General features: G+C 42.1%; 2 protein-coding genes across 3 annotated transcripts in view; both read right to left on the reverse strand.

Annotated features, from left to right (window-relative positions):
• NPSR1 (neuropeptide S receptor 1) overlaps nucleotides 1-10728 on the reverse strand; it is a 59777-nt gene extending 49049 nt beyond the window's left edge. The window contains exon 1 of the mRNA XM_027793653.1: nucleotides 10582-10728. Coding sequence (XP_027649454.1) covers nucleotides 10582-10728 — 147 coding nt within the window. The remainder of the gene's footprint in view (nucleotides 1-10581) is intronic.
• Nucleotides 10729-97324: 86596 nt separating this feature from the next.
• Nucleotides 97325-242505, reverse strand: BMPER (BMP binding endothelial regulator). 2 transcript variants are annotated; one of them, XM_055806835.1, is made up of 15 exons: nucleotides 242152-242505; nucleotides 241250-241335; nucleotides 217668-217767; nucleotides 205995-206077; nucleotides 204351-204441; nucleotides 203456-203538; nucleotides 168255-168354; nucleotides 164933-165042; nucleotides 164185-164325; nucleotides 161830-161934; nucleotides 156281-156326; nucleotides 146925-147254; nucleotides 141329-141665; nucleotides 104234-104364; nucleotides 97325-97936 (listed from the first exon to the last, which is right to left on the reverse strand). In XM_055806835.1, exons 1-15 carry the CDS (start codon nucleotides 242273-242275, stop codon nucleotides 97755-97757), a joined length of 2049 nt encoding a protein of 682 aa, XP_055662810.1. In that variant the 5' UTR covers nucleotides 242276-242505; the 3' UTR covers nucleotides 97325-97754. The 2 variants fall into 2 exon arrangements, with proteins under 2 accessions (XP_055662810.1, XP_055662811.1); XM_055806836.1 differs by lacking the exon at nucleotides 156281-156326 and having other exon boundaries at nucleotides 146925-147126.
• Between the last annotated feature and the right edge of the window lie 1288 nt (nucleotides 242506-243793).

A 243793-nucleotide genomic window follows, 5' to 3' on the forward strand; every position in this document is an offset into this window, starting at 1 on the left:
ATGGGGATGCTTTGCTTTGAACAGGAATTGGAAGGAAGTGACCTTTTGGAAGGTAATTAAAATTAAAAAAGGTAAGATTTCATATCACTTTTGTCCTTGAAATCAGTGGGTTCTCCACAGGGTTTGATTTGTCTTCCATTTCAGAAAGGATCTTTCACATGTGAAGAAAGCTGAGGGGCAAGATTTGTTCCCATTTTCTCTGGTACAAAATCAGGAGAGCATTTTCTTGAAAGAAATTCTGTATTCCTATATTGTACCGATATGGGTATGAACAGAAAAAGGATGTGACATGCAAACCTTCTTACAATTCCTGCAGAAAAGTAGCTATGGAGCCACAGAGACTGTTAGAGGGGTGTTTCCCCACCATAGGGGTGCAGCACATACAGTCAGTTTAAATCCCCTCCTGCCAAGTTAAAAAGTGGTGCTTAACAGTTAAGCAATTTTAGGCTCAGCCTCTATGGAAATATATAATTAAACCAGCTAAAAAGGTAACCTAAAAGGTGCAAAAGCTGAATATAGGAGAGGTGAGTTTGAAAGGCCATAGACAAAGGAATAAAGCTAAAGTTTCTATTAATCTATTTGTGGTAGCTGCCATTCAGAGAGAGAGAAGAGAAAAGTATCTTATTCTTGGGGATTAAGGAGCTATAATAATAGAGAACTTAAATCACTGCAGCCTCTCTCAGTCTGTTAGCTTGCAGAATGAAAACTTCTGTGGTTATTAATGGGATGCCTACCGTGATAAAGGCCTTCATAGTTGCTAGGTTTAGAATTCAAAATTATCTTGATGAATCAGAAACAGGCATTGGAAAAAAACCCCAAGATGCTGTCCAACAAAGCAGAAGTGCAGCACTTCACAGTGTAGTGGGCATAATGACATCAGGTTGGGCAAGCCTTCAAAACATGCCCCCCCACATACAGCACAGAAAGTGCCCCACAAGTGGAACGGGATTTAATAACATCACCCTATCACAAGAGCGATAACCACCGTCACGGGATTAACACTAGTCTCGTGTGCCTCTGCTCTAATCCTTCCACTGCACCCAGCAGCTGTACCGTACCCACTCCTGGGTGCCATGCCTCATGAGGCACAAAGCAATGAGTTGATAGCAGTCTAGAAGATATAGCCAGGCAATAAGACTTCATGAATTAAGTTGCTTAATCTAGTAAAAAGCAAACTGCAGGAAAATATGAACATAGCCTTGAAGTCACAAAAAGGCTGATGTAAAAAAGTAAAGGTATAGTCTCTTCTTCAGATCCCCTGGAGACTGGCTGAAAATCAGTGAATGAAAACTACAGAATTCAGGCTGATCGCTTTAAAAACTTGACTTAAAAATACACCATATATATAGATAGATTGATTGAGTCAGTGAAACCTCCATCTGTGAAGGTCTTAAAAATAGTTTTTAGATTAGAGACGTAACTGATTGATCCCTGAACTTCACTCCAGCTGCATTTTCTATAATTTTGTTTTATTCATCACCTTAAGGTTGTTTAGACATAGAGGTTTAGACATAGAGGTTCATGCCTTGTTTGTTCATCAAGCAAAAATCCTTTTTCTAACAATCCTCAGCAAGGTGATTTAGAAAAAAACATTGTTTAATAACATGTTGCACAGACATCAGAGGTATTTTGGATAAAAAGACAGATAAGAACATCTCCTAAACACCTGTGTAGGAGCTTTTGGCAAGGGCTGCTTTTGCAATGGGCATTGCTAACTGCATTGCATGAGAATGCTGCGAGGGAGACTAGTGTCATATACCAGCTTTTCTAGACTAGAAAAACTAAAGATGCTGGCAAATTAATTAAGGTCATAAACCAAAACAAAGTCAAGAGGATTTCATTGGTTTGACTATAACCATTGGATGCACTACTATTCCACAAGACTGCTGGGTTTGGAGCATGGAAGTGCTTGACATCTGAGGCGCATATTCATGTTTTGTTAATTTTCTTAAACATTAAAACCAGCTTTAGTCAATGAAGCAAGCCTCTTCATGGGTGAAATTTAAGCCAGAAAACCTGTCTGAAGACTGTGTGCATTTTCTTCTGCTTGTAGAAGAGGTTTATTTTGTTTCTCTGACAAAATTTCTGAATCCATAGGCTGTGGTAAGTCTATCAAGACAGACAAAGATCATCCTTGTGAGCAGCTTTTATCAAGACCTCAGGAGAGGTTCAGCATCAATGGAAAAAGCATGTTTGTACTTCTACAAGAACTTTTGTTCTAGCTGCTGAGGCTGGTGGGGAAACAGCTGGGAAAAAATAGGTCGCCAGGTAAGTAATGAGCAAATAAACAGCAAAAGAGAGGGAGAGGTACTCTGTTCCTGATGTGTCTCTTGGCCTCTTAATGTGAGGAGGGGAGGCCTATAGAGAATTCGTGTCCTTACTGACCTGGTGCCTTCCTGCTCCACATCTTTGGTCACCTGGGTGAAGAAGGGGCACTGATCCCTCATATCACAGGTCAGGAGCTGCTTAAGTCTCTGAACAACTTCCTCTTGCTGGTTGATTAAATTCTGGAAATATGCAAATGTTCTTCCTGCTTGCCTTTTGTATATTTTAAAAATTATGTTTCTAGCATAGCCTACTGCAGCAATTGAGATCATAAGAGAGATGTAATCATAGAGCAAGCCAAACAATTCTGTAAGGATGTTCTTAACACATAAGAAGAACACATAAATCTCCTTGCTAAATTGGGGAACTGTCATGCTCATGGTCAGATTCACCACTAGCAGATTGCATTGCACTTTCCTAAGGGAGGGGAAAAAAAAGAAAAATATTTTCTTATCCTCTGAAGTAATCACTTTAATTGCAAGCCATGCAAGAAAATGGAGGGCCTTAGATTTACATTTTTTTTACCTTGTTGTGGAAGATCTGGAGTCTTGAACTTTCACTACTGAAAATGTTCAGGACAGATTTGCTATTTTAACAGCCCACATTTAGACTGGAACAAAAGAAAAAATACCACCCCGCCCCCACCCAAAAAATACCCCAACAACAAAATCAGGAAGCTTAGCTTTCCTGAGGCAGCCAGGTGCCATGCAGCTTGACTGATTTCAGTCAGGGATTTATAGTTTGTTTACTTCTATGGCAAATTGCACTTTGGACTGCAACACTAGAAGAAATCAAAGACAGTCATTGGCACAATTTAATTAAGGACTCTTAAAAGTACTGGCACAACCTCTGACATAATTCATAATTTTTTTTAAAATAAATTAAAACCTCAAAAATAAATAACCCCCCCTCTGTCTCATACTGCGAGACTCCTCCACAGCAGAAACCCTAGAGGAGACTTGTGGGGTCTAACTGGTGCCTACAGTTATCTAACAGGAGGGTGCAGAGAAGAGTGAGCCAGGTTCTTCTTGGATGTGCACATTGAAAGGTCTGGAGGCCACAAGTAAGAGTTGTAACAGGGGACATTTGGATTAGGCATTAAGAAAGGTGTTTATCCTGAGGGTGGTCAAACACTGGGATGGGAGCCTGAGAGGCTGCGGGATCTCCATCCCTTGAGAAAGCTCAAAACTTGAGTGGACGCTGCCCTGAGCAATCTGGCATAGTTTGAATTTGCTTTCGAGTGGGTGGTACAGGTGACCTCCAGAAGTCCTTCCCTATCTGAATTATTATGCACACACAAGTATGCGTAAGACCTAAAAGGTGCTTTTACAGATGTAATCAGATGAGTGCCTTGCACAAGCTGTATATTATTTATTGTATCATAAAAACGTGAACAACTCATCTTTGTGGGAATCTTATGTAAATTAAAGTTCACTCTGCAAGTAAAGAGTATGGGTGTAAAGGCTACTGGCATGGAAACGACATAAACATATTAGTCTTAGGAAAAAGGACTTTAAAAGTGTAAAATGGCATTTGTCTTATGCTTATAAGCATGGAGGCCTAAGATGAAGAATTCCTGCCAGGGTGTGACTAGCTTAAACCATGAGAAGTAAAGTGTGATGCCATTGAAGGGATCATGACTATTGTTACTTTTATCAGCTACACAATAAAGGTTCTTTAATACATAAAAAAGAACAAACTTGGTTAAAGTGAAAACTGGAAACAACCATATTTCTTCTTGTATTGAAACTTTCAACACAAGTTGGGTTGTTGGGAAACAAACCCACGACCACACCTAACAGAAATCTGCTTGAAGATAAGCTGTAGGTGCATTACACATACGTTAGCAGTTCTGACTGTCAAAAGGGAATAAAGAGGCACCAAATATCTTACAAAAAGAGGGACAGTGGATGGGATACTTAGGCTAGAAGTAAGCTTCATACAGTAAATGTTAGTCACCTGCATGTGAAAGTTCAGATGATGAATTCAAGTCAGCTCCTAGTGCTCAAGAAAAGCTGCAAAAATGGCTGGATCACCCTTGATTCATTTGCTGGTAGCCCTGGTCTCAGTAAGCAAGAAACACACTAACATCTAGGAAGATCAATGAAATCTTACTCCCTAGCTGTCACAAGGAGCAACAATTGTGCTGGCCATCCCTGTAATACAAGTGCGTTTTGAAAGAATGTTCTCCATCTAGCAAGGCAAAACTGTAAAGATATTTCTATACAGCATCCACACAAGTTGCTCCTGAAAATTTTGGGAAAGCAATTTGATTGACACTAAAAAGCTCTGGGAAAACTCATGTGAATATAAGAAAGACTGAGAAAAGAGAAAGTTCAAAGCTATGTTTTATGTTTTGTCTTTGAAAGTGCTTCCACTAGGATTGAATTTAACAGGAACACACTTGGGCAGGCAACAAGACCTCTAGGAGTTGATTTCTGCTTTTTTAATTAGCGTGGTCTGGGAAGGAGCCTGATTCAAACTACATAAATACTGGTTCAGTCCCAGGTTTGCCTCTGGGACTGCTGCTTTCTTCTTTCAATGGCACCGGTCATGCCTGAGAGTTTTCATGCCTCCAGCACAGCAGCTGCCTTACTGTGATGCTTTCTCACAGGCTGTGTGTGTTATCCGCCCAGCACAAGGCTCCAGGTCATTCTGGAGATCCTGGGATGCATTGCCACATGAAGCCTTCGCAACATGTCAGAGATGCTGGCAACCGTTGCTTCCCCACGGGTCCTTGTGGTTGGAAGAAGGGCACAGCTGGAAGGGACCCAAGCTGATGCTTTCTGTTCTGCTGAACCTGAGAAGCAGTTTTACATGAACTTGTGTCTATATGGTATTGCATTCATAGTCTGTGTAGCTAATGTGTTATATAGAGGAAAAAAGATATAATATTCTCTCCTCTTTAGACTTAGGGAAACAGACAAGCTGAGAAAGCCTACTCACTAAATCAGGACACTTCCTCACGGAAAGGAGTAATTGTGTTATTAAGGTTACTTTTTGAAATCTAGCAAAACTGTATCTATCTTCTTTGTGAATCCCCAGTTTTTTAAAAATGTATTTCTTAGCTCTAACTTCACCATCACAGATGAGTCAGGGTCCTTTCAGCGCACAACATTTAATGCATGTGAACTACTGTGATCTTTCCAAGCTCAAATAACAGACAAACAAACCACCCCTCATCCTGCCCTAAAATCCTCCATAGGTGTGACTGGTATAGAGGGGAATATTTGCATTTAATAATAAATGGTAACAATTCAATTTCACTAGCAGATAGTTCACATTTACCACGCTCCTGTGTTTGGCACAAGATGAATAATTAATGAGGACAGTACTGTTCAGTTATTGCAGTATGTTTTTTGCCCACTGCACCCTAGGAAACTTCCACAGAATTAGACAAACAGATATCCCTGATTTTAGTGTCATCGGGAAAGATACATTTTTCATGGTGTACCTATTTATTTTTTCCTAGAACATTTTCAACATGAAGAGATGACATTAGGTTATGGCATCTCCATAATTGTATGATGTTAATAGCTCTATTTAAAACTGTGAAATGCTGTTCTTAATCACAAAAAGGGATAAAATTATTAAGTATGCCTAATCTGTTCAATGAAAACATCCTAAAAAACTGGAGAGATTAGTACTTTCTAGGAATATTTATTTAGGAGAGGCAGACAGATGCAAACCCTGTGGCTGTGTGGACCATGGAGTCAAAGTATGAAGGTTGCTAGTATAAAACCATCCAAATCACTTGGCTCAGAGCTACCCACCGTCGGGCTGTCATACAGCCAGATCACTTCTGTGTTGCATTTCAGCTACTAGATGAAGCCAGCCTGGCCAACAGCACTGCAGCAGCAGTATCACAAGGAGAACAGCTATTACATTCCCAGCGTGGCAACAGTCATTATGGCATATTGCAGAGATCGCGTTCAGGAGTTCCTGACGCCTTGTTTGTGTAGACTTAATTCTCCTCCTCTCCCTCAACCAAAAGATTGTAAAGTTATTTATAAATGATTTGATATGCCTATTTTTCTAAAAATGTATGATTATGTTTGCAGAGATTACTCCAGAAATTTGACAGCATGAATTATTATTTTTCTATTATGTATTCAATGATGGGATGCTCCGTGAGGTTTGCTGGAAAATCAGAATGAGCAATAGCATCGGCAAATGCTTTCCAGGAGAAAAAGAGACTCCTGCATTTGGATTAAATGACAGGGACAACAGATCCTGACATAAACAGGCTCTGCGGACACCTGGAGCCAAATCCTTTTTACTTGATAGTCCTACAAAGCAAGTCTATGCAAACCTCTCCACATATCTGTCTCCTCACCACTTTGCTGGAGATGGTAGCCCATGACCTCTGTAAAGAGCATTAGGCTCCATGGATAAGCAGCACATGCTCTTAGATTTGTGTTTACACTGGCATGGCTACACAGTCCTGTTTAATATCTGAGCTACATGGGCTACAACATGCGGTACAGTGAATGCCTCAGTGTTTGGGAGAGGACAGCCACAGGCAGAATGTCAAACAGTCCTCCCTGAAACAAATTAGGAACTTAGATTACATGTGTAAAATCATTTGTGGTGGATTCGATATGCATGTTGTTTCTCCCGAGAGCTCTAACACTTCAGCATCACAGCTCAAGGGGCCAGGAGAGGGATGTCAACATGTGGACCAGTGGCTGGGATTCCCACCTGGCAGGGGAGACACTGGGGTTCCCAAACAACCTTGGGTGTAAATGACAAAACCTTTGCATCCTGCTACACAGGTAAGGGCTCAGCTCTACACATCAGAAAACAAACTAAGAAAATGTACTGGATGATGAAAGACAGGCCACTCTCCTGGGAAACAGAAGATGCTGGTGGTGGGAACACAGTCCCACCAAGAAAGGAACAGTGGCTGGGACTTTTCTCCTTTTGAGCACTCCATCCTTTCTTCTATTGCATAAAAGTAGGGCATCCTGTTTCTCAGAAGACCTCTTAACAAAGAGGTGAGCCCTCTCTGAGGATGAGCACATGCTCCTACCATTGGGGAAGCTTTGGGGCTGTTGGGGCCCTGGCAAGGGGAGGTGCTTCCTCCAGCCATGACCAAACCTTCCACCCCTGTGGACAATTAGGGCAAACCTATTCTGAGATTCCTACTTGTCTCCATGCATCTTGTCAAATTTCTAGAGTTAAGGAGGTTCTAAAGTGGAGCAAGGTTGCAGGTGTTCAGATGGTCCCTGTTCTTTTCAGGTAACTGTACTGGGCAGAGGGCAGCTAACACTCACTTAAAGCCCTTTCACACCTAGATTAAATGCATATGGGGGAGATTGTAAAGGGATGGAATGAACTCTCCCTTGGCCTGGGAGATTAGAGATGTAATCAATACAATTTGCACATCTGTTCTGAATTTGGTGCTGACACAGCCAATAGGACTTCTTGTGGTTTCAGACAATAACCTACCTGGATGCCTCATGTAAAGGCACCCGGGAAGAAATACAGGCTGGGTTTTCGGGGACAATTTGCCATAACACAGCAGAAAGACCTGAATGCAGGTGGGAATGAGCCACTGCTTTTGCTGTGGGAAGCACCAGCTCATCCTGCACGCTGAGCGGTGTGTGGGTGCCCCCAGCGCTCCATGCCGAGAGCCAGCCTAGTTAGCCCACGTGGCCATGGTCCCAGAGAGGCTTCACGGGCAAAGCCCTGGTGAGCAGCTGGCCAGGGAGTGGTGGTAATGACTACCAGAAGCGAAATGCGCATTCCTTCAAGTGGATGAAATGCTCCATTTCCCAGCCAAAAATAGAAAAGAAGAAACCTAATTGAACTGGCAAAATGCTTTCTAATCTGAAGCTGTGCAGGATTTAGTTGTTAAACTCTGAAGAGGACTAGACAGAAGCTCAAATGCTTCTGAAATGGAGAGCAGGGAAGCACTCACAGCTCAGCCGGTAACAGGACTTTTTGGCACCGAGCTGCTCTAAAGCGCATTATTTCACTTTTGTCACATTGCCACCGCAGTGTAACACAGACACCACCTTAGGTAGGCACCGGCTGTCTTTTTGAAGCATGGGAGGAAAAGAAACCAGCACATGCTCCCATAGTTCAAGCAGCATCCCTCCACAGCTGTCATTGGGTAGAATTGTTAAAAGTTCATTAACAGCAACTGCTCCAGATACTGGGTGAGCGTCACTCCCTTGCCTCTGTTTATCAGCTTAGATCGCGTTTTCTTATGACTGCTTTGGTAAGATAGATTAAACCTGCATTTCCCAAGCAGAAATAGCTTGTATGCCCTGTCTGCATCCTGGCACAGGCTCTGGGGTCAACCTGTGTGGTGGCCATTCATCCAGCCTGCCTCTACTGTCAGCCATGGGCTACAACATGTTTGAAAACTCCAATAAAAAGCCAAACTCCCATTTGTCACTACATTTTGATACTGACCTCTGATTTCTATTCCATTCGGCCTATTCCAAGCTGAAACTTTTATTGCTTTAGCTGCGTAATGACACCCTTGTGAAGAGGAAAGAGATGCTGTTTGTCTTGCTGGAAGGAAGGGGCGAGGAGATGGCCACAACATGGGCAGCTCTGGTGGAGGACTGCCAACAGAGTCAGCAGGTAGCAGTGGCACCTTCCACACATGAGCTTTTACAGGGAGGGAAGCTGAAACTGCTAGCATGGAGCCCTGACTTCCCTGCACCATAGTCATCAGAGCAGGTGCTTTATCCTTCCTTTTCTGCAGCAGCACCAGCTGTCACTTGTCTCCAGAGTCAAAATATTTCCACGCCTATCAACAGCTAGTAATTGATGTGAAATCAGTGAACCTCCTTGCAAAGTTCATGCTATATATGCCAGAGCTAGACATCCAACAGAGAAGTGCAAGTCTAATAAGAAACTCTCAGCTAACAGAATCAAGTTTCCTTTAGCAATGGATGAGCATGCATGACTATCCATGGCTTCTTAATTATTGTAATTTACTCAGTCTCTCCTATTAAGGAGCATTTTTCTGCCTGAGGACTTTCTAATCATGGAATTAACTGTCACTTTTACCATTATAAAATATTGCTCCCATGACATTGTTCAGATTTATAGCCCTAACTGTTGAAAGAACAAAGGGGATAAAGAGAAAGTTGTTAAAAATATTTTGCTTGTCGCTTCTGATTTTTTTCAAGAGCATTTTAGGAGTCTAACATGAAGAGAAGAAAAAAAAAGAATTTTCATCCTTGAAATTCTAGATAAGAAAAAAAAAAAAGAATCAGCAGCATGTTAAAAGAGACCCTCATTAATGAACTGTAGAACTGCAGATCAACTTTATTCTTAACAGGGGTGGAAACCTGTTGTAATTCCACTGGCATTGTGTCACAGCACTAACAACCTCACAGAAAACAAAACTGCCTCTGATCATATCCCCTTTTACCTAACATATTGTGAAATGATGTAAGCGCCTACATCTCTCCAGTTGAAAGTGATCTCTTTGGTTCTGCTCCAGAAGGAACGGCAGGGTACTCCTTCTCAGACTTATTAATAACTTGAACTTAACCTGGACAGTGTGCCACAACAGTAAAGTGACACATGGCATGCAGCATGGCAATGACAACAGGCACAGAAATCTGAAGGAAAGATGATTTTCAGTACCTCTTTCATCTTTTTCCTACACTCACATTGCAAGGGCGATGTTTGTTTTTGGAGATGAATAAATACACTTCCCATGTCATTCAACAGCATTCACTACTGAATGATTCATCTGGTACATTAACAGCAGCCTTCATGAGACACTACATCCCCCGCTCAAGTGAAAAACAAACAAACCAGCTAATTAGAACCTGACCCTTATGATTAAAACCAAAAATCAACCAAAACTGACAAAAACCCCTCTCACTCCTGTACAGTGTTTGTTGCAGCAGGAAAATGGAAAAGAAATCCTTTATGTCAAGGTGATGGCTGTAAGAAATTATATAGAAGATGTGTTAAACTAATGCAAGCTTGTGATTAAAGCTGCATGTATAATTACAACACCTCTACAGATCAACAGTACCATCCCCTCTTGGAAGAGGATACAATTGGCAAAGACCTGTAAGTCTGAACTCCAGTTCCTGAAACTATTTTGTTTTTCAGTAAATGCCTTACACGTGCTGTCCGCTGTCTTTGCAGGGAAAAAACCCCACCAATATCTGGGCAAGAAAGTTCAATAATCCTAGTTATCTTCCTGCAGAGGTGCTGAAAATGTACCAAAGCTGCAAGCATGAGAGAAAAGTAATGCTCGACTTAAAAGAATACCTTAAAAGAGTAGTAAAAGGATCCCCACTCCTCTTCTGCCACCACTTCGGTGGAAGTCACCGTTTCAGTGCAGGTGACAAGGGTAAGATCCAGCCAGCCGGCGCTTCCCTGGGAGCTGCTGCTGGCTTCTGTGGAGCCGACCTCCATCACTGGATTTTGTTCGAGTTGTCTAGGTGCTTGTTTTTCTAAGAGTTAATGCAGCCAGGCTTCTCCCGTAAAAGCGCAGCAACAAAACCAGCTTCTCACTGCTCCACCACTGGCTACCAGAGGCATCGGGCTTTAGTGCAGCTGAGTGATAGGAGGAGGGAAAAAAAAAAAAAAAAAAGAAAAAAAGAAGCCAAGCTGGCATCATCCCTTTGAGCTTTCCTTCGGTACAACTCTGACGACAGCCATCCACATGCTCTTTCCAGCAGCAAGGGCAGCAGCCAGTAAGAAAGACAGTGCACATGGACACAGCCATGTGCCTTGTGGACTCTGGGTTGTCTTGCATCCCAAGTTGTCACCTCTGGAGTCAGGCACACCTGTAAAAGTGTGGATGGACCTCCTCCCTGCATTAAGCTCAGGAACCTGGCTATTCCACCCAGTAGCTTTGCCTGCTTACCCTAGCTCAGCCCACTTTGATTTCAGTTACCTTTGGAATTGTGGTGTATCTACACACAAGCACCAACATGCTCTCCTGTATTAGCAAAACCCTATGAAGTTGTTAGGCTTAAGTTATCGCAGTTTCCCTGTCAGTGTCTATCTGCCTTCTGAAGTTGCCTTTACCAAGAAGAAAAATAAATCATAAAAGGCCTTCGCCCTTACCTTTGCAGAGAGCTCAAACATGCTTCATACCCAGTACGGGGAGTGCTTTAATCACCGTATGGACAACCTGTCTGGTACGGCTCCTAGAGACTGCTAGTTACTTGGAGGCTCAAGGATACTTCGGAACAAAATGATCAGTTATTTTTCTCCTCATTAATTTTCTAGGCACCAATCTCACCCACCCTCTGTTCATTCGGATGCTTTTCCCCACCTCTAGTGTTTACCCCATTTTTACACCAAGTTGGCAGATGACAGTGCGCACAGCTTCCCTGAACCGAGCGCAACATCACGTGTAAATTCAGAACTTGTTCAGCTTTGTGGAGATGCTGTGTCTCGATACCAATGCAATCCTAAGCAGAACGTCATGCACTCGGTTTCCCGTTACCTGCTCACAGCAGAATCCAGTCCTGTGCTTACAGGTGTGCAAGCACAGGTAGAAATGGGGGAGCTCAGGAGGCATTAAGCAACTCGCTCTGGCCAGCACAGCACACCCTCTCCCCAGCTCCTGCAGCAGTGGTCTCCACAACACGCTCACAGCATCCATGCTCGTGGTCCAGGTGGGGCTGTGCCCACCCCTGCCTATGCCAGCAGCAAGACAGAGGTGGCTGCAGGACCCCCCCAGCTCCCAGGGCCAGTAATAGCAGGGGATGGGGACACAAGCAATGAAATTCAGGTCTAGGTTTGGACCCCTAACCCTCCCAAGCTGGGACATGTCTGGATCTGGGGCTTTGGATCAGGCTGTTCTAGGGACCGGAGAAACCTCTGAGTGTCTGAGCAATATTCAAACCTGTCCTGGAGCTGTTGGAGTCATTCAGAGGAGGGTATCAGCCCAGGGTCATTCAGATAATCAGTACCAGTCACGATGAGAAAGGATCAGCACTGATCCATACATACCAGTGATCAATATTTAACAGCAGTGAATGACGCATGGGTTGGAATGTGATTAGATAAAAATAAGTGTGCCAGAACCACTCTGTTTTGCTGAAAACCATTGGGGAAATGCTCCTTGATATAATATCCAAAAGAGAGGAGGAAAACTTTTTAAAGTTTTTTTCTGACTGATCATAAAGGTTGATTCTGAACCTCTGCTATGAAGTATTCAGATAGCATCCAAGCTTCTTGAAAGCATCCTACCAGGTTTTTTTGCTCATCCCTTGCTTTCTTATATTTACAAAATTCTCTTAGAGTTAGAATTTATTACACTGAATGTTGCTGGGGTTTTTGTTGTTTTTGTTTTGGTGCTCTCATTCCTACAGAGCTGTTATGCTCGAGCATATTACAGGCATTAAGAGGCTTTTCAGTTGTTACATCGCATGCCAGATCGTGCACAGCTCTCAGAGCTAACCAAGAGTGACTTCTCTTGGGGCTTTGCCAGCTACTTGCTCTAAGTAGTGCTTATGGTGCTATAAAAGGTCTCATTGCGCCCTGCTCCAGCACTTACCAGTCTACACAGGTAATTCAGGTCTTCCATTACTATGAGCTTTTCTGTCTTTGAGTATTTCTCAGTCACTGTCACTGCCCTGGTTTGTTGATGGCTGGTTTTACTAAAATGGTTTCTTTCCATCCAAGTCACTGAATTTAAAGCCATGGGCTGTGTATGGTGCTGTATTGAAAATTAACCTAATTCTCTTTGGTTTTAAACTTCTGAAAAATCATGCCAGCTCTCTGAAATTTGGGGGTTGTTCCCCGCTTCCCCCCCGCTTCCCCCCCCCCCCCCCCCCGAGATTAAGCAAACTGTTTGAATACCTCTGAAATGAATAGCAAAAGAAAAGAGTTTTGATGATTGAATCTCAAAAGCCTATAAAAGGCAAGATCAAATCCTAGCAATTCCTCTGTGGAAGAGGAATAGCTGATTGATTCCTACAACTGACTTTGTTGTTTTTGTCAGCCAGGATACTGAAAAGTCTCTGAGAACTTTCAGTCACTGAAGAGATGAAGACAGTTTTACAGAGGGACAAACTGAGTCTTCCCTCTGCTTTAATACAAAATGCTTTCAAATTATTATTCAAAGACATTTTTTTTCCTAATGTATAATAAAATGTGATGCTGCTTTCTTAATCTTTTTGAACGGCTTTTTTTTGTTGTTGTTTTTTTTTTTAAGACACACTTTGGTACTGCACCACAGCCTAAGCATGCTTCCTAAGTAGGAAAGATTAAGCAATTCTGAAAATAATCTTTAAGCAAGAAGAATGGATTATTTAAAGGAAGAATAGAGAGGACTTGTTTCAAAGGCCACTTCATTGGCCATTCCCTTTTTCTTGGTTTCAAAAGCTACTCAAATTTAGTTTTCTGAAGCAAAGCTTTGATCCAAAGGCCCAGAAAACCTAACAGCATAAATGGCTCCAGTGGAAGCAGAAGAGGATATTCTGTGGCTGCAGTGTGGAACAAAACCGATACCTGCCATGTGCAACACATGGGGGGAGATCTGCCACGTGTATCTTGTATCTCCCCAAAATAGCAAGATTTTCCTGACTGGCAAGAAGAGGAAGCCTTGTAAACTGCAGAAAGTGGAACCAGGAGATTGGTATGAGGAGGTAGATGAAGGGAGGTACCTCTGGGAAAAAAAAAGTCGTCAAAACTTTTAACAACTGGGTACAAAACAGTGATTTTGATTATTTAAGCCAGAAATTCCTCATGCAGAGACTGGTCTTTCCTGCACAGCAGTGGTGAAACACAATAGATGGAGCTGAGTCGATTTGTACATCACAGTGCGGTCCCTCCATGGCAGGCAGAGGTGCTGTCGCAGCCACGGTGGACATTGCTCTCCAAAACCCAGCACCAGTAGGAGAAGGGACGATGCAGGAATATCTATCTCCTCCTATGCTAGGCATTTCCCTGTTTTGTCTTCCCCGATAGAAACTGTTGTGTGGCAGTACTTCTTGTGCATGATGCTGATAATTTGCCAAAAGTCAGACAAACTAAATGCTTGTTTAAAAGATTTAGGCATATCTGAAATGGACAGAAAAAGATCTGTTCAAGTCTGTATTATTTTTTTTACAGATAATTTATAGCAGATTTCTCTTTGCTGCATTTAGGCAGTATTGGGAGTATTTTGTAATTTGAGTAAATTGAAAAAATACTTGGATTTTTTGCTGTTTGGAGTTTCCTGCACCCTGGAGCAGTTGGACATAATCATATTAAATACAAAGAAGAAATAATGCTATCAGACTGCATGAATAAAGAGAACAAGATTTTTTTGCTTCTAAAAGAACAGCAAGTTAATTGCTTTTCTGCAAAAAAAAAAAAAAAAAAAAAAAAAGTTTACCCAATTCGGTATATAGGGGCTTTGGAAGAGGAAGGTCAGTCTGCTCTTCCCAAAGCACAGCCCTTCTGCCCAGGAGCTGAACATCGGGAGTGGTGCAGAGGGGCTCGGCTGCTGACTCTGGCAGCATAGGACCCCTGGAGAGCTGCATTCTCGCATCCTACTGCACAGGAGAGGAGCAACAATTATTAGTGACACAATTCCTGTTGTCTGACATAAACCTACAAGCTGCTTAGCATGCACATTGTTTCCCTTTGGTGCTTTGCCTCTGGAGGGGCACAGATCTGCTCAGCACAGGTAGGCAATACCCAAAAAGGCTGAAGCGCTGCCCTCAGAGCCAGGACTGACTGAGGCTGCAAGTGGTCCCAGAGCCTGGGCTGTGGCTGGGAAAGGACGCGTGGGTTTCTGGATTCCTGGAGGTCACTGCTGCATGCGAAGCAGGGGGCTCCGTATGTGCCCCATTAGCTAGGACATAACTATTCCCCCACCACATCTGCACTCACATTTTTACATTTTTTTTAGCCCCTCCAGGTGGAGACAACATCAAGTCTCTAAATCTTCAAAGACCCGAAACAGCAATGATCTCTTATGAGCTAAATATAATAAATATAATAACTATAATAAATAGTAACCTACAGTTACAAGGCTTTCTTGACAGAAATCTCTTAACACCCATTCTCCTCCACCTTTCTGAATGAAGCGGCTGTAACTCAGGATTGGAAGATTCAGGGGACACAGCAAGATTTCAAAAGCCGTTTTCAACCTCATTCCCAAGCAATTTATTTTGGGATCTGTATCCTAAAGCAGGACCCAGAGGTGCCGACTGGGAGCCTGGCAGCAGCATGCTGATGCTGCCAATCTCAGCACTTCTTTGCAAATGTGTAAATCTCAGCTACACACTGCAGAGACACCCAGGTGGAGACTCTCCCAGCTGCACCACATGGGCCACCTCGGGCCACGGGGCTGACAGCCCACTGTGTTCACCGGTTCCCCAGATTTCTGAGTTCTGGAGTTAGAGCCTGGCAGCTGGAGCTGAAGAGCCTTTCCCTTTTATGGAGAAATTTGTGTTTGATTTTCATCCAGAATCTGAACAAACTCAATTTTGAAATATTAAAAGCATCACAGAATGAGATGACTGATTTCTGCTGGGCTCCAGCCTGATCTCTGACCTGTCAGTGGTCTATCCAGCTTTGAATCAGATCCCCAAACTGGAAGCAAGTGGATTCTTCCTCATAAATTAGGTTTTGGGTCAGACTTTTTGCAAAAATCTAGATTTTACCCATAGTAAAGCACTAGAGTCATATAAATCACAGACCATTTTTATAATAATGATGACAAAATATGAGCATGTTGTTTCTCTCCATTGATAACTTCAACAAATTTAAAAAGGAGGAGATTTTCTCACGTCTTCATTACTGTCTTCATTTCTGTTTGTAGTCTTAATTCAGATAGGTTCATTTTACAGAAAGTATATACAGCCATTTATCTGTTTCTGCTAAGGAACGACTGGAGAAGAATAAGCAATCCTTAAGGAATTATCTTTGAAAAGAAGCAAGCAGATGAAGAAAACACGTAGAGAAATGCCATTAAATATGAATATTGTGTCAGTGGAACTGTCAGACGCCCTGAAATTTCAAATATCTTTTCTTTGTTCCCCTTGATATAACCATCAAGAAAATCATCTCTTTCGCAAGGGCCTGATTCTCCAATGATTCTGTCTGTTGCAGCGCAGGATTGCTGCCTCTCCAGTGACTGGAATTGCAAAGTAGCTTTAGCGAAAAAAGAGCCAAGCCCCATGAACTGAAACAGACACCTGATAAATGTGCATTCCTATAAAATATCAAGGCAGTCAACATAGTCACTTGGCGTCTTTCTACTCGGAAGGAGCTGAGCAGGTAGCCAACATGTACGGCAGCCACCCGGTCCTGGCAAGTAGTTCTGCGTAGGAACGCCTAGAATAAATTCACAACTCACATCGTCACCAGATTCCTCTTTCAAAATCCTCCAGTTGCCAAGGCACCATCTGCCCTTCCAAAGCGCTGCAGCTGGAAAGGGAAAACAGCTCAGAAATACAGCCGTGCTGCCAAATGGGAAAGGTGGCTTCAGGTGAGCTCTGGCTGGCTCCCAGCAGGCGCCCAGCCCGCCTGCCCCACCGCACCGCCCGGCAGGACGTGTGCTCATTAACCGGGCAACTGCTGAGAAGAAAACACCAGCCAGATGGATGTCCTGTCATCCTTCTCTCTCCAGTTCAGGTCCCAGCTAACTATGATGAGCACTACTGCACATTGAGATGGGGGCAACAAGGCTGCGCAGACACAGGTGCTGGTTCCCATCGTGGTTATAACTGGACCAGCAGCTCATGTGTGCAGCTAGACAGTCTTCTGAGCAACAAACCAGAGCCTTGGCAGGGCCAGAGCTCTGCTTTACACTGTACAGGAAGACCACTGCAGGAAAACTGTGTTCAAGGTTTTCCACAAGCTAACTTCTTGCAGTTTTAAACAGCTACCACCAACACATACTGCCTTTAACATAGATAAATAGGAATTGTTTTCAATGCACTTTTCATGTTGCTGCTTAAAAGCATTTTTCTTCCCTTTGTCCATGTTTAATTGAACTAAAACCAATTTAGCAGGCAGTTGGATTAGATGATCACAGCAGGTCCCTTCCAACTAAAAATATTCTATTCTGTTCTAACCAACTCTTAGTTCATCTTAGACTACAGTGTATGGATAGCTCATCATATCTGCTTTAGGAGAGAATCACTTCTCTCCTCCCACTCCTTACCCCCTGTCTGCTACCTCTGGTGGTTGCGCACAAGAAGTCATTTCCATTATTTCCATTCAAGCCTGCACGGATGTGGGAGTTGCTCCCCCACTAGTGTGCAGAGGATGCCTAGAGCTGATAAACCTCTCTCTTTCTCTAAATAATCCAATGGCTAAGGCACAGGCTTGGAGTTCAGGGAAGATACCAAGTTGCTTGCTCCTCTGCACATCCCACTCTGACCTTGGTCAAGCGATCTCCATTGCCATAGGGAAGAGCTTTGTAAAGTGAAGGTGTGACACAAACTCACACCCTTTTGGCGGTCAGTCCTCATCCACCTGGACACTGCTGTCTGCATAGCTATCCCCAGACTCAGCCACAGAGCGCTTGGAATATCCATCTGAGTGTTCAACTATAATTTTTGCCAGACCCTCTATAAACAGGGACCTAATCCTCTGTTAGAAGAAGGGTGCACCCTTGCAGCACCATGGTCCTTGAGTGCCAAATCTGAACTGATGAAATCAGCAGTGAGTTATAGTGGTGCTGAGCCTCCTTTGCAAAGCAGGGGTAAGTAAACCCATGCAATGAGCGAGCTGTTCATTTCATAGCAAACTGAACTTTTGCTATGAAATTATGCTGGGCAGAAGATTTTAAAAAATACAGTTCTACATAAAATTTAATATTGACATTCAAAACATAGCAAAAAACCCTCCCAAACATTAGAACATGTTTTAAGACTATATTGCCAGCATTCGTCTCTCATCAAATGGTTCTACAGATGCTACAGAGAGAGGAGGGTGACCTACAGAAATTAGTCTAACCCATCAACACTAAAAGCTTGGGAAAAGACCAGTACATACCATGATGTAGGTTGAAAAAATGAAGGAACTCTGTGCCCACAAGGAGGTAGGGGAATAAAAGAAAGTGTGGGAAGAAAGAATTTAAAATGCCTCCATCCCAGTTCTCCTTTCCATGGAAGAAGTTGTATCTGAAGTAATGAATACACTCTGTCTTTCGGCGATGAGCAGCAGAGTGGAAGTACAGATTTACAATGGAGGTGGAAAGCCATTAGATGAATTGCAGGACTTTTTATTGCCAATTACAATTTCATGGCAGGGTTATTATTTATTAAATATAGAAGCAGCCAGTTGAATTCTAACTGCTCTCAGGCTTAATTCCACTTATAAAAAGGCTAAAGAAATTACACAGAGCTAGAGAAAAAATCCTCTGCAGTAGCAGGCATGCTTCTGAGTGTCTGCACATGGGCAACACTCAAGAGAAATAAAAAAAGCTACTGTATGGAAGGGGAACAAGTTACACCCAACTTCCCTTTAGTAAAGCCTAAGGTAGAGTAAAATAAATGTACTGCACTGCTTCCACTAATAGGCACCCGAAGAACAGTTTGAACAGTGGAACTTCTTCAACTATTGAAGTTCAGTTTTTTAGGACCTCCAGAAAAAGATACACTTCACACACTGCTGTCCCCTCCAAAAGCAGTGGGCAGACAGAAGAAAACCCCAAAACAATGTTAGCAGGTAAAATGTGTCCCAGACCAGGTAAGGGGAGGGTCAGAAGATAATACTGTCTGTAACACTCAATTGCATCCCAGGTCACCTCCCTAAAGGAGGAAGATGCATATTTTCTGGCAGCAAGAGGGGTGAGTTATTCAAATCCCAGCAGCTTTGTGCCAGCACTTTCAATTCACTGGATTGCAGAGCAGGGGAAAGGGTGAGGGACCAGAGGGAAGTGAAGAAATACTCACCAAAGAAACTGCCTCAGCTTAATCAGAGAGCTCATGTAGATAAAGTCTTCATTCCTTTCTTCATGCTGATATATGTCAGTGCGTATTGCCATGAGCAGTGTGTATAATAATGTATAGCAACATGCATCGGTCAGAACAGCAATCCAGGTCTGGTACACTATACAACTTTTTTGTGCGTGTGTGTTAGATAAATAATACAGAAAAATAGTCTTCTGCAAACCAGCTCTTCCTAGAATAGAATATAGATGTAAATTACTCAGTCTGGTGTGATTCAAAATTTCATTTCCAAAATACCATAGTCCTTTGCTAATATATTTTTCAGGCATACTTCTTTGGTGAGTATCTGGAATTCTTCAGAATATCAAAGGCAGTACATTAATATTCCTGATCACATTCTGAAATGTATTTTCATTAACAAATGTGGAAATGGACTGCTGTCATTTCCATTTCTGTGCAAAATAACCCCATTTGATTACTGTTCTGATTCAATGAGGAAAGAGGAGTAAAACGAGAATGCTCCACACACTGATGTGGAAGCAGAAAGGACAGTTCAAAGAAACAGCACTGTCTAAAGAAAAACACAAAATTTAGCAACTGACATAAGGTTTTGGATACACTTGATGTAAGTATTCACATCCCCTAGCGAGCAAACGCACAGCAAATTGTAACTCGACAAATCAACTTAGCCCTGTATTTTTATGTCTGCACATTTTAAGAGATTTCTGTGGCTCTTGGGCCACCGACATCTCATTAAGATGGGAGCAATGAGTTGGATACCTTATGCCAATGATTATTTGCTCACCATTATAAATGTGAGTACTACCCTACAAATGCTCAGAGAAATGTGAAATAGTTAGTTGTTTCCGGCATGGGTATAATTACCCAACTGATCACACTGCACGTAGGAAGCCTTTGGGAGCAAGCCGCTCTATTTGCAGTAACTAATGGACAGTTAGTGCCAGATCTTCATCGAAATAAATGGGCTCGAGTCTCTCCAACTCACGGGTTGTGCCCAAGCATATGAGCTGATGATCTGGCTTGCTGACTCCGCTTGGGACTAGGTTATCGATTTCTTCATGTTAGTGATTATATGCTTATATGTACAAGCACAGCTGATTTTCTGTTTATATAGACGAAGCAACATCTCCATTAGTTAGGCAAGAATTTCCAGTCCTTGCCCAAACACACCTCTGAAACAGGTCATATTGTTCTTGTAATGATGCTACACAGGATAAAATAACAAGTATCATCTAAGAAACAAAAGTGCAAAAAGTTTCCAGTGCATAACAGTGGTGTGGGCAGAATACATAAAACAGCAAATCCAATACCTGATTTGTTAGACATTAGAAATAAAACCTGAAGTCAGCCTAGGAGATACTAGTCGCTCCTGCCGCCCAGATCCAAGTTTTCAAAACTTTTTAAAAGACCAAAACTGTTGAAGAGTTCCTTAGTTTTTCTCTTTGGAACTGAAAGAAAATTTGCAGGAAAAAAAAAATTGGTTATGTGTCCACATGTGTGTCAAATCAGAGAGAGATTAAATGAAGGAAAAGCAAAACATCTCTGCATTTGAAGCATACATCGTTTTTGTAGCATGATTTGCTTTAGGAGAAAATAATGTTTTCTGTGGTTATGAACATGCAAAATTATTCTAGACTTTATATGAACTGCTGCTTGGGGATTAGATGAGGATTTAATATCTTTCTTAGAGAAAGGATTAATTAAAGTCTCTCTTTTTTGGGAAGGTGATGAGCAAAATAATTTAATATGTATATAGAGCTTTTGATTTTTTTCTCTACAGAAATAAAACGTGTATGGTGATTTCTCATTTCATATATTTTTCTTTAAAAAATGGAATAATATTAGGATTTTTTCAAAGGAGTGGCTGAAGGGATTTTAACATGCTTTTGAAATGTCAAAAGAAATTGAATGATGGGAATCTCCTTTAGAAAACTTTAAAACTGTGTTGTTAGGAGCTAAGTAAATACTGCTTAAACACCGTTAAGAATCTGTCTTTTTGTTTCATTTTTTTCCCCGTGCTTAACAGTGAAATTGGTTAGGAAGTCTGCTGGCTAGCTGATAGAGCTAACAGAATCCTATTTCCATGATTGTTTTGTGAAGAGTTTTACTGCTTTTGTCACTAAAGGCCTTGACTGTCATCAAAAAGCTGAAGAATGCACACACACAATTCTTTTTTGTTGGCAAAAATTCTCAGGTTTTGATTTCTGTGATGTAATTTTTTTCTAATGCAAGCAGACATCTACCATGAAAATTACATGCTTTCAAATAAATTCCAATGCTACATCAAAAAATATTTTCAGTAGTTTTTTTCTTTTGTTCATTTTTACTTGCTAATTCTAGGAACCCTGCCAGATTCCTTCAGGCTCAAGTGCAATTTGGAGTGTTGCGTCATTAATGCACAGCTGCTACTACCAGATCAGATTATTTGCTGAATCTAAGAATGGTGATATAATGACAGTGTGATGTTTTTGGACATGGCTGTGATTTCATTTCACCTGTAATAATGCCTGGGATTAACAATGCCCTGTATTTAATAAAATGGAACAAGATCAGTGCCTAACTTTAACTCATTTATGTGCCCTGCACCTTTATTGTCTCTTCAGCAAACTGAGGACAATGAAAACTCCTGATATTTGGACTGTAATATTTGCCAAAATAATAATGAAACTTTTATCCAAATGCAAGTACGTGATTAGTGTCCGCTTTAAAGCATGGCACACAGGTGAATTGCTACCTCCCTTGTTTGACAGTTCAAGTTATTTGCTTATTTTTTAAGCAAACACTCTGGCAGGATCATCCAAAGTCAAGTATTCTAGATGGCTAGAGCTCATTTTCTGATGCTCAGATTTGGTCCACGTATTGATATTCAGCTGTGATGACAATGTATTTACTTACCATCAGTCAAAGCCCTGAGCAATTACCAGAAGCATATCCACCTCTCATTTTCGCAGTAGGATTTGTCTTAGCAAAGTACTGTTTACACACTCTCTCTAGCTGAATTATATCCCCATTTTCAGGTTAACTGGAACACTTTTATATGAATTACTGTGGCTGCTCTGAATGCTGCAATGTGCAAGTGTCCAATATGTTTCAGTGAACTGAAGGCACGTGTGAAGGATGCTTATCCTGACATACTTAAAACTTAAGGGAATGGAAAAAGTAGGGATAAATACTGATCGGGCGCTGAGGGGAGGTGCTTACTAATTTGCACCAGTTTCTAGCATCCGTTGACTGTTCTTGTGGCACTCATGGAAGAAAATAGAAGGATTTATTTCTGTGTTTACTTGTTGCTCGTCTGTGCAGAGTTTCAGCTGTCTACGCTGCTGCTGCTTAAATGAATGAACAAAAGAATGAAAGAAAATCAGTCTTTTTAGTAATAATAGGGAAATAATACGGAAAATCTTCTTGCCTTAATCTGCATTTTCCATTCCAAAGAACTTAATACATGGTTTTCTAAAATGCATTTCCTGTTATCAGTCTTCTGGCTGTCAACCATATGTCACCACAGCTAGCAGCAGGCACCACAAATAGCACCTGAACTTTAGTAAAATCTGTTCAGGTAAAATGCCTTTCAACAACTTCTGTTTAATTTACACAAATATGTGAATCTGAGAATCCACATTAAGTCACAGAAGAGTATGAAATTATATTTGCAGACCTTAGCAGCCGGTGTTTTAGAGAACTTGGATGAAAATCCAACTAATATGGCCCTGCCTTAGAGTCTGAAAGTCTGGAGATGGCTTGCTTTACCTTGAGTCCGGAAAGACTCAAATTAGAGCATCTCATGCTGGTGCCCTGGCCCCCTCCAGTCTATCTCTCTCCACGAAGCAGTATTCCATTACTATCCCTGAGGAAAAAAAAAAAAAAAAGAAAAGATTAAAATTAATCCATTTCTTTTTTTATAATAAAAATGCCAGCAGACATGTCTAAATTTCCTCCAGCACTGATATAAAACTCTGAAAGAAATATATTACTGAACAAGTGGCATCTTAAAAACCTAAAAAACCTGTTTTAAACCATCAAGACAAAAAATTCCAATTCTTGACTTTTTTGTGAAGATTATTTGACCCCAAACTAATTTTATTCAAACCAAACAAACATTTCTATGAAAGCAATTTTACAAGAATAATTTATTACGATGCTTGCAAATATTCTTTTTTATTACTCTTGTAACACCTTCCTTTTAATGAAGAGCTCAACACCAGCAATCCTTAAACTGTACCTACTTTTAGATTAATATCTGCAAATTTTATACTTAAATTTACATTATACACACACACGTGTTTGTGTAGATATGTAGATATATATATATATATACACACACACATATATATATATATATAATAAAAGATAGTTAAATGGCTCAGGCCAAATTTCAGAACTTCTGGCATATTCATTTGACACCCAGGAAATGGATATGGGAAAGCAGAGTTAGTTGTTTGTTGTTTATTTAAAAAAAAAAAAAAGTCTGTGAAGTGACTCATATCCCATACCAGAAGGGTAAGATGTGATGAATGACAGACTGAGGGTAAGATCTGAAGAGGCAATCAAGTGCAAAGGCTCTAATGAACTTTACAAACTTGCCTGTATAGCTTCTCCCCATAAAAGCCTGGGACCTCATTTGGATTTTCATGCCTTGCATCTGGCTCATTTCTTCACTCCCAAAGTGCAGATGCCTTAAGGCAGGGGTCCTCAAACTATGGCCCGCGGGCCGGATACAGCCCCCCAGGGTCCTCAATCCAGCCCCCCGTACTTACAGAACCCCCTCGCCGGGGGCTGGGGGGGAAACCAAGCAGCACAGATGACTGCCTGCCACTTCATCCACGCGCCGGCCCCCGGGTTAAAAAGTTTGAGGACCCCTGCCTTAAGGCAAAGGCTGTCCCTTGCTCAGGTGGCTGACATCTCTGTCCTGCAGCACAACACAGCTAAGAACAAAAAAAGCAGGCAATATTCCTACTGAGGAGAACGCTCAAGGAATTGCCAAGTGGTTAGCAGGCCAGTAACCAGCATCTCTTGGATGGAATGCAGCACGTATCGGATGATCTGGTCTACTGATTTAAACACCATCTAACTTCAAGGAGTATTTGCCTGAAATTTATAAGGTGATCTTAGCCCATAATTTTATTATAGGAGTTCAAGAAAGGATCGATGGCCTGCAATTTTACAGTCACTGCCATGGTCTTGTAAAATAAATATGGATTAACTGTCCCTGATTAAATATTTAATGTAATAAAATGCTTTTTTAAAGGTATGGAAGTGTGACTTGGTCATGCATTTTAATTATACTAAAAAAAAGTTGTATCAGCATCGGATTTGTTCTGTTCAAATCCTAACATGCTCCAAAGATAAATCTCTTCTGTTTGATGAAGGTTAAGATAGTCAAGGGAACAGATCAAATAATTAGGAATAGGTGAATTTAAAATCACTGTTCCAGGCTGCCAAATGAATTAAAGTTCAAAGACTGAACAGTAAATTATACATACCTATAATATATATGTACAATTTCTTGTTCAATTTTTGTAATTGGAAAAAAAAAAAAAAGAAGAATGCATGTTTTATTAATTCATCCCAGACTCTCTAGATACTCAGTCTTTGGTCAGCAATTACATTAGAGATGTTATAGTGAAATATTTGGGGTACTTGTAAAAAAATTAACGTGAGACTGTACCACATTATAATGTACCCATAGCTTAGTCTAGCTGAGACTGGGTACGTGTAACACCTTTTATGCCTCTTCTCCTACGCTGTGTTTTGGAACTATGCTGGTAAATGATGAGAAGGGGAGGTGTGAGCTCACTACTAATGCAATGAATGAGAACTGAATATTTCAGCTTTTTTGCTTCATGTCAGGTAGCTGGTTTTTTAGTTTAATTAAGCATAGATGAAGCTATAATATTTCAAGACTTAAAAAAGGAAAATTGAATATACCACAGGAAAAGTGCTGAAGTGGTAATTTCTCTGACCTGTTCTTTTAGCTGAAAATCTTTGTTATGTTGAACACTACTTTGTGAAGGCAAAAAGCCATAAGGCTTTACCGTGCTGGCCTCTTACTGGTTCTTAGTGGTTTGCTTGCAGTTGAACCCAGATCTTAGTTGTGCGGCATTGACCACCCTTCAGCTCAACACAAGCAGTTTAATTTTCCTCCTCCTCTCTGTTCCTAGTGTCAGCCCAGCTAGTGGGTAAGAAGAGCTGAACAACGGAGAGGGGAGCATCCTCCCGCCTTCCTCACCTGCGCTCAGCTCCTTCACTCACAGCATAAAAGGACTCACCTCCAGTCATGGGTGTCCCCCAGCAAGTTCCAGTTTTCCAGCTTAGGGAACACAGTCATGCAGGGTTAGGGATGCAGTGGCTGGTAGGTTAAGGCTTTTGACAACCACCTGCAGATAAACATAGTGCCTGGGGTTTTAAATGCTTTTTTTATGGGATAGACCATTAAACTGCATTAGACTGTCCCTCCTGAACGCTATAAAGTGGATAAATAATGTGTTCAGCTATCTGTGGTTTCTGTGCCTTTACTGCTGCCTTTCAAACGGAAGAGTTAACCTGACAATTTAACACCAACAATTAAAATGAAAAGGTGAGCAACAGTTAATTTCACAGCATGGGAGCGCCCTGAAGGCCACCCAAAGTAATAGGTGCTAGAGTAGCCAGCTTATGAAGTGACAGCACTGCCAGAGTGGCCACATCCTGATGATGTACTTACCTCCATAACGATGCCTCATTAATGAATGTGTTTGCATTTGATTGCTGCTGACAGGGTTCCAGCTGCAGCAGGGCAGCCCCTCTGGGGACGGGGAACTTGCTTGGAGGTCTGAGCAAACCAAAACTGCTCATGGAGGTAAAGCTTGCCCCAGTGTACCCTGTGTATCTGTGCAGTGGGGAAAAGGCAGGACTGTGTGACTTTAAAATAAAGCATTGCACCCCTTGACTTTTAACTTTCTTCTGGAGACCAAAGCAAAAGTGATTTTTTTCCCTAGCTCACAGTGAAAGCTCAGTTTGATCCCCAGCCTGAAGAGACAAGACGAAATTTCACTTGCATCCAATAGTTGTCCCGTAACTATATTAAAAAAATCAATAGCACAGCTGTTCAATGGCATGCCTTTTTCATAAAGTATATTGATACTACAAAACCCAGTGACTTCTCCAGAAGCACACTGCCACAATCAGGTGTAAGAAACCTTGAATATAGCACCTTGCAAGCGGCTGATCAGATTCCAGCATTTTGCTGTATCATGATATGTTTTTTCCCCAAATAGTGTTTCAAAGACCACTTTTAACTCCATGCATTCTCTGAAAATAAAGTTAATGGTGCAGGGCCTAGACTTTAAAAGGCAGGAATCAGCTGCTGCCTGTACATGAGGCATCACAATTGTTCCCAAACCCAGGTGAAAGTTTGAGGACAAAGCCAGCATTTAAAATCCAGCAAAACTTTTATGGGTTGCCTTGCGAAGTTCATAGGGGCTTGACAGAGCATCAGTGACAGCAGAGAGGACCTTGAGGAAGAGCTGTTACTCTGTGACTCTTACTGCTGGAGCCTGTGAAAAAAGAGAAATGAAAATTAATTATGCTGATGTTTAAAAATAGCAACAGAACTTACCTAGCCAGACCCCAGCATCTCCAGCAGGAGCCCCCCCTGCTGCCCATTGGAACCAGCAGAAAACTCCCTACAGATACAGGAGGTAGTGGGATGGGTTTCTCAAGGTGATTACAGGTGACTGACACACCAGTCCTGCCCACATGGTTCCAGTAAAAAGTTGGAGAAAGGGTACAAGTTACTTATTATAAATTACTTAAAGCTCACCACAGTATTAGTCACACTACTGCACAGTTCTGTATTTTTCCGTTGTCTGATATCCCTGAGCATACCTACACCTTCAAGTATTCCCAGCTGCTGCACAAACATGTTTCATTATCCTACCTTGAAATGGAGGAAGTTACAAAGCAGGATTTCTAGCTCATGGCAACTTTCTTCCCTTCACCCCCACAATCCCCATTCTTCCACTTTGCCTTTCCAAACTTTTGTAGATGTTGACAAGCCAAAGGGCTGAAAGGGTTCTTCTCTGAACAGCTGCCTGCTAAGGGCCAACATTTCATGAGCTTTCTGTTTCCTAAACTCAGAGACACTGCAAGCTTTGGTTCTGCAGGAGCTGTCTGGGATTCAGAAAGAACACACTAAGCCTGATGTGGGTGAGATCCAGCACTCCAAATAAATCACTGCCTTTGGATAAGAGAATCCTGCCCTTACTTCACCAGCAGCTGTTTTTTCAAGTTCTGCCTCTCACTCAGTAATAATCCTTTTTACTATCCATAACATGTCAATGCCATAAAAAGCAGTCTTCTAAATCAGGGGTTTACTGGTACCATCTGCTCCTCTATAGATCCTACTCAGTGCAGCAATAAACCAACTTTGTCGGGGCAATTATGAATTCACAGGAGGACTTAGGCTGTGTGCTGCTGTTCTCCGTCACCCTATATGATAACCAACTAGCACAGCAGGTCGCACTGATTTAGGCAGGCAGGCTCCACAATGAGCCAGAAGAGTCAGATGGTGCTTAGAGCAAAGATCTTAAAAGTTGACAAGTGGAATGAGGGAACACTCAATCTAACTAACAAGAAACACCGTGTTGCTTAAAACCTCACTTTTCTCAGCTTTCTCAGTTTTCTCAGCTGCAAGAAAATTAAAATTTTCAACCCCTTTTCTATTTCCACACAGCAAGATGAGTTCTCCAACCAGAAAAGCTATGTGATAGGAGCAAAGCAACACAAGCCCATCATCTCTTCAGCAAAAGGTTCAAACTTTAAAAGTCTGAAGTATTTGCAGCTATAAAGCAACTTCCCTTTTCAGTGTTTTCAAATAGCTATTGCAGTCATTCTTATTCAGTAACATCTCTCCCTTTAGTAAAAGAGGAAAAAAATAATGCCAGTGAATAGAAGATATATGATATGTAATGTGAACATTATTAAGTACCTTATTTAAGCATTAATCTTTAACCTTCACAAATGTAGCCACAACACACAACGACATTTGCTGGAGGCAACTGTTCTTTCATACTCACGCAACAGCATTATTTATAGCAGCAGTGCACATCTGAACAACAAAGGAGCATGAAAGGTAGCGGTGAAAGATGCATTGTAACAAGCAATAAATCAGACAGCACTGAATTGTTGAATGCTAAAGAACAGGAAAGCACCTGAAAATAATGTGATTTAGCAAAAACCCTTTAAATGTGCTTAGTGCTAAGTGCTTTAAATGTGCTTATTTCTTTACTGAAGTAGGGAAATTGAAGCTTTTATTCAAAATTAAGTATATTCTTAACTGTTGTGCTGAGTCGGTCTAAAAGGAGAGTGACATTTACGATGACTTCCATCCAAGTCTACAGGATAAACAATGTTTTCAGGGAAATTCATAAAACCATCGTACACATAGGCACATCTCAGTCGATACCAACAAATATCACTGACAGAATAAACTTTATTAGCGTTAATTTCAGACTGAATTAGTGGCATTCCTGTAAGCGTTCATTTTTCGCCTTTCACTAAAGTGCTTTTGCTCATGAAAAACTGCTTTAGGAGGCTGAAATACATTTAGGAGCTGTTACAGGTAACAGCTTTCTTCTTTACCCATCATTTTCATGCAACACTAGGGCAACAATTCAAGAAATTAATGAATGAAACACTGCATTATGGTTTTCATATATGTGAGTTTTTTTAGGATGTGTATACGTGTGTGTGTGTGCACAGAGCTGTCTTACATATTTAAATAACAATTTAAACCTTTATCTAAAGAAATGTCCATATTCAGCACTTTCATTAAAAAAGCACTGTTCATCAAGCCATTAGGATTTGGTCTTTCCAATATTTAGCACAATTATTTTATTCAAATAATTATTTTTCCACTTATTTACAACAAAAAGTTGTTATAGTAAAAATGATCAAAACCTTAGGGTATGTGGCCTGTGCAAAGATACGAAAGAACTGTTAAATCAGGAGAGGAAATGACTGAAGAAAGACATGGAACCAATCTTCAAATCTATCAACATGGGATGGGACAAGACATGATGGATATAAATCGCAGCAAGGATTTTAAGGTGGACATTAGGAACAAAAAAAATTTCTCTAATTCTAATGCAAGGGAAATCTCTGAAACAGATTGCCTGGGGATGTAGTGGAAGCCCATCCCAGGGGCCCCTCTAGTTTGCTTAATGAAACATCCATCAAGAAGGGTTTAGGAATAAATTTGTCTTGCCACGAGGGTAGGAGACAGATCTCTTGACATGTTGTTCATCCATATTTTTTCTAATTCTAGGGTAAAAGCTAAGTAGAAAGTATTAGAGAAAGAGAAAACCGAGGAGAAATCATTCTACTCTCTCTATGCCAGAGTGAAGGGTCAGATGCTACGTTGCTCTTGTACAGTTGTGGCTCCCCACAATACCCTTTTATGATGTGCACATTTTTCTCACCTCAGCAGTAGGAATCAGCTGCCCAGGTGCCCTAAAGTCTACAAAATGTCCCATGGGGCTGGCAGAGGCTGAGACATTTCCCACAGGTGAAAGACATCTACAGCCACCAGGTCATTTCCATTTATTAAGATAAATGTAGATGCACCTCTTCTTTCTTAGTGGTGGTTTGCTCTTTGCTCAAGAGGGACCATAGATTTCCTTCCCATTTGCATATATGTTTCATGTACATGCTTTGCCTTAGCAAAACTAGCTCCTGCTATTGGTCTGTGGTGATGTAAGGTAATATATCTGGCCATGGGAAGCAATCTTTGGTACAAACAGAGGGCATCCTCAATGATTAAATGAGTTTCAGTCTGAGTCTATAATAATGTGACAGTGTCTTCGCAATGAAAACCATTTGACTCATTCTCTAAATACTGAGAATCTGTGCAGCTGCAGAGGTCAACATCAAAGTGTGAGTCATAAAATGAGTTTCAAACTCAGTTATGTAATGAAACCAAGCATATAGCCTCCTTTGCACAGAAATAAAGCAGAACTTTGTGAATCAAATGAGAAATGGCCAGAAGGAGAAAACTGTTTTCTAGTCTTTGATGTAAGTCATTGGTCTTTCTCAGTTTGAAGACCCCGTAAAAGTTTTCTAGTGAAGCTGTGTATTGTCTTCAGTGAATTTAAACCTCTGCTGATAGCTGCTTGGCTTTGCTTAGTACTCTCACTGATCCCTTAGAAGTTGAAAAACACAAGCATATGTGAATTACCTGAATCCAGTGAAGTTTAAAAGGGAATAACAATTATATTCTTCACAAGCCTGCAAGAACATGTTTGTAATTACCTAGCTGTTCTGGTTTCAGTATAGGAAAGTGCATCCTGCCTTCTGTAAATAATCTAAAATAAGCAACCTTCTCCTCTCAAAGACATAACACGAAAGGATATAAGGACATGAGTATTTCAGAGCAGAAATAGGCTCAAAGTAAGGTTTCTATTGATGGCTTTTCCAATGTCTTCATACTAAATTAATTTCAGAAGGTTTTTAGGCTACTGTTCCAGTATGAAGTCAATGATACTGATATTAACAAGGAATAAAGACCACTCAATGAAGTCTTAGCATGTTTCTGGTTTTCTGTGAACAAATAGCTAAAGACCAATAAAGTGCTACCATTAGAGTATAAGAATATAGAAACATTGACAGAGTATGCAGGGATGAGATGAGAAAGGCTAAGGTCCATTTGGAATTAATCTGGTGAGAGAGGTCAAGGTCAACAAGAAGGGCTTCTTCAAGTACTTGAGCAGGAAAAGGATGACTAGGGAAAATGTGGGCCTGCTGCTGAATGAGGTGGGTGCCCTGGTGATGAAAGACACAGAGAAGGTGGCATTATTGAATGTCTTCTTTGCTTCAGTCTTCACTGCCAAGGCTGGTCCTCCTCCAGTTTCCCAGACCCTGGAGGCAAGAAAAAGTCTATAGAAAGGAAGACTTGCCGTTGGTTGAGGGTGATTAGGTTAGAGAGCACTTCAGAAAACCTGACACCCACAAATCCATGGGCTCTGATGGGGTGCTCCCTTAGGGAGATGGCAGATGTTACTGTCAAGCCACTCTCCATCATCTTTAAAAGGTCATGGAGAACAGGAGAGGTGCCTGAGGACTGCAGAAAAGCCAGTGTCACTCCAGTCTTCTTCAAAAATGTGAGAAGAAGGAAAACCACAGGAATCCACAGCCTCACCTCCATCCCTGAAAAGCTGATGGAACAGCTCATCCTGGAGGTTATCTTGAAGCGTGTGGAGGAAAAGGTGGTCATCAGGAATAGTCAACATGGATGCACCAAGGGGAAGTCATGCCTGACCAACCTGATAGCCTTCTGTGATGGAATGACTGGCTGGGTAGATGAGGGGAGAGCAGTGGATGTTGTCTACCCTGACCTCAGCAAGGCTTTTGACGCTGTCTCACCTCACGCCCTCATACGTAGACTCAGGAGGTGTGGACGAGCTGAGCGGACAGTGAGGTGGCCTGAGAACTGGCTGATGGCAGAGCTCAGAGGGCTGTGACCCGCGGCGCAGAGCCCAGCTGGAGGCCTGCGGCTCGCGGTGCTCCCCAGGGCTCGGTGCCGGCTCGGTCCTGGTCAGCTCATCCACCGGTGACCTGGATGCAGGGACAGAGGCACCTCAGCAGGTTTGCCGGTGGTACAGACCGGGAGCAGCAGCTGCTGCCCCAGGGGCTGCGCTGCCGCTCAGCGAGGCCTGGGCAGGCCGGAGAGCTGGGCAGAGGGACCTCATGGAGCCCAACAGAGGCCCGTGCCGGGTCCTGCGCCAGGGAGGAACAAGCCCCGCACCAGCACGGGCTGGGGCTGACCCGCTGGGGGGCAGCTCTGCGGGGAAGGGCCCGGGGGGGCCGGGGGGCGGCAAGTTGCCCGTGGGCCAGCAGCGTGCCCTGTGGCCAGGAAGGCGGGTGGGACCCTGGGGTGCCTCAGGAGGAGCGTGGCCAGCAGGGCGAGGGAGGGGATCCTGCCCCTCTGCTCGGCCCTGGTGAGGCACGTCTGGGGTGCTGGGCCCAGTGCTGGGCTCCCCGGTTTGAGAGAGACGGGGAACTGCTGGGGAGGGCCCAGCGGAGGCTACGAAGAGATGAGGGGCTGGAGCATCTCCCCTGTGAGGAAGGGCTGAGGGAGCTGGGGCTGTTCAGCCCGGGGAAGGGAAGGCTGGGAGCGGATCTTATCGGTGTCTGCAAATGTCCTAAGGGCGGGTGCCAGGGGGCCGGGGCCGGGCTCTGTTCGGTGGTGCCAGCCACAGGGCAAGGGGCAACGGGCACAAACTGCAGCACAGGCAGTTCCGTCTGAACGTGAGGGAAACCCTCTGTGCCTTGAGGGTGACCGAGCCCTGGCACAGGCTGCCCAGAGAGGCCGTGGGGTCTCCTTCTCTGGAGACATCCAAAACCCGCCTGGACGTGACTCTGCAACCTGCTCTGGGAGAACCTGCCTTAGCAGGGGTTGGACTAGATGGTCTCCAGAGGCCCCTTCTATCCCCAACCATTCTGTGATTCTGTGAATAAATACTGGCCAATTCTGCACATTTGCTCTATGCTAAGTACTTATCTAGTAACTCATTCCAGCTGCAATTACAATTAGCCCATTTTAAAAATTATTTCAGCAAAGTTTGCTTAATTCAGTGTGTGAATCTATAGGAATCTGGCCACCAATGCCTGGAATTTTGTCTGTAACCAGAAATAATCCAATGCAGCGTTCAGAAGGGCTTTTGCAAGGAACAGAGAAGTCCACAGTTCCACTATCAGATATTACGTCTCCACCCGTTGGTGCTTTGATCAGTCCATTACACCAGTGCTACTTAAGCGATGTCAAACACAGCCAGGACTGCATGATAGCTATTTTTACATGCCTTGAACAGCTGCACAAAACAACACACTGCTAAGAGAAGACAATGTGATTTGCCATATTCTCATCTGGGGCTTTTAACCACCCATTTATTATTTATACCAAGCTGTAAAAATGATCTGTGCTTGGCAGTCCTAGCAGGATCTATGTGAAGTGACACTGTTCTCAGCAGCTGACCTTCCTGTAAGTAGGGCATATCTGATGCATCCTGATTTTAATTTATTAAATTGTGTTTTATTTTCCAGTAGGAAAAATGTTACAGTAATTACCTCCAGCTATATCTCACGATACATTTTATATGTGGTGTCATTTTATTTAAATGTCACCACCTATGTACCTGTTTGACTTTTACCACCCAGACGCAGCGCAGAAATACTATGGATCATTATAGAAGTATTTAATTTTCAGAGGGAATGTTGTTGATAGCAAAGATACAATGCGCTACTGATAATTTATTGAATTTCTCTGTCTTTCACTGAGGGGGACGTGCTTTCCTAACCCCCCTTCCCTGTTTAGGGATTCACTTCAAATTTCTCAGTTTAGAGCTTTTCCTTTCATATATCGAGTCAGAATCTAAATGGAACAAATCTCCAGGTTCATATCCAAGCCATAAAATCTAGTCTTAAATTCTCCATTTTTCAATCTGTGTTTTATGCTATAGCAAATCACCTTCATAACAACTTCCTTTCCTTCTTTTTTAAAAAAATAAAAAGCTGTTTTAATCCATGGCACCATCCAGATTTTTTCTCTTTAAGTAAACTGCCCCATCCTTCTTCTGGGTCTTTTCATGGGTAGGGTTTGGGGACTTTTTTTGTTTTCCTTATTTCCATACTGCGGAAGATCTGGAATAAAACCATGAATTGTCTTCTAATAACAAAAAAATGTAAAGGTCCATCTGAAATCTATGGAAAATCTCCTACCAAATTCAGTGGGGTAACAATTTCAGCCTTCAAAGAACAGCAGATTTTCTAGTACTGGTTTGGATCCATGAACAGTCCCAAATTTTAGGCATATATATCTTTCTTCACATCTCCATGTACATATTATTTTAACTTAAAACAGTAACAGGCAGTGGTCAGAGAAACATTAATTCCCATGCCAGAAACCAAACAAAATCCACCATTAAAATATTTGGAAGCACCATTTAATACTAGTTAGTGTCCTGTTTACAGCAACAGCTGTGCATGTCGCTGCTTCCCTCTTCCACCTCCACCTGGTACCGTTACTATACAGGAATAACAAAATGCAACGCCTTCCCTGATGATACAGGGAATCCCTTCTTTCTGTATCTGGAAAGCTGTAAGAGGCATCCTTATTGTCTGACCTGCTACCTCACTTTTTTTTCCTAAGGGTGACCACATACTCTGGAGCCCCTGAAAGACCTTTACATGCTGCTGCATTGGCATCCATTATCCCTAGTGTGGGCACATCCCACATCCAAACATCTTCGCATGGACATCAGAAAGCCTTAACTTCTTAACCGTTGCTCTGCCATAATGTCATTATTGTACAGTTGTCAGTGGCCAAAGACAGTTTTCCACAAAAGCAGGACAAGTAGGCAGACACAGGTTTTTGACTGGGGAAAGGAAATTTCAATAGTATTTTGCTTTCCCCAGAACTCAACCTCCACTGTATAAGTTGCAGAGCTCTTCAGCAAAAACCTTCCATTTGCCATGATACCCAGTACCAATGCTGTTACACCACCAGTATATATTCTGCAATCTTCTGTTGGTGTGCAATTGCCATCATAATAAGCAATCATACAATTACAAAGTATCACATACTGGCAATTTAAAAAAAGAAAAACAACAAAAAACAAAACAAAAAAAAACCCAATAAAAAATGTTTGAGCATTTTTATAGCATTTACTAAATTGTTTAAATTCTTAAAATAAAAAAAAAATATCTTTCAACAGATTTTTGCATGTTCCCGACAATTTTACTCTGCCCATCTTTGTAGCCAGTGTATTAACTTTTCACGCTTACCTTTCACAAAGAAGATGATGTACTGGTTTTCAGCTTCCATTTTCCTATTTTGTTCTCCTTTCCTTTCTGAAAAGGCAGAGAAAGAGTATAAAAGAGCACAAAGAAAACAGTTTTGGCAGAAAAAGGCACTGTGTTTTTAAAGTAGAACTGCATTTCTGCCATCAATTTAAAAACTGCGCGGTTATAATTTTAAAATTTATTCTAAATCTAACATCATGAAGTACCATCTTTTCAGTAGTCTTCCTGACCAGTTCCTTTTAATAAGTTTCTTCGGAAGCTTGGAACTAGAAACCAATTTTAAGGAAAACCTATATAGTAGTACCCTCCTGCAGCAAAGAAACAGAAAAAAGCGTGTGGACTCTGTCTAATCACATTATATTTCCAGCATTTTTTCAAACAAAGGCTTGTTCCACCTGCTGTGTTGGGTTAAGACCATATAAAAGCACCTTTTACTTTCAGGTTTTTACTGTTACATTAGTTTTCGAGGCATTTTGTTTTCCCTTTCTTCTATCTTTCTCACTGTATCCCTGGTTCACTCAAGGGAGAAAAAAAAAAAAACACTTTTTTTTTTTTTAAACCAGTATTTCACAGCAAGTGTCTCCTATTGTTTTACCTACTGAGCATTTTCATAAAGTCAAACACCCAGAAATGAATTGCAAATATTTATCCTTTATTAAAAAAAAAAAAAAAAAGTTTATTTTCTAAGTTAAACTGACATATCCCACCTGCCTTGTGGTAAACCCAAGCAATATTCAGAAAATTCTGAGACTTCAGTCCCTCAGATTGAATCACCAGATTTCTGTTTTCTTAAGTGATTCACTCAGTTCTGCTTCTAATGAAAGGCAATGTTTATTGATGAATAATAGGAATGACATTCAGAAAACTTACAACTGAGTAGCCTTGGCATTGCAACTTTGGTGTAACTGTAGAGCTTTAGACCTTAGCTGCTTAAAAGTTGATCTTCTCATGAAATGTTTAAGGTATATGCAGAGCATTCAAGTTGCATTGTATTGTCATGCCTAATTACAACTGAAACAATGTCGTATTAAACTGTTACATAATTTTCTCATTTTGTAAACCAAATGCAAAATAAATGTTTTGTCATTCTCTTCTTTTCTCCAAATTCACTGATATAAGCTAATCAGTCAGCAGGTTGTTTATTTATGTGTTCATGGAATGGCTATAGAGAGAAATGCTAATACACTGCTCTCCTTGCTACATTTCAACTGCAGTTCTTGTCTTTTTAGCTCACAACTACACGAGGTTTTGGATGTTTTCAAATGAGGATTGCTTGAGAGGCAAGGTACCCCTTCGCTTCCTCTCATGGAAGCTTTTCGGGTATTTATTTCCTCTGCTCGCTTATCTTAAACTTCTGACATGGACACCCTCAACTGCTGAAATTGCCACTGCTTAAAGTTCCTGAATTTTATCTCCTCTTTTGTTCAAGGGGACGAGTTTTTAATACAGCCCTAACCACCACACTGAACTCATCTGAAGTGACAGATGTGACTCATTTGTCCTTTCAAGCAGCACATTCCCACCAGTGGCAGAGAGACAGGAGGGCATGTCCTTCCAACAGCTTAGCCAGGGCTGTTTCTAAGTACGGGTTGTCACTCCCTTGCAATCAAGTCAACACTCAGCTCTGGTTAAGGTGAATTTTTTTATATATTTATAAATGTAAAACACCTATCACCATATTGATAAACATTTTCTGGAACCACTCTTGGAGGGTATTCTGACAGGACATGCAGCCCATGGGGGACCCACCAAGCTGGAGCAGTTTGTTCCTGAAGGACTGGACCCTGTGAAAAGGATCCATGCTAGAGCAGTTCTTGAAGAACTGCAGCCTGTGGAAGGGCCCACTTTGGAGCAGTTCATGATGGACAATCTCCCGTCGGTGGGATTCCACGCTGGAGCAGGGGAAACGTGTGAGGAGGATGGAGCATCAGAGAGAAGGTTTATCAACTGACCACAACTTCTGACCCCTATTCCCATGTGCCACTTGGGGAGTACAAGGGGAGGTGGAAGCGTTGGAAGTGAAGTTGGCCCTGGAAAGAATAGGTTGGGGAGTGGGGGGAAGGCGGTTCTAGTTATTTCTCACTATCCTCCTCTGTTATTAATTGGCAATAAATTAAATTACCTTTCCCCAAGCTGAGTCTATTTTACCTGTGGCAGTGGCTGGTAAGCGATCTCCTTGTCCTTACCTTGACCCATGAGCTTTTCCATTATATTTTCTCCCATTCCACTGAGGATGGTGAATAAGCCAGCGGCTTGGTGGGCAACTGGCAGGCAGCCAAGTTCAACCCACTGCAGGTAGGCAGCGGAATGGAGGAGTGGTGGAGGGATCCTGGAGTCATCTAGAGATGTGTGGGTCTCCTTTTCTCGTTTTTGCCCCGAGCAGTCCCTGGTAAAGCTGCAAATGTGCTGGAGGGTCTTTTAAAACTTAGCTTGCTTGCTGTTCATTTCTTTAGACAGCGACTTCAAAAAGATATAATCTAAGAAAAATGGTCAAACAAAAATGGGCAAGTTCATTGAAAAAACCTTTTGAACAAACTGGTAAGGATTAATTCTTTCTTGTTAGCGCTCTTTATTTTTCTTTTTTGTGATTTACTTTGTACATATATGAGTGTCCCTTAACACCAAGAGAAACATTTGGCTCCCCACCTGTGATGGAAAGGACAAATTCCTGGAAGGCAGCAAAAGCACATCAATTGCCATCTCCATCCTGACAGAGTTTGTGTAACACAGTGCCTTGTGCCCTGCAGAGAGTTGTAATAAAACCAGATGTGCTAAGCATTTCATGGCCCTGAAAGACAAGCAAGGGTCCTCCCCATGTTATGACAAGTATTTTCAGAAAAGAAATATAGTTAAAATAACCTTCAATTTTGTGAGAAGCAGCTGCACTTACATTTTACAAGGAATTTGGTAGAGGCCACAGGTACAACCTCTGCCTCGCATATTGGTCTGCATGATTGAAGGGATGCAGGCTGGACCAGCCGGGAGCTGTGCTGTACTCCTACTTAATGCATGTTACCGTTGCCAAGTAACATAAATTCAGTGCAATAGTCAAATACTGCCATAAGTCAACAGCTCCCCTCCAGCTAGTCATCAATCTTGAAATAAGTTGCATAGATGCAAACACAATCTTTTCATCATTTTTCTGCAATGGAATATTGCTTTATACCTCCTATTTTCCTCTGTTTCTTTCCCCTCCCAACCTACTATAGGCAAAAGAGTGTGATAAAAATGTTTGCTGGTCTATCACCACTCCTTGAACACTAAGCGGTCTGTCCTCATTTCTTTAACACTAAGTCAGCAGTTACAACTCTCAGTCCAATGTTTTGGCATGTTGCTCCCTAATCAGCTGGAAGAACCTGGAGTCAGGCCTTCCAAGAGTTTCCTTCCTTCTCCTGTCACAATCTATTAAACTAGTTGTGCATACCTGACTCAGGGCTGTGCGAATTTTAAGTCACTTGTCTCAGGTGCTAAGAGGGAAAACATCTCCAAGCTCCCCAATGTACAATGATGCTGGAGAGAAGGGTACAGGATTTCACCCTGGGCTGCAGAGCTCTACAGCTTTCCAACCTAAGGGCCATAGGCAAGCCTAGATTTCAAAAAAATAAAAAAAAAAATAAAAAAAAAAAGGAAAACAAAAACCCTTTCACACAGAGGAGTTTTGGTTATGATTGAGCAATGAACTTACATATATGGAATCTCAAAATACACAAAGTCCCACTGGCTTCAACGAAAATGCAAAGACAAGTTTAAGTGTCCTGTGACAAGGGCAAGGCCTCTGTGAAATTTATGCAGGGCTTGTTAGGTGCTCTGAGAGCTTTGTACGGTGGCACTATATCAGTGCAAGTCACAGGAGACACCTTACCTCTACTGAAGTCAATGATGCAATGAGTTTCCACTGGAGAGTGATAGATGTCGGGACATCTTGAGCCAGGATATTCAAAGGCTGGGCTTGTAAAATATGGCTTAGCCTCTCAGAAGGGAGGAAAGAGTTCAGCCATTATTTATGTTCAACTCAGGTTTTGGTTCATTCATATTTAATGGGTTCAGGTTCAGTACTCATTCAACACACCAACAAAGAGTGATGGAACTTAAAATAGAAATACTAGAGGGTTTTTGACTGTTTTTAAGTTTCATGAGTTACAAGACTTTTGCAACCAAAAATGTATTTGAGAAATTCATAGATTAATTAAGTAGCCTGATACAATCTTTTTTATTTATTTATTTATTTGCTCAGTTGTTTGAGACCTCAGAAGGACTGATAACACCAGATGCCAGCAACATGTATTTACATAGTTGGACTAGACAGAACCATTTTTGCTAGTTCATACAGCCAACTCATATAATTTCAGTGATGCCCTAGAGACTTACTGTGTTTCCTGTTTATTGAGACTAGGTCCATCTCCAATGCATTCATAGGATTCTTCTTCAGAGTATTCCTCCATCCAGATCTCTGTATAGTTCATGACATCTTAAAATTGGAATAAATTCCAGTTCTTTATCTGTACTTTCAAGGTCAAGTATTTTTAATGTTGATTCTGTGACGTCATTATTTTTGTTTTCCGAGCAAATGTCTCTCTTCATTTATGGTGTCTTAGACAAAACTTGATGCAACCATTGCCCAAATCTGAGAGTAGGGCTACTATCTGTGACCACTAGACACACCTGAGGAAATATTCATACTGTGTTTGCTCTTCATCTTTTTTTGCAATGACATTTATAAAGCTTCAGGAGAAGAAACAACCCAATAGTTATAGTTGACCTTTTAATAAAATACCACGAGGTTCCCCATAGCACTCTTCATATTGGAAGGTCTTTGTTGTTGTCTTAGCAGGCTTCAGCACTATCGTAATTCCTTCAGTGGTATCACATGCTCATTTCTGTTTCAATAAATACTTCAGGTTATTTTATGTGGCAGTCAGATGGTTTATAAGCTGGCAGAAATCCATGGTCTCAAAGAGTTGCTTAAACATACTTTAATTGGAATGTCATTTGGTAGGACAAACTAAGCTGGCTTTAAGCCTGCCGTTCTAAGAAAACAAAACCTATGTAATCACACTATCTTTCCAACTCCCCTTAATCATATGCAGTAGAGTGCTGGATGTGTCCAAGACGTGAAGATCCTACAACTTCATGAATATCAGGTGTAGAAAGCACTGGTGACACTACAAAGGACTCACAATGAAGAATGCTTTTTTTCTGGAATGATTTTCCATTTTCCTGGGGAACAACAGGCCATCCAATATATACACACAGGCATGCACATGCAGAAGCCACCGAAATGTGTGGTACAACCACCAAAATGCACAAACCATCTATTGCACATGGTTGCTTCCACCCACCCAAACGTGCACAAAGACAGGTTGGGAACATAGGAGACCACTAGCAAATACAGTATGGTATTTCACAATTGTTTAAGGAGACATAAATACTGTGACTAAAGAATTATAGGAGAGATTACACTGATTTTAACTTTGGAAAATAAAGGAAAAACACCTTCCTCTTCTTTCAAATGCATCACTTTTATTACCCAGAGAACATTCTGTCCTGCAACAACACATTTATTCCTTCTGGTCTTGAGGCAAAATGCTAAACCAGCAAAAATTGTCTTTCCCTCGTTTTTGTTGATGGTAATGACTATCGCCACCATTCTTAACATCTCAAGTCTTAGTAATTTCAGCATTTTGTCAAAGTTTCAGGTCCTAACAGTATAGGGTCAATTATTTTGCAGGATACTCATTTGTAAACACTTAAGAGTGATTGAATCTAGAAGAGGACACAGAAGGTTATTTGCTGCACTTTTTGTAGCAGTGACTACAAAATACAAAGATGTGACCACAAAACACAAACCTTGTGTTGCAGTAGCCTTCTTGAATACGGAATTAACTGAGAATGTGTTGTTGAAGGAAGAAGTTACCTAGGATTTGAAAGAAACACAAGTGCAGCAGATTTCTCAGGTTGATGTTTTTGAGTGAGTCTTCACTGGCAGACTGCTGCTCTGGTTCCCTCTGTTTCTTTACTTCAGCACTGGCATATCTCAAAGAACATTCTGGGGAGTGTTTTTTTTCTTTTCATTCTCTCCCTGACTGCAGCTCAACTGTTGCTGTAACACACACTGCAAGTATCATTTTATGAATTAATCAGAGGCAGGAGAGATGCCTGTGTACATTTTCAGAGAATTGAGTTAAGGATAGAAATGTGGGGGTTTTTTTACAAACAACAACGAGAGCTCTGAGATGCTGCACAGCGGTCTTGATCTGTGCATGGTCATTCCACTTCAAAATCCAGTGCTCTACATAAGATTTCTCCTACACTTGCATGGCAAGAAGTGGATTGAGCAAAAAATGCTCAACCCACTGCCCGCAAATGGCAAATAGTGACCATATGCTTTTCTATATCAACTCTATTCCATCTGTCACTCCTAGCATAGATGTATAAAGCACCCTTTACTAGATGTCATTAGAGAAAAAAAGAAGAAAAAAAAAAAAACCCGAAAAACTTGCTAATACCCACTTTCAAGCATGAGATAGTTTTGAGGGTTTTTTTTTTTTAATGTACCTGTGAGTTTCTTTCCTCCACACACACACACATACTGTGTCTTTCTGGTTTGGATTTGGTAGATCTGCCATGGTTCAAGGGAAAGCATGTATTCCTGCTGATTTTCTGCATTAACCCCTTGCTGGATAGTAAGCTCAGGAACATTTGATAACGACTTCTAATGCCGTGACTCACTGAGCCCTGGATAAAGGGTTGGTCTTTAATTTCAGCAGCCTTACCAAGGTTATCACAGGTGAGCAACCGCCTCCTCCCCGGGCACGTGGGAGCCCTGCAGGCAGCTTGCTCAGTGCCACATTAAACTGCGGCGCTCCAAATTCACCACTTACTAAGCCACGCAGCATCCGACCTGCTATGCTGGCAGTATATATTCAGGTTTTCTGCCTAAGCAGCCCTCACTTTCACCTTCCTTAAAGGACAGCCTAGACTCTTTCCACCAGCCTGCTCACAGAGGCATCTATAGCTCTGCAGCACTGCAGTTTCCCAGAGGGACCTGGAATCCCATGAGCACACAGGATAGAGGTAGCACTCCACTTTTGCCCTGCTGAGGACCCACAAACACTCACCTTCATCTGCCCCCTGTCCTTGGCAAGCCTGCGTGCCCTTTGGGGTTGAGGCAGCTCGCAGAAGCCTCCCCAGGCAATGCACTTGACAGCTCTGCTGCAATATTCCTCCTAGCCCAGAGGCGCTTGGTACAGTCCCATCTGTTCCCAGCTGGATTTTTCTCCAGCTGTTCTCTCCTCTCTCTGGCTCCTCCAGCAACCTTCTGGGAATACACTCCCTCAGGGGACTTCTGCCCCCCTGCTTCAGGGAATGTCCTCCAGACACAAGACCACTGCAATACTAATATTGTCCAAGTCCAACAGCTGCACTGGCCCTACTGGAACAATGCCACCACACTCAAAGTGGTATCTGTTGAGGTCCTGTATCTGTATCTATCTATCTATCTATCTATAAATGCTATACTACTAATAATAGTACACTAATACTATATATACTATACTAATCTGAAACCAATACCTGCCAAAAGCTTTGCACCTTTTTATTTGCTTTTTACAATCCATGATGCCTTATAAATTTTCCACATGATCACTTTACTGAGCAATTTTAATCAAAGGAGTGATTTCATTAACAAGTTCACTGAGTTGGTTTGTGTTGTGCTTAAATCATTCAAATTTTACCTGTGAGCAGTGTAACATGCTAGACTGTTTCGTCTAGTGTTAGACATAAAGGCTATTATCCTGCTTCAAAAAGTTGTTTTTTAACTTTTTCCATGGTAGTGATCATGGAAAGACCTCTCCAATATAGATCAATATTGTACAACCTCTGCACTGTACATGTGTTTTGAGTTAGTCTTCCCTTAAGATGCTAAGAGTGCATGACACAGCAGGTATCTTGAGGGGCAAGGAAAGCCATCTTTTATAGTAATCTACTCTTACTAAACTACATGCATATGAAGTTATCCTTCATAATGTGTATTTCTCTTCCACAGTGTCTCTTGGAGCCCTTGGAGCCACCGAAGCTGCATAACAGGCTGTTCCATGAGGGTTTACCCACTAGCTACAACTAGCAGACTAATTATCTGTCTCTCTCACTGACAAGGGATCTGACATCCTCGGTCCCCTTTAACCAGTCTTCCTTCAAGACCGTCTTCACCTGCAAGACCTTGACTGGACAGCATCTAGCATGCTTGGTTGATCAGACAGCATCTAGGAGGATCCAGCTGTAGCTAGCCAGCTAGATCATAGCTCCTGTCTGCATATATTTACCCAAATCTTCAAACACTGCATCCTTTACTTTCCTGTTGGTTAAAATGGTTCGTTTCATTAAGCACACAGTTGAGCCTCAGTCATTACTATCAGCATGTGTTCAACTTAAACCATGTGTCTTTGCTTGCTATATTTGGCCATTTCCAGCCTTCACATCCCCAGCGCACAATACTGCAGGCTTCTCACATAGAGAAACTTGGTTTTCTGACAGGCTACAAAATCTGGGTCATTAGTCTGTTATCTGCCACTTTACCAGTTGCACTCCTGGAAGTCACGCTCCATTACCTCACCCAGATTGCTATAATAATTAGCCTTCCTGTTTACAGGCATGTGTATCATTCCTACAGCATGTAAATATCTCAAGCAAAATTCCAGGCAAGTAAAAACAGGTGCAATATATGCAAAACTAATGCACAGGCAAGAACATAATCATCACTTGATGCTGTATGGGATAATGCACTTCTGTCAGTAAAGAATACAACACTTTGATGGTACTTGTCATTTATAACACAATCGTAAGGAAGAACACAAATGTATTTACTTATCTATTTATACAAATATCTGCTTTTACATGAGTTGAATTTTCCCTTTGTTTTCTTTAGCGTGTTCCAAGAACTCTGTATCAGAACATAAAACTTGAAGGTATAACCTGAAGGGTCATTGTATCCTGTCCTCTCTTCTTGCGGGCACATCATACTATTCCTTTATAAAATATTACCCAGGTCTGTCTTAGACATGTTTTTTTCCCCTGCTACTGTCAGAAAGCCAGTCCAGAACCTCATGCTTCTGATGATTGATAATCCAATTTGCATGTTAAATTTATTCATGGGGTTTTAATATCCATTTGTTCATGTGCCATTGTTGTCACTTCACTTAAGATTTGTTCTTCTGACAGGGAAGTTAGTACTCTTGAGAGTATACAGCCATCATGTTCCACAAAGTTTTCATTTCATTTGGCTAACCAAACCATGCTCTTTTAATGCCCTCAACACAGACATTAGGCTCCCTGTTCCCCTTACCACCCCTCTGTGACTGTCCCAGTCTGACTTTGTCTTTCAGGATTGGAAGTTTACACAGTTGTCCAGGTAAGGTTTTAGAGCATATTGTCCTATGACCCAGGCTCCTTTCCTGCCTTTGTTGAAAAGCCATCCCTGAAACTAGACAAATTATCTCAGGGGCTTTTTTCCCCAGCTAACTTAACCTTTTTTCAAGTCATCATAGGGTGACAGAACCATCTACATTTTCTGCATCAGATCCTAGCTTTACATGTGTCTTTAGCAAAACCCAGTTGAACTTCCAGTAGGGAAATGATTTCACGTTCTGAGTCCTGATCGGTGACTTCAACTTCCTTCCAACCCCCAGATCACAACACTCAAGGAACACAACTTCTGTAATTATGCATAAAACTCCAGCAAGCTCGGCACAAAAACACTCATTCACCCTTGCATCCTGTTCACCTCCCTCAGCTCTGACACATTTGAAAGACTGTTTTTCACATCTATTCACCTTCAGCTGGGGAAAAAAAGCCTCGCAGTAAAAAACAGATTAAATTTTCAGTCAAGAAACACTGGTAGGTGTTTGAGCTTATGCTTCTGCTTCACAGGAAAACGCAATTAAAGCTGATCCATTTGCTTCTGGATCACAGTTCCCCAAGACCCCCTCAGCAATTTCATTGCAGAAACAGTGCCACAGAAAACATAAGCCGTAATTTTGTTCCTCTGGCAAATTTCATTAAATGCAGATTCTCTTCTCCATGTGTCTTAAGAAATTCCTTCAGTTTTCACATGCCCTTAATGATACTTTAATAACACCAGTAATCTGGCTTTAAACCAGCCTTTGTGGCCTGCTAGATTGCAGCAAACTGGCCTTTTTTAAAAAAAACTGCATAAATAATAGGTTTTACCACCAGTTAAATAAAGTACTTGAGTCATAAGTGGACATTGAGCTTGGGAAAAATACTACCTTTGCTAGCACTGTGCTAAGAAATAAAGGTGAGCCCTCTGTTAGAGCTTTCAGATTTGTGGAGCAGTTTCCCAAACTACTTCCTAGAGATCCAGGACAGAGTGGGAAAGATTATAGGTGCATCTGTTAGCCTTTTAGTTCAGATCAAGAGCGCCCTTTTGAAATGAACCTCCAGATTGTCGCCACTTACCACGTTTTGGTTCACATGGCTGAGCAGTCCTAGAGAACACAAACGGGATGCCTTTCAAATGAAACTTATCTGGAAGAAGCTTTCCACGACTGCGCCTGTGGCACTCCAGTCACTGACAGATGTGGACTCCACAGGACCAGACTAGAATAATCCAAAGTAAATTCCCCTGGAAATGTGTGCATCTTGGATGCTGGGTCTATCAGTGCCAGCTGTTTTGTTTACAGATCCACTCCTACTGGTCCACCGTACTTCCCAATGCAGGCGGACAGCCTGGGTCAACCCAGATGTTGTGCTTCTCAGGCACCTCCTTCTACTGCTTAGTTTCATTGCTGTGAACTTTCAGAAGTTTCAGGGCTCGAATTCAGCTGTGCTGAAAAAAAAGTAAAAAAATCTTCAAACACATCTGTGCCTCTTAAGGCAGCAAAATGGGGCTACAAATATTGTATGTATTTACTCACTTGCCAGAAATGTGGTGGTTTTGCTGGAGGTAACATAATGCAGACTCTTCTGCAGTTTGAGCAATTCTTCTTCCACACCTGGCTGGAAACCAATGAGGAAAAGGAATAAACACAAAGCAATAAAACAGAAACAACTAACATCCCTCAATCAACTACAACGTGACTCTTTGGCTAGAACGAATCATAATGCACAGTGAAGCTGGAGATGTATAAGCCTGCTCATGTTCTGGCCCTAGCTGAAAAATACATGTCCGTGCCCTGCTAAAGACCAGCCTAAAGCCTTCAAATTATGAGAAGACTGTGTCTATTAAGTCAGCCAATTTATTTATAGATAATTCTGAGCATCCTTTTGGGTTGTGCTGGTGTTGCCTTTTGGACCACAAGGCTCAGAGGGATGAATGTATGGTCTGGTGGGTGTAACACCGTGGCAAGGGACACTTTTATCAGAGATCGATGAGCAGCACTTCCTGGGGTGAAGCAGTACAGCAGCTTAGTAGCATACAGCAAAAACCAACAGCTGGGAGCAAGCAGTACAGCTTGATAATCCTTAGAAGAAAGACTCAGAAAGGCAGCATTATAAGGCACTTTAAATACCACCAGTGTGCCAAATTCAAAGCAGAAGGGCTTATTCATTTAAGCAAGGGAAAACAAATATAAGCACATATAAGCAGATCACCGCTATTATTTCATCCTGCCCCGTCACACACACACACACAGACTACAGCTACATGCATCTGTCCTCTGCCAAAAATGGTCTCCAAGGAGAGATTACTATGCGCTATCATCCTGAAATACATTAATTTGATCGAGGGAAGTTATTAATAATGGCCAACTTCTTTAGCAAATTTCAGCCTCATTTACTGCCAGTATGTTCCCCACAAACCTCCATAAATCCCAAACTACTGATGGCCCTGTGAGTCTTGCTAACATTAGAGCTGCTTGCAGGGCTTTGAGGGCATGAGCAGCCCTTTATGTCCCTGCCTGACCTCACCTGGGGACAACCCTATGCCTGCCCATGGCCCAGGACCCTATTTTACCCCATGCCCCAGTGTGCAGCAGTGCCAGTCTCCAGCTCCCCACAGCCCTTCCCCGCCCAGCCACAGGATCTGCTGATCCTGTCCCCTACCCATGGGTTGATGTCCCAGCCAGCCCCCAGCCCTCCCCATCCCCATGGAGGTGCCCGATGCCCCAGGCTGGAGCCCCTGTGATGCCCCAGCAGCACATTGGGACCACTGCTGCATCCAGCACTTGTCCCTCACAGTCAGGGACTTGCTCCAGGTGGTTCATACAGATGAATTCTGCTCCCTCTCAAGGTCCTCCATAAATACCACTACTATAAATGCATTTGCCAGTACCTCTTTGCAAGATTACTTGCACAGCAGGGCCGTGTGTCCCTTTGGGCAGCACATGATAAAATTTCTTAAAATAGCTGTGCTAAAAAGAAATGCATGGATTTGTTTACAAAACATTGCAAACACAAATAAAAACATAAGTTGAATTCAAGGCACTGGGTCCAACTCAATATCATCCAGCTGAAAATAAGCATCCAAAAGACTGAAGAAATTAAAATGTCTCTCTTACATTTCCGAAGCCACTGCAAAAGGGAGAGGAAAGCTCTGATCAAACAAAATTTGGATGTCAGTCTGAAAAACCTGTAGGAAACCACATACTTCTGTGTTCCCTGTTCAGCCTGAGCTACTTAAGAACAGCCTAACTCTTCAAGAAGCGTTGACAAACATTGAGAATTAGGTCCTTTTAAGATGTCAACCCAAACGCAACCTACATCATTCAGAAAGCACTCATCAGTTCTGAAAGTGCTGGGGTTGATGTCTGAACTTCAGAACAGTAACACATAGGGGACACAAGCAAATTTACCCTCTGGATGGAAGAACCATTATTTTAATTATATTTTTTTTCAGGCTGCCTAATATTTTTGCAAATAATAACATAAGAGTGACCATGCACAGTTCCAGAACTCAGTGAGACAAAGGTAGGGTCACTGAGTAACGCTACTAAAATGATGGCTCAGTAAAGGCTGTCCATTTGTATTAATTTCAAATAAAAGGATGTCTGCCAGGATGCTGCATGAGTTTTGCCACAAATTAAAGATTTCTACAAAGTCTGCAGTAGGATGCACTCCAAGAAAACACATAGCTTAGGATCAAATTATTAGGTTTGGTAAGTGGGGAAACAGATGAACACATTGAAAGACTTTTTTCAGAATCAAAGCCCAGCCAGCCTGTACTTAATTCTCTCAGAATTTATATTTAGCCAATGCTCTCCACAATTCCGCTGTCATAATTAATGCATGTCATCAGGCAAAAAAAAATATTATAGGTAGGTCTTTATGAGAAGATTTTAAACTGCTGAGTATCAAAGCAATGGCGGTTGGGCGAGAGAAACAAGGGGACTTTTCCCATGCCAAGTCTGAAGCCTCGATGCAGAGGTAGCCAAACGCCCATGGACAGCTAGCATCTGTGGGAGGCACCACCTCCAATGTGTCACTTGGCTTTCTCCTCCAGCACCACCACCACCTCCCACCCCCCACCCCCCGCCTGCTTTTCTCAGGGAGTTCCTAGCAGTACCCCTAAAGGATATATCCATCAGCCTATTCTGCAGGGAAGGAAATAAGTGTCCTTTGAACTGCCAGTATCTGGCAGGATTATAGTAGCTGAAAAGGAGTCTTTAAACGGAAAGAGGAGAAACATTTCATGAAAGAGCTGTCTCCAGATTAACAATGTCTGCACTAAAAAGCATACAAGAAAGAGAGAAATTTAGCTTAAACCAGAACCGTATCCTGGGGAAAGTGTGCCAGTCTCTGCTTTAACAACCCCATTCAGCTCTCATGAAGCCATTCCAAACTGGATAAGGACCAGGCACAGGCAACTGGAGAAAATTTTCTTTTCCCACATCCCTCCTCATTCGTGTCCAACTTCCAAGCCAACACATGAGAGTGTGGAGAGACCTACACAGCACCCACCAGCCTGGCCCCCTCCTGTCCTGGGGATGAGGAGGGAACAGGGTCGCACCAGTGCCCTCTTCCCCTTGCCTTCCCTTCAGCACTGAGTACTGATGCTCGTGCTCTGGAGCCATAGGAGGCAAAAGGCTCCTGAAGCACCATGCCAGCCAGCACTGCCCTTCCTATGGGCCCATCTTCCGGGCTCTGGGTATCAGCAAGCTCTGCAAACTGGTGCTCGGGGAGGAGTACATCAGCCAAGCAAGAATACCGTCCCTACGGCATTCAATGCGTTCACATTCACATAAAGTTTTACAAATAATTCAGGATTTACACAAAGGTGAAACCACTCACCCAAGGCAGGATACCTAAGCTTTAGATCAAGTAGTTGAAAGACACAGTATCTCAAGGATTACCAATCAGATGCTCTCTGTGTTTGATGCATTATTTTTTAAACCCACTTTGAGTCGAGCTCTTCAAGAGATGTTTATCAGTCTTTGTCACAAGCCCCTCCAATGAACATGATGACAGTGAGGGTATACCTCTTCCTGTACAAAGTGTCATTAACAATGAAATCAAAACTGCAAAGATTTAGTGTGCCAAACAGAACACACTGTCCAACAGGAGTCTAAAAATTAACTCTGATGTTACCTTGGGCAATAATCGTAACTAAGATACTTTACAGAGCGCCATACAATCATCCAGCTTATGTTCTCTGCATGCGAGGATGAATTACGTTCACAGAAGTCACAGGAACAGGGATATACAACTTCCTTGTTCATATTCTCCATAATCACTCATTCCCCTCTCATAACCAAGTCCATAAACTTAATAAACTGAAAGAAAGAAGGACTGATTTAGCATAATACAGTTTTGCACTCAACCAACAATGTACTGCACTTGGGATTCATTTTCATTGGAAGTGGTGGTCATTCCACAATGAAGCGAGATTAAGCAAAATACAAAATGTTATTGCTTCAGGCCTGTCTTCACTGTTGTATTAACACCAGGAACAATCCTGCAATTACTGCTACAGGAACTCCAGCTCCTGCCCACACACTGAGATCTCAAATCTCCATTTAAACTCTGCCTTACAAATCCTTCAGGCAGGCAGAGGAAAAGCAAGCCGATAAACTCACAGGCCTAGAGGCACATGCCATGGCTTGGGTTAGACTAATTAATCAGCTGCTAATATAAGTATTCTTTCTTTCAAATATTCCTTCAAAATGCAGCCCTTCTTTCTTGAGTCAGAGCAGCTCACGTACAGTAGGCGCAGGATCAGGTCCTGAGCACCGCAGTCAGACGAGCCCGGTTCTGCGCCTCTCCAAACGGAGGGGCTGCAGCCACAGCTCACCTGGAATGGGATGAACAATCATCAAAAAGGTGACCTGCTCCTGCTCCAAGCTCTGGTAAATGTACCTGACTAGAAGGCAGATAACCAGTTTGTATGTTATTCTTTCCATTAAAAGACAGCATTTTTAAGCTAATAGGCAAGATTTAAAGACAAATCTTGCTTACAGCACCAAGGAAACAAAAGTCAATATATGCAAATGCAAGGTTTAAACCTGCCATATTAACTCAAGCCTTTAAATATTAATCTACCTATCGCAGTGTGTGTTTTGCTAGTACAATAGCCTTCTTTATCCCTAAATTGATATTTATGGTATGTAGGTTACCAAGGGATACCATCCAAAGGAATCTGTTCCAAGGAGGTGAACATGTTGTTGGTTCCTAATCTCGATTACCAGCGATGTGGTTCTGTGAGACTGCATCCGTACATGGGAGGAACAGATGCTCTGCTCTTCGCTAGGTAGTTTCATCCGTTTGCCTAAAGGTAGGATAAACACTCTGTAGGAGATTCAAAGTGATACACATGAATGCAAAGGTATTATAAGGGCAATGGAAAGCTTCACACGGGTGTGATCAACCTATACCACCCCCTCAGACAGCCAGGAAACAGGGGCAGAAGGCTGAGCCTGCGTTTGCAATAGCAAGTAATGTAAACCATGGGGACAGACCCGTAGAGGGGAACACGTGGTGCTGAGGACCTGATTTCCAAACTGTACTTGTGCTTGTTTTTATTTTCAGACTATTTCTAGACCAGCCTGCTGGCCCAGATGCCCACTTGCGGCTGAAGTGCTGCACTCAGGCACATCTTCCACTTTAATTTCCTCTTAAAACAACACAGCTCATGAGCTCTGAGGCCAATCCATGGTACTAAACAAAGTGCACAAAGTGCAAGCAACCAGGAGGTTCACTTCAAACCTGTACTCTGATCCAAATGAAAACATGAATCTAAGTGCACACTCAGTGTTTAATAGATGTTACCATAAACGCAGCTTTAGTCCATGATACACAGTGTGACGGGGGAGAAAGGGTACAGGAGAGAGAGGATGGAAAAGAGGAATCTACTTAGAAGTCGGGCCAACTTGAAAATCTTCCTGCCAAGAACTGAAGAACTAATCAAACAGGTCATAACAGTACCATATATCTTTTCTTCCACTGAGCTGTCCAACTTTTTTTTCTTGTCATTTACTACATCGAGTATTGGTTGTGCTTTACACAGAAAAATCACACCCAATTTCAAGCATTTGAAGACTGTCAGGGCACAGCCGGGAGGGAATAAGATTACTTTTGGTAATCACACTGGAGGAAAGGGGCATCTAACTCTCCACCAGAATGAAAAGCTTTTAAAGTAAAAGATTACATCGGAATGAGAGCAAAAGGACACAAAATGGCAGCGAGTAAACACAGTCTGGAAAAACAAGAGATTTATAATCATCGGGGAATGGGAAATGTGGAACTAGTTTCCAGCAGAACCCAGGAGACAGATTTTCAGGTGAAATCCAATTATTTTCTAGAGGAAATCGCCTGACTTGCTGCCTACAGTGCTAGACTGCCACCAGAAAGTCCCTCCCTGTTCCATGAGGACCACATCAGATCCCAAAGCTGGCAAAGGCCACAAGAGACTGTTCACCCCATGCAGAAGGAGGCAGATTTTCTGCTTTCAGAGCAGAAGGGCGGTGGGTTTGCATCCTGCCTGGATGAGTATTAAGGACACTCGGAGCAGCAGCGCCAGACAGAAGCCTCCGCATTTCAAAAGTCACTGCCTGCCCCTTTCTCTGGCATATAGATCATGGGTTCAACTCCAATTTTGGACACACACCTCTTGCTACACAATATATTGCTCCAGTTTACCAAGCAGCAGAGATTACCGTCTTTAGGAACAACTCTACTATCCTGTGAACATGCAAATGCCTTTCCTTATAAACTGCAAACTACCACAGATCTGTTAACTTTGAGAGCAGCACACAGCAGATCAGTGACCTGCACTATCTCGTAGTGTGTTTAAACAATACTGCCTGAAGATTAACTCATCTCCAGTGTCCCACCTGTTTTCAAATGCCCAGATTCTCAGGTTTTAACTATATGGAAACCTATTAACTGCTACATATGTATATGTAGAAAACCCCCAACTTTTCATTAATTATTTGTTGCAGTGCTCCTTTGGAAATGGAAAAAGATCTGCTCTTGTGCTTGGAATTAAAGAGATGCACCTGACTTGTCATGGAAACATTTTGCATTTCTTGTAAATGTCAATTACATGAACACAAAAAGCAAGCTGAAAAATAGAAAATTATTTTCTACATTTTAGTATTTCAAAGGGATATATTGACAGTCCCTGTGAGATAACAGACAAAAAGAGCAAACCAGGAATAGCTAATTCCTATGTTTGGTCTGTAGTAAATGTCAAAAAGGAATCAAAACACAAAAGGCATCAGCTAAATCATCATGAGCTTCTACTCTTGCTATCGTCCTTTTCAAAACTGCTCCTCTGTATTATTTTGGTTTTGTTCAGCTATTGCCTACACGCACACACTGGCATACAGAGCCCTGATTTCTGTGCTTTGGTCAAGACAGAAAATTGTAAAAAAATATATTACTGTTATTCATGTTTTGTTTCATACAAACCCAAAATGTTTAACTAATGACTGGGGGGGTCTGTGTCTTGCCCTGTTTTTCAAGTGCATACTAGGACAGGCTCTGAAGAATGCAATTTTGAAACAAAGTATTTCAATGCTTTGATTTTAAAAAATCCACAGTTCTGCTTTCATTTTTCTTTTGCTTATTGCTAAAACTATTAATTGACTTCTGCACAAATTCTTTAAGACAGCCTGAAAGCACACTTCTTTTAAAATAAAAAGGCTACTTGTCCCAAAATTTTCACCAAACTCCATACAGACACATATGGTGCTAACACACCAATACCACAGACCTTGCCACTTCTTTGGGAGCACATCTTGCACCCGTGGCAACCTAGCAGCTAAGTAATTAGCTGAAGTGCTACAATATTACAGTCCCTCTCCTCCCTGTGTTAGGGAAAATGGAGATTTTTAAGGTCAAAACCTGGCAGGTGGTTTCAGAGTCACATCAGAACTAATAAGTAATCAAAGAAATTATTGCCATCACGGCTATGATCTCATTAATTGCCATTATCAACATGCTCTTTGTAACCATTTGTGTTATTATTCAGCTGTACCTTGATGTTTGTCTCAGTTTCAGATTTCAGTACTTTTTCAGTGTCTCCTTCCAAAAGGATTCAAACCAAACTAATGCAAGCCATTTTCTATGTATGCTCATGCTTTAATCTTCTATCAGTACAGTTTGCTTTTAACTACTTTTCCTCCCCATTTCCATAACTTCTTATTTATCATTTGAAAAAACACTTACACTTTTAAGAAGCCATAGCACTTACTGGCGTCATTATCAGCACAGCTTTTTGTCTGTGCATTAAAATTCATATTTACAGTAGTGAAAATACGATATGCAAGGGAGCTCCCTGGGGAGAGAAAAAGATGTGTGTGTATCTCTCTGTGTGCGAGAGAATAAAATGAACCATAAATATGGGCGAGCACAGGCAAACTTCTCACAGCCCCTGGTCACAGGGACAGCCAGACCTCTCTGCTCGCTTCGGTTTCCAGCGTGCCTGTTCCCATCGACTGCTCTTGCTCCCAACCCATACACACTTGGGTCCACGTATTTGTGGGACACAGCTCACCACGTGAAGGTGACTCTTTGCTAGTATCTTCATGCACTGGGAGATCTCAAAACACCTTCCAAGGGAGGTGATGGACCAGCAAAGAGGAGCAGGGTACCAGTGACTGTGTGCCAACTCAGGTGCTCAGGCAGGAGTTTGGTTCTCCTGCTGCCAAGCCCCATGGTGCTGGGTCACGTTAGCCAGTGTTACCTTCAGGCCACTGAGAGAAGACTCTTGAAACCTGAGGTCCACATCTCCTCTGACAGCAGCGTGAAAGCACAGGTGCTCCCTGTAGGATCTCAGAACTGTTGTATGCGCAACAATACGCATGCACGTCCCTTCCTCCTCCCTCGCACTTTCACAGTTGCGTTACTCCAGCCCATAGCTGTAACATTTCTTCTGATGAACTAGAAAATACCATTTTTTTTTTCCAGATTGGCCGCTCAGTGTTGAATGCCATAAGCCCACTAAAAGGTCAAAGGCACCAATACAACCTACGGATCATTTTAATATCAAACCAGTCTTGTAATGCTTAAATAATGAAGGCTCATTTTCAATAGTGACACAGCAGCAGATTTGTAAAGGCCCTCCAGTGCTTTAACTCTCACACATGTTTCTATCAGGCGCCTTTCTTTGAAATAAGGAGGCACATAAGTCTCATTAAAAATAATTGGAGTTGAGCATATAGCTACTTTGGAAAAATCTTCCAAGTACCTAACTGTATCTTTAAGCACGTAACCACTTTTAAAATCTGTGCTGAAGAGAACACAAGTCATCCACATTTCCTGCCAAGCACTGGTTTTATTTTTTAATTAAAGTGATGCTATTTCTGTTGATCCCATCGGTCTTTTCAGTGACCAAATGCCAGGAACAGCAGTTCTAAATTAGTGCTGTGAAGGTGGGATGGAACAGCACCAAAAACTTGCCTGATGAATTTTGCCCTGGCCCAAGTCCGGCAGCAATTGGCAAAGAAGGCAGAGAGGTCAGACCTTTACCCCTGCCTCATCATCCTGCCTGCCACAGCCCTGTGACGTTCTGGGGTGTCATCTGAACCCTAACCCACGGTCCAGAGTTCTATAACCTGCTGGGGGTATGCTTCTGATGTCTGAAGTGGGGCAGATTGCCTGGACTCCACCGACAGTCTTATTAATGGTGCCCATGTATCTAATCACCAGCACAGACATATAGTTTCAGATTCTTGGATGAAATTACAGACAGATGACTTAAGAAAGGTAATTTACTTCTAATTTACCTATGCTTAATTACACCAGCATACAGCCCTGACAAAGGAAGAGGAAAACCTTTTTTTTCAGTTGGCAGAATTGTGTTTATTTCTAATGAACAACAAACACCTTGCTGCAAGAAGGTTTCAGTGGGGTTGCTTGTAACATCTAAATGTTGGTAATACACCTCGTCCCCAGGGCTATACTAATTTCTAGAGGTCCATCTTTCTAGGCTGACCCAGAAGAAGGCAAATACTGCACAATGTTCATATTACCGCATTTAAAAATAGTCCGAGTACAAGATGTTAATAGGTTAATCACACTGTTTAGAAAGGAAAGAGAAGTTTTAATCTTTCTTTAAGGAGCCAAGAGCTCGGTTTGCAGATGTTTGCTGCCCGTGGCAGCTACTGCTCTAGAGGCACACTGTGCTGCCTCCGCACAGCACCTCCAGCTATGCCATAATGGCCTATAGGCACTGTAAATTTTGTAGGGAGTTGGTCTTGGAAAAAATATAAGTTTACCTTCCTGAGCTATTGCCAAAAAGCTTCCTCTCCTGCCTGCCCTGACATCAAGAGAACACTACCATTTTTAATAAGCAAATAGTTCGGCACCAAACACTTACTTGTGGCTCAGAAACTCAGCAAACTCAAGAGCTCACACAAATGGCCGCAATATTCTTACTTCCTAACAGTTACCAACAATATACTGCTGTGGTTGTTAGATGCACGTATCCAGGTTAAAGCTTTCTCACTGCAGGATCGTTATGGATAGTCTAGCTGGTAAAGGATCAGCTCACCGAGTCCTGAGAAGCACTAAGTATCTCCAATATTTGCACAGCTCTACTTCCTAACAAAGAGCTTTGAGACCGGATTCTTAAAAAACTTTGGAATGGATTTGCTAATAAGTAGGTTCAGGTTTGTTCTCTGAACTTCCCAATCAACTTAACCTTGCAGCGAGACAAATTTAAAACTAATCTGGTGTCTCTCCCTCCGTCCCAGTTTTCTTACCTTTGCTGTAAATATCTTTCCTTCATTAGGTAATGAATTTTACAAGCTCAGCTTCCTGTAATCAGTAAAGCATATGCCGCAGTGTAAGCTGCAATGCAAAACAAAGCATGACTTCACCAGATTCAGAAAAACAAATACATAAAATGAGCATATGTTTCTTTTCAGAGACTTAGCAGCTTACTTGACTACTTCTGCATTTACCTTGGCTTTTAAAAATACCCCATCTGAGACATTCCAATGCACACAGCTCACAGCCTTTAGTGAGTCCAAACTCGCACCTCTTGGAGGGATGTATAAACTATCTCCCATTTACATGTGGAGGACCAACATATAGACAGATAAAAGTATTCTTGTGCTGCACAGTAGGAATCTGCAGCATATCAGGGAACTGAAAGTGCTATACAACTACTCATCACACACCTGCACCTCTGCTTGTACAGATCTCCAGCTGATCTATACTTATAAATTCTTTGTATCTTCTTTTACCCCATCGGTCTCAAGACTTCCACTCTTCCCCTGCTAACACTCCTGCTTTACCAGCGCCAGGTACGTCCACAGCTTTCCTGCCAGAAGCAAATTATTCCCAAGCATCTTCTCATATAATAGCTTAGCCTGAAATTTGTGACTTTAAGAGCAAAAGAAGGGCTCGTGTGCCTAAAAGTCCTTTTCACTTTTTTCCTTCTTCACCTGTTCATGTAAACCTTTCTTAGAACCATGACTGCAATGCAACCACTAATTGCTACAGTGTCTTCTACCCAGAAAAAAAGTTTGAGCTGAAACCAAATGCTGAGATCCAAAAAATGAACTGCAGAAAGAAAACTAGGTCTCGAGGTGAACTCAGCATTCATCTCTTCACCTCTGAGGTGGCCGGGACCCAAACCTCCACCATGCAAGCACCTGGAGAGAGCAACATTTATCTGCCAGAGAGATGAGGGCTGAATAAGCACTCTTTCTGTGTCAGTTCTGCATTTAAATCAATCCCTGTTTTCCTGCCCCATAGCCCTGCCTCATCATATGGAAGTCTGTTGATATGACTGAACTACTTATTTTTATGTCTTCACAGCCAAGACCTTCGGTGTCAGGATGCAATTATCTCCAGAGCTCTGTAAAGCAGCCTATCAGACTTACTATTTTAATCCTTTACACATTGTTGTTTAACACCTTCTCAGTCTCAAGCAATCTATCTCCTTCCTTGCAGGTATCCCAGTCAGGAAATCCCATCCTTACACTGTATTCAGGTAGCACTTCAACATATCAATACTGCCTAAAATTGTTTATATTGTACAGAAGAAAACTTCTGGGGGGAAAAAAAAAAAAAAAAAGAAATCTTGTCCAGTGGATTTGTCATCTCTAATATACTTTGTTTGAAAGTGCAAGCGTTGTTGAAGTGTATCAACACCAAAAAATAGTGGTAATAATTGACTTCTAATAACCCCATTTCAATAAGGAAAGGGCAAGGCTGAGAGCACTGAGGTGCAGGGATTTTTGAGATGCTGTTGCTGATGAGTTTATACAAACTTCTCTTTTGATGTCAGCAATGAAGGTAGTGGTGCAAGTTCAAGAGAAACCTGAACTGAAAATCATAAACATTCCTTTGTTCTGCCACGCTTTGATGTAACGCTTCTTTTACCACTAATGAGGTAAATGAAGTAGTCTCACTTGTTTCTCTTTTGCTTTCAGCTATGACAGTTCTAGCCTTGCTTGAGAACTGCAGGAACTGAACACTTCCATTTCCAGGAGATGCTGGCTTCTGAGCAGAACAAACATTCATCCTGCTTAATTCTAGCTGCATGAGAAGTGAAACCTCTAGACTGAGAAAACTGGTCATTCAGCTGGTTTTCAGTAGAGGGAAAAGAAGTTTCATAGAAAATTCCCCCCCCTCCTCTAGGACATACTGGATCACCCTTGAAATTGCCTTTCCCTGCCTAGCCAAGGGAGAGAGTCTAGATGACAACTCAAAGCGGACACCTAGCTTTTAAACGCTAAGCTGAAGAAGATTAGTCTGTTCCTTGGATTCACAGCAACTCATAGCTGCCAGGACAGCTAAAGAAAGGAATGGCTACCAGGCATCTCTCTCAGCTGCAGTGCTGGAAAAAACCAGGAATGAAACTACCTACTAGAAGGAAGGCCACTTGGCAGCTTGGCCATGTCCTTGTTGCCTGTTTATTCCATGACAATACTGATTGAGGGAGAGAAAATAAAAGTATGATGGTCTGCCAAGCTGGAGAAAGAGCAGGTATTTCACAGTTGTCAAGTGAAGAGTATGAAATAAAGAGAGTGCTGAAATAAAGAGAGGAATCTGATGACAGACAGCATCCCAACAGGATTCATAAAAAAATACACATTTTAAAAACTTTAAAATTAAATCTGAACACTAAACGTGCATCTGTTAATCTTTTATTTCGCCTGCAATGATGCAGCTGTTCCACTGAAGCAAATAATTTGCCAAAGGAAACGAGCTGTGGAAACCCTCTCCCAAAAGGTAGATTTAAAAATGGAAAAAGAGAGCTGACGTCTAGCTGAAGTCTCTGACCAGAGGTCCACTTCCCTAGTCTGGAGCAGCCACAGAGATCCAAGTGCTAAAGCCAGACACTACAGGTGCCTACAAAGGCTGTCAGCATCCCTTAACTGCTCGGACACACGACTCCTTTCCCCCCCATGCATGCAGCAAGAACAACCATCACCAGAGAAGGGCTCTGCCAGAAAAATATTGGGTTGACTGGCTCACTTACCTCCTCCTGTGACTTTAATCTCACATTTTCGCAAATTAAGGTGAACCCTCTTGATTTCAGCAGGGACCAGATGAACCCCATTCAAGACAAGAGTATCTGAATGTTAAGCATCTGCCTTTCCCACGTTGGCTTGATAAAATATTAAGAGTATACAGGCCATTTATTCAAGTGAAGAGTGTTTCTTTGGTTATAGATATTGCAGCTGCCTCAAGATTACCTACAAATTAACTGTTTAGAATTTGGATGACATTAATTAGCCCTCCGGAAAGGAAATGTATAATCTACCACCATGACCGTGAATGGAAGACTTCAAGAAACAGCAGTTTACATGGGGCTGCAGCTGCAAACATAAAAGCATCGGCACATGTACAATGCATGCATTTTCCTACAACAAACAAACATTTGGGGTTTATATCTGAAACTCGTGAAGGCACACAAGAAGCAGAGAGACACATCAAAACACCTTAGCTCAAATTGTGGCAGCTACTTAATTTCAAGCACCTGTTAAATTTGTTCTGAAATTACCTAGTAATACATTGAACACATAAAAATCACAGCTGAAGATGGGTCATCTCCTTCTCCTGATGAACATTAAGCCAACTTAAAAACCACAGCTGAAGATGGGTCATCTCCTTCTTCTGATGACAATGGAGCCACTCAGGGGCACTGACCTATTTTTAAAAGCCCCCGTGGACTTTCAGAAGAGCTTTGTGGCAGGCAGAGACAGGGATGAGCAGGACAAGAGTTACCAGGGACCAACCACGACACAGGTGGGCCATGGACAGGTTTGTTCCGTGGTTTTGTTTCCTTTCGGACTTCAATGTTTCTGAGCTTTTTGGCAGGTGGACAGTCTAGTGAAATTATCTTTGTGCTATAATAAACAAAGCAGAGGTAAGAACCATAACCCTACATATGTTTGGTAACTCTGCCCACTGCGATTTGAGTGAGATAAAATCAGTAGTACTGCTAAATTCTCATTATTTTTTAAGACTTTTTTTTCCCTTTCTTTTTCTTTTTTTTACATAAAACTTCACAGAGCTCTGGAAAAAGGGAACATTTGGAAATGGTAAAATCTGGGAAAGGAATGCAGTTGTTAGTCTCTGGTTCAGGTAATGATGTTAGGTCCCTGGTCTCATTTTCAGACTCCAAATTTTATCATAATACTAAAAATCGGCATGTTCATCTGTAATTGTGATTTTCATGTAATAACACAAGTTCAGCTGCTAGAACTTTAAAAATGACATCAAGAAATACTATACCCAATACCACAAGACTAAAAATTTTAAAAAAGATACCCAAGCCAGTTCACCATAGGCTACACTGGTTGGGTCCACTGCCACTGTATCAGGAGACCCTGTCAGGGGCCCTTCAGTCCCCAGTCCTGCCCAAGTGCAGAATTTTCTTGGTAAGAATGTGCCAGATGAAATTTCTTCTTCAAAAGAGATGTTTCTGCTGGATATTAGCAACTTTTTCATGACTGATCCACTGGGAAAATCTGTTCAATTAAGTTCCTGTGTCAAACACTGAATTGTTATCTAGTCCAGAAAGGACATTAAGTTTGCGTTATAATCAGCTGCCACAAAGTCCTTTTTCCTGCATTCAGAAACTCCTGGCAGTTCTAGATCTTAAATTGAGTTTTACAAAAGAGTTTCAGCACATCTATATTTGAGTTAGACTGGTCAACACACAAAATCCCCATCACTGACATTTCAAATAAATGTAATGTAAAAATTAATGAAATATGGCACCTTTATCTTGTTCATATAGAAGCCAAGTCAAGGAATGTATTTAAATCAGCATGAATACAAGTCAGTTTAGGACTGATCCTTCCCATTATGTTATTACTGCACCTATGCAAACTGTTGGACTTCAGCAGAGTTAAATTAGTCTATGACTGATAACGCAAAGTCTTTTCCAGAAGCTCCTAATACAAACAGTCTGCTTTTCTATTCTCTCCAGGTCTGGGTCAGTCCTTATCACGGATTGCTACCCTGAATTGCTTTACTGCGAGGATTCAAGGTCTAAAGCGATTACGCTGGGCACAGGCAAATATTCAAAACAGGTAAAATCCACCCAGGAGCTGGGTGTGCAACTCCTGTTAGTTCATTTGCTTCCTCAAACATTCAGTGTCGCCTTTCCTTCTTTTCAGAATTCAAGGCAGAAGTTAATTTAGTAAGAAATTGAGGCATTACATTACCTACCTGCTACAATCTAGAGTGGTCCCAGGCTGCTGTGACCTGCACCAGGGGTCAGCACCGCTGGCCACCCCCAGCAGCAGGGAGCTCGTCTAAGGCGCCGGGAGCCACTTCTGCATCGCTGCCCATCGCACGTAGCCTGTGTGTGCTGGCGTGTCTCATTCACACCCCCGCGATGATCCTCCAGTGATTATTTCTCAGTCAGATACTAAAGTTTCTTGTATTACCTTTTCAGTCGAAGGTGGTTCAAGAGGAGGGGACCTCATTCCCGCAATGTATTTCCCTGCAAGGTAGAGAAGGCTGTTCGTACTTTTGTGCCATCTGGAAAAGGCTTCTGGAGACGGAGCACAACCTCGTACATTAATGATGGGTTTGTAAAAACAATGAGCTGTGAAGCATAAAAAGCAAACACACACAAGCACGCAAAACTGTGCCTGTACTTCAGGCTTCAAAAAGATGGAGAGGATTTAATGATTAATAGAGCAAACTTCTAAGATTAAACTGCATTTCTTTAAAGAATCACCAAAAGAAGGAAATAGCTGATAATAAGCAATGAAATGCTTCCAAATGTCCGATCACCCTCCAGCATCCTCTCTTCGCATGACACTGTACAACCTGATATTTGCAAGCATTCCCAGAACAGGGGGACACAGTCTTTGGGGTAGCAAACCTGGAAATACTAACCAACACCGCTTAATTCCCGCTTTCCCCCTAGTTTACTCTGTTCGGTTTTCTGATTACTGAAACGGTATTTGGGGTTTGATGCATTTTGCATGCACAGAGTGTCTCACTGGAGCTGGAAGCATGTTCACTTAACTGAATCTGCCTGACAGATGTGACACAGTGAGATAATGAATACGCAGTTGACAGATGTCTGTGCTGTGTACATACACATATTAGGAACCAGGGACACAGATTTCCTGCTACGGAAAACAGAGAGAGCCCTGCTCATTCGAGTTGAGCTCTGGGTCGTTGCAGACCTGTTTTATTTAAGATAATGACATAGTCTGAGCCTAGGGAAAATGTAGGGGAAGTTCCAGACCACTGGCTGAGTGAATTAATGCCATTAAATACCTACTGCTGCTTGAAAGGCCCTTTGCTTCCCACTTGGGCCACACAGCCCTCCTATCTGCCTTGCAGGACCCAGGTGCTTGTTACAGCCCTCCAGGCCAGGGCTCGATGGGCAGCAGAGCCAGGGCAGGGGCTCCTGCTGCCCAAAGGGAACTGCGCTGTGTCCCCTTCATCGCACTCTGGCTCGTCACCTCCCGTGCCTGCCCACGCAGCCCCTCTTCCTCCCCAGCCGCAGCTCTGCTGCTCCCCAGGCCCTTCCAGGAGCAAACGCAGCTCTTCCCAACAGTGTGGCACATGCGACAAGCCAGTCTGGCTGCAAACAGCACTGACCATTTTATCACTCTCATCCTGTGCCAGCGAGCACTGATGGGGTCTTCTGCAATTAATGCCCGAGACAATGGAACAGCACAAAGAGGGACTGACAGGGGGTGTCATTACAGGTGGCAGTGGCAATGGGATTTTGACTGTCAAGTGTTACAAATCCAGCACTCCAGTCTCATATGCCATTGTGCAAACTCAGATGCCGTAGGAACCAGCTTCAGGCAAGGACCGTAGCTGAAAATATTATTTTGAACGTCACCAATAATGCAGTAGGTCCCCCACTAGTTTCATACCAATTTAAAAGCTGAGATGAATACTACCAAAGGGAGTATGATTATCACAGTACCTGGTAATGACTTTCCTGCCCAATTTCTCAACAGTGGCACTTTGATTCTTGCTGTGCAAAAATTATATCTGCAGACTAGCAGTCTGTACATCCTTTAGCTGTGTGCCACTCCAGAATTTCCTCTGGGACTCTGCAGAATTCAGAGCCTACACCGGTTTATTGTGCAAATGCCAACGTCATGAGAAACTTGGAGCTTCTCCTGAAGCACTGACTTTCAACTGAAATTCTAAACCAGTAAGAAATTCAAAGTGGAAAAAGAAAAACTACGTCTGCATCTGCAGCGATCAAAGCTGAAGATCACATGAACAGAGGCTCTGATCGGTTGGTCTCCTTCCCATACGTCTCACGAAGCCGAATTGATTTGATGCCACCCATGTCTCAGTACCTCCAAGTGCTCACAGCATCCAGCAGCCTCACAATGATCAGAAGGCGCTCAGCACCTTGCAGGACTGCACAGCCCCTGTTTGAGAAGACACTGGAGAAAACAGGTGGCACATTTCCTTTCACCTCAGCTCAGAAGCTTGCCGTGTGCCTTGCAGAAGGCACACAGAAAGCACAGGAGATTCCGGTGCCATTTGCCACGTGGGTGGAAGTCCCCCGACGGTGAAGGCAGTGAGATGTAATACAGTCATGGAACAGCAAAAGTGGGACTTTAGGGGCTTCTTGAGAGTCATAGAACCAACCCTACCACATGCATGGAGGTAGCTGTGTGTTTCTCAAATAATAAAAATCAGGCAGATCATTCCTTAAAAGGATATATATAAATCCCCTTAAACCAAGCAAATAAACAAAAGAGCAAAAACAAGAGAACACAATCTCCTGGCTTTTTCAGATGGTAAACTGCAGCAAAAAGGTATTAGACTTGTGCCAGGCCTTTTTGTGTTCAAAACTAAATTCATATCTCAGCCTCCTGCACAATGCAATCTTTCCTCACACCTGTCTGTTTTGGAAGCTGTGAATCCCAAGGAAAACCAACACTAACCAAAGGAGAGAGCTGTCAGTGGGTGAGCAAGAGGTACAGCAGGAGTCCATGGATTTTACAGCTTTCCCCATCTGGAGTGCAAATGGAGGTTGCTATTCCATGGCCCCATGAGAAGTAGGTGAGAAAAGCAACCCGTCCTTGATAATCTTGCTTCCACCTGGTGTCTATGTCTTTTTGTCCTTTTGTATCTGTGGGTTAGAGGGAGACATTGTTTTGCGGGTTTATGGTTTTAGAAGATCCCTCTCTGAAGAACAGCCCTGCAGGATGTCATGCTATCTGCAGGACGCGCATTAACTAGGCATGGAGAAGCGTACGCTTACTTCACAGTACCATAGTAGGAACACAAGGTACTGAGATACCTGTATCTATACACAGGTATCTATACACACGCATATACGTACATGCATACCTACACAGAAAGACATGTTTCTATTACAAACTGGATTATCAATTATTCAGTCATTAACACCTTCAGCTGCAAACTTTTTTCTATGATTTCCTAGTTGAAGCCAATACAAAAAGCTACTACAAAAGATTGATCGAAGTTTGATCAAAAATGTTTCTCTGTCAAGCTCAAGCTTTGTCAAACCTGCGCAAGACACAGATCCAACACACATTTCTGTCCAGAATGTTGTACTGCAGTGTTAAGGCAATTAAAATGGTATAGCTACGTAAAATGAAATAGAAGCTCCAGCACACTCAATTCAAACCAAAGAACTGCTGAATTACTCAAGCCCAGATCTACTTATTTGAAAGGCTGTATAGCAACACTTGTGTTGTTTAATGACAGCATCACAGAGTGATTTCATGAAGGTCAAGGAGTTTCTTTATCCACCCCCAAAAATCTCTAGGGAGACCTTACTGCAGCCTTCCAGTACCTAATGGGGGCTTCTAAGAAAGATGGGGACAGACAATAGGACAAGGGGCAATGGCTTTAAACTGAAAGAGGGTAGATTTAGATTAGATATTAGGAAGAAACTCTTTACTGTGTGAAGGTGGCAAGACACTGGAACAGGTTGCCCAAAGAAATTCAGATGATCCATCCCTGGCAGTGTTCCAGGCCAGGCTGGATGGGGCTTGGAGCAACCTGGGCTAGTGGAAGTTGTCCCTGCCCATGGCAGGGGGTGGAACTATATGACCTTTAAGGTCCCTTCCAACCCAAACCATTCTATGATTATATGCTCTCATTTGGTGTGTCAGGCACTTTAACACTGTACATAAGAGTAAGGCAATAATGACAGTAAAATGCACAGACCCTGACTGTAGTGGTTAATCGATGTTTGCATACATAACTGTCACCTGAAATGTTTATGGATGCGTTCTGAGATCAGTAGAGTGGAAAGATATAAACTTACACTACATATAATTGTTTTCAAAGCTTCAGGAATTAACATTCTGCAAAACTGCATGTTATTAACAATTTCTCAAGTTAGAATTTGATGGTAAAAAAATACTGTATCTTAAAATACAGATACCGTAATAAAACATACATGGGCCTTCCCTGTTTCATTTCTAGAAGGGGCTTCAGTCATATTCCCATATTTGCAAAATATAATGGGTTTTTTCTAATTTGCCAAGGATCATTAGAATTCTTTCTGAGCAAAGGATTTGCACTAAATCAGTTCTAATTAAATGTTTGGTGAATGTGTGCACTGTTAGAATAGTCACTGAGTATTAAAAGCCTTATAATTAGGATTTTGCAGGTGATAAGCAGACATGCCTTGGGGCTTTCTGGAAAAGTCAATGATAGCGAAGCACAGACAGATGACATTTTCTCTCTAAGAACTGTCCCATTCTGACAGGAACTTGAGTCTTAAAAAGCCTAACTCATCTCCTGTTGAATTTGACAGGAGATAGGCAATCAAGACACCACCACAGAGAAGAAAAAAGTGAAATTGGCAGTAGCCAGACTTGCAAACAGTGAGATGCCACCCAGAAGTTGCCTGTGGTGGCTAGCAGTAAATAACGAGTGGGCTCAGAGACACTCATTTCCAAAAGCGCATGTCCCCATCTGTTTTTGCACATGCAGCACTGTAACAGCAGGTACCTTCCAGCTGTATTTCTTGGCAACCATTCAACTTGTCAACTGGAGGCTGTGCACCTGGTGCTAGAAGATCAATTAAAAATACCAGCATGCTGTCAACTGCCAAATTTCTGCTGTCAGTTGTGAAAAATCCACCCAACACAATTTTTTTCTATTTAAAATTATATATATATATATATAAAATACAGTAGCAGTGAATGGAAAGGAAGGGAATGCAGTTCAACAGCTACAGCATCCTTCCTCCTTGCCCAATGTCTGCCTCTCCAATAGGCACAGACTTTCTACAGTTTAGGGTTTCTTATATTTCAGATTAAATCTCCAATTACAGAAATCACAGATCTACGAAAGCAGTAATTATCATTACAGTTTTGCTACTCAGAGTACACGTTTATATGCGCTGATCACCCACTTCACAGATAATAATATAAAACACTCAAGTAGCTGATTGAAGGATACTACTTCTATACGAGCCAGATGCTGCTGGGCTTGCTGCTCCCACAGCCTGGGAGATCCTTTGAGGCAGCTGCCTATTTTGTCTGTGCCGAATGGCCTCATGTATTTGTGGACACACAGTGAAATGACCTTGCTAATCATCTTTGGCACAGTACCCTTTCAGTACCGCCTGTTGGACCTTTGGCACGTTAATACCATAGGTATGACAGAGAGCTCTTTCTATGTCCCAGAGCCAGTAAATGAAGGATTATACACATTTTTGAGATGGCATGAGAATCTAGCTGAGATTATGGATGACAGGAAAAGTCAGAAAAATGAACATTATAAAAAGTTCTCACCATAAGAAGAGCAGTAGGTAGAAATGCTCTTGCTGTCAAAATGTTACAGCTCTGATAAGCAATATTTTCTCACCTAAAAAGATGCATTCAATGCATATGTCCTTCTTGCCTGGCTATTATTATTGTTTCTTTCCGTGTCTCAGATAACATTCAGGTTGCACAAAAACGAAAAGACATGGAAACTTTAGTGTAGACCAACTTTCACATCACACATTGCTCCAAAGAACACTAGTCCGGCATACTAGTCTAGTCAGGCAGACTAGAAGTTATCACCACCTTAAATGCCGATTAAAAATCATCTGCAAGATATTTTCATTATGAGGGCACCCTACAGTTTATTTAACCTTCACAAATACCATAAAAGATAGGACACACACACAAAAAAATGATAGTTCGATTGAATAGTAAGGTAATTGCAGGAAGAATAAAGAATTCACTCGAAAGTGAGAAGGAAGCCCACATAAGAGTTCCCTGTAACTGTTCTCTATTAAATTGATTTCTGGATATGAAAAGTTGGTACATTATAGACAGCTGGCTACTGAAAGCTTAGCAACACAGAGAGAATCTTTTAACCTCTAGAGAACTGAGAGACACTTACACTGATCATTATTTCAGAACATTTAGATTTTTTCTTTCAACAAACCTTTTTTTAGCGGGTACATGAAAGCCAGGAGGAAAAAAAACCTGTATGCTACAATGATTCACAAGGGTACAAGAAGGGCACCTCATTTGTCTGCAGAAGCACCTAATGAGGCCTTGACACCAAATTCAAGAACAAAAATAGTGAAAAAGTTTGAGGGCAAAAGCAAAGTCTTCACTTCAGAATTTTTGTGTGTCAAATCACGTGCACAATCTCTATTAACAAAGAAAAAAATCCAACATCTGTTCATGCAGAAAAATGTTAATGCTCAACCCTGTGAAACCAGCTGTCAGTGAACAGGACAACAACTCCCTGCAACTCACTGGTAGCAAAACTACTTCTTGATAAGATATATTTTTTACCCAAATACTGCATTATTTTTGGAAGCCACCACACAGCATTTCAATAAGCTGCTTGAGGGGAGGAAGCAATTCCCTAAAGATTGCAGTGCAGGTGTAATGCCAGAACAAAGAAATGAACAAAAGAACATGGACTGGTTTGTGATTAGAAACAGCATTTCTTACGTGTAAGAGAAAAAACATAAGGAATTACAATGTCATGAAAATTTACATTGTGGTTTATTCATATTAAATAAAAATAATAAAAATAAATAATAAATGTTGCTATTGTTGTTACTATTTAGTATTAGTATTATCCAAGATAAAAGTGAACATATGCTTGGCTCCAACATCTTGTCAGAAGAGACACTTGTCTTTTCCCAGGTCTGCAAAAATCCAGCGAAGCCTGTGGCGTTGCACAAGGAAAATTGGCAGAAAGTCAGCTGTTTTCAAGTATTATTAGATCAAATGTGCACAGGAGCACCCTCTGGCAATAAGGTCAATTAACGCAGAGCAGTCTGCATTTATACTCTTGATCTCTCCTACCCTCCAAAACAAGGCAGCCCCATCTAAACTGCCTACTCTGGCCCTTGCTCAGGAATTCTTTGGGAGAGCTCTGCTTGCCACCAGTAGCTGTCAAGGACATTCCTAAGAATTTGACAGTACCACAGTCAGTCTGCATTGCCCAGGACTAAGCCCTGGCACTATGCACTGGTAACCATTCTCCTTCTTTTGACACTTGATCAGTGTCTGAACACAAAATAAATCTGCAGCTTCTGGGTTAGATCATATTTATCTTGTAAGAGATGACCAGCAGTTTTAGAACTATTAGTATTGACTCTACCACAGTTTTCACTAAAGGTCCCTTTCAGTTAATTTATGTCTCCAAAAATCATGTTCATGATGCCTTTGAATACAGGGCCAAAAAGTCTCCTGTGGGCATTTTATCAATGTTTTATAAAACAAACTTTACCTTAACTTATTTTTCCAGTAAAATTTGACAATATAGATCAAGTTTCAACCCCTCTCCTTGAAGTAAGTTTTCCAGATCTGCTTTGTTAATAAGGAACCAGTGAAGCTGACAGGAAATTCATCACTTGCCCTGGAGAGGGGTTCTCCCATGGTTTGGTGGCTAAGTTTTGCTAACTGTTCAGGTAGTAAAGGGGGATATCCAACCTGATGACACCTTTAAAAGTCCCCATCACAACACCTATTTACTCCTTCCTAATATGTCTCAGGTGTTAGCAGTTACCAAGCCCTTAGATAGGAAGACGGCTCTAACACTGAGAACTCTCCTTCCATGTCCAGCAGGTCTCATCCTCTCTGATCCCCATCCAGTTTTCTAGAGAACAAACAGCTGTGCTCCCGCAGAGCAGGACACAGAACCTCTTCCATATGACATTTAACAGACCTGTAATGGGAACCTCAAGTTCAGCTCACAGGGGAGAGGGGAGTAAGTCTGGGGCATGTCTTCACCTTCTATGAAAGGAGGTATGTCACTCCCTTAATTGCCAAAGGTCCATATTAAAATAAATCATCCTCTGATCTACCTAATTATTAACATCTTTCCCTCCTCAAATGTGTCTAACAGAAAACAGGAGATGTAGTACTGTCATCTTTTTTTTTTTTTTTCTTTCTTTAATAGTGACTTCTTTTATTCAAGACACTATTAGGGGAAGACGATAATAATGGATGACCTTAGCAAATACAAAGATTTTTTATGTTTCCGGTCAGTACATGGCAATTCCCCAGTTTAACTGTAGGTACCCTATTAAGCCTCTGGTAAGCCATTTAGTCTTCTGGACAGACCTCAGAATTCCTCTGCACTTAACATCTAAAACTACACAAATAATAATAATAAAATCTTATTTTTCCATCCCCTCTTAGTCTGAGCTCATTAACAACCTTGTAGGATCAAGCTATCTCTGCTCCCATGATGAGCCAGTGCAATTTAACAGAACAATAAACTATGCACCCTCCACATCTGGCATAAGCTCATGTAGCCCTGAGTACTGCCAGCAGCCTCCTCCTAGGCAAATGAATTTGGTTTTTCAGGCAGTGCTCTGCAGCACAATTCAACGGTGCTTTCTTATGCTCTCAGTGCTAGCTGTACCTCAAGTCCTCGCAAGTGGTGAGCTTGAGGCAGACACGCTGGTGCTACGGACAAAGCCCTTTCCAAGTGCAACACAGAAAACCAGTCTGCTTCCGCTTACTTCTACTTGCATGCAAGGTTATATTAATAGCTCACAGAAACCCTTGAGCAAGAACTATTGTATTAGCTATCCTCTAATTAACACGCACACATGTCAAGAGTAACCACCGAAACTGCCGAAGTCACACACACACACAAACTTTCTATTAAGCAAAAGGTAAATGTTCTTGTTCAGCTTCTGAAATTATATGGAGACATCAAATTGTGGAGCATGTGGCCTTCAATATCCTGTAATAAACTTATGCTTGTACATGTAAAAAAAAGTCAGCGACCTTTTTCCTTCCAGCATGGTTATTATACTGCCTTTCAGGTGATTTGTCAGTCTATTACTCCACCCAAAGGTAAAAAAACCCCAACAAACATCTAGAGCTGGTCAGATATACATTCAGTTCATATATATATATATTATATATATATATATTCCTTTATACTGGTAAATTTTCTACAAAGCAGCAGGGACTAAGCTGTAGCCAGTAAACACAAAGGAAAGCTGCATGTGTCCCCTGTGTTACACATTATTACTGATTGCGAAAGGATCAGGCAGTAAAGAAACACTGTAGTACAACTAATCCTCATCTCACTGGCGTTAAATCTACATGATGTACAGTATGAAAGTCAATGGGAATTTGAAAGATCTGTAAAGTTTTTTAGTATTCATTTTTGTCACTTTGTTACCATTAAAGTACCGTTGGAGACAAAAGGAGATAGAGGAAAAGATCTAACACGTACCTAAGATATATTTACTACCCCATCTCAACACCACACACAGCACAGTTTATACGTTCCACTACTGTCTACGGGATATTTTACTATGCCTTAAAAAAAATGGTCTATTCTTAAATTAAGACAGCTGAAAAATGTCAAACTAGCATTTGGCAGAATTTTACTGCTTTATTCTACAAACTCAAAACTCCAGTCTCATGGCGTAACAGATAGATATCACTGCCCTTAAACAGTTTAAACATATTTGCATGTATGAGGTGAGAAGCAGGCTTCTGAGCTTCCTCTAGCAAGAAACTGCAACGGTAAGAAATATGTATTTTGTGAGAAAGACAAACACATTATGTACATTTCCAGAGATGCCACAGTTCATCTGTGGGGCAGACGTCCTCTGGCTGGGCAGAAAGCTGCTCTGGCTGGAACGCTTTGGAATGGAGAGAAGCATTATGAAGGCCTGCAGAGAAATCTGGGGGAGAAAAACAGAGCCGCCGCTTGTGTGCCTATGAGGATGAACGAAGAAGATTTTGCAGGCTGCTAGACTATTTGAACATTCACTAATACACTCAATAATTCAGACTGCATCTTTACTTCATCAAGATCATTACGTTTAGCAAGAGTTTTTCATCCCATACCAGCTTCAAATCCATTTTTATTCAAAAGCATTCAAAACTTCAGGGAGACCATGACTAACAAATTATTGTTAGAACAGCAAGCCTCTTCAAGCAACCAAAACCCTTTAAAACATTCCTCCAGAAGGAGAAGTGGAAAACAGCAATGAAATCTGCTGGGAAAGAAGAAAGCAATAGCAGGAATTTTTAGTTTAAGCACAAAGCATCAGTGTTAAACATTTGATAAGTCTCAGGGTTTTGTTCTGAAAATAGATGAGAGGGAGTGTTTTCGTGCATGACTAGTCCCACAGCAAATAAATTCATGCTTAAAAATATAGCTTATGCACAGATGGCTGCAGAACAATTACTACATATTAGTGTTTCTCACTCCATATTAAACTCCTGACATGCTAGGAACTCTTTTCTCCCATTCCGAAGATTTCTCAGAGAAATTTTATTGCATCATTAGTTCAATAATTATGGCATGGTTCTACTGTATTTAAACTTGTTTTATTTCTCCAAATACATAATTCCCTTTCCTTTAAACCAGTTTCTTTCACCTACCAAAGTTACAGTCTTCCTGTACTGATAAGAAACTAGGGAGTCAGATGCCATCTGGCAATACAACAGCCTGCTTGCCGTCCACACACATCACCCAAACTGGAAAAAAATAAAATAAAATAAAATTGAAAAAAGCCAGGCTATCTATCTGCAGCTTAAATGGCAGATACTTCAAGAAGCCATACATTAACAGCAGCCTGTGTTCAGGTTGCCAAGGTATGCTCAGCCTATAATGACAACACAGCAGGTAAGACTCCAAAAAGGACTCCACTTCTGAAACAGATACAGTAATTCTGACAAAACACAGAGCTGACACCCAGATAGGTCCCTTCACCTCAGATAGGATTTACAATCAGAGAACAATTACTGACACAAGCAGGCTTGAATATATAGACTCATTTTCTCTTGTTCCCTTCAAGAACTGTGAAAAGTAACACTTTACTTTTAATGCTATTACGCCATTTAATTCTACAACATTTTTTTTTTGCGTCAAAATTTAGATCTAGTTGCAAAAACATACGTTGGGTTATGGGATCCTTTTTTAAATTCAATTTTAACTTATCAGGACCGTTCTGGGCACACAATCAATTCATGCCAGTGACTTTTTTCCATGTCTTCAAATTATAACTATGCCTAAGTGCCGGTTTCCCCACCTAGTATGTTCTCTTCGTTTATAATTATGAGTTTTTGACGTAGGAATGATGTTATGTACAAAGGCACCTGCAAAATGGCATCCATTCATATGTTTTTTTGAAAGCTATGCTAATATATTTCGCAGTCCAAGACAGAATTATCAAATAGTGTTTTGGTTTTACAAAATTGAGTCATTTTAGATCAGATTTGAAAATAAAATATGTACTTGACTACTCAGACCTTCATCACAGTGCTGTCTTCCTTCTCCCATTTCCCATGGAAGTTGAGCACTGAACTCACACTTGAGTACCACCTGACACAGCTCTTGTCTGACCCAGTTGAGTATTGCCTGTTCACTCAAACAGAACCTTTTTATCTGTGAGCCACCCAGACACCCGCCTGCTGGGGTATGTATACATATACCACACTATGATGCACAACTCATATGTTGCAAAGTGCAGAAATACCACCACACTGGGAGAGGAGACAGACCTGCTGGAGGAAAGAGCCCTGTCCAAGGGACACCTTGACAGCTTGAAAGAGCAGGCCAACAAGACCTGCGTGATGTTTAACAAAGATGAATGTTAAATCCTGCTCCTGGGATGCAGGATTCCCACACAGCACTAGAGGGGATGCCTGACCGCCCGGGGCGCAGCCTGGAGGGCCGTGATGGATGGCAATCTGAATGTCTTCCAGCAGTGCGCCCTTGCAGCGCTGAAGGCAAACCTTACCGTGGACTGCATCAAGAGTACAGCTGTGATTATTCCAGTCCATTTAGCACTCGTTAGGGCATACCTCTAATATTTGGTCTAGGTTTGGTCTCCCCAGGTCAGGGGAGACACTAAAAAATTGGAGAGGGTCCACTGAAGGGCCACCAAGACGATGAGAGGGTCGGAGAGCTTGACAGAAGAAGAAAGATTGAAGTAACTGGTTTTTTTCAGCTTAGAGGAGGCTCGGGGGGATCTAATCACACTTTTCCAATACTTGAAAAGTAATTACAAAGGAGAGGCAGGAACTCTCTTTGCAAGGATACACAGTGACAGAAAAGAAGCAATGGGTGCAAACAGCTTTAGAAGAAATCCCATATGGATAAGGAAAAAATGTGCAGCGTGAGGATAAAATAAACATTGGAATAGGTTGTCCTATGGGATCTCCTTCGCTGGAAATATCAAGAATTGACAGGGACCTGGACAACTCAGTTTAAGGCCCTGCTTTCAACAAAGAGTTGGACCATACAATGTTCAGAGGTCCCTGCCAACCTGGACTTTTATAAGGTTCCTGCAATGCTTTGCAGATCTGCTGACTGGGCCATGTTCAACCCTGACAGAAGTAAACTTGAGGGATTAAAATTCTGCAAAGAAACAAGTCTCAAAAGCAAGAAAATGCTGTTCCCATCTCTAGCCAAGAAGGTGAAGCTGCTTGGTATGAAGAAATACTTATTGTTGCCATCTACAACATTCAGCACCAGTAGCTTATGATACAAGGTTAGAAATAAACCTGTAACTATGTAAAAGTTGCCCTGTATCTCAGAATAAAACACTTCATGAATTTAAGTACAAAAAACGTTAAGAAAAACACTTTCTCACTTTTGCCCTTTCACTGCCTGTGAAAATCTGTGTCATGTCTACTTCTATGTTGTGATGCTGTCTTCAAATTTCAGGGGTTGGGGATTGTTCTGAAACCAGTGTGGGATATAGGGTTTGTGGCCCCATCTCCAAACACCACCGAATGTCCACCCTGTCTGCCAGGCTGAGGATTGCACGAGTAGCACCACATCGCCTTCATCCTGCCTGCACACCGCCAGAGGCAGAATCCTAAGAGAGAAAGAGAAGCTGGGGAGAGGTGAAGGGAAATCACTTAAACAGATTAAAGAGAGAGTTCCATACTGGTAAATCACTACTTACACAGTTCCCAGTCTGCTAGCTGTAGAAGAACTGCCAAAAAAGGTACCCAAAGTCTACCCTGTGAAATAATTTATTGCTATTACTCAGGCTCAGCATTATACTAATAAAGTCATAATTCAGAAGGTTGGGATTATAAAAAGAGAGAAAAAGAAAGAACAGAAAACACTTCAATTTGTGTTATAGCTGTGGGTATGTAAGATTCACACTTACACAAATACCAAAAGAGAGAGGGAGGGGAAAGAAGTGGAGGAGTGAAATAAAAATTGTTTCACAAAAATAACTCTTCCCAAAGATGTTTACTATGAGGTTTTTGACAAAGTGAAAAAAGAAGTATTGTGACAGCTACTCATATGCCTTCCCACCAGCACTGCCCAGATGACTACCTGTGCTAAGTGGTTCCTACTCAGTGCCTGAATTTTTACAGATCCTGTTTGGATGCATCACTTCTTCCCCTAGCCATATGTAGAGTGTAGGTACCCCACACCAAACTGTCAGCTTTACCACAGGGCTGGATTGAACACGTAACCATCGTACATACTCAGGCCCTGCAACACCTAAGTCCCTCCATCAGCCTAGGCACTCTTCAGAAGCTGCCCAGCTCTTTCACCGACAGCACAGTAATATAAGGCAGCCAACAGCATCCTGGCTTGTATGAGAAACAGTGTGGCCAGCAGGACCAGGACAGTGACCGTCCCCCTGCAGTGGGCACTGGTGAGGTTGCACCTCAAATCCTGTGTTCAGTTTTGGGCCCCTCGCTACAAGAGGGACGTTGAGGTGCTGCAGCGTGTCCAGAGACGGGCAACGGGGCTGGGGAAGGGTCTGGAGCTCAGGCCTGATGAGGGGTGGCTGAGGGCACTGGGGTGGTTCAGCCTGGAGAGGAGGAGGCTCAGGGGGGACCTTGTTGCTCTCTACAGCTGCCTGAGGGGAGGCTGTAGGCGGGGAGGGGGTGGGGGGGGGTGGGGGTGTGTGTGTTGTTTCCGTCTCTGCTCCCAGGTAACAAGGGACAGGACAAGAGGAAAAGGCCTCAGGTTGTGCCAGTGGAGGCTGAGACTGGATGTTAGGAAACATTTCCTCACGGAAAGGGTGGTCCAGCACTGGAACAGGCTGCCCAGGGAGGGGGTGGAATCACCATCCCTGGAGGTGTTTACAAAATGTGCAGGTGTGTTCTCAGGGACATGGTTTAGTGATGGACTTGGAAGTCCTGGGTTAAAGGTTGGACTTGATGATCTTAAAGGTCTCTCCTAAAAGCTGCTTCTGAAGATCGAAAGGACAACACTTCTGCTAACAAATCTTACCTATTAAAGAAAAAAAAAATCCCTTACACTCCATCCCTAAGTCATTCCTGAGAGCAAGTAAAGCTTGTCTTATCATTGAAAATGCCCTTCAGCACAGTCTTTCAACAATGCAGTTACGTAAGTTAGAAAAGAAGCATCAGCCTTTCTTCAAAACCTTTTTATCCAGCGTGTTTCCAGAGCACTGGAAACCCTCTGATTACTGATTTAGTACATGACAGGGCTTTCAGGAGAGGCAGGAACCCAAGCCTTTTCTTAGTGCCCCAGATTTACACGAGCGCTACTAATGCAATTTGTGTAGTCTTCAACGTTAAAACATTATCACTGCTCCCTCTAGTGGGTGTCCTAAATGAAGCAAATAGTCCCTGCTGACTTCTGAAGAAAATATTATTGATAAAGTTACTCTGAAATTAAGCATATAAGCATTTGCAGCCATCACAAAACAGGGTGTTACTGAGTATCTCAGGACTTTTAATGTGCTTAGAAGTTGCAGGGGACCGGCATCAAACTATACTAGACTTTTCCTGGAACCGGTAGGAGCAAGCCAGATACAGAAAACCACTTCCACAAGGAGCAAAACTCACAGACATCGCTTTCCTTCGGATGTGCATCCTGCATCCCTGCACAGCCCTTCACATAGCAGTCAGTTCTCCTCTTCCTCATGCACACGCACACACTCCTCCCTGCCTTGGTCCCTCCCAAACAACTGAGGAAGCAAGTGCTTTGGCTTGCCTTTTGGTTTATTTTCTATTTTACTGATGTAACATCAAAAACAGAGATGGATGGAAAATATTAGAAAATTCCCTGTGCCAAAATCTGAAGGTGGGAGATTTTGGGGGAAAACAACCACCATCTTCTCTCACCATACCCAGGATGATCAGCAAGCACTATTCTTTCACCAGATTTCATGGATTAAATTCTGATTGGCTTAACTGACCAGAGTAAATAACAAAACTCTTGCTGAAATCTTTGTTTTCCCATTAAGAGCAAACGACAAGAAAAGCGATACAAAACTAGAACGACTAATTGGAAGCACAGCATTGATTTGTGTGATCATTTTATACACTGAGGAAAAATTTAGCTTTTTTCCTCCTCTAATAGGAAAAGGATTAGAAAAGCATACCACTAACAGAGAGCTTCTGCATCACTACCAGATGAAGCAATGGCAGCAGTTATTTATGAATACACTGCATTATTCCCATGTATTGTAGAACTATGGCTTAGACCAAAGTTCTGTTGAAAACATCTTTCCAGCTGATTGAATAGTCTGAAATGCCAACTCTAAAAGATGCTCAGTTTAAGAGGGTTTAATACATACTTTCAGAATAGGAAAAATTATAGGCTACTTTCAAAAAAAATAGCTATGTCAAGAACATACTCATGTTTTACATTTCAGGGCTAGCATGTCACTATCTCATCACAGAAAAGCCACTTAAAAACTAAAGCAGAATGTTCAAAAAGCTTGTATGTTTGTGCAATTAAGCATCTTTAGATCCCATTCAAAGTTTTTTTGTGGAAAAAACCCCAAGTCTGAATGTATTGATCAGGAAAATATCTTGTTTTCTCTGGGCTGCTACTAGTCTCTTTTTTGTTTACCTTGCACCTATCTGCTCACCTTTAAGGACTCGGTATTTAATAGTATTGTTTGCACAGCCACAGGCCCATTACATTAGGTAAGACCCCAAAAAAGGCACTGGTACTGGAACTTTCATCACATTTCCTTTTTCTAAAAATGGGATGACAAAACTCCAAGTGTAGATATCTTCATTCCTGGTGAGCTGCTAACAAGGCTGCCTCTGCTACAATTTCAAATATGTGTAATCTTTCTCTTCCAGTGATCCTTAAGGAAAAAACAGCACAGTTTATCTGGCCATGTAAAATGGGAGGACAACAAAATTAAAAGGCAAACCCAAAAACCTTCACTTTATAAAGCTGATGGGCCCACACAGGAAATAGTCAGGCATACAAAACAAAGGGAAGATCTACCATGAACTGTTGCAGAAAGCAGCTGTTTGTTTATATTACATATAAACTGCAGGTAAAATGGCAAAACAGGCAATTAAAACCTTTAAGAGAGAAACTAAGTAACTAAACATAAGAAAAAAACTCATGGGGACGAACAATTTTCAATGTGAATGATTTCTAATATCAAATTCATATTTCACTTTTTAATTATCCTAATTATCTAAGTATTTATCCTTCATTAGTGATCAGATCATTACCATAATACCTAGATATTTTTTTATTACTTTTCAAGACCTACAATTCAATGCTGAAAGACACAGAAACTATTACCTGTTTGTACCAGGGCTTCTCAGATTCTGTGGTACAGATACCTGCCTATGTTGAGCTAGGAACAAGAAAATGGTTTAGAATACCAGACTTTTTACTCTCCAGAGGCTACAGGGCCTGCTGCACCTCTCACCTGCAAGAGGAAGGTGCTGCTGTACCAACGTTCAAAACCACAGAGAACTGACCTGATGGCCGTCACAGAGTTCCAGCAACTGTGACACCAGAAGCGGGAGGTACTCTAAACTCTTAAAAGTGACTAAAAAAGCCCCAGCAACCTAATAACAAAGAAAATGTGAGAAGACCATTAACAATCCTTTTCTAAGCTGCATTTCTCCAAGCTATGAAAATGTATTTGCCATTTAGCCTGCACAGTTGAGATGATAAGTTAGTGAAATGTTGTAAAACACACGTCAGCATGCTAACAAGCCTGAATGTCAAGAATCAAGTAAAAATAGAACTGTTTCATGAGCAAAGTGGTGACATTTATAGCATATCTCATTAATTACAGGCCATGGGGCTCTTTTATGAAGCTAAGTGTGGGAAACGCTGAAATCACTTTGAGGCATTCAGTCACAGAAAACAAACTAAACGATCAGAAAGATGTAAAGAAAAGTGATACAGCTTTTTACCTTTCCAAATGACCATTCTTCTGACCTTTTAAAAACACCTATGCAGGTAAGAAAGATTCAAGACTGAAAAAAAAAGTTAAACAGACAAAACAGAAGCAGGGCACAATCTCCACCAGGTCTTTGAATAGTTTTTTAATTCTTCTTCATGATCCAGTAATTCACAGCGAAATACAATCTGACTATATGCTGACATCTGAAAAAAGATGACCTGGAAGGGTTTCCCAACAAACAGGACCAAGTGTGGGCTTCCAGGTCTCTGAAGCCCACAAGAAACAAATCACAGTCACTGAGAATTAACTCTGTACCAAAACGTGAAGACACCATTAAATTCCTATTCAGACTGTACTGCACCAAAATATGAAGATACCATTAAATTCCTATTCAGACTGTAACTGAGAAAAACTCTCAGTGAAATCAGTAGGAAATTGTCCTAAATAAAAGGTCTGAGTAGTAACTCAGGATTGAAAACCTGTTGCACTGAAGGAAAGAATATCATGATCTGCCACTTACACAGAATAGGCAGAAAATACATATGTATGTATATTCATACACACATGTATACACACTCACAGTTTTAGGACTGCAGACACTCCAGTGTAACCAGCATATATATGCATATATTGTGAAGGAATTATCCAGTTTAATAACAGACAAAATTAAACCCTTTAAACTGGCATTTGTAAATGCTTTGTGCATTTTGCTGTAAAAGCTGTGGGTTAAAAAAAGTTTCACGTTTAGGGATATATTTTTAAAACAAAAGATACTTCCCTTATCAAAATGGTGCATTTAATTTTGAAGAGATCAGCTTTTGGAAAAAGTATGCTGTTACAATGCTTTGCATATATTAATGCAAATCACGGATGCTAAGAAGAATTAAAAAACCTATTCCCAGAGAGATTAATCCAAAATGAAAATTTATTCTGCACTAAGTGAAATAGGTTGTACTGGGTCCTTCTTTGCTGATCACAAATAAACTGTAATTCCGGACTGTGAATTTCTTGTGTTCTTTTAACAGTGATGAGTGGTTTAATATTTAGGTGCTCTAGTATTTATAGGGAACACTTGTTATGTTTTCACATGTACTACATGTGTACACACCAACCGTACATATTCCAATGGCTTTGTATCAAACAGGAACAATTTATAAGGAATGTTTTGTTTACAATGGTAAGCAAGTCAGACAAGACTTGTAAGGCCAAACTAACTAACTACAGCCAAGTTGAGCCAGTTACCGCTGACAAGATTTTTTAGCTATACTTCATGAACTCGTGAACTTAATTGCCACTTAAAGCTACAGTTTCTGTGATACCACTTTCCTCCACTGGTGGGGAGGGTCATTGTACTGCTAAACCAGAGAAAACCTCAACTGGCTTTGCAGGAGACTTTACTGCAAGCATTATTACAGCTGAAGAAAAAACTGTAGCAAGGCACTAAGAAATCATTACTGGAACATGGTTCAGAGAAGCCATCCCTAACAAAGGCCCTTCCTTGACACACATGCATTTGCCAAAATAAATAAATACATAAAAATAAATGCATACACAGTAACCATTTCATTCTGGAAACCATTTTTTTTCTTCTACTTCAGCCATTTTGCCATAGCAGCCCACCTTGCTGGAAGCTTTTGACTGAAAACAAAATTATAGTCACATAGAAATGCTGCAACATTCCTCCACGTCTATGGAAGCACTTTCACAAAATTTTTCCATCTGTATAACACAACCTTTTCTTTTCTCCCTTAAGAACAACAACATTCAGCAACTCACATCATGATATATATTCACAGTGACCCCGAGCTAAAAGAAAATGAACATATGCTGCAGCTGGTAGATTTACAACTGCTGGTCAAAACACTCCAAAACTAAAACTGCAAGTACACTGTCTGTCTGGGTAGAGGCTCAATCTTCTCCCCTGTGAGGTGTCCACTCAAGCTCCAAATTCCAAACCTCACCAGCAGCACAAACCCACAGAGACAGCTGGAAAAGCAGACCACGAAGCCTCTGAATACAGGGGGAAATAAAACCTTATTGATGAATTAAGACAGAGTTTCAGTCAACATAACCAGAATTTTTAAAATATTCCCTCCGGCTGAAAATTTGGGTGAGGGAGGCTTTGTTAATGTCATGCCTGGGCCTTCAAATAAAATTGGCAGAGCTCCACATGACAGAGGCATCCTGAGCAAGCTGGGAGAAACTGCTTGGATTTTCAGACCAGCACGTGAAAACGAGCTCGGTAATTACTTTGCACACCCTGTCAGAGATCGCAGCAAAGGAGATCGTAATAATCAAGAGAGATGATGAATTTTAGCTCTGAGAAAAGGGGGTAGAAAAAAAAAAGAAAGAGCAGCATTAGCACAGCAGAAAGGTGCAGCTCTGTACCAAACGGCAGCGGACGCACAAATTGCTTTGTACTGGGCTACCGGCAAAACCAGCCCCCGCGGTTTCTTCTGCGTGGGTGTTTCACCCGGCCTCGCCGCCGGCCGCCCCGGGGTCCCCCAGGCCCCCTGCCCGCGCCGCCACCCCACGGCCCAGACCGCCCCGGGAGCTCCCAGCCCGGCCCCGGCGGGGGAAAGGTGCCGCGGCGGGCCGGCAGGGGGCCGCCATGGCGGGCCGCTACCAGCTGCGGGCGCCCCGTTCGCCCCTCGACGAGTCGCCGTGGCGGCTGCTGAGCGCGGCGCCGCCTCTGCCCGCCCCTTCCGCGCCCGAGCGGCGCGCCCTCCCGCGGAGGTGTCGAGGCGCTCGTGGGGGTGCTGCGGCCCGGGCAGGTGCTGCGGCCCGGGCAGGTGCTGCGCTCCACGCCGCTGCTCGGCACCGGTTACAGGCGGCGCCATCACCCCGCAGCCCGCCCGCCGCGCCGGCGCCCTGGCTGAGGCGGGCCCCGGCCTCGCACCGCCAAAGTGGGGGTCGCGGCGCCTGTCACCAGCAGCTGGCGTGGGGAAGGGGCGCGGCGCGGCCGCAGAGAGCCCCCGCCTCAGGGCTCGGGCGGGAGGGGGCAGATCTGCCTTGCGGCACAGCCCGCAGTGTCCCTCCGCCGGCTGGAGGCGAGCCCTGAGGTGAAGTGTGCGCCAAGTCGAGCTGCCGCGTTGCACCCGACAGGCCTCAAAGAAACCCCCAACAACCAAAACCAAACCAAAACCAAAACACTACGATACCAAACAACTTGTGCACTTGATATATAGCTGAGGATACAAGCTTCAAAATAGATTCCCTTCAGCTTAGTACCTTCAAAGCAAAATCCTTTCCTGTATTCACCTCAGGTGCAGGAAGACGTTCACCAAAAAATCCCCAGAAGAGTCAGGCCTTAATCTGTTAGCAGACATTGCAACTTTTCCTGCTTGACTGTTACCGCTTGCTGAGAACTAATGGGCTTATGAAGAATTTAATTTGCCTTTTAGTATTCAGAGCAAAATCTCCGAGAGTTTACAGCTAATAAAGATGGTTTGCATAGATACGGTTGTTCAAACATACCAATCTACAATTTTACTTGTGTTGGTTTTTCTATCTAATGAGTAGAGGAATCCTTAAAACCAAATTCATGGAGGCACTGTGTTCTAAAAATGCACTTTTACCCTACTCTGGTCAAACTTTCGTACAATTAAATGGGTGGGTGTGAAATGTTTATATGTGATTTGTCTACAGCTAATGAAAACAATGTGCAAAGTGTATTTTGCCAAGTTGTTGTCTTCAAAATAAGCAAAAAGACCTTTAATTATTGTTTTAAATGCTGTAAACAATTGATACAGCTTTTTAGAAATTGGTGTCTTACAGCCCAACTGAAAATTGTGGTTTACCTTCCACTAGTATAGGTGATTTATTAGAAGTTCCATAAGAAGAGTATGGTTACAAATTCTTACCAAAAGTGTCACTGCTGTTCAGAATTGCGGTTAAACTTGCCCATACAATTACAGGAGGAAATACATCTGTAAGGTGTTTGTAGTCAATATTTCATATCACTCTGATGACATAATCATTATTCGTTCCGCTATGGAGATGAACTTTTAGCGTTGTCTTAGTTTTTAGTCATTGCTTCTAATAAACTTCAGAAATCTCTTCTCATGGATTTACCCTGAACTGTGAAAAGCCTTTTGTCCCTTCTTTCAGTAGGGGCTGATTTTCTAGGCCATCTAGAAGCAGACTTTAGACTGTCTGGAACAGGCTCAGGAGTTAAAATAACTGAGTATGGCTGTTGGGAGGTACTGCAATACTGCACACTTGCTGTAGAATATTATTTTTTTTATGGCTTATAGGTTAGTATTTTTAATAAAGGGCTCAGCTTTCAGAGGAATCTTGAGTTTTGTGTTTTGCTTGTCTGTGGTGTAGCAGCAGGGTATTAAAAAGCAAATGGACACATTAAGAGAGTGACTTTGGAGCCGAATCTCAGCTTCCTGGTTCTGTTTCAGAGCTTCATATAGAAACTGTAGGGAGCTCGATTTTTCCATTAAGTTCTCATCATAATGGTGTCCAGATCTGGCACAGTTGTTTGGGCTTCTTTAAAGACAAATTTGTATCTGCTTTCCATCCAAATGGAATGCTGCTCCTTAAACTAGGAAATGTCAGGAGTGGTCAATACTGCTTCAAGACTACTCACTACTGCTTTACAGAAGTAATACTGACTTAGGCAAATAGATTATTTGACTAATAGCTGTGATTCTACCAAAAACTGGAGGCCTTTTCTTTTTGAAAAGTAACCTTAAAGGCTTTTGTTTCTATCCTGTTGATTGCCCTACTGATAGATGATCATGAAGGAAGGGTCTGGAAAAGTTTCTTCATAGACTTTTCAGAAAGTGTTGATAAAAAGCCATCACGTCTGCCTCACAATGGACACTACCGTAGCATTGATCTGAGACAGAACTGTGAGCTAGCTAGGTTGTCTTCTATCTTCCTTCTCTCAAACTGAGTTGCAGCCAGTACACCCAAAACACAAAGTCACAGCGGTGGGAATTGGTGAGAGACCATGCAAAAGGAGGTGGTGGGTTAGGGCCTGTGAAGTGAAATGCTGTGCTTGGGAGGGTTGCAGAGGACACCTGTGGAACATCAGAGCTCTGAAACTGGTTCTTCTAGTGATTCCTGACCATAATGTACCCCTTACAAGGAGATTATTGTTTTCATGGGTCAGGTGCATTTATGAGATGTTGACAGGGCCCTAGATGGTTTGTTGGCCAGTAATGAAAGGAGCTGAAGGACTATGTTAGCTGATACAGACTGGCAGGGTTTCTAGTATTTCACTGGAGCTATGCTAGAAGTAAATTATGCGAATTCATGCTACTACGCTTCTAGTCTAAAACCTGCTTTTTTTCTTTTTTTTTTTTTTTGTTTGTTTAAGTATTAGTCCTTAGGCAGTTAGCCATAAAAAGAAGCTTTGCTTCTTCAAAGTTGGTTGTGTGGGTCACATTTGTCTGGCTGGAGTAAGGAGTTACTGTTTTCAATACTGTAATCCTGTTTACACGCAAAGACACCAGAAAGCAGTTTTTCTAAACACAATTCAGTGAGCATGGATAAAGTCTTCCCAGGCACCTTGAGCACCACAAGCTTTTCTTGCTCCTCTTCAGTCTCACTCTCACACTGCCCTCACTTGCTGTTAACTCACTTTCAGATTCCTGTCACACACAACCACAATGAAACCAGTGCCCCAGCGCCTGTCCTTGCTGCCAGTTTGCAAGGACCCATGGCAGAGTTCCTGCTCAGACCTTTGTCATGCTGCTCCATGCCTTGGGACAGTGGTTTCTGTTGATCGAGTTGATGTTAAACAAAGATGTGTAATTGCGTTTCTGTTTCCTCTGAATAAGAAGCATGTGGCATACCTGTTAGTGTTAGTGGGAGCGAGCTTGGATGTGGATTGAATGGCAACCACCCACAGCCTTACGGGACACCTCAAGAGCCAGTTCAGTGTTTGTAGTAGTAGAGTAGATGTAAGAATTTATTTCTGTATTATGTCTGCAAGCTAGCTGGAGCTTACACTTGCATAACTTTTCTGAAGCTGCTTGCTTTCAGTTTGATTGGGGCAGTTCACAGTGGTAGAGGTAAACCCAAAGATAAGAAACAGCAACTCTTAAGTCTTTAAATGATACAGCACAATACCTTCTGCTCCTGGGGACACCCTTATTGTACCCAACTCGAAGTTATATGTTTACTTTTGAGAAAATAGGGTAAACTTGTGAAATCTAGCTATATTTAGGCAAGCGTAACAGAGACCGACCTTCTAAATAACAAAACTCCTTTTATACCTCCTTTCTAAATTTCACTTGCAGCCAAGCAGTTTCTCCTCTCACCGTGTTTGAACATACCAGTCCCTGGCTAAGGGGACAAGTTTTAGGCTAGAAGTGAAGCTACAACCTAGCTTCGTTTCATTTTCAATTTTGCATTTTTTTTTCACTGGAAACTGTGGCACTGAATACACCTCCCTTTGGATGGATGGCAGCTTTGAAATTCCGCAAATACGAACTTTTAGAGCACAAGTTCTGATCAGGCACTGGTGGATCAGCAGTAAAATGTGCTCCTTTCAGCTTCATCGGGGATATGCTCAGCGTTTCTTCTAATGTTATTTTAGTCTTAACCATCCCTTGAAGCGGGTGTGTGGAGGGCCAGATCTACGTTTCTGTTCAGCTCCCAGTAAGACATTAGTGACTGTGGTGGGGACAGAAGTAGGGAGGAAAACTTTGGCTCATTGTGTGACTCTCTCCTGGTTGCCTTGGGAAGACTCCAAGTAGAAAAACACTGCAATTCTCCATACCAGAAAGGGATATTCTGATTTTGGGAGGAAAGGAGAAATTGCCTTCACCTTTAAGATGAACAATGTATTCTGCCTCATATGATACCAACATAGCGATCCTACTTCTTCTGTGCCTTCCCCGCAGCACACCTGCGTACACACATCCAACATATAACATGCGTGCCCACTCTGGCTGATCTGACTCCATGCCTGAGAGCACACCCTTTTCAAGACTTAGATAAATTGTGCTTTCTTACTGCATCCTATAAAAGATTTTTTTTGCAGTCTGCTTTGACATTTTCCCAGTACTTTGCAAAATGAGACTGATGAAAGGAAAGTAGATGTTATACATTTGTGACAGATTACTATATAAATGAATCTTTTTCCTACAGCTTTATAATTGTAATGAAGTTGCAACTTAACACAGTCTGTTGCTGAAGTTTCTTTTTAAAAACTTGGAGATTAAACTTGGCTTTCTCAGTGGCAAGCGAGTTAAAATGAGAGCAATATTGATTATTGCCTCAGTGCAAAATGGGAGCAGTATTGATTATTGCCTCAGCAGTGCTGTGGTCTGCTCGCAGGAGCCTGTGGAGAATAGAAATTTAAACAAAGGGAGAAGGTGGGCCAACAACTGCAGATGGTGGTTAAACAGACACTCAGTTGCACAGAGGCTCCCAACGATCTTGGCTGTAATTGCTTACTCCTCAAAATGTTCTTAGGATCATTAAACAGAGGCTCTTTTAATTGTCTGTTGTTGTAATGGTTTCAGAGAGAATTTGGCCATTTCTCTTTGGCTACACCTCAGATAAATTCACATCGTTTCCCATTGCCCATAAACAATCATGCCGTCATATGCCAGAGAGATGTATTCTCATTCCCTCTTCAGTTCCAGAGCGAGGAACAAGGGCCTTTTCACACAGCTTGCACATGTGAGATCCTGGTAGATCTTCAACCTCTTTGCTGAATTGGTGGCAGCTTTTCCACTCAGGTCTCGGGGGCTCTGAGTCATTAATGGACCGCTCACCTTTCCTTCAAAACCTGGACTCTGGCTTGGTTTAATCAGCAAAGCTGATGTGGGCTTTTTCCCTATTGGGACTAGTAGGTATGATTCATAACATCTCATGGCACCATGTATTTTCAAAGTTAATCTGATCAGGACCATATTTGAAATCACTCTGGTTTTGAATCCCAGTTAATCTACTGCAGATGTGAGACTTCTATATCCAAGTCCAACTGGCAGGTCATCATGTGCATCCCTATGCAGATGTGGTGGAAAAGCATCCAATTCACGTGTTCAAGCTCTTAAAGGAGTCTTAACACCGGCACTAGGCCTGCAGCTGCATTAACTTGCCTTTAAAAGGTTGGCTTGTCTTTGAAACTGCTGCAGGCAAGGATGAGGACTGCATCCCCCACAGCTGCTGCTAAGATGTATGGGTTCTGCATCCCATTCCACAGATGGCCAATTGTCTCAGTGCTAGTAGAGAATCAAGTTTTGACTCTAAATTAGAGAAACCGGGGCAGCCCTGTGGCATGACTGGCTATTTAGCAGGCAAGCTAAATCTAAAAATGCTTCATTCTTTTTATGCCTTTTAATCCAAGGATTTTAGGCCAGTTATGTGGGCATGAAAGGTCTTCCCAATGGGTTTTGCATGGATGTCACTACAGTTTACAGTCTGCAGCTAAAGTACCCTTAGGGGTTAAGAAAATATCCAACAAGGTTGGGGTTGACAGGTCTACTGAAGAAGGCTGGTGTGAATGTTTGTATCCCTGCTGTTCATACCTTAGCAATGTTTGTGCAGGAGGAATTTCCCTCTCCGAGATGTTCATTGTGAGTCTTTTCATCAGTAATGAAAAAAAACGCACTTCTGAATAAAAAGAAATTACGCTTTCTTGAAAAAAAACCAACCAGGCTTTAAAAAGAATAAACCTTAGTTAAAACTTTACTAATCATGTCAGTAAATTCTCTTTAGCTTTCTGACTCATTGCCCCCCTTCAATATTATTCCCTTGGCTCATGGTAGCTTGTGCTTCTGTACAATGACAGCTGCCTTGTAAGAGATAAATCTTGAGGTTTTGACACTGCAGAATGTAAACAGCACCTCAGAGCTGCAGCACCTTTCTTATCTCACTAATAAGATACCAAGAGGGGAAACAGCGACTCAAGTTCTGGTTTAGTCCTGAGACAGATCTCACCCACTCTGGGAAAGAGTTGCCCAGAGCCACAGCACAGGCTCATCTGTTGGTGTCAGCAACAAAAAAAAAAACTTCCTTTCACTGACATGTATACAAATGAGAGTTCAGGAACATCAGACTGGGTCTCATCACATTATTTTCTTCATAGTCTTCTGTGCATGTGGAAAGTAGTACTTGGGATCTTGGACCTTTCCCATTAGTTAAGTGAGCCTTGATGAGCCTGGAGGGAAGGAGCAACAATCAAAAGAGAAACGATCCTGCTAATGCCTAATTCCTTTCCAAATGTATAGTTCCTTATAGCACACAAGAGGCTGGTTTTGAAGAACTGTTGTTGTATCCCTATCTTTCAAACACTGTGCACATTGTGGATACTGAAGTCAATTCTGTTGGGGGCCCTCCATTCAAATTGATGTTTTTTTCAGTTAGAAAAGACCAGGAAGCATGATTAAAATTCAAATTGCCAGGCTTTGCTTTTTTCAGACATCGGTTGTAAAGCATATTTGTTAAGCACCATCTGCTGTACATTCAGAAAATAGCAACCAAAATTGCTATTCTCTTTCCAGCTTTTAAATCAAATCAAAATTATTTAAGTTCTGTCTATCAAATACATAATTTCAGCTCTGGAATGTTAAAACTGCTTTTATAGAATCCTCCAGTTGCATTATCTATCAATGTACAGTTACATAGAGACCACAGAGTGGGACGGACACTTGGGGGAGAAACTGCATTACAAACCACCATGTCCTAGAACAGGACAGTGGAAGGAGATGGGGAAGTAATAGCAATGTTGAGCCTGATTTCCAGATGTGCTAAGTAAAACAGGATGAATACAACTGGAGACAAAGCATTGTCTTTCAAGGACAAATTTAATGTGTGGTAACCACAGGATATGATGATAAAACCAGAAGCTATGCATCAGTTAAAAAACCCTAAATGAGGATTATTAGCTTTTCAGTATGGTTTAAATAGCAGAACAATTACCAGGAGTCCCAAATATCACAACTCTATTGACAGTGAACTGTAAGTGATGCAGAAAAGTACTCCAATTATTAGCCTGAATTAAGTGAATAGCCTGAATGTGTAAATAAACCTAGAGATTGTTTAAATGAAAAACAGCCACGAGAATTTTTTCTCAGCCTCCATGTAAGGCCTTTCTTCCATATTTTTCTCTTTGAGCATTTCAGTGAAACAAAATGAGTGTCAGAAGCTGTCCAGCTTGGAATGGGTCACACAGGAGCAGGGCGGGGAGGATTGCTGCTGTGCCGTGCAAGGCACAGGCTGCCCAAATGAACAAGACAGGAGAACTGGAGGAGCTTGAGCATCAGAGGTGCTATGCTGGAGCTCCTTATCCTCTTTTCCTGTTCTCCCTGTCCCCTTCCTCATTGCCCTTGCAGCCCTCTGCCCGTCATGCCTTTAGAGAGTTTCTCATTTTGCACCTTTGTTTCCATCTCAGGGCATTTATTGCCCAGCTGGATCTACCCAGCAGTGAATGTGAGCCTCATAGGTTGGAGGCCATCACCAGCAGGACCATAAACCACATGTTGGAGAGGGCAGTGGGTGAGGCAGGGAATGCCAGAGGTGGCATTTCAGGGTTTGAGGCTGAGTGCCACCCCGAAGCTGTCGATTGTAGCCTGGTCTTTTACAGGGGTTTCCTGTGTAAAGCTGGACATCTTCATTATTCGTGGTGTTCACCGTTTGGTACTATGTCCTCAACACTCGGGGTCAGAGCACCTCAAGTGCTCTGCAAGAGATGCCCATGGGACCTATGCTAGGTGTACTAGAGCTGCTAGAGGTACCAGTGGGACCTATACTCTGCCTCCATGAACAGTACAAGTACTGTGAAAAAGGTCAGTCTCTAAAGCCTTATGTTGGGCAGACAAAATGTTGACTGTTTTTTTGCTTAATCTCACCAAGGGCCAAGTGAGGGTAGAGTCTGTAACCGCACACCGCTTGAGAGGAGTATTAATACTGCAGCAGGAGTTGAGAAGGCTGCATCCAAAATGGGTAGGAAAAATAATACGGAATAATTGTGACCACTCAGTGATTATTTGGGGTAAAAGTTATGTGTGACCATGCAAGCAGTCACCAGGTACACTAGCAGGCAGGGCCTGATCACCCAAGCCCTTGCCATCTCTGCATTGCCCTCGCCTCTCAGTAACGGAACAAAGACTGGTAAGACGAGCCTGCCCTCCCCAGAATGAACATTCAGTGTCTGACGATACTGGAGCAGCCTGTCACTGCGGTTATCACATCAATATACTTAGTTCACACCAAGCACGGAGTCCCACAGTTACAGAGCACGCAGTACCAGTAGACCTATGAATCTGAAGAAAAATCAGTCCCAAATCTCTTACCAGCCATGCTCTTCTTGTCTCACTCCAGGAGGGAGAAATCTGCCAAAGAAGGTCTTGGTCTCGCTCAACGCAGAGTAAGGCCTGCTCTCAGCCCTGGACTTCTGGGTTCATGATCTACTCACCCTTTCAGAAGTAGGGCAGGTTCCTCTTTGCAAAAAATAAAATAAAATAAAAAATATTTGGCAATTGTGAGGCCTGATCTGGAGCCCAATGGACATTAACAGGAGCCTTGCCCAAACACAGATCAGTGGATTTCTAACAAATTCATTGTTCCTAAAGTTTCTGTAATTTTTCTAAAGCATTATAATTGCTGTTCCACCAATGGGAAAACTAAGGCAAATGGCAGTGAAGTAACCTGGTGAAGTGATGCCACATGAACAAGTCACCAGCTGAACAAAGAGTCCCAAAATCCCAGCTCCCAAACCACAGGTAAAAGTAAAGGAAAACCTTTTGCACGGCTCTTACCTCCCCTCCCAACAAGTAACGGTATTGAACACCAGTTCTTAGGACAACCACAGTATCTGTCACCGTGTGGGAGATGTTGCTTTTCTGAGTCAGACTTTGCAAATCAGAGCAGCAGTTTTCACGGATAGCTATGAAATAATCAGGCATCAATATTTATCTGCATAAAGATAGTAGATATTAGGTTTATAAGGGAATAAATAATGTCTTTACAAACATACTCATCACAATCCGACTTTTACAAAATTATATTAGTACAATATACTTGCAAAACTGCATAGACACTCAAAGACAAGCCATGTCAATGTTACTGCACCATTTTACATTAAACTACATAATAATTCTAAAATTCAACAAAGGTATAAAGTGAGACATACCGAAGACAGAAATTTAGTAAAATTTTAAATAGATTTCATATTTACATGAACGCACCTCAGGTGAAATCTGTTAAAAATTTCGCATGAGTAAGTAAAGCAATTCTAAACATTAAAATGTAAACATTCTGCAGTGATGCTCTTGACACTACAGAGCATTCTCCACAAATTGCATATAAAATATTTCAAGTAACCCATCCATACATTAATGGCTTCAAACATCTACTATATGTGATACACACTGTAATTTTCCCTGCAGCTTCTCTTCCCCTTGATCATTTGCAGGGTAACAGTTAATTATAATGAACAAGAAAGAAAAAAAGGGAAAAAAACACCCAAACCATATACTGTCTTTTGACATAAGGTTCCTCTAGTTCTGTGGGTTCCTCTAGAGTTACTCTTGTTGCACACCAATATGGTCAGGACTGTATGTCAGACATGGTGGGGTTCAAACACTTGCATATTTACACCCCAAAGTACCAAACAAATATTCAGGTGCCTAAGATGGGAGAAATAATTTCTGCCAAACTCTACTAATTTATTTCCCTCCCTTTGAGACACAGTGAAATTTTTAACTGTAGAACTGTGCTGGCACATACCCACTTCTGGGGTTTGGTCCATATTCTGTCAAACCCAGTCAGGTTTTTTCTATGGGTTTTGAATGCCAATGATACTCATTAAAGAAGCTGAATACTTGCAGTAAATATATAAAAAAAATAATCTTTAGTTTCTGAACTTGTCTTCATCAGTTTCTATATTCATTCTTCCTTTTTCCTTAATAATACCATTTATAAAAAATATTGTGAACATAAGTACAACAAATTACTTTCTCCACCCCCTTCATTTATAAACTGTGATCTCTTGTAGCAAATTATTTATACTGATTTGGGATGCAGATGCTTTTATTCTAATACAGTGTTATCAGAGTTTTATAATGAACTATAGCTAGCAGCAGTTAGAGGCTTAATAACTGGGGGCAGCCACACCAGGATCATGGGTTTGTTCTGCAACTATAAAGCCAGGATTGTGCTAGTATGATCTCAAATCGGTTTCAAACTAGTGTAGCTTGCAACAGTAAGTCACTGAAATTGTTCCCTACTTTTATGAATGCAAGAGAAAAATTCAAATCCAGTATGTCCCTTTCTTTTAACAATAACAAAGTAGGGTAGGAAATTACAATGTGACATAAGAAATTACTATGCTGAAATTGGAAATCAATAGAAAAAAAATCTCCAATCTTCTGAAGTCTTAAAACAAAAAGCTTCAGAAAGCCTTGACTTCTGTGATATTCTAGCAGTAGATAGCAGCACGATCATAAAATAGATCTATGTATAGAAATCATGAAGAAATACGAAATATCATGAGGTTTAGTATTTGATCCTGCCAGATGCTGAACTCTCTGGCCCTGACCCAGCAAACCATTTAAGCATGTGGTTGGAAGTCAGCATGTATGTTGCCCCATTGAAGCAAATGAGGTTATTCAAAGTTTGAGCACATAGTTAAGTGCTTTGAACGACTAGGTCATTAAAGTAGCAACCACTTACTGCCAGAGTATAAGGCTAAGTTACCGCTATGAACAGGTTGTTGCACCGCTGTCCATTACGAGGCTTATATACTGCTCTTTGAAGCATTTCTTTACCACTGGATAAGAAAAAATGTGTGGGTCTGTCTGGGCAGGAAATTCCTAAATTCCTATCATTTCACTTTCATGTGCAAACCCAAATTATATTGATGCCCAGCTATAAGCATCACTTAAAGAAATAAAAAACGCTTCCAATGGTAATGGTAATTATACAATCACCCCTCTCCCACCAGAGACACGCTCCATTAGAGCCAACTTCCTCCTGTGTGCAGGGCTAGCATTAACTCATAACTCGCAACGAAAAGGATAAAGTCATGCAAATAGCAAATGCTACATGTCATATTTCACATTGCTTCACGTTTCTAAGATGCTGCTTGATGCTGAGCAATGTTGCTGCCTGGTAAAAACAATGTTGTCAAAAAGAAAACCTGTGACCTCTTGGTAGTAAGTAGAACTTGCCATTTTATCTTAAAACCAGGACCCAGACTAGTTATAAACATGCATTTGCAGCCTTTTTTCTGACAGTTGTAGAGTGGGAGATGATGTGTGTTCACTAAAACACATATCCTGGAGGTAACCAGAACAGGTTTGTTGGGCTAGTGGAAGCACAAGAATCAAATTCTACAGACGTTTGCCACATCTCAGCCCAGCAAATAAGATCCCTTTCATTAACAATGATGGTGACTTCTACTGTGATTTAAGGATTGTGAGAAAAGTAGGAATAGAAGCTCATAACCTTATTTTAATTATGGATTTCTATACCTACCAATATACGCCTGTTCTATTCAGAGCTGAACATACGATTCTGCTGTGGTTGGTCTGGGTTTTTTGGGTGGTTGTTGGGGTTATTTTTTGCTCAGGGAGTATGGATGTACTTTGCCTTTGTCAGAGAACCCTTTGAGTTTCCTACCATTTAGAGGAAAAATATCCACACAGAAAAAAAATAATCCTGTTACTACTTTCTCCTTTCTCATTTTCCTCTTATCCTTCTTCCACCATCCTGCCTTTTTATTTCTTTACACTATTGTATCACCTTCATTCAAACACAGTGCTGTGGCCGTCTGAGGGATCAAGAACTACCTCGTGTTCATAGGAGAACTTTATTTTGTTGTTACAGACTCTGTGCTCAGGTGTCACGTGATTATTGCATTAGAAATACTAATCTGTGCAGTAACCTTTGCACAGAGGGAGAGAGAAGGAATTCTCTAACGGCACCATGGTTGGGCCTTTAGCTTGAAAAATTTGCAGTTGTAGACTAGAAATGTCTCTGTAAGGAAGAAGAAGCATCTTTCTCATCACAAAACTTTCTAAAATGGTAAAATCAGGGATAGGAGAACCAGCATTTGATCCAAATTATATAATGTAAAGTTCTGTTTGTCAAGTATGGAGACCTTGGCGTAATGCCCCCTTAAATCGTGTCTGGTCCTGAAATACCCGCATCTCACCAATTCAGTGCTAAATGCGGTTGACTGCCTCTCTTTCCAGCCTGTCCAGCTGCAAATGCGTGGGCTGTTATTGTCATATCTGTTAGCTCTGATATACCCTTGTCCACTTTTGATGAAGGTAAAAAAAAAAAAAAATAAAAATGTACCCCCGTACAGTTTCTCCAGATCGGTCCAGCTATTGCAAATGTCGGGTTCTGTCAGGGGGAAGTCAAGCAGTGCCAAACTGTATTTGAATCCTGTGTTCAAAAAAGCAGAAAAGCCTCTGCTGAGAAGAACTTACCTCTTTTAGGTTACTTACTGGAAACTACTTACACCATGAAAGGATGGGGTCACATTTGGGTAGGATATTAAGAATCTTTTAATTTTTTGCTCCAAGTGCATACCTTACTCAATAGAAGAAAGGTGTTCTTGGAAGAGGTGGGAGTACCTACTGAGTTGGGCTACAACTCAAATTGCTCTGGTTGGCTATGGTTTGTCTCTGTGGTTTATAAAACTCAATATATGTGACAAAAATAGACACAGTTAAAAGTAAATGAGGAGGAAGTAAATGTATTTGAGCTCCACAAATGCCAACTAAAAGCTGACGTTGAAGCGATGACGATCTGGGAGATATGGGGCAACCTGATGCAAAGCAGACCTGAGTAGATTGGTAAAATACCAGCTGATGTTCCCCTGGTGATATATGGCATTTTAGAACATTTTCTATCCATAAACTTAAAAAAGATGCATAAACCCAGAGCCTCATTTCCCCAACGAAGTACAGAATTTTAAATGACTTGCCAGGGAACACACAGCAGGTTAATGGTGAAGCTATTGATCCAAGTCTTTCCTTGATTCCATCCATCAGATTACAGAGCTGTTTCTCAGACTCTCCTTTTGGAGCATTCTTTGGTTGGAACATCTGCTCCTTCAAATATATTTCACCTTACAAATTGGCAAGAAGTTATATGCACAGATTGACACGAGCATAGTCAAGACCAAAACTTACACAGCCATCAGTTTTGCATGGTGAATATACCATACGGATTATCAACCTTATGCTATTATTAAAAAACACATTATTTCATACTAAACACATTTAGCATACTAAAGTTGGATTATCAGTGAATTTGTCAAAAAAAAAAATCCCCAGTGATATGCAGGAAGTTTCCAGCTCCGGTATCCTAGGGGTAATAATTTATGAGCCCTAACATCATAGGGGTAATATTTCATGAGCCAAGACAGCAGAATTAGAAAGAATGCTGCACTAAGGAGGAAGATGGGCTGCAACCCAAACTCAATGAGGCCAGTGGTAATGCTGTTATTGATGTTATTGGGCTAGGCTTTCAACTTTTGGATAGCCTGGAAGAAGAGAGGCAAACAGGAGAGCAGAGTGAGACAGCCCCAGCTGGGACTGATCTGAATAGCTCAGCTGGGCACAGGGTAACTGCAGATACAGATATGAAACCTGTGCAAGATGAACCTTGGGGGCAATTTCTAGAAAAGCAGAACTCCTTTACCTTAGACTGTACATGTGAACTGAGCAGACGATAGCCCTCACTGTTGCCTTAAAAACTGTGGAGTTTGGAGGAAAAAGCTTTACAGCACTGTAAGGGCACAAACGGACAGCTTATAGAGGTAAAACCACTTTCGTCATCAGAATACATTAAAGCAAAAAGCAGGGGGCTAGCCATAATTAGGCAGATGTAAAAAAGCTAAATTAAGGAATGAGTCCTCATTTCGAGATGACCTGTAGGTCGGGTTTCAACCTGAACCACTTTAAGATTTAAAAATAAGAGTTCGTCCTACAGATAGACTGAGTCACCTCTTCACCTGGCATCAATTAAGCATTGCTTGAATGTGATCAGTGGACTGAGAGAGCCGGAGAGCTTTCCTTTCACCTTTCACTCACCTTCATCAGTCAGGAGAAGAAGAGGCAAGAACAGTTCTATGCGTTGTTCATCTATGCAATTCACTTTGCCTGTATTTTTATTTTGAAAACACTGAGCAGTAAGTAATGAAAATCTATCAGTAATGAAAATATATCCTAAACTAGAGCTAGGCAAATAACCTTTTTAATGGTTTAGATCCCATATCTCAGCATTGAAAGCTCACAGGCTGAAATGCTCCTCAGTCTAACATGCTTTAAATTATTTTAATGACTACCATTTTATTTTTTAACTCCTTGGACCAATTGCAATTGTTCTAAATTTCAGCTTCACCATTCAATTATCATGAGCCACATAAAACTCCTAGTTTCCTGCTCTGATAGGATCTGCACATTTGCAACTCTGCTTTCCAGTGCACTTGTGTATGCAGCTTCAAAACTGTCTCTGCCAGTAAAACCGAATTATTTGATTGTTCCGATAAAACGAACACAAAGGGGACATAAAAAGATCAAGCTGAGTTTATTTAAGTTTTAGATAAACATCCACAGAATGCTCCTGGCATTATTTGCCCAGCTCTTTTTAACACCGTGGTGGTGCAGCATTTTGGACAGTGTGGTGTCTAAGCTAACCAGGCTCTCTCAGCATCTTCCTCCAGGACAGGATCACAGACAGGTTGTATAAACCAAGTTTGTTGCACCCACTCACCGTAAATTCAGACCCTGCAAAACTTCCTGGAGAGTGAAGAATTAAAGGAGAAAATTGTTCAGAGCATTAAAATGTGCAATTTCAATGCAAGGCATAATGGAAGTAGCTGTGTGGGAGGGTATTACTCCACTATAAACCTAAATCAGATGCCCAAAGATTCCTGCCATCTCCAGAGAGTGTTCCATCAGGCTGTACAAGAGGTTTTCCAGTGTAAGAAAAATAGCCTGCCTGCCCGCCCCCCCCCCCCCCCCCCTTCCTTCAGGCTTGAGAAAGTTGTATGGCTTTTTTAACAGTTTCTAATGAAATCCCATATTATTGCTTCTCCCCTGGGAGACTTCAAAAGTCATGCAAACTTCACAGAGCCCACATGTTCATAAACCTCAAGCAAAAGATCAGTGAGGAAATAAATTGCAGTTTTCCAATTAGCATTTGACATTCTCTACTGTTTTTTTGGTGGGGTGAATTTGTCTTTCTTCTAAACCATGCTGATAAATGAAATGAGTTACTAAACCTGGCATTATTTCATGTTTTAAGGCACACTGAAATCAAACACTCCAATTCATAGTAGGATTTGCTTTCTGCATAATATTTGGGGGAAATATGAAATAAACCCAGCAATTTCCAACATGTTAAAGGGGCTAATATGTACATGAATATTTTCTTCAAGCTCCTTATTGTGTATTCACAGCTACTGCCAAACACAACAACAGAGACGGGGCATTAGGATATGAAATGGGAAGTGGTCAAATTTTCAAAGCGAGCTGCTGGGTGCCAAACACTTTTGAAAATCTGGCCCCTGACTCTTTGGTGCCGTTCCAGAAAGAAATATCTCTATGCTGGCAGTTGGCCAACCAGCTTTGGAAATAATTTTGCACAGTTATTTCAGTAAAGCATAAAAGCCAATCCCCAGCTTTCTCTGCCTGATTAAGCACTGTCACCAATCACTATGCAGCTCTAAGGTACGCATGAAATATTCCTAGATAAATCCTCCATCTCCAGAGAAATGAGTTTCCTGTACAACTGTAAATCCAGGTTCTGTGTTGAAACTAATCCAGTCTGGCAGTGCTATGGCCCTAGAAAAGTTTCCTTGGAAACAACAAACTTATGCAATGGCAAAGTCATCCAATCTTTTCATGCCACTATATTATATTAAAACCACCTGGTTTATTTATACAATGACTTACAGATCAGGGTCCTAGAAATAATAATAATACATAAACTTTATAGCAAAAAATATACATATAACAATTCATCCTTCTATGATATATAGAAATGATGTATATTTGTGTGTGTGGACATATATATAAATATATGGGTTGTACTTACGTTCAGGGCACTTGTGTATATAGATATGTGTGTCTACATACACACAGTATACATTTATATATCTTTCTAGGTGCCATGTGTGTATACATAAACACACATAAATACACACACAGGAGCATATTTACAGTCTGTGAGTAGACATGTACTTTGCAGAATCAGCACACAAACAGCTGGAGTCCTTTACTGGCTGTGACCATCAGAGGCATCAGTGACCACCCGCATTAGCGTCCATGGAAAGAGAACAAATGTCATCGCTGTGGGCACAGGACTGGCTTGATGCATCTTCCTTTGTGAAGAACTAAATTTGCCGGACAGTGGCACCCTGCAATGCAGGGCTTGTTGCATGGGCCAATCTCGTTCCAATTGTCACATGTTTTGACACATCCTGGACCACAGGTATCATAAACTGCACCGTGTTTACACTGGGTTGCTGAAAGGCAGTTAAAAAGAACAAAATACGCATATTACACAGAGTCTTACAAGGCAAGTTACATATGCGTTTGCTTGGTTTCTACTGCAGATATCAAAAAGCACATTTTGGCATGACTATCACCTAGAGGAAAAAGTTACTTGTGAAGAGATTCCACTATATTAAATGCAACATTACTTTACATCACAAACATAAAGGTAGCAAAATTCCTTATCAAAAGGGTATCAAGCTCCTAGCACTCTTGAACTTCTCGAGCATTTTAACACAGCTGATGGTATATAAAGCTTTGGCAAGGTTTCTATCTGTAAGGCCATCTGTGCTTTATATTTAAGGCTTAATGTTATTTATTTGTTACAATACCTTTTATCAAAGATTCCTGAAATGTTTACAAGGACAGATAATTATTATCAGTCCCACTCCTACAGAAAGAAGAAGAGAGAGTCATTTACCACATCAGGCTTCCTACTCCTGAGACAATACTTTCAATATTGCATATTCCAGGAAATCAAAACAGTGCTGTCATTCAGCAGCACTGTTTCTACCAAAAAAAAAATAATCAATTATTTCCATGTTTTATGCTATTTTACCAAGGGATCACTGAGAATGAGGATTCTTGCACTTAATGATTCCAATATCTATTCATTGATTTATGTAGTTGACAGTTCAATGCATTTGCAACATAAGAGACCAAGGAGAGCTCAGCTAAAAGCACTATACCCCCTCCAGATCAATATTTAAACTCTTAACATTTTATATCCTGCCTTTTTAGTATGGAGAATAATACATGGTTCGATAGCAAATGAAAGTCTGTTATTCTTTCTAACGGCTGTGCTGATGGCAAAAACAAGTACTGATCAAATAGTTTATAGATGGTAAGGGACTCTCAAGCATCCAAAATCATCTCTTGCTATTTACAGAGAGGTGGCTGCATTAAGAAGGTTTCTTCCATTTTGAGAGAGATTGAAGGTCCAGATTTTTTAAAGAACAGTTCTGTTATGGACAGAAAAATGCTATTTTGTTCTGAGGATTGCCTTAAATTGCTATTACAGTACTGTTATTATCCATAAAGAGAAAACAGGCAGAAATAAATTGATAAAATGTGTATAAGAGAGTGTCACAGAGCATGGAAGTCTTGGTGTTAAGGCATCGTAAATTTAAGGGGTTCCTCTTCACCAGTAACAAAGTGATCTTCAAAACAGCATCAGCTTCTTGCAAGTTTTACTTACGTAAAATGCATAAAAGCTGATGCTGTTTTGAAGATCACTTTGTTACTGGTGAAGAGGAACCCCTTAAATTTACGATGCCTTAACACCAAGACTTCCATGCTCTGCATTACAAAATGCATTTTATGGCATCTATACATATTTGAAAAGCAGCCCTGAAGAAGGAATTCTGGCAAGGATACTTACAAAGTTCTCAGGACAGAGAACAAGTAAGCAAATAAAAAATTGGAAAAATTTGGTAGCACAGCAGAAAGTTGGAGTTACAGAGAATCAACAGCTGAATATCAGATAGATAGTAGATATTAGGTAGACATTAGAGAGAATAAAAGCTTTCCAGCTTTAAACATGAGAAAGTGCTGGAGCAAGCTACCTAAAAACTATGTGAGACATCTTTTATTGAACATCATTTTAGTATAGGTTTGAAAAAACATCTTTCAGCAGTGTTCAAGATAGGCTTATTCAGCTTGTAAGCATAGATATATTGAGATGGTTTTTCCAGTTTTAACTTTCTGTCTTGGTGTGCATAATAACTTTCATGCATATTGAAGAAGGAACAGGAAAAAAAAAAGAAGACAAAAAAAAAAAGAAGAAAAAGAATAACTAAAATGAAATTTAAGTGAAACAGGAAATTTAGAAGGTAGGAAAGACCTGCAAGCAATACTGAGCGTACAGTAAAACGTTAGTTCACAACAACTCTGCACTTACATAGCTTGTTAAGAATAGAGGTTGAATCTCTATAAGAGGGGAAACGAAAGTGTGTGGAGCTCCCAGGAGCTTTGCAAACAATGTATTAACTGTCTAGGAAAGCAGACCAAGATGTTCAAGGACAGACAGTGATTGTCCACACACAACATGAATTATCTGAAGGAAGCCATTTACTAGAAGCTTTTGTCCCTGCTCTCTGAAAATTAGTTTCCTTTCAAAGGATCTCTAATTGACCAACCACAAACTGGTTCAGTTTTCAGGCTGCACAGGTTTCATCCCACAAAGATTTAGAGCAGTACTAGCCAGCCCATTCATTCCACCTGGGCTCTGTTTGGTGCCTCAGCTGGTGGGTTTGAGGAAAGCTGGCCAGGGTCTCCTTTCCATTTCCTCATCTCTGCCCCAGAGCAAACGAGGGTCTATTACAGCCTGCCCTTGGCAGCCGTGGCATCTGTAAGTACTCCCCAGCTCTGCTCTACCCCACGTGCATGTGGTATGTCAAAACACCTCCTCCTCCTTCAGATGATGCCATACAGAAGATATGATGACCTTATTTTCTGCTGTAGGCAGCCTATAATGGCATTACTAACTTGCTGTCAAGGGGAAAATCAGGAAAGTACAATGGCTGCTGTTTAAGTTCCCTGGATGGCTTTTATTGTTGAGTGCTCTAGTTGTTAACATGTGGTGTGATTGATCCAGAACATTCCACTTCATCAACTGTTTAAAAAATAAAAATAAAGACAATCTGCAGTAGGCTTCCCAGGGACTGCTGAAATGAATCAGTACCATGTAAACATGGAAAACAGAAGTGATGCCTTTGCACCCGTCTTTTAAGGCAAATTCCTGTCTTAAAGAACCGAGCTCTGTTAGTAATAACTTCCTTAGTGCACTAGCAAAAATAAAAAATAAAAAACCCAACCCCAAAGTACAGAAGTTACTAATAATACTGCATTTTGCAATGTTACCAGTCCCAACAGGAATTTTCCACTTTTCTTCTAGAACATGTGTTTGGCATGACAGATGTGAGCTTCCTCAGATCGCTTTCTGAGCTGGCGGGATGATAGCCAGCTCCAGTCCAGAAGCCATATAGTCACATAAATACAGCACTGTGCCTGAGCTAATAAACCCTGCCTAATAAGGCTGTACAGTTTTCAGACCAGAGCTGGTTTATTCCAGCCAGTTTGGCAGTTTCACAGGGATGGCTCGTATCTGTCTGTGCCTGTCTTGGTAGACATGGCCGTAATTATTTAGGAGGAATTCTTGTTCTTCCCCAACACAAAAGCCAGAATACCTAACATGGAACTGCTGAAGAATTCCCTTGGTGGGTGATATCTGGTAAATCTGATTCCACAGAAATTTCTGAGCTAATAATTGTGCATCAATGAATCGTCCTGCTGCTTCTTCTGTTGGTGTTGCACAGTTTGAGCTTTCGAGGTGTTTTGTAGGACCTTCAAACTGAATGTCATTCATGGTGCTTGTAATTCACATCTCCTTCTAACATAGTAGAAGGCAATAGATCTGGGCACTGACCTACTTATACACTCATGTTAATCTCTTCACCTTTCAGTTTTTAATGACTTTCCACTGAAAAGGCAGAATGGCCTTCTGATACATATTCACATGGAATAAAGAGATTAAGGGAAAGTAACATGACAGGGGAAAAGAGTGACTTTGGCCAGAAAATTCCACAGCAGAGAACCCAGGAGAGAAGAGTCAAAGTCAGATACTCATCTTCCTCTAGTTCAACCAATCACATAGGAAAAAGAGAAAATTGTTTGGTTTTTATGAGGCTGTTGGAGCATGTCAGCACATCGGTGCTACCATGTGTGCTTTGCACTTTATTGTGGTACATATCTGCTTTTTCTTCTTGCCTGTATAGTCATGCCCATGGCAGGGAGTTACTGCCATTTGCCATGCTTGGGTCTTCTTTCTCTCAGTGCCCTCAGAAATTCAATTTTAAATTACTGTGGGCCAAGGCCTTTCACCACTTCAGTTTACTTAATTGTACTTTACAGACTGCTTGCTTAGCCTTTCTTTGTCTGAAGAAAAAAAAAAAAAAAAACCAGCTCCTTTTCTTTTCAGACTTCTTCCTTCCATTTGTACCCTTTCTTTTCCCTCTCACACGTATCACTTTTACTTCTTCTTTCCCTCACGCTGGCTCTCCTGGGTTTTCTTTTTCTCCTTTACACATCATATTTCTTCCTCTGCCCATCCTAACAGGTCTCACTTCCCACAACTTCCCACAGAAACCCATATTCCTTTCCAAACCCTCCCAGTTCCCACACGGATCTCATCAAACCTTTCCTACCCTAACCATTTTCCTTCCGCGTTAGCTGCTTCTCTTCACCCCTCTGGTTAAATGACTGCTGACATTCCCCTTACCAAGCCAACGTCAAAGGGCAGCAAACTTTGAGCAGCAGTATTTGCTGAACCGAGAGGAGGATACGCTGCCACACTGCGGGAGGAAGAAGAGCATGTAGGGAACAGGGCATGTAATTCTGCCTCCCGAGCATCCTGTTTGGCTGGCCTTCCAGACAACACAAGCTTTCTAAAGAATATAAAAACGAGCTAAGTGTACAGCAGTCAGGGTAGAGGAACTGGCAACTACACAAGATCTGGTTTTATAACACACAAAAGAATAATTAAAACCTGACTTTACTAATAAGTATACTCCATTTTCATCAGAACACAGCTCTTCCAAGTATCCCACCGGCTATGAAATGTCAAGCAGGAAATGAAAGTCACAGAATGCTAAAGTTTTATTACGGATATATTGTTTCATACCCAGGAACTTTTATCCATAATTAGAACACAATAATTGTAACTACACGTTTTTTGGGGAAAAAAGTAAGTTAAAGATTAAAATCTTGATGCTGGCCATTGGTAACATATGAAGTGCAGTAGATGCACTGCAATTTAATGCTTGCCATACAATTTACTGTAGAAGATAGTGCTACTTGTTTGACACTGGATGTTTAAGTGTTTTGAGGGTACTTGACCATATACAGCTTATCCATATTTTCTGCTTAACAAGATTTCCCCTTTCCTCTAGAAGTCTGCACTGAGATTAAAAAACTTGGGTAGATTTAAACACTTCTCTCATTAGCTTTAATGGAAGATGTGTATTTAAATTCCTTCATAATGTTCTCTCAAGGAATGTTTTTACCTTAGAAACTTTTCTTGTCTTTGGTAAAATGCTAGAAAAAAACTGTGAAAAGAAGCCTCAGTTAGTTAAGTCATGATATGCCAACACTTGTATAAACTTCATAAGGCAGGTACTGGATTTTTTATTATTTTTACAGCATCTGCCACTCTGAGGTCTTGGTCTGAAGTGCTTTGGTTAAAAAAAAAAAAAGTCAGGATGCTTCAGGTTCTACATGGATCTGCTACCAGATCAATAGATTAAAATTACATATGTTATTAGAACTGTCTGAGACCACATTCCTGAATAGGGCTTTCACTTAATGACACCCTGTTTGGATTGTCTGTTGCTTTGGAAGAAAAAAAATTAGCCTTTTGGGAACAGTCAATCAAATGTAATTTGCTCTGTCAGTCACCCACCCCTGCTATCATACCTTCAACAGAAAAGGAAATTGAAGTTGAGACAGTAGACCCTGAGCCACACACAATCACTGAAATGGACCACAAAGTAATAGCTCTTTGACCAGCACTGAGTACCCGTCTCTCTCCCCCGCGCCCCCCCCCCCCCCCCCAACTACTGTCAATTGCTTTACATAAATCTGAATACATTTCCAGGCAAACCAATGCCATTATAGAATGTCCTAAACTAATGAGACCATCATCTGGGGAAATACTAATCCCCAATATTGCATTCAATTGCCCATGACCACAGGCCACCAGTTCTCATGGAAACAATTACAATTACTTGCAATTAATGCAGTCCTAATCACACAGGGAATCTGGTCCAAATACCAAAATCAACACAGGTTTGCATTTTAATATTCCCATTAAATAAATCCTCTCTTTTTCCCAGGTTGAACTTACTGCAATCATGTATGCATGATGCATGTTGTCTCTGGAAATGTAACTGTGCTTTAACAGGAGGTCAAAGGAATTTCAACATTATCTGTAATCAACTGTTTACATATCCTGAAAGAAGAAAGCATGTGCTTCTTCCTGGAAGTACATAAAATTAAGATTGGCATCATTAGAAGTGAAAAGTTTTGCAGTGAAATAAACATTTCTAATATTTGATGGTTGAAAATCTTTCCTGGCAAGGTGTTTCTCCACAACTTGGAATGCAACTTTCCTGCTGGTGCAATCCCAGTCGGTTCATTTTTGATCCAGTAGAAGGATAGCAGATTATTAGCCTATGCACTGGCTTACAAAGAAGCAGTCCCAAAACGCTTACCTGCACAGGTCTGCTCAGGGACCCACTGGACTTTCAGCCCTTCCCTCTGACAGGCTCGGGCGTACGCCAGGAATGACTCACAGTAGCAGTTTTTGTGGACCGGGCACTCACACATGTCCGTCACACAGGACCTGCAGAACAAAGTCCCAAAACAAATCAGCAAGGAAAGCTTTGGCAGGTATCTGTCTAAGATTTGGAGTTGTCCCATGGAGCACAGTACTGCAGCAACCTGTGCTAAATGGCAAGAAAGTTAAACCCATCTCTGCTGTCACTCAGAGGCTTATCTCTTTTTTGATGTGCTGCTCTGATGCTGAGCAGTCTCTGGAGTACCAGGGAGAGACCCATGCAGGAACAGGGAGGTGAGAAGAAGACCCAAGAAACTTCATGCAGAGAGGACCAAGACCACAGTGGGAGAAGGCAGACTCCATTTTTGCAATGATTTTGTGTCAACCCAAGTTAAAGACTTCTTTCTTATTCTCTGGAAAGTAATAATTTAGTATTTTTACTAGTAATAATACCTGCAGTGTTAAGTGGATGACTTCTGCAGGTGATGAGCATGTGTCCTTCCATGCAACGGATGAGAAATTGTGCCTTCTCTCCAGGTTACCTCCAGCCTCCTCCCACTTCGAAGACCCAAAAATACCTATATGCCTCTTTTCTCAGCAGTGCCACTACCACATGCCAGACTTCAAGACCCTCCAAAGGAGCAGGAGCGAGGCAGCATAACCGAGCAGTTTTCATGCTAGGAAGTCCCCCAGGCACTTGTTAATACCACCATCTTCTTCCATTGCATAAGGTGGAATCACCACAAAACATGTCAGGGAGCAAAGCTGCTAACATGGCCCTAAATGAAACTGCTACTGTGTGTGTCACCACTATATTTCAAGTTAGCTCATCCAGAATGTGTGCCCATTTGGCACAGACCTAAAATACAACTGGCAAGAGCCAGTGGATTTGCAGTCAGCAGTTTCTGCATATGCAAAATGCTTAGATGCTTCTGCAGACGCAGCAATGCAAAATCAGAAGTGCTGAGTACCTACTGCCCCAAGTGGAATCATTAGAAGACGGACAAGGTACATGGAAGACACATTTGGCCCTCTGCTTTCCACTGAGGGTGCTCTGTGTGTGCACCTTGGGCATCAATGGGAAGAGCCCCCTGCTCCAGGCATGTTCAGGGACTTCTCCATTCCTGACAGGGCAAGACAATGTTTGTGAGAGACACAAATCCTCCAGAAAGACCAAGGGCTGAAGTAAAAAATGAGCCTTCCATGTTAATTGCTTTTGCTGTGGACCAAAAATTCAGTTGTCTATAAGAAAAGAACGGATATAGGCTTAATTTTCCAGAAACTTTCTCCAGAGCTGAATAGGTAACAGATTGGAAAAGATGCAAGCGCCTCAGTCAAAGTAATCAGGAGCCCTGATACCCATACAATGCTTTAGAGTCATTTGGAATCCCTTATTCAAAACTAGAAGAGAGGAATCTTCAAACACAGACAAGCTTGTTTCTGCATTTCCAACAGTGCCCCTTAAAGAGAAGTATTTCCCCTTGCCAAAGTCGCTGACTGATTCAGTGATGATTCATATGCTTAAACCTGACAGTTCTGCTTGATATTTCCATGAGCTTTTAACCTGTTTACTCTCAGTGGACCCCCAACAAGAACTTACCTAAAAATTCACTGTGACAAATAAGCAACGTAAGTGCTAATGTAAAAATGTTACCTGTCCTGCATTTACTGAGACACACGTACTGTGGATAAACAAAATTGGTTTGAATCAAATATATAACACGTTCATATTTAGAGACCAGTGGTTTTCATTTGAAATTACTTTCTAGGGACAATGTAATTTTATTTCACTTCAGTTCTGCAGTAGGTCCCTTTACATTTTTCCCAGTAACAGATGCCGCAGTATGGGTATCAGAGGTGATAGGCTGCAAGGAACAGATTAGCACAACATCCCTGGCATTGTTTGATGTTGTTAGCTGGCAAAGGGTCACCTTTTCATGTGGCACACTAACTTTACACTGTTTCCTTTGGCCACAACATGTTTGTCATCTCTTGCTAGCATCCCTGCAGCAGGCACTGCTCCATAGACCCCGTGCCATTTAGGAGGTGTATGTCTCATTCTGCAGCGAAGGAGATGCTTGTTTGCAGCAAATTATTATCACAAAGACAGTCTGTAATAATCTCCACGGAGAGAGTCCATTATCAAGACACCACTTCACCATCTTTCTGTTTCTGTGCTAGCCTCCTTTGTCAATCACATTTTCCTGCTTTCCACTCAAATTTAGTTATTATTAATGCCCGCAGTGTTTAGGGACACTCGCCTGTCCCAGGCTGGCTACGTGTTCACCAATTTCCTGCCTTAGAAATTATAAAATCCTAAACCTGAGGTACTTTCTCTGCTTTTTAGAGCATAAATACATTTTTTTACCGTTGCTCAGAGGGAGACACAACCTCCTGCACTGAGTCAGTGCACCTACAGCTGCATCAGGTCAGGCAATCTCCCAGTCTTTTTTAATCATTAACATCTTTGTGGCAAGGCTAACACTCACCCTGGCAAAGCCTGGGCATGGTCTGGGGGATTAGGGAGGCCGGGGCACTGTTCCCAGCCTGCAGGAGGGCAGCCACACTCTTTCAGGGTGCAGAGAATTTTGCCCCTATGTACACATGAGCGACACTCCACTGTTAACTCTTGGCACTGAAATGATCTTGGGCATCCAGACGGGCTCCAGAGTGAAACATCTCCGCTTTGGCTGGGATCAGCACTGTTTGCTACAGTGTTTGGCATGGGTGTCCACAAAGGAAGGTGGCATGCCACGTGCAGCACAAACAATCCTCTGATTCATTACCCACCTAATTGCTTGTGTAATTTTTATTTTCCTGAGGTGTTTAATCCTGATGACAGCTGCTAGGCTCAAGCCCTAGGCTTGGCTGAGGAGCAGTCATCAGATTGTGGCAGTTTTATTAATGAATGACAATTGTTAATTATTTGTAATGTTTAATTAATTAATTAAGGTTGAATGAGAAATGAGGAGTAAACAAAACTATATCCACAGCTGCCAAACCTAGTCAATCAAAAAAAACCCCAAACCACCTTCTTGTTTTCCTAATGAAATTCCTTGCTGGCAAGTTTAATGCATTAATATTAATTGTAGTTAGATGGATTGGCAGTCAGGGGAGAGGGGTCTTTTTGTATCGCTTCTGAAATCAGCAGGGAGCAGGTACACGGCTCGATAGCCACTGCAGGAGTGACGGGGCATTTCTGGGAAAGGACACGGAAGCAGATGTCTGTCCTCTGGGGGCTGGCTAGTAAGGGAGAACTGCTGGTGGCCCATAGGCAAGCTTTGAGTTTGGGGTCTGTATTTTTTTCAGACTGTGTTTACTTCTTGCATTTAATTACATTTCTTACAGTTATTGTTACAGTCGTATTAAAGGGTTATTATGGGATGCTTCAATAGCTAAATTTTAAAATGGGTTCTTGTGTGCTACCCTAATCCTTTCCCCTTGCAAAAGTCTTTGGTACGCCCATAGTTTCTTTTTTTTCATCCTTACCAGTGATTGATACATTTCAAAAATTATTCTCTGCTACCCCAGATTCTGCCTCCTCTTCATTCCTCCTTTGAATCTGATAAATAGATTCGATGACACTAACTGCAGGTATGCAGAGGCTTATCTGTACTCTTAATCTGACGGGACTCTTCAAACAACAGAAAACCCCACTTTTAGTAAAACTCTGGAATTGTGCCAGTAATGAAGCTGTACTGACAAGCTGTCATACTGCATGCTAACGGAGACTTTGGGCCTTCAAAGGCATTGTGATGCTTTACCAAGACCAAAACATTTGCTTAAGTGAAGTAAAAACATATCAGAAGCTTAAACATCAATACATTACATTCACATAGAAATAATCCCACAAGAAGACTGTAGGGCAAGTTACTTATAAAATGAAGCCATTTTACCAGCTATGGAAATACACACAAGATAGTTCAGGCAGCCTTAGCTCTGCCCTCAGTGAAATCATAACAGAGATGCAATGATGATGTGCTCCAAAAGAAAACTACATTTCTTTTAAGGACATATTTACATTTCTAAAGTATATTTGGCTGTGATGGCGCACTTGATCTGGAGTCCCTGCTCGGAGTAAGCGCTGTAGCACAGCTAACCTCTCAGGCCTCAACTGGTACCAAGTGCCTCACTGTGATTCCTTTTGATGCTGTCTCTGCTGCCTGCAGGGTGTGTGTCAGAGATGGCGCTAATTGAGTGTGTATAATCACAAACTGTTGCAAGGGGAAATCCATGAAAGTGTAGGCATCCGGCAGCTGTGGGACACACCCTTGAAGGAGACAAACACACACACACTCAGCTGCCACATCTTCAAAGTGAATGGGATGAGTACACTCCTTCAGCAACAGCCCTTTTTCACATTAAACCGTGGAAAGTCTCCAAGTCCCACAAAGGGCAAAGAACCGAGTCCTGTGCTACATGCACTAATGAAAAGGAAGAAGAAAAGATCACAGCAACGAAGCCTACAGCCTTAGTCCGTGCCACACGGGATTGAAATTGCAGATGTTCACTTGCGGGATATGAGCAGTTCCTTTTCCTTTGCAATACACAGAAATCCAAAATCAGAGCCAGCTATTTTAGGATGGGTGATTCCTTTTTGCACCACCACCCGCCACATTTCACAACAGGAGCATGACACAGTGCATTTTTCAAAGCTTTTGGTACCTTCAAGGAGTGGCTCGACACGGAAGACACTAGCATCTTCCTCTTTCCACCAGTAGGTCTCAACAGACTTTACAAAAGAAATTAGAGATAGTGCATCACTACATCCATTTTATGTATGTGAAGGCATCAGACAGTGAAGGGGTTTGTCCTCTATACCTGGGATAAGCTGTACACTTGCAAACTCCAAAGCCTGAAGGATCATCTGCCTAGAGAGGAGGATCAATTTCCAGTCCCACCATCCTGTGAGACAGACTTCTTGGGATAACTTTTTACTGCGTATGCCAAGTCAGAGTTCTAGTGCAAGCTTGGCCTAATTTAGCGCTGGTTATGAACGCAGCTATACTCTGCCTGACAGCCAGCTTGGATTCCCATAATCACACCAAAGTGCTCACAATTCAGCAGCAACACTCAGGATTCATTTTTCCTGATCCAGAATTAGACCTCCTTTCTCTTCCTTTACAGAAAAAATAAAAGCCAATGGCTTCTTTCAGTAGTTACATTGTTACGAGAAAGTTTGTTTGGGCTGGTTTTCCTGCAAAGTTTCAATGAGCTGCCATTATTTATGGCCCCAGCTAGAGAAGCTATTTGACAAGGTAAGAAGACGAGAAGATGAACCACATTTCGACATGTAATGGAAAAGCTTATGCTGTTGCTGTCACAAGCTTTCTGTTGTCTTTATGTGCATGTTTAATCTTACTGAAGTATTGAAGCTTAGCATGTAGAGCTGAAGACATTTTATGGCTTTGAGGATTGAGATCAGAGGCTTGAGATCATTCTCTCTTTCCCCAGAATTTACTAATATTAATGCAAAAGCAGCAAATAACTCATGAGGGAGGTAATTCTGGAGGCTGCTGAAAACGCAGAAGCCCTTACATCTATTGAGTATCCATTCAAAGCACTTGCCTGGGGAACAGACTCTTTCATGCAGCAAAGGCAGTCATTTTCAAGGATCATTTCTTCCAAGACCAGGTAACTATATCTGCACTCCCCCTGTGCTTTTCCCACACATCATAACAATGGTGACATTGCCTTAAATTAGGGATCTGATAAAGGCATCCGTAACAAAGGTAAATCATCAGTGCCCTGACCCTTTGTTCTGGTAAGTGGGAAAGTGCCCAGAAAAAGTAGCAGGCAGAATACATGTGCTTTGTACTGGAGACTCCCCCATGGTACAAGAACTCCCACACGGCTGAACTGGCTCCAAAAATACCCTAAAAATGTGGGAGCAGAAAGGGAACTCACAGCTCATCTTTGGCGAGCAGTGCATAGCAAATCTATTGCAGGCATATGCTTTCCATGGGGAAATCTTATTTCTATAAAGAGAGCGTTGGCTATAATGCTTGAGAATACCGTAGCTGGTTTTGGCAGATTGCGGAGGAGGAGTTTGCAGAAGTAGGCAGTTGAATCATGTATTCAAATTTCATCCTGATCCCTGATTTTTGTGCAACTTTGAGCCAGCCATCAAGCAGAAAGAAATTATAAGATACGCAACTCCACCAACGGGCATAAGCTGCGTGTGATCTAAGATTCCTAGGGCGGAGCAGTCGTACTACACACACATTAAAGAGTCCTAATTTAACTCTGAGTGCCATTGTTCCTGCTCCAGATATAGACTTGGCACTCAGAGGTAATTAAACAGAATCACAAAAGATATCCACATCCATCCCTGCCTTGCCAAGGCACCCTTCCAAAGCAGTTATTTAGAGGAGTTCAGTCAACTTGGGAAAAGGATACTTTAAATGCGAGTGGTAATTACAGTTGGTAATTTCCAACATAGCAGAGACAGACAGCAATTCAATTTTGATTTCTTTTCATATCCAGATCCTTAAAAAAAAAAAGGCAGAACCCGTATTTCCTCACAAAGGGTAAGCAAAAATGGTATTTTCCAGACACTGAATAAATGAAGGTCCGTGTAGACCTCTGAAAAAGCATACTGTGCTGCACAATATCACCACAAGTCTATACTATGTGCTGCTAAAAGTATTATCCAAAAGCCTTTGGATAAAGCCAAAAAGAGTGTTCTATGTGTATTTTTAACCTTTATATAAAAAGCATGCTGTGCCAGAATTGCGTTTTATTGCCTTAACCAACATTACCCACAAGAATATGGTAAAATGAACAATGAAACGTTCTGAAACATTTTCTGAAATTGCATAAAATTAAAGTTCTCAGGACAGCACTACCCTGACACCTATTTATAATCTCTCTGAATATGTAGTAGCAGTGGTAAAGGCACTTCAAAGGAGGGAAGGAGGAAGAACCAAATAAAGACCAAAACAGCACTGCAGCCTTCCCTACTTCTTTGTTCAAGATAATTCTCCTACTAATGTGTCAAGTAGGCTTTTTGTATCTTATGCTTGGATCCTTACAGGCGTCTGTGGCTTTAAATGTTCTTTCTGGTCCTGAGAACGGAAAGGTTGGCTAAAATCCCTCTGTGGGGAAATAGCTGAACCATGACTGAGGAAGACAATGAAGTCCCATGCTGGGCTCCGAGAAGCATCTGGCATGACTCAGAGTATTTCCTAGAGTTGAAGGTTACACTACAGTTGAGCAGCTGACTTGCCACCTTTAGAGAGAGTGGATTTTTGCTCAAGAAACTCCAACTGAATATGGAAACGCCACCCACAGTCCTGGAAGAGTTGACCCTTGCACTTCTACTCACTTTCAGGAAGTGGGAGAGAGTTTTCACCTCCTGTTCTTCTGTTTCAGTTGTGCTGTGCCACGCAGAACTTAACCTTTAAAGTCCTGGCATTTGAAATAAGTATCTGTATACACGTGAACTCAAGTGGTTTGAGTTTGAGTTCATATGTAGCATATACCTTGAAGTGAAACAGTTAAAAAACACTTCTTTGTACACATTACACACAACTTTATATACAGAATTATTGGAATAAGGAGGACACACACTGTAAGTTTCTTAACCCATTTCAAAAAAGTGCCCAATACCACACTGAAATGTGTCTATCAAAGCATGATCTCTTTTACTTGCTTATGTGAGCAGTACACATACAATTTGTTTCACCTTCTTGGGTGAGATTACTGCATAAAGGATTTGGCTGCCTGTCTGTTGTATCATCTCTGGTTTGTATATCTGGCTGGAAAATACAAGGACCATAATAACTCTGTTCTAGAATGGACCGAGTTACCAAACTCATTATAAAGAGGTCATTTGCAATAAAAGGTTTAGACCAACAAAAAGATACAGAGGCAAATTTAAGAGAATCACCTGGAACCTGACACTGAAGGTTCAAAAGCTAGAACTTGGTTTCTGAAGACAGGTATTTCTTTAGTTAACTAATATCCACAGTCATCCACCTGGAAATATCCATCACATACTTGGTAAATGTTACAGTACCGTTATGTCTAATGCTACCTGGTATGGTTTATTATACATTTATGCAAAGTTTTCTGGTGAAAAAAACCCTCTAGGTGCTCTATGGGTTTAATGTTCAGAAAAGAAAGTCTCCTCCTAAGGGCTTTTCTACCAAAAAACCCATCTTTCATAACTGCAGTGGCCTGAGGTCTACAGCCTATGAGTTCATCACTGATTTCATATGGCACAGTGTTTTGGACAAATTGACCTACTTGTGTCTCCAGAACCCCATCATTTCCCTTCAGAACCCACAGCCTAGAAAAATTCCTAAATTTCATAATTTTCTGGCTTTAATTTCTTAAGCCAATAAGATTCCTTACTGCAGATCCTGTTCTGACATAATGCAGCAGTATTCACACTACTTCAATTGACCGCATCTGCTGTGTATATCTTTCTTATGAGAGGAAAAGAAATGGAAGATGATTTAGTGGAGCTTCTCAATATCCATACTAGTATTCTGCATTTCCATTCACTGCATGCACACACTTTGCTTAGCACTTACACTGCTAATATGAGTTCACCTTTACGACAGAGACACTCCCATCGTAATGGAATTTTCAGTATCCTCTGGCATAGCTACCATGGAAAATCCATCATAGTTTTGAGGTTTTGCATTATGTAATTTACTTTTTTTTTTTTTTTTCTCCATGTCTAGACTTGATCTTTAAAGAAGAGTCCACCCAGTCTCCAGTTCTTCAGGCACAAGTGGAGCCTGAACTGTCATATCTTATCTAGAGGAAAAAACAGTCATTTCAATTTAATTTCAGAAAGACAGACAAGTTTTAATATCTAGCTTTATACCATTCAAGTGGTACTTTCAATCAACAGCTAAACTTTGTTATTATGTTTCAATCAGTGCAAATGAACATGGCATAGGCTAAATGAATCTAATATGACTGCATTAACTTTCACTCTAGTCGACAGAGGGGCCATTAGTGTATTCTGTGTGACTGTCTCATCTGAGAAAAGTCAGAGGATTTTCAGAAGCTTATAAACATGCTAGGTGGAACCTCAAAAATTATTGAGAGGTTTTGGAGTCATAGCCCTACAGAAAATAAATCACATAGGCACACCAGTAGCATATTGCCATAGCCATGATAAACATATAAAATAATACAAGATTTAAATCTTCTAAAATAAAAATTCAAAACAGATCATCTTCTCTCTACCGACAAAACATATCATGGCCCTGCTATGCTATCTATCTGTCGCAAAAATATGTCATATCTAATAACAAGCATAATGAGAACACAAAGCAGGAAATATTTCTAGAAGTTAAAACATAAACTGAAGTTATCTTCAGCTTTAGATGACGATCCACTGTGTATATTTCCAAAGAGGTCTTATGATATAATAATAAACAGGCTGGCAAGTTTAGAAACTCACATTCTTAAACTCTGCAGAGCCCACTCCCTGGATTAACCAATATAAAATTAACTTCAATCAAGCATATTTTTCCTCTAGGTGGCTGCAGAGCATTTAAAAAGTTGCTGGCTCCAGATGGAATATGAAAGAAAGAGAGCAAGGGAAAGAGCAGATACGAGACCACTACTTAGAATACAGCCTTCTTCTTCATCTTGCTCTCCTCACAAACCAAGAGCCAAAATCTCATTTCAGCAAAGCCAGGCTCACTAATGCCACCTTCCAGCCTGCCGCGTGCTCACAGTGCATTTCATCTCAGACATCTCCCTGTTTGGTCTTTATCAAAGATAATTGCTAAAAATAGGACTTGCAAAAAGTGGCATAAGAGCCAGCCTACCCAAATTGAAAAACTCAAAAACCCACTCTGTTCCTGGTTTTATGGCTTCCCATGTGGTCCTGGCCCAGACCTATACAAAGACATAGGCACATAAAGTACGATGTAGGCAGGATTCAATCACCCAAATGCAAAACTGTGGACCTGGGCATACAAAGACATAGGTACATAAAGTATGATTTAGGAGGGATTCAAACACCCAAATGCAAAACTGCGGTCCTGGCGTGGTTGCCCTGCCCTTGGCAATGCTGACCTTATGATGCTGGGTGCCTAGTTCCTGCCTTTACATTTCCTCAGGCACCTCTGGTTTTGCTCTGCATGTGCTCAGGACTGCATGGGCATTGGCAGGCAGAAACCTGGCCGGCTCCCCAACAGTGGGGTCCTCCTGCTCACCAGGGAGGGCTGCTGTGGTCCCGGTTGAGGTTTAACAGACCAGAGAGAGAGGGTGAGCATAACAGTGAGCATAACAGTTTGATAGTGATAGAGGACTCAGCCAGGAGGCAGAGACCTGGTTTCTCATCTCTTGGTCAGTTTGACTTAGCCTGCTGCTTCATACGCAGAAAGCTTTGGATAAGAGATGCTCCACATACTACCACCGTTCTTTAACTTACCTAAGTACAAGACCTGAACTGCAAAACACTGTACAGAACCTGAAAATACAGTGGATGAAACACTGGCTCCAGTAAAATGGATGGGGATTTTCCTACTGACAACAGAGGAGCCAAGACTCAGAAGTGTCTTTTTTTTTTTTTTTTTGGTTCTGTACTTCAAGGCTTTGAAGGATCCAGACTCTTTCACAACACAACTAAACATTAAATTCAAGCTTCCTGAATTAAAATGCTATGTATTAAAATTTCCCGTACTAGACATAGCGACTCCATGACATATCAGCCTGGCCTGGGAGCCACAGGAACCCACATGGATGTTATAAAGTCAGAATGACCTAATCCTGGGTGAGGTGGGATGAGATGATACGAGTAGACAGAGCCAAGGTTTGTTCTTCTTCGTGACAAACTTACCTTTCAGTGTGTTGGTTTGGGCACAGTCTTTTACTTTGGTAGATACAAAGACAGCTCTGATGATGTGAATCAGCAGTCTTTAAAGAGAGATGCCAGCCATAAGCATGAGCAAACTCTCCCTATCACAGAACGATCACGATGATGGGGTATTTTCCTGCTCATCTGTGGGCGATACCCAGTGGCAAAGATGCTAAGATAAATTCTGGACTTAGTCTTGTATACAAAGTTCTAAACATCTGATTTTGACTCTGCCTCTTTATGTTGGCTAGGAAGAGAATCTACGGAGCAGATCAGTGCCCAGTGTTAGCCACCTTGAGCGTGCTGCTTGATGGAGCTACTAAGCCTCTCTCTATCACTTTTCACTCCATAAAATCTTCCCTGGCCTCCCTACAGAAGCAGCAGAGAGATCTCGGAGCTGTACCAGTTTATGAAGCTTGCTGTCAAACTTGGCAGTGGCTGTAAGCTACTTAAAACCTTTCTTACCAGCGAAGTGGTAGAAATTGTCAGCACTGAGCGTGCCTTTCGATCTTCGGGAAGAGGGAGGCGGCACAGCTGCGGTGAAGCAACCCATACAGCATGTCTTCTGAAGAAGCGCAGCTGACAGGAGACAGAAATCCCAGAAGACAATACCGAAGGAAAAGGTGTTGCTGGAGGTTACACAGGATTCATAGTTCATGTTCTCCATAGGTCCTCTGGAACCACAGTGTTTGCAGTCCATACCTCTGGGAGGCCACTGATTTCTTCCCTTTGAGGTGAACAAGTGGCACCCGCTCAATAGCTTTTCTGCTCCCATGGATCTTTCCACAGGTGGGGAGCCCGAGGGCCCATAAGAAAGCATGAGCGGATTAGGTCTGTCAAAACAAAGATCCTGTTTTCGTGCCAGTAAGGAAAAAAGGAGGGAGCAGGGAAAGCATAAAATAGAACATATGATATATAGAAGGAAAATTGTTTTTTAATAGAATCTTTTCACAGTTTTCCATTAAACTTTGGTCGCTTGCAGTGCAAGTTTTGGAATGCAACTCCCTCATCCCCTTAGGATGGTCTGCATTTTATTATGTTAGTAAGGAAGCGCAGCTTACTCCTAGCAGAGCTACTGTATGAAACGTTTCAATCTCAAGCCAAAGTGGCAGGAGTAAAAACCCCTCCTGATTGATCTTTAGCCACTGTTCTGGGGCCAATGATTTAATACAATTTTTATCATCTGCAAAAGAAAATTTTGTTACCAAGCAATAGTAAATCACAAATGATCACATCGTAATGAATGAGATGATATACATCCGAATGTTACCCATACGATGACTAGATTTCAGCTGAGACGCCTAACCAGAATGAGCAAAGGAATATATCAGGGGCGGACAATGGTCATGAATCAGGGGAGATGAACTGAGTAATGCCAGAATATGAGAAGCTCTTCCTTCCCTCCCTCCCTCATTCCTCCCTTCCCTCCTCCCTGCTCCCTCTCCCATTTCAGTGATGCAGAGCACATGAATATTAGAAAAAGCTGCACTGAAAGAAGATTAATAACTGCAGTGTCAGCAGTCAGGAATAAAAAAAGGTGGGGATCTGGAGAAGTGGCAGTACCATAGTCTGTCCCCTTGGAGTAGGCAATGGTGGGGAAGTAAGGTGGAGTAAATCCTGTTACACATATCTGTAGCAATTTTTACAGTTCTGAGACTTTAGGGAGCCAGAATGAAAGCTATGCCTACCAAGTTGAACCCAGAGGAAGTATGAGACATTTCAGAAGAATCACAGGAGTGTAAAGAAGCTTGTATATATCTGCATAAGCCATCTCAGTTCTGTGTATTAAAAGTAGCTACGGTCTCCAAGGATGCCATTTAGAAGAGTCATGAGCACTGGCAAATTATTACACACTTAGAAATCAGGGGAAATTACCAAGTCTTTAGGGTGCAGTTCACCTCACAATGTAGCCAGGGTTTAGTCTTCTCAAGGTGTCTCACCTTCAGACCTAACTTTCCTGGGTAAAGGCTTCTGCTTTGATCCATGATAAATTCTGCAGAAAGTGCCACAGAAAGTGATGTGATTTCTTCTTGCTCTCTGAAGTTATTTGTCTGGATGTAGTCAGCTTTAAAGCTTCTGTTTTCTCACAGTGTCCCCCAGAGATACGTGGCCACGACTCATTCCTCTGAGTTGCAAGATGGTGGCTCTTGGACATGTGTCAAGAGAGATCTTTTCTTCAAAATACTTCAAAAGAAACACTCCAGTATATTGTACCAAATGCTCTCTGTCTTCTTTGTGAATCTTGTAAATAAGATCAGTTCTAACCAGAACCAGTGCCTTTCTGTGGCACTTCCCTCTTGCCCTGTGTGTGCACATGTGTGTATACAGCTTTGCTTCTTTTCTGCTCTTAGGTCAGTAATGCAATAGGCTATGCATTGCGCTTCAGGTTAGACAAAAGTCTTGTTTACCCAGTTGCTCTTGTATTGCATCGGGTATCTTGCCATTTGCTGGAATTACAGCAAAACAAGAGGAACTTAAATTTCAACATTGGTTCTCTTGCCAAATAGGTTGATGAAATCATATAGCACCTCCATGGAGATTTGCACACGTTCAGCACACTCCACATGGATGTCAGCAGCACTCAAACCTTACCTCTCTCCACTTATACAGAAAGAATAGCACCATACATGCAGAAATTAGAATTTTGCCTTATCTTGAAATCTTCTCAGAGACATTAAATTATTGTGAATGGCAAGCCCAGAAGTTCTTAGAGACCCCTTTATGTAACAGTAGCAGCAGCCATGGAAAGAGAATGAAGAGGCAACAAAGTTCTTGATCCCATCTGGGCAAAGAGTACAAAGGGAATCATCACGTCTGCCTGAAGAGAGTGATGGTGATAGAGTATTAACAGAAGAGGCAGAGTCCCCAGAGTCAAACACTGTGGGAATGAGTAAAAGCCACAGAAGGAAATAGAGGCTAAAGAGAAAGGCCCACAGTAAATATCTGCAGATGCTGTCATTTGTAATGGGGGTGGAACAGGGACGTAGTCATACACACGCAATGCATAGCACCTACTAGCCTTAAAAAAAAAAAAAAAAAAAAAAAAAAAAGAGAGAGAGAAAAACTCAATCCTTACCAGTAGAGGAATATTCTTTTCAAGATCAAAAGTCGAGCAGCAATAAAATCCGTGTCAGAAAAAATAGGCAGAGGAGGTTGTGCATGCTCACTTGTGAACATCTGCACTAAGAAGCCACTTAAGTAACCATGCAACAGCATGGAAGAAACATCTGCAGCGTGTAGACCACCAGCTGTGCAGTAATAATAGTTTGAATATCCAGAGTGCCTTTCATCTGAATACTGCAAAGCATTTTCCAAACAAATTAAGCTTCACAACACCACTGTGTGAGCTTCTTATTTAATGGTAAGATTATTTCATCCTGCACCAAAATGCTGTTGCTGCTGGAATGAAAAGTAACACCTGTTTATCACCTCACAGAAATGTTGTACAATTTTCACGATGGGAAGTGACAAAAAGGCAGTAGTTAAGTTAAAGTGCAGGAAGCCTTGAGGTGGTCAGAATTAAATGTTTAGAAATGAAACTCAGAAAAACAGAGTATTACCCCCACCACCAACTTTTACTTTTTATGCAAACTGTCACATTAATTTTTATGCCCACATGCTGTTACTCTTTGGTCTTTATTTCACATTGGAAAGAGAGAACTTCCTCGAGTATATACTTGTAGGAGCGTCTACAGATGTGCTCAGAAGTACAGAAAAATGCCTTTCTTCATTGCGTATGCTCAATAAAATGTATTGCTGTGCATTGCAAATAGCTTTCCTTTGTACTCCTTCATATCTGTTTTTATAAGGCATCCTGATGATTATACTACAGCACTGCCTTCCAAGGCAGCATGCCGTTTAGTAAGTCCTAAAACAAACTTCTTGCTGTGTGTGCTTTCAACCCCACAGGGTACTCCATGTAAGCAACGTTCTGACCTGGCTCTGCTGAGTTAGTGAGATCTGACTGTAGGATTCTCAAGAGCAAGAAGAAAGGCTGGAGAACATGACACTTGAAGATAGGAAATATTACAGACACCCCATTATGATTTCCTCTCGCTGCTTCTTAACACACCCACTTTTCAATCCCACTGAAATGTTAGCGGAGGAAGCAGTTTGATGGGGAAGCTGGAGCAGCAAAGCAGGCTGGTTCTTTATCAAATTAAGCTTGGTACTGGCAGAACAACATATAATACTGTATGAGACAGACTGTCCTGAACTCAAAGAATCTATACAAACATATATCTTTAAAAGTTAAACTTCTTGAGGGCAGCAATGAGATTCTGACCTGTGCTTGACACTAGCACCCTAGGATCTTAGCCTGTGAGTAAGGTTTTTTGATGCTATGGTTAAATACAGAGAGTAGCTAGGACTTGGAAATGACTAATTGTATTTCTAAGAAATTGTTAGGGTTGTTGGGATATTAAGCAAATAGCTCTAGCTTTGGTTAAGGAGTATATTTTAAGCATTTCTACATTCACTGTCTTTGAGCTGGTCTCAGCTGGGCATGTGGTGGTTAACCTCAGGCCAACTTCTCTTTTCTCCCAAAAAGCTGGTTACAGGAGGACACAGCCTGGCTTGAGAAAAGAAGGCTCTTTCATGGTTAAGATTTTCCAGAAATACTTGGTGCTGGTATAACTCTGTCCCTGTTGCAGCCCAGGGTAAAATTCTGTTTGTCTGTAATGCCAGGTATGTTTGGCCAACACCAACTGCTTCTGACGTCTCATCCTACACAACCAGCTCTGAAAAAGTTCCCTCAGACTCACATACTGACTTTTCTCCAGAAAGAGCTGTTTCTTTTCTCCATGGATGCAACCAAACACATGTGCCAAGTTGCTCACTATCCTGCCAGGACTGACTACTTCATTTCAAATAAACCATAAAATGGCATGAATTACTTGGGGAGAATAAAATGTTCCCTTTCAGTGTGTATGTTCATTAGTTTTTCTCTTGCATGCTGGTTCTGTCCATTTGTTTCATATAGGGTTTTCCTTAGCTGTATTTCAAAATAGTGAATAGGAGGATTAAGTCTTAAATTAAAAAAAAAAAAATTGAAAAAATATTTTATTTTCAGTTCTATCACAAGTAAATTAAGCAGTTCATCCACTTCTTGATATGTGATCTTGAGCTGCCTTGAGTCTGACCCACTTAGAACAACAGTAGTAAAGTGTGAGGGACTTTGAAAGGTTTCTGTCCATAGGAGTACCAACATTTTTTACCGACATCTACTCCATTTCTGTTTTCTGAGAACATAACATTTGAATTGTATTTTGTTTCTCAGTTCGGATAAACCTCAGAGCTTGGAGGGTAACAAAGCTGAGACCTAAGCCGCACACCAGCTCCAACTCACCAGTTGAAAAGATAGCATTGCATTGTTTCCACAAGACAAGAAGAACCAACATCTCGAATTCCAGATCCAACATCTGTTCCAATTTAGTAACAAACTAAAATCATTCTCCATCCCCCATACACATATCCGCACATACGCACAATGGAATACTCAATTTTAAGGACATTTGCCTCTGGATCTGGATCCATGTTAGGCCACTTCTAGTTTCCAGACACAACCATAAATCAGTCCAGTTTCACTAGAAAGAGCGGAGAAGCACAGAGAGCCCCAGGCAAGGATCTCTACCCAACATTCCTAGCCCCAAATCTGGCTCTGCAGTAATACATTATATTTTTTTTTTCAGCAGTGGATTAATATCACATACAATCATAGTCTCACCAGTGACAATTTATGAGATTGTTCTCCCTAACCCCTCTATATCTGGTCCTTGTATCCATCTTCAGAAATCCCATGAAAACCATGACTTTTACCAGCTCTGCTTTGAATGCCCACCATTTTAGAAATACGGTAGCAAGAGGAACAAGAAGAGCTCTGAAGGACAGCAAGGTTGAACCTTTGCTCTGGGATCACTGGAGCCCATGAGCCTGCCTGCCTGTGTGGCCGAACCCAGTCCCTTGCTGCCCAGCTGTGGAGCAGCTTGGCCTAGCAGCATCAAGGAGCTTGGGTTGAAGGATCTTCCAGCTAGGCAGCCAGTCGGTCAGTTTGGGAGGCTCAGCAGGGAGCCACAGTGGTCTCACAGCTAACTAACCTCAGGCCTTGACTCAGCTGCTTTTGGGGTGATGCCAGATAGAGGAGTCCCCCTGCCCTCTTCGTGCCTCAGCTGCCCCTTCCACTTCAGAAAGTGTTCTTCTCCCTCCTCTTTACATTCAATTAGAATCCAAAAGCTGACGAAAACATAAATACATTGCTGATGTGCTCTGGAGATTGCAGACTACAAGGTGGGGAGGGAGTTGGTCACCCACAAACACATTGCTGTTTTGCACCATGAACTCCATGAGGATAATAGTCAACCTACCACTTGGTGGTTTTTTTATGCCAGTCAGAAGCTGTTAATGATAGCAAGCAGCCCTGAATGCCTGAGATCAGCAGGTAAACCTCACAAACATTTCATTTTCCCATGGTCTGTTTTCATACTTCATTTCACACACAAGTACATGGGCAATTTGGAGCCTCGAAAGTGAATGCATAGCACAAGCCAATGCACTATAAAACATATTTACAGCCCCAAAGCATAACTACATTCATATGCTAATACAGTAAATATTTTTAAATTCAAAGTAGCTTGAAATGTCATTTTTCCCTGCATGTGTCCTGCTAAGCTTGTGCAGCTTGTGTGCTTTTTAACTTCTGAAAAATCCTAAATTCTGTATTTACAAAACACTGGCAGGGTGAAAGTCCTGGCACTAAAATCTATTTAAAAAGAAATTAAGCGAAACAATGTATTTCCACAGAGTACCAATAGTGATCCTGCTGTACAGGTGGGGAAAGACTCCAGCATCTTTACATAGCTTCTGCTGAAGATACTGCTATGCTGCTAATTATTTATCTAATGTCTAATAACAGAGGGAAGTCACCAACTCATTTAATGCAACTTGTGTACTGCTCCCTGAATGCAAACGGCTTTCAGCCCCAGGCTCGATTCAAACCAGAGGCAGTTGTTAAATTATTTGCATTGATGGTCAGATCTCACTTCTCTGGGGATGGAAGAGAGAAATGATGCCAAGTCTTAAGTTTGCTCTTTGCATGTTCAAGACAATGGGCAGATCCAACCAAGAGACCTCTACCTTCCCCTTAGGGACCCAGTTATGGAGAGGCATGGGAACAGCAACAATTTGGGAACTGATTTGTCCCACATAACACGCAAATCATGGCTTCAGCAGGGGGAGAATGACAGAACTGGCTTCTGACCCTACCTGCCAACCTCCCCATGCGCTTCATCTCCATTGAGCCTGTGCCTCAGACCGTCACTGCGTGGTAGGCAGAGCCTCTCTCTCACTTTTTATTTTTACTTCCAGTGCATTCCTGAGGATGAACAAAATGTACAGATCACACCCTGTGACCACAGAGTGATATATAAATTGTGTTTCTGGGATACACATGCTTCCTAGGGCTTCCTCTGATGCTGCCTGGAGCACAGCAGACATTTGCTATCCGGCATTTCCAAATCCCAACCTTCCGCAAGGGCAAGCATAGCTCACAGTCTGCTGCATCTGATGTCCAAAAGCGGTGGGGAATATGCGCAGAGGTGGAAGATGCCCCTGCCTCATTGCTATTATCGTATTACTTGTCTAGTATTTACCAGATTTTCTAGGCATACGCTTTCCTGGCCGAAGGTCTTGGCTGCATCGTTTCAGATTAATCAGGCCTGAGCTATGCAGGTCAAAAACAGGGTCATGAGGGGTGACATTCAAAATGGGGAGTTTGTCTTAACAACAGAAGAATGAAGTGCTGTTCCATATTATAATCTGAAATAAAACAGGAGCAGATTTCCAGCAACTTTGTGAAAAATCCGTTAAACTGACTAAACTCCATCAGTCATGATGACAATCCCAGCACATATTTTTTTTCTCCTGTTTTCTATGCAACAAAGTAACCAGAGATGTTTTTCCATTCATGAAAGAAATAGGGAAATGTCAGGTTAAAGTCTGAAAAGAAAAACTTGGCTAGGAGCAATGCTTCTTTACTGTTACAATTATTTATAATTATTGTTAATATTATTGTATTACCAAACAAAATACCTCTATTATTTCATGCAGCATAAGTTGCAGCCCTATGATTCATTGTGTGCAGTTGCACAGCACTCTAGGGTAGGCTTAAAACACACTTCTCTATTAATCCTGAATAGACATGTGAACCTGCACGTACAATTTCCTGGGGTGGCCTCAAGCAAATCATCTCACCTGCAGTGAGACAGATGAAAACTGTGCCATTAAGGTCTGACCCTGAGCTGATGTGAAGTGGAGAAGAGCTATAGAAATTACCACACCACAGGCTTGTACTGAGAGCATCCCCTGGAGCCTGTAACAACTGGCAATGCGTCGTTCTAGCTCTCTGCATGTACTGCACCACAAAGGGATATTCCCCATAAAGACATCCATTTACACAGAAACAGTCAAAATAAATTTCTCCATTTAGATATCCTATTGGCATTGTCAGTCACACTCACGGTCTTATCTCCAGGGGACTTCCAACTGCTTCATATTCTGGTTGGAGTGCGAATTCCTACAACATGAAGCAAACACCTCTGGCCCCTGGAGCAGCCCTTTTCCCAGAAATCTATGGGAAAACCCATGGCACACTAAAAGAGCACATGGCAGAACTGAACTTTGCATTCTAAATCCACTTTTATTGCTGTTTCCAGCCATCACCCATCACTGGAATCACACAGAACACCAGTCAGAAAATGCAGACACCTGAGATCAGCTATGTAGCAAATACCTTTCACTTGTGAGTCACAGATCAAGCACCCAGCTGCTGCCCTCAGCACTGGACTCTCTCCCCAGCTCATAGACTCTGAAATCTGGTGCTAATGTTACCACTCCAGCCATCAAGCTGAAAAAGGTGCCAAACCTAACCTCTACAGCCTGCCTCTCCAACTTGTCGTCCATAAAACACGCTCCCCAGCAATGCTGCCATAAGCTCAACAGAGAACATTGACATTAGCAAAGCTGTTGGGTTCATTGGAGACCTAAAACCAGCAGAGCCTCTCCACAAGCACGTTTCTGCTCTTTGCCCACTAACTGGGCAACAAAGACAAAGTGAAAACCCTGGTGCTGAGCCAATGGATAAGCCACCAGGAAATTTCAAGCTGTTCCAAGCATGACAGGCAATTGAAAACATGACGTAAAGTTCAGAAGGTCATTGCTTCAAAATCTCTTTCTAAAGAGAGATTTTGTTATGCTTTTTCTTTTGCAAGCATGCATCAGTAGAGCTAGAGTATGGGAGAGAAACAGAGAAGAAGGGTGGATGTATAAAAGATGAGAAATAAATTTTTAAGTACTTTTGGCTGGGTGGTTCAGGCACATGTTTTCAGCCTTTGCTACAATGTGTACCTCTGCAAAACGCTGCAAAGATGAGCATGGAAGTGGTTTAAATGTCTGCCCATGTTGTGCACAGCTGATAACCCACCTGCGCCATAAGGTTGGTGGAGTTGGACAAAGTCTACAGTACCATGTGACAACATTTAGAGAGCTCTCTCTGGATTTGGAGGCTTTATCTTGAGTACTCACATATTAAGATTCTGGTTGAGGTGTTTCTGGGCTGGTTCATATGTGACACAGGGCAGAACTGGGATGAAACTTCACACCTTCCATTCACCCAGCTCCAAAATGCCAGCCACCTCCTGAAGGTTTCAAAAAAATTTTATGCTTACTAAAAAACTTTGGAGATTCAAAACGAAAGCACTTGGCCACCTGAAGAAAACTGATTACTTCCTTGCAATGGGACTCTGGTATTCTTCTGTATCTAACTGGGCTACAGCTGAGTATATCATTGCATCACTTGCAGGTTTTCTATTTAGTGTCATAATAACACAGAGAAATAGTATATCAAAGTGGGTACTGCTCTTCTTCATTAGGACTGGGTCACCTTTGTATTAAACAATAAAAGAAAAAAACCACACACACACACAAAAAAAAAACACCTCTGGATTTTCTGCCAAAAGCGGTGTGCTCTAACTTTGACTAAAATCCTCTAGTAGTTCTGCACAAGCTAAGACAACAGATTTAAGGTATTTTACCTTGTGCAATTTGGATATAGACTTAGGTTTTTTGGAAGTAAAATAGAAACATGACACCAGTTCAGCCCCAGTTGTTTTCCTCTCCTCTTATGTTGTTTCATGGCAGCTTTCCATATTTGAAGGCTATCACACATGGAAACCCATCTCATAACAACCCACAGTCATTTAGGTGACTCTCCAGACCAAGCCAACGTAAGAACCGTGTGGACTCACAGCGACAGAAACCAGGTTCAGACATGATCCAACTCAACCAGCATAGCTCCACTGCTGAGCTGTCAATCTGAAAGTCACTTCTAATCCCACTGATTGTAAATACATCATCTGCTGTGGCTGCTAAAGAGTTCTTGCTGGGCTGTCAAAATGTTTGCCTATAACCTGTTGCGTAGTCCCTAGCAGGGTCCACTTCTCACGAGGTGATCAGTTGAAGCTTCTCTAAAATACAGAGCAAAAACACACCACTGAGTGTTTTCAGAAAAATTCAACTCAAAATGGAAACCCAGGGAAAAGACCAGCAGAACTCAGCTCCCTCATACCCCCCACATGTGCACCTCTAGTGTGGAGTCCTCTGATAAAAAATTAAATGACTTGTGGGTAGGAAATGACAAAGGGTAATTAAAATTATATTAAACTTTCTCATGGCTTTTCTCTGGTGTTTCCTGCAATACAAATGTCAGAAGATTAATTTGTTTACTGTCCACAGATGCAACAATAACCACAATTGCTTCCCAAGGAACATTCAGTACAGCAATACTCCAGGTCCCTCTCTGCCACTACAGCATTTTTCCACAGCATCTACTGGAGACTCCCACCACTGAGAACACCAGCGTGCAGTCCTGAAAGCACAAGGTGCCCTGCCTCAGCTCAGAGAGCCAGGCCTGCTGTTGGTAGGGGAGGAGAAAACCCAGGCTATCTGCTAGAAAGAGACCAAGAGAGACATAATGCAACCATGGGCTACAGCGCACCCTGTGCGGCTAAATGCAAGACTCTTGCTTCTGGTTTCGGTTTTAAATCGGTGTTAAACTCATGACACGGTTCCTGATTTAAAAAATATTACCATTGAAAGGAAAAAGCAGGTTGACAAGATTAGCCACAGAGATGTTGCCACACACTGAACTACATGACTGCATCCTTACACGCACGCGTAAAAACTCACATCAGGGTTTTGACTGAAGTCCATCAGCAACCACTCACCCAAGCAGCTGCCTGTTGCTGCAGATAACGTGCTTATCACATCATAGCCTGACCCACCACGTGTTAAGCACATTCAAGTGAGAAGACAAGTGAGTCGTTCGGGCTGCTTCCATTTCTGGGACATGAGTCTGACCTCAGTCATTTGTCTGGGCTGTTCCCATTAAGCTTCCCTTTTCTGAGTGACTATCAAAGTTCTCAGAATAGCAGGAGGAAGATCTTCTGGGCATCGCAGGAGCTTAGGATGTGTCAGATAAATGCATCAAAGAGGAGATTATTCCTGAACACTAAAAACCCACTGGAAATATATATGACAGCCCCAAGGCAGTCTGACACTAGCATCCCTCAGCTGGGGCTGTTAGACAAACAGCTCATATTTTACTCAGAGTGAAAAAATTGCACACATTATGGTTCTCTGACACTCTTTAATCTTAACACAGCTGTGAGCTTCTTTCAGCAGAGAAACCTTCTGGGTGAATGTGACCTTTGGATAAATCCTTGCATGTCCTCTGTGGTGGTATTTATTGTTACAATCAGGCTAATGATTCACTTTGTGAACAGCCCTGCAAGGGATCTTTTTTCCAGCAGTCCCCATGACTTGTAAATGTGTTCCTCCATCACTGTCACACCTGTACTGCAAAAGGGGAAAATAAAGGGTAAACAAACAAATAAAAAATATATATTCTTTCACACTTTCACGTAGATTACTGCACAGAAAGCATTCATGTTTACAAGAGATAAAAGGGAACATTAAACATTTTTAACATTGAGGCAAATGGCTTCTGGTAGACTGTAAGAAGTTATTACTGTTATCTGGAAACACTAGCTACCAGGGCATAATGCATTTTCCTGAGCTAAAAGGACAAGTAAGGTGCAACTGAGCTTACAGAACATTCCCATTCAAAGCAGGCAGTGGACAGTACAAGAGGGGAGGACAAAACCAATGCAGTCCTTGAAAACTAAACGGCATGTCTCTTTGCCAGCTTTCAGAAATGTCATTAATCTTAAGATAAAGCTGGTTTTCTTTCAGTTGACACGCAATATTACAAAAATTGTTTCTGTTCCTATTGCGCATAAGCATAGTAATCCTCTCTTAGTCATTCCATGCTCAGCTCAAAACACAATCTTTTTACTGAGACACCAAGAAGCCTGAATTTGTTCTGACCGTGTAATTTGACAGGCTCCAAGCTGCCAAGGAAGGGATGTGTCAAAAACTCCTGTGTAAACTACTTCTCTGGGTCTAACTGTTGAGCGGGTTATCAGGCTCCTTTGTGAAATACAATACTGCCTAGAGTGCTGAGAGCTGAACTAGCCTCACTCTTCCCACTGACAAAAGTTGAATCAAAGAGTTAGTTCATGTCAAACTGGAAGGTTTTCTCACATCTGAATGGAAAGCAGACTTAAGAATTTTATTAGTACCTTAAGCTTGAAAAAGAAGGATGCTGCTAGCCTCGAGCCAGCATCTGCAAGAGATTAATTTCATAGAGACTGTTAAAAAAATAGCAGTGTTCAGATCTTTAGCAATGTATATAATTCAGGCAACAGTCAGAAGCAGGCAAAAATACATATGCTGTATATGTAGGAGTGATAGTCACGTAATATGTTGGTTTCTGAGATCAGGCTCTGATTTCTGACTTTCCTGGCTCAAAACTTTCTTCTTTCAGGCACCTGATGTTTTTAAATGATAAAACTTCTAACTCAAAAGCAAGAGTAGTGGTGACCTGGAATGAGTTCAGCTGCATTTTCTTCCTCCCCAGGAAGGAGCAGTTCATGTCATAAAAGTCACCAGATTGTTTGCCATAATTCTGAGACAGTCAAGGACTGGATAGATACAGGGATGATACTAACCATGGACTTCAGCAAGCTGTGCTGTCACAGCCTGAGATGGAAACATAACAGTAGCACACCACAAGAAGCTCCTGTTGTTGCTATTCATATTGTACCCGTTCAACACACAATGCACCCTCCCTTAGGCTACCAATCCAGCATTTTCATGCACTCTGCATAACCCCAGCATTTGTACGTCCAAGGGGCATGTCCACAATTAAAAGGCTCTTTAAAGCAACACTGTAATGCTAATTTCTGTAAAGTGTTATAACAAACTTTGGTCTCATTCTGAAAGTCAAAGAAACAAGCTCCTGTCCTTGGAAAAGGTTTCTGTTGGATGCCTATTCCATGCAACCTTCTGTTTTCAGTCAGCATCCAGATTTGGTAGGCCTTAGGGGAAAAAAATCAGCTTGGTTTCCCCTCAGTCAATATTGCTTCTCAAATCAATAAATCTTAATATTGACCACAACACAGAAACCAATAACTGTTTAATATCTTCTTCTGGGTTTTAATTATAAACACTGAGGAAATTTGTCAACTCCTGACTTCCTAGTCATATGGAAAAGCTTTTAAACATTCAGCATAAACCGCTGTCGATCAGGCCCATCATGGTTGTGGAACTAAAACATACTCCACCAACAATTCTCTGAGCATGTACACAGCATCTTTAACCTTGGCATGCCTTTGAACCCGGTGTCTGCATCTGCTGCAAGAACAGTGAAGATAATAAACAGCATCTTTTTATGTCGCAAAAGTTATTATTTCCAGTGCCACAGTCAAATTTCCTCTGCCCATATAAAACTGTAACTTCCATTGATGGGGAACGTTGACAAAAATCTCTGTGGTATTCCATAACTACAAAGTGTTCCTGGCCATTTATCACTTGGAAAGAAATATGAACAGCACTGAGAGACAAAGAAAAATAGAAGAGGCAGGTGAAGGGAATTCTGTGGGGTACAAGACAGCACACAGTTTGCATGCAGCTGATGGAGAACCACACAGTGTGAATTCCTCACCTGAAAAACCAGATGGGAATCCTGGCCAAGGATATCGCCTGGCTACCCTGTAACCCAGGCTGTGGCTATGGAACAGATTATGTCAAGTCAGGCAGAAGTCTAGGTGTCCTGGGACAACGCATGGGCTCATGAGAGAAAGCCCTGCTGAAGGGGTTTGTTCCCTCATTGCCTCCCTGCCACTGTGTTTCATATGATCTCACACAGCCATGCTGAGAACGCATTCACAGGTGCTTGCCAACTACCTTCTTCATCTGCCAGGGAGGATGGATGGACACCAGTTTGAAATGATTGTATAGAGACCAAAATAACCAGAGAGACAAACTATCCAGGGGTCAGTACAGGTGAGATAAAGGAGAGCTGGAAGATGAACCAAATATTCCTTACTAATGGGCTGAAAGGCCTGTGTACTGTATTTCAATTTTGTGCTCGTGGGTATTTTTGAAATCAGACATTTGCTGCTAGGGGTTACAGTGAAGACCTGGGCATTCTGTGAAGTGAGGAATCATGATGCAAATAGTGGAAACTACATATTTCAGATGCTGGCAAAACACAGCCTAATTAATGTATGGAATCTGAGGGCGTGTTAACAACCTCAACGGCAGATAAAATAGCCACTTGTTTGTGGGATCTGTATAGTTATGTGATTACAGAACAATCTTCAACACCTTCAGGTGGTATCTTGGTGATCCTTCTCTATATTGTCAGCGAATCACCTTTGCCTTTGGAAGTGTATTCCCCATGCCACACAGTCTATAAGCCTTTTTTGAAAAAGTTTTCTGTACCCACAGAAAATCTTGAAATCATTGAGAGTTTATGTCATCCTCTGAGGATATCTAGGACATCTATGATCTATGTAATCACCTTGCCATGATGAAACATATCCCTCTGGAGAGTATGGATTTTTTTGTTTCATGAACAATGGGCTGAGAAATCAATACAACAGAGAAGAACCATGTAGACAGACAGATGAGCAGAACAACAAAAACGGGCTTCCAAGCCTCAGCCAAATTCTTAATATCTGAAAACAGAGTATGGGGTTTTCTTGCATATCAGCTCCTCCTACTCCAAAAGCAAGTCTCAGTCCATTACTAGGTTTTGACTTGTTTTAAGTTTCTTACTTGCCAAAGACACATTGCTGCACAGAGTATTAATGAGGTTGTCATCTAACAGGGCCTTACAGGAGCAGAAGAGATTTAGTACCTTCTTAAAAAGACTAGCAATGCTTTCTTCTGAAAGTTTGAGAAGGATTTGTGCTTTGACAAGAGTAAGACAATACACTTCTTGTGCATGTGAAACCTCTTAAATCCCATCAGAAGGACTTGAGCTTGAGGCCAGGAACCAGACACTTTCACATTTTAATCTCAGATCTGCTCTTGGCTTCCTGCACAGCAAAGAACTCTTTCTTCATTTCAACAACTCTAAACCAGGGTGCAGTGAGAATTAAATGTTTACACTGCAATTTGAAAATGTAAAGTGCTAAGAAGGAGCACTTAGGAAATGAACTTTGTAAACTTTTTTCTTGCTGCTATGGTATCCACCATCCTCAACAGCCTCTTACTTCATGTACTCATAGACTACATAACCTTAAGCACTCACTCTTTGTAAACTACATACCTCACTTGAGAGCTGATGTACAAAAATCAGCTGTCTGAATACCTTAACGCTTACGACATCTTCCTCTGGACTGATCATAAGAGAAATGACTTGTTATTAATTTTCACATGCTGGATTTATTTTAGCTTTTATGTTTCAGGACTATTATATAAACAGAATGTTAGTTGTAGGAGTACCCAGGAACGCAAGAAAACATATGGCTCTAACTCCCTTCAGTATTCCCAGCACATTCCCCACCAATTTTAATTTCAACTGGCTTAAGTGGAGGAGTCAGGGAGAGACTTAAATACTCTCATCCTTTGCATGTCATGATGAAGAAGTGAAATCACAGCACCTGTTCTCACATATGCAGAGCCCTCCATTTGAGCGAAGATATAACCCTACCACTCCCTTTGGGTAAGAAAGGGTCTCTTTATGGTGTATTTTGGATCCAGTGGCATTTTAGTTCTACCTCTGCTTCAGGATGGCACTGGCAATCTCCAGTCTTGAGACCTCACCATGTTAGCATAAGTCTATGCTTGCTCTGATGAATCCACCTGGGACAGAGTTAATTACAACAGTAGAGCCACACATGGTGTGTTTCTAAGTGGCATCTCAACAGTTTTAAAGGTGGGTGAACCTGACACACATACCCGTGCATCCAGCCTGTGCCATGTACCTTACCCAAAATTAGGTATTCTGATGGTAAATATTTGCGATGGATAAATACATATTCCTGTATAAGCACAAGGGCCTCCACCCATTCTTGCCTTACTTCCCCAGAGTCTGCTCTTTGCTCTGGTGTTGCGATGCCCTAGGCTACAATAATCCTTAGGTGCCAAGGTTTGCCATGGGGGAGGGGTGTCACGAGCTTTTGCTGTCATGCCACAAGCCCTCATCAGCACTGGCCCTGCTGCATACGGCTGCGTAGACCCCGGGTGTCTGCAGTTAAACAAGTGCTGCACCTGCCTCTCATCACACCGCCGGCACCTGGCGCTTGATCGGCTCTCGCTCTCAGTGCGGCGCTGCCCAGGGAGCAAACATTCTGCAGCTGAACAGCAGCAGTAGAGACCTCCTGAAAGAGCTTGTGCTGTGCTTGTTTGCGAGGCTGCATAAATCACCAGTAATGTGAGATGCTGGTCCCTTCATGCACTGTGAAGACTGAAGGAAAAATGAGGCTTGAGCAATCAGCAGAAACTAATCGCTTTACGCTCTGGCACTCTGCGCTATTGATACAGCAAGCCCTTACAGGGACGAAAAGGGGAGGAGCAGATTTGCTTTTACCCCGGATCTCTACTTTGTGTCACAGACAGCTACAAAAAAGCTGACATAATGCAAAGGTTCCTGGAGGTCTCCAGAACCGAGAACACCCCAGCTTTTTTGGATACCCTGTGAGATTTAGGAAACAACAGGAAAAATGGAGGAAAACCCTTCAGCTATTAAAAAAGACCCACAAGAAAGCTTGCAGTTAAATCAAATCGATATAAAGTCTCCAGCATGGAACTCTCACATGCGGCAAGACAGCTCTCCAAATGACAGCGAGAGCAAGCTCGATAAGTTGCTCGGAGCTGTCAAAACCTTTCTAAGGCAAACTTTCTACAGAAAAGTTTTTCGTGCTGGTCACAGCTCATGTCCTGCTTTGTCTGGTTATCCTGCCAGAAGCATAAATGAACTCATAAGAATAACAGGAGGATTAGGTTAAGCTTATTTTTAAAATGTTTCCCACAAATTCGTCTCATTTGCCTGCTTATAAACACCCTCGTTCATCTTTGCTGTGTGTCTAATTAGGCAGGATATACTGCAGGTGGCTTAAAATAGGAGATGAAATATAGTAGCTCTGCAGTTACGCATGTTAAAGGAAAGGTAATTAAAATTTCATGCTATGAGATGTAAACTGATCATCTCAGGGGCCTGAAAGGGATTTCTCCACCATATATGACATGGCACGGTTGGCCAGCTACAGTATGGGTGGGTTTCCTCTTCCTTGCAACACTTATTAGTGTCTGCCCAAGGCAGAATATGAGATCCGATGGGTTGGTTTCTTGAATTATTTATTCATGGAAATAGGCATGTTACCATCAGCTAAGCATCTCTGGATTTTATTTAAAATCAATACTGCAATAAAGCTTAAAACATAGAAAGCTGAAATTAAAATTAAAACAAACTAGCAAAGAAAGCCCTGCTGTGAACCTGTCTTAGAGGTTAATTAAAATGAGATCAAACAGACATCTTGGATTTTGTAGCCACTGTAGTTAAAATTCTGCGGTACCTGACAGAGACATAAGGTGGTTTCCTGTGACGATGCTGACAGCTTTTCTGAATAGCATCTCTCTCAAAAAAAAAGGGTATTTATTTTTGCAACTAAAAATAATACTTCAGTGTAGCAAGTGTTTTTGGTTTGGCAGTGGATCAAGTTGCACCAAATCGCAGGTGGCATCTTTTAAACCATCTCCACAAGGGAGAATGTCACTCTGCTTTTCTGCCAGTTCCTTCCCACACCTGCTTTCCTCTTCTTTTTAAAAATCATGCATTGTACTATATTACTGAAACATCAGGGGTGTTTTCCAGAATGTGAAAGGACCCTTTCCAAAAAATACTTATTACTGTATACAACAGGGATGTGCTTGCATTTTGCCATGGTAGTCCTAGGGCACACTCATGCTTACTGTGAAATAGTGGCATTTTAAGATTGCAGCTTTAATAAGGATATTTGAGATGAGGAACTCTTTATTAAAGAAGTTATACTTAGGGCATGTTTAAAAGCCTATCAGATAAGCTTTGAAAAATGTGAGGGACAGCAGACCTAGCATTGCAGGCTTTTTCTACAAATTTCTTACAGCTAAGAAGAAAAAAACACAAGTGAACTTAGTTAGTGAAATGCAGAAATGATCTCTCAGTTGCCTGGGGCCAGAATAATTAGGTCTTCTGCCTTGGGAAGGTACCCCTCAGATTGCCCCTAGGAAAAGAGTGGCAAGGAGGCAGGATCTGGGAGCCCTGATCTAAATAAGTTTTATTTTGTCTATGCCAGTAAAAGATGGACCCACTGTGTCTGAACCAGCTGAAGCTTTCATAAGTTGTCTGTGGTACAGCAAATGGCGGGAAGGCTAACCAAGTATTGCTAACTTATGCAAGAGATTAGTGCCATAAACCTGCACGGGACAGGAACAGACATGATGAAAAACAGACACAAAATGAGTTGGCCAAATATAGAGAAATTCCCATTGACTTCAATGAATCAGGATTTTATCCCATGATTCCAAGGCAGTATAGAAAAACAAAAAAAACCCAAAAAACACCCTACCAAGCCTCTGTTAAAGGTAGTCCAGCAACAAGTTCTGAGGATGCAGTCCATACTGACAAATGAGAAGGGCATTTATGGTGCCCTGCTTTGCTGTTAGAAGTCCCCCCCGCTCCTCTCTTCCCCATAGTTCCCACCATCCTTCAGGATCATTTTTGTCTCAAACTAACCTTACATTTTCACATTAGTGTCTCACATCTGTCAGACACTGAGCAATGAGGAAGACAGTATTTGGTTATGAAACACCTGACTTGAATTTCATTGAGCCAGGTAATAAACCAGAAAGAAATAAAGTTTTACTAGGCAGAAGCAGGTTTTTGTAATAAGTCTCTATATACCTGCATGCGTGATAATCACAAATAGAGTTCTTTTTTTGAAAAGAGAAAAGAATCCTCATATTGCACTTGCAACCAGTAGGAAATAACATCTCATTCAGTGTAAAGGGACTGCATCAGGTAGGGTTGTGATCATGTAGTTAGGTAAGCAAAACAAACACATTCCAGGCATGCCATCCTTTGAAGGAAAGGAAACTTCCCCGGGTTTTAATCACACAGCAGTATGCTGCTTCATCTGGTTTTCCTATAAAAAAAACATCTTTCCTTGTTAAAAAAAAAAAAAAAATCATTAACTTTCCATATAGGGAAGCACAAAGCGGGTCGTTGGGGAAGCAAAGCATGCACTTCTCAGCTGGGAGCAAGCCAGGGACAGTCCCAGGTGAACGGTGTCTGTCCAACACCACTGTCCTGTCAGATTTTGGAGCCCTCTCCACCCTCATCCCCCCTGTCCCCAATACCTCAACAGGAAAGGAGACATCTGTGAATCCTCTGGCACTGCTTCAATGTTTTACAGCTGTAATAACCACTGATACAAAGAGAAGAATGTTTCCTAGCCCCAAATTCCTGAGGTACTTTTCTAAACAGACACAAGTGGATGGGGCTTGGTTACATGAAAAATACCCCACCAGGGGCAGGGGTCTGGGGAAAGATGAAGAGGAATCATGATCTGCAGATAGTTGAGCTCGGCTTGGCTTCAGATTTATCTTTTCTGACCACTCAACCCATTTTGTCGAAATCCAAACTTCTAAGCCTTAAATCTAAACAGTATTTTTCTGGCAGCTTGCACTCCCTCTTGGCTATATCAGATGAAAAATCCTTAAGGAGGAAGCTTAAAGCAGTGGTGATCTATAAACTGAAATATATGCGGCATTTTTGTGGTACTCCTTGCCGTCAGTATATAGGTAGCAAATTTTGATGCTTGCTTGTTGCTAGAAATCCCAAAGTGCATCGGACACTGCAAAGTCCATTTTCTCCCGTTTGTTAGCACCGTCAGTCACTGGCAGCGTCAGACACGGTGCCTCTTACCTGTAAGTCAGTGAGTTCATCATGGCCTTACAAAAGATGCACAGGCTGGCATTTAGAAGTAGTTTGAGGAATAATGTCAATTTGTATAAGGGCGTAGAGTAAAGGCAGGAGGCAGCCCAGCCAGATATGCGTGGAGAACGTGTTCCCAAGCAGCAGTGCTCTTGTAAGGGTTAGGAACTCCAGCTCTCCCAGTGCCTACGCATTTAGGCTTAGTCTTTTGCACCTTTCTCCAATGAAGATCTGCAAAGGATCACCACGTATAAGTAGAATGATATAAGGCAGAGTATTTCTGTACAGAAAGCCTGAACTGTTAAGCGCTTAACAATGCAAGCAACTAAAGCTCCAGTGCTGATTTCAAATGGAAGACTCGAAGATGATGAACAGAGCGGACTGGAAAGTGGAGCATCTAGCTCACAGGAAACTCGAGACCTGGTGCAGATTTGCTTAAAAAAATACAATTATTATTTCAAATATTCTTAAATGCCTTTCTAACCAGAAGCTCCCCCGGCCGTACAGCTGCTCAGTGACAATTTGCCCAAGAAGCTCAGTAAATTGTTTCATCCTGAGCTCTTCTCTGTTGTGGTTACACTGCTGCTAGTGCCCAGGCTGAGGGCCAGCTTTGGGCAGGCGGTCTGACAGGCGCAGGAACACCCCTACCTCAGCACGAGAGTGAGTGCAAGCAACAGCCCCTGTTCCATGCCAGCTCGGCGAGGGGACCAGGCATGGCTTCGTGCCAGTAGTCCTCTTCTTGAGCCAACACCACCGGCTTGTCTTGAAGGGAGGGACAGGCCAGCTCTGCACTGGGGTGGGTGGAAAGGCTGGTGCAGGAAAGGAGCCAGGAGAGGGGTCACACTCGTGAGCAATCAGAGCTACAGCCGCCCGTCACTGACACTACAGACGAGCCCTGGAGCAGCCGGCCTTGGCTGGAGCGGTGCAGGCAGCTGCTGTGCCCACATGCACAGCCAGGACCAGAAAACCTTGCAGGCAGAATTTTGTAATACACGCACCCTTGACAGCAAATGGAGGGCTCCAGAGATCCCGGTTCCACCCTCCCCTTTAACACTTGAAGCAGGCTTTTTCTGAAGTCATTCTTCAGCCTACATTTCTTTTGCACCATCCTGCTGAGCAAACATCGGGGCATAACCACATGAATTTTACAGCTGTAGGACATCATTGTTAACAGGGGAAAAAAACATTCAAACCTTCTGCTTCAAAGCCACAGACCCTTCTTACCCATCTTTTAAATAGAGCTCGTAATTAACTTAGCAAAGCTACGGCTCACATGCTCTCTGAAGTCATTCATGGCATATCAACAGGGAGCTGATGGACTACACAACATTGCAATTTGTGCTTTAACTCTAAACAATAATATTTTCTCTAGTTAAGTGGAAATTTTCAGAAAAACTGCAAGACTGCAGCAGTTAACTGGATAAAGTTAATTGGTTAACTGAAAGAGAAACTCATTAACTGGTTAACTGAGAGCTAAGATGAAGTAATGTCACCACAGCCACAAGGAATATTTAAGACAAGAACTGCAATAAAGTAGATTTGCAATTCCTGAATGTATTTGATTAACAGATTCAAAGAAGTGAGGTTATTACTCTGTTAATTACTGCTTCCTATAAAATACTGAATAACATTGAATTCAAGTGTCTGAGAGAAAAACATACCTCTTAGGACAATTACCAAAGAGGAAAAGAGTAACTAATCATTTGGTGTGCTGTTGTCTGTTAAAAATGTAATAATAATAATAATAGCAACAATAACAAAAATTATAGTAATAATAGGAGGGGTAAGAGCAATAAAAACACTTCTCTCAAGAGCTAGGGGCACAAATTTTCCAATCTCAAAGGGGGGAAATCTACTGCATGGCAAAAGCAAGACACTGAATACTTTTCCAAAGTTATGGCACTAGTGAGAGTCTTGAGCAATGTCTAACTAATAATTTATGAACTGACCTGTTGTGTAGGTGTATTAGAGACGGGTGATATCCTGGTATCATGTTGTCGTGTTCCAAATCTGTTGGTGCTACCGAACTACCAAAAAAACCTACTGGAAAGCCATGAATGTCAGCGAGGCCAGGTGCCACTGGGAGTATTAGTCCTGTGCCTGCCTTTACAGTGTCTCCTGCAGCCCAGCTTGTCCCCCCGTTGAGCAGCATTGCCGTGCCCCCCTCACTGCAGCCCCCACACCCTGTCTGGGGCTGCCTGCTCCCAGGCCTCCCAAGGAGGCTCCCAAGAGGCGTCAGCCGCGGCTGAGCAAAGCAAGCATGGGGGCCCACAGGGGACCTGCCCCCTATGCCGTGCTCCTCCCTGGCCTCACCAGGGCTGGAGTCACCTCCAGGCCCCTGCTCCAGCACAGCTCGAAGACACACAATGAGATCAGCCATGGGCAAGGGCTTGGTGAGCACAGAAAGTTCTCTTCTCCTTCCTCAAGTTCCCTAAGCTCCCCAAATCCTCATCCAAGAACTTAAATAGTACCATAATATTTCTTGATAATGTGATAGAGCTTTTTCTGGTAACAGCAGCATGAGAAATACAGATGGCATCACCTATTTTTAGTGCTGCTTATACTCAAGAGCAGCTTCAGGAATATGAGTGCAAGCTTTATTGCATACATGGTTAAAGTATCCAATCTAAAAACCTGCTACTGAGTGACCTTAGTAACAACTTCTTTTTGGCCAGGACTAATCCAGGATGCTTGTTAAAATATCAAAATAAACAAGTGGCAATGGTGACGATTTGGACGGTGATGGAACGGTGATCTCATCTTCACCCAGAATTTATCAATATCTCCTGGAAATTCAAAATCATTTCCCTGCTTAATGAACTTGCCTCCATAAAGTTCAGCCCTAAGGTTTATTTTTAGAGTATTACTCATGAGTACTGAACAACTAGCAATGTATTAAAGACAAACAAAAAATATCAACCCAAAACTAAACAAAACAAACCACAATTAAAAGCCCATAAAACATGTCTAGTTACAAAACAAAGAATTAAAAGACTGGTATAAAATTAGATGCTAAAATTGTTAGTTTGCAGTCTGGATTATTTAAAAATCCTCTCTTGTGCACTTATATTGTGCTTTCTTCTACCATGCACTTTGCAGAGAAACACGAGTCACCAAAGTCACAACATCAAAAAAAGGGTTAAGGGCAAGGTGCACAACCATTCTGCTAAGGTGTCACAGATCTATCAAGGTCAAGCTCATGAGTTAGCTGTTCTTCACCCCACAACCATGCAGCTAGCTCTACTCTACATTAACCATATCCTTGTCACCTAACAATTGCGACAATCTTGCCGTGTATATTTTTTGGACGGCTAACAAATGGAGAAACTAGAGTTGTAAAAAGAAAGAGACTTAAAACAAATTTGAGAAGTCTTCACAGAAATCTCAGTAACACAAAATCAGACAAAAGTTTGTAATGCATTGTTCACTGCCTGTTTTGGTATTTGGAGAAAACACACCCTCATTCATAATGTTCCTGCTGAGTTTATTTCTATTTCTATTTCTGAGAATTCTTATTAACATCAGGTCACTGCCAGAGCAGCATAATGAAAATGAGGCAATGTTGATAATACAGGCAAGAATGACCAAGAAAGTTTAACCCTTGAGAATGCAGTATTTCAAATGGAAAATTTCCATAATACGTAATATTGGAGGGTAGAAACTGAGAAGCTATTCAATTCAAAGAGAAGATGAATAGAAAAATGAAAGAATCTGACCCTACCATTCTGCTTCTTCATTTCCCTTACTGCTAGGAGCTTGTTCATAGTTAGAAAAGAGGAATTGGATAAATTTTAGTTAAACCTACCCTGAAATTAGAAAACATCGACTAAATATGCTTTTCTAAAAGACTTCAGTAAAAAGCTTTACATGTTAATTTAAACTTCTTTTAATGGTATTTTAATTTTTCTGCAAAAGTACCTCACCAGCAATGGATTCTTTGAAAAACATTCATTAAAAAATGCCAGTCTTTTAAGTACTCATATGCATACTAATATACACACACACACATGCACGTGCATATTTATTTATACAAAGATTTGTTAGAAAGGTTCTCAGAACTTTCTTGAATGTGTGTCCCATAATCGTTACCTTCTTGTGGGAACATCCTAGTATGAAAAATGGCTATGGTCATTGAATAAATTGCTTGCTACAACTCTGTCAGTTTCTAACAAGAAGTAGCACTCTGCTAAATACCATTATTTAATTCATACTTATATTTCATCTTTGATTCCTGTATTGGGAGCTGAGCACTCTAACAGCTAGCAACTTCTAAATGGAAACAAACAAATAGCTGCTTCTCACAGAATATGACAGTCATTTCAACATAAATTTTTCTCAGAGAAAAATAGACTGTTATACAAAAGGACATAATCAAATTAAATACTTGCTTGATTTCATTGTCTTTCCAGGACAAATAGAAGACATAATTTTAAAGAAACAGAAATGTTCTACGGTAATTCTTGTATGCAGGCATGTAGAGATTTTTTCTTCTGGCTGCTGTAGCCAAAATATAAATCATTTTCTGTTCTGGTGTCAGGAAGTGTATTGCACTAAATTAATCACAAGCTACTTTTAAAAAGGGACAAAAAATCCACTGCAAAATGAAACAAATCTCTCTGTGCCTGTTTTCCATTTGCATTGTCATCACTTACCTTTAGAAGACGATGGAAGTGAGATGGGAATGTTGCTGAAATGCATTCAACAGACCCTATATGTGTTAGCATCTCTAGTGCTCTGTGCTCTACTTTCAGCCATTGGAAAAGATGCAGTATTCTAACCTGCACAGAATATAATTGTCACTCTTTGCCAGGCTCCTAGCACAGGGAAACACCATAGCAAACTAAATGCAGAAACACATAGACTATGAGCCGAGCTGTGTGTCTTCTAGAATTTCCCAGTCCCAGAAGTATTCTGCTGGGGTAGATAAAAGTCCTTCTGTCTCATTATAAAAGAAGAGGAAAGGCAATTCGTAAGGGAAATGGAGTCATTTTAGAAAGCTTTTCCTAATAAGCCCAATAGTTCAGCAGATGTGTGCAAGTGGGGAAAGCTGGGAGCGCAGAGATCAGGCAGCTCCATCCGCCATCATACAACTGTAACTCGGCTTGCTTTTATCTTTTATGTCAAGCAATCAAAAGAAAAGCCAATTTTATTTACTGAGTGAGGGGCAAATAAACTCATGCCAATTAAAGAACAGAAACGATGTCTCTGTGGTTTAGACTGGAAGCATTTTAAAGATAAAAAATCTTAAATAATTCACTCAGACAGGGCTTCTAGATCCTCATCTGTCTTCCTTTGCTCCCAGGGCAGGATGGGCATGCACTTAACTTTTTTTAACTCTCTCCTTTCAGACTTTCAACCCACAAACTGCTGCATCCAAGGGGCACTCATAATATTTAATATCCCTGCTTTAATAAAGTCATTTTCAAAATGCTTCTGCGAAGACACACTTCTCTGGACCACAAGCAACGACAGTTAAAGCCAGCCTCAACTTTACAGCTGACTTTGAAATCAGGAGCTTAACAACATGTTTTGAAGTCTCTTTCCCCTCTCTCCTCAGTCTCCAGAAGTACTTTTCCTCTGGGTGATCACATGGCTGCCTGCCTTTCTCAGTGTTGGCTGCTCAGGTTTTTATTAGCTCAGGACTGTCTTCTGATCCCTGACTCAGAAAAGCTCATCATACTGCAACTCTAAGCCTGTGTATTAATACTTAGCACAAGCAGCTCAAAGCATGTGCTCAGATGCTACTAGAAACTGGGCCAGCTGTGTGGGTTTTCTGCTCACACAGTAACTTACTATCTCCTTCCACAGCAAGTCACACTTACCGGTAAAATGTGGTGTAATCCACTGTTGAATGACAGCTCTGAAACTCCCATGCTTTGAGTTTCTGGCATTCCCGGTGAGCTCGGAGTTTTACCCGGACCGTCCCATGACACAGCTCAGGCACAGGATTTCTCTGCGGGCGGCTGCAGAACTCGTTGGACTCCACGCGCCAGGATTCGGCAAAGTCGTCCACGTCAAACTTAAAATTCCCGTCACCCCCAATCAGGTCATCTCGCTTGTGCCCGTTGTAATTGCCACACAGACCACAGAGTTTGCCTTTCAGATGTGGCGCAGCCATGACCTCCACAAAACTGTCTCCATCCCATGAGATTTCCAAGCCTAGTAGATGAGATAAAAACATGCGCACACACACACACAAAGAAAAAAAAAAAAAAAAAAAGAAGAAATTGAGGATAACAAACTATGCCTTATGTTTGTTAAACAGGGAACCCAAACAAAGCCATTGGCTTCCTTCTGATAATGTTTAGATTTCTCTATACCGCCCAGTAAGTGCCTCTGGCAAGTGCAGTGTTTCTTAAATCATAGTCAATTACAATACATTCATGCCTGTCTCTGTTTATTTTTGTTCCTCCTCACTAACAAATGGGGTTATCCTAAAAAGTCTGAAGCCAAGGCAGAACTGTTCTTAACTTCAAAAAAGGGCTTTTTCAAAATTCTGCAAATTGAATTTGCTAGGGCAGATTTCTAGCCAATTTCACAGGCAGCCCAGAATTTTAGCCATTGTCATCCATGGCACAGGTCGTGGGCATATAATGGCGTCCATGCCCCATGAGACTCCACCAGTGATCACCTTATGGAAAACACCCTTTTCTTGCCCGCAAAGCTGAGACTGATCAGTTATTTGGGTGAATACAACTGTTCCAATACAAGTACCATATTTTGTGTGGGTAAAGAGAGTTAAAAAGATGACCCCAAAGATGGGAGATGGGTAAAACTGTTGTAAGAAGGCATTCTGAACAGGATTCAAACTGTTCATTCAAAAGGTGTCAATTACTGGAATTTTGAAGCTGTCTCCGTAAGTCAGCAACACTGAGGGATGACGGTAAACATCTAACCTCCATCTAGTGGCAAGATGTAAGTGCTCTGCTACAATCTGGTTTACCGTGAGGACTTGCACTCTAGTACGTCAAAATCAAAATAGCTTTCTGTGAGTGAAATCCATTTTATCTTTCTGTACCCATCTAAAAGCTTGGTGTCTCGCTTAAGTTAGCTGAGCTTTCTGGGCCTTCTCTTTGATGGAGAGAAATAGGCAGCTCTGGGTCACAATGTGGGTGTCTAATGCAGAGGGAATAAACTACATTCTGAATGCCTTTCTGTTTCCAGTGATACTCTAGGGGGCCCAGAGACTGCGTGGAGACTAAAATTCTAGTTTTTACCTGGGTGATTGTAGATTAAATTAATTCCATCCTTCGAGAAGTAAACATGTTTCTCAGAAGGGAAAGCAATTTTGGTATCGTGGGGGATAAAAACAACACCAAGAATCACTGCTGCTTAACTTCTACCCAAAAATAGTCTTTCTTTTAATTATTTCTAATGTCTGATGAATGCTACTACATCATATCTCTGTAGTAACCCTGCATCTGAAGATCACAAATCATTTTGCTGATGTTAATTTATTCCCACAAAGTACCAGTGTGCAGTGGTTAGTTAAGGATAAACACAGGAACCTGCTTTTAAACAGGGTAATCCAGATTTTACCGTCTTCTCCCTGCCTGGCCAAGAATACCAAACAGCCTCACTCCGCAGTGTATGACCAGGGCTTCGCTCCAGCTTTCTACATTTGCTGTGTGGGCTGGCTTAGCACCACCCTTTCCTCTTGTAAATCAGTGCTTGTCACTGTGCAATCCAAAGTCTGCCCTATCCTCATGTAAGTAATTAACATACCAGTGACTCAGTTCAAAGCTGGAACCTTTCCGTTAGCGACACATCCCATTGTCTCCTATGACAATTCCTACCCACACTGCAGAGAAACAGGGTGAGGCTCAAAGAGCAATTATGACTATAGAAGGGGTGCTTTGCCATCGGTACGTACTGTCCTGCTGCTTGTGTGGTTCACACAGTGTCACTAAGGGATCTGGGAATGATTTACCCACCCAGGCTGTGCAGATAATTCTGTATCACTGGCCACTACAGTCTAGTGCATCATGTTTTCTTATCAGTGTAGGTTAGCAATGATAGCACAAATATGTCCTGAGCTGATACACCTGAAAGTAGTTTCAAATTATCCAATAAACCCAGCATGGATATGGCCACTGTATCCTCCTCCAAAGGCACTGTACACCCAGCCAACTGAGAAATTGTGCAAGACTACAACTGTTAACGAGGCCAGCACAGTGGCAAGGGGGAAGGCTCCCTTTTAAGCTGCTTCATACATTATCATTGCTGGACAAATTCAAATTCCAGCTGTCTTTGCCTCTGACAACACTGAACAAAACAAAACACAGCTTGATTTGCAGACACCAGATTAATACTGCTCTGCTGGCTTTTAGAAAAACCTGGCCATTGACTTATAAACTAAGATTTCTTCAGACTTGAGAATCATATAAACTTTCTCAAAGCTTGAAGCATCAAGATCCAAATTCTCAGACAGTTCTCTTCAGAAATCAACTCCAGTTTTTAAGGCAGTGTTTAACTTCTTCCCTAAATGAGCTCCCTCAGAAGCTGCTGACTTTAAGCAGAGTTACAAAAGATTGGCTAATGATTCTATCTTAATCTTCCTTCTACAACTGGCTTTCAATGAAACCACTCACATTCATTATAAAAGGTTAACTCTAAAATTATCCTCTATATTTATGTGTCCTTTGTGAGAGTTAACCTACTTGTTACATTGCTCTGTGAACTCTAGGTAATACAAACAAGAATAACACAAAACTATGACTTTTCATCTCAGCATGTAAAAATGCACATTTTGAAATCCAGGGAGTCCTGCTTTGATTACTGGATTTGATTCAAGAGACTCAGACTTTAACTACCACAAAAGAAGGTACTTTCCTCTAGCTGCGTATTGTTTAATTATACTATATTCTGCTGTAACTGCCAGATGGAAGGGTAGTTTCTTGCTTTCATGAACAGCCTAAAGGTTTTTTGTCCATAATGGAGCTTATTCTGTCTTGGGATAACTAGGAAGGGTATTTACTCGTACACACATGATAATTTTGTTGAAGCCTGATTGTACTGTGTAGCGTGTGCCTTTTTGTTTGTTCACAAGCAGAAAGTTCTGTTCGTTTCTGTAAACCAACAAAAGCTGTGACAGACAGGGTTATGCTATGGAGTGATGTTTGAAACGGTCTCCTTGGCAGACAGAAATTGTTTGGAAGAGTTTCTTGGTGCCTATACTGCCCTTACCTTCCCCCCTGCCCCCAAAATGAATGATTTCCCATTCACTTGGACAAGGATCAAAATCCAAGAAACGTGAAGTCAAAGGATGCAGCATCTGTCCCATGTGGGGATGTGCAGAAAGGAATATTCCCTGAGTTACTTCTTAGAGTTTCCCAGTTTTCCTCTTTCTTTGAAGGATGCTTAACCAAGTTGTTACTTGATTTCTTAAATTGCCACACAATCAGCTCTACTGCATTTGAAAAAAAAAAAAATCCTTCTGGATTTATGCACATCACATACTGAGTTCCCCATGCTGGGAACTCCCATCAATTGTTCTGCATGATTTTTCATGGTAAAGGCATCCTCCAGACCTGGCAGACCACTATTCCCTAAAGATTTAGTGCCAAAGTGGTACAGAAAACCTCAGCAAAGCGGCTTCGTGCAAAAGATCAGCACAGAAACAACAACAAAAATGCTCCTGCACTAGAGGGACAGATAAGTAACACCAGCCCTGTGACCCTCTGCTCTCTCATCTTTTTAACATACAAATTTTAGACTAGGACTCAACACCACCCCAACCACACCCATGATGAAATATCTGGAAGTGCAGGGTGCCAGAATTGCTGCTGCATGGCATCCAGGGCTACAGCTGGTGAGGAATTTAGCAACAAAACAGGTTTTCACTGGAAAATGCCAATTCATCAAAACTGAAATGCTTCAGGGGACATATCGAATTCAGCGAACTTCCAAGACAGCACAGGCAAGGGTCCAAGCTGGTTTCCTGCCAGCTCGCCTGGTGGGCTGCCTGGAAACCTGGACTTTCAGGGTATGCAACTCCAGGACAGCCCTGCCATGAAGATTGCCCCATAGCCAGGGACCACAAGGCTTCCTGAAGCTCACAGCTCTGCAAAAAGAAAACCCAAAAGCTGTGGGAATGCTGACCGAGCTGTAAGCACCAGCCCCTGCACTTCCCAGCCCAATTTTACTTGAATTTTGCTTCTAGTGCAGTGGGTTTGCTTATTTTTCATTCCTTCCTCCCTCCACCTCTTCTTTCACCCTACACCGGGAAAGCATATATTTCTTGAAAAATCCATGTTTCATCCTGAAACAGAGAAAATTCTCCAGTTTTTTTCCCACCCAGCACTCAGAATTTCCTGTGGAACAACAGGTTTGTCTTTAAACTAGTTCTACTCAGGACATTCCTCTTCTCTACAGCCTCTCTGCTGCTTGTCCTCTCCCAGCAAAATGGAGCTATGCTGTTCTGCTGCTTTCCAGGCCTTACGTGCTGAGGAAAAGAGGACTTGGCCCATCATGCTGCATTCAGCGAGAGAAACCTGATCCGGCTCTGTTAAGGGGAGGAATTATTTAGGCTATAATTTGTAGTGATTACACACTGTTTGGTATGTTGTCATATGCCATGTTTGCACTCCCTCTGCCAACACATGGACAAGGATGTGTGTAGTCATTTATTAGGCTTGCACCACAGACAAATGGAATAGCAGCAGGATTAGCTGTCATTCATCTTCAGTTGAAAACCTTTCTTTGGCCTGTGGTTGGCTAATGAAATCCACATCGCCAGAATTCATAGTGTTCAGCTGGCTGCAAAGAGAAACCTTCAAGATGCTTTTAATTAGAAGTTGTGAATAATGGTCAGCTTGTGTGCATTTTACAGACAGCCACAAAAATCTGCATTGCCACTTTGAGGAATGAGCCCAGAGCTGGGACCCACATTATGCAGACTTACACTTCCAGGGGCTATATGAACAGGTGTCTAAATTCTCAGCTCAACAGTGGGTGCTAGTGTCCCCCTTGAAAAAAAAAAAAAGATGCTAGATAATAAGTATGACTATGCGTCACGCCTGTGACCATATCACTCCATAAGAAAGATTTGTTTCACTGCTTTCACATGGCATTTAATTGAATTAACAGTAAATAGTATTCTTGCTGAAACAGTACTTCACTGTGTAAGTGAAATCTCTCAGGACTACAGTAGTACCTAACACATGCTAATGAGAAAGTTTTAAACTTCCCCTCAGTATTTATCTATGCAAGGATACTATAGTTTCAGAACAGTTTACCAAAACAAACGTAAGTCATCTCCGTTCCCTGTTTCAACAAATAAGGTATCAGATTCTCTGAAGCTTCTGATTTTCTTTTACTTAACTACATATATTGCCACTATCACGCTTTTTTACTGACTGCTGTTCATGTTGCACTGGAGGAGAAACACACGCACACACACACACACTCCTGCCCTACCTGCTTTGGTCGTCACTTTCAGCAAATAACCATCCAAATCGATCTGAAATTGTGGTGTCTCGCAAGGTAGTGAGATGCGGGTCCCATTCCACTTCACTGTGAGGTGCTGCTGGAGGCTGATAGTGCTTCTGCCCAACACAAGGTCCACTGACTTTGTCCAGGAGAAAGAACGGGTCCGGCGGGCATCGTTTTTTACCAGCACCTGAAAGGGTGAGGCAGAGGAGGAGCAGTCTTTTGTCAAAACGTACTGACATGTTCCCTGAAAGTTAAATGTCCGTCCATCAAAAGTGTTGTAGTGAGGGTCTCCAAATACAGTGCAAACTCCAGGCTCTGCAGGTGAGTGAGAAACAAAAGCACCATATCAGGATCAATCAAAGTTTGAAAAAAGCAGTTGATAAGAACTTAGAGGACCTCATCTATCTGCCCTATGGATTTGGCTGACATCCACTAGGAATATATGTTTTTGAAAGACAGGGGCTTTATGGCTTTAGTGGAAGTCTTTCCCAAAGCAGGTGGGAACCAAAGGCCAACTGATCCTTGGGGCAGCACAGGAATGCTAACCTGTAGCTAGGAACCAAAGACACGTCTTCCAACCTATATGTCTGTCCCATAAACATACTGTGCCATCTGAACAGCTTAGGGTATTACGGTGCCTGTGAAATTTTCCAAATTATTTCATTTCCAGAAAATACAAGCCTTAGTCATGATATCAGGGCAGGCAGAGCCCTGGGCTTGCAGAGCCCACATGTCTCTGGAGATGTGTGACGGGAGCCTTCCCACCTAGCTTCAGCTTTCCAAACATGAAATGTCTAGTCTAAGCAACTCATCCAGTCTCCCTCTTACTGACAGAGAGAAACAGACATGACTAGAAAGTCTTTCATCTCACCAGTTTTAGACATTTCTCTTAATATGTGGGGGAATTACTCTCTGGAGGAGCCTGTCTCACTGCTGCTAGCTCTGGGAGCACAAACAAGTATCTAAGACTACAGGCATTCCTCTCAGACAGTTAAGCTCCCCTGGGATGAGCGCCCACCCTTAAGTTGTGTTGTGGGAGCAAAGCCTAATCGACTAACAGAAGCAGAATTCAAAACATCACATGTATATTTTTGAAGCTAATTTTAATGCCCTCCATTAGGCAGGGGTGATCCTCTGAAATTAAAAGCCATCAGACCACTTTAGCAGGACCTGATTCTGTCCGTATTTTAAATAAGCACACTTACTTATAATTATTGTACATTTATAAACTAGGTATATTTATGGGGTTTTCCCATATTAGGTAGAACGAGCATCTTTATTCAGTGTTACAAGCTATCATATATGTTGCTTATACACAGCAGACTTGAGTAGTTATTGTTATCATGCTATCAGCTTAAAGTCAGTAGGATGTGACTAATATAATGCAGTGACTAAGGGTACAGCATCTCTACCAACCATTTGCACCATCGCAAACGAAGGGAGATTTCTTACTGATATTTCCAGCCATATGCTGGTCAGCGAAGCCACAGCTCAAAGGCAGGACACGTTTCCACACTCATGTCAATGACGCTGAGTTACCCTGCAGTTACCCAATGATTGATTGAGTTGCCTCACAATCAAAGCAAGCAGCAAATTTATTTGCATTGCAGCCTTCTGGTATAACAATAGGTCCTAACCACATCTCATTGCTGCTGTTCCTGGAAGAAGGAGCCTCAAAGCAGACAAATGCACACTGCCACTGCCAGCTGGATACCCATGGGCTGAGGCTGCTTTTGAAAGATGATGCCTGTTTTAGGGAGAGGGCTTGGTGCAGTAACAGAATTTGACTCAGTAATCAGAGAGCTGTGAACAGCATCAGTCAAAAAAACCCGAAAAACCCAAAAGCCAACAAAGGAGGGGAGAGTAACAAGGAATACAATTTAGTCACTGAAAAAAAGATATTATCCCACTAACAATGGCTCGCCTGAAAAGGCAGCTAAAAAAAGGCAAATTTAAACCTACAAAAAAGAAGGAGACATAGGTGTTGTGGAGAAGAGGTAGAGAATTCCTTCAGTAGAATGCAATACAGCTCTGACTAGGCAATACACTTTTCTCAGCAGGTTTCTTCAGCCTAGGCAGAGCACTATGCTAAAGCAGCTATAATTCTGGCATTACTAGCTGTAGTTAAAGAGCATCCAAGGATACCTACATGGAGACACAGAAAATGGGGCTGAAGGGGACCCCAGGAGACATTACCTTTCCTTCTCCAGCTGTAATGTAGAATCACCTGTACCTGTTTTCTTCCTGACAGACGTTCCTCTATCCTGCCCTTAAAAAGCAGTAGCAACAGCAACCCTATGGACACCTCCAGCAACCCACTGCAGTGCTCAGCTGTCCTCGCTGTGAGTAAGGTTTTCCTGAAGTCTAACTTCTGTCTCCCTCACCGCATGGTGCAGTGCCATCACGGAGCTGGTACCTGGGAGATCGGTACTTTTCACCTAAAGTGCCACATGCATGCTTCTTTAGCTAAGCCACTAACTAGTCTTGGCATTGTTATTATGCCTGCGTCTGGCAACTAGGGACCAAAAAGTTGACATTTTCAAGGACATCATGTCAACAGCTTCATTAGAAGTCACAATGAAAGACATTTGATCAACACCTCTGGAAATCAGGCCCAAGAGACTTTAAGCAGAGCCTGAAAACCAAGACACTTAGATAAGAGACTGCTTTTTAAAATGAGCACCAATGAGGATATCAATAACTGTTTTTCAAAGGCCATAAAAAGACTGAATCTCCATAAATTGGCAGGAACCATATAGTATTTAATCACCAACAGGAAAGAAGAAAACCCTAGATGTTATATGGAGACCATCTGACTTTACCATTCCTAATCATACTGACATGTTTCTGATTTCCTTACATACTCATGTAATTATCTGCATAATGAATATCAAAAACATTTTATTACCTGCTCAGATTCTATTTCATTTTTTCAGGCTTTAATTTTTCTTTAAACATAATGACAACTTTTATGAAAACAAGGAAACTATCAACAAAAAAATCAACCCAAACGTCAGTGAAGAATTTAGAGGAGAAAACTGGTGTTTTGTCTGCATTTCTAGAGGCCAAGAACATGGACACGTTATACATGTTATAACTAACATATTGGGAAGGGGAGGCTGGTTCTTCACCTAAGCAAGTGTCTAAGAGGCAAGACATGAGAGGAACAAACATAATTTAGAGATGTGCAAGTAAAATTGATAGTACCAATGGGATCCAAAGGAAATATTTTTTTTTAATTTCTAATGTGTTATACAGAGTAATGTTGGTTTATGTTATGTTACATCGTGTCACATCATATGTCAACTTGATGCAGTGCAGTTAACATAAAAAAAGAATGTATTTTGGACTGGATAGCTGAATGTCTGATCCAAATTTCACTGTTTTCTTTAATAACCGAGGAAATGGAGGAGGGAAAATCTACCTAAAACCAGCCTGAATAATTGATTCTCTGATATCACTGTGTAAAACATTCTTGAAAGGTTTGCTAAAATTGTGGTGTTTAAAAAAAAAAAAAGTCCGCACCCTGCAAGAGTGTGTGCAGTAACTCAGGCACTGCCAGTAGGAAGAACTGGCTGGCCTAGAAATAAACCTTAAATACTGGGTGTAACAAGGCTGCAAAAGACAGGCAACATGTAAAGAGCTCCTGCCATTTTTAGGTTTTGGGTTGTTTATTTCCTTCTGGGAGCTTTCAATCACAGCATGGTTTATGGTTTGCTGCTTTTTTTTTCTCTTTCTTTTCTTCCCCACCCCCCCACCCCCCACCCCCCCTTCCTTCTGAAACAAACCAGTCTTTCTGCTTGGCTGTTTTTGAAATCTATTGGAAGTACCAGTTCTCTACTTAGGATCGTGTGTGACTTGCTCCTCTGTTGGGGCATAACGGATGGAGAGGTGTTGCTGCCTCACCAAAGCTGCATTCTCCAACACCGGAATACGGATTTTACAAGCTTGGGCTAACGAGGCATATAGGGTCATAGGTGAAGAGCCTTCCTTTTTTTTTTTTTTTTTCCTACAGTGAATTTTCTTGGCTTATTGCAGATACTCCTTGTCTCTACCAGCTGTCTAGGGTAGAGTTAGAAAAGGGCAATTATATACAATACCTCCTTCTAAGACTCTGTCAGGATTGAGCTATTTTCATTTTAGGGACTTTCTGAGCTAGACGTGGTATCTCTTCATTGATTAACCTTTGACAGACTTCTTTTCTGTGAATTTGCCCAGTCTCCCCTTGAACCCAAAAATGTTTTTAACATCCACAACATCCTTGGGCAAAACACATGAAGACCACTGCCTCTTGCTTGTTTTGAATCTGGCATTCATGTTCTTTGCTATCTTTTACTCATCTACACATACACATCAAGGCAAATATACCCATTCCCTCTCTGTCCCTGAAAATCATAGATTTTTCAGAGCTATGTTCAGGAGACTGTGATTTTCAAAGCACCTTAGGCACTCACCTCTGATTAGACATTATTGGGAGCTGGCTGCAAACACCTCTAAACCTCTTTTGGAAATCCTTCATTTAGGCTCCCAAATCAGTATTCAAAACTTCTGGCTTTCATAAAAGCTTCTGGGAGCTCAGCAGTTTTCACATTTGTTTTTTAAGCAACTAAATATGGACTTTTAAATACGGACGCTTTTACATTTAACAATCTTAAACTACATGTATGATTCATGCAGTTTGCTCAGCTCCCACCTAAGGCTCTACAGCTTACTTGCAAACTAATAATAATAGTATTTAGGTGCTAAAGTGAATACTATAGAACTCTTGGCATGTTTTCCTTGCACTTACAAATCATGTGCCTAATTCAAATAAAATAATGACTTTCATTAGAAAAGGTAACAAGGAAGGTAACTTTGGGCAAGGAATACCATTTCTGAAAACACTTTTATCTGTACAAAGAAAGCTGAAAAAGCAACAGCAAGGAAAAGAATATTTTAGGATTCCCAGATTTTTAACATACTGTTATAAGGAAAGAAAAGTTTATGAAATCACGACCTGTTTTGCCTAATACAGAAGCATAACAGTCTGAAAGACAACTCATTTCTAGTCAGTAGTATGCTGAGTAAAGGTACGAACAAATTGTTGAAATAAGTGCTTGCCACAGAGTATCTTTCTGCCTTCCACCCAATGCCTCCTCCCGCCCAACACACACCCCCTCGACAGTATCTACCCTTCCTAGAAAGGCGAGATAGATACACTGCTTGGTGGCGGCCAGACAGACCATCAGCACACACATCCCGACCAGCCAGAGAGCAGAGCATATTGGCTGGGCAGTTAGCACACTTGTAGCTCCAGAGCAGCCAGAGGATATATTGTCTCTAGCTGGGTTTATTATTTGTTGGGATATAAAGGAAATGGGACACAAATCCATAGGAAACCAGGCTGTGTTAGCTCTGGTGCTCATGGAATAGCTTGTTTTATTTTTTCAGGAGATCAGAGCAGTCAATTGAAGTCCAAGATGTCCAGATGTCTGGTCACACTCTTCTGGGCTTGTAGGTAGTTAAGAGTGGCCAAGAAAAATATACTTTAAATTATAACTAAAATTGGTTTGGACACTTTCTAAGTAAAGAGAGGGAGGAAAAAATACAAGTTTACCAGTTAAGGGTGTTCTGGTTGTACATCTATAATTCAAAAAGATCTCAGCTTTTTCAAAATAAACTGAAACTTTGAATGCAATTAGCCCATATGCTGAATTAAGCCCTAAATCAAACAGAACACATTATTAACTTTTGAAAACTAGCTACAGAACACGCATAATAGAATTTCATTAGTTTTTCTGTTAAAAATGCATAGCCATAGAGTACTTTCCTCATAACTGCTGCATAGTGCAGCTTGATATAATACATGTTACAAGGTGTGGTGTCAAAAAGTCCACAGGAGTCTTTATGGTCTATTTCATAAACAAAGAAGCTATTCCAATTTGTCCAAATACATATTTATACAGTAGACCATCACAGCTGAAAAGTCTGAGGAGGTAAATAATGAACAGCATTCCATTATGAATAAACAATTGCAGCCTTTTTGTTGATGTTTTTCTCCATGGCAAGGAAATAACACAAAAAACAGGACCAGCAGGGTCCTATGTGGTCCTTCAGTCCCACTCTTTGCTCTCACCGGTACCTACAATGCATAACCCCACCTTTTTTCTTCTTCTTTTTTTTTCTTTTCTTTTCTTTTCTTTGGAGAGTCAGCACTTTTTACAGTATTTCTCTAAAAACACATACAAAGAATGCAGGACCAGGTAAAAGTACCAACCTTTTACGCCTAAGGCTGCGTCCATATGCCCTTGAATTTGGTTTAGCTCCATTGGTCATTTGGTCAACTAAAAAAGCTGCAGAATGATTTGCGATGAACAAAATTTTCTGCCCCAAAAGAGGCCTTTACTGCGAAATTAATCATGCCTACTGCTAGACCTAGATGATTGCAGTCCACTTTGAAAAAACTTCATCCATAAAGCCTCACAACGACTTGGGTAAGACTGTGTTAGGATTATTGATCATGACTGAAATACATCTACACAGCTGCAGTAGGAAGCTTTCGTACTGCATGCTGCAATTTCAGCAAGGCCTATCAACTCTTTTTTTTTGCCAAGAACAAAGATTTAACCTCCACTGCAAATTCCCATCTTTGTCTGGGGTTTAGGGCAGCCTGTTAATGTTATTTGAACTCAGGTTTAGTGTTTTCTTTTTTTCATATGAAAATGACCGTGGTCTAACATAGGATTACTAATTTATGGAATTGACGTCAGTGGTGATTTTTCTAGATCAAGCCCAAAAGAGTACATTTCATTACATTTTTACAGCAGCATAAACTAAACTGTTGAATTTTCCACTGGTATGACCACTGTGTTTAATTAGTGATAACTGTACGCCAGCCATGGAGCTTAAGCAGCAACATGCCAAAACTAACCATAGTTAACTTCAGCAACAGTAGACAAAAGAGACTCTCCAACCCTTTAGGAGACGAGGTACTTTTTCTCTCTGTAACAAACTACTTTGAAAATAATCCTTTGATATTTTTTTTCCAGTTTAAAGTGTATCCTTTAACAACATGACTGTTTTTGACCCATTTCATAGAAATTGGCTGCATTTAAACGGCACTCAAAGCTCTCCTGTGTACAGTATGTTCTTGTACCTCCTATGTTGTTTTTACTTTGGAAAATTAATATCTGCTGTACCGCCAGAAACGTTTGGTGTGTTAATATGTGGAGAGAGGTTCAACATGAGTGGGTGGGTGAGGGAAAGGGATGTAAATGTACATCTTATCTCATCAGAAATTGGCTGAATTAGCAGGGTTTCTAATAACTATCTGAGATAGTGATCATCACTGAAATCCTTTTGCCTTTTGCCTGTCTTACGTCATGATGAGATTTACAGCACTTCTGGCAGAAAGGTGGAATTAGTTCCTTGCAAATGGCAACTGTTAAAACGTTAATGTTAGAACAGCTAGTGAGAGCCACCACTGCTGTATGACAGTGGGTATTTAAGCTTTCTGATTACATTACCTGATAAAAGCTATGAACAGTCTTTTAATCATAAGAGCTTAGAGTCAGCTCAGCATCAGCTCTCCAAATACTAAATGGGTCCACAGCGAGACACCTCTCCAAAAAAAGGACGCTTCTCTTTCATGTGCAGCAGAAAAGCGTGCCACTGCAGGATGATGCCATGAGCCTCCCAGCCTCACATACAGCCAGGGCAGTGCAGACAGGACCCATAAGAAGAGGCTAAGGGAATAAGGGGTTTTTATTCTGAAGGCTTCAGGGAGACCTAAGAGCTGTTTGCCAGTACCTAGAAGGAGGTTATTGGGAAGATGGAGCCATGCTTTTCGTAGGTCTGCATGGCAGGAGGACAAGTAACAATAAGCGGCCCTTAATTTCATGTCTTGTAGTCATGACCATTCCCTTCTTATACCATCAAGAAGTTCTGTCATTTTAGGTAACCTGGTTCCTAGGCGAGTTATTTTTACTTTGAAGAAATCTGGGTTTTGCCTCTTTGTCCCATGAAACAATTTTTACAAGTCATCATTCTCTGGCAGCATTTCTGAAGGAGTCACTGTACTGTCTTCTTTCTGACCCCATACAGTAGAGAGTCTCCAGTGCTTTGAGGGAATGGCTGGCCCCATTATGTTCCTCACCCTCTCATGTTACAAAAGAACACGTGAGAATGGTTAAATGAGACTGAAATATAAGAACAGAAGCAAGACAGAGATTGATAAATTTGTGACACTAATGACATGTCATGTGCGAGCAGGGGTCTATGCAAATTTATTCTCCCTTGAAGCTGAGCTAACGTGAAATCAACTGCTGGTCAGTTGAATCCTCTTTCATTTCTCCCTCTGCTCAGTATTATTTCAAGTGTTTCTGAGGCTGCCACTTGTATTTAATTTCATTTTGATACTGAAGACTTGCAAACTAGATTTATTTTGTCACAAGTTACATGTTTCAAAATACTTGAGCTGCAGAGTGGAAAAACAGGTATTTAGCATATGGAATCTGTGAAAGCCAAGAGTACCCAGAACTGGGCTGATCAGCAAAACCAATTTGATTTTAAACAAAAGAATAGGAAACACTCTCCTAAAAACCTGTTCCTTCTTTCAGAAGCCTTCCTATAAATCATAAACCCCCATTTTAGCAGTCTGTCCCTATTTGGTAAAATACTTAAACATGTCATGAAGGAAATAAGTAATTGTGTCCTGTCAACTTCAGTGAAGACAGGTCTCCCTGTTGATTTAAATAGGACAAGTTTAAAGATAAGTATTTAAGTGCTTTGCCGATTAGGAGAGAACACAAGTGATATCATAAAGTTGATCATTCCTAAAGTGAAGAGTAAAGGGATAAAAAGGTGATGGTTGAGCTAAACATCACACAGACAGAAAGACACCTTTCTATTGTACTTTCCACTGCTGCCCCAGACTGTATCTCAGATTTCTGACACCCTTTTTTAACTCTCACAATTCATCTGCAAAGATGTGGGATTATATCTACACATAGCTGGGCTGGGCAGGTATAAAAGGTACCCAGTCCTAAAAGTTACAACTCTATTCATTTGCTTATTTTATTACCTATAAATTTCACAGGCCAACTATATCCTTCAAAAAGCAGCACCTCAGATTTGACAAAAATAGTGTCATTTGGAAAAAATAAAATAAAATGAAAACAAAGTACTCAGGCATTTGATTCTAAATTTACAGATTTATAGGAGGCAAAATCTGTGGCCAGCAATAATCACCTGCCCTTTAGCCACCTCTAAAAAGAAGGCAGAAAAAGCAAACATACTTCTACTATATTTGTTTTCTCTGAAAGAATAAAAAAGAATTTAAAGAATGTGAAGAAAGAACTTACTTTCAGTGCAAATAGGACAGCATCCTTTTCTGTTCAGGATTTTACCCTAATTGGGAGAAAGACAGGCTGATTTAATGAAAAAGGTTTTGAAGCAATGACTGTGTCATGTTGTAAGGCTGGATAAGCTTTTGAAAATAGTTCAGGTTGTGTTTGAACTCAATGCCCTGGTTACAGCTTCAAATATCAGGTGCTAAAAACAGACAGAACTATTCAAAGAGCTTCCTGGCAGTCGTATAAGAAATGAAATACTAAAAGGGTTCTCTGTTACCACTTCTCTCTTTAGAGAGAGTGTGAGACTGTTTTGGACTCATGTATTCACGGATATCGAAAGCAGACTAGTCATTGAGTTAACAAGATCACTACCTTCTTGTGCACCTCCCAAAATACATACATTTCCTATGTACACCCTTTTAGTGGCCACACAGAGGCAATCTGCTCCACACACACTCCCACAATTCGCCCCAAATCATTCACTTTTCCTACAAAAAGGAAGAAGGAAAGGAGGCATGGGTAGAGATCTAGTTTGACCAGATTTCTTTCACAGTTAGATCTTGTGGTACCTCTCACCAAATCATATTACCAAGCACAGACCAGTCTCCCCAGTGAAGTAAACGGGCATGCATCCAAGGATGTGCAACATCTAAAAGCAAACAATTTGGTCTTCTCATAGTAATATGGTCAAAAGGTTTGAGTCTTTATCTATCATTTGGCCCACATCAACTTTATTAATGGTTGTGTCTTGTACAAGGCTGGCCAGAAGCAGGAGGCATACCTCTGTGTATGTACATTCATGCTCCTTTTTAGTCATCATCAAATTAAAAGGCGCTCTATTTGATTTTACTTAAATTCCCTAAAGCTAACCATCAAGCTAGAGGATAAGCCTGCAAAATTTCAGACTGAACAATGTGTTTTTCCAAACACAACTGGCACGGATTATAACAGAACTTGTGGTACTGTTGGAGCTCACCTGCATTCCCATACAGGGTAGGAAGAGGCATATGGAGCTGTGCTCCTCTCCAGCACTGACTGTTTGCTCTAACAGTAGCTGAACACAGAGAAAGTCCCCTTTGTGGGACCACTGCTTCGGTTCCCCACCGAGCAGGTGAGCAAGGAGCAGCCAGCAAGAGTGAGCAAATGGAGCTGTGCTATTCTGCCCACACGACGGTGCAGAAAAGCTCATGAAAACAGACAAGAAATAGGCGGCAGGTCTATGCAGAGAGTGGGGAAGTGAGCACAGGCAGCAAGCCTATTGCTGTGTGCTTTGCTTTCTGCCTACAGCACTGCCAAGCTCTGACAATGTGCATGGGGAGAAATGAGCTGCAAGTATCTGCTGGCAGACTGGAGCAGAGCGCACTCTGTCCTGCTTGTGCCTGATGTACCCAGACGGCATGAATGAGAGCCTGGTGATGAGTGTCCTTGGGCTCATCACCCACAAGGCACCGAAGTTCAGTGTAAGCTTGTCTTTGAATGTACAACTGCATGTGGACAGACCCGAGGCACATCTGGACATGAGAAAAGGGCTGGATTGGTTTCTGTGGCAGTGTGGGCAGTGCTTAGATATTTGTGTGACCACCAGGCCCCAGAGCAAATAGAACACCTGAGGACCAGGCTGCAACAGGGAGACGTACCAAGCACCTGCTAGGACAAAATCCTTTAAAGGAGGAACCGTTAAAACTGCACAGAAATAGGGAGCTTGGCAACACATATTTGTATGAACAGAAGACGTGCAGCTGAATGCCACACACTACACTGCACAGCCTTACCTCTCCGTTTCAGTAAGAGTTGAAATCATCAGCCGAGCTGGAAGTGGCAAGAATTCAAGTGAAATTGGAATCTCCAAAGCAGCCTGCTGAGGCTGGTTACTTGAGCCACCATGTTGGCCTGAGATCCTGTTTTTGTCTTGTAGAATAAGGAAACCCATTATTGCTAACATGTGCTGCAAGAGTTCGTTAGCATTCAGGGTTCCCTTAGGAGTGGGCTAAGTGATGTGATCCCATTTTTCCCTATGAATATTTATAAGCAGACCACATTTGAGTCTATTTATTTTGGGGGATTTTTCTTCTTTTTTATGAGGTTTTCAATTTTATGTCTGAGGTTTTTATTTTCTATTTTTTTAAGGCAAGACTAATTGTGGGGGGGAAGGGGTTGTTTGGTTGTGCAATAGCAACAGCTGTTGTTTTTTTGTTCCTCATTTGGCACTAGAGTAAAAACAGCAACTTTTTGTTTGTAATAATAACAGATGTGTATAACATTAAATGCAGTCTGTGCTAGAGATGGGAGAACGTGTTCTGAATAAATTTTCAACTCACTTGAAGTTCACGGGTTCAAAATTTACCCACAAAATCGAACTCTGCAAATGTCTTCACATGCCGTGAATTTAATTCTATTAAATGTTGCACAGCCCTGGAACTCAGAGAAGGCTGTATGCTGTAAAATTCACCAGGGTCTCCTCTTATCAGTACAAAAAGAGACATGTCCGTGACCACTGACCACTACCACAGGCTTGCATTGTTAGTGGGGAATGCAAAGGCATAAGGAGAGGAGGTGAGGTGGAAAATGATAAGGAAGGGTAATTGGAAAGGAGATGGCACAAGGCAAGAAAGAGGCTGGAGCAGGGCTAGCTAGGGCAAGTGAATAGCAAATTAGGTAAGAAAAGGTCTAAAGGGTCTCTGAAACTCAGTCTTGCCATGTGTTGAGATTACTCCCTTTCTATAAAGTATTTAAGCATGTGTTTAAGTTTAAGCACACATGGAGGGCCTACTACCTTCAGCAGGACTGGACACATGCTTAATAGCTTTGCTGGATGGGGGCCAGTGTGTACCACACCTTGCAGGCCGAAACTTCAGGTAACTGAGAGAGGGGATATATACGTGGAGTCAGTGGTCAGAAAGTAAGAAACAGAAACCACAAGCCACAAGGCTCACTAGAAGCCCAAGGAGGACCGATTTTACTATAAATTTGACAGAAGCGAGATGTATTGCCTCCACTGCAGATGAAAAGAAGCTAAGAAAGACACTTCCTGTAGTTACTGATTCAGGGTTAACTGCTCCAAAAAGAAAAGAATAAAAGAAACAGAAAAATGTGCCTAGCCCTATGAAGAAAATGAAAGAAATGGCAGAAACAGTCTTAGAAAATACGTCAGCCTGATGCCAGCACATTGAATAATACAAATGGTTGCATGGTATTGGAAATTTCTGCAGAATTACTGCTTTGAAACCCAACCTATCAAGAAATAATTGACCAAAATCTATATTGATCAATTAAATAATATTCCATTAAAAAAAAAAACCAAAAACCCAAAGCAAAAAACCGCACACACAACGCCATGCAAAGAGTATTAAGACTGCATGGTAAAGCATTTAAGTCAAGGAATAATATTGTAAGTTCCTTGTGAATCTTCAATCCTCTCACACTCAGTTGTGTGTATCGTAACACAGCTTTAATAAGATAACTTTATCTGCCTCGACACCCTGAGGGACACTGAAAAGCATTTTATTCCACAGCAGTCTTCAGCAGTCAGTAGAGATCGCTTACTGCCAGAAATACTGTGAAGAGAGAAAAGAAATGGAGTTCACATCCCTACAGTCTGCAGAGACAGCAGCATAACTCTATGCATGATATCCAGACTTTCAGTATCAGAATCACTAGTATATCTTTATCTTGAATAATGTGGTTTGCTTAATTAATGTTTATAGTTTTGTGACAGGATACTTTATCAAAGAGAGCAGAGCACAGATGAAAAGTAGAAGATTTAAATTCATTAGCATACACATTTTGCTTTAAAATTACTTGATACCCACGTGGAATAGGAAAATAAATCTCAAAGAATAAATTCTTTCGCCTGTTTGTCCTTCCAATTTAGCTTTAGAAAGAGCAGAATATAATGTGTACCTGTGGAGGAGGGTGGGTTTGCATGCAGCTGGCTGTCAACTCCGTTTTATGGAGGGGAGCAGGGTGACTGGTTAGATACTGGAGGTAATGGTGATGCAGGGTAACAAAACTGGTCTTTTCACCCCTGAGGAACTGGACCTTGTCTGAGGACGCAACCCAGACATCCAGGGCTATTTAGGACTTCACATTAACCTTGGAGCAGATTGCATAGCAGCACTGACTGCATTCGTCTTTCAGTTATGCTGCCACAGGACTGTGGATGGTGAATTTTTGCCCACTACTATTTTAATTTCAGAAACCACTTCAACTGATCATTTCAATGCTCAAATTTATATATATGTGTACTGCTGAAGTGGTGTATTTCACTTAAGATCTATATTAAGTCATATTAGTTATTTAGTCTCGGAAGCATCTTAAAGTTCTGAAACGCATCAGCACAGGGAAAATATAAATGAGATGCAAGGTGTGCCAGGTTCTCAGCTAACAAATAATTTGGAGACATCTTAGGAGTCTAAGCTTCCACCTCCTGCTTATACTGTGAATGGCCTGAATGGAGCAAACCTGACTGCCACAAGCCACATCAGGTTCCCAGAGCAGCTCTATTAGTTCACACTTGGTTAGAGGTATGCAACATCTCATGTGAGGCCCATTAACAGGAGAACTGTCCTCTGCAGTGAGTGCCACGGTGACAGGAGAAGGATGTCCCCTCTTCTGAGGATGCAAGCATCGCTCTAGCAGCCCACCGTCACAGCATAACAGGGAACACCAAGGTACAGACTCTCTATTCTACCACTGCTTCTGGCTGTCAGAAGTTTACACGTATAAAATTTTACAAACTAGAGTTTGTCATTTAAAACCTAGGTGTCTGTGACTCATGTTTTCCCCACTGGCTTCCAGGATGGTGAAGGAAACACTGAGGTGTAATGCTAACGACTTGGCTTTCTCTTACGCAGATCTGTTCAAAGATCTGCCCCTACATGGTGTGCTATTTAGAGCTCCCTCTTCTGAAAGCTTAAGCAATTAAAACAAAATAATTTGTCAGTTACAGAAATCCAAGAAACTAAGGCTGACTTTAGCTTGAGGTTTCAAGTCATGCTGATTTTTGAAGCAATTAGGTAAAGTTACAATTACACCACTCCTTGGGTTCTTTTCAGATTTTCAAATACAAAATACTCAGGCTGCAACCTTAGAGAAAGTGGCATCGCTTGATTGAAATCAATTTGCATTGCTTTGTCTAATTTACATTTTCAACCAAGTATTAAGGTTCATATGCACTGAGAAATGCAAGTACAACAACTTCCTGTGGCTTGCCTCGACAATATACATGCTCTCAAAATATTAACATAGTCATCTCACCACTCTATAAAGCTATTAAATATGTGAAAGAGATGTTCCAGTGCAGATACTCAGCACAAAGAAAGTGAAAGGGAGGAGGAGAAAAGAAGCACAGAGCCTTCAGAGCAAGGTAAGCGGTGGGAAGCCTGTATTCAAGGTAGCAGTAGCATACTTGGGGAACATCAGCTTAAATTAATATGCCAGAGGATCCCTGCTTTCCAGTCTGCATTTCCCAGTGCCATGCCCACACTTCCAAGAAACACTGAAAAAGATAATGGTGGAGAAAAAAAGAGAAGAAAGCTCTGTTCTTTTAAAAAACTCACTTGAGGACAGCTGCTGACTGGAATGCACTGTTTCTTGCGACACTCTGTCTTGCCTTTCACACAAGCACAGATGGTGCAGTTCACAGAGGACCACATCTCTCCATCCTGCAAGAGGGAACATGATATAGTATCAGCTGGGGTGGCAACAGGAAGCTATTTCAGCAATGTATCATTGCACAAGAAAGGATGACTTTCCCTGTTGGCACTGTGTCATTGTTTAGTCTAAATTATTTTGAGGTGTCTGTCCATGGCCAGTCAGATTAAAGACAAAGATCAAATTCAGCCAGGTTTTCTTCCCTTTGGTCCTCTAGGTCAGAAATTAATTCTTCCAAGGCTAACCAAATCATATTTGCATATTTGCAGTGTCCTGATTATTTGCATTGTTTTCTCTCCAGTATGTGTCTGAGATGTGATCACACCTACCACGAATTTTCATTTAAGCTCACATAATTAGAAAAACCTGCTTCATTGGGTTGAGTGACGTCTTTAAGTTGTTGCACGTGAAAGTATTTGATTAAGATGTCAGCATATAGTGAATTTATTCCCAGATGCAGCATCATTTTGACTTAGGACAGGAATGGCTGAAAAATGAATTCTAATTTAGATTACTTACAGCATTTTCATAGATACTTGATATGCTAAACATCTGAAAATGTTTAGAAGACAGTGTGGAACTTCTCCAATGCAAAGCAGGTAAGACAGTCTACATATTGCTCTTAAAGTATTAGGTGCAGAGCAAAATATGCCTCATAGTCTTGTCCCCACTTACTTGGGAAGGATTGCTTGTGGAACTGCCCTGGATCCTTTTTACATAGTGTTGCGTTTGCCAAGTGTGGTTCCTAAAACATTCTGTCTCACCCACTTACAGTCTTGTGCTAGCCCGCTTAGAGCCAAAACGTGCATGTTTTCTGTTTAGAGGGCTGCTATGAAAGAAGGGTGAGGATAGACCTGACAGGAACAGGCAGTCCAACCAGACAGCTGTGAACAATTATGTGCCCACCTCAATATGACGTTCTGACCAGCGAGAAAAACAGACTAAATCTGAAATACCAAGGAGCCTAACTTATTCAGCACAGCATGCTTGGTCGAAGGCCGTGTCTCTCCCCTGCCTTTTGTTTCCAGGCCATGTTACAATTGCCTGGTGTTCCTGATGGAGCACATGTTCTTGTGGGCCTCTAATGACTGCTACGGTAACAGAATATATCCCAGCTGACTGCATGCAGCTACCTTGATTTTTTCGTCTCACAGCTGTTTTTGCGCAGGAGTACAAAAACACATTCGCTGTGCCCGTCCTACCTGTGTTAGACCATTAACTTCGACAGAGCGATGCTGGATTTGCCTTTTTGCACACAAGGCCAGAAATGGGTGTACTGTCTCGTTACTTTTTCTCACTCCATATAATACTTAGTAATATAATAAAATCTTCACAAGAAGCAGAATATTTTAGTTGGGTGCCTAAGAAGCAGGCATTTGTTCCTGAAGCACAATAGCACCAGTGTGAAAGTGCCAATCAGATGGAGTATAGTCTCAGCATACAGTACGTTCACATGTAATTTCCAGAATAAACACTTTGGCTATGTACACAAAAGATGGAATAAATGGAAAGCAATTCTGGCTGAGCAAACCAAGTATTTGCAAAGGATTTAACATTTGATCTGATTCAAGGGTCTCTTAATTCACAGATGGCCCAGGAGGTGACAGAATCTTTTTCTGACCCAGTGTGAAAAAAGCCGCACCACTTGGAAAAACAAACAGGGTCTCAGCAATAGCAGAAGTGTTCTGCAGGGAATCCCTTGTGATTTGAAAACATTGGGTGAGAGTGCAGGAGATAACAGTTATTACATATAAGATGTCAGGGGTGCTGTCCTTAGCAGAGACATGAAATGTAGTAAATCAAGATGTGTAACTTGCAGCCAAGATGAACTCCACAAAGCTCCTCTTGGCTCAGCTGTGGAAGAGACTCTGGATCAGCAGATAAAGCCTATGTACTACTCAGAATATCTTCTCCATGAATTTCAGTGTTTGTTTGGGAAAGCAGAGCATTACTACCTCTTACTAAAAATGCATTACTTGTCATGAAACAGCAGCTTGAATCTCTGCAAGCAGAGAAGGAGAAAACATGTCACATGAAGGAGCAACTTATCTTTAACTGCTGTGTATCAACAGAATTTACACTAACTCACAAAAAAACCCCCAGCAGATGGCAAATTTTGAAAAACTTTGGCTCTGAGTTGTTCCATCATCAACCAGGTTGGTGAGGATTCTGCTAAAAAAGCCACAATACTAATTTACAGTAAACTCGTGTTGTTTCAGCTGTTACAATGGCATCTATTCTTGAGCCACCTGACACTTTACCTGGAAGATCTTATTGCCAAACTTGCACACTTTCACTTCCTCAGGAAAGATATAGGAGACGCACTCCTTGCAGCAGTGGTCTTTTTTTTTGTTGCATTCACCGGGAAGTAAGCACCTCTTCTTACACAGCACTGTTGAATCCTAGGCAAAAGGACAAAAGGAAATCATTAAATCGTCACCAAGATGTCTGTGTTCTTGTGTGTCCCTACCATAACATTTCTGCTTGCTCAGTTACTGCATCCGCCCAAGCTATGGCCCAGCTGCTGTGAACAGGTCAGCTCAGAGAAAATAAAAATTATTTACCAGATTTATGGAATCTTCCATGGTTTGTGAGGCTAAAGCCCAGCTCTTACTTCTGTTGGCCTGCAAAATCTGACTGATTTGGTGACGCTAATTTTTCTGCCTAGATGCAAAAGTGCAAGTGGTCACAGTGAAAGAAATCACTGCCTTTCAGCAGAGACGTGGTAATTCACCATTTAGAAAATCTTGCACCGTAATGCAAACTTAAGGAGGATCATGCAATCTGAGTAACTTCATTTTGCATCACACAGTCAGGCGCCATGTCTCAGCTGCGGCAGTCAGTAACTTTTTAAACTTTCCTAGTGCAAGTGCTCTTCAGATCAGATTCTCAAGGACCACACAAGATGCCAAAGAAGAACAGTATTGGGGCTTACAGTTCCACAGCCTACAAATTACTGCTAAGCCAGAGAACCAGCAGCACACAATACCAAAGCAATTATGGACTTACCTTACATGTACACATTGTGCAATTGTCATAAATAAATGAGGATCCGTTATCGTACACATTGCTGTGAAAGAGGCAGCTTCCAAACGGGAGGTCAAACACTTTCCTCTGTCCTGAATATAAATAAACAGTAATAGAAACAGAATGTGGTTGAAAAGATGCCATATCGTCAACAAGAATAGTAGGGCTTATTGTCACCAGACCAAATTAATGTGCAATGTGTCATTTGCTATGTATTTCCATTTTGGTGTGAAAAAAATAGGTACTTTTAACAGTTGACTGTTCTTCTAGCACACATTCATCTGTACAAATTCTACCGTGGGAGGGAAAATAAATATGATTTATGGCATGCTTATATTGCAAAAATCTTACTTCTCCTTCTCACCATAAAGTGCACAGTGCAGCTAAAGGCATAAAAGCTAAGCACTGCAAACTCTTAGGGTAGGTACACTTAGACTAGTTTAAACAGCCTTTAACTTAATGCAATAACTTATCAAATAAAGCAGCCTTAACTGGTTTTAGTGTATCTACCTCAGGGGTTCACAGCAGCCAAACTAAAGCAAATCAGTGACACTGATGCAAAAAAGCCACAGGTGTTGTCTGGTCTCTTTAAGATAGCTTGGTGTACTGTTTTCACACAAGGCTGCAAGAAATACATGCATTTGCATCGTTTATGAGCAGATTGAGGGCAACACAAGATATTTAGTTTCCATAACCCATAAAATATTTGGGTTTCATGGGAGTGAGGCAAGGTTTAGAACACTACACAGGGAAGGCAGCACCAATATCAAATCCTTCCTGAAGTCCTGCAATCCTGCAAGCACTTTCAAATCCAAGCTGCAACACACTTTGCAGTTCTGCAAGCTTTTGTTATTCCTCAGCTTCTTTCCCAGCAGGTTATTTTACACAAGTGACCGTTATGACACATGAACATGAGCTCTTCATAAAAACACTGTATTTATCTTCCTGGTTTTGAATACCCTCCCTTGTTTACTCTTGGTGGCAGCCAGCTAATAAGTTATTTTATGAGTGGCTGCCAGTCTCCCAGCTTATAATTTCTGAGGTCTGATGTTAAATAGGCATCAATTCCAAGGTAGGGAATGGCCACTGTAAGTAGCTGTAGAACAGCTTAAAAGATAATGGTTCCATTTTACTTTGAGATACAAGCAAAAAAAAAGGATATGCACACAACAAAATCCATTGGATTAGCATTGAGTTTTTACAAATTAATGTTAAATTAACTATTAAACAGAAGTTAAGAAATAATTGCTATTGTTCAGTTAAAGACAATTTGAACATCTCTCTCTTGCAAATTAACTACCTTGGACTAATCTGTGCTTGCACAACCAGCCTTCCTTTTATGTGCATCTTTCTGAAAAGGTTTAATTTGTCTTGCAGGACTGACATATGAAATCAGTTGAGGATGCTCAGTAGCCCTAAAAGGAACTGGTCTACATACGTGCATCACTTATGGGCAAAGCCTAGCTGTAGTCCTGCCTGTAATAACACTTCTATTGCTATATGTGGGGCCAGGACTTCAATTGCATAACTTACATCAACAAGTGAACAAAAGCCCAGTTCTGTCTTACAGCCTCTTGCCATGCCTTGCAAACCACCCAGCACAATTCCAGGTGGCCAACCCGGTTCAAATAGCTGGTAAAAAAAACACTGAGAAAGGAGCTACCACTTTAAAAGATGTGGTGGTAAAGATATTGGCTTAATGGTCAGCTTTTCTGGCTCACAAACACTAGCTAAACTAATAACTCAAGTCCCAGTAGAGTCCACATCATTCTTCTGAGCTATATATGCTGAGCATCAGGAATTCAATTGCAGGGAGGTCCTCCATATGATACTTTAAAAACCATGCCTCAGCATCCCTGAAAGTGTTTCTCTTTCCCAATTGCCATGCAGTGTTCTACACCTCCCTTGGCTCTACCTCCACTCCAAAACTTTCAACACTTCCCTGTGAAGAGACATTATCTATTCACAGATACATGACATACTTCAGAGCAAAGACCACATAAAATAGAAATCATTATTATATAGTAAATGCATTTACAGACATTTCCAAGAGGAAAAAAAGAATCTGTAGAAAAATCCCCATGAAGCAGTGAAAAATTAAAGCTGGGTTTTGAATGCCCAGATCAAGGAGGTGAAGGCCCAGTTGGGAAAGCACAGAGTAGAGAGGACAAGCGTAGTTTACAGAAGGAAAGGAAAAATGCCTTCAGCCAAAATAGAAGCTTGATGTTTGGATTGTTCTCCTCTCCATTTAATTCCTCTCCTGTATTACTCTCTGGTGATGTGGTTAAATGTTCCAGGCAGATATTTATCTATAGCATGCCTCAATTACAAAATAACTAACTAAATAAATAAATTCAGGTTTGTTTCAAGCAGTTAAAAATGTTGAAGTATTATGAGAAGCTGGAACTCTCTATGGCTTGCTGTTTCCAAAGCTAGACCTCTCTGTTCCCCTAACCTGGCTCTGGAAATAGGATTTGGGTATTAGTAAAGATATAGTTAAAAGGACAAAATGTTTCTCTTGAAAAACTGGGAGCTATCAGCTCTGAAAATTTTCCAGAGTGAGTTACAACTTCATAGACCAAATTAAAACTAAGGTACTTGGTAGGATGAGAGGGATACATGCTGAGGAATGTTAACCTGTGGGATCTGTGGACTTGGGAAGAGCGAAATAAGGTCATAAGTCACTGCCTTCCTTGGCATGGCTTGGAAGAACTTGCCCTTCTTAGAGGTCAGTGACTTAATCCTTTAAAATGTGTTGGAAAGACGTAATTGAAAATATTCCTGGCTGAAACTGTGATTCCACCTTAAGAAGGCAACCATGAAGCAGACTCCTGGGTCCCTGGCCTCTCTGTAAACAGCATCTAAGAATGCAGTTTCAGTCCAGAAGTTTCCTCTGACCTGCATTTCCTCAAAAACAAGAATGCAAATGCACACTTGAATAAAAATATGAGCTGGTGAGGCCTTTTTCTTGTGGCAAACTCCAGCAAAATATTTCCTCCCACCTCAACATTCTTTGTAAAATATGCAGTGAAGGTGGGAAACATCTCTATATTTGTCTCTCTAAGCCAGCCAGCAAGTCTCTGTTCAAATGCTTCTCTGCAGGTGCTTGCTTAGTACCACCCATCACAACCCTGCACACTGACACCGAGTACCTGTTAAAACCTGTAGATTATAAACTCCACTGAGCAATACTGTCTCTTCCACCTCCCAGAATTTACCAGTATTGTAAAATACTGGTATAAGAGATGCTACACAGAAACATATCATATTAATTACAAAATTCCCAGGAAAAAAACCCACTCACCTAAGCATTTGGGGCAACACTGTCCAGCAGGAATGTGACTGAGGTGCTGGGGACATGAAAGAATGGGGCAGACTTCTTGGATGCACTGTGTCCTTCCACCCTGAAGGAAAATAGGCTCAGTTAGAAAAAAAAACAAAGCAAAATGTCAAGTAGACATGCACACACCCACACAGACGGGTAACAAGACTTGAAAAGCCTTAGCCAAAGCAGTATTTGCCAACAGAAATTTCTGCTTGCATCAGGCATAAAAGGAATGTGTACAACTGTCCTTCAACACTTTCTATATTGCTTGCAGAGACCTTGGATTATTCATATGTTTTAATTCCTTCAAGCAATGAATGTAATAGCTGAAGAAACAATATTTCTTGGTGGATATGAGAAAACCAGGGAGAATAAAATCATTATCCATGAACCCTTCCGGATGTTCAAACAAGTTATTGAGCAATTTTTTACATTATTCTTCACCTCCTGTGCCATGCCCTTCTAGGCTTGTCTGGGACAGGGATTAAGTGCTGAAGCAAGATGAGAGCAGGTGTTCTTCCACTATGCTCGTGACCTCAGAAACCAAATAAGCCAAAATCACTTAAGAAAGCACATTCTTGTTAGCCTTAGAGTCCAACTATGTAAACCCGGAAGGTCTGCTTTCTTCAGAAGACTGAAAACCAAGAGGGCATATGAAATTTTGAGAATGAATGTGGGGGGAAAACAGAAAAAATAAGCAACCTGGACAGGATATATCCTAGTGTATCAATAAATATCAGAAAGAGAGAGGCAAAAAGCACAGCAAAGAGGAAAGCACAATATATGTACGTCTAAGATTAAATCAGGCAAGTGATCTTTGTTCTCATTCTGCTCTGTTGCCTGATTACTTCACTGTGCTTATAGAATACTGTGTTAAGCTCTGGACCCTCTGCCAACATGTGATGCATATGCTTATGAGAGGTCCAGGTTGTTAAACTTTAAAAATCAGTCTGCCTTTGTCTCAACAAGGGAAGTCAGCCCTTTTCATCCAACTGCCTGCCTTGTTTATCACTCAGAGCTGCAGGCTCATCCCAACAATAAGCTTTGTGTTCCTGGATGCCGTGATGGAAGACTTATGAACAGTCTCCTCCCACCTACACGCTGGATGCCTCTCAGGGCTCCCTGGGGAAAGATGGAAAAAGCCGTTCATTTTGAAGAGCTCTGTGCCTAAAATGATGGTATGCCATTCCACTCCTAATGGCCTCAGTGAATCATGTAAAAGCTTTTACACACAGGCAGACCTGCATAACACTATTATACAGAAAACAACATACTGACTGTACCCCCATTCTACAATGAGTTTTCAGGCACTGAAGTGTACCTGTCCCGTGGGGCTACCAAAGCATCCTGAATGCACATGGCTAAGGACTGCTCGTAATTCTTTCACTGCAGCATGCAGGAACACAGAGTTTATTGTAGGCTGAAATGACTGCTCTAAATTAAGGGTCAGACCAGCAACTTGACAAAACTAAATGAATTCTTCACTGATGTTCCTTATGATGCTCAGGGAATAGCTCTGTGAGAGGAGACACAGGTGCAGAATGAAAGAGAAAATACCAAAGAGGGCTCTCTGAAGCAGTGCCGTCATTCAGCCCAGGGAAAAAGGCTAAGAGAAGACAAAGTTCAAACTTCGGTGACAATTCAACAAATGGGAAAGTAGGGCATGGAGACCTCAGACAACCTGGTGACAGGATCAGGGTTACAACCGTGGAAGATAAACCACCAGTCCTTTCTTGCAACCTTGCTTCTGTATTTAAGACTCACATATCCTATGCCTCTGTGGAACTGCTCTGGAGTCTGGGTTCTCTGACAGATTAAATCAAAGCTCAGGATTAGCACGTTATTGAGACGTTGCCTTTGCAGCCTGTTGTACAGATATTTTTTAAAATACAAAATGCCATGGATAATGTAAAATATTTCTTCATTTCAGCCTTTTGTTTATACTTTTTTACCTCTTCTATTGGCCTCTCCTCTGCACAAAACAAACTAGTATAGTTGCATCTCTCTCTTTAGCCTACTGCTACTCCTGCTTCCAGCTGTAGCAGTGCTTTTTAACACCAAACTATTATCTAACTTGCTGCTGTCCCAGATAGGTGCTTCCAGGCTTGAATATCATGCTAGGGTGCAAGTTCAAAGACAGTCTGAAACAAATCAACCTGTAGCATTTAAATAAGAGTAATTCCACTTGCCCCACAGAGCTTAGACAGAGAGCTTATTGGGCACTATAAGGAAATATCAAAACCTACACAATATTCCTGTTTTCTTAAAAGCCTCAGTCATTGCAATTCAAACCACACAACGCATTCAGAATACCAGCTTTCAAAGCAGTATTAACTAGTGCTGCCAGTGCTTTAAATTGCATGGAATAGAGCTGTGTAGAAAAAACAGTGCAACAAAAGTTCAACAAAAAAATCAAGGGAAAAAATAACTCTGGAGAGCAAAAAGATTGGCTCTGGATGGCCTAAGCCAGGGTGGGAACTGCACAGTAAACACCTTGCCTCCTCCACCTCCCAATTACATCTACAGCTTTTAGCTCACATTTCCCTGTTAAGCATAACATCTCCCAGGCAGCCAGAATATTCCAGGTCCAAAGCAGCACCTTCCAGTAAAATCAAACCTGAACTGGAAGCCAGCACAGACCAATAAAGTACAAATGACATCTGCTTCCTGTGAGAAATGCTATTCAAGAGCTAAGCAAATAAATCCTTGAGCAATAGCTAACGTGAAGCCTTAATCAGGGGATGCTGCTGCAGTCCACAGTCCTCTGGAGGTAACAGATTTGTAAGAAAGCTACAGCCTACAATGAAAAGATTCACTTTTCACCTCAGAGACAAACAAAACCGCTGAAACTTCTGCCACCACTTTGTAGCTGCAAAACAGAGCAAGAGGCTCCCCGGCATCGGCTCAGAGGGTGTTATGGGCTGAGGTGTTGTCTCATCTCAGCAGCTTCCTCAAGAGATGGAAAAGAGAAATAGCACTCTCTAACTCTCCCATGAAAGGTCCATCTTTGAGAAAGACAGATAATGAGTCTTCCCTAAAATTAAAGCATCGAGCTGGTCTAGCTACCCGCCCATCCACTTCTGCTAAGCTCCTACCTTGACTATGATACTTCACTGTTCAATAAGGACACAAGAAACTTGGCAGAGTTGAGAGACGCGCCCATCCAGGCTGTGGCTGACTTCACTGGAGACACTGGATGAGGGACAGAGCGCAGTTTCTGGGCAGGCTACCCACATGCCTGGTGCACAGCACGTATGCAGCCTGTGTGCTAGGGCAGACGGAGGGAAAAATGTCTGCAGAAAAAACTGTCTGTCCAAAAACTCTCCAAAGGCTGGCAGCCTGCTGCAACTCATCTTCAAGAGCCTTGAGCTTCATCTACCATTAGGGTGAGAACAGTGACCATCAACAACAGAGCTGTCCTTGCCATAAGCATATTTTGAAAGCACTTAGGAAATCTCAGAACAGAGGTTTCCATACTCCCAATTTGTTTGCTACTGACAATGAGCATATCTAAACTTAATAATATTTTATGTGTATGTTATTTAATGCTAAAGGTTAACTTCGGTATTATCAAGAACCATGTTTCTTGTGGGCATCTCATTTTCCATATTACTTTCAGGATTTATCTCTGTGCTTTAGTGAAACTATAAATCATCTGAAAAAGATTCCTCCCTAGTTTTGCCTTATGTTCACCTTGTGCTTGAAAGACTCTGCTAATCCTCCAACAGAAGTAAAATTTCCATTGATTTTGCAGAATATTTTGTCTAAGTTCTGGCATTAGGATTCAGCCCACAGTGGATTGTAGGCATTTACTTTTAACTTTCATTCTAGAAGAAGTGTGAAAGGTTTTATTTGTCGCCAGTGAGGCTATCCTTATAGAGGAAAGAACAAAACAAAACCAAACCAAACCATAAAGAAATATCAAAATTTCATTTCTCTCAACTGCAGGATACATATTCCAGATATTTAGAGCAAGGTCAGACACATACTGTGACCTCAGCAGGGGTTGCTGTAAGAACTAAGACAGATGTTCAAGGATGTCTCCAGCTATGAATAAAGATTTTACACCACCAGCATGACAAATACCTTTGGAAGTTCAACAGGGTCACTACTGAGCAAGTCTGCCCCATGCCAGTGGCAAAAGAAGCCAAATAAACACAAAACTCTATGACTGTTTGTCTTCAGCTGCTCTAGTGCAAGTGGAGGTGACTACAGACACCATGGACATATTAAGAGACATTATAATTTTTGTGACAGCTATGGCATAAAGGCAATGAATAGAAATCTGCTGATAAAGAGAGAGACATATCATTCGAGATTCATGTAATGATGAATATTATCAGTCTGGAAAAAAAAAAGATTAAAGCATACTAGGACTCCTATTTCACTCCACCACATTCGCTGATGTGTGTAAGGCTTCCTGCGTAAACTGGGTAGTGTATGGGCTTGCATACAGTTGTTGGTCAACAGGAATTCTGCCTAATATATTAACTACTGTGTGATAGTAAAGACTTCCACAAACTCCCAGACATGTGCTAAATACACAAAAGAGGTCAGAAACATGTGCTATGCAAACATCTTCAAAATGCTCCTGGAATCACACACTTGTAAACCCATACCTTGAGTTTACAATCAATTGTACAATCCCTCATGTATCATGGAAGTAGACTTCAGGGACAAAAATGAGAGGACACTGTATTTAGAGTGTGGGTTTAATCTGGAAATAAAATAGGTGTTCCCTCCCAAATCAAATGAAAGACACTCTGATTCATGTAAGAATGCAGATACAGTGCGTGGCAGACAGCCTCTGGAAGTAACCTCACCCTTACACAGTATTTGAGGGTCCCCGAAACAGTGGTGTCATATACAGTGAGAGTTCCCTGAAAGGGTCATGGGAGGGAGAAGGTTTTTAGGAAATGCACAAAGTAGTAAAACAGTTCTCAGCATAAAAGCAAAGAGCACATCAATCAGTTCAGCAAACAGACAGACGGACAAGCCAGAGCTTCCCACATCCCTGCACCGTGATCTGTTGTCTAGACTAGGATTTTAAAATGCCTCTTTGGAAAGTATTGGATAAAATTCAGAATAGGGAAGTCTTGAGCTTCATTTCAAAACTGCAGGTATTTATACTGCCTCGTGTGTGTTAGATTTTTAAATGCCGATCTAGATCTCAAATCCTATTTGCTGAGATATCACTGATATAGGAAGGCTTTAGAAAGCGGTCCTAGTGACAGTCTAAAGTGGTGTCCTAAGAACCACATGGGCAGCAAATACTCTAAAGAGCTCACCTTCATTTTAATACCAGATCATGCAGATCGGTGTGGATACAAATTACTGTCTTAAATGTTATAAAAATTACCCAAAATGTATATAGATTACATATGATAAGATGAAAGACTCTTATGAATAAATTTCTAGAGCAAAACTCTGGGCAAAGCAAAGGCACAATTCTTAAACTATCGTTTCCCATTGATTTCTCTCAAGTCTGCTACAAAAGCATTCCTTGATACAGCCAAGAGGAGGCTTAAAAACTCCACCAGTTTCTAGCAGGTAAAAGTTTGACTCTACACCTCTTCCTCCATGTGCATCCTTATGATACAAGTAGTTAGGTGTACTCTTTATGTCATAAACAAGCTGTATTAATAAGAAAGCTTGATTAATGTAACTTATTGTTAATGTAATAATTAATGTAAATTAATGTCCCCAAGCTCCTAGCAAGTTGCAAGCATGGTTACAAAGTGTCACAGTTAGAACATCTTGACCTAAAACCAGGAACCTCATTCTTTTGGAAGTTAATCCGTATGTGGTTGTATCCAGCTGCAGAGGAATTAACTAAATTATCCATTAGTTAGTAATTTATGGTAGGATGAAGCTTCTAAATACTGTCATGCTTTCCATCAACCAAATACCATGTGTACAAAGTGACTCGTCTTAAGTGCCAAGCCAATCCAGTCTTGCCATCTATTCCTCTTCTCAAGAGCCACATTTCCTGGAATTGCTTAGATGAAGGAAAGAATTTTTCTCTTTTCCAGAAGGAAGTGGTGTGCTGCATTTGCTGAAATATCACAGCATCCTCCTAGAGAGTGAAGTACACTGTGCTGGGGTATAGCTCTCCACTTTGAAACTGGACTGCTGGGGAGCTGCTGGTCCTGGTTCTTTCAAGTTTTGAAACACAATTTGCACCAACTCTCCTGTAAGAGGAGGTGGAGAACCAGTGTATTTTTTGGCCTTGGGCGACAGGGAACATTCTGGAAAATGAAATGTTAGGTTGCACAGTAGCTTGCTTTAAGTATGCACAGGCAGAGACACTGCTCCTAAAATTTCACAGTTGCTGGAACTGCAGCAGGGCTCCTTGGGGAAGGTCAGGTGGTGCTCTGCTCTCAGCCAGGGGACTCAGTGCAACCAGCACTTGGTCATATTTCTCCTGTCTAATAGCGCTTTGCAGAAGGATTGCTGGGATTATATTGCATCTGGCCTCACAATCCGGCTGAAATCAAATCGCTTGCTGACCCACCAGCCTAGCTACAGAGTCGAGCAGCTGAACAGCCAGAAATCCTCTGGGCTCCAGGGCTTATGCAGTGAGCTCTTGGCTCTGTTGAAAGTGATGTTGTAAATAGCCCCTCTTCACCTGGAAGCCATGAAAGGTTTAATCACGGTGTGATTTTTCCCTTTCAGGCTGATTTCCTAAGGAAAGAAGGCTTATGCAGGCACAAACTGGGCACACCTGTGGCTTGTGAATCCCTCATCAGCCTCAGCCACAGATGATCGAGGGACTCCTCTGAAAAAGGTATATAGACATAAAATAGCAAAAATCAAAATAGCATTGAGATCTCAAGGACATGAAGTTCCTGCAAGTTTTGTCAAAACCAGACTGCTGCAGACAGCAGGGCCCAGTTTCTTTCCCAGAAAGGACACCGGAAAGCATCGCAGTGTCAGGCAGCAGCTGGTCCAGGCAACATCTCCCACACCTCCTGCCTTTTGCTTGGTGCTTGTGTCATGTGCACTGCAGGAAAACTCAGATTATTGCAGTTAGGGCAGATAAAGGAGCAAGGGCCACACATCCATAGAAACAGAACTTCATTACTTCTGCTGCTCCTGGAACAATATCTCTATTCCTAGGTTAGCAGGGGCAATGGGACATAAAACAGATCTGTGTCCCATACCCATTGCACCATTCCCATGAGATGAGGCATTTTTCTTCCTCACTTTCCTGTTTTGTTTTTTTTTCCCAGTACCTATGCAGATTCAAGATACCTGTGTTCCAGACTGGCCTGTAACTACCCTGAGTGCTGGATGCTTTCAGCTGGAGCCTACATACTTATTCTGCTTTGGAAACTTTTATCTTATTAATCCTTCTCCTGGACTCCTCAAGAACTCAGGCTTTTCCAGGGATAGACCTGTTTCTCTCAATAAATCTCTCCTGCAAGCAGACATAATGTGTCCCACAAATTATTTTGTCTTTCGTTAGGTACTCCTTAACATCTCTAAAGTTACATGCAGAAAGGCAAAGCTTTCAACTCTAATATAAGTGCCTACTCCTTCTTCTGCTAGCTGATAGTGAGTTAAAAAAATCAACAGTATCTTTCCATAGCTCAGAGATGCCTGGATTCATGCTACACCTCAAACACCCCTGTGGGCTGCTTAATTCTCCCAGGCACTGTTCCCAGCAGCAGAGCATCACTTCTCAGAATATTTTTCCCAGCAAAAGAGCATCTAGAAAGTTATCTTCATTTTCTCAATTTTACCAGCGATGCCTAATGCTCATAGCGGGTTAGTTCTTGCTTTCAGCATGCAGATTATTGGCCAGCATCTCAAATCCAGCTTTTCCTCTAGTCTGAATCCTTTCACATCACCTCCATTACTTGCTGCCATTTCACACACTTACTAATCAAACTCTCTTCTTTGCTGCAGCTCACATTAAACTGATTACTGCCAATGCACCTTATATAGTCCTTGCTGGGTAGCAGTATCCAAAGGGTTCAGACTCCTGAAGTTAAAACCAGCTTTTTATTAACAGAGAGCTACTTAACAGAAATGCTGCACTCACGGTACAACTGCATGTACCCTCCACACGTCTTGGTGTTTTCTATAAACTAGACATCCTTCTACAGGCTATGCTTCCCCTGCCAGTTGCTGCACAGGGCACACTCAAACATGCCAAGTCATCTCTACGAACACTGCTATGGAAAACAGGGGTAGGGCTGTAGGGCTGTACAGCCCTCACTATAGCACAATGCCATTCTATAATGCTGGAGGTTAGAAGACACACACCTGGTGGAAGAGGTGGATTTAAAAGCAGGATGTAGGCAAGGACTGCGTCAAAGGTCATACAAATCAGTTGGAGTCTTTCCATTGATTTTCAGTCCACTTTGGATGACAGCATTTTGAACAAAAGTCCCAGAAGTTGCCCAGGGCAATGGTGAAAAATGGTGAAACGGAGCCAAGATAACCGTGTAAGCAGGAAGGGGCCAGGAGGGCAGCCCCACACTGCAGGAAGGGGCAGAGCTCTCCTCCACCTTGGGAATAAAGTGCAGCAGCTTCTGGGGGACAGCAGAAGGGAAGCAAAGACATTGGCAAGGAAACGATTCTGGCATGCCACTGCAGGAGAGAGTTCAGCTATTTGTGACTAATTTAGCTGTTACACCAGAGGTCTCCAGTGACTATGGATGTTTTGCTGTGACCCGCATGATCATTTATTTCTTTTCTCAAAAGAACTGTTTCTATGAAAAATGGCAATAAGACATGTTATGCTGGAAACTGTCTGTGGCCAGAAAACCTATTAAAAACCACTAACAGGCTTCTTCAGCCTATTCATGTCCCATCCCAGATAATAACAAATTTAGGGTTAAATCCAAGGGACTTTCCTAACTTCAGTTATTAGAAGCAGAGCAGTAGCTCTGTAAAGCAGGTCCTGGCTTCTTGCAGCCATGACTTTTCCCCTGAATCAGTTGGAGGCTGCTTTGTTTTCACTGGCATCAAGAACACATGAAGCACAGTCCAGTGGGTGTACGGTTGTTTATACACCACCAGTGCATTTGCATAATGTTTCAAAGTCCTAACCCAATGCCTGCAAAATGATAGTCACTGCCACAGTATATTTATATATATAAATAGCACTTGCTTTTCATAAGACAAACTTGCTCAAAGGTTTTCCTTTTTTTTTTCTTTTTTTCTTCTCTTTTTGTGCAGCATAAGCTTTGTGATACTATCTTACAAGCTCTTCTTGCTATGTCCTACAGTAAATGGTACTTCTATAAACCCCACACTTCGGCAGTATCGGTGAACTACCTTCACCCCCACTTCCAATTCCCACATTACAGTGCAGTACTGGCCTCCCTTCTAAGAACAGCTTTTCCTTCAGAACAGTTCGTTCAGAGAGATACACAGTTATTAAATCCCACCAGTGTCCCCAGAATGTTTCTTGCACACACAGAATACTAGTACCATTGTGGTCCTGAGAAAGGTGACAATTCTGACTCTCACTTCATCATCATTCTTTAAAATACTTGGTCACGACAAGAAACTGTACAGATGTATCCGCACAGCTTTGCCTTAGAGCATTAGTTTTAAATAATTCGCCTTGAGTTATCTACAGGACTAAATTGCAAGACTCCAGTGAATTAAATTTCCAAATGCCCAAATCCTGACATCTGGCATTTAGATACAAAATAAAGGCTTAATTTTCAACGGTATGGATCTTTCTTGTAGACAATATGCATGTCATTTCATTGCATGGCTTGAAGCTTCATTTTTTTGGAAGTGCAAATGTATAAACAAGGTCATGAATAAAGCCAACCAGGGTCGTTCTTGGAAGAGGAAAAAAACACACAATTTTGAAGAAGGTGCCTACACACCTGAATTTGGAAAAACTGTTATTAGGTCAAAACCTACCAGAATAGACCACACCAAGTCACTGTTCTATTCACAAACAAAAAGAACAAATCTCCTTCAGTGATTCAGAGCAATGAGGTATTGGAGAGATTGAGACTTATTCCTTTGCTGGCTGTTTCTATGGTTTATGGATGCCCTTGCCTGAAGGTCTGATAATAAAACACGCAGATATCTGTAGAAATTTATAGTAAAATAAATCATACTGTTGTAGTAGTAGTAAGGACACTACTAGCTTTTTACAAGACCTTTATGCATGCGCATACCCTCCTTAAATGTTATGCTTCAAGTATACTGCTGAGGTAACCTCAGGAAATATAGGATTACATACACACTGCTTCCTTAATGCATCCATCAAAGGTTTTCATTAACAGGAGATCCTGTTTGTCCTAAGCACTTAGCAAAGAGAGTTAAAAATACACTTTGAAGTGTTATGCAGACTTTAGGAAGAGAAAGTGCTAAACTGCAGCTCATTCAGAGTACTTCTTGGAAGTAAAGTTTTAGGAAAACTAGGCTATTTTTATGAAACCAGCAGGTTGTGAAACTGTGTCGACACTGAAACAGTCACAAGGGTAGCTCAGTCTACCTACAGTGGTGTAGGATGAGACTCACTGTAGGCCAACACTACTTAGCCCTAGTAACATTCCTAATACCACAGTGTATGATTCCACTGCTTTGTACTATCTAGAGCTGTCTCTCCCCAGAGATACGGTTTGGCTTTACTCAAAGGTAGGGCACACTCCAACCTGTGATCACGGGAAAGTAACAAATTTTAGTCTTAAACACAAGCCAGAGCAAGGAGTGCTGAGGAATCTGCGGCTTTCCAGGAATAGCCTTGGGAAGCACTTTGATTAGGAACCATTTACAAATTACAGTTCTTCTACTGCTTCCTCATTTCTCCATGGGTAATGACTTACAGAAGCATCAGCAGCAAATTCTGACACTTCCCAGACCTGACTAGCAAGACTCGTAGGGGAATAAGGTTCTTCCCTCCTTCCTAGCTTGCAAACCATCTGCATATGCATGGGCAGAGGGTGGATGAAATCATAAGAAGTCAGTTCCTTCTTCACAGCCCTGCACTGCCCATGACATACACTCAGGTCTCCCCTGTCTTTTCTTCCAACTTTTTCCCCAATAAAGTTCATATCCAGCTACTGCTATTAATTTATGGCTGAGATCCTGTTGCTAATTACTGGCTTCTCGTTGGCAGCAATGCATCTGTAAAGGGCTGATGCCCAGATCTATAAAGATCATAGGTTCCTCAGGGACAGCTTAGGCATGATGTAGAACCTACAGAAATATGGGTTTAACCATTTAGGCAGCTATAGCATGCCAGGGCTGGCTATATTTTGGCCAGGCCAGCTCTTCTGGCACCTGCCTAAAGGCCTGTGCTCTTCTTCCTCTGGATCAGAGCTGTTATGGCAAGCCAACCAGCTTGGCACTTCTCTCTGAGCTAAGCTCACATGACATTTCACAAACTGGACGGTCTTATACCTCAGATCTTTGTAAAGGCCATATGTATAGGCCATGGTCAGGCCATAGCACATGGGCAACCTCATTCAAAAAAACTGCTGCAGGAGTTGGAAACACTTCTATCTACCTTTCCAATAGCATCCTGCTAACGATAGCACTTCAGAATAGAGGTGCAGCCCAAAGCAAAGGCACTCTTTATAAAGCAACACCACCAAGCAGTCAAAAAGGAAAAGATACATATGAAAGTATTAGGTCATCTAGAAAGAAGGATTATGTTTCTAGAACCTAATGAAGAGGGCACATACCACAAAGGAAGAATTTTTCAAATACTTACTTCATATTAAGACTAAAAATGGGGGTCACACCACAAGCAATTGGAAATGCAAATTACAATGCATTCTTGTATTTGGCTTTCTGCTTTATCATCAAAAGCCTTTAGTAGTCCCTAAGAGAGATAATAAGCAAGCAAATAAAATTTGGGTTTGGTTGCAAGGGTAGGTCTCTCCTCGGCCCTGTTAAGTCTCCTTTGTACCTGTCTAATGATGTAAAATGGTCTTAAAATCAGTGTAAAGTGACTCATTAAAGATTCCCATAGGAAACAGAATCATACATTTTTATGTGTAGGATTTGTTGAGTAACTGGAAAGAAGTTAAAGTTAATTAGCAGAGCAAAGACATTGGAAAAAAATGTGAATTATTTATATTGTAACCCTCATCCCACAGGCACTTTGATAATTTGCTTCTCAAAAAGTTCTTGTCTTTTTTTCCCTACTCTTCATTTTTTTAAACATGCTCCTGAGATTACAATCTACAACTCTCTCCTCAGCAAGTTTTCAGCATTTGCAGTATTCTTAGCTGCACGCACTTCCAGTTATTAACCTTCCCTCTACTCATGCTGGCCTTGCAGGGAGGTTCGCTGATAATGTGAGAAAGTGTCATTTAAAATTATTCCATAGCAGGGAACAGCTACACACTCCAACCTATTATTGTAAGTTACCACTAATGGTAGCTATACCTTTCAAAATGATACGATATTTTTTACTATTTCAAAAAACAGACCCATCATGTAAAACAGCTGCCATGTTTATTTAGATAAGTGCTCCTCCACTCTTATAAGCGGAGGCTGATGACAGATGTATTTTTAAGGGAAAAATATTAACTCTAGAAATGTCAGCATCTGCTTCTTTTCTGCATAGCCTTACAGATTCACGCATCATTTTTCATCCACTAAGAGAATTTCTTTTTTCTTACAGAGAATCTAAAAACATGGGTGTAAATTACCGGTCCCGAGGCCTGACAGTTTTATTAGCATGTCATTGATGCTACACGTGTTAGGTCTGATTAGGTATAGAGAGTGGCTGGTTTCCACAGCCCATTCCTTGCGGGATGAGGAAGGCTTGCCTTCTTCCCTGAAAGGAATTTTCCACCTGACTGTTCCACTTCTGTGAATCAGTATTTGCTAAAGTTACAAGGTGCTGTACAAAAGTGCTGTATGTAGTTCCTGGGGTTACTGGAGAGAAAGAGATGAAAAAAACCACAAAGAAACATTTTCTACTGAATTCAAGAAGGAATCCAGCTTTCTGGCTCACACAGCTAGCATGCTATAATTCATTTCCATGTATTTAGTACAGTAATTGTTGTTCTTTTTATCATGCACATAGTACTGTTAGTAGATACGGCAGAGGAAGCCCTATACCTTACTCACTACATATGCACAAAGAACACCTCCTACACCTTCACCCTCCCTGACAGAGGAGCTCTGCAGTACTCCCATTGCCTCCCAGAGAAATGCATGCCAAAAGAAAATATCACTCAAGGGTAATTACGTACAAACAAACCACGAGCAGACAAATGGACAAACAGCACTGAGAAGGTGGCTGCTAACCATCAGCAATTCAAGACAAACCATCTTCCAGTTAGTGACCAGTTAGAGCAAATTAGAGCTGTAAGAATGGACCGCACTAGCTAAGTTTTCCCTCTGGGCAAAATTCACAAACCTGACACTATCCTGTGCCATCTCAGACCCAGTGACCACCTAAGACATTTGCATGGCACTGGCAGACCCATACCTTCCTGGCCCACCAGCAAGCAGCCAGGTACGCTACTCAATGGTACAAAAATTAATAACCACGCTGAATAACCAAAACCTCTCCTACCCCAAATGGCAGCTCTTCTCCACAGCTGGCTATTTTTGCTTCATACTATGCTCAGGTTGTTACCCTACATGTTTTAGTGACAGTGAGACCTCTCCAGCATGGCTGCACATAGAGGTGCTGACAGATCTTATTTCACCATTTTGAGCTGGCCAGAGATGAGACACCACTCCTGGCTTGCCTGCAGGCCGCACTGACCTCTCAGCATGGCACTGTACCTAGGTAATACATCCCAGAAAAGGCACACCATCAGCTGAGACCTTAAAGCTGCCTACATCCATTATAGGTGCTTGTATGAAGTGCTGCTGCTAAACGACAAAATTCTCCCAGTTTTCCTGGCAGTGGGGCAGTGCAGATCTTCTCCTGTAAGAGTAAGTATTGTATACACATAGGTACAAACAATGTGCTGTGGGCTTCAAGCATAAACAAAAAAGCTGAAAGACCAAGTTCTTGCCTGAGCAGCTTTGTTATCTAAATAGGTAACACAAAACCAGGGAACGAATGGAAAGCAGCTTAACAAAACTGCAACAGTGACTGCCCTGTAAGATTTGTAATTTCTCTGTTTGCTTACATGCTTTCTGCAATTTATCCTGCCTTTGCTCCTTGGCAAAAACATATTTTTACAGATGGGGCTAAAAATAGCAATGGATGATAGAAACAGAGGACCAAAGAACGTCAGTGTTGCCAAGTGAGCCTGCATGAGGTCTCTTCGTTCTGTGTCCAAGTTAAATTGATATTAAAGCAGCCATTGCTAAAGGCTTTCTATTTTTCTCTTTTCTGTGGGTGACAAGTACTTCAATTAGCTATGCTTAATATTAATGAACTCTTAATTTTTAGGATCACTCAAGCATTTAATTTAAAAAGAAGTTATTCTGACTGACGTTAATCTGGTATTTTTTCAATAACACCAGGGGACTCTGACTGGCAACTCCATTTTGTTTGTAGTTCAAAGACTCTACAGGGACTTTATTTTCAAAATAATTTTACGATTTCTTTAGGAGAAAATGTTTTTTCCTCTTATGCATTTTCAGCCTGCAGAAAAAGATAGGATTTGAGTTTTTTGCAAGTGTGAGCACAACTCACCAAAACCTGTACACTTTTAAGTCCTGGTTAGGATTTGCAAAACATTGTACTTTCAGAAGATTAGACAAAACGGTTATTTTTGACTTTGAGACTTCCATTTCTCCCAAGACCTCTGTAAAAATCATGCAATAAGGTTGTCCAGATGGCAATCTGCAATGCAAACTGTCTTCGCCAGCACTAATTAGGACTTTTGCAAAGGGAAAAATAAACCAAATCTACTTCGAAGTCTACTCTGCTTTTCAAGGAAGGAAAGCTTAGCAGACATTTCCAGTGGCTGAGGATGGCCACCAAATACTGTGTGCAAGGTATTCTGCAGGTGGCATAAGCAAGAGAGGTGTCCTAGGAGAGGCAGCATAGGGCTCTTGGTCTGGCACAGTTTATTCCTTAGAGATAAATAAAATAGAAGCAGCAAAAGAAGAATGAAGATAAAATCCTACTGGGAGCATCCCTCAAAATACTGCCTACTCTTTCCATGTCATTTAAGAAGGTACATGCACCAGAAGCAAGAGAATTGTCTTTCAAGTGAAGAGAAGACACAGAAGAAAATACATCACTCTCTAGATAACAACACTATGATTTGTGTGTGTGAGAGACCTTCCCCCTCAACTCACTTCTGTTTTAAACAGAATGAATAAATGTAAAGAAAAAGGGATTATCTTGCAATTTTGTCCTCCTCCCAGCCCCCCTCCCAAATGTGAAACACTTGCTTAGGAAGGGCTCCACTTCAAAGCTAAATGAAATCTTCTCTGTATTATCCCTTCCACCCATAGCCCTCTCAAACTTTCTTAATTAATTTTACTGCTGTTTTCAAAGAGCTCTCCAAGTTGGCTCAAATCCCTTTAGATTGCATATCAGCATGAGCAACAGAAGATATATTACTACTCTCTCTTTTTCTTTTTCTCCCCCTCTTTCTAAGAGGAAGCAAGGAAGGATGATCAGTCACGTTATCACCCTAGATTATGAGGCAACTAACGGCATCCGAGGCAAACTCTGGACTCCTCTTGTAATTTTTATACATAGTACTAACTTGATAGATGCTACATTTGGGTTTTCTTTTGGTTTTTGGTTTTTGTGTTTTTTTAATGTAGATTTCTTTTACCCCTTCTCATTTTTTTCTGGCAAATACTAAAGGAATCAATCTATTCCATAATAATCTCAATCAGTCAAGACACATCTGAATTATGTTTCTTTTTTCTTCCTTTTTTCCAGCTTTACTGCAGAGCTCAAAAAAATTTAACTTAGATTTTCAAAAGCACCAAAGCTCTTACATAGATACAATGGACTCTGTGTAAGCAAGACCATGGGCAGGATATTTCCTAATGCAAGGATTTCTCAGCAGAGGTCTGGGAGCTTTTCAGAGTAGTCAGGTAAGGTTTTACAGCCAGATTTACACATGGCATAAGGTAATGCCACTCTAGTGAAGAAAATTTGAACACAGTGAAATAGAACTACTTATCCCAAAGCTGAATTTGACAGAAATTATTTTAATGGATTCTTTTTCTAAAGTAATTATTCACTCGTTGTTCCTAAAAGAATGAAAGAGAGGGAGGGAGAAAAGAACCTATACAGATGTCAGACACTCATAAAGATTGATTCTTCTATTTTGGTGTAAATTCTTTGCAGATTGCACCATACATTTGTCCCATTTTCAATTTCATTAAGAGAGAGAAAGAGAAAGCACTTATTTCCCCCCAGAGTGAAAATTTTTAATTACAAGCAGGGTTTCAGAGTGGTATTAGAGTGACATTTAATGAAACAGAAATCCAGTATCTGTAGCTATTTTTAAATGCAGCAAAACAAGGGAAAAATTTTGCCTGCAGTATATGTTGAAGAGAATTACTAAAGCCCCTTCTCCATCAAAAATCAGAAGAACCAAGAGCACCATAAAAATCAACAGTTAACATGTATTTAAAGCAACGTTTCGCTTGTGAAATTTCAAAGGAAAAAAGCAGTTCCTCCCTTTTCTTGCTCCCACCAGTAATGCTCAAAAAGAAATCTGCAACTTCCACTTCTCCATGTTTCTAATCCACAAAGACTGTTTAAAAAATAATTCTTTTATTCGGAGCATTTCATCAGGTGGAAGTGAAATAAATGGAATGGGAAGGATGGAAAGCCCCCGATAAGCTCTTCTCTAAATAGTGTTTATTTGGACTTGAAATTTAAAACCAAAGAGTTGAATTGAGACACGCTATTGGGAATCTGTTGCCGAACAGCCTGTGTGGCACTTCCTTAGGAATCTGTGGCACTGGCAAAAATCCCTCTCTGATTCATCCTTGCTGCTTTTCTCTTAGCTGAAAAGAGAATTGCTAATGAACCCTTCCATTTCTCTGATCCCTCTTGGAAATCCAAAGGCCATAAAGACCCCTCACCACTGCAGATGTGGAAGGAGAAATTCTGCCTCCCATGCACAGTCCTGAGAGCACAGCTCACAGACACACAGGAGTGACACAAAGCTCACACAGATCACATACGCTGGTAAAGAACAACAACCTGAGCAGGAACACAGGCCTGTGGTAGCACTGCATGGACACCTGAAAGCTGTGATTCATCAAGGTGACACGACTTCAACACCGACTACGATGCCGTGATTCTCTCCTTTTCCCTCTCTCAGTATCTGGGCCTTTTCTCTCCTCCTTCCCATCTTTGGGGACTTGTGTTTTTCACAGAAATAAATTTCTTCTGTAAATTGCTGTTTTTATCTCCTGTCACAGATCCGATCGCCTCAGTTGGCTTGTCTTCCCAGCCATGCAGTTGCACTACACACACTACAAAGCTGTTCATCCATCAGTGAGCCCACAGAAGCAGCATCGTGTCTGGCGGCGGCATCACGGCAGGGCTCTCACTGGTGGGTTCCCGGGGAGCTTTCCTCAGCAAAAGTACGGCTGGGAATGGAGCCACACACAGCTCCACAAGCCAGCCCCAGCTGAGTCCTCCCACTGCGATGCCACAGCAGACCTCTGTTTTCTTTCACTCAGCTGCCTGTTCCCCAGGAGCCAAATTAGGCAAGACGGCTAGACAGCTTCACGGAGGTGGCTGAAATCTGTAGGTTTAATTAGAAAAACGCTTTCCCTGTGCACAGGAGATTTCTGCTGGGAACTTCCAAACGCCTATGGCAATGAACCAAAATCTGGTAACCTGCCCAATCTTTTCCAGGAGGCAGCTACCTACTCTGCTTGAGGGGAGGGTGAGCACGGGCAAGTTTGGATTGCACGTCACGCAGGTGGAGAGTTCACAATGCCAAACACTGCCAGCAAAACCAGCCCCTCCAAGGACCCATCGCTACAAGGTCCTCCACGCTCAGAACTGGGCTGCTTGGTGTTTCCAAGCCAAGGTTTGCTTTCAGTGCTGGAAGTAAGGAACAAAACAGGAACCTAATTTTAATCTTACAGAGGGGCTTAAGGAACAGGGAATAACTTGGAGAAGCCCTGAGTGAGGTTTGTTACCTGAACAGGGCCTCCAGCAATTCAAAAACCTAAGGACCATAAAGATGGTTTAAAACACATTTACTTCATTCCTGACCAACACAAGGCAAGAAATAAGCATGAATAAGGGCAGCAGTGGTGACTTTAAGACCACCAGCTGATCATTACCTTCCAGTTCTTAGCATTGGCAACTGGGGGCTATCCCATACTCTGAGGTTTGCCAAGAAGGGTTGCATGAGAAGGGCAGTCAGGTTATCTCAAGCCACCTATATCAGCTGCTTGAGTTTATGCAGCTGACTTTGCCTGAAGCCCATTTAACAAGTGCCTTCTGGCTCCCTTCCACTGGCAGAACTCAGGAAACAGGAATGTATGCAAGATGGGAATATCAAACATCTGGGGATGGTAACATCTTAAACAGCACAGCTGCCGGCAAAGTGAACATCTGTCTGTTGCCCAGGTCTTCTTTTGCAAAGGAAAACGCTCTCTCCCACAGGCTCATCTGCAGACAATTCAAGTGTCTGCTCCCTCACTAAGAAAATACCTTGTCTGTGGTTAAGTTTGTTTACAGTGTAAATTAGCCCATGCAATGGTCTGTGTGGCCACGAATAGATCGCTCTGGCTATCAAAGCTAATTCAAGTATACTGCAGCGTCAATCACACCTAACTTGTCTATTACAAGTTTTTGTGTAAATGAGCCACAGAAAAACTGAGAGGAAGCAGCACCAAAGAGGATACTCTGTGATTTTTTACCATGACCAGTACTACATGTATGTTGGATAATAATGATGCAATTCCCTCAGACTACTTTCTTTCCTAAGGAACATGACACATGGTTCAGTTCTTAATGTTTAAACTTTTTTCCACCCAGTAATTAAGTAAGTTGTCAAGCAGCTCTCCCATATGCAGGCAAAGCCTTTGTTTATGAACCATCTGGGGCCCCCTCTGAAGCACCATCGAAGATTTGGCAAGCCTCTTAGACCCAGATAACAGTGTCATGTACGCCCCATCTGCATTGACCCATGCATCAAGCAGAAGGAAATGCTACCGCAGTCGAAGGACATTTGTTAACACACGGAGGATTCCAGATTTAGGAAATTCAGAGCCTCAGAGCAGATATTAACTCTCACGCCAATCCTGCCCCAGAATGCAAACCATGTTACAGTGCTGTTACAGCAAGAGCAGTGTCAGGAGGGAGGGAAACGTTACCACCCAGTGTTTATCAGGAATCTTTTTGGTCTGGAAATATCCTGTTCTCATGCCTCCCAGGCACTGCTAGCTTCACCCAGCATGAAATCACCACTAACGCTGCCTGTCTCTCACAGTAGTTTATTTCACTCCGAGGTGCAATCAATTCCTATTTTACTCCAACTCACACATTCCTACTGGTGATATCTTTAGGTTCTCCTGTTCTCGTGACATCGACAAGAGACGGTCTTGCTCTTATTAGCCAACAAAATTTTCAAAGAACTGTGTCTGGAGTGGGAATTCCTGCCTGATAATACAAGAAGCTACTTCGCTCTCTGGCTGCTTCACTACTACTTCTACCAAATCCCGTTCAGCTTGCCAAGCAAATGCACTGCTGCCTGTTCACCTCCTGCCTGCTCTGCCTCCCCTCCAGCTCAGTACAGCATAACTCAGGGCATCTCTCAATTCCCTTCCCACTACTGCAAATTACATAGAAATGATGTGCTTTCTACCAACATGGGAAGATAAACACATTTGTGCTCTGTTTTTTTTTCCATGCTTGGCTAAATACATCTCTGCTCCTGCTCCTGATGGTCTGTATTGCAGGAGGTGCAGCAGGGACAAAAGTAACCATTCTTTTACTAAATTCCTCAGCATAATGATTTGTTCTTCTAATACATGTCCTGTGTTTTGAGATTTTTCTGTGTTTTAGAGGAAGGTAAATAAATCCTGCAACTCACATGAGTCTTCTATTTTTGACAGTTCTCAAGGATATCAGATTAATAGACAACATTCAGTATCGTGAAAACACCATGCAAGAAAAGGGGAAAGCCACGGTCCCTGGGAAAATGCATAGAGATTAAATGTTCCAGCATGAAATATATTTCACTGCTCTCCTGCTGGCTCTTTGCCTGCCTTCATGTGGGGAGAAAGGATAAGGTGTGAAGCCAGATCAAGCTTCCTCTTCTGTCTCCAACAGGACAAGCCACAACCAAGGAAAGAGCACTGCAAATAAGCCCTGCATACAGATGCCTTTCAAGAAAGCAGGACAGGCAGTCCCCGTGGAAGGTGAGCTCATACTTAAGCTTGGCTGGCCACATGCCCATTTTGTCCAGAGAAGGTGTTATTAGTCCAGGGATATAGCTGTAGTTGAAGTCATATGGACCTTTCCCTACTTCCTAAAATTCTTCTTCATTAGGGCTATCGCTAAAGTAACACAAAAACATTTATCTCATTTTTAACAGCTACAAATAATGTGTTCCACCATCCACAGTTAAACTCACTCAAGAAAATTCAGATATCATTTTTTAATCCTGTTTCTCTTGCAACTGGTATATCTGCTAGGACATTTCCTTCAACATGAGGCAATGCTCTGCTCACAGGATGCAAACTCCCAGAACTTGTTCTGTTTGTCCAGTTTTCATTTGTAGCTGTTTAACACTAGTCCAACATCTGTATGTCACATTCTCTCCTTAAAACCATAAGTGCTTTTCAAAGTCTGCCATATGCCAGAGTTTTCTCAATTATTGCTAGTCACTGGAAGACATTTCTTATTCTTCTAGTTTTTGGAACGTCATCTCTGTAAGTGACCCAAGAAGGTGCTGCAGAGGAAAACGCTGCCAGGCTCTGGCTAACATGCAGTAGCTCATCGGAGAGCTGGCACGTACTGAGAGCAACCCATTATCCCAGCTAAAGGATCCCCCACTTTACAGTAAACGTGTGCCATGTCACTAAGAACAGCCTTATCAGCAAGAGAAAACAAAGATTAAAGAGAGCATGTTTACTTAAAAGCACAGACTAGCACTAGTGGAGTAAAAATGCATTAAAAAGTAATCCAAATGCATGATTAAGCTTTTAGTAAATAACAAATTATCCCCCTCAGCTGCCCCAACATCTCAGGCATCTTCCACTTCTAAATTAAGCTAGTCTAGCTCTGCAACCTGAAGACTGTAGCTTCTGCTGCCTGAGACAGTACTGGCCTCCACCTCTCCACCGTGCCCTCTCAGAGGAGCAGGAAGGCCAGAGCAAAACCTGTGACACTTCTAACTACACAGAAAGCTAAAATGCCTTTGACCCTCTGACTTCTGCGTGATGGGGCTGTACATAACACCACAGGGATTAAGTCAATATGACCTACCCAAGGTTTTGTAGTTGATCTTTCTACTACACTTTTTAATTAGCACATTCCTGGCCTCAGCATCTCTTACAGTTTTCTGAAGAGATTGTGGTAAAACATTATGTATTGTATTAGGAGGAATATTAACGTCTCCTTATACCAAGTGCTGGAGACAAGACACTTCCCCAGATGAACCTTTCTTCTGCCTCAGTCTACAGATCGTTATGCCTGAACAAGGAAACAGAGGATTCAGATATACAAAGCACTTAAACAGGTTAATGTAGCGACATGCTTAATAGAAAGGCATCCATCAGAGTCCTAGTGAACGCAAAGACACTGCTTAAGTAGCCCAAGATATTTCTTTTTAAATAGTCAACTGTGAGAGAACCAGTGATGGCTCAAGGAAAACCCTCTCGTCTCCCTATGAGAAGTAAAGCACAGGACAGCCAGGGTTGCCCCAACAGAAACCCAGGTGAGTAGATTCTTCCCAGGATTAGCAAGTCATCATCTGCTAGCGGCAAAAGGAGAGAAAGCAATGGGAAAAAAGTGACAAAACATCTACATTTTATTCTACGCATCTATGACACCATCCCCAGGCCCTTCCTTTCAGACATAAGGGAAATAAAACGTGAATGGGAATTATTAGGGCATAGATTGCTTCTCCTTCTAAATTGTAATAGTATTTTGCGCAGGCCCTCCTAATTATTTACTTCATGGGCTGGATCCTCCTCCTAGCCAGCCTAAAAGAATGAGAGAGGCAGATGCCTCCTGGCCCTGCTGCCCCTTAGATCTCAAAGAGGAAGGCACATCACCTGAGAACCTATTTTCTGTTTACCGGGGTGGTTACGAGCATCTCCAGTCCCTTTCTTCCTTCCCAGCCTTGCCAAAGAGTAAGCGTTAGCAAGTTTAACATTGCAACTTTAATTTGTCCCCTACATGCTGACTTCGGTGGCGATATGAACACTGAGTGGCTAACCCATGCAGGGCCATGGCTACTGATGAGCCATCACCTCCTAAGTAAAGCACCCTGCACAGTAGCCTGCTTGTCCCATGCTGTTGTCAGCTTGCTTCACTGTGTGGGCAGGCCTTCCACATCAAATTAGCTGAGGAGAAAGTAAGTGGAGCGTGGATAACCCTGCAGCAAAGCCACTGCATCCTGCGAACTGCTGCAAGGAGGCCGAGAGGCTGAGCTAGCTGCAGCGGCCGTCTGGGAGTCTGCTGGGCCTGCAAAGACATTTCAGAGCTCTTTACACATTATGAGCTAATGATTGGTGATTTCATTTATGGTCATTCTGATAATAAATAACAACTTAAACTTAGCACTTGCAGCTGACTAGACTCCAGTTCAATACAGCCTTTTTTAACTCCCCAGCGGAGCACAACTGTTGAGATTTCCTTCTTTTGTATTTTCCTATCATTTTCATTAGGCTGAACCCCAAGAGCCATCTCCGTCTATTAATGCCAGTCATTCCAGTATTGCATATTTTTATCAGTTTATCTAGGCAAAGGTTTATTTAAAAAACAGCACTGTCACCAGAAATGAAATCCAACGGTTTTACCCTGCTGACCAGAGTTTTATTACCAGGGAAAGGATTACGAGGAGAGACGAAAGCAGAGAACAGGAGCACTAGTAAAAGGCCTCAATAAATACATAGAACTTCATGCCCAGTAACACCACCAACTAGGAAGGCAGCTCAAACACAAAACGGGGTCATGCTCATTCAGGTTCTAGGGAATTGTGTTTAAACTGGGGGGTCACTGCACGCGGAAACGGAGCTGCTGGAATCTCAACGGAGCTGCTGGAATCTCAAACGTGCCGCTCATTAAGCGTCTGTTATTAGCTCTCCAGGCAGTCATAGCGGCTGCTTCCCTGCTTAGGAGCTGCCGAACTCTGGGACAGCCCCTTCAGTGCCGTCACCTCCACATGGGGTTGACTTGTCCCTTTTTATCACTGAATTCCCCTTTCTGCAGCCCATGTGTTGCTGGAAACAGGTGGGCAAGCGCCCCCGGGCCGGGCTGAGGGGCAGGGGGCCAAACGCCCGCTGCACCCACCGGCGCACAGCTGAGGTAACCCCGCCAGCTGCCGACCTTCGGCGCGGCCATGCAGCAGTTCCTGGTCCCCTGAAGAAGTTTTAGCGCTCCCACCGCCTTCCACGCTTTGTGGCTCCTGGTCTTCTTACAAAGTCTGCAGTTACAAACCTACCTCCACAGTGTTTAACTTCAAAAGAGCCGGGAAGACGGAGCGGGGAGACCTTATCCCCGCCGCCGCCGCCAGGTGGCGCTGGGCAGCAGCGCGCAGCACCCGCGCACCCGGCGCGGGGACGGGCGGGGGCGCGCGCGCACGGCCCCGCAGGAGCACGCGTGCACACAAACACGGCCCCGCAGAGGTACCCGCACCCAGGGACACTCGCACGCACACGCGCGCCTATAGAGGTACCCACCCAGGCACCACTTCTCCCGTCTCACTGGGGGTGTTCCAGGTGTTTTGTTTTGTGTTTGGTTTTTTTTTTTTAAAAAAAGAAAATAAAAATAAAAGAAAAAAGAAAAAAGAAAGAGAAAAAAGAAAGAAAAAAGAAAAAAGAAGAAAAGAAAAAAGAAAAGAAAAAAATAAGAGAAAAAAGAAAGAAAGAAAAAAGAAAAGAAAAAAAGAAGAAAAAAGCACCATCTCTCCCCACCACCACCACATCACTTTTTTTGCAATATGGCAAAAAAAAATCCATTTAGACTAAATTTTCCATTCAGCCTCCAAGCCATTACGTGAGATGTCACTACGAAGGTTGCCTGTATTTGGTCTTGAGTATCAACAGTGTAAATTGCAAATGCAGGACGCGGTCCGTCCCGAGCTAACACCACTGAAATGAACACGGCTGAGCCAGGAAAGCAGCGGCTGCGTGGGATTGCAAGAAAAACAGCTTTATTTTCCAAAAATTAGAGACAGCACATCACCCTCTCCAAAGACGGCACTCTCCTGTTTTTGACAGTGCTCTAGCAATAGGTGATAAAATTATTCAGTGGGCATAATTAGTTCCTCATTTTTATAACACTCAACGCAGCTCCTGGATTCCATTTTTATCAATACAGTTACCTCAGCTTCATCACAGAAAACCACATTCATTTTAATATTTGTAACCTTTTACGTTTGGCATTGTTTGAAAAAGGAGGAGACATCAGGTCTAAATGAAATGGTGTTTAAAAGGGCTAAACCAACCTCCTGCCCTAGGGCCAGGGTTTCAAAGCCAGTGCTGCTAAGACTTTCTTACTCAAGTACAAGGTGGTGATATTCAGCACTGTCTTATCTGAGGCCATTTAGATTTTGGCACCAAAAGTCAAAACTAAGACCACAATCATAAGCTACCACGTTTGAAAATTTCCATCTTGTTTCTTTCCGTTGCTTTCCTTTTGACACTGAAACATTGAAACTCTGAGTCCTCAAAAAAAAAATAAAAATTTCTGTCAACAGGCTGGGAAGAAACATCTTGATAATATTTCATAGGGCTGACGTCCTCATTCTGGTGTTCCAGCTGTTGAAGACAAATTGTTCACACTCCTACACATTTTCAATGTATTGATTCTGATTTATTAAACCAGTAATTTTGCAAGCTATTATAGAATTTCATCCAAATTACTGTTCAGTATTGGGAAAGTGGGGAAGCTGAGTTTAATGCATTCAATATTATATGCTAATCCAGGGATTGTGTGCTTAAATGATTTTTAATTAACAATATTAAATGGTATTTATTCTATAGTCAAACCACAAATATGCTGGTTGACATTCTAGATATGAATATTTCAGGCTATTCTGACTGGGCATGTGTGGTATGCTACATCTTATTTTAGTTTTCCTTCTGTGGGCAAGTATCATCCCTAAGAGAAAGTCTTCCATCTGATAAAAGTTGATATGAATTTCAAATAAGATTTGAGAAATTATTTTTGTCATACTGACTTTAAAACTCCTACTCCCAGTATAACTGGCTTACTTTGCGTGCAGGAGCACAAATACTGTATAAATCCTGTATAACAGAAATTATTTATTCTTGTTTTGCCTTTGCTTTCATCTGCCCACTTGCAGGCCACGTCTTCTGTGTGCTTCCCCACTTTAATAAATGTCAGTATTTAGAAAAAGGTAGAGTTCAAAATGAAGGAGAGATGAAGGAATTTGTGGGGAGCTGGAAATGGCAGATTTTTATCTCTGTACCACCTGGATACTCCTGGGTTTTCCTGGGCAAGCTGGCACCTTTCCTTGCTGCAGCAGCTCCAGGGTCCCAGTGAGCCCTGCTTGCTTCCCTTGGAGCAACAAGCACTTTACACATTGTTTTGCAACCACTACATCATGAAGGAAAAAACTTAATCCCTGAGCTTGACTTGGCTCCCCTCTGCTAAACCTCGTCACATCCTGGGAAGGGAGCATCCTCTCTGTTTGAAACCCATTGCCCCACATTAAATATTAGACAAGGAATCAAAAATGCATTGTAATCGGAGCATACTGGGCTTCTCACTAAAGCCTGAAGAGCAGCATCAGGGAACAAGCAAGCAAAATCCATGTCTGCTTTGGGAACTTTGCCACCTTCTCTTCCCATAAGACTGAAGAAAGTTTGAGATAAAGGATTTCCCAGAGACTGACAGCAATGAGAGGCAGCCACATAAGGTATTTAGAAATAGAAACAAAGGCGCTCATGACAGCTGCAGAAAGTACTTTCGGTCATTAGGCGTATTAATAGTATCCTTATTAGCCTCCTATCTGACTCAGAGAAATACTGCAAAAACAGTCTCAGGGGAACAACAGCAAGCATGCTACACAGGTTGACGATATTTCTGTTGATGTACAGGCATGTTTCTTCCCCCTCCATGCCCCTCAGCCCTCAAATCAGCCTGTAACTTTCTTCTCATTTCATATAATTGCTTGCTGTTACCTCTGCTCTACTAAATACTCAGGAAGTGAGAACGTGTCCTCCAAACACCATAAATGCTAAAGCTTCGAGCGATGTCCATTTGAACATGGCACAAAACCCCACAGCCCATACTTCAAGAGGCAGAGCTATTACTGCTGACCACAAGGAATGTAACAACACCACAGGGAAAGAAAATGCCTCCCTGGCTTGCTTTCCACCAGGTGTCAACTTTTATGGGTCCTATTCCCTTTTAGCTACTTCATAAAATACTCACTGCGTTAGAATCAGGTTCACAGTCAGAAAGACAAAGTCATAGTAGCAGATGCCGGCCAAGTACTATGCATAAGAGACATTACGTGTGCGCGTCAACTACAAAGAGCAGCAGGTAGTAGAAGATATAATAAACATAGGATTTTCCCTCCTTGCATGATGCCCTGTACATACCCATACTTGCTTAAGTGCAGCACTAAAAAACCTAGATGGGGGAGGAATGGTAATTGCAGGAACCTTGGGGAATTAAAAAAAAATCCCTGACCTCAAAAGACAGAGAGCAGGGCAGTTCAGCTGCCTGCTGAAAGAATAAATAGTGCATCAGCAACTGGGATTGTGAGGAAGAATTGCTATTCAGCTGCATCCAGGGGAAGGAAAGTTATGCTGCAACTAGGAGAGGGAGGAAGAGAACAGACGGAGTGCTGAAAAGCACAAAATCCTTAGACTGCTTGGAATTAATTATTTTCTCATTTTCAAATTTTTACTCAGCATGTTGAATACTTGGGTGCAAAGCAGAGGATAGTAAAAGGAACAAGACTCTCCTCATTGCTATGCTCTCAGTGCTGAGGCCAGCTCTGCTTCTTCCTGTGAAGAAAGACACTATTGGCACATTAGCTTCTGTTCTACTCTCCTGGTGCTGTGTTCTGGAGAAAGAAAAAAGGGAAAAGAAACCAGACAAAGCATGCGAGCCACTCAAATCCTTTTGGGCTTAGACGCCTCAAACATCAGATCTGAGCCTGCTGGAAATCTGGACTTTGCACTTTCAATTGCATTGGCTCTGACACCCAAGTAGAGGCGATAAAGAAATTTCCATTTCAATGATTAGAGCACAAAATATTGAGTAATGCCTCTAAACTCCAGTTTAAAAAACCAAACCAAACCAAACCAACCCCCACACACATCTGCATTCTGAAGAAAATCTCAAGGCTTCGTTACAAAGCTTCTGGCAGAGAGCTGAAAACTTCTTTGGTTTTCAATGAAGCTCAGGATTGTCATGTTCAATGGTGTTCCAGTCATGTTTGGGACAGAAGTTTAGGTACCATGGGAGTGTGACTTCCTGGGAGAAAGTTAAGACATCCAGGCAATTTCTATCACTAGAGTTAGAAAGCTTTTTGCTTTTTTAAGGACTCACCTTCCGTATTCAAGCACCTACAGTACAAGCTGGAAGCTTTCATCCCACTGCTGACCCCAGCCCCAAGTTGCCCGCAAGGATTTCTGCAGCTTTCCTTCAGGTTGATGTACCCACAGAAGAGTGCCAAAGATGTTATGATAGTTTGGCTCCTAGTCAAATTTTATTTCTGACAGCTTAAAGGCAGAATAAGTAAATCACTGTCATGTCTCAAAGTACTTATTTCCCCCCTTTTCTGTTTCCCATGTCTATTTTGACAGCCGAAGAATTATCCTGCCTATCCTGCACTCAGCCTAAGAGGATGGCTTGTATAGAAAAGTTACAGCCTGTCACAGTCCTGAAAATAATTTGCTGGGTATTTTTTTCCTCCCCTTGACTATCCAATGTGCTTGTCTCTCATCATTAAATAAGGCAACAAAAGTAATAACTATGTTCATTAACATTTTAAAAGTTGATGGAATCCAAGGAGCTTTGACTAGCCTTTCTATATGACTGGTTTGTTGCAAGAAATGTTAATTCATCACATATGCCAGCTGGAGAACAGTTTATCAGGCAGGGTTGGAAACTTGCTACCTTATCAACACACAAAATGCTTCCAGGGCAGAAAACAAAAGTGAAGCTGTAGGATGCAGTGGAAAGAGCAAGGAGAATTTAGGCAGACTGATAGTGAGTCAAGATGGAATTTGGCAATCACACGAGAGCTCAACAGCAATTCAGATTTGATGATCCCAAGTTTCACTTTACGTCTTCTACAAAAGACATTCAATATGAACAAAGTCGACAGCTCAGAACAATTAACTAAAAAAATGCACGATCCAAAGTGATCTCAGACTTAAGAGAGAGGGGAAAAAACAAAACCCAAAGACCTGCAGGTAACAGTGTATTCTCTCTAACCTTTAATTATTTTTTTCTTTTTTGCTTTTGAAAAAGGAAAACCAGTAGGTGTTATGCAGTTGATGAAGGTCTCCTGTGTAAATTCATTTAGCAGGCCTGTGCATACTACAACATCTTGTCTCAGGACACAGAGGGCTGTGCGCAAGTTTAAAATCATTAACCATTGTTACCTGATAACAAGACCCAAACCTGTGACATCCAAGTTTATTTAAACCCAAAGGGTGACAAACATGAAAGCCAAGCACTCCTCCTCTTCTCAGCCTTTCCTTCATTGTAACACCAGCCAGAAGGGTCTCGGACTCCCCATAAAATATTTGGCAAACAAAAGCCCTGTTAATTGACAAGCTATTGCTTTTACTGCTTCCTACCACCACTTGTGGGAATCTTTTAGACCCAAATCAATTCTGCACACAAGCGTTCCCATGAGATGCCACACGCATTCCCATTTGAAGCCACTTACCAGAAGTGCTACAGACATTTCTCACATAAAACCTTTGTCTTGGCAGGGCGCTTCGGAAACCACGTGCAACCCTTTCATCCCCTGCTGGCCAGCAGGTCCTTTTTTTGTTTATTTGTTTGCTTACTTTAACCAGGTTCTTTGTTTTCCCTCCAAGACAGTTACTTGCCTTTGCAAGGAGTGAGTTACAGCAGAGAATTTTGTAGTCTTCATTGCAGCCCAACGCCAATAAAAATAGTCCCCTCATCAGCGGCTGCCTTTTAACTGCTCTCCTTTATTGTTAAAGCTCTGTGTACTTAATTCTTCTTTGTCAATAAGAACAATCAATCTCAGCCTGTTAATTAGGGAAAGTTTAACGCAACAGAGGACAGACACCTGACAGCATAAGCTCTGTTCCTTTCCTCTCAAAAGTGACAGCAACCTACACTCAAGGTATAAGCCTTTATTATCACCATTTAAATGTGGTCAATCTGCACTATTTTTTTCTTTATATGCTTTAGGAATGCAAAATAGATCCTGCTCTGTGCATTCATTTCTTTTAAATGATAGAAAGTCCTGGACACTTTTTCTCTGTACACAAGAGGTTGCTCATGCAACACACAGTTGGGGTGGTGTTTATCAGCATTTACTTAAGGCCCTTCAGGTACCCAGGAAGTTTTAAGTCTTTCACGGCTTCTAGTATTGCTTAATTCATTAATTATCACAATGCTGTCTTGGATCATCAAACCAGAAAGACAGTCGCTGCCTAAACAAGAGCCTTATAAAGGCAGAGCTCCTTCCTCCAATTCCTCGGCATTTCCACCCTCCCTTTCCAGCAGGAAAAATTCCCCACAGAAATCTGCCAAATCCCACTTTTATCTTTCTTCACATTCTTCTTCCATGTTCTCTTCTCTTGGGGACAGAAATACATGTCCTTATGATATGAAGCACAACAGGCACTCATACATTGACTGGGTGCCATAGATGCCTTCTCAGAAATAAAAACAACTGGGTAGCACTACCTCTGCGGAACGATGGAGGAGAAGGAAGCACAGCTGGCGCAGACCCCTCTGACTGCAGGGCCAGAGGAGCACGGGCTATGCTGATGCATGGAAAGCAAATCTGAACCGAACCCTGAAGGGTAGGAGGGGTGAGCAAAAGGTGCTTAGGAAGGAAGGGATATGAGAAAGATGCTGTATGTTCTGGACCCATGACGCTTAAAGAGTCATCTCTCTGCTCCCCTGGAAAGGTGCCCGAACTGGGCAGTCTTTTGCTGCATAGAAAGACCCCTTTGATCCTCACCAAAAGTAAAAGTGTGAGAAAGGGTTTCTGCAGCATGAGCTGGGAACACACTTGGACTAGGTGAGCTAGGATGCTCTGCAGATAGGAAAGATCTAGGATGAAATTCAAATGTCCACAGAGGGAGGAAATGAGAGCTTGCCACAGAAAGATACTTTCCAAAGTCTGAGATTTGAAGTGGTTATGAATACGGATCATTTACACTGAATAATTACTCTGAATTACGCCCACTTGCATTGCTATTCCAGAGTTAATTGTATTTCAGAAAAACTGTGATTGATTTTATTTTTAACTTTACTCCAAGACTTTTATTAAAATTGTTTTTAACTTCTTCACAGGCACATATTTTGAGATTTTTTTTTCATTTTTGGGGAGAAATAAAAAAAAAAAACCAACAACATTAAAAATGGCTAGGCATGTCAATGAGAGGAAAGAAAAAGCCTCACTTTGTTTTCTAACCAACATTTTTTTTAAAAATGTCAAAATATTTTTTTAAACTTTGATATTTCCAAAATGAAAGGAATTTAATATTTCAGACATGGCACATGTAGTGCACCATCTCCACAGAAGCGGGTATGTTTTTTTAAGTCTGAAGAAAATCAGATAAAGAAAGAATAACTAACAGGACACTATGTCTCTCTGCTGCATTATTTTTATTGCTGAAGTTCAGCACATACCAAGTCCTTGCTCTTCCACACCTACCTGCACAGCCATACTTCTTCACCTGCCTGGAAGACTGTGTTTTTATTAGGCTAGTCAGAAAATCAGACTTTCTAGCCTTGCAAAAAATCTGCAGGCAAAATTTGGGGTGGGGTGTGGGGTGAGGGGTTGTGTCTTAAAGTGACACAGTGACAACCCCTCCATATCCCATATTTCTGAAGTATTACTAATTTCCATTTGCATCCACCCACAAGCCAACCACTTCTACTTATGCCACTAACTTTCAGAAAGCAAACGCTCCTCCTACCGAGTCTTTGCTTTTTCACCCCAGACTACAACCCTTCGTCTCTATTCCTGAGCCCCCAGAGTGGGGGCAGACAGTGTCTGCTGCAGTTTGGAGCTGAATCAAAGCTGCTGGAGTACAGGGAAATTTGGGAAGATCAGCATTTGGCACTGCACTGAGGATGGCAATTTGAATTTGGACATAGCTTCTGCTACCAGCCTTCACTGAGGATACATTTCCTCAGGATGCGTGTTCCCCTGAGTTTCCCAGTAGGCTGGAGTATCTGCCCCCCAGCCTGTTGTGGTGGGAACGTATTTCGGCAACTCGCGGTACCTGCTAAAGCTAGGCCTTCAAAGCAGTATCAGGGTGCTTTATCACCCTGCTGACTGCACAGGCGGGACCCACCTCAGCCATCCTCAGCACCACAGAGGCCAGGGAGCCGGGCAGACTCCCCCTGTAGTTAGCAGAGGAAGATAGGCATCTGCAGAGAGTAATCCATCCCACCTCTCTCTCTCCATTAACTGAAGAGGAGCTCCAGTAAGTAGTTCAGACCAGACACATTACTTCTGACTGGCTGGACCTAGACGAGATGAATTCCATCCTCAGTGTCCAAAACACTAACATATGTAGTTTCTCATTACTTATCACAGTTGCAACGCCTGCTACTCATTGATTTTGAAACAGATTTTCTCAGTGTGATTTCCTTTTCTTTGTGCAAAACTTTCATTATGCAAAACTTTCATTATGCAGTTTTTGCACCTTAACTCTCAGGAACATAAGTGACAAGGTATCTCCTTCACAGACCCACAAATATAACTGCAGACCAGGAGCTGTGTGCCTCTTGAGTCCCTCTGAGCATGCCCGAGCAGTGGTGTACAAAAGCCCCCAGTGATGCAAAGGAGATCCAGCAGAGGATGTTTTTAAATTCTGCTCTCCAAGGGCCCCGAATCCCCACGCTCTGCTTCCAGCCATTTGGGGTTTATTTGCTTCATTTGGAAGAGCAGCTAAGAAGCCGGTGTTGCATTTGTGAAATGATGCTGCCTGGGGACCAAACTTGTGTGGACACCCTGCTGACAATCATCCCCATGACATGCCTCCCTGCAGTACAGACAGACCATGCGACCCTTCCCTCTCCTGGCCCTTGGCCATCCCGGCAATGCCATAACCCAGCCTCCAACCCTTTCCTGAGAAGGTCTGCTTGCCTTCTTTCCGTGGGGGTGTGGAGGAAGAGAGGTCCTGGGCTGCGGCGTCTCCATAGCGCTGCTGGCTCTCAGCATGGTGGTACCTCGTACCGCCGCATGCCTCACATGCCAAAACGCGCAGCGCCCATGCTCTGGGTAACAGCGGTGTGAGTCAAAAGGGGCTAGTTATGAGTTTGGATACTACCATTTAAAGATAAGCTTCTCCATGGTTACCACTCTCACGCAAGGTCACTTTCCTGCCAAACCTCCTCTCCTCCTTCCTTGGCTCGCTTTCCTTCCCCCTCCAGTATTTTTTGCTCCCCCCAAAACGTGCTACATCAAAAGAGAAAATGAAAACATTTAAGATAATCACAGTCTGACTATTTTAATGCCGGCTGTAGGAAAGGAAACATGTAAGCCAAGTGCTCTCACTGTTCAAGCAGAAACACACTCTCGACCTCATAAAAGTAGTATCTGAGAAATAACACTTGATTAAAGCAGCCAGTCCTTCATTTAAGTAGGTGCTTATGGCAGGGAAAATATCCAAAGTTTCTCTAGAACAGGCTGCTGGCCTATCACGAAAAGCAGGAATGGGCCAGACAGATGAATTACTGCGAGACAGCTGGGTTTCAGCCGGGGTGCGAGGAGATCCCTATTATCCCGTCCACCTTCCTTACACAAATGCCTCTCCCCAGAGAAACCGAGTCATTAAAAGCCAGCTCGTTCGCTCCTGACAGGCAATATGCATTGAGTGAGAGGTGATACATTTTCATTTTCAGCGCGAAATCTTAGTCGCCCCAAGGAGCGGCTTGCTTAGGAGACTGGTAATGGAATACAGGGCCTTTCATCTCTGTCTCACTGCTGCCGGCATTGCCCGGCTCGGTAGCAACCCAAAAGTTATTAGCTAACGGCTGTTTGGGTGACCTCCATGAAATCAGTTGGGTGGGTTAGGTCCGGTTTGCAGTGACAATAACCAGAACCACAAGGGGTGTTAAGCAGAAACCATATTAATGGATGCACGGCAGGTAAGGACTGAGCGCATCGCCCCCATGCAACTGTGCCCTGGCTTCCCCCACCCTTCGGAGCGCAAGGGAAGCCCTGCAGCCAGCCAGCCTGCTCCATGGAGACCGGGATCCCCAGCTCCCAAGATGCCCATTTTTTCCTCATTTGCACAAGCAATGCATGTTAAAAACAACAAAAAACACCCATCTTAACACCCAGTTTGCATTCTTTAGAAGCTCAACAGTATCTAGTAGGCACCACTTGGAGCTGAAAATCCCACAAACTTGAACTCCCAGAGAGCTTTCCAAAGACTGGGCTCTGCAGCCGAGGTCTGCTGATGTGTGCTGTCCAGGAAAGACCCTCAGGTCTGACCCTATACTCCTATATTTCTTTATATAGCTCTCTTCAAGTATCTCCCACCTCCCATGCTTTTCTCAGCACAGTTGCTTTTGCTGTTTAGGGAACAAAGGAAAGTTGATCAAGGAAATATTGGCACACCAACAACTAGGCAATAGGCAACATCTGTACAGTACTTACGAAAGAGCAAAGTGCAGCCCGAGAAGACTCAAGCATGTCTCCACAGACTTCTCAACCATTCAGACCTGCCTTCCCCTGAGGAACATGACTAAGGAAAGCTGGAGCATAAAGCTACTGCTTTGCAGCTGAAGCTGAACTGAGAGGGGGACCCACCAAGTACAAAGGGAGCAATGTTCCTCAGCCTGGGACATGAGGCATTCAGCAGAGCAGAAGCCCAGGGCATATATCTCTGTGACATGCGTGACAGCATATTTTCACTATTACAGGATTAAAACTTTAAAAAACCAAATGAAACAGAACAACCTGAGTAGCCCGATTCTCTACAGGAGAAGTAATGATTTAACGTAAATTAATTTTGCAGATTACCAGGTTTTTTCTCCCACAAACCAGTCCAAGTTCTCTGCAGTAGTTTCATTAAATGTGCATATGTGTCTGTGTATAAACTTATTAATTTTTGAATTCCACCCTTCTCTCTCCCCTGTTTTATTTTATTTTCATGATGCAGGAGAGCTGTGTCTGGTACTGACAGAACTCTTGGCATTCTACTGAAATGCAGAGTTCCCCAGCCTTGCATTATCTGCTGACAACCAGCCCATCGATTGTAACAAAAGTAGTGGTTTGAACTTTGCATTTTACCAGTCTCACAGATCACACCAATGAAGCCCAAGTTATCTGCCCCAACTCACACAGCATTATCTTTTGCCTTAATGGAAGTGAATGAGAAGCCTGTGCTCATTACCCAAAGGATGCAATTATTACTTCCTCTCTCTATTGTTGCTAGTCAAGAATAAAATCCAGGATATGACCTTTTCATTAAACATCAAGCCAAAATCCACCTGGGACAGCCTAAGTAGGCTACCCTTCATCCTTTCACTCAGTAATTCAGAGCAAAGACCGTTGCTGCATACAGCTGAAAGGAATCCTTGTGAAAGATCGGTTTAAGGAAACATCTAATAAGTAGTGTTGATCAATAGATGAAGCCCGAAAAGCTTTCTGTCTCTTCTTGCATGATCCCATCACAAAAAAGCATCTCTAATGTAACACATTGACCCTCAAATAACCTGCTCTGCCTACAGCGTAAAGTCACAGAAAAGGTGCTAAATTCAAAATACGAGTGATAAAATGTATTAGCGCAGTGAAATCTTCAACAGAAACCTGAACTCCAAGAGAAGAATGCATAACAGTGTTGAATTCCTTATATTTTTTGCTTTGTTATGGCAATAATAATGTGGCTTTTGAAGTTCATACAGGGAGATGCAATGCCAAAAGGCAAATACTTACAATACAAGAACACTTGGTACATTTATTTCCTTCAGGCCTAAATTCTTCTCCTTCATTGTAAAGTCTTCCTTCAAATATACAACCTGGAAAACAGCATTTGAATAAGTTTAGCTCAGGATAGAAGACTGTCTTTTCTCTATAATACACCCCACCATAGGACAACATGGAAAGTAAATGGTACCATCCTCTCTGATACAAATCACTTTGGAAGCCTTCAAAGGCTTGAGAACCCCTCAGTATCTTTTTGGGGAAAGCAAGCATCCTTCTACAGCAGATAAATTTGCACTAGTGAAGTCAAGGCTGCCAGGTCTTCCATCAAAAGTGGCTTTGCAACGAGCTGTTTGCTTTTTACTAATCGTTCTTACTCCCTGAGTTTATATTAGATGTGGGCAAAAATTATAACCTATTAGAATAAACCCATTCGATCACAACTGGAGCAGTGCTTGCTTACAAAACCTCTGTTAAAAATCAGATTAATCTATAAAATCATGTTAGTTTGCTACCATGCTTCACAAAGGTAACCTATTCCCACTCCCCTTCCAGAAATGATTCTCTTTAATTTTTTTTCAGGATTACCCTTATACTTCCCCTTCTAACAAAATCCCAGTCATCAGCCGGGCAAAAGGAGCTGACAGAACCTCTGAAAAATTATGTAAATACATCTGTGGATATCATCACAGGCTATTGCCCATGAATCCCCTAGTCTGCATGCCCTCTACTAAAAAATATTAAGCACTCTCTTCTTCTGTCATTTGGTACATTGTGAGCCACTGGCCCCCATTTTAGTAACTTGTCAAGCATAACGGAGAAGTTAGAGGCAACCTCCCAGGTAATGATATTTATCATCAGAAATACAGTTGCACATATGGAACAGCATCTTCCCATGAAATCTCACCTGGACACACAGGACAACACATTCCCGTGAGTTTGGAAGGGTTTTTGCAATGAACAACGCACTGTACCTCCGACTCTACTATCACTCCTTCCTGAAAAAGATGCAGATCAGACATGTTCGTTGTTAGCGTTGTGGTTGCTTTAACAGGCAAAAATCCACAATTACTAGCAGTGCAATTAAAGCCCGGCACATGGTGTGGAGCACTGGATTTCAAAACATCTTTTCTGTCTGTACCTGCTGCCTGCTATCAGAATTCAGGTTAATCCACAGTCAAAAGATCCACTTGAGTCTCCCTGACTCCAGACACAGGCTTTGCCTTAAAATGCATCAGGTAACAAACCAAGCACCTTCTTAGGAAAAGGAATCCTTCTTTATCAGGAATTCTTAGGCTCAGTAATCTGCCATGTGGCTCTGGTGAAAACAGGCAGGTCGTGAGGCATTCTTGTCCTTTTCCCATTGGAGGAAAAAAAAAGACTTAGAAAGCAGATAAAAGCATCTTGTTCTGTAGAGGGGAGACGCTTATCTTTGATGCTTTGCCTGATAAGTATTAGTAAATTAACATTTCCTGTACTTCTTGTCCCAGAAGTCAAGAGTCCTCCTGAACAAATCTGGGTGTGAGGTTCTGTGCACAAAAGGCTGTTACTTTTTTTTTTTTTTTTTTTTTTTTTTTTTTTTACTGCTTGCAGCTTTGCAGTTGAAGGACGGGGAAACCTGGTTTCAAATGTGTGGATCTAAGGTAAAGAGGATCACCCAGTACTGCATTTAGACACTGAAGCAGGCAATAAAGAACTGCTCATTCCATGAGTAGCTAGTAGCAATAAGAGTATCTAAATTCACATTGTATCTTTTCATTAAGTGCAAGGATACAGAGTACTGCTGCTACAACTTCATTCTGCGTAGTTTACTTTAAAAATGCAGGTGAATTTCATAGAACAGAAGTATCACAGAAAAAATCTTGAACCTCTTTTCTCCTGTTTGTAGCAGGTCTTCATACTCATCCATCTCTCCTCTTTCCAACAGCTGCAATTCTTAGTAGCTGCCTGAGTGTTATTACTAAAACCGGATCCAACTGTCAGCAAAAATGGCAGACCTGTTCACAGACAGAACCTAAAATTCCTTATGTAATTACTTGGTTTGTGCCTGAAAATGGACAATCTTGCAAACGTTGTGGTTGCAAACAGGCAAACTACCAAAAATACCACAGTGGTAACAGCACAGGAGCCTAGGAAAAGAAGATATGGTTGTGGGTTTCTCTTAAAGAACATCCCAGGTAAAACCTGTGGACACATACACACATAAGTGTCTGATTATTACAGTAATAGTTTGTATCTCACAAAAGGCTTAGCATGCTGAAAAAAAGGAGGACTTATTTCAAGGTCAAGGCAGCATGAAATGGCATGGCTGTGTACCCCTCCTTCAGCAATCTCTCAGTATCACAGTACTCAAGCCAGATAACACCTACCCTTCTGAATGTCTGGTTATAGCTGGCCACGTCTGAGTGGATTCAAACTACTTTAAATGCAAGGTCCCTATTGTGCTTCGGGTATAAAATGTTTCAGCTGATTTGAATTGGATAAAACAAGGCTCAGAATTTCATGAGTAAAGCTCACAACTCAATTAGCGCGACGCTGATGACAGCCTTACCTGGCACTGGTATGTAACACAGGGGTTACTAGGGAGGTGCCATTTCATGGAGCTGTTGTACGTGTTTCCTCCAAAACTGCAATCTAGAGGAAGAGACAAGTTGGTCAGCTCAGCCGAACGCAATGATCTTGAGGGAGGCTGCTGCTGAGGATCACAAAGCACCACGCCAAATACGACCCATCCTCTTCCCCCCGTTAAGGGAAGAGGTAGAGCTGGGAGCTGGAACAGACCTGAAGGACCATGTCCTGGGAGGGCTGGCACCATCACTACCCCAGACATCTGCTGCTGATGCATGGTTGGCCAAACTCCTTACTACCACCGCTCAAGACAAACCTGAATCAGTAACAATTTAACTAAAAATGGATGTCGATGCTTATTCCGCAGCCTGTTCAGGAGCCACTCAGCCACTCATGCACTGGAGTGAAGGGAGGGAGGAGAAACGGTAAGAGAAAAGCTGCAAACATTCATCATCCAGCCTGGCCATGCTATCCTCATCCATTAACCAAAACCCCCAGGACAGCTCTCAGCCAGCGCAGCTTGGCATGGACCAAGTGACATTGGCAGAGCTACCCCTCCTTTATACCTTTTCACTTTCATGACAGAAGAGATCAACATCCACATAAACTAAAAGCCATCAAGCTCTTCTGTGTGGGTGGTGAAGCTCTGAGAAGGACATATTAGAGTCCCACAGGTTGGCTTTATGTATCTTTGTGTGCTATATGACAGCTTTGTACACAGAAAAATAGGTTGGTTTGCCCATGCATAGGATCAGCACACACTTTTTGCGCAAAATGAAGTTCCGTTGAGCCATTTGGAAAACAACCAAAAACCCAAACGTTAATTTTCACATTTTTTATTACATGTTCCTACTAGTTTCCCTTCCCATTCTTTAGTTGTTTTCTGGTATCTTGCAAAAGGGAAAAGCAAAAAGGAACAAAACGAGAAGCATAACTCATGGGAAAAACAAAAGTAGAAAAGACATATTAAGCAGAAATAAAATACTTGTTTTAAAAGAGTTAGTTTATTAATGCAAAATTGTTTCAATAAAAAATTAATTCTTTGGCGACTTAAAGTGTTTCTGGAAAAAAATTAGAAGGAACACATACCCCAGTTTTCTGCAGGAAAAATGCCCATTTTCCATTTACTGCTTCGAGGTTTTTTTTCCTAGTCTATTTTATTCAAAATGAGCCTGATCAAAGAGCCCAAGAAATCAACAGGAGTCTTGCCAGAGACTTTGAAAAAATATCATATACATAGAGTCACCAAGTAGAAAACTATGATTGGTCAAACAATGCCGCAAGCACCACTCTCCTTCCACACCCTGCCTCAGCAGCTGCCCTGGGTCATTCTCTGCTGTGTCGGCTGCACTGTCCTGAACTGCCTTGGGCTACACTTTATGCCCTTCTGAAAACAAATGCAAGTTATCAGCCTCAAAACAGCAAACCTTTCAGGCCACTGTACAAGAAAACTTGAGGGTCACAGCTGTGAACTGCTGAGTAACTTCAAATCCCCACAAAAACCATCTTGAATGCAACCCAAAATGTAAAGGAAACCTGATATATAAAGATCATGTACAAATGTGTTAACTGCCTCCAGTTCAGATCTTAAACAACAGAAGACCTGTACTTCAGGATCTGCAGTATTCAGAAATTTTTCCAAGCTAAATGCAGAGCAACACAGGAGAAATTTTGCAGATGCTGTGGCCATTTCATTTCCCTAAGCTGTAACAGGTATGTCTTTTAAAGAGTTGGTCAGTAGTCTAAGAGCTGGCTGTGATAACAGTCTTTGACAAATGTTGAAAGGCACAAAGCATGCATTTTTTTTAAGTAGCAAAGTGCCTATGAAGCAATTCTGAATAATGAAGAAATGTTCAGATGCTCAGCATATTACAGTTCTGTGGGAGCTCTTGACATGCACAGGCCAACATGTCAAGGGAGGAGGATGAAGCCGTATACTCGAGCACGAAGCCATATACTCCCTTCATACATTTTGAAGTCCCATTCTGAAAAACACCGGGCTAAGCCTGTAGCACAGTCTCTCTGCTCAGTGCAAACCCTAATATATGTCAAGAGCCTGCTCAACGTGTTTTAGCATCCTCAAGTTGCAGTAGCCAAGGCCATACTAACATACTGGTCCCAGTCTGAGAAAGAGTTTACATGTGTGCTGGACACTCCAGATGGAACGAGCTGTGTTGTTAAATACCCAAATAAATGTTAAATGTGGTTTACCAGATGGGGCTGGTATCTTCAGCACTATACAGAATCAAGGGCTATGTTGGAAACTAGCAGCTGCAAAATACCTTGCATATTTGCTCACCAATTATGTTCTTTCATTTTAAATGTTTCCTCTGTAAGAAAGCTAATTACCCTGGGCTAATCTGCATGCATCGCTGTGCACATTAAACTGAAATTTTCAGTTCAAGGATTAGTCTGGTCAAGAAAGCATGAAGGTGGTGCATCTGTGCAGTCACCACTGCTCTCCCTTGAGGTGCATAACTGAGGTATGCTACAAAATCCTCTGCCCTGCAGCACCAGCCATTGCCCCTGTGGAAAGCAGCAAGGGAGCAAGGGGGAAGCCCAGCTCCACCTACCCACAAGCCATTTCTGTCACCGGTAGCCAGCGCTGGGGGACAGCACACCAGATGTAACCACAGCAGGGAGAGCTTGCAGGCGAGAAAAGGGAAATTTGGAAATGGAGAGCACGATGGAGAAGTCTGTGGAAGCATTGGAAATACTAAGATCGCTCCTGAGCTTTGGCACAGGCCAGCAGTTGGATAAGGGAGATGGAGCAGTACCATGCAAGCACCAGCATGAGGCACGGTGGGAGCTGGATTTCAGCAGATGCTCAGTTAAAGGAAAACGGCACAAAGGAAGGGGAGAGTTAGCCAGTAATGCAAGCAGGCTTGGTGAGAGCTGGGGGAAGGCTGAACATCAGGCAAACCGAAGAGAGGGCAAGAAAGCAAGGGCTTTACAATCTCCAGGTGAGATTTTAGCCTGTCTCTGATGAGGCATGCCCTGACGCTTTGCCCTCTGGATGCTGCAGAGCTACACTCACCACTCACTCTTCAAAAGGGAAACAAAATAAAGCCCGCATACCAGCTAAGTTTTTCTGAACCTCACTTTCAATGTACAAATCTCTCAGCTGACACCCACAAACATATACCCGGACTCTCCTAACCCACCTACTCATAGCATGGAAGTTCACGAGCCTCACCTAAACTCAGCTGAGTGAAACCTGCCTCGCTCCATGTGCCAACTCAGTTGAGCTGATCTAGCTTGCCCATGGTTAAAGGTCCACCACATTCGGTTTGGAAAGTAGCAGTCACTGAATATCACATGTCCAAAGGCATCAGCAAAGTCCCTGATGTATGGCGGAACATACTTCAGGTTCCTAAAAGCCATTTTAATTCCCTTAGGAATTGTTATGACATTAACTTACTGTCTCCATCCACCATTTGAAAGGGAGAGCAGGAGAAAAGAATAAATCAAGAAAGATCAGAGCTTAGCATAGTCACAAATGCCACCCACTTACTTCTGCCTGAATACACACTTTAAAGAAAACTTTAAAAGAAAGGGCTACAGAGGAGGTTTTCAAGAGGGGAATCCAAAAAGCCTGAGAATATTCTAAGGAGTACATGAAAAGTAACAGATTTGACATTAATAGGTAAATTTGACCCCGTGACATATACCCTGTAAAGAAAACCTTTAGATTTCTACACACAGAAGGAAGTTAAATAGCAGTGGTCTATATGAATTTTCACAGAGCTAAGGTGATTGATATCACTCAAGGAGTGTGTCCTAATTTTTTAGTCTTTCCTGTTTCTTTCTTTAAGAATAGTTGGTGTTTTATTAATGTAACATATTAACTTTCAGTTAGCTGCAGGTTTTGTTCCTACTACCTACTTCAAGCCAAATAGTTCAGATAAGTCCTGGATAAACAAGTAAGCTGAAAGTTGCTTATCTGAATCAAACCAAACCACTGAATACTTTTAAGTTGGTCAACTGTTGTATATGCCATGGAAGTTGCTAATTACCTTCTAGTCACCTCATAAAGGCAAAATGATCCTCTAGAACTGAGTCATTACTGCACAAAAAATGACAATAAAATAGTTAAATCACTTCTAATTTACGAACTGAGCTACTTTGTTTCAAAATTGTGCATACCTTACTTGAGTGCCTTAGTTGCAAACATAATAAATCAACCTTTGGCCAATTTAGTTTGAAAGAGAGCAATTTAATTCCAAAAAAAGCATCTTCACATGGAATTGGACTGGAATAACAAAAAAGGCAAATGATAGCAGATTTTGTTATTGGCATGTGGACAAGCTGGCAATCAGGAAGTCATTTGTCTTTCCAAATCCAATAACATTGTTAAATGACCCTTTTTTTTTCTTACTCCAGACACCCCAGCACCAAGCAGTATCATGACGATAGGGAAATTGACTGTGAGAGACAGTTTAGTAGCGCTAAAGCTCAACCAGTGTCCTCAGGAGTTCATTAAAAACAAGCCTTTATTACTCAATTTGACATTGCCTAATAAGATTCCAGAAGAGATTTTTGCTTATTTTAGGCTAATGAGAATTTTATAGACAAGTCATTTCCTTTTTCTCCCAAGAGAAAGTGATAGATTGGTGCACAATAGACTGGCTCCCCATCCCTCATTTCTTCAGGATCTTTCTTCTCCTATTAAGTCTTTCTCTTGGTTTCCCTCCACTTTCTATTTAAAAAAGTAATCTCTCTATTGGCATGGAAAATAAACATTAGGAAAAAGAAAACAGTCAGAAGACATGTTTTATTTAGTGTTTGATAAATTAATCCTCAGGGAGGTATTCAGGCATGCTAACACTAAATAGCAGTTCTAGAAAAAAAAAAAAAACAAAACACAAACAAAAAACCAAAAAACAACACCCAAAACCACACCAAAAATCAAATAAAATAAAGTACAAAAAAAAAAAAAAAGCCCAACAAAAAAATCCAAATACCCCAAACAAAAAAAAAACCCACCCACCAATAATTTGCACATTCTGCAGTATTTCCCTGGCATGAAAACTGTTGGCCAAAATAAAAGAACTGTGAATCATACATACACCTATTATGAAATATACTTTTACATGTTTTAATGATGGTAAAGCCATTGACAGCTGCTAGAAAATTAAACTTCCTATTGGGTAACATTGGTCTTCATTTGTCAACACAGAAGCATGAAAATATATACCAAATCTCCCATGCTTATTGAGTGTAACTCTAAGCAGTGAAAATCCAACTCTTTCCTTTATAACTGAGCACAACCAAACCTATTTGCAGCTGCACCATCGCAGTTACAATACCCAGGGGACACAAGGCGCAGGGGCCACGGAAAGGGCGCGCAGCACAGCACAGCAAGGTGACCATGGGGTGAAACTGTGCCAGAACTGCACAGTTCACAGGCACATGATGCAAAGCAGCTCATACTCACTGACCAAATAGTAGCAGGAACAATCAGCTCCTCCCAGTGCTGTTCTTGCCCCCTGCACCCCACTGGGACTGAATTTCACCTTCTCAAATGTCTTGTGTTTCACAATATATATGGGGGGGAAGTTGCTCTGTGGGATCCATAAGATCCTGGCGATCCAAAATGCCACGAAGTTAGAGCTGCCATTGAATCTTGAGCTGATACTGGATGTGCTTGCCAAGCCTGGCAGCTGGAGAACTGTGACGTCTCATGGTTATGAGGGGTGTCATGAATGATGTTGCTTGGTGACACAATTACTTGCCATTTATACCCAATCTCCTCACACCAGAAAAATCATTCATGATCAGTACAGCTCACAGTTTCAAACAGTGAAAGAAATTCTTATTCCTGTATTAAGTGTCCTAAGATGTTTATCATGTTGTTCCAGAGAAACGTTACATGTGGATGTTGCATGAAGCCTCCATCCTGGTCTTCAGTTTCCTTTGATTATGCTGCACTGGACACAATGTCCACACACAAGGTACAAGTGCATCAACATATCAGCATGGAGGTCTTGTGCTGTTTTCTAACATGAGCATCCTCAAGGACTTCCCTGTGATCATAAAAGTCTGGGTAACCGATGTTTGATGTTTGCAGACTGGTGTTTGCAAAAGTATTTATGACAACATGACAAGACAGTTCATTAAAAGCTTCTTACATAAATGGAGAAGTGTATTAGCCAAGGTAATAAGAAAAACTGAAATTTGAGGTGCTATTGAACTCGATAGTATACACCAGATGTTCAAGGGATGTGAAATGTATCTGCTAAGGCCTTTGTAAGAAGAGTTAACTCGAAGGATGGAGAGATAGAGACCTTTTCCTAGGCATAACCAGAAGTAATCAAAGCTGCCACTGTGATGGTACCAGATGACACTGTCCTTAGCATCTGTAAGTCACTGCTTCAAAATTTCTGCCTTTACTTGAAAAACAAAGCTAGAAACTGAATGAACGTTGAGAACAACCTGTATCTCCAGCCTCAACAAACAGGCCTCCTGGTTCAGAGCTGGAGCAAGTTATCAGAAGACTGAGAGGCAGTGAGAAAAGCCAAGAGAAAAGTCTTTATTACGTCCCCAGACTATTTTTTTCCATAAGCAGTCTCAGACAGATGCCAGGACTAGATTATTCAGATGAAGGTGAAAAAGGTTTTAGCAGGAAAATACATAACCATCTTCCCAGCCCACCCCCATCCACCCCCCCCATTCATGTATTAGGTCGCACCCTTGCCTCTGACAGCTTGCCTTAGAGCCTGTGAGGATGGGTGGCAAGGCATGGTGCCCCAATCAGGGCCCCCACAAATACCCACCTGGCCAGTCTCACAGGAGGGCACCAAACTGGTACCAGCTATCTCACACTAGGGGCGTCCACAGGTCAACAAGGCACCAAATGTGTGTATGGCTCCTGCAAGGCGTCCGTAGAATAGCCAGATCACTGATAAACTCATAACCTCCCTCTAACTTCCTTTTTAAGCCAGGCCTAATAGTTGAAATTGGCTGCAATCCTCCACCATAATATTGTATATTCTTTCCAAGAAATGTGCAATTAACTACAATAGCTTTGGATATTCACTATTCAGGGGAACTAGCGCTGCTGTTGCCTGGGCTGTGATTCCATTCTCTGGTAGACTCCAGATCAATGAAGCATAGCACATGAACCTCTAAGATCACTAAATTAATTTTTTAAAAAACACACAACAACCCCCCACCCCCACCCCCCCACCCCCAGTAACTCTCAGAAGTTAACAAAGGCAGAAAAAGCAAAATTGCACACGGGAGGTGGAAGAAACTTAACAAATCTTATCTGTTGTAACAAATACCCACCAATTTTGTCTTTGTACATCCATAGAAGATTCAGATTCTTTAGGATAAGAGAGTAGAATATGGTGCACCATTTTAAAAAGCAAACTTTATGCAGCCCTGAGCCTGTAATACCACTGACTCAGAGAGCAAATAACTTATTATTAGAGGTGCGGAGAGCTCTATATCCAAGTGACAGGTCTCCGTCCAACTAAATGAGAAAACATTGCCAAATCTATTTCTATAATCTCAATGATCTCATATGTTTTCATTAAACATATTAAAGAAAACGAAAGATGAAAAGTGGCCTATTTAGCCTATGCTAAAGTAATAAGAGGGCTTAATTTTTTTATATTTTCAAAATTAATAGTATGTTAGAGGTATATGGTATGTTTCATAAACTACAGTACCTGACAGAAGAATAATCTCACCAAAAATCTTAACTATTACACTTAGTTGTTTGCACTCTCCTTGTAGCAGGGAGCCTACGTTTCTCTGCTCCAGACTTTGTGCAAACACCCATCAAGAGCCTTGCCCCACCAACCTTACTATTCAAGGTCCTACAGGCCTGAAGTCAAGAATAGTATTAAAACACATTACTAGTCTGGATTAAGATCTTAAGTAAAGCCCAGGTTTTTAATTCATTAGGGATAACATATTGTTTCCACCACAGTGGATTTTCTGATTGCAAAAGCTGTACTTGCTGCTGTTTCTTACTTTTTGGTTTATTAAGAAAAATGAAAAAAAGTGCTAGGAATTACCTAAATAGCATACAAATACCCAGATGGAAGGAAGGGGGTTACACTCAGCACACAATCATTTGCAGGAAAAATCTTCTACTAACAATTCCATTTCTCCTGTACGCAGGGCTCTAAATACGGGAGTTCGGCTGGATGCACCATAGCAGGCACACAGTATTTCTGCATTTCAGATGATTTCTTTGCTATTGGAGATACTGGGCCTACATACCCAGCCCTCACGCACTCCTCAGAACAGAATCAAATATCCTGGCAGCAATGTCACAAATGACTCATGAGTGGTGGTTTCCTTCCCTACACAAGCCAATTCTGGAAATGTACCCTTTGGTCTTGATGTTATCCTCCCGATGTACTCAAATGACAGCAGCCATTCATTCATTCATTCATTCATTCATTCATTCATTCATTCCTTCATGAGGTAGGAAGATGTGAAGCTCTCAAAAAGAGCTGGCGAGAGCCCATAAAGCCTGATTAAGCTCTTCTAGGTTTTGGGGATGAAGCCAAGAAAAAAAAAAAAGCCATCAGGTTCTGATGTCTTTTCATCCTAACATTTTGTTCACGTTTGAATGAAATGCAACCAGTTAAAAAAAAAAAAAATCCCTGTTTCCCTTTTCCCGCTTGCATTCCCTATAGGCACTCTGGCAGCCTGACAAAATAGCAACTGAGAACAAGCGCTGCAGGGCCAAGTGCCGGCTGCAGCCCAGCTCCGCGCAGGGAGTGCCGAGGAGCCGCTGGGACACCAAAGGGAGTAGCTGAAATTTTACCCAGCCAGGTTTCTGTTTGCACCCTTGATTCCCCAAATACTTCCCACAGGACACTAATTTGGGATTTTGCACAGAACAGAGCAGGAGCTTCAGCAGTGCTCGGAGTGGCAGGAGAGCAAGCAGCCTCCCCGGGGGCAGAGGTGTCTCCATCAGCCTCTTCCCCTGGCACCAGGACAACCCAGTGACAATGTGTGGTGTCGGGACTGCTGTAGTTATATGGGTGCATATTTTGCTTTCCCTTTCAGAAAGAGCAGAAGACCTTATTCAGAAATTTCACACTCACTTTGAAAATTAAGCCCTTGAAAGCCTTTTTTTTTTTTTTTTTTTTAATTCTGAAATTTAAAGCTGTTCTTGCATCTTAAGCACATAGGAGCTGACATCTTAGATCAGACCAAATGTCCTTCTAGGCTAATATCTTCTCTCTGACAACGGCCAATAACAGACACCTAGGGAAAAGGGAAAAATACAGGGCAAGTTCTTTAGCTCTACTTTAGCCTCCAGAGGAGCAAAAATACGCAGCCTGCCTGGTACTCCCTCAGTGGGCACACCATGGACTCACACAGAGTGATAATGGGGCACGTTGTTTGGTACCCTACTCCTTTCCTAATACCCTCAACGTTCAGTTTTCCCTTTGGAGAGCTACTGGGGGCTGAGCTGATCCTGCCACAAAAGTAACTTTTATAACACTGAGAAACAGTTCTTAATGGCTAATTGTCAGCTCAGGACCCAGTATTATATTTGCAAAGTTAGGACCATTTCGGCCTGCCTGCACCCATTTATTCCCATCCACATTAACTCCCTTTGCCATTTTGTCATCAGTTGTTCAGTGTCCTAAGAACCTCCTGCAGCTCCCCGCAGGCAGCCCTCCTCCTTTACTGCGCTAAAGAGATCAGGGCAGCAGCAGCAACCTTTCTGCCCTTCTTCACCCTTTTCTAGATCATTTCTGAGCATGTTGGCAAGTTGAGATCTTTGCAAGGATCTGCTGGTAATCTTTTCCCATTATGAAAATAACCATTCCTTGTCACCACCTGTTAGTTATTTGTTGATGAAAGGAGTTTCTCTACAAATCAGGGGTGCTTAGTTTCTTTAGTAGTTTTGGGTGAGGGATCTTGTTGGATCTCTCCGTCCATACACTTAACTGATACATCCAAAGGATTCTAACATCTCTGTAATGCACAACTCCTTTTCCTTATATCACGATTATCCATGTGGCTCCTACTTCCATGCTTGAACAGTTCCTGTTAATTTTCCTATTAGACACTTTCAGGCATACCTGTCTGCAGAGCAAGGCCCAAGCCTGTTAATAATGTCCTGTGGATGGGATGGATGCAAAAGCATCTGTCTAGAACAAAAACTTACCAAGACAAAAATCACCCCAATCCAGGTTAAACAGAAAAATCTTACAAGAAGTCTGAATTAAAGTAATGTATTAAAATAATATGTGTATCATCAACTTTGAAACACTAATTTTCTTCTAGTGTAGAATTATTTTGTATGCATGCACGCACATACGCCTATCTACACATATAAAATTTTCAGACCATTAACCAACAATATATCCCATTATGGAAATGAAAAATCAACCTCCAGCCTAACTAACACTTAGGAATCTTTTGCTCTAAAGCTGACACTAAACACAATTTGACAAAGGAAATAAATTATATTTAATTTGTGTGAAACCTGCAACTACAAATTCTTACTGTTTCAGTAATGCTACAATTTTTTTCCCAGTTAATTTCCTTTTCTTTTGTCAGACTTTTAGAAAAATCCTCGAATTTGGGCTTGCCAAGCCTCTTCCAAAGTTGCAGCATAGAAGCAAATCATGAACGCAGCAGCTAACACACCTCTGCAGCCATCCAGAAAAAAACACATATCCAACATACGTCTCTTCTATCCGAATTTGTATTTCCCCTGAGAAGACAATAAATGCTTGCATTTCCCAACAATTTATCCTACCCTATCTGCCTCTCAAAACCACTCTATCACCACTGGGGAATTAAACATCAGATTAAAATAAAGAAAAGAAAAGCTGTCTGAATCTGATATTCTCCACCTCATTGACTGCATCAGCAGTGCCTCAGCAAAAGTAGTCTTTTAAAGCGTATTACTTAGTACCCCAATATATATTAAAAAAAAGAAAAAGAGTAGCTTTCACTTTCATCTACTTGTACATTTTTCATGTGGGTAAGCATGGTAGTTACAAGCCATACATGCTTACACAATTAATTGTTTTAATATATATTTTATAATAATTTCATTCTAAAGAGCTTGGAAGAATGCTAGTCAATAAATAAATGTATAATGTTCAGATTTTTTTCCATTTTGGCTTTAATAAAAATATTATTACAATATTATTACTTGAATCCAGAGATATTTAGTAAAATGAATACAATTTGGTTGGTTTGTTTGCAGTATGCGAAGAAATAGAAATAGTCATGGATCATTACTCTGCTCTTTATTACTCAGAAACATTACTTGTATTCTGTCCAACCACACAAAAAATTTAAGGAATTCCTATTGACCAGTGACTACTAGTGGATTGACGTTGACCTAAAATAATTCTGATAAAGTCAGAGCAGGAGATATCTCTCCAAAGACTGACAATATACCCATGAAGTACAATAAAGATGTCTTTCTAAAGGATTATCGCTGTGCAAGAACTAATAATTACTGGACAAATATGTGAATTTATGCATCCCCACCAGCTCTGTAAACATATTTATTTTAATTATGGTTACTGCCCTTTTCTAGCCTCTGATGACAGCCAAGTCCCAGCTGAGAAGCTCCTGACTTTGTTCTATCTCTGGCAACGTAAATGTGAAAAGATAACATTTTAAAAAGAGGGAGACAATAGGAAGGGAGCCGCACCTTTGCAACGCTCACAGCAAGCTCCTCTCTGCTTAATGACGAGAGCACAGTCCTTGGAGAGCGTCGGACACTTCTCCCTTTTGCATGTCACTTCCTTATTCTGGAAAAAAAAGAAATAGACAAAAGCTATTGCAAGCAAACCAAATCCACGGCTACCATTTCTTGCGATTGAGAAATAAAACATGAGGCTAGCAACCTACTCTTTCAATTAGGAGAGGTCCTTGTGACTCAAAACATCTTTCTCCCTTTCAAGGAATGCAGTGGAAAACAAATGGTCTCTGAATTATCCAGGAGGCCAAGTAAACGTTGTTTAAACTCCACTTAGATGGTAATTCATGACCGCTACCCATCATGGTACAGAAAACATGCCCCACTGAAGAGATGCGCTTCACTGAAACGAACAACTAGCTACACAATGTGCTTGTTAAAATACCCTCGGGGTCTTGAGGTGCTGCCCCATGAACCACACAGCTCAGGAACCATTTCTCAGGGTGACAAAAGGACAGACGGCTGAGGAGGAGGTGGCAACCTCAGAGTAAATAAAACTCTGCCACTGCTGAAAGTAATTTTTAGCTACCTAGAGGTCCTTCAAAGGAGGCTACTATTTACTATACTAGAAAAGAGACTCCCGTAATTCATCTTTCTTCCCAAAATGCTGAGAATCAATGAAACACCGCAAGCAGTTGGAATCACTGTGCATTATAGTGTCATCTTTCTATGGCAAAGAGCCAGCAATGGCCAAGGCCAAAGAGCACGTTGACCACATTAAGGGTTGTCAACAGAGGATGTGCGACAGCGGGCAGGAGAAATAGTCCAATTTATGGCCTGCCTTGCCCCTGTGGTGTCAACCCTGCCTTTAAATAAGGGCAGAAAACAAATACTTTGGGCGTTTTGTTCAGTAAAATTTTGCTATTTGAAATTCCTGGCTAAGAGTAGCCCTCTGAAGTCACCTCCACCTATAATTAGTAGCTCAGTTCATTAAGTGACACAGGTGGCCATCTACTAAATGCAAGCACCCACCTCGCCCAATCTTATGACTTAATTAGAGACCAAAAAATCAAAGGGCTAGAAAAATGTAAATCATAAAACTCAAGGAAAAGAAGCTGTGCTTTCCAGTCTTTTTCTTTTGCTCCCTGTGGCCTTATTCAAGGTGCCTGTGAAGGACAACACGCAGCTTTTATTACACTCCAGCCCTTTGTCTAAAATCAGACGTTTATTTTCTTCAAAGTCACTGCCTGATCTGATGGGAGCTATAAAGGCATTTCAATCTTATCAGTGTAAATGAGGACTCGCTCTGGCCAAGCTGGTGTGACATCAGCAAATGAGAATCAGGCCCTAAAGTGCAGCTGCAGCCACACAAATGACTACTGTAAAAAGCCAGGTTACTGCTGGTTACTGCTACGTGCTGGCAGCTCTGCATCGCTCCAGCATTGCAGAGCAACCATCAATGCCATTTAACTGATGAGTTAAGCTGAATTTACAGCAGGTCTGTAGCTCTGGAGTGGCACAAAGCAGCCATGGCACAGCCCAACAACTTCTTTTTAGAGTGCAGGGTGAAATCCTGATTCCCTCTAGGCAAACACAGTGCCCCTGACTTTGCCTCCATACAGCCTGTTGAAGGGCAGCAGAATCAAATTTACCAGATCGACTATAAACAGTCTGTCTTTTAAAGGGCTCTGTGAAGTTCTGATTCTCTTTAATGAGCGTTTACTCAGGGAAAGATTTAATAAGCCCAGCGGCCCCATTACCTTATCTGTGGGAAAATCTGCATGGTGAAAGCAGGATTGAAGGAAGGGGGATTGAATCCAGTTTGGAGTATATTCCTTGTAGAAGGTGATTTGCCCAGCCACAGCACTTATCCTGCACCCCTGCAAGATGCACAGTGCCCTCCTGGGCCGAGCCAGCTGGGCTGGCCCCACACTGTGGTGTCCAGTGGGAAGCTACCTGTCAGACGCCCTCTTCAAAGGAAGAAATTATTCTTGCAGATGGCAGCGAGAGGGACAAAAAGTAGAGCACAGCTCTGTATTTCTTTCCACTCCCTGATTCCCAGGGGACTTCTGGGGCAAATGCCTCATTTGCTAGCTCAGCCTAGCATCCCAGGCAGCCTCGAAGCCTCTCCCCTGACACCAGCTGCCTCCCTTTGCCCTCAGGTATACCTTGACACGGCTGCTTCTTGTTGCTGATGCAAAATGTTCCTAAGGACGACCCCAACATGCATATTTCAAACAGGAGATACTTGCTAGCTACCATTCCTAAGGAAAAGCCTCCTGTTTCCCCCACATCACTTAAACCAGAAATCTTCTCTGCCAGTGATGAGTTCGGAGCCGTTGAGCCAACCCAGGGGGCAGGAAAATTTGGATCTTGCTTTTCTGCCCTTATCACCAGCAATGCTGGCGGCCCAACTCCAAACTCAGGACCTGCATTACCGGTGAGGATGGGAGTAACTGGAAAGAGAAAGCAAAACTGACCCAGGCTGTACACCCTAGCAGCCATGTTTTCTGTGAGGGAAGATTTTGGAGTGCATGTCCTGGTGCCAAGGGCTGTTTTACATTAAGCAGCTGTTCCACATAAAGAACATTAGCAGCCCATGGTGCAGCAATGCGAAATGAAGGGTCCTTCCCCCTTGAAGGGTGTGTTAAGCAGTAGGCTACACATCATAATTCCTTTCTCTATCCCAATGGACCTTGAACCACTTGCTGCTCAGCGGCCCAGCTTCAGCAGCAGAGGGGCTTGTTCCTCGTGCTCCCAAAAGGCACCGGTCCTGACCAGGAGGATGCTTGTGGGGAAAGGAGGAGATGAATCTTTGAATTGCCTCTGGACATGGAGGGCACCAAACCTGGATCCCAATCTCAAAGGTGAGTTGTTACAGCATGGTGCTAAAAGGCGGGCAGGAGGTGCCACACTGACTGTGCCCCTCCACTCCATCCTTTTTTTAAAGAAAAGAAGCAAGAGCAGCTCTGTCCCTTGGAGGAGGAGCTGCATCCTCCTGTCTGCAGCGACAGCTCTGTGTCTCCCAGGTAAACAGAGCTAATCCCTGCCCGCATGAAAAGGGCAGCTAAGCACTTCGGTGGGGCTGGATTTGCAAAGCTGATGTTCCCCCTCTCTAGCTGGTATGATGGGCAAGCCCCAGCCAGCTCCAAAACCAGTTGTTTCAGATGCCACCCTGAGATGCCTAAGTCCCTGCCCATCGGGGCTGGGATGCTCTTCAGGGTGCGACGCACAGCACAGCCCAGCACTGCTCCTTTTGGAGCTTTCTGCTGAACAGATATATGGTAGAGCCACAATTGCAACACACTGCCCTGGCGTAGCCTTCACAGCAAAATCTCTCGTGTCCTATGAAGAGATGGGTGTAGCTGTGGAGAAACACATCCAATTGCCTCTTGCTGCTTCTAGGACCGGATTTAATTGCAAAATTCTTTCAAAAAACCCTGTTGTTTTATCGCAGTGCTATATGTTGCGGAAAACTAGGCCAGCAGATGTGGAGGAAAGGGTTAATGTACCATGCTGATCAATCATAGGACAGCAGCAGATAAAACAGGGCTGGTAAATCATTGTTTAGTCTGTTGGAGTCAGGCATTATCCAGTGCAGATCTCCTGGGCCCACTGGGTGTAAAAGTACAAAGATAAAACAAAGAGCAATTGTCATTAGGAGCTTGCTTTTTTTTTTTTTTTCTTAGTTTTTTTGCCTTCGCTTGGTTGCCCAAATCACTGCTTCTAATGTCTACTTGTCCATCTGCTTGTTTCGATTTTGCTGCCTCTTTCCCACCCATTTCACAAGGGCAAGGCAGAGGGGGAGAGCAAATGCACTTCAGCAACAAATCCTTTCCTTCCAAATATTTCTGCTCCTGCCCCCAGTCATCGTAACATTTCATTACTTGTCCCAGCCATACATTTAAAAAGTCGCTAAGTAGCTGCATGCAGGAGAGCTGTATTACCAAACCTCCATCTGTGTTGTCAACAGCGTCTCTGGAGTTGTTGAAAGCTCTCAGATACTTTGATTTTTGCTGTTCTTAAGAGAAAACTTCTTAGACGGCAACATTCAGAAGCCAACAGTTATGGGAGGGTAGGGGATTTTTTTTTCTTTTGTTTAAAGGACATGCACTCTGGCACCAAGAAGTGCGGAAGAGACACATGGCTCATAAATACATAAACCGTTTGCTAAATCAGAAACCTGGGAGTCAGTCAAATCCATAATAGGATCCCAAGATTCATAATAAATAACTTTTAATTACAGTCCTGCACAATAGTTATTTTAAACAGATGGTTTATAGATTCACATCTGGGTTGTTGTTTTTTTTTTTTAATTTAGTGCTCAGGCACACACACAAAAAGGGACAGAACCTCAGCTAAGGTTTTTATTAGTGTTGGAAAAATACGTATTTTTTTTAAAGAGGTCAGGCTGCTCCAGAACAATGCTGCCACAGCTGACGCAACTCCCCAGCCAGCGCTCCGCTCGGCGAAGGGTTTACACTGGAATCCCAGACTCCCTTGGAAAGGAAAATTTAAAGAAGTGCTGGAGGATCACCTTGGACTCCTCTCCTGTGCTCACCGAGCCCGACTGCTGGAGAACTTGCTTTTTAATGCGTTTGGGGAAAGATCAGAACATTTTGTTGGGTGCCAGTGTTTCTCCCCTCTCCCACGCTTTGCCAGTGGGAACCAGAGGTCTCTTTAACTTGGCACGTAAAGGTGATGTCAGATTCCCATACAGGAGAGATACACTAACCAGACCTAATAGCAGTGTTACTGCTTCGTGTTACCTTTACTACAACCTCCTCTCAACGCAATTTGTTCACCTTCTACATACACCTCATATTTTTACCTTCCATCAAAGAACTCCACACAAAATCGCCCATTCTGGTGACAAAGTATATCAAGCTAATGGCCCTAAGCTCATGTGGTACAGTTAAATAAAATACCAACATGAAAAGGAAAAAAAAAAAAAAAGAAAAAGAAAAAAAACCACTAAAAAGAAATCTGAATATTTGGCAGAGGTCTTGGAGAGGACGTGTGCCAAACCACAGCTTGGAAGCCACAGCCAACTTTCTACAGGGTTCCCCACTGGGCTCCTGCCGGTTCACAGCAGCCACCAGGAGGATGGCTCTTTTCAACCTGGATTTGGCTTGGAAGGGGAAAAAAAAAGTAAAATCCGGAGTTCATTTCTTCAGGGCTGTACCAAGGAGTGCCTCTATCAGCAGTACCCTGAGCCCGCTGTGGTGCTGTCACAGCTGGCTGCTGAAGACCTTGCAGATGCAGGTTCTCAGAGGGCTGGATTTCTATGGTGAGAGTCCGATTTTTTTTTTTCTTTTTTAATGCATTGAAAATGCTTTTAGAGGCTTGCACTGCATTTCTGGTACCCTGAAGTTATTAACTATTTATATTGAATAGGAAAAAATGTTGTTTAAACTTTCATTTAACGAAAAAAGGCTGTGTAGAGAAAAATAATAAAAGCAACAGAGACAGATTAGGTAGAAATACAAACTACCACTAATGGCTAATCCTGGAAACATTTGGTTTTTACCATTGTTCATCACAGTCCCACTAGTAACTCTAACAGGACTCCCCACCAAGTAGTTCAGAGTGTCCTTAGGTTTCTGCCAGGAGAAGCCTGTGGGATCATCCACCAAAACAATAAAAATTTGCAAACAATGGCAAAAGCTACCCCCAGGGAATTTGGGATGCGGCTTTCAAATATGCACATATGACCTCAGGAGAAGAAAAAGCCATTTAAAATTAATGAAACAAGTGCACTCGAGTCACATAGGCAACATTTCCACTGCAAAGGCATAGGGCAGGCTCACGCTGCATGCCATGACCCACACGTTCTCCAGCCACCCTGCTGGCTCTCTGCCAGATGTCACACGTGGCCAGAGCATCCTCTTGAGTGTGCCTGGAGCCATGCTTAGCCCATGCAGGCCACAGGAGCAAAGGTTTGGGCCAGCGCTGGCCACAGGCTCTGTCCCTCAGCAAAGCTCAGGAGCCTCAGGCTCCCAAGCGTGTGCTGCACCTACGCTTATGGAGAACAGGCTCAGGCATGTGTGTAAGTCATGGTCTAGACAAATCCTGAGGTGTTTTCTGAAAATAACACCCTCGCTCCCTTGGCACTCCTGCCTGGAACTCAGTGTCTTGGGTCTGACCTACAAACCTTCCTTTAGCGGGTGGAGCTGATGCAAGCAAGCCACCCTTGCTCATACTGGGGGGCTGCTGTCTTCCATCAGCCTTTCTCTGCCTGAGCAAGAGCCACATGATTTGGCTTCAGGGAGGAGACACCACTCCCGAAGAAGAGATGTTTGCAGACATTTCGAACCACTGTTAAGGGAGATGAGCAAAAGGTCTCATTTCCCTTGTTCCCCTCCAATTATCTGGTAGTACTTTTTTTCTTGCAAAAGCAAACAAAAATGGTTTAGCACAGTAGGTGTGTTTTTAAATTCAAGGTGGAAAAAATATTTCCCTATGAAACAATGTCTGTTCTCTGCAAAATGATACAGTTCTCTCTGTTTACCCACATAAACCTACAAACACCAAGGCATATGCTTCTCCCCTCAGAGAGAAAAGCCCTATGATTTTAAGCATGTCTTCAGTTTCGATGGGAGTGAAGCCAAACATATGCTTCAGTACTTTCAGCATTAGATCCTTGCCCGTGGCACAACATGACCGTGCTTTCAGAATGAATTGCATTCGATGCAAATGACAGTATTTCATAAGGAACAAAACATGCCAGGTCAGTTCACGGAGTCTTTCTTTCCTTTTGTTTTTTTTGAGCAGAGCACTTGGTAGCCTCCGATTTATCCCCTCATCCCCGTAATCTCTTTAGCTTATCTGGCCTCTCCCTGTGGTGGTGCTCAGCCAGCATCAGCCATCCCCTTCATAATTCAAGCTCTCCCTGCTCCCCAGGAAAGATGATTAAAACAAAGGCCCCGCTGAAAGATGACACCAATTTTCACTGCAGACAGGTATTCCCCACCGCTGCGAGGAAGGCATGAGTATGCGCAAGTCATTCAGGACACATCACTCACAACCCCTTATAGACTGAACAGATATTTTTTTTCTTTCTTTTTTTCACTGTGCTTAATGATGTTCACCAGCATGAGGAAAGTGACCTCGGTGGCCTGCTGCAATCCCAACGCTCCCCAACAGCAGCCCGCTGCACTGCTATGTGGTGCAAAGCAAGCACTTTCTTCCTCTTAATATTTGTTTCCGTTAATGTAACTGCTAAGGCTGCAGCTGGGATCAAGGTCCCATTACATCAGACGTTGTATAAGCACGTGCAAGGAGTACATCCCTGCTCCGGTGAGCTTACGGCAAAGTAGACGCAGCCAGACGCAATGACCGTAACTGCAGATTAACTTAGTGAGAAAGCCAGAGCAGGATCCAGATTGCTCAGCTCTCCATCTCCCTGCCTCCACCTCAACCTCCAAGTGCCACTTCGCATTAGAGTTCTTCAGCTGTAAAGTTAAAGGCAAAACTCTTTACCCATCACCAGAATAGCAGGATAGTCTTCTAGGAATAAGAGATAGGTTCTTCACGTGTTTCACAGTAGTTCATACTGTAGTTTGAAAAACTACCTATAGTAATCCAGGAGCCAGCTTTTCAGGGAAAGGGTATGCACCGGGGTTGCTGTGGGAGAACACACCTTTGCATTTCACAAGGTGCATGCATTTCAAATTCATGGCTTTTCCCGTGAATTTTAAATATGTTTTTAAACCAACAAAACCCCCAAATTAATAGTTTTTCTATTTTGTCAATGAAGCATTCGTATTAATTATCAGTCACCCAAATCTGATGCCAATGCCTAAGAAAACAGTAGTCACAGGCAATACCTGTCGATCTGAAGCCAAGTGTGCAAACCTGTACCCGTGCCGCTAGAAGAGGCTATGGCTCACTGACTCAGCCCTATGAGCTTACGATCTCCCCCTTGCTAGATGTTCCCAGTCATTCAGATCAGCCAGCAAAACTTTTCAGATCATCACTGCCCAATTTATTTTAAGTTAAATGAGTGTCTTAAAAGCGTAGTGCAGCTTAGCCTGGTTTACCCTGACCGAAGCTGACGGGGCAGAATTCATTCTCCCAGAGAAGTGAACAGGCAGCTGAGGGCCGTAAAATCTTCCTCTGCCTCAGGCTGATCCAGAAGCCATCCACACACAGCTGAAGTCAGTAGATGTGGAAGAGCATCGGTGCCCTGGGTGCGTTAGCTCCTGGAGCACGCTGCTCTGCTGATCCCCCTTACGGGCCATAGGACGGGTTGGAGGAGAAGTTGCCTCATATTATCCCCCAGCCAAACTGGTCTGAAAACAATCTAAGAAAATTCTGACTCAGAGTAAGAGACAGCCCCAAAAAATTGTTGATGAAGGGACTGAAGTATTATCAAGCCAAGTTCATAGAAGGTAAAGAAGATTGTGCCAAAGGTTTAAAATAACTTATTAAATCATTTGAATTCAACACTTTTTAGATGAAGCCACTGTGCCACGTTCTAGCCCATCTCAAAAATTAACTCAGTCCCATCGAGAGTGTCCTAACAACACTTTTGCTTCTTCACTACTGCCATCCTAGCCCTATAGACCGTGTTCAGCTTATTTTCCTGCAGATGTTGCCAATGAGAGAAAAACAAAACCATGAAAACAATAAAAGAACACCTAAAACTGAGTCCGTCACTTCAGAGTTCCTGGTTTTTGGATGAGATAACTATATCTTCTATTACAGAGTGAATACTGACCAATAGTTATATTTCTTCTACTTATGTGAATTAAAAAACTTAATCTGGCATTTATTTAAAAGAGATGCATTGACTGTTTGGTTATTGTTGTTTGGTGTTTGGTTTTTTTTTATAAATATAATTTCATCACATTTTGATGGGCTAAATCTACAAATATATTATCCAAACAATTGTTGCATCTTTATTGCCTTCCCTATCTGAAGTCTGCTTACTCAACCCTTACACTGGAGATTTAGGCAGTGGCAAATGCTCTAGTTTTGGGCTTGAGCCTGTTCTAAAAACTTTGAACAAAGCAGCCCTTGAGGCCACGTACTTCTTCAAGAGTTTAAAAAGCCCAATGGGCCTCCTAACTTACTCTGCAACAAGTCATATCCCATGAAGAAACTCACTTCTGTACAACACAAAAACAGAGCTAGATTAAAGAAAAGGGAAGAAAAAAAAGCAAGGTCCCCTGCTGCTCTGTCTGGCCAGAATCATGTCTTTTACTGCCCATATCCTCTAAAGAAACGATGCTCTCATGATATATTACCCTAATACATCACCAAGTGACAGTTTTCTCATGATACTGTATCCTCAAAGATGTGATGCATGCCAGAAGCAGCAACAGGAGACCTCGGCTGGGGGAGGGAAGGGGGAGGGTTTTCTTATTTTCTTCCAAATTTTTAATCTACATGGTTTTTTTTTAATGTTACTTTGTCAGGAAAATCCCTGTCAATCCTAGCTTCATAATCCAGAGGACTCCTAGAAGTTTTGCAGTAGTAGCACAGCTTTTAAACTGGAAAGCACCAAAAAAACCCCTCTTCATTTAATTGAAGCAAGTTTTGAAATGGGACCAAAATGCTTGAGGAACAACAACCAAATAAAAATAGTAGCCCAAAAGAAAGCAACAAGAGTCTGTTTTCTATTACAAAATTATTTAGGCAAGACGCCTCCAGACACTGCTGGTTTAATGAACTTGCAAGAAAACTGAGCGCTGACCCTGCATTTGTTTTCTTACGTGATCTTGCCTGTGCTACACAGTGGTATTAGCAAAAAAAAAAAAAAAAAGCAGAGGCCACTCACAGCAGTCTGCAGAGAGAAGGGGCAGCCCGCAGCTTGTTGCTCTGTATAGAGAAAAGGGGGAAGAAACAAGGATCAAGAGCATTTCAGGGAGGACTCCTTCAAGGGGGCAAGAGCTTTTATGGTCTTTTAACGCTGCCTTCAACTTGCAGGGGCTCACTCCTTTCTGCTGCAACTGCTCCGTGCTAGTAAAATCTCAAGGGGCAGCCGGGAATCCTGACTCGTGGATGGCTCGTGGCAGCAGTTATCCTCAAATGGGCTTCATCCAGTTGGTGCCAGCGAGAGAAGCTCAAGGTCATGGGAGAATTTAGTCCAAAAAATGTATGCCACCATCATGTTTTATTTGACACATCTCATTTCTATGTGTTTATGCTTCGTGTCTACTCACACTTCTGACAGATGCAAAGCTTCCATCAGATGCAGAGGGGGAAGGTGGAATAAGCTTTCCTTTGTTGCGATCAACTGCATTGCCAAATGTAGTTAGACTGTGACTTTCAAAACTTGAGCCAACGCTAGAGCTACTAGGAGAAAAAGCTTATTTTGACTCGTGAGCTAAGCAAAAGTGATATGGAAGTCACTAAGAGGAAACTTAAAGCCAAAGCTGTCAAAGTTGCTTTCACAGTTCTCAAGCTGACTTTGACCGTACTTTGTGGCCTGGCCCTCGCTGCTTCTGGGTGAGATGTAGAAGCCCTCACTTGCAGCCCTGATCGCTTCGCCACATGACAATACCCTTGCAGTCAATGAAACCACCCACGCGAGTTCAGAGGTTTGAGCCGAGCTCTGCAGCGCAGACACATGCACAATGCCCCATGCACTGCGTAGACCCAGTTAATTAAACAGTTATTCTTCAATGTTGCTCTGGAAAGAAGTCTACTGTCCAAAATAAGAAACTCACAATGCACAACCACTTTCTGCTTGAAAAATCCAGTGGTTAAAACAAGTTTTTGCATAATCGTAGCCCTGCAGGGACAGTTCTCACTTCTGAACAGCAAATTCCCTTCTTTCTGTTTTGCACATGTACAAACAAACAGATTCTGCTATGTCCAAAGCCTGCAAATCTCAACTACAATAATACATTGAATAGAAGCCATACAAGCAGATTTTTCCTCAGCCTGTGTTCCCTTCGCTCCTTCCTCTCCCCTGCCCCACTTGCTCTGCTGGAAGTAAAAAAAATACCTGTTTCTGACAAGTAAATGGAGCTGACGTTAGATTGAAGCTCTGAGGTGAACGGGGTATGCGCGAGCCATTTGTCATCTTGACAAAGTGATTTTCGGTCACCAGTGGGACACTTTAAAGACATCTGAACAGTTGGCCTTGACCACCAGCATTTCTTACAGCTTATAAAGGGACCCATGGGACCACGAACACAACCTGCTTTTGGAAGTGACTCCTGCAGTGGTACCTCTTGATAGTTGTAAAGGCAACGTGACAGATCAGGTGCTATTAAGATCTTTGCTAGCAGGTTATATTTACATAAGTATGGAGCGCAGATAGCATCTTGTTAACCCAATTAATGAGATTCAAATGTCAGGAAAGGGATTATGCCTGGCTCGAAGTCCACAGCGCTCACCAGGCAGCCAGAGGTGATTTCACTGTGTGGGATAGCACTGTTCTCTTTGAAGAGCAAGATCTCAGGCAGCAACGCTACTACCTGGGCAGCCGGGGGCAAAACACAGGAGAGGTGGAAAGCCAGCCTGAAATCCAAAGGTTTCACACCTTTAGCATAGGAAGGGCTCTTTGTGATGAGAGACTCAAGTGCTATGTACAAATGAGAACCTGGGACTAAACTGAAGAAAACTAAAAAGTATCCACTTGAGGTCTTGGAAACTTAGGGTTTTATTAACTGTACCTTCTCCTGCAATTAGAGAAAGCCCTCATTGCCAAGTCACTGCCCGACCTGGGTTGGAAGAGGAACAGCATTTCATCCAGCCTGTCCACACCGCTGAGTTTTACATGGGCAGTTGAAACGCACTTCTCTAGCCCAGAGGAGAATCTCCTGACCAAGACGAAATCACTAATCTCTGCATCAATGGCTCTTGATACACTTGACAATAAACTGCTTTTCTCCCACAGCTGCCAGCTGCGAAGCTGTATGACACAAGAGGAGGTGCTCCTGTCTCCCAGGTCAGAGCAGTGAACCCCGAGTGGAACAGCGTGAGGCACTCGGCCCCAAAACAGAGAGAGAGAGTGAAGTTTAGGGTAAGGGCTTATAGCCAGCAACTGCTGTCAGCTCTACTTGGCACGCCAGCTGTAAGGAATTCCTGTTCTGAGTTTTCTTCTCAATGGAGGAGACCAGAGATTTATCACGGGCTGCTTGGTCCAACAGCCCAACCACAGCACTGCTCAGTGAGTTAACCTAAATCCTTTGATGGCAACTACCTTATGGCCACAGTCACAAGTTGTCCACAAACACACAGTAGTAACAATAAGTCTCTAGAAGGTGCTTTAAACCCTTTTAGACCTCTGGTTCCAGAGTCAAACATGGGTTTCCTTGAGTCACATCACATCCACATCCTCTCAACTAAAGCTCTGTCTCACCAGTGGGTTTTGTGCTGTCTTGTATGTAAGAGGCACTGCCCAGTGAACAGCCTGGAGCTGCCTACCCATCCCTGGAGATGACCGCCTTCCAGCAACCCTCCCTTTTCTTGTAGGCAATTGGCTTTCTCTTCTCCTTTTTGGCTCCCACCTTTGTATGTTTCCATATGTGGATTGATTTAATTATGCCAAGAAACCTGATGGCATCAAAGATACTCCTTTTACAATAAAATGATTACACATAATTTTAGGCACTGAATATGTACCCTTCGTGTAACAAATACATAAAAGCAATCAAACTTCTTACTACCACAGCCTAGAGTTCTAGATATTTTTTAAAATTCCACTTCAGATTAATTTTTGGGCCAAAGAGTTTTTGCTTGGGAATTGGAAACCTTCCCAAGTTAAACTGGACACACACATTTTTCCAGAAGCTACACAAATTGCACGTTTTTTTCTGTTTCCTCGGCATTTTCATGTTAAACAATCTCTGGTTCAGCATCAGTGCACTATGCTGCATCTTACATGTCCACATCAGCAAGTTTCTCCAGAAATGCTTAATCCCTTTAGATCACAAACTAAGCCTCAAGCATGCATCTGTTAAAAAGTTTTCTTGCACTACCACACCGTCAACATTTTAATGTATAATGATTTTAATTGTCCAGCATTTTTTTATCCACTGCTTTTACAAACAACCCATCCAACACCCTTTGGTTTACAGGCTAAAAAGCCTGCATGTTATGCAGTCTACCTGCCAACATAATTTTATTCATTTATTGTAATCAAAAGCATTTGCCAGGTTGCACACCAATCCACCTAACCCAAGTAACTGCTCCCCCCAGAACAGAGTATTTGTAGGGAATGGGGGGGAGGGAAACAACTGCTAAATATGAAAATGATCAACTGTGCACTGCCATATACAGAACAGAAAACAATTATTCTCTTACTCTCTGTCACAAGAAAATGATCAACAGTAGTAGGAGAGCCTGCTGCTCTTATCAGTATGTTAGGTCCCACAGGCAATCCTTCAGCTAATAGCCTTATCTCCAGCCCAGCCACCCTGCCTGGCTCCTTCCTGCCCTAACGATTTCCAAGCGGCACAACCTCGAGGTGTTTCACTAACTGGCACAATCGGATCATAACCACTACAGAGCCTTAGAGCAGCCGTTTATCAGCTCTTCCCCATCTCTCCCAAACCATGCCCCAACGGCACATCACCGCCCAGACAAAAAAAAAGGAGGAGGAGACAACCTCAGGGCAATCAAGCTCTGTTATTCTTCAGCCACTAATAAATCATAAGGCAAACCAGAAAAACAGATGCAAATGTATGCCTCTAGCTGGCCATCAGAATGCATTTTGACGGTTCCAAATCTTGAGGAAGATCCAATTCCCATTGAAGCCACTTAATATAATTGAATATAAAGATGTCAGAATAGCTAAAAAAAGCAAAACAAGAAAACAAACCCCCAAACACACAATGTTTAGGCTATGAGCTATCAGAAATCTGATTGTCCCAGCCAGGGGTCTATGACACCTTGGCTTGCATCCCCCTGGGTAAGGAGGAGTGCAGAGCTGCTGTTTTCATGGCTCAAGCGAGATGTTTAGTTACAGAAGAGGAGGCGAGCCATACCATGGCTGTCTGGGGAGAGGGGCAACTGGCAACTGCTGTAGCCAGCAGGGGAGCTGAGGTGATGCTGAGCACCTTAGCAGCCCAGGGATGAGCAGTACCTGGGGTTTTCAGTGTGAAGTAGAAACGGCAGACTTCAGCTTCTCAAGTCCGGCACAGCTCTGGACACTGAAGCCAACGCAGTGCTCAGCACAGAGAAACTTAAAACTGAAATGGAAGTGTTTACATAATTGAGGAATTTGCACTAAATATCTGATTTACAGAAAATTTCAACACTGCAGGTTGGGGTTTATGCATACATAAGGCAGCACTGCTACCGTGCAACCGACTGCACATGCCCTATATGAACTAGACCTGCTCTGGAGCAAAATGCAATGTAATCATAGCTCTAAGGCAGAGCTAAAGACAGCCTGATTCAACCCTTAACACTGAAGCTTTGCAAAAAGGTTTGCTTAAAACAGGGACTCAGAAAAACTGGGACCTCAGTTTGTCAGGGAAAACATCAGATCTTTTCCATCATTTTCATGGCATTTTATCACATTTCCATCTTTTGTGCTTACAAGCACAGGTAACACTATTTCATAGTATCGCCTTTTGCCATAGCACTTCACAGCACAAACATACAATGCTTCCCTCTCTGGAAGATCTAAGATACGATACAGAAAATGAAAATGACAGCCAGGAGGTTGATGTGTGTGGAACGGATAAGGAAACAAGTAAAGAGGATGCAAATCATAGACAACGCATGAAGACATGTTATTTTTTCAGTCAGGCGGTGGTACATGGCTCTAGTTTAACATCCCATTTTGGACCACTACCTAGAGCAAGTGGATTCCAGGCGCAAGGGGAAAATGGAGGGGAAAAAAAAGCAGGAAGAAAGTCTAACAAATATATGGGAGAGATAAAAAAAAAAAGTATATGATACTCAGGTCTCAAGGTCAGCTCCTGGGGATGAGAAGGGCTGGGGTCCACACTGTGCTTGGCACCAGGGGGCTCAGCACTGAATTCACCTGGATGCAAAATGCTGCACGGAGCCCAGTCGGACAAAAGGTCAGACCAGGAATTTTTTATCTGCAGCTTAATGCATAAGATGGTAAGATTCAGAGGAAGTAATTACAGCAGTTATTAGGTACAATATGAGCAAGCACTGGTATGACAGCCATTTTAATAGTAGTATTACAGGTAAAAGCTTTTATACAATACTGTCTTTTCTTCACAACCGCCTTTTATTTGACCATAAGCTCAATATAAAAAGGTTGCATTTTCATTTGATTTTTTGGTTGTTGCTTAATATTTTTCTTACCTCAAAAATTTCTGTTAAAACGTGATGGGGAAATAAAACCAGATATTTGGTGAGGAAAAAAATATCTATTTCTATATAGCAGCACAAAGCAGAACAGCAGAAGTACTGACACTGTAAGCCATTCACTTACAGGATCATAATTCTTAAAAAGACCATTAACAAGTCAACGGAAGAAACTTGAAAGCTAATAAAAACTATATACAGGTAACTGTATGCTTTTAAAATGCCATTTTGATATTGGACCAGTTCTTTAATAATGTTTTTCTTATTGGCAATAAAAAAGTGCCTTAACCTAGACTGATCCATTTTGCACTTATTGTAGACACATTCCAAGGACATTTGCAACTAATATTACATTTTTCCATTTAGTTTACGGCATTTTTGTGCCCTTCATATTTTTCCACATATTATTTATACATTTTAAATATGTTCTTTTGTATTCAAGTTCTCTAATCCTTTATTTATGCCAAAAAGAATCTCATTTCCATACCTGATGGATAGGATCTTCATCATCATTACAGTGACATATCACCAGCTGTCTTCCAAGGAGGTTTTGCCAAGACCTATAATCAGTTCAGCACTGTGTGCATACGTACATTTGCTCAATGCAGCTGCTTCTATGTTAGAAATGTGCAAGTGGTGAACTCTTCACTATCCCATGTGGTTCGAGAACAACATGAAACGGCTCCTTCAAGCCTGCAGATTTCCAGAAAGGCCTCATCATAATCATAAGTCACATATGACTGTGCATCATGTCTCCAAACTAGATGTCACAATAAAGCATAGCGAACTGAAGGCAAATGTGCCTGCACAGCAATGTGCCACAATGAGGCAGCTCTGGAATGTGAAGCGAAGTGCAGAAAGTGGACTTCAGAAGGTCCACAGATGGCACAGACACAGCACCCAGCTATACAATCTGTACTCAGCCCTCAGCGGAGAAAATTAGATGAGATGTTGCACAAGGTAGTACTTGGCCAGGGGGGCCATACCTGTATATGGGACTAAACTGACTTGAACACTGCCTCAACACTGCTGCTGGAAACTTTGAGAATCAAGCTAGAGTCACCATCTTCTACCCTAGACAGTTTCTGTTTCACTCTTAGGCAAGCCAAAGCCTTTTCTTACAGGTGTTGCATGAACTAAGAGCAAGTACAACTGAACGTGCCTGAATTGTCCTTCAGGAGAGTCTACCAAAGCAATCACCTCCACAACAGGTCATTTAACCATCTCTAGGCTCTTCATGCAACTCGCTTTGCACTTGCAAAAACATCTTCATAAACGTATTCAAACACACACATTGTTCTTCAGTCTCCATTACAAAGCACACGTGGGACACCCAGCTGTACCATGCCAGACATGGCGTTATGACTGGGTTTTGCTTTCAGGGTTTGTTTTTGGGGTGTAGGGTGTTGGGTTGTTTTTCGTTTAAGAGAGGGCATATACATCTGTATCTTTTTTAAACTGGATAAAAACTAATAAAGCTTTCATCATGTTGGAGCATGTTTGTGTTCCAGGAACCCTTCATACACGGATCAAAACAACATTCTCTTTTGCAGTAACATGAGGGTGAAAACTACCAGTACACTACTGTATCATAGACTTTGTTGTCTCTTTGTTTGTTATTTTTGTGGGTGAAGAGAAAGCTGATTATATTATACAGTAATAAAGACCAAGAATATTTAAATTGAAAGAAGATGCGGTCTTGGAAGATTCTGTAGTTGATATATGTAAACTATCGAAATTAAATTAAATCAAATAGGTATGAAAGAATTGTTTGATGATTTTTTTTTTTTTTTTTTTTTTTTTTAATATGCACTACTCCACTAAAAGCCATCTGGGATGCATTATACCTTGACGCAACAACAATTGAATCCTGCTGTACTAAAACACTGCCATCTCCACTGAACACGTGTCAAGCACTTGCTCTCAGGCTAGCTGTGTGCTCGTGCATTGGCCACAGAAACCAACCATGCTATAGGTAAAGAATCCCAGCAAATCTAGTAGCTTTCTTGCTTTAGTCTGCAATACGGAGATGGTTTGTTGCTTTTTTTTTTTTTTTTTTTTTTTTTTTAAGGAGGTCGGGGACAAGGGTTGAGGTTATTTCTTCCACTTTGTGGTTTGCTTGCACTGGTTTCATTGCTCTGTTGGTTCAAGCTAGGTAGAACACTAGGTCTTATAATGATGAATTTAACATAATTTTTTTATGAGCAAAGGTCAAATTCTACATTGCACATTTGGATTTAAAAGTGGAAATTTAAACTACAGAATGATGTTTCATGCTGAATAAAAGTTACGCCAAGCAAAGCTCTGATTTCTAGTTTCCTGAGCTCCTGTCTCCAAACTTTTCTCAGGTTTCCGACACTTGGTTACACTTTGTGGCTCACATTTATTTCCTTCTGTTCTGGATTTAGGTGATAAAAGGTTGAGACATATGATTACCACTCCTCAGGTGCAGTTGGCACGTTTGAGGTGCAGGCTTGATGGAAGGGGGTTGGAAAAGAGGCAGGGGAAATGGTACTGGTTTAGATGTGGTTTGTCAAGATCACTACTGGCTTTTATCAGCTGTTTCTTGATACAACTCACATTGTTCTAAATTATTTTGGAAAAATGAAAAAAAAAAAAGTGAAAGACCTGTTCTCCCCACAAAGAACAATGAGAATAAAACCTTTCATTCTCTGGGAAAAAAAACAAAACCAAAAAAAACCCCAAAAAACCACCACACTTTTGCAATTTGAAGACCACTCTTAGCTGAGGTATACTTATCTATTCCCTTGCAGTTCCTGGCTTCTCACCTGTCCCTTTCAGCTGGCATTTTTGGGTTTTAAAAATATATACACCACTGGCCAACGGACAGGTTATTCTTGGCCCTCTGCTTTGTTCTGGCAAGGTGCTCAGAGTCCATGCAGATGATGATAAATGAGCATAAAATGACGTGGCTCTCAGCACCGCCACCACTGGCACCACCACCTGTCATCGTTGTCACTGCTGAGCTCATCTCACCTTCAAAAACTCAGCACTCAGAGGTTTAATTCAAGCGAAGTTAATTCTGTGATTTTTTAAATTCTTGTCCTATAATTATGCACAGATTCTCATCTCACCTATTTCCGATGGACTGTAGCATTTTTATGTCTTTTCCACGTGTGTGTTGAAATACATATTTCTTGAAAGCAAATGCCATAATATCAGGTGCGAGCCTACTTCTATTTTGAGTTTTAGATGCCTTCCAGCCAGAAAGCTGTACCAACAAAAACCCTGCTACACTTGATCGTTTACCGTACTTGTACCAGAGTTGAGCTTAAATATTCCATGCCTATTTTATATCCTGACACCCATATAAAAGAAATCTAATCAAAAGTTCTCCCGGTATTCTGTTAATAGCATTTTTCCCCTAACATTTTGAAATCATCAGTATACAGATAACAAAAAACTTACCAAACTGTGGGAAGTTTTCATGTTTATGAAGTTTGTTTGTACTAACAGAAATTTACTCATGCCCCCACTACCCTCAGCCCAAAACTTTCACATTTCAAATATAAAGATCTGAATCTGTCATACATGATATGTTTGAGTTCCTCAAACTGCACGAGGTATGGGAAATACTCATAGGGATTTAAATAAACTTGTTTTTCCACAGATGTGGGAGAAAATTTTAGAAGAGAATCTTCGCATTAGGTAGTGTAGTTATATATATATGTACGCTTGTGGTCTTAAAACATTTAAAAACTGGAATAAAAGACTCGATTTCTCAAACCAAATAAAAATAATTCCATTATGGATACCATCAAGATTATGTGTTTTTACCTATAAACATCATTGCCAATTCAGACAAGTTCTTTAAAACGCAAGCTTTTTTCAGTCAGCTTTATAACCCAGTTTCATCACTTTGATTTTCAGAAGCCAGCAGGACGTGAGGTTTTCTTACTACTTATCACTAAGCATAAAATAATTTCACAGTCAAATGCTCTCTATCTTTTTCTTTTTTTTTCTGGTACTGTCAAGGGCCACATCATTATCTGAAATAATAATTTACCTTTTTTGACAACAATATTTTTTCTTCACAAAGCTGACTGACTTAGTCCTTGGTACTGCCCATCACATCCATCACTTTCTGTTCTTCCCCCTCCTCTGACACAGAGCTCGCTGCAGCTTAGAGCATTTTCCATCCTTTCATCAGAGGAGTATTTAGCTATAAACAGGGCTGCAATGGGAGGCTCAGCCATGACACCGCACCAGTAGGCCACCCTGCACTTTTTACGTGACCTAGAATAACAATTTTTCCTGTGTAGCTTCTGTGTATCTGCTTTACCCATTAGCCCTAAGCACTAAGGGTGCCAGTGCTTCCTCCAGTTGCTGTGTTTAACAGCGTGTAAGGCGAACGCACAAGAAAGCAGGTACTTTCAGTTGCCTGCTGCCTGCTTTGTGCTCTTCCAGTACCTTGAACCCTATGGAAAGCCAGGTGGCGTGGCAGCTTTCTGGGGAGAGTGTATCTTCTCAGAGATGCGGAACCACAGCCATTCAAGGTGGAAGTGTGCAGAAGCCCAAGGCGCACTAGCTCTAACAGCATTTTGCAGATAGAAACAGCAAGCCATAAATCAAAGTTCTCAAAACCGCTGGATTGTGAAGTCAGCTTTAATTTGCCTTTGCCCATCCATGCTACAGATCACGCACTGGAGATCAGACATGCCAAAAACCTGGCATCTCTGCAGCCTGCCTGTTGACAGAGAGACAAAGAAGATGATGAGTGTGTTCATACTGTGACTGTACCACCCACATCCACTTGTAAAGTGGACGAGCATAAAGTGAGAAGGGATGGCTTTGTAGTCAAACCATTACACCAGCAGTTAGGTGACCTGAGCTTTCAGCACAGTCCTACAAGAAATTCCTTGTGGATAAACCACAATCTTTCTTTGACTTTGATGTTTGTCTTTTTAAAAAAAATTAAAATGGCCAATTCTTGCAGTCAGCTTTTGTATTGTTACAAATCTTGCAGTAATTAATGATGTTCTTTGGAGATCAAATTCATCCTTGTTTATTAAGTACTTAGAGATTATTAGTTGGACAGCAATAGACCACTGCTAGTGTGTTGTAACTGTAAAAGCTCACATTGAAACTATTGTCTTACAGATGTTAAAAATGACCATTTTTAATGGGCATTACTAAGACCATAAAGCAGAGATGTATAAATCACAAATCAGGGAACTCTAGATTTTAGCCAATTGTGGCTTGTTCAGCTGGTAGTTCTCACATACAGAGCTACACTGTACGTTTACACACACACTCTTAGTCTTACCTGTTCCCTTCTATTAAGGGCAAGCATCAGTGCTGTGCCGTGCACTCCACCACATTTCATTTCTACAAGCAGGGAAGCCCAAAACAGAATTATCTCATGGTGGGTGCAATGGCTTTTTATTAGAAAAGTGTTACCTATACTTTAGAAGTGAATGGCTTACTGTGTACTGTATTCAAAACCTCCAGCACGCCCCCCCATCTGAATTCCCCTGTCACCACGACTTCTCTTTCCACATGTTACAGCAGATGGTCAAGAATTAACTCATTTTGTTTGGTAGCTAGACTTGGCTGCCTCTAGGATATCCCCAACAGCTTCCCTTTTGTATTCAAGATTCAGGGGGTTGCATCACCAATAACTCTAAAACAAGAGCTAGAAGCTCTACTACAGCAGCACCCCCTGTCCAAAGCCAGTCCCTGCACTATCTGCCTTGGTCCTATTCATGTCCCTATCATGAAAAGCAATCTGTCCTGTCTCCACTAATAAATGAGAAAAGACGACTTTTGTTTTTGGTCTTCCTGCTAAGACTTCTCAGTGGTGTATATGGAATTGAATCTGCAACTGCTCTTCGCAGTCTTTGTTGCATTATTGCAACTTACTCATAACCTATGAGTTTCCAGTTTTTACCACATTTCCTCTTAGAGTACTACCTGTTGCTTTGCCCTCCCAACTGATTTAGCTTGTTAAGAGGAAGCTGGAGATGGCTTTGCTTACCCTGCCTCCCTCTTTCCCCCATGCTAGGATGCATCCCCATGCTCCAGCAGGATACAACCCACAGAGTCAGTTCTGTCAAACACCTGATCATTCGGTTCTCGCATTTCAATTCTGTCTCCTCTCGTTTGTGAGATGGGGAAAATCCTGGAAGGGAGTTATTTAGATATTCCTCTTCTTTGCAGAGCTGTTCAGAGTTCTGTAACTTGTGCAGTTATTTATGGCAGCTTGCAGGCATGGGAATGTATCACTGCTAGGGGAGACCTGCTGTACTCCAATATTTCAGTTACTCGCTTTACTGGTGTTTTTAACACAAGTGCCCTCTGTTGAGTTTTCTGTCCTCTCATGAACAGCAATAGGTTCCTTCCTGGAACAGCTGATTAAGCTCTCTTTTTAGTTGTTCACTTCTTATGATATGAACATCCATCAGGTTTGCCCTTGAAGCATAAGATCAGTCTTCCAGAGAAAGTTCCTCACTGAACTGCTATTAAACAATCAATATTTCTAGTTGGATGTAAGGATACCTGGTTCTCTCTTCCCTCCTGGTCACAAATCACCACATGGTTTCTTTTGTTTCTGTTCTCCCCAGACCTCTTAAAATTGATCTTTTCCCTTGTGGCAGGCCTGAACGAAGATTTCCGCAACAGGCTGTCCAATAAGTCATTGCTTTGGATGCTGCACAGCATTAAAGTCAGTATCTCCAGACCGGTTTCCTTCTCCTCTACCAGGTCTCCCAGCTTCCAACTCACGAAACAGGGATCACATTTTTCCATTGGCAGAAGTAAAACCAAGCGCGTCCAGTGCAGGTAACTGCAGCAAATTGCTAGGCATCTGCACTCTTAATAAATCAGTGTCCCCCTTGCACAGAAGGAAGCCAAATGCCCCCAGTTGCCATGTCACTAAGGTAAGCTCTACAAATGGCAGAGATCTAGAGTTTTTACATCCAAGGGTTTTTGCAGTTCTTCATGTTCACGCACTAAAAGGGTGCTCATTGATTTAATAAAGCCAAGGTCTAGAGAGATCTATAAATACAAGTATTTTACCCTGATGCATTATTGCCCTGATGCCCAAGACTGAACTTCTGCTCCTTCACAGATAAATTGCTTCCTTGCTGGTTAACACCAACTTCCATTAGCAAGAGTGGTGGCAGACATATTTGGGAAGGTGATCCATGATAAAACACAGCTTCATCTCTTTTTTTTTTTTTTTTTTTTGTTTTCCTTTTGATTTCTTTACTCACCACATCCCATGCTTCTCCTTTCTCCAGCCCCCTCTACTCAGAAAAATCAATAACTTATTCTTTATCACTATTAGCTGGAAAGTTATCACTTTCACTTAAAATCTATTGAACTCTGCAGCAATATACATCAGCCTCAGGGGGCTCAAGATCAGGGTCCCACAGCTGCCAAAACTGCCTTCTAAAAGGCAGCCTGAAACAATTCTTTAAGTCTTTTATAGACTTATAATAATGCTGGCTAATGCTAATAATATTAATAGCAATAATAGAAGGGAGGGAGAGGCTGTCTTGGTGTTTCAGTCCTAAAGCAGAGCACATTTTGAGCATTCAGCTACTTTACAACTTCCAAAACGCAAAACGTAGTGCTTTCTGGTCTATGCTTTTCTTTGCATTCAACAGAAAATTAAGGTTTATGGCTTTCTTTTAAATACATTGTAGGAAATTTTATTTAGAACAACTGATTTTCAATATCTCCTAAGCCTTGGCTTGTCCAGCTGAATTGCTCCCAAAAATGCTTAACTCCGAAGCAGAGCTACAAGGAAAGGGAATGTTTCTCCCCAAAATGTGTATCAGCTAGTAACGTTATTAACCACTGAATTCCCAGCACAGCAGGCAGTGTCATCCCTGGAACAAAGCGCTCTGATGAAAGCATCGCTTGTGCTTTCACTGTCGTCTTATTCCAGCATGTATAGTCACGTTGCAGCCTTCACCCTGCACCGCGGCTGTGTGCAACTAAAGCACATGGGAGCTCGAAGCAGCGGCGTTTCCAAACATTACCTTTCGCTCTCTTTGCTGAGCTACAAGCAAAGACTTTTTGTTTGCACCCTGACTTTGTGAAAACAGTTCTCCCTCCAAATTCACACGGTAAATGTGCTTTCACAATGTCATGTTAAAGTCATGTACAACTTTGTGCCTGAGAGTTTTAAAGTCAAAGAAAACGATTGCCAGATCGTGGGTTGGATTACTTTCCATTAGCTCAGCTCTGAGATAACCTTGTGTTACACAAAAGGTGACAGTAGCACCCAAGATTTGATTATGTGAAATATTCCCCTTTCTGTGCAGTTACTTTTAGTACAGGCTTGAATGTTCTTACAATCTGAAATCCAAACTTACCAGGCAAACACACATTATACAAGGGTTGTCTGTGATAAATGGTATCTGCAGAATTTCCCCTTCATTTTCACATTTTGCAACGGATCCTGAAATAGAAAATTGAAAATACTGACATGTTTCAATTCCCCCAGCTGGTTTTGGAAACCATCCTCATCACACTCATGTTTAACCCCTGCTCCATTCCTAGCCTTTGATTTCAAATCTTGCCTTAATTTGCCCTCTTTAAGCAAGCAGGGATGTTCAGTGTTTCTGCAAGATTCCAAAGGGAACAGGGAAATGACTGGCCTTTTATTGCCACACAAACCTCGACTTTCTTTGTGCCCCGATTACGGCAAAGAAGGACGCTTTTCCTCTTCTCAGATGACGTGTGGAGAATAACGAGTACTCCACGCAAAGCAGAATGCTTTTATAACGGTAGACCCAGAGCTCACTGAAATCAGCAGAAAGCTGTCTGCTACGCTCCGAGGGCTTGGACCAGGAGTACAGCATGAGCCCAGACCCAAGCATCCTTTTAACGGGCGACAGCCAATTGGCAAAGGAGTCAAAATTAGCAGGCTGACTGTCAGACGGAATCAAATTAGAAATCCCTTTACGGCCCTAGCGCTTATGAGCCGGTATTGTGTCATGTTGGAATCTCTTCTCGAAATCTAATGGCTCCTTGCTCGTGCTAGAAATCGATTCAGCGTTTCCCTCCGTGCCCCAGATAACAGGAAAATATAACCGTCGAGGGAAAGCGGGGGGGGGGGGGGGGGGGGGGAAGGCAGGGGGTGGTGTGGGGGGGTGGTTCGTGTGTTCACCTGCCCAGCGCACGCCGTTGCACCTCCAGCCGCCACCCCCCGCGCCCCGTGGCGGCCGGGCAGCCCCGCGGCAGGTGAGCCCCACGCAGCCCCGCGCCCCCTTACCTGTGAGCAGGGAGGACCCCAGCGCCCCGCGGCGGCACGGGGCACCCAGCAGCAGGAGGAGGAAGAAGGCGGCGGCCGGGACGGTGCGCGGCACCGCCGGGCAGCCCCCGCCGAGCCGGGCCATGGTCCCGGGGGTGCCGCCGGCTGCGGGGCAGCGTCCCGGACGCGCCGTCGGGTGGCGGAGCCCGGCCGCCCCCGGCACCGACCCCCGGCGCCGGGCAGCAGCGGGGGCGGGGGGGGGGGGGGGGGGAGCAGTTCGGGAGACGGTGGCCCTCCGGGGAGTCCCACCCCACGGCGGCACCGGGGGAGGGGACTGCGGGTGCGGGGAAAGCAGCTGTCAGCGCCTGCCCCTCGGCCCCGCACCCCCTCCTTCCATCACCCCCCTCTCCTGCCCGCATCCCTTCTTATACCTTCCTCTCCCCATAGTCCCTCCTCCGGCACCCCCCGGCCCCATGCCTCCCTCCCCCCCGGCGCACACGCACGGACAGGCTGCCAGCCCCAGACCCCGTCTCCCTGCCGGGAGATGCCCGGCCACTCCCTCCCGCGGCCCCGCCGAGCACCGCCCGGGCCGGCCGCGGCGTCGGGGGGCTGCGCCCGCGGGGCGGGGGCAGGGGGAGCGGATCGAGGGCAAGAGGCGGAAAGAAGCGGAGGAGGAAAAGGTAAAAGAGGAGGAGGGGAGGAAACGTGGAGCCCCGGACAGGTCCGGTGCGGAGCCCGGTACCTGGGCAGAGAGCGGCGGCGCCGGCTGCCTCCCTCCGGCGGGCTGGTCCCCGGCCCCGCAGCCCGCCCCGTGCGGCGCCGCTGGCCTTGCGGGCCGGTCCCCGGCCGGCGGGGCGGGGGCGGGGAGCGGCCGGAGCGGGGGCTGCCCGCGGGGAGCGCCGCAGCGCGCTCCGCTCCGCTCCTCTCCGCCGAGCCGCCCCCCACCCCCGGGGCTCTCCCCGGCCCTCCCCGCCCAGCCCGGGGGCTGCCTCTCCCCGCCCGGGCAACGCGGGGCGCGGCGGGGCCGGGGCTCCCCGCGAGGGGCCGGGGCAGGCGGGGGCCGCTCCCGGGGCCTCTCCCCCCGCCCCAGCCTGACCCCCGTGAGCTGCGCTCCTCCTCGCCGCTCCCCACCGGTGCTCGCTGCCCCGGGCACCGCCGAACCGCCACTCTGCCCACGCGGGGGGCGGGCGGGGGTCACCGGTGCTGCCTGGCAGGAGGCTTGGCTGGGACAGCGCTCCCCCAGCCTGCTTTACAAACCGCTTTCCTCCAAACTGTGATGCTTCATTCGGGGAAACGTGTGCTCCCCAAAATAAACTAGTCTGACGGTAAGCTGGAAAACATTGGATCTATACATACTCTTCTTTTTTGGGGGGGTGGATGCGAGCTGCTTCAAAAAAGCTTAGGGCGATGCCAAATCAGGTGCACGGCTGGCTGGTGCGTACAGGGCTGCTTCAAAAATATGTTTCATTTCTCAGTATGATGCAAGGCAATTAGATTTTCACACGTTCATTTTAAGAATAAAACCCCAAAGACTTCCAGTCTGCATCTTTATTCTAAAAGGTAATACCTCACCCACAACACAACTTGTCACCTACCTTCAGGGTAGGAAGCAAAAGCCCCAAAACACTTATATTATACATCTTGTGATAGGGACTATGGACAA

The sequence above is a fragment of the Falco peregrinus genome, chromosome 5 (assembly GCF_023634155.1).
Source record: "Falco peregrinus isolate bFalPer1 chromosome 5, bFalPer1.pri, whole genome shotgun sequence".
NCBI classification, from domain to species: Eukaryota; Metazoa; Chordata; class Aves; order Falconiformes; family Falconidae; genus Falco; species Falco peregrinus.

Coding starts and splice junctions, on each gene's coding strand:
- BMPER (XM_055806835.1), bottom strand. CDS start 242,275: ATGGCCCGGCTCGGCGGGGGCTGCCCGGCGGTGCCGCGCACCGTCCCG. Junction 217,768..241,249: donor GTATAATGTGTGTTTGCCTG/GTAAGTTTGGAT, acceptor TTTTTTTTCCAG/AATAAGGAAGTGACATGCAA. Junction 104,365..141,328: donor GATTACACCACATTTTACCG/GTAAGTGTGACT, acceptor TTTGTTCTGCAG/GTCCTGTGTGACGGACATGT.